General features: G+C 32.7%; 5 protein-coding genes and 3 long non-coding RNA genes across 15 annotated transcripts; 4 read left to right on the top strand and 4 right to left on the bottom strand.

Annotated features, from left to right (window-relative positions):
* Positions 1-638: 638 nt before the first annotated feature.
* On the bottom strand, positions 639-11,430 carry LOC127717748 (germ cell nuclear acidic protein-like). Its single transcript, XM_052223539.1, has 5 exons — positions 11,134-11,430; positions 10,287-10,443; positions 9,750-9,821; positions 2,385-3,122; positions 639-1,010 (listed from the first exon to the last, which is right to left on the bottom strand). Exons 1-5 carry the CDS (start codon positions 11,368-11,370, stop codon positions 1,000-1,002), a joined length of 1,215 nt encoding a protein of 404 aa, XP_052079499.1. The 5' UTR covers positions 11,371-11,430; the 3' UTR covers positions 639-999.
* Positions 11,431-15,686: 4,256 nt separating this feature from the next.
* On the top strand, positions 15,687-58,337 carry LOC127717753 (syntaxin-17-like). Of its 4 annotated transcripts, none has more exons than XM_052223549.1 (8): positions 15,687-15,783; positions 17,012-17,186; positions 20,693-20,936; positions 21,631-21,779; positions 22,804-22,854; positions 39,022-39,108; positions 49,917-50,049; positions 53,009-58,337. In XM_052223549.1, exons 2-8 carry the CDS (start codon positions 17,016-17,018, stop codon positions 53,146-53,148), a joined length of 975 nt encoding a protein of 324 aa, XP_052079509.1. In that variant the 5' UTR covers positions 15,687-15,783; positions 17,012-17,015; the 3' UTR covers positions 53,149-58,337. The 4 variants fall into 4 exon arrangements, 3 of the variants coding, with proteins under 3 accessions (XP_052079509.1, XP_052079508.1, XP_052079510.1); XM_052223548.1 differs by having other exon boundaries at positions 15,709-15,739; XM_052223550.1 differs by lacking the exon at positions 53,009-58,337 and adding an exon at positions 50,382-50,427 and having other exon boundaries at positions 15,709-15,739.
* Positions 58,338-61,931: 3,594 nt separating this feature from the next.
* Positions 61,932-122,578, bottom strand: LOC127717760 (oxysterol-binding protein-related protein 3-like). Of its 4 annotated transcripts, none has more exons than XM_052223556.1 (24): positions 122,518-122,578; positions 110,349-110,524; positions 107,279-107,524; positions 103,862-103,915; positions 101,875-101,988; positions 98,123-98,270; positions 97,129-97,254; positions 95,990-96,081; positions 94,836-94,967; positions 91,263-91,545; positions 90,222-90,346; positions 89,211-89,339; positions 84,087-84,194; positions 79,607-79,670; positions 78,822-78,997; positions 77,166-77,240; positions 75,097-75,234; positions 73,551-73,614; positions 72,333-72,411; positions 70,534-70,669; positions 69,502-69,670; positions 67,971-68,097; positions 66,565-66,687; positions 61,932-65,737 (listed from the first exon to the last, which is right to left on the bottom strand). In XM_052223556.1, exons 2-24 carry the CDS (start codon positions 110,493-110,495, stop codon positions 65,641-65,643), a joined length of 2,952 nt encoding a protein of 983 aa, XP_052079516.1. In that variant the 5' UTR covers positions 110,496-110,524; positions 122,518-122,578; the 3' UTR covers positions 61,932-65,640. The 4 variants fall into 4 exon arrangements, with proteins under 4 accessions (XP_052079516.1, XP_052079517.1, XP_052079515.1 ...); XM_052223557.1 differs by having other exon boundaries at positions 122,525-122,572; XM_052223555.1 differs by having other exon boundaries at positions 122,485-122,572.
* A 13,500-nt stretch (positions 122,579-136,078) lies between these two features.
* On the bottom strand, positions 136,079-142,595 carry LOC127717762 (uncharacterized). The gene is made up of 3 exons (XR_007989360.1): positions 142,546-142,595; positions 137,605-137,691; positions 136,079-136,433 (listed from the first exon to the last, which is right to left on the bottom strand). It is a non-coding gene; the product is annotated as an uncharacterized LOC127717762 (long non-coding RNA).
* Positions 142,596-146,254: 3,659 nt separating this feature from the next.
* LOC127717761 (uncharacterized) lies at positions 146,255-157,859 on the top strand. 2 transcript variants are annotated; one of them, XR_007989359.1, is made up of 3 exons: positions 146,255-146,597; positions 151,657-151,850; positions 157,595-157,859. It is a non-coding gene; the product is annotated as an uncharacterized LOC127717761 (long non-coding RNA). The 2 variants fall into 2 exon arrangements; XR_007989358.1 differs by lacking the exon at positions 146,255-146,597 and adding an exon at positions 147,988-148,169.
* Positions 157,860-169,107: 11,248 nt separating this feature from the next.
* Positions 169,108-170,169, top strand: LOC127717765 (uncharacterized). Its single transcript, XR_007989361.1, has 2 exons — positions 169,108-169,194; positions 170,087-170,169. It is a non-coding gene; the product is annotated as an uncharacterized LOC127717765 (long non-coding RNA).
* Positions 170,170-203,158: 32,989 nt separating this feature from the next.
* LOC127717764 (uncharacterized) lies at positions 203,159-210,451 on the top strand. Its single transcript, XM_052223561.1, has 4 exons — positions 203,159-203,207; positions 204,934-205,148; positions 207,063-207,206; positions 210,159-210,451. The coding sequence occupies exons 2-4, from the start codon at positions 204,941-204,943 to the stop codon at positions 210,362-210,364; spliced, it is 558 nt and encodes a 185-aa protein (XP_052079521.1). The 5' UTR covers positions 203,159-203,207; positions 204,934-204,940; the 3' UTR covers positions 210,365-210,451.
* Positions 210,452-210,525: 74 nt separating this feature from the next.
* Positions 210,526-214,257, bottom strand: LOC127717763 (uncharacterized). Its single transcript, XM_052223560.1, has 3 exons — positions 213,843-214,257; positions 212,083-212,158; positions 210,526-211,505 (listed from the first exon to the last, which is right to left on the bottom strand). The coding sequence occupies exons 1-3, from the start codon at positions 214,204-214,206 to the stop codon at positions 211,040-211,042; spliced, it is 906 nt and encodes a 301-aa protein (XP_052079520.1). The 5' UTR covers positions 214,207-214,257; the 3' UTR covers positions 210,526-211,039.
* Between the last annotated feature and the right edge of the window lie 74,101 nt (positions 214,258-288,358).

Genomic DNA, 288,358 nt, shown 5'->3' on the forward strand with positions numbered 1-288,358 from the left:
GTTTTTTTTTGCTTACATCTCAAAAACTGAAACAGTGAGAGCAAAACTGAGAAAACATGATCAGCAGGTCAAGATCTATAAGTGAGGAAATGTTTAGACGAATCCGACAACCCAGTGTGGATTTATTGCCCCTGAAATAATAATTTTATGAGATTTCCCAGTTTTTGGTTGTTTTCTTAAAAACTATTATAGATAAAGAGAAATTTTAAACAGCAAAAGTGTTCAGTAAATTAAATCCACCAATGTGTTCATGGACTGAATTCGTCAATTAATCCCATAGAAGTGTTATTGCCTTTGAAATGTTATGCTTAAAAGTCCAGGACATATAATGATAAGTTAGAGTGTCGAAAGATATAATAGGGATAATCCAACTCATCAGTCGAAAACAAACCGACAATTGCGATGGCATATAACAAAATCAACCAAACGACAAACAACAGTATACAAAACACAACATAGAAAGACTGAGCAACAAAACACCAGGTGTGATCGCAGGTGCTCCCGAAGGGTAATCAGATCCTGCTCCACAGGTGGCACCCGTCGTGTTGCTCATGTAAGTAACAGTAGATTTCGAGTCTGGATCAACTTACTACTGTATATCGAGAAATCTGAAATAGTTTTCGATGTAAGACGCTGGGTTATTGTTGATGTTTATTTCAATTTGTTTTTAGATTTTTAGTTATATACAAATTTCATGTAATTATATACAGAAAGACATTTTGTGTTCAGTAATGTTCACCTAGCAGAGGTTTCCAGACTCTTTAAGACTGATAAAAAATTAAAACTATAAAAACAACAAAAGTATTTCTCGGTACACAGTAGTATGGGTGTCCATGGCTATTAAAACAAAAAAAAAACATTAATTTTGTATGAAATTATACGTCTCTTCATTTAATGGAAAAATGATATTAAATATAAACGATTTTAAGTGACTTTGTAGTAAAAACTTCTTTCTTCGTCCATTTACATCCGGTTGTTCATGCACATGGACACCCAAAACTAAGCGACACCTACAACGATAAAGAATCAATGTCAGTTAGAATGCCTTATTGCAAGAGTCTAAGTATTATAAAAAAAAAAAACATTTATCAGAAGCTTTTCCAATTAAGGATTTAAATCTACAACTGACTGATTCCGTATCTTATTTTTAATTTCATTCATTGCGGATGTAAAATAAAAATTGCTAAACATTTCTTTTTATCTTGCTAACTTTATTGCTAATGCAGCATATTTATACAAAAATAACTTTAATATGTAATTTAACATTGTATTTCTATAAAACTATAACATGTAAAATGTTTAGAGCAAGTGTTTGCAATTAAACGTTTACCACTTTTGAGTGCAATAGATAGAGTAATCTTATTATTCCAAGATGTTGTATGGTCAACTCTTATGAAGAAAGAAATGAAACATGTTCACTCCAAAGTATGTAGTGAGAATTTCGGAATAAAAAGACAAAAATGTGGAACTTTTTAAGAAAAATGGAACAAAAGCTTTAGCCAGACAAAATACGCGCTTAAGCCCCGCAATCCCACTTTTAACAACACATGACACTGAACGATTCACATAACAATAAGAACATTAGCGATGAACAAACGTAACACAGCACTCAATACAAAACGGTAAATGTAACAGTTACCTTCGACAAAACGCATCATTACACATATACAAAAACCTAAATAACGACGCATGAACACAAGGCTGAAATCAAAAAGGGGAGGTAATAAACAAAGTAATAATTATACTGTTTATATTACAGTTTCCGCATTATATTTCCTTAACAATTTTTTTTTCTTCAGTTATTTCGAATTTCTATTTTTTAATGATTTGTTGTGTTTGTTTTTGAATCAAATATAGCGTTATCAAAAATCTATTCTATCTTTTAATCAAAATTGCTAAGATAGTTTAAATAAGAGAAAAGATTTCTGGCTACCCTTGCGTTCCGAAGTTTGCAAATGCCGGTACACGCACTCTGATCGGAGCTACGCTTCTAAATAAACCAAAGCCATCCGGTGGTGGCGTTCTCACAAAAGACGTTGTCATGGAGTCATCGCTAACGCGTGGACCTGGTTGTCCTTTGCTAAGATCCCTTGGCGGCAGCAGCATATTGCGTGTCCGTGCAACTTTTTGCCATCGCGCAACACGGTTACCTGCAGTGCTGGACGTTTGTTCATCAACGGAAGTTCTTAAAATGTTCATCGAGTTTAATGACGTTCTGTCATCACTTCCGGACGTGATAGATGATCCAATATTATTAGATACCACTCCGGCAGAAATAGGTTGAACAAACGAGTCACCAGCTACATTAATTGGTGGTGGAGGGGGCATGCCTGAACCAGATGAGGTCATTGCTGCTAGAGCTAGATTGCTGTTGTCGGTCATACCATCTACTATGTTATCAACTACGTCTGCTGCTGCGTCCATTCCGTCTGCTGCTGCGTCCATTCCGTCTGCTGCTGCATCTACCACACCACCCATAGCATCTGTCATTCCGTCAACAGCATCGTTGACACCACCTGTCATAGCATCAGCTGTATCATCCAATATGTCTTTCATTCCGTCAACTGCGTCTCCCATTGTATCGACTCCATCGCCAGCTGCGTCTTTCATGGCATCAACTCCATCGCCAACTGCATCTCCAATATCCCCCATACCATCAGCCATATCACCACCAATGTTTTCAAATCCTTCTCTCATTTGTTCTCCAATTTCGCCAAAGTTTTCCATCATTTCACCCCCTGCCTCAGGCATATCAATGGCAGGCATGTCAAATCCATCAAGTCCGTCAGGTCCATCAATGCCATCAACATCCATACTATCGACACCATCGCCGTCTCTATCGCTTTTTCTTCCTTTTTTCGAGCCTTTTTTACCTCTTCGTCTACCCTTTCTATCAGAATCTTTGCTATCTTTACTGCTATCGCTATCAAAATCTTTGCTATCATCACTGCTATCGCTATCAGAGTCTTTGCTGTCGTCACTGCTATCACTACTATCGTCGCTATCATCTTTTGATGAATCACTACTGGTATCGTCGGAATCACTTCCTTTTCCGCTTGACTCATCACTGTCTTCGTCAAATTCGGAATCAAACGTGTCCTCATTTATTTCAAATTCATAATCTGGAATAAAAAGATATTACATTTGTTCAAAATGTATGTATTGGAGGCAACAGTAGTTTACCGATGTTCAAATCACATACATCCATGAAAAAGATATGAAGACTTTTGTCATTTAAGTGGTAAATAATGCATGTAAAACTGTCATTCATCTCAGTTTCAGTGATTTCTAACGTTAAAGTTTAGAAATTCATAAATTGTAAGTTGCACCACTGCTGAGAAATATTTTTTTTCAAAATGTGCCAACAAATATATAGGAAGCCGCAATGGAGGATGGACCCAACACTGTATTGGTCTGCATACGTCAGAGGAGAATTAGCCTGATTTTTTTATTAAGTTCCAACTGGATAAATTAGTAAAGTTGTTGTTTTGTTTTGTTGTTTAATTTTTTAAATGCCCAGACCCGAATATAAAAAGTGGGACAAGTACATACAAACTAGGGTTGTTCTGAATTTGTATAGGTATCGGATAAGGTGTTTTGTATTATAATGTTTGCCACTTTATCTCCAATTCTTAAATTAATGACAGTATTTCAAAATTCCAAACACATTTTGAGACTCCATTTGTTCGGTCATGTTATTTGTATGGATTCTACATGATTTGACTATCCTTGTAACACATTTGCTTTGATATTTTTCCAGATTTAAATTTATGTTCAGGACTTTATATGTATGCATAATTGGGTTCCATGATATTGACAATAATATGATAAAAATCGTGCGGACATTGGTTAATCATACTGTTAATACATAGACCTCCCACAGAACAATCATTATTGTTTGTTTACATGTAAATAACTAAGCATGTTGCCTTGTTAATTGTTTTATTGGTGTAAACATTGTTTTGATGTAGCAAACATTTCCGTGTTATTTAGTGAATACGAAATGGATCACTTTCCACATTAACAAATATATGAAGTGTCAAGAATATACCAAGGTATCATGTTTACCCCAAAAAAACGACATACATAGAAAACACCAAATGTGCTCATGTCACAACAAACACCTGGGGATAAGCATACATGTCGTAAACGGGCCAATACGTCGTATAATGTCGGAATGTTAAGTATCTATAGAGTAAATTTAAACTTAATGTTCCTGGCATATTAATCTTTTCAAATATGTCACTCCGATACCACTATTACTCTATTACTACTGTATAACAATAGTAGCGGTGTCAATCAAACCACAATTTCATTTATATTAATGTAAGAAAACAATCCACAAGTTAAATCAATTATTTGATTGCGTAATTTGGTTTATTTTTGTAGGTTTTTTTTCTTTTTCGTCAATGGATATATTATAAACATAAGTTTATATTTTTATTTCATAAGGAATTTATTTTTTAATTAATTAACCTTTATTATGTTCCTGTTATTTAAATATAAAAAGATGTGGTATGAGTGCCAATGATACAACTCTCCATCCAAGTCAAAATTTATAAAAGTAAACCATTATATGTCAAAGTACGGTCTTCAACACGGAGCCTTGGCTCACACCGAACAGCAAGCTTTAAAGGGCCCAAACAATTACTAGTGTAAAACCATTCAAACGGGAAAACCAACGGTCTAATCTATATAAAAAACGAGAAACGAGAAACACTTATGAACCACATCAGCAAACGACAACTACTGAACATCAGATTCCTGACTTAGGACAGGTGCAACAATTGCAGCGGGTTTAAACATTTTAATTTGTTTTAGTTACTATTATTACTTGAATAATTTCGATCAATTTCCTGCATGCGTATGATTTTTTGTTATTATACATCAATATAAATGACAAAAACTTTCGAAAAGTTGGGTCCCCAATGCTCTTTAACTTCGTATTTTATTTGGATTTTTAAATTTTTAAAAGAAAATATTAACAAATGTTTGGGTTCAAAATTGAAAGAAATGAACATATTTTTGTCTAGAGGTAACTACATAACTGTCGATACTTTATTTTTAACATGTATAATAAAAAGATTGTTGTACGTAAACATGTTTCCGATAATTTGTTGACACATACAAATGGATTGTTAGCATCGTGAGACCAGAACAAGATTAATACATTTTGACCAGTTATTCGTTTCTACTTATGGTAATAATAAAACAGTCAATAATTACCAATGACATGACATTTATTAATACTAGATAGATATAATTATGCAACTATAATTACTTGTTTTAATGTCGATAACAAAGGTATGTACATAACTGTGGAAAACGTATGACCAGAAATAAGGAAATCAAGGAATGACAAGTATTTTAACAATTACAAAATGCATATATATGCGTTCGGTATTGGGTTAATCTTTTTCGCAAAATAAAGATTTGTGAAGTGTGCCATATTTTCATAAATCTTAAATACATTTGGTATTCTGATATATTAGAGATTTTTAACATTTCTTCTCATTTAGGCCAATATAGATTTGAATAAATTTCAGATGACTTGAAACTTTTGCATAACAAATAATTAAGCGATGATAAACCTTCAATTACGATGTTTTTATTGTTTTATTTATGGCAAAACAACGGAATCTTAAAATTTGAACTAATTAGATACATAATTCGTAAATTATATTATCACATGTTTGATCATTAAAATCCCTCGTGCTTTTGTTTTATAGTACTGTGGATTCATTATTGTTCGTTGGATACCAATTTTCGTGGTTTTCGTGGATACAGGTGAAACACGAATTCAAATGTTCAACGAATTACAAATTTACTATCAGGTTGTATGCAGAATATGGCAAAACCACGAAATCACATATCCACGAAAAAACCAAGTTTTCCCCAATCCACGAAAATTTGTACCCACGAAAATAAATGAATCCACAGTAATCCTCCAAATAATTGTCATCAGAGCGACTAATTGATATTTTTATTTCCAAACATGAACTATTTGGGGAATGAATTTTCCTCAATACAATGTAACAATATGCAAGAAATGTAGTAACATTCGTATTAACATATTTACTGAAATAGCATCGACAGAGTCTCATCATTTAATGATTTAGGGATATTTTGATGAACAAAATGATTTTCAAAAAAAAAATAATAAACATAAGTTACCGTGTTAGTTCATCGAAAGTTGAATGATCTAGGATATTATAATACAATGTAAGCTTTTATAACAAATATGTTCGGTCATAAGCATGTCTTGAGTATATACACGAACTAAAATGTTTTACTATAATTAAAAGAAAACACATAGCCTTCGATATTCGATGATTTTATGTAGATAGATATATAAGAAGATGTGATATGAGTGCCAATGAGACAACTCTCTATCCAAGTAACAATTTGTAAAAGTAAACCATTATAGGTCAAAGTACGGACTCCAACACGGAGCCTTGGCTCACGCCGAACAGCAAGTTATATGGGGCTCCAAAAATTACTAGTGTAAAACCATTCAAACGGGGAAACCAACGGTCTAGTCTATATAAAAACGAGAAACGAGAAACACTATGAATCACACCAACAAACGACAACCACTGAACAACAGTTTCCTGACCTAGGATAAGTACAAACAAATGCAGCGGGTTTAAACGTTTTAACCGGCGCCAACCGTTTATTTGAAGACTATATATATTTCATTTCTTTTTTTTATTTAAACAATTCCAAATAGGTTATATTGATTATGTTGTTGTATTCCCCTTTTTATTCATTATATTATACAACCTTAAGGATGTTCGCTCTTCTTGTTTTTGAATTTTTGCCAGATATTCGGAATCCTCTGATTTTATCCATGTAGTGCCATTAAAAAAATTTCCCTGCTAACCTCTACTTTTCTTTTCATAATTTTATTACATATATTTTAAAAAGCCATATTTGAATATGAAATTAAATCCTTGTTATTTTTTCATAACTTTTGAAAGAAAAAGGGTGCCAATGTTAAATGACTTTTTTGCACATCCTTAATTCGTTTAAATGAACAATGCAACCTATAATATACTCATATAAGAGATGACAATGCAAAAGTCTTGAACAGCTATGAAGTTTGACAAGACTATGTTTGTGTTTTTTTTAATTTAAAATTGCCAGTGATTTTATTTCAGTCAAAGGATATATTTTATATTTAATTCTATTTGTTGTCGGATGTGTATTTACCATAGCTTTAAGAAGAAGAATTTTCTTTTGTGTGTCAAAAATAAGGTTTTTATGTTTTATGTTTTTGAGTCTTATTGTGCTGGCCTAACACGGTATTTTATGTTTAGATTAAGAAATTATACCGTCCTGAAAAATATATCTAAATCATAAAAATGTGTTACCCTCTTAATACTACTTCTGTAAATCGTATATAAAAGTGTTTATACATGTCTTATATATATATATATTTTTTGAGGGAAATTCCCCCAAATACGTGCATGTCAAGAAATAAAAATATTGACAAGTCCCTTTGATGACTGGCAATTCTTCGTGACCTAAATTATGGAAAAAATTATGGACACGAATATTCAAAGATATGATACATTTATACATCATGTACATTTTAAATAACAGTTTTACGGCAATACTTGTCATTATATACTGAAACTGAATCTTTAAATTGTCATTAAAAGAAAGAAAAAAAAGCTATGTGTTTGATATCCCATATTGTAAAATAGCATGTATTTGATTTAAATGGTCATGACTCTTTCTGACTAAGTTTGTACCCAAGCAATTGCAAACTGATTTTTCTCAGTTTTGATCTGCATTCCTCCTTTTTATTATAACATTATATTATTAAACACACCCACTAGAACAAGGCGTCATTAATCGGCAAAAAAGTAGTTACTCATACAATTAGTTTGTTAAGATTCTAGTACGGTCGCGATCGCTGCGTTGCAATGTAAAACCTATAACAAGTGACAGGTTACCATACATGTCATTACAGTATAACGATGTTATCAGTTTATTATTGTCAGTTTTAACACGTTTTACTGTTTATTTGATATACAACGCTATACAATGATTTATCAATAATACCATCGACCAAAATATACCACTGCAACCTTAATAAGACGGGTGGCAATAGATCGAAATACAAACTTTAAGTTTTATTATTTGATTTATGTAATAGACTGAGTATAAAAATAAGGAGATGCCATATGATTGCCTATTAGACAACTATTTATCAGAGTCCAAATTCCATGGATGTTAGCAATTTTAGGTTATCGTATGACTTTCAAATGGGTAATAAGTTTCATTTAATCTAACTGACAGCACAGAATTCCATACTGTTTTTTTTTTTTATTATTAATACATTTGAAATGCTCGTGAGAATATATACCGCTCAATGTTTTACTCCGCCATACATAAAATTTTTATTAAAAGTGAAAAGTAGATAAATGTGTCAGTCAAAAAAGTTTTTTTTTAATTGTATCATTTTGAAGACCTGGCACTGGATTGTTTAATGCACAAAAAATCTGAATAAAACCTGAAGAATCAAAATGAAAGTTAAGCATGAACTTTTCATGTACATGTATTTCGTCAAAAAGAAACAAAAGTGATCACATAGACCAAATTTATTTAAAACATATCATTTTCTAGAATAAAATGAGGCCCCTCAAGGGGGTGTTCAAGTAATCACATAATCACAATTTTTTTGCCAATATAATCATATAATCATTAATTATTTTGTTAAACAAAGATAATCAAATAATCAAAAACACAGTCTTAGATTATCGAATAAGCTAATAATCATGAAATATTTGGTCTGGTAATTAAATAATCACTATAAAAACGGCCAAGTAATCACATAATCAAATACCCGACGAGAAGGCTCTAAAATTGTGCTATCACGATTACAAATGACCATTATTTCCCAGTATTCCCGGTATTTCCCACCAGCCTGTTCAATACTATTATTGACCAGTTTTTTTGTCAATCTTGCTCTGTTTGTAGTTTGTGATTCTCTCAGTTCTTTTTCATCTTGCTTTGTATATTCAAAATGCATTCACGACATTTTACATCGGTAAACTACGGTTGCCTCTTGAAAGCAATGAAGGGCCTCTTTGAAAATTACTGTTTGAGTTTACCATTTCAAGCAAAGAACAAATACAGTCATTAACATAATACAATTTCTTATTTTAGTTTATGTCTAACTAACAGTAGTTATGAATTCCAAATAATTCAATTTGTACCCCTCAAAATACATGTTTAAATTAACGGCATAAGAAAAGACACAATGTGACCATAGTGGGAATATAGTAGATGAAATGCAGAGAACACCGTGTGGAAGACAAAAAACTAGCAAACAACAGTTCACAACACACTACATAAAACTGAAGATTCGTCAACATGAACCCAATTGACAATAAAGAGTGAACTCACTGTGTTCTGAAAAGGTAAGTAGTTCCTGTTCTACTTGCGTGTTACGTTTGCTACAATCTGTTGATCAGTCATACATGATGGTAAGCATCATGCCATAGCAGATAAATAAATATTGTATGACTCTGCGATATAAACATATAACTATATTCACTTTCGGTGCATATGAATTTTCTAACCCTTAAACATGATCGAATGGGATAGTTTTGGTGTGTAGTCTCTAACCCTTGAAAATGTAAAAGTTTTAAGCATGTAATTTGTTGAAATAATTCAAACAAATACAAACTTCTTGGATAAATCGACAGTAAATGGTTTATAACTGTATCGTAACTTACTGTCATCGACAACATCTTGGTCTGTCACCCAAACATCATTGTTAAATTCGAAAAAGTCCAATTTCTCGTCATCTGAAATAAAAACAATATAATGAGTTTATTACTTATTAAATGCTATAAGGTACGGTACTGTGAAGCAATGTACATATTTACTAAATTAAACGGTGGAGCAGGTTCTGTACAGAATGGGTTACTACTTAGATAGAAACTTTATATTTGTCTTGTTTTTTTTTGTTATACTATACATACAATCATTGTATTTAAAATTGAAGAACACGAGTAGAATGCAATATTTTAAAGAAAGAATGATATAGTTTTTTCCCACCACGCTTACATTCCCCAAAAATAATGTCTCTCGAGGCTAAAATATCAAAAAAAAACATCCGAAACCTAATAAAAACATTGAAGAGCTTATATACAACCGAAAAGAACTATACAAACCCGGACAAGAAATCAGAGCTTTGAATCACGGAGATACATGTCTCAATTCAAAATGATTTTCAAAGCTTTATAACAGCAAATATAAAAATAACTTACCATCTAAATCTGCAGCTTTGAACGCTCTGACCACGTGCTGTTTTCTAGGATTATGTCCTAAAGCACGTGCAAACTCGAAAAGATTAACAACACCATCGTCATCAATGTCGAAAAACTTCATTTTACTGGGTAAAGGTGTCATGTGCATATGGTTTGTCTGAAATAAGTAAAGCAAAATTATTTTTTTGTCATATACGCTTCATACTACTTGATATATGAGAGGCAAGCAATTGTGGTTTGATCTGCATACAAGGCATTGTGACGATGTTCTCTTTTGCGAGAAGTCTTTGAGGAAGCGACTGAAATTAATCTAAATCTTATAATATACTAGTCAACAAAAGAAACGATACAAGGCAATATATTTTCCATATATAATGAAATTGGATACACTGTACCAAGGTAAATAATTTCCCAATTGGTCTAATATTTACAGAGTGTTATTTTCTTATCAAAACCATTGATTTAAGGCAAATGCGCGAAACTTTTTTTGGCAATTTTTGTTATTTCAAAAATCGTATTTTCACCCCAAAATTCAAAAATCGACATTAGAACTTAAAACTTTAAACTTAAACATGGTCTGCCTAACATTTTGAATGCCTGTGCAGATATTTGAATACTTAATTCTCATCTTCGAAATTAAGTGCTGACTTTTGTCATCATTATCTGCAAAATAAATTTGACCCCTGTGTTCAAAAACACGGTATTTTCTCACTTTCCAATTTGGTCAGATTCTATCTGTGTATTACAGTTTTTCTTATTTATTATATTGTATGATAAATTAGAGTGCAACCTTATGTATCGTTTTTTGTTGTTGACTAGTATATATATATATACAATTTGTACAAACCGAGCTGGTAGATCTTCTTGATCTTCGTTTTCTGATTGATGAACTGCAGACATTTTGGCAAACAAATCCACACTTGTAATCTGAACTTAATGAATTAGGGTCTTTTTTACACATTCTAGGACAAACGTCCCTGCATTGTCCTTTTAATACATCACGTAGCGAAAACTGCATGTGCCATGCCGACGACAGTTCATAGTACAACGAAATGGATAAAATCCAAAGAAGAAAATTCCTCATTTTTTGTGTATAAAATTTGTAGAATGCTAGTCTCGTCCAGTTACTATCACAAATAAACACCAAATATATCGTTCAACGCATTTTATGACAAATATTAGAATTCGTGGTATCTCATTTGCATGGGTGACAGTTAGCCAATCAAGACATTCTTTTTTATAATGTAATTATATTTTTACTACCATTATGAACAAAGTGCTATATTTTTCATGACTACTTGTCATGTTCCATACGTATAAAACACAAAACACAAAAAAGTACTTAACAAATAACCATTCGTGGATATTTGGGAAATATTCGTGTTAAATGTGATATTTTTATAACCACCCCCTTGTGCAATGCATTGACTTTTCAATCGTGATAGTTATTAAAGAATACTATAAGTATTGTTAAAAACGCACATGACAAACTTGTATGTAGAACAAGTGCACGCCTGTTATTAATGCAACATGAATTTGTCGATTGTCATGCAGCTACATTAATAGAAAAGAAAGGATATGGGTAGCCATCCATGACACAAAATCAGTTTATGCACAGCAAATAAAAAACACTAAAAAGCAAAGGAATAGAGCATTTATTGCTGTTCTTTATCTCAAAGTCACATGGAGGCCTTCACCACGGAGCAAAAAATTTCTCACCTCACTGCAAGCTTGAGACGGCAATGCTGCAGCACACTTCAGAGAAGTTATCTCAAGAATAAATACGCCATAAATTAAAAAAAAAAACATTGTTCTGAATCGTTTGAGTAAAAGCTGCCTACATGATATCAAGGACGTATATTAGATTGTTAGTTATAAATCCTTAATGACATATAGTAGTTCATGATTGTGTGAAGATCTTACTACTCTACCGTTAATAAAAAAAACAATTATCTCTTATGTTCGTTTATATTAAGACAATCCTTATTGAAAATTGAATCCAGTTCAATCGAGAAAAAATTATATTGAAAAACGCGGGAAATATTTGAAGGTATCAAAGTGATAGGTAAATCGGGTGTCTTTTTTCTGAGCTTCCCTTCTGGGCATGTTGCAAAAATACTTTTTTGGTTTAAAAAAAATGTTTTACCAAGTATCACTCAAGATATATATTCTATATATATATCTAAAACTTGAAATTTAAAGATAAAACTATAAAAAAATTCAGTGTCGTTAATTATAAGTGTATTATACTCAATTTGACAGGCACAGTTTGTGTTCTTTAGATTTTTCAAGAAAATGATTTTCATTTGATGCTTCGGAAGTATCTATGAAAAGCATTTCTCTCATTGAATTTTAATCAATTCTATCGTTTAATGTTTCCTCAATAAGGAAAACTTTAGTTTCCCCTATATAACCCATACAAAATATCTGGGCGGATTTCGTTAATTTCAATGTATTTTAACGAAAAAAGAAGGTCCGTGACCCCCAGTTTTATATTGAAATTTGAAAGTACATTGACCCAGAAGTTTTTTTTTACAGAAGCAGCTAAAGAAAATCCATCGTCAAACATTTAGACACCCCGGCACCGTCTTAAACGAACTGCGCATGCGCAGTAAATATGATCACCAAACATTTGTATAAAGATGTGGGTCCAAGTAAATGTGCAAATGATCCTATCGGTTGTTTATAACGCAGTAAAAGGACCTGCAATTTTCAGAGATAGAAACATGTATGCAAAGCACTTCTAAATTTGCAAAATAAGAGGTGTCAGTCAGAGATTTTCACTCTGTTTTATCTATTTCGTAATGAAATACCATCCGCCGCTAAATTAATGATGCCGTATGATCTTTAAAGGAACAGATTTAGTAGTCATGATGTAAAATTAAATCTATGAAATTAATGTATATTATATATAGTCTGGTGATCGTCTGATTTTTTTTTTTTTATGTAATAAATGTCCTATGCATTATTTGAAAACTGTCAGGGGACGAAGAGGATAAATACAAATGTAGAAAGATGGATAGTTTTCCGTCTTATTTCCGTACCAGATTATTATCCAGAAGCGTCGAATGATTGAGATACAACTGTGATACGGATAAATGTTAATAATATGTTGCTTCAGTTGTTAGGCTTTATCTAATGTACTGGCTTCCGATTGTTTATGCAGTACAGAATATGTAATATATCTTCTTACTCTATTAGTTATCATAGTGAGTATTAATGCTTTTATTGATTTTGTTGTTGATGGTATGCATGAGTTTAGCTGTATACATACTCTTCCAGTTTAGTTATACAGTGTGCAGCCGAATGCCAATATAAGTTTTGAACCAAAATTCAGCCAATGCCGATGAGTCAATTAATTTACGAACGGATTTCTCGAAAATGTGAATAACACATACTTACAATGTTTTCATAATTGTGAGTGTACATAATGTTATGCATAATATTATTTGTCTTTATCGGAAACACATCTCTTGTAAACAAAATCTTGATTTTAATAGGAATCAATATATCATCTGATCATATAATAAGAAGTAATTAAAAAATATTTACACAATATTTTATTGTTTCTGTCTTTTATGTACTGTATGAATGTATTATTTTTTTTTTGCGTTTTATTTTTGACCGTTTTATAGTTAAAGCGAACTATCGCAAACAAACAAAATTGTCACGATTTTTTATATATAGACTCATGTGTCCGGTAGAGAAGATTAGTCTGAAAAAGATTGACACAACGTATGTGGGGGTTCCTGTGTAAAGTGAACATGTTATTCGATCGCAATTGTTAATCTGAGTAAGAACGACATAATCGGTTACGATCTATTTATAAATAGATTCAATGAAAACAGACGAATCGATTGTAATAGGTGTATACGCTTTTAATGTGATCGTCAGCTTTTCTTAGAAGAAAGATTGGTCCTACGATCTTAACACTGAGGCATAATTTGTATAGAAAGAAAAATACTCTGGTTTATGCAAAGCAAAAGCTAGAAGGTTGTCCTGTAAGTTGAACCATCATTCCCAAGAAAGGGAAAGCGTAAGCCTAAAATATATGTTTACTGGTACTTTGTAGTAAACATGCTGAAGTCTATGTCATTTTTATTGCACATGGATAAGTTGAACTGTATTAAGAGTAAAACTTGAAATCATCTTTCGAAACCTTTTTTTAACATTTTTCCCTGGATGTGACCAACTGAATTAGACTTACATTTTTAGCACCGGGTTTGTACGTATATGAGCAGCACGACGGGTGCCACATATGGAACAGGATCTGCTTACCCTTCCAGAGCACCTGAGATCGCTCCCGGTTTTTTTGTTGGGTTTGATTGCTCAGTCTTTAGTTTTCTATGTTGTATACTGTATACTAGTATATGTATATTGCCAAACATTAAACATAAGGCATGACATGAACACACATCATTATACATAAGCATGCACAATTTATTATCATACACCGACACAGGCATACAAATGTTAGATAGCTAAGCACTCAGTTGCAGTACCTTTAAAAGTACAACTTTGTAACAAAGCATAATCACTTGTGAATAAGATAAAATAGCTATTAGAAGCTTGCATTACAGTGAGATGATCTGTCATTGCATGAGTTTATAAGATTATTTGAATCGTAAAAAAGTTGTCATGCAGATCTAGATCATTCCATGTTTTAGCTGCAACTGAGAAAACTAATTAAAAATGCACCGGGTTTGTACTTATATGAACAACACGACGTGTGCCACATGAGAATATAACACGAGAAAAGGCGCGTGCATCTATTCTTCTGTCTGGTTTTCCCTTTTAGTTTAATTTACATGTCACTAACACTTGATCGAGATGTTTCTATGTCGGTTAGTGACAAATCTAGCGATCATTCTTTGTATTTTTTCTATTTTGTTTATACTCCTCAATACAGTCATCTTCGTTAGCCAAGGATTACGATCCAGTCCCCTTCTCTCTGGCCGAGAGGAAGGGACTGGATCGTAACCCTTGGCTTGCGAAGATGTAATACACGGTAAGGTCAGTAAGGATCCCAATTCATTTCTGTAATCAGTATTTTATTACCTAATTCTTTTTCATTCCACAGTAATTCTCTATTTCTTTGCTCCCTATTATTCTTTATTCTTTATATTTTTTGCTCATTTTTCTCTATTCATTATTTTTGTCCATTATTCTCTATTCTGTAAACCCCATCCAGATCGTCCTCACATGATTGATAAGCTATTGTTGGACATTGTAAATAAAATATTTTATTAGTCCATACCATGGAAGTAATAGTTCAGACACTGACATTTATTTTTTTTTCTTATATGATTAACTTTAAATCCAGGTTTTTTTTTCATCTAATTTTCATCAGGATTCGTGACGTATCTTTTCCGATTTTGTACTGTCAAATATGATTATTTAGACACTTCCTGTTTACCTTTTTTTTAGAAGAGTTGTTTTCCTTACATTCTCTAGTATTAATTTACTCATTCGATTTTGTCAAGTGAAATCGAAAGAGGTAAAGTTTTATCAGTAGATATTTAAATTAGAAAACGGAACAAGGGCTGTATATAAAAAGACTAAAGTGACACAAAAGAATGAAATGAAACCAGATACAAACAAACATATACATTTTATACAAATATCTTTATTTTTAAGTCGGACGTGTATATAACACAGACACTATAAGCTGTACTGAGCTTTTACACTGACATTGCTAAACATTAAACATAAAACTTGACATGAACACATATCATTATACATAAGCATGCACAAGTAATAATCATACATAATTTGACACAATCAATCACAGGCATACAAATGTTAAATAGCTAAGCATTCAGTTACAGCACCGTTAGAAGTACAACATTGTAACAAAGCATATATAAGATGAAATAAGTATTAGTAGCTTGCATTGCAGTGAGATATATGATCTGCCATTCCATGAGTTTATAAGATTATTTTAATTGTAAAAAAGTGGTTATGCATATCTAGATTATTCCGTGTTTTAGCTGCAAAGGAAACTGAGTAAAAAATGTTTAGCAACAAATATTTTTAATTTTTATATTTATGAATAAACTATACTTCTAATAGCAATACACAAATTATTGTAACAAAGAAAATAAACCATAAAATTCAATTTTTACTCCAGATGCAAAACAAAGTTTCCATAACTTTTAATTTTTTTTTTTATTTAAAAGTTTTTCAATTAACCTGTACCTTGTTGTCAATACCTTCATGACCTTTAGATAGTAGACGTTGGGCTGTATTTTGATACCTAAAAGAATATTTCTATTTGTTTTATTTGAATTAGATCATGTAATTAACATGATAAAGTGGACTCTGTTAACAGGGTTAATTGACAATTTTGAATCCAATAACAATAGTTCTAATTCTTAAAAAATTTTTATGATGGTAGTTTTGATTTTCCAAGAAGTTCCTCATAAGAACTTTTTTGCTAATCATGAATTATGAATTTAAATGTTCCTCCCTATATATTTTTTTCTCCATACTTTTGTGTTTAGGTACGTACATTATGTACAGAAGTAACTAGACAGTGCTGAATGTTTGATTATATAAAAGAACCAATAATTAGCATTGCATGTCAGCCTAATCTTTTAAGTACTTGCCTACCCTTTTAAGAACATTAAATTATCTGGAAGCTTTGTTTGCAAATATTATCAATATGTTGTAGAGAAGACATACAAAATTACCTCATATGTTATATTATGTTATGTTTTTTTCAGTTTTATGAATATAACCAACATGGGAAGTTTTGAGAAAAACACAAGCTGGACAAGCAGAGATACTGAGATACCAAAGTTTCCTATTCAAAGGTTGGAACCGTCAATACAGAAGTTTCTTAAAGTGATTGAAATGGACTTGGACAGGTTACATAAACACAGGCTTAATATTGAAAAGGTAATTTTATCACATATGATAAGGGCAAAATTAAAAGATCTCAAGCCTGCTATAGAAGTTGAAAACAATTCCATTGTTAAGGGGGTAAGTGAAATCTTCTAGTATTTATATAATTAATTCAGAAGAAAATACTGTTTAAATAAAAACTTTTATTTAGGCTTTGCAGGTAGTCATAATAATATATACATATGTCAAGATTATAATACAAATGCAATACCATGTGATCATAGATTATAACTGACAAATAAACTCTGAATTAAAGAACTACTAAGAAGTATCTTAATAAATATAAAGAATGAAGCATAACAAAATAAAAATTCTATGAGATACAAATGAAATGTACATTTCATACCCGCCTCATACAAACCTATTCCACATTTAGGGAAAGGGAGGGAGGGTTTTGAAAAATGAACAAACGACGAAACACAATGTTCATTAACAAATTAACTACGCTGATAGAAGTTTCAACGACAAACTAAGACATATTTAAACATAAAAATTCTAAATTATTAAAATATTGACTACCTGTTTTCTGGTGTTTCTTAAAAGTGAAAATCAGTAGTGAGTTCTACTTTTAAACTGAAATTTTTATCCAATATAAATTACTGTACTGCATGACCAATAAAAAACGTGTTTAAATTAAATTAGAAGTCAGCCCAAACTAAACCTTGACCAGAGATGTGTTCACTGTTAAATGAAGTGAGACCAATTGTCCATTTACCAATTCACTAAATTATTTTTCTGATTCTTCAATAATTATTCATTTTTAATCAAAAATTTACAAATTACACGTGTTGCCCCTGATTGACAGAACATTTAAGAATTATTTTTTGTATTGAGAATTTCTTAGACTCAGGTTCCTTTATAACATTTTCTTGAAAAAAAATTATGTTAACCTGGTGTTAATTGCTATTAGTTTAATGCATGTTAAGTTCTACATTTCAGAAATAGAAAATTAAATCATAATATGTTGATTATATAATTTGCATAAGTGCTTATTGTTTTACTGCCAGTTATTATGAAAATATCAATTATACCTATCATACTCTTACTTTTACAGGACAGTACGTCACTCATTCTCAGTTTGCTCAAAAATCTTAAAGCCATGGTCCAATTCCAATAAAAAATGGGGTGCACATGAGTGATGTCACAATTAAAATTGCATTGTCAGTTGTAATTTGAAACATCTAAGTTAAAATAGACATTTTTGTTGGTGTTGCTTGAAATTAAATAAAATCATTTTGATAGTAAGTCTATGTGTATTTGTTCACATTTTAATCTAATACTTAACTTTAAACATGCTAAATAACTTTTTAAATACCTAAACTTTAAACATGTTAAATAACTTTTTAAATACCTAACCATGTTAAAATGAGCATAGGGCATGACATGTCAGAGTAATATACTGAAGCTACCTCAGACTTTTTCTATACAATAAAAAACTATATGTAAGACAGGACTGGACTACATTTAATACTCAGCAAGATCATACGTGCCAACTTTTCAAAATCTCCATGGGGGATTTTAATCGCAAGAGGACCTAATGCGCCTCTTATATTGTCATACATGTCTTTAATCTACTATTCTATTGTTTGAATGAGTATATATTTGTTTAAATACCCTTTTAACTCATTTGAATGCCTGTTTTAAGGTTATCAGTTTAAATGGTTTATATAATAAAGAATTTCAAAATTCAGGTCAACACCTCTCATGGGGGATATCCCCCATAAATCGGGATAGTTGGCAGGTCTGCAAGATCAGTATTAACTACTTTTTTTTATTTCTTTACAGTACAGTAGACTACAGGACTGAACTACATTTAATACTCAGCAAGATCAGTATTAACTACTTTTTTTCTTTACAGTACAGTAGACTACAGGATTGGACTACATTTAATACTCAGCAAGATCAGTATTAACTACTTTATTTCTTTACAGTACAGTAGACTACAGGATTGGACTACATTTAATACTCAGCAAGATCAGTATTAACTACTTTATTTCTTTACAGTACAGTAGACTACAGGATTGGACTACATTTAATACTCAGCAAGATCAGTATTAACTACTTTATTTCTTTACAGTACAGTAGACTACAGGATTGGACTACATTTAATACTCAGCAAGATCAGTATTAACTACTTTATTTCTTTACAGTACAGTAGACTACAGGATTGGACTACATTTAATACTCAGCAAGATCAGTATTAACTACTTTATTTCTTTACAGTACAGTAGACTACAGGATTGGACTACATTTAATACTCAGCAAGATCAGTATTAACTACTTTATTTCTTTACAGTACAGTAGACTACAGGATTGGACTACATTTAATACTCAGCAAGATCAGTATTAACTACTTTATTTCTTTACAGTACAGTAGACTACAGGATTGGACTACATTTAATACTCAGCAAGATCAGTATTAACTACTTTATTTCTTTACAGTACAGTAGACTACAGGATTGGACAGTATTAACTACTTTATTTCTTTACAGTACAGTAGACTACAGGATTGGACAGTATTAACTACTTTATTTATTACTTTACAGTACAGTAGACTACAGGATTGGACAGTATTAACTACTTTATTTATTACTTTACAGTACAGTAGACTACAGGATTGGACAGTATTAACTACTTTATTTCTTTACAGTACAGTAGACTACAGGATTGGACAGTATTAACTACTTTATTTCTTTACAGTACAGTAGACTACAGGATTGGACAGTATTAACTACTTTATTTATTACTTTACAGTACAGTAGACTACAGGATTGGACAGTATTAACTACTTTATTTATTACTTTACAGTACAGTAGACTACAGGATTGGACAGTATTAACTACTTTATTTATTACTTTACAGTACAGTAGACTACAGGATTGGACTACATTTAATACTCAGCAAGATCAGTATTAACTACTTTATTTCTTTACAGTACAGTAGACTACAGGATTGGACTACATTTAATACTCAGCAAGATCAGTATTAACTACTTTATTTCTTTACAGTACAGTAGACTACAGGACTGGACTACATTTAATACTCAGCAAGATCAGTATTAACTACTTTATTTCTTTACAGTACAGTAGACTACAGGATTGGACTACATTTAATACTCAGCAAGATCAGTATTAACTACTTTATTTCTTTACAGTACAGTAGACTACAGGATTGGACAGTATTAACTACTTTATTTATTACTTTACAGTACAGTAGACTACAGGATTGGACTACATTTAATACTCAGCAAGATCAGTATTAACTACTTTATTTCTTTACAGTACAGTAGACTACAGGATTGGACTACATTTAATACTCAGCAAGATCAGTATTAACTACTTTATTTCTTTACAGTACAGTAGACTACAGGACTGGACTACATTTAATACTCAGCAAGATCAGTATTAACTACTTTATTTCTTTACAGTACAGTAGACTACAGGATTGGACTACATTTAATACTCAGCAAGATCAGTATTAACTACTTTATTTCTTTACAGTACAGTAGACTACAGGATTGGACTAACCTAAACAAGGAACAGATAAACACAACCCGTACAGTTCAACAAATTGTGAGGAATATTAAGGAAATAGAAAAAACACGCAGACAAGTTCAGGACAGTGACCTCCACAAGTTTGACGAAAAAATTGAAGATATGAAAAACACTGCTATTAGATCCATTAAAGAGTTTGCAGAAATAGAAAGTAATGAAGCAGAGACTACTCCAGAATCTCAAGAAGATGGTATTTAATTCTAATTAAACTACAATTGTATTAAAGCTTAATGATATAAATTGCTCTTAGGGTTATTCCATTTAAATATATTTGGGAGGGTAAAAACATAAGGAAGGGGAGTCTTATTTTTAGACAATGCCCGTAGGTCATTTATGGTTGTATGCCCTTCAATGTATGCAAAATTACTGAAACAAAGTATTTTAGTAGTGGGGGATTTTGGTCTGAAGCAGTTTACCATGAAATAGTAGTCACATCAATTTGAAACTTAGTACACATGTTCTTATGAATTGTTTTTTATCTAATATATGCCAAATTAGGGTTTTTGACCCAGATTATGGGGTTCATTGAATGTGGTTATATGAAAGTGGAAGGGAGTTATGGTTTCCCATGGACACGTATTCTTGTTTTCTGTATTTTAATTTAGCACTCAAGATGATTATTTGTCTTAACAATTTATTTTCCTGTAGCAATTAGATTTCTTCAAAATAACAATATCAAAGACATCATAAAAATTTTAAAAATACAAACGAGACAACTATCCAACAAAGATCAAAGGACATGCATGTATTCAACTACAGGCCACTGTACATAGAACCTTCAACAATGAGCAAAATCCAAACTGCATAGTTAGCAATAAAACTCCCCAAGATAACATTCAACATTTTGTGAAATATATATAATTACTAATATTTTTTTTTTACAGGTAACCTCAGTCATCCACTCATGACAGGTAAACGTTCAGCAGACCCAAACAGAGAATCGTCTGTAGAACTTGGAATTGAACAGTTACAGATTAATCCTAAAATCATTGACGATACAGAAGCAATGGAGTCATGGGAAAATTTACATCAAGTAAATGATCAGATACTCACTTACAGTCAATTATGAGCAAAATCCATACTGTATAGTAAAGTCTATATAAATTTAAGCTCATATAAAATTATGAAATAATTCTTTGATGTCATTCTCTATGCTCATATTAACTAAGGTAGGCATTATATTTGGCAATATCTTTAAAATGTTTATAAATATAATGTCTATGCAATGTCATGTTAAAATAAGCATAGAACATGACACGAAGAATTATTTTGATTCTAATAGTAATATTCAGACTTTTAGTTCTTCAAGCAGACTTCTAAAAAACATAAGATAGGAATTCATTTTGATTTGACAAATCAAGAAAGTTGAAGAAAAAAAGTTTAAAAGTTTTATGATTACAACTTGTACAAGTCCTTTTCTCTCAACTACATGGTATATAAGTCACCTATTACAAATCATTTCATGTTAGTTGTCTAAAGGTGATCTACCATAATATAGTTATGGAAAAAGCAGAGAAAAAAATGAAAAAAGACCAGCAGTCAAAAGATGTAAAATTTGTTTTTTAAACAGTCATGAGAGTCATAATGTCTTAAAACGACTGTTGATAATTGAAATTATATCTAAGGACTCAACACTGCTTAGGAATGCAAGAATTATTTATTTCAGATCTACATATTTTGACATCAGGATATATACAGGAGAATTTTTCTGAATTTATCACATGTTTATGTATCGGCAATTAGTTTTCATAGATAGTGAATTATCAACGAGTGTTTGTAAAATGCATAAATAAAACGAAAATGTGTTGTAAAAGGTTTGAAAAAATGAAACAATGTGTAATTTGTTTGTAAGGATATTATCAGTATAAAATTTTTAAACTATTGATAATGTTCCTTTCCTTCGTGTTATCCTTGATTAGATTTAATTGAAATAATACCTGGTGAAATAAACATTTGTTAATCAGTCGCGTCTGAATGAAGAAATCTTATTTTCTCACTCTCTGTTGTATTATTCTGTCCTGAAGCAAAGAAAATTAAACATTGGACTTTTTTTTCAGAATTTAATGGAGTTAAACACAATGATTCATCATTTTTCAACAGAAGTACATGTAAGTATAGCTTGGAATAACAATCTACTGAATGTAAAATTGATACAAAAACAACATGGAAATGTAGGTCCCACTTCTTTCTGTTACAGTTTTTATGCCCCTGCCGCAGCTGAGGGGGCATTAAGTGTTACCCTTGTCTGTCTGTATGTCTGTCCATCCGTCCATCCCAAAATTGGTTTCCATTTTCTAACTTTAGTTTGCCTCAACCAAATGTTATGAAACTTACACACAATGCTTATTACTACAAAACACAGATCAAATTCGAATTTGGGTGGCATCACTTGTACCGTTCTTGAGTTATATCCCTTTATAATGTTATATGCAAGCAGGGGCATCATCTGTGTCCCAATGAAACATTCTCCATTTATTTAGAAAATTGATTCCTGTCGGAAATATTTTGATTTTTATGCCCCCACCGTAGCAGTGGGGGCATTAAGTTTCACCCTTGTCCGTCTGTACGTACGTACATCCCAAAATTGGTTTCCGTTCTCTAACTTGAGTTTGCCTCAACCAAATGTTATGAAACTTATACACAATGCTTATTACCACAAAACACAGATCAAGTTTGAGTTTTGGTGGCATCACTTTAACTGTTCTAGAGTTATGCCCCTTTATAAATGGAAAAATTGCAAAATTTTTAGTTTCCGTTCTCTAACTTAAGTTTGCCTCAACCAAATGTTATGAAACTTATACACAATGCTTATTTTCACAAAACACAGATCAAGTTTGAATCAACTACAATCAATGCTTTATACAATGCAATGTTTAATTTTGACTTCCACTGATAAAACACAGATCAAGTTGAATTTGGGTAGTGTCACTTTAACCATTATTGAGTTATGCCCCTTTATAAATCGAAAGATTGCAAAATTTTTAATTTCCATTCTGTAACTTAAGTTTGCCCCAACCAAACATTATGAAACCTATACACAATATTCATTACCACAAAACTAAGATCAAGTACAATTTTTTTGTTTCTGCTTTCTAACTTTAGTTTGCCTCAACCAAATGTTATGAAACTTATACACAATGCTTATTACTACATAATACAGATTAAGTACGAAATTTGGTGGCGACTCTTTTACCATTCTTGAGTTATGTCCCTTTCTAAACATAAAAATTGCTGAATTTTTCGTTTCCGTTCTCTAACTTTAGTTTGTCTCAACCAAATGTTATAAAACTTATACACAACCATTCTAGAGTTATGCGTGTTTACAAATAGAAAAATTGCTGAATTTTAGTTTCTGTTCTCTACTTATGTTAGCCTCAACCAAGTGTTATGAGACTTACACACAACATTGCAGAATGCTTATTACCACAAAACTCAGATCAAGTTCAAATTTGGGTAGCGTCACTTTTTACCGTTCTTCAATTATGTCCCTTTATAACTATATGATATGCAATCAGGGGCATCATCTGTGTCCACATGTGAACACTATCCACATTTAGTTTTTTTTTACACCCAAGTCTGTCATTGCATATCTTATTACACATGACTGTCATTCTTCCATTTAAAAAATCCAACGTATGGTTCTACTGGGCTGGGGATACCCTCAAGGACTCACAGTTTACCACAAACGGTATGGTATAAGTGTAAAATGATAAGTTACAGATGGAGTCCATGTTTCATATGGATGATCTACTTTTCAAGAAAGTATGACCTGTATACCCGGTACTTGAATTTTACTTAAATTGAACTTTTTGCAGGTGATTGGTTTATTGTTGTTCCCACACACCTAGATTTTAAACTCATTGTTTTCAGGTTACAGACATGATTGATCTGAAATCCAGATTAAAAATGAATAAAGCCTTTTGTACTTTGTAGCAAATATTATAGAAAATAAAAGTCAAGACATAAAAAGAAGAAAACTTCTTGGACAATGTTTTTAATTTTTTAATATCCTCAGTCAAGTAATTTTTTTTTTAAATAACAAACAAAAAACATTTTGGGCTCTATAAACCCTTTGAGGTGCCTCTGAATATGGATCATAGCTCTAAAGTATGTAAAAATAATAATTTATGTTCATCCACTGGTAGACCTATTTGGCAAATGACCGCGATTTTTGGATAATCTGCGCGGAACGGAAAATAATTAGAGGTTCATCGTAAATTTGCTGTGTCACAGAAAATTATGCATGTCATCCGGAGATTTACCGTGTCGGCGGGAATTTGCCGTTTGTCCGATAAAACTGGTGTGTATTGAGTCATTGATAGAACCAGTGATGCGTGAGCGACGGTTATTAATAGATCGTTGTATATAGATGTTTACATAATCCATTATACAGTGTCGACGGGAATTAGCCGTTGGTCCGATAAAACTGGCGTGTATTGAGTCGTCAATAGAACTATTGGTGCGTGAGCGACGGTTATTAATAGCTCGTTGTGATATATACAATGTTTACAGTCAGATAAAAAAAAACTGTCTTATTACCCTTTTCAGTCGAGATAATAAAGTTACTTAATATTTAAATATCGAATTTGGTTATTGTTCAATAAAGAAAAATCTATTTTAATGTGACCGATGAACAGGATGAATACACGCGGTAACTTTGAAATACACAACTACAAATATTCTCACCTTATAAAATTCTTCTTTATTGTCATGTTTAGAAAAGAAATCAGTTCCTGTACTAATAGTCTTATTACTGTAGATGCCGTAATCCGGCAAGATGTCACATACTGATTTGAGACTTGTTTAATAGAAAAATATATGTATATGTCCGAGGCCAGAGATCATTTAAATTTCATTGGCAAATATGAATTTTTACTACGATCTGATTTACCTGTGTGATCCATTAATCTTTATTAATGAAATGCACATTTATACTCCTAGGGTTGAAGGCATATATAAACAAAACAACATGATTCGATGAGATAATAACAAGTTGCGAATTGTAGTCCGAATGTGTATACTAGTATATAGGAACATTTGGACATTATTTCATATTCATAATTAATTAGTTCATCCGTCATTTGTTTTATTGAATTACTATTCAACTGTGGTTATACAAAAAGAACCGTTTATTGGAACTAAATACAATGAACCATCTGTTTATTTGATACAGGTGTCAACATTGAATTGAAGCTTTACATTTCTGACGGACAGGGGAAAGTTTTAACCTTAGTTGATATCAGGGGTCAACTGGTATAGCAGTATGTTGGTAATACACCGACCGTCGTTTCATAATATGTATATGTATTTACGCACAATGCAGTCCTTTCAAACTCGATTTCGCTAACTCGTTGGTTGTCTTTTAGACAAAAAAGTTCCATTTAAAAGATATGAAAGTTGCGTACATGTATACCTCAATGCACGTCTTGTTAACTAATCTGTTACATTGTGAAAAATAAATAAGTTCTAATTAAAAGATTGGAGGGTTATTTTACATGAATAAAAGTTTTTCTGATCATTATTGTTTTTCAATTATTTTTGAGAGTGCGATCTTAAAACTAAGTTCGTCCTGACATGCATGGAATATTTGCCACTGGAAGTTAAGCAACCAACAATCACTCATCTTAAAATAAGCCTGAGAGATAATATTCTTTTAAATTTTAATTGTTAGACAGTTTCTCCGTTTATTATAAAGCACTTTCAGGTGTAATGTTAAAGTGTATATTATATACATTCCGGGATGAGATTAATTTACTATAATTGCCAACAAAAAAAAAAGAAATGATGTTACGTTTCTTTTAATTAAAAATTAGACTGTAACGAATGTAGACCAAAAATATCTGTAATCAACTTGATCTTAAACTTGACTTCGCTCACAAAAGAGAATGTTAAAAATAACTCAGATCAATTGTGTCGACTGCACGAGATTTTCCAACGGCGGGAAATATCATGTAACTATAAACACAGGTGATGTTACTGACCGATTGTGGAATGTCAATTTAGGGTTAAATTTGATGTGTAATGATTGACATTATTGTGCGCGTTAAAGTTGAGGCTCTAGAAGGTTCATTTCAATTTATAACCGAAAATCTAAAATCAAGTTTTTTTTTCAAATCAACGTTTAAGTTTTGAATCTTGTGGGAGGGAAACTTTATTTTATTTGTTTTTTAGGGGCAAAGGGGGTTACCATAAAAGTCTATAGGAAAATTAAATAAAACAATTTCGAAGGTCACAACTTGTAAACTAATGAAAACAATAATATAGCGAATTAAATAACTGTTATTAGATTGCAATAACATGACGTTTTTTTTTTGTTTCGGGAGTGGGAGTGTGATTACCTTATATACTTGAGATGTTCCATTTTCGGCATTATTTGTATTAGTTTAACTTGTTCTCAGATTTTTTTATATAAGGGGAGGGGGCACTAACTGCTAATCATTCTTAAGTGATTCCCTATATAATCAACATTTATTTTCCAACAAAAAGGGGGTGGGCACCGTGCCATTCCCCCTATATAGCCGACCGAGCAATGTATAGCCAGTCAAGGTCGTTAAAAACTTCCATATATATGTATAGCCAGTCAAGGTCGTTAAAAACTCCCGGTTCTATTAGTTTCATTATATCTTCATCAGCATAACTGTATCGGGAGCATTCGAGTAAGGTAGCACTCCATAGATAGGTGTGTAGTTTCGCATGTATGACACAATCGCTGCAGTTGGCCTAATGTATTAGAAGGCCAGGATCGGAAGATTATTAAACATTCTGTGGCTCAATTTTAATTTTATTTTCTAACTGTGAAGTGCTACCTAAGCCGTGGCCTGCAGAACCCTACTCATATTTTTAAAGGGTGTTCCAAAAGCACATTAAACCACTTCCAGCATTATACAGGTCGTGAGGTACAATTTGATGGGGAGGAGATTTCAATTGCTGTTCGTTGGGTTAATTTCCTATAACTACGAATTTTCGTTTTTTTTCACATCAGATTTGCCCGAATTGTCTATTCTGTTAACTCCATGTAGACCCTCATACGCAATGTTTTGTCTTTTTTTTACCACGAATATTTATATTTGTCAACAAATTAGACAACTTATTTAGTTATTTTTTGTATGTCGAGGATAACTTCAATGTAATTAAAAATCGATCTCTCATCGCTCCCGTTTTCTGATATCTTGTCAAGTTGATTTCCAAATGTTTTTTTTTTTATTTAAGAATTGAATGCTTCTTTTTGTAACTTCATTTGGGTGTAAAAGCGTTGGCCGAAGTACCTTTTGTATGAAGCGCGGAAGCGCTTCATTCTAAAAATGTGCGCACGGTCAATGCTTTTACACCCCTATGAAGTTACAAAAAGAAGCATCCAATACTTATAATTACATTGTTAATTAGCTAGGATCATGAAAACACGATTTTTATCATTTTTTTATTTAATTTGCCTGTGCACTTTACTGTTGGATCTCGTGTCATCATGAATGATAAATTTCATTGTGTAATGAAGTTGATTAAGGAATAACGCGAGATTTCAGTTAGCCACTAAGAATAACGTATTATAATGAAACATACATCTAATGTAATTATATATTTGTACCACTTATTTTATATTCAGATTATAAAAATAATCCCGAATACAAGTACTCCAAATCCCTGATAGCCCCCCTGAAACACCATACCTATATCAATTTAATTAATTCTTAAGACAACCATTTAACTTCAAAGGGGTGGGTGACTGCTTTTTTCCCCTCATAAAATCATATTCTGATCCCCAATTTGATGAGAGAAAAAAATATTTTGGTCAGGCAGATGACAAAAAAATATTCTGAATTCCAGATTTCCCCATACCGTTTATTTTGAGAAAAAAATTGCTTGGTAACAGTGGGGAATAACGTTGTGTTCCAAATGATTTCTGACTCAGACCAAACCCCCTAACCCCTTGAATTTAAATGTTGCTCCTATACGCGTTACTATCATGAATTTTCTATGTTTCATGTATATTTCAGGTCAGGTCCCAGGACATACGCTGTGTTCAAAATTATAAAAACGTAGAAAATTTATGATTCGTGTACGTGTAATATGTCTCAAGAAAATGGATTGAATTAAGTACTATAATCATTTTTTTTTATTTATACAAAAATACACAAAGGCAATGAAAACCGTGTGTGCGCCAAGAACGGTCAATACGTATGACAACTCGGGGGCTGATTTAGGGGGGTGGGATGGGGGCAGGTTGTCCAGGTCCCTCCTTATGAAACTACATATTTGGTTAATTCAGACTTTTATTTGCACCTACCCTAATAATTCAGTCGTCATATTCCGCTGATCTACGATTACTTCATTAACAAGTATATAGGAGAAATCGATTACGGGGAGAGACTGAATTTTTCGGGTTTAGTTCAACTCCGACCTTCTTTAGTTTGTACAATATAGCAAGTCTATTTAATCCATTTCTCCGCTGTTTTCGTTATATATAGCACTTTCGTCATACTTAGGCTAGGTCTCAAAGAGTGGGTCATAGATATAAACATATCTAGAAAAATGCTGTGAAGGTAATATCTTGGATGTGCCAACTAATAAACGTGTCAACGCTGTACCATAGGATTTGTATAGTAATATGAAATTTCAGGGTATTGGTGCATGGTCAAGTGGTTAATTAAACTTGGATTATCAATGAGCGAGAATTAATGGCCATTTTAAATCAATCATAAGATAATGGTGATTGCACTTTTTTATTATTATTAAATAATGAAAGCTTTTTCAGAGGGACGTAAAAGGGGGCGTTCCTGCACGGAAGAACGCGAAATAACATTGCCATTTCACGATGAACGAACAATTAAAAATGTCTTGCACGTTGATCTTTTTACCGATTTCACGAAACACGGTGAATAACGAACCTGTTTTCACAGCTGCACGTGAAATAAAAATGGCAAAACAAGTTGCACGATTATATAACCCTTTACCACCCTCTTTTCAGATATAGGGAGTGACGGACAAAGTTTTAACTCTTAATGAAAGTGTTCTTTAATTCATAAGTAATAAAACATAAAATTAAAGGCAAGTTAGGCCCTTCTGTCAAACGGGAAAGATGCGCTTGAAAAATAAGTGGCTGGGTACCAGTCTTCACGATAAACTTTTGAATCCACAAGCCGGAAGCTCAATTTTACGAACATTTAAGTTGGAATCTGTTGGCATGTAGAGAAGAATTTTACAAGCCCCAAAACAATTCTGTACGCCATGGCTGTAGGACTCGTGGTTAAGCTCGAAGACTGGGGTACGAATTAATTTTAATAGTAGTTCACCATGCAAGACCGAATGTATAAATACAATATAGTTTTAAATATAGTGTGGCAGAAGCGGATTTAGAAGGGGCAGGTCCCCCTTTTTCTGGAAAAAAAATTTGGTTGATTATGTAGGGAATCACTGAAGCATGACTAGAGCGAGCCCCCTTTTAGGCAGCCAATGCATATGAAAATTTCTGGATCCGCCACTGGTGTGCTAGCTAATAAATGATATATTTTTTACTACTTTTATTTTTTTTAATCCTTGGTCCGTCTATGTGAAATAATCTAAGTTTCGTCAGGTACTCACGCGGAGAAATAAAATATTGAAGTGATTTGAGTACCGATAAATTAAATGTCTCCTTGGTAGCTGGTATCCCTTGAGGGATTAATAAATTGAACTCAGGCCATAAAAAAGAATATGTTTGTTTGCCCTAACCCTACCTATCCAGAAAAAAGCTGCTGCTCAAAATCTTTTATTGCCCTGATTTGAAAAGTTTTTTTTAAATCAGATAGTCCTGTATACTAAAACATATCTGATACTTCAACTTCTCTTTGCCGAAAAAAGAAAGAAAATGCCTGCCTACCTACCTACCTACCCACTGTCTCTACCTTTGGGTAGGGTTTGGGCAAACTAAAATATTTTTTTAGTGTGGCCTCATGTGTGTCGGAATAGGTATAATAAATATATTTCATTTTACAGTATTTTAGTTTTTATGATTATTAATCAACTTATGGTACGGTAATAACTTTTATTTTTGTTTTTTTTTTATTTTTCTTTTGTGTCAATTTCAATTTGTCCTCGTTCTGTGAACAAAATAACACGGCTACACATTTTAAAAGACAAAACACAATTATAATTCGATCAACACTTTGACTTATTATACTAACTTAGCATAAAAAACCCAGATAAACGAGATGCATGCTCCAGATATTCTATAGAATTTTTAATTCACCAGTAAATCAGAAAATTATGTCCATCTTCAACATTTCTTTTTTCATTTGATGTGTGTTATATCATTTTGAATATCTTACAATGCACATAAAAAAAGACTAGGTTTTTGCGATGTCCAATATTACGTGCGATGATGCGTAGCTGCATGGTAGATACTACATGAATTACATCATTTTGATTATCTTTGAAATCACTCACACGTGGCGGTGTACACATAACACACAATATATGACTTTAAATACCTGGGGCAATTTATACTTCCGTTTATTGTCCCTTTAACTAGCCAGTGTATCTGTGTATAATGTATTTACCGACCGTGCAAGGGCTGTATAGCCAGTCAAGGTCGTTGAAACCTCCATTTGTTATGATGTATCTCTGGCTCCATTGATAGACTCCCATAATATAGTCGAGTGCGGATCCCGGATTTTGAAAAAAATGTTGGAGGACGAAAAGACAACATTAGAAATGGGACTAATGTATGAAGTTTATATTATGCATATACCATTGAAGCAGCCTCGATGATAAATTGTCATCTAAGACGGTATAAATTAAAATTCTGTATGACATGTCACAAAGAGGAGTTGAGATATATGCGACATATTTTATTATATGTCCTCACAAAGGTGGTCTATTTCACATGTTTTCGGACATTAAATCTATTTCTTGTGTGACAGTTTGCTGACTGTTAATGTTCATCATAACCTTTTCGCAAATAGGGCCGTATTTACACTACAAATTTCACTCTGAGTACAGACAAACCTGTGCATCTTGAAATTTTTTAGAGTATTGGGTGGGGGGGGGGGGGGGGGGGGTAGGACCTTTATCGGGACTCCGGGATCGGGTGTTTTTAAGCTCGGGATTTCGGGATCCGGGAATTCTTTTTTCGAATTTCGGGATGTCGGGATTTACATTTTTTTAAATTCGGGACCTCGGGATTCCATGTTTTTAAGCCCGGGATTTCGGGATCAGGACCCCTCCTACCCCCCTCAGTATGGCAGGACCTAGATAAATAAAATTTAAATGCATTTTAAGTTTCAGAATATTGAAAACTTTACTAGATTTTGCTATTCATTTTTTTCGTTCCTGCAGAAGGTGCCAAAATAAACTAAGGTGGAGAGAATCGGAGACGTTAAGGGCTTGAATAATTCGAGTTAGGTAATTACATGGTCCGAGGACACAGTTATCGTTCTTTGGTTTTTGTTTACCTAAAGTCGTGGTGTGAACAGTGTGTAACTAGCATTTTTTTTTATAATACACTTTCCCAATTTATTTCTTGATATCTAATGCATGAAATTTTATGTAAGTGGATGAAATTACATATTAAAAAAAAATGGGTGCTGAATCTTTATGTTAACAGAGACATATAAATTGTATTATATGTCTCTGATGTTAAGTAGTGATTTGGTCCAGTTAAAAAAGGTCAAATATTAGTACGTCTGAAGCTGTCTAACTGAATTTGAGACCCCCTTAACACAGAATTGTCAATAATATGAGTTATCTAGAGCGTTAATACGTTACAATTGACTTGGAAAGAGCCGATTTTTAAATTGAATTGATTAATTCAAAAGGCTTGGGCAAATAACATTTGAGAACGTAACTTTATAGCAAGGAACTATAGCGTATGCAGATTTTCTTTGAACACATACGAGGGTCTTGAATATTGGGGGAAAGGGGTGTCTTTCAATCCTGTTTGTCTTTTAATTTGTAAGTCATTTTTTCTCTATTCTTCATATTTTTCTCTATTCCTTATTTTCTTGGCGTCTATTTTCTTCACTTTATTTGGCCCTTTGTTGTGCACTTTTTGTCCATTTATATTCTCTATTCTTCTATAAATCCTATCCAGACCCTCATAAACATACACAATCAATATGTTCCGCTCCTAACCCCAGTTGACATGGATATAGACAATTGTCATCCATGGGGTTTTTCTCATCTGTTGTGATGATATAACATTGCTAAACGAGTCCGTTATAAAAAAAGATGTGGTAAGATTGGCAATGAGACAACTCTCCACAAGAGACCAAATAACACAGAAATTAACAACTATAGGTCACCGTACGGCCTTCAACAATGAGCATAGCATATACCGCATAGCCAGCTATGAAAGGACAAAATACTAGGAGTCCATTACTTCTGATATTACATATAGATATATGATTAATGTATAAATACGCAATCACGTATACGTCCGATGCTAAATTGTTGGCTTTGTTGGAAGGCAAAATATTTAGCCCTATACTGACTGGAACTAGTATATACAACTGAAAACTAGATAAATAATGAAAATCAAGGAATCAATACATGCTATAACAGCAAATCTGAACGAAACCAAAACGCATATTGATAAATTATAAATATACAACTTGCATTTCAGCAACTGTTTTGTTAGTAATTATTTATGATGCAATTCGTGAATAAATTATCCTACACAGTGGAACAAATGGGAAGTCAAAATACGTTAATTTCTGGATTAATACTTCTGCAAAGACGATGTCATTATATTGTTTCAATAAACCGACTTAAATAAAAATCAAATTATAACTTTGTAATGATTATAAATGTTTACCTTTTGAAATAAATTTTGATATATTGAATATAGATACAGAAAAAATGAACTCAAATGTTTTATTTGCATGTATTGTATGACGTATTTAATAACATCTATGTGTAAAGAAACGTTTGAATTGCCCGATCTTTTTGTAAAGCATGCTATTTTGACGATTACGAATTCAGACTCTGACACTAAGAAAAATCTTATTAGAATAAAAAAAAAAATTCTGATCGGCCGTATATAAACCTCCCATCACTTTATTCATATCACATATCAATTTAAAAAAATTCGCAACGATGTCAAAATAGAAAGGCTGACCAAAATGTTCAACTTGCGGCTAATGATTGACAGGTATGATTAGACCTTGAGGCTCTTGTGGGGAACGTGGTGTCTAAAGTAAAAAGAAGATTATTCAATTATTTATTTTAGGACTCGTACGATATGTCGATCTGATATGGAAAATTGTGAGTTTCTTTTAATAGCACAAAGAAATAAGACGATAGAAGGGTAACAATTTTGTAACCATAAACGAATGACTCGTATTTATAATTTACGGGACTGATTGTATCGAAAGTTTGATGAAAACATTCGATTTCAAACCTTCTTGGTTGGAATGAACATGTTCGATGTATATGCAAATAGGTCTTTATTATATAATGTATTTAAATTATCTTCATCAAATACAATACAATATATAACATGTATCTATGATATCCTCCATAAAGAGTAAATATCTGTACAGGTAAAATTTAATTCTGATCAATCGGGTACAGATTGAATTATTTACGACCTTCCACTTGTATTGTACAAGGAATATCACAGCAGGTGTTAATTACACTAGGACAAGTGTCAAATCAGTATGACATCTTGCCGGATAACTGCATCTTCAGTAAAAAGACTCTATTAGTACAGGAACTGATTTCTTTTCTAAACATGACAATAAAGAAGAATTTTATAAGGTGAGAATATTTGTAGTTGTGTATTGCAAAGTTACCACGTGTATTCATCCTGTTCATTGGTCACATTAAAATAGATTTTTCTTTATTGAACAATTACCAAATTCGATATTTAAATCGTAAGTAACTTTATTATCTCGACTGAAAAGAGTAATAAGACAGTTTTGTTTATCTGACTGTAAACATTGTATATATCACAACGAGCTATTAATAACCGTCGCTCACGCACCAGTAGTTCTATTGACGACTCAATACACACCAGTTTTATCGGACCAACGGCTAATTCCCGTCGACACTGTATAATGGATTATGTAAACATCTATATACAACGATCTATTAATAACCGTCGCTCACGCATCACTGGTTCTATCAATGACTCAATACACACCAGTTTTATCGGACAAACGGCAAATTCCCGCCGACACGGTAAATCTCCGGATGACATGCATAATTTTCTGTGACACAGCAAATTTACGATGAACCTCTAATTATTTTCCGTTCCGCGCAGATTATCCAAAAATCGCGGTCATTTGCCAAATAGGTCTACCAGTGATCCCTGTTATAAAGTTTATATGTACTTTATGGTAGAGTTGGATTTTTTAAAAGTATGATTGCTTCTCATGTTTCACATTTCCTCAATCATAGTTGCCAACTCACACGCTCTTTGCTTCACATACATGATTATACCCCCATATAGATATATAGGAATAGCCATCATGTCCGTCTGTCCTGCTTCGGGTCTGGCGCTTGAGTTTTGTACTGTTAAACTGAGGTTAACCAAACCTGGTATGCAGTTACATCATGGGCTGGGTGTCATATACCAAAGTAAAGTCAGATCACTCTGACCTTGACTTTGACCCCTATGATAGTAAAACCTTGTCCAATTTGTGTCCAGTACATATCTTTTGTATCGTAAAACTTGGGTTAATCAAACTTGGTATGCAGTTGCATCATGGGCTTGGGGTGTGTCATATACCAAAGTCAGGTCACCCTGACCTTTGTATGCAGAAGCATCATACTGACCTTGACTTTGACCTTCGATTTCTGAATTTACAGTATACAAACATCAGACTTTGTTCCTGGGTCAGTGTAATTCTTTCAGATTGACCTATCAGTAACAAGGTGGCAATCTAACACAGAGGCAATATTTACCTGTACATAAAATGAATGGCAGAAAACCAAAAATCTCATAATGTCATAGCTATAGTCTCAATACTGAATATCACAGTAGCAATTAATAATAATAATAATAATAATAATAATAATGATAATAATACTTTATTTAAAGAGGGTAAAATCAGTTAATACAATACTAATCTCCCCTGATGCCCTCTGAGTAACTCAAAATATAATAATATAATATATACATATACATTCATACAGCTTTTTATGCAAAACAAATGGTGTAAAACAAACAGATTCGTTTCATGAACATATTTTCTGAATGATGTACAAGACAAATATATGGATTTTTAGAATATAGATAAATTTCTGTGATAATCATTATTTGGTTGGAATTTACATGTTTATTCTGACATCAGACTCGGGCTTCTTTTAAACTGAGTTTTACTGTGCTTACTGTTGTGCGTTTGTTTTTTCTACATTGGCTAGAGGTATAGAGGGAGGGTTGAGATCTCAAAAAACATGTTTAACACCGCCGCATTTTTGCGCCTGTCCCAAGTCAGGAGCCTCTGGCCTTTGTTAGTCTTGTATCAAATTTAATTTTAGTTTCCTGTGTATAATTTGGAGTTTAGTATGACGTCCATTATCACTGAACTAGTATACTTATTTTTTTAGGGGCCAGCCCGCCAAAATAAGCGAAAATAAACACCCGGCGAAAATAACCCGCTATACGGTATATGATTCTTTTTTGAAAAGTTAACCATCCTAATTGTTTTACTAAAGTTTTTGATGGTGTATCATATGATTTGTTAAGAATGATTCTGGCTGCCCTTTTTTTGTAATTTTAACATTTTTTCTATATTTGAATTATTGACACAGATAATCAGGTGCAATATTATTTACACACTTATACATTAATACTCCTTTGTGATACCGTATAGCGGGTTATTTTCGCGGGTGTAAAATTTCACGATTTACGGGCAACAAAGTATACGAAAAATTTTGGCGGTTTTTATTTTGGCGGATTCTTTAATCCCAAATAAATATTTTGGCGGATACTGAAATGGTTCTAGTTAAAAAATTGTAAAAATTGACAAAGAAGGGTCTATATTGTTATGGTTAAATGCTTGTTTTTCCTGCTTGATTTTTTTTTTATTTATTATATTTTGATACAGTTAATCAATAGAATACCGGTACATAGTTATTTTTCACAGGTGTACAAACTTCTTGTAAATGTTACGGTTGATCAGTTACGAAATTGACCGGACCTTTGATGTACTAATTAGATTATAAAATCATCATGAGTGACTTGCAACTCTTATATAATTTGACACTAATTAATAAGGATAAAATATCTGACATCGTACCTTACACTCTTATATTATTATTTATTTTATTATGTAACCAATAAACTAATTAACACCTGATAGCCAGTGAACAATGACCATTGGCATTTATGTTGTTTAATTTATCAAAAAATAGATAGTTTACAAAACGCTTTAACTTAGAAAGTATGGAACGATGCATAAATTTTCGCGATTTCTCCTAACCCGCCAAAATAAGCGAAAATAAACACCCGGCGAAAATAACCCGCTATACGGTATATGATTCTTTTTTGAAAAGTTAACCATCCTAATTGTTTAACTAAAGTTTTTGATGGTGTATCATATGATTTGTTAAGAATGATTCTAGCTGCCCTTTTTTTGTAATTTTAACATTTTTTCCATATTTGAATTATTTGTTTCTGTCCATATTGTACAGCAATAATCAAAGAGAGGAAGTACATATTAAAATGCATCTCCGGGTGCGGGATTTTCTCGATGCGTTGAAGACCCATTGGTGGCCTTCCGCTGTTGTCTGTTCTTTGGTCGGGTTGTTACGTCTCTTTGACATATTCCCCATTTCCATTCTCAATTTTCTCATGTATGGGTGGTAATAGTCACACTTTGCAGACACCTCTAGTTTTTGTGTGGAATACAAGTATGCTTTTTCACATATATACACATGCTTTTTTCATCACATGCAGTGGGAAATCAAGTGACAAAATATTGCCTCTCCTGTAAACACTGAAAACTAGATCTTTTCAATGTTTGTCCCATTTTAGTAAGGACGCTATCAATTATGGATTCAGGGAAAAACGTTCTGGTAAATAGTAAAAATAGAAATAAATAGTTTAATATGAGTAAAAGATAGTGATTGTGTAACCAATAAATTAATTGTGATGAATATTCATCAAGCTAGTATGAGGGTGTGGATGCGGGTCTACAGACTAGAAATTATTTGGCAGAAATTTAAAGAATAGAGAAAAATGGACCGAAAAAATAAAGAATAGAGAATAATGAGATGCTAAAATATAAAGAATAGAGAATAAAGGGCAAAAAGAATAAAAAATTGAGAAAAATAGCTTAAAAAATTAAAGAATGCAGAAATGAAAGACCCCCAATTCAGACCCTCTAGTATGTTTTAAATAAGCCAAACAAGCTTCTGTGGAATATAATGACAGATTCCAGTAATTAGTTAAGAGTTCTTAAATTTAATTGAATTATTTGTAGAGAAGATAAGTATGACACCGTTATTGGCGCGCCTGTTAACGTGCATTTTGGCATGTCTTGACATGATTTCCCATTGTAATGATGATCTCGATATGCTATAACCACTTTTGCTTTTTCCTAGACAATGTCTTTGAAAATCTCCCATATTATTAAAATAAAAGCTTCTTAAATTTACTTTTTAGACTGGTTATTCTTTTAGGAAGTCTTCTTATTTCTTATCTATTTTTGTACAGTTGATATTTATTTTTTTCCATACTTTATAGATATAGGAAGATGTGGTATGAGTGCTAATTAGACAACTCTCCATGCATATATATGAAAATTTCAACGACATCTATTTCCAATTTTCAAAAAAAACAAAAAAAAACACACTGAACAATCTTCATTTTCCATAAATTTTAAAGAATATTCCTTATAACTGAAAAGACATATCAAGTCATAATTTTTATCATTTCTGAAAATATTGTTTTGAAATTCGCCCTTTTTATAATCTAATGCATTCTGGGTAATATATTTTAAATGTGTACACAAATTTGATAAAGTTTTGATTGGTTAATACTATCCTAAACAATAGAAATTCAACCAATGATATTACAACAGTATTTTCTATAAGGGATAAGAAGCTAAAGGACTATGGGTAATCTAATTGTTTGAACACCAAAATAAAAATACCGTTACGTCATTGGTTGAATTTCCAATGTTTAGAACGTTTTAAACCAATCACAACGTTTTGGTGTACGATTTAAAAAATATTACTCAGAATGCATTAGATTCTGAAAAGGCAAATTGAATTACCCATAGAATTTAGATTCTGAAACAGAGAAATTTAGAAACAAATATCCTTATAATTGTAAAACTATGCTGTGTTTTCAGTCGCAACAAGAGAAAGTTGACAACATCCAAGATAATATAGAAACAGCTCATCAAAGTATTAACGAGGGGACACGATCACTTGGCCAGGTAAAATGGTTAATATAGAAACTGTTCATCAAAGTATTAACGAGGGGACACGATCACTTGGCCAGGTAAAATGATTTATATAGAAACAGCTCATCAAAGTATTAACAAGGGGACACGATCACTTGGCCAGGTAAAATGGTTAATATAGAAACTGTTCATCAAAGTATTAACGAGGGGACACGATCACTTGGCCAGGTAAAATGGTTAATATAGAAACTGTTCATCAAAGTATTAACGAGGGGACACGATCACTTGGACAGGTTAAATGATTAATATAGAAACTGTCCATCAAGGTATTAACGAGGGGACACGATCACTTGGCCAGGTAAAATGGTTAATATAGAAACTGTTCATCAAAGTATTAACGAGGGGACACGATCACTTGGCCAGGTAAAATGGTTAATATAGAAACAGCTCATCAAAGTATTAACGAGGGGACACGATCACTTGACCAGGTAAAATGGTTAATATAGAAACAGCTCATCAAAGTATTAACGAGGGGACACGATCACTTGGCCAGGTAAAATGGTTAATATAGAAACTGTTCATCAAAGTATTAACGAGGGGACACGATCACTTGGCCAGGTAAAATGGTTAATATAGAAACTGCTCATCAAAGTATTAACGAGGGGACACGATCACTTGGCCAGGTAAAATGATTAATATAGAAACTGTTCATCAAAGTATTAATGAGGGGACACGATCGCTTGGCCAGGTAAAATGGTTAATATAGAAACTGTTCAAAGTATTAACGAGGGGACACAATCACTTGGCCAGGTAAAATGGTTAATATAGAAACAGCTCATCAAAGTATTAACGAGGGGACACGATCACTTGGCCTGGTAAAATTGTTAATATAGAAACTGTTCATCAAAGTATTAACGAGGGGACACGATCACTTGGCCAGGGAAAATGGTTAATATAGAAACAGCTCATCAAAGTATTAACGAGGGGACACGATCACTTGGCCAGGTAAAATGGTTAATATAGAAACAGCTCATCAAAGTATTAACGAGGGGACACGATCACTTGGCCAGGTAAAATGGTTAATATAGAAACTGCTCATCAAAGTATTAACGAGGGGACACGATCACTTGGCCAGGTAAAATGGTTTATATAGAAACTGTTCATCAAAGTATTAAAGAGGGGACACGATCACTTGGCCAGGTAAAATGGTTAATATAGAAACTGCTCATCAAAGTATTAACGAGGGGACACAATCACTTTGCCAGGTAAAATGGTTAATATAGAAACAGCTCATCAAAGTATTAACGAGGGGACACGATGACTTGGCCAGGTAAAATGGTTAATATAGAAACAGCTCATCAAAGTATTAACGAGGGGACACGATCACTTGGCCAGGTAAAATGGTTAATATAGAAACAGCTCATCAAAGTATTAACGAGGGGACACGATCACTTGGCCAGGTAAAATGGTTAATATAGAAACAGCTCATCAAAGTATTAACGAGGGGACACGATCATTTGGCCAGGTAAATTGTTTAATATAGAAACAGCTCATCAAAGTATTAACGAGGGGACACGATCACTTGGCCAGGTAAAATGGTTAATATAGAAACAGCTCATCAAAGTATTAACGAGGGGACACGATCACTTGGCCAGGTAAAATGGTTAATATAGAAACAGCTCATTAAAGTATTAACGAGGGGACACGATCACTTGGCCAGGTAAAATGGTTAATATAGAAACTTCATCAAAGTATTAACGAGGGGACACGATCACTTGGCCATGTAAAATGGTTAATATAGAAACTGTTCATCAAAGTATTAACGAGGGGACACGATTACTTGGACAGGTAAAATTGTTAATATAGAAACTGTTCATCAAAGTATTAACGAGGGGACACGATCACTTGGACATGTAAAATGGTTAATATAGAAACTGTTCATCAAAGTATTAACGAGGGGACACGATCACTTGGCCAGGTAAAATGGTTAATATAGAAACTGTTCATCAAAGTATTAATGAGGGGACACGATCACTTGGACAGGTAAAATGGTTAATATAGAAACTGTTCATCAAAGTATTAACGAGGGGACACGATCACTTGGACAGGTTAAATGATTAATATAGAAACTGTCCATCAAAGTATTAACGAGGGGACACGATCACTTGGCCAGGTAAAATGATTTATATTGAAACTGTTCATCAAAGTATTAACGAGGGGACACGATCACTTGGCCAGGTAAAATGGTTAATATAGAAACTGTTCATCAAAGTATTAACGAGGGGACACAATCACTTGGCCAGGTAAAATGGTTAATATAGAAACTGCTCATCAAAGTATTAACAAGGGAACACAATCACTTGGCCAGGTAAAATGGTTAATATACAAACTGTTCATCAAAGTATTAACGAGGGTACACGATCACTTGGCCAGGTAAAATGGTTAATATAGAAACTGTTCATCAAAGTATTAACGAGGGGACACAATCATTTGGCCAGGTAAAATGGTTGATATAGAAACTGCTCATCAAAGTATTAACGAGGAGGGGACACGATCACTTGGCCAGTTAAAATGGTTAATATGAAACTGTTCATCAAAGTATTAACGACGGGACATGATCACTTGGACAGGTAAAATGATTAATATAGAAACTGTCCATCAAAGTATTAACAAGGGGACACGATCACTTGCCCAGGTAAAATGATTTATATTGAAACTGTTCATCAAAGTATTAATGAGGGGACACAATCACTTCGCCAGTTAAAATGGTTAATATAGAAACTGTTCATCAAAGTATTAATGAAGGGACACGATCACTTGGCCAGGTAAAATGATTAATATAGAAACTGTCCATCAAAGTATTAACGAGGGGACATGATCACTTGGCCAGGTAAAATGGTTAATATAGAAACTGTTCATCAAAGTATTAACGACGGGACATGATCACTTGGACAGGTAAAATGATTAATATAGAAACTGTCCATCAAAGTATTAACGAGGGGACACGATCACTTGCCCAGGTAAAATGATTTATATTGAAACTGTTCATCAAAGTATTAATGAGGGGACACAATCACTTCTCCAGTTAAAATGGTTAATATAGAAACTGTTCATCAAAGTATTAATGAGGGGACACGATCACTTGGACAGGTAAAATGATTAATATAGAAACTGTCCATCAAAGTATTAACGTGGGGACATGATCACTTGGCCAGGTAAAATGATTAATATGGAAACTGTCCATCAAAGTATTAACGAGGGGACACGATCACTTCGCCAATTAAGAATGGTTAATATAGAAACTATTCATCAAAGTATTAACGAGGGGACATGATCACTTGGCCAGGTAAAATGGTTAATATAGAAACTGTTCATCAAAATATTAACGACAGGACACGATCACTTGGCCAGGTAAAATGGTTAATATAGAAACAGCTCATCAAAGTATTAACGAGGGGACACGATCACTTGGCCAGGTAAAATGGTTAATATAGAAACAGCTCATCAAAGTATTAACGAGGGGACACGATCACTTGGCCAGGTAAAATGGTTAATATAGAAACAGCTCATCAAAGTATTAACGAGGGGACACGATCACTTGGCCAGGTAAAATGGTTAATATAGAAACTGTTCATCATAGTATTAACGAGGAGACACAATCACTTGGCCATGTAAAATGGTTAATATAGAAACTGTTCATCAAAGTATTAACGAGGGGACACGATCACTTGGCCAGGTAAAATGGTTAATATAGAAACTGTTCATCAAAGTATTAACGAGGGGACACGATCACTTGGCCTGGTAAAATGGTTAATATAGAAACTGTTCATCAAAGTATTAACAAGGGGACACGATCACTTGGACAGGTAAAATGGTTAATATAGAAACTGTTCATCAAAGTATTAACGAGGGGACACGATCACTTGGACAGGTAAAATGGTTAATATAGAAACTGTTCATCAAAGTATTAACGAGGGGACACGATCACTTGGACAGGTTAAATGATTAATATAGAAACTGTCCATCAAAGTATTAACGAGGGGACACGATCACTTGGCCAGGTAAAATGATTTATATTGAAACTGTTCATCAAAGTATTAACGAGGGGACACGATCACTTGGCCAGGTAAAATGGTTAATATAGAAACTGTTCATCAAAGTATTAACGAGGGGACACGATCACTTGGCCAGGTAAAATGGTTAATATAGAAACTGCTCATCAAAGTATTAACGAGGGGACACGATCACTTGGCCAGGTAAAATGGTTAATAAAGAAACTGTTCATCAAAGTATTAACGAGGGGACACGATCACTTGGCCAGGTAAAATAGTTAATATAGAAACTGTTCATCAAAGTATTAACGAGGGGACACGATCACTTGGACAGGTAAAATGGTTAATATAGAAACTGTTCATCAAAGTATTAACGAGGGGACACGATCACTTGGACAGGTTAAATGATTAATATAGAAACTGTCCATCAAAGTATTAACGAGGGGACACGATCACTTGGCCAGGAAAAAAATGATTTATATTGAAACTGTTCATCAAAGTATTAACGAGGGGACACGATCACTTGGCCAGGTAAAATGGTTAATATAGAAACAGCTCATCAAAATATTAACGAGGGGACACGATCACTTGGACAGGTAAAATGGTTAATATAGAAACTGTTCATCAAAGTATTAACGAGGGGACACAATCACTTGGACAGGTTAAATGATTAATATAGAAACTGTCCATCAAAGTATTAACGAGGGGACACAATCACTTGGACAGGTTAAATGATTAATATAGAAACTGTCCATCAAAGTATTAACGAGGGGACACGATCACTTGGACAGGTTAAATGATTAATATAGAAACTGTCCATCAAAGTATTAACGAGGGGACACGATCACTTGGCCAGGTAAAATGATTTATATTGAAACTGTCCATCAAAGTATTAACGAGGGGACACGATCACTTGGCCAGGTAAAATGGTTAATATAGAAACTGTTCATCAAAGTATTAACGAGGGGACACGATCACTTGGCCAGGTAAAATGGTTAATATAGAAACTGCTCATCAAAGTATTAACGAGGGGACACAATCACTTGGCCAGGTAAAATGGTTAATATAGAAACTGTTCATCAAAGTATTAACGAGGGGACACGATCACTTGGCCAGGTAAAATGGTTAATATAGAAACTGTTCATCAAAGTATTAACGAGGGGACACGATCACTTGGCCAGGTAAAATGGTTAATATAGAAACAGCTCATCAAAGTATTAAAGAGGGGACACGATCACTTGGCCAGGTAAAATGGTTAATATAGAAACTGTTCATCAAAGTATTAACGAGGTGACACGATCACTTGGCAAGGTAAAATGGTTAATATAGAAACTGCTCATCAAAGTATTAACGAGGGGACACGATCACTTGGCCAGGTAAAATGGTTAATATAGAAACTGTTCATCAAAGTATTAACGAGGGGACACGATTACTTGGCCAGGTAAAATGGTTCATATAGAAACTGTTCATCAAAGTATTAAAGAAGGGACACGATTACTTGGCCAGGTAAAATGGTTAATATAAAAACTGTTCATCAAAGTATTAACGAGGGGACACGATCACTTGGCCAGGTAAAATGGTTAATATAGAAACTGTTCATCAAAGTATTAACGAGGGGACACGATCACTTGGCCAGGTAAAATGGTTAATATAGAAACTGTTCATCAAAGTATTAACGAGGGGACACGATCACTTGGCCAGGTAAAATGGTTACTATAGAAACAGCTCATCAAAGTATTAACGAGGGGACACGATCACTTGGCCAGGTAAAATGGTTACTATAGAAACAGCTCATCAAAGTATTAACGAGGGGACACGATCACTTGGCCAGGTAAAATGATTACTATAGAAACAGCTCATCAAAGTATTAACGAGGGGACACGATCACTTGGCCAGGTAAAATGGTTAATATAGAAACTGTTCATCAAAGTATTAACGAGGGGACACGATCACTTGGCCAGGTAAAATGGTTAATATAGAAACTGTTCATCAAAGTATTAACGAGGGGACACGATCACTTGGCCAGGTAAAATGGTTAATATAGAAACTGTTCATCAAAGTATTAACGAGGGGACACGATCACTTGGACAGGTAAAATGGTTAATATAGAAACTTTTCATCAAAGTATTAACGAGGGGACACGATCACTTGGACAGGTTAAATGATTAATATAGAAACTGCTCATCAAAGTATTAACGAGGGGACACAATCACTTGGCCAGGTAAAATGGTTAATATAGAAACTGTTCATCAAAGTATTAACAAGGGGACACGATCACTTGGCCAGGTAAAATGGTTAATATAGAAACTGTTCATCAAAGTATTAAAGAGGGGACACGATCACTTGGCCAGGTAAAATGGTTAATATAGAAACTGTTCATCAAAGTATTAAAGAGGGGACACGATCACTTGGCCAGGTAAAATGGTTAATATAGAAACTGTTCATCAAAGTATTAACGAGGGGACACGATCACTTGGCCAGGTAAAATGGTTAATATAGAAACTGTTCATCAAAGTATTAACGAGGGGACACGATCACTTGGCCAGGTCAAATGGTTAATATAGAAACAGCTAATCAAAGTATTAACGAGGGGACACGATCACTTGGCCAGGTAAAATGGTTAATATAGAAACAGCTCATCAAAGTATTAACGAGGGGACACGATCACTTGGCCAGGTGAAATGGTTACTATAGAAACAGCTCATCAAAGTATTAACGAGGGGACACGATCACTTGGCCAGGTAAAATGGTTAATATAGAAACTGTTCATCAAAGTATTAACGAGGGGACACGATCACTTGGCCAGGTAAAATGGTTAATATGAAACTGTTCATCAAAGTATTAACGACGGGACATGATCACTTGGACAGGTAAAATGATTAATATAGAAACTGTCCATCAAAGTATTAACGAGGGGACAAGATCACTTGCCCAGGTAAAATGATTTATATTGAAACTGTTCATCAAAGTATTAATGAGGGGACACAATCACTTCGCCAGTTAAAATGGTTAATATAGAAACTGTTCATCAAAGTATTAATGAGGGGACACCATCACTTGGACAGGTAAAATGATTAATATAGAAACTGTCCATCAAAGTATTAACGAGGGGACACGATCACTTGGCCAGGTAAAATGGTTAATATAGAAACTGTTCATCAAAGTATTAATGAGGGGACACGATCACTTGGACAGGTAAAATGGTTAATATAGAAACTGTTCATCAAAGTATTAACGAGGGGACACGATCACTTGGACAGATTAAATGATTAATATAGAAACTGTCCATCAAAGTATTAACGAGGGAACACGATCACTTGGCCAGGTAAAATGATTTATATTAAAACTGTTCATCAAAGTATTAACGAGGGGACACGATCACTTGGCCAGGTAAAATGGTTAATATAGAAACTGTTCATCAAAGTATTAACGAGTAGACACAATCACTTGGCCAGGTAAAATGGTTAATATAGAAACTGCTCATCAAAGTATGAACAAGGGGACACAATCACTTGGCCAGGTAAAATGGTTAATATAGAAACTGTTCATCAAAGTATTAACGAGGGGACACGATCACTTGGCCAGGTAAAATGGTTAATATAGAAACTGTTCATCAAAGTATTAACGAGGGGACACAATCACTTGGCCAGGTAAAATGGTTCATATAGAAACTGTTCATCAAAGTATTAAAGAAGGGACACGATTACTTGGCCAGGTAAAATGGTTAATATAAAAACTGTTCATCAAAGTATTAACGAGGGGACACGATCACTTGGCCAGGTAAAATGGTTAATATAGAAACTGTTCATCAAAGTATTAACGAGGGGACACGATCACTTGGCAAGGTAAAATGGTTAATATAGAAACTGTTCATCAAAGTATTAACGAGGGGACACGATCACTTGGCCAGGTAAAATGGTTACTATAGAAACAGCTCATCAAAGTATTAACGAGGGGACACGATCACTTGGCCAGGTAAAATGGTTACTATAGAAACAGCTCATCAAAGTATTAACGAGGGGACACGATCACTTGGCCAGGTAAAATGATTACTATAGAAACAGCTCATCAAAGTATTAACGAGGGGACACGATCACTTGGCCAGGTAAAATGGTTAATATAGAAACTGTTCATCAAAGTATTAACGAGGGGACACGATCACTTGGCCAGGTAAAATGGTTAATATAGAAACTGTTCATCAAAGTATTAACGAGGGGACACGATCACTTGGCCAGGTAAAATGGTTAATATAGAAACTGTTCATCAAAGTATTAACGAGGGGACACGATCACTTGGACAGGTAAAATGGTTAATATAGAAACTTTTCATCAAAGTATTAACGAGGGGACACGATCACTTGGACAGGTTAAATGATTAATATAGAAACTGCTCATCAAAGTATTAACGAGGGGACACAATCACTTGGCCAGGTAAAATGGTTAATATAGAAACTGTTCATCAAAGTATTAACAAGGGGACACGATCACTTGGCCAGGTAAAATGGTTAATATAGAAACTGTTCATCAAAGTATTAAAGAGGGGACACGATCACTTGGCCAGGTAAAATGGTTAATATAGAAACTGTTCATCAAAGTATTAAAGAGGGGACACGATCACTTGGCCAGGTAAAATGGTTAATATAGAAACTGTTCATCAAAGTATTAACGAGGGGACACGATCACTTGGCCAGGTAAAATGGTTAATATAGAAACTGTTCATCAAAGTATTAACGAGGGGACACGATCACTTGGCCAGGTCAAATGGTTAATATAGAAACAGCTAATCAAAGTATTAACGAGGGGACACGATCACTTGGCCAGGTAAAATGGTTAATATAGAAACAGCTCATCAAAGTATTAACGAGGGGACACGATCACTTGGCCAGGTAAAATGGTTACTATAGAAACAGCTCATCAAAGTATTAACGAGGGGACACGATCACTTGGCCAGGTAAAATGGTTAATATAGAAACTGTTCATCAAAGTATTAACGAGGGGACACGATCACTTGGCCAGGTAAAATGGTTAATATGAAACTGTTCATCAAAGTATTAACGACGGGACATGATCACTTGGACAGGTAAAATGATTAATATAGAAACTGTCCATCAAAGTATTAACGAGGGGACAAGATCACTTGCCCAGGTAAAATGATTTATATTGAAACTGTTCATCAAAGTATTAATGAGGGGACACAATCACTTCGCCAGTTAAAATGGTTAATATAGAAACTGTTCATCAAAGTATTAATGAGGGGACACCATCACTTGGACAGGTAAAATGATTAATATAGAAACTGTCCATCAAAGTATTAACGAGGGGACACGATCACTTGGCCAGGTAAAATGGTTAATATAGAAACTGTTCATCAAAGTATTAATGAGGGGACACGATCACTTGGACAGGTAAAATGGTTAATATAGAAACTGTTCATCAAAGTATTAACGAGGGGACACGATCACTTGGACAGATTAAATGATTAATATAGAAACTGTCCATCAAAGTATTAACGAGGGAACACGATCACTTGGCCAGGTAAAATGATTTATATTGAAACTGTTCATCAAAGTATTAACGAGGGGACACGATCACTTGGCCAGGTAAAATGGTTAATATAGAAACTGTTCATCAAAGTATTAACGAGTAGACACAATCACTTGGCCAGGTAAAATGGTTAATATAGAAACTGCTCATCAAAGTATGAACAAGGGGACACAATCACTTGGCCAGGTAAAATGGTTAATATAGAAACTGTTCATCAAAGTATTAATGAGGGGACACGATCACTTGGCCAGGTAAAATGGTTAATATAGAAACTGTTCATCAAAGTATTAACGAGGGGACACAATCACTTGGCCAGGTAAAATGGCTGATATAGAAACTGCTCATCAAAGTATTAACGAGGAGGGGACACGATCACTTGGCCAGTTAAAATGGTTAATATGAAACTGTTCATCAAAGTATTAACTACGGGACATGATCACTTGGACAGGTAAAATGATTAATATAGAAACTGTCCATCAAAGTATTAACGAGGGGACACGATCACTTGCCCAGGTAAAATGATTTATATTGAAACTGTTCATCAAAGTATTAATGAGGGGACACAATCACTTCGCCAGTTAAAATGGTTAATATAGAAACTGTTCATCAAAGTATTAATGAGGGGACACGATCACTTGGACAGGTAAAATGATTAATATAGAAACTGTCCATCAAAGTATTAACGAGGGGACATGATCACTTGGCCAGGTAAAATGGTTAATATAGAAACTGTTCATCAAAGTATTAACGACGGGACATGATCACTTGGACAGGTAAAATGATTAATATAGAAACTGTTCATCAAAGTACTAATGACGGGACACGATCACTTGGCCAGGTAAAATGATTTATATAGAAACTGTTCATCAAAGTATTAATGAGGGGACACGATCACTTCGTCAGTTAAAATGGTTAATATAGAAACTGTTCATCAAGTATTAACGACGGGACACGATCACTTGGCCAGGTAAAATGATGGCTTTGCTTACATTACAAACATAAAAAAGGTACAATATAAAAATAAGGAAATGTGGTATGTAAATACATGCTTTAAAAATACTTTCATGTTTAAAATCAGGTTAAGCATGTTAAGTTTTTCATGGGAATTATTTGATGTCCAACTACATTTTATAGGTCTCATGAAAATCATCTTAAAGTTTAGATAAATTACCACCTTTTATGTAACTACAAATTAAATTTATAGGCAAAATATCTATCAATTTCTAATGTTTTTATCTATTTTTAGTCTTCAAAATACAAGGCAGCCATCTTCCCCATAGCTGGTGCTGTGATTGGTACAATAATGGCCGGTCCTGTAGGATTAGTGGCTGGAGCTAAAATAGGAGGTGTGGCAGGGGCTGTAGGAGGTGGCATTGCAGGTAAGTGGTGGCTGGTCCTGTAGGATTAGTAGCTGGATCTAAGATAGGAGGGGTGCCAAGTGCTGTAGGATCTGGCATTGCAGTTAAGATGTTGCTGGTCCTGTAGGATTAGTAGCTGTAGCTGAAATAGGAGGTGTGGTAGGGGCTGTAGGAGGTGGCATTGCAGGTAAGTAGTGGCTGGTCCTGGAGGATTAGTAGCTGGAGCTAAGACAGGAGGGGTGGGGAGGGCTGTAGGAGATGACATTGCAGGTAAGTAGTGGCTGGTCCTGTAGGATTAGAGGCTGGAGCTACGATAGGAGGGATTGCAAGGGCTGTAGGAGGTGGCATCAAAGGTAAGTAGTTGTTGGTCTTGTAGGATAAGTAGCTGTAGCTAAGATAGGAGGGGTGACAAGGGCTGTAGGATCTGGCATTGCAGTTAAGATGTTGCTGGTCCTGTAGGATTAGTAGCTGTAGCTGAAATAGGAGGTGTGGTAGGGGCTGTAGGAGGTGGCATTGCAGGTAAGTAGTGGCTGGTCCTGGAGGATTAGTAGCTGGAGCTAAGACAGGAGGGGTGGGGAGGGCTGTAGGAGATGACATTGCAGGTAAGTAGTGGCTGGTCCTGTAGGATTAGAGGCTGGAGCTACGATAGGAGGGATTGCAAGGGCTGTAGGAGGTGGCATCAAAGGTAAGTAGTTGTTGGTCTTGTAGGATAAGTAGCTGTAGCTAAGATAGGAGGGGTGACAAGGGCTGTAGGATCTGGCATTGCAGTTAAGATGTTGCTGGTCCTGTAGGATTAGTAGCTGTAGCTGAAATAGGAGGTGTGGTAGGGGCTGTAGGAGGTGGCATTGCAGGTAAGTAGTGGCTGGTCCTGGAGGATTAGTAGCTGGAGCTAAGACAGGAGGGGTGGGGAGGGCTGTAGGAGATGACATTGCAGGTAAGTAGTGGCTGGTCCTGTAGGATTAGAGGCTGGAGCTACGATAGGAGGGATTGCAAGGGCTGTAGGAGGTGGCATCAAAGGTAAGTAGTTGTTGGTCTTGTAGGATAAGTAGCTGTAGCTAAGATAGGAGGGGTGACAAGGGCTGTAGGAAGTGGCAATCTAAAAAATATATAACATGCTAATACAGTAATTTACTTGAGACAGTTGTAGAATCTATGTGTATTTCATATATGTTCATCTAGTTCCAGATCGATCTGAAATCTGGCAACATATTTTGGACTTGCTGGGGTCAAGCACAGCCCCAGCAAGTCCTGAAAAGGCCATCTGACATTGGAGCGATTGCTGACAAATGTTCATACATCCATTACTCTTTCTTTTCCTTCTGTACACACAAGTTGATTCTGTTAAAAATTGGCTGGTATTGAGTGAATCACTTTAGAAAGGATCTGCTAAACATTCTGGAGCACCTGAGATCACCCCAAGTTTTTGGTGGGGTTCGTGTTGCTCAGTCGTCAATTTTCTATGTTGTGTTTTGTGTACTGATGTCTGTTGGTCTTTTCTTTTTTAGCCATGGTGTTGTCGGTTTATTTTCGACTTATATGTTTGGATGTTCCTTTGGTTTCTCTCGCCTCTCTTTTAGAACAGGATGATTGCTAGTGATTTAGAGTGATAGCGATATCAATGTGATTGTTGGTGATTTAGAGTGTTAACAATATCAGGGTTATTGCTGATGATTTAGAGTGATAACAATACATGTATCAGGATGATTGCTGGTGATTTAGAGTGATAACAATACATGTATCAGGGTGATTGCTGGTGATTTAGAGTGATAACAATAACAGAGTGATTACTGGTGATTTAGAGTGATAACAATAACAGATTGATTGCTGGTGATTTAGAGTGATAACAATAACAGAGTGATTGCTGGTGATTTAGAGTGATAACAATAACAGAGTGATTGCTGGTGATTTAGAGTGATAACAATAACAGAGTGATTGCTGGTATCATTAAGAATGATAACACTTAGAATGAAGTGAATCATCTAAAACTACTTATATTTAAGAAATAATTCTTTCATGCCATGCTCTATGCTCATTTTAACATGGTAGGCATTATATTTGTCAATATTTTATATACTGCGCGTTAGCGAGGTGTAAAATGTTGACAAATATAATGCCTACCCATTTCAAAATGAGTATAGAGCATGGCATGATAGAATTATTTCGATTCTAATAGCAAAATTTAGAACTTTTGTACTTCGAAGTTGGCCCCCTACAAATACAGGTTCGAATGGCAGCCATTATAATTTTATGAGACCCCAAAATATAGAAAATCAACCGTTTCACGATAAAAAATGAACAGATACATGTAATCTTACTTTTAGAATGATTTTATTTAATTTCCTAGCGCGATACACCAACACAAATGTCCAATTAGAACATGGCATTGTTTCCAAAGCGAAAGAAGAAAGTTATATTAGAATGACTCTTAAAAAATCCAATCAATAGTTATGAGTAGTTGATGGATAAAAGGAGATGTAAGGTATATGTCAAGGAGACAGCAATATAAGACAAAAAAACTACAGAAATCAAGATATCAATATACTGTTTCAACAATGGCCATATCTTGTAGTCATAAAGATTTGTAGTTTGATTATCATACTCACACTCAGAAATCAATCATCAAAATACTTGATTTTGCATTTCAAGCACATATTTTGTACTCCAAGTACAGAGTAAAGTTTTATGACTGGGAGCTCTATATTTTCCACAGTCTACTGATCATGAGTATATTAGCTATAAAACCAGGTTCAATCCACCATTTTCTACATAAGGTAATGCCTGTACCAAGTCAGGAATATGACAGTTGTTTTCCATTAGTTTGATGTGTTTCAGCTTTTGATTTTGCCATTTGATAAGGGACTTACCATTTTGAATTTTCCTTGGAGTTCAGTATTTTTGTTATTTTACTTTTTAGTACTGTGTAACAACCTTATAAAAATATAATTTACTTTATTAATTATAATTCTTTATTTATTTATAGGTTTTGCAGGAGGAAAAATAGTTAAATCGAGACAAGATAACATCACAAATATTGAAATGAGCAATTTAAGTGAGAAATCAACAGACAGTTGTGAGGATAAACAATCTCAAGGAAATAGCTGGTTCCCATGGAACTGGTGAAAGGAATTTTACTATTATAAAAATTGCTTAAATATTGCCACATGAATAGAGGGGATTATATCCAAAATTACAATTGTATAAAGGGAAATATTCACCTTACGCTCACTGCATAGCTCCTGCTTAGTTCAAAATGAGGCTGAAATAGACTCATTCTTTTTAAATGCAATATAAGATTTATTATTATACTTCACGTCAAAATGCCAGATTTTGATTGGTTAATACGAGGGAGACAATTTACTCTATCCCATGGCAAATACTCTATTACCCTTCACAGAGACGCTTGCTCAAGTTTGCGCTTTAATAAATCCGGATGATTGTTATGTACAAGACATCATAGTTTATTACTTTGAATTTGAAAATTAATAGACAGTAATAACAGAACATTCAGTATAATAAATTAAATAACACATATCTGAGAGGGTGATAGAGCAGATTGTTACCCCTCGAAAAGACATTGTCAACCTTGGCTTCGCCTCAGTTGACAATGTTTTCTCGGGGTAACAATATGCTCTATCACCCTCTCAGCTATGTGTTATTTATATAATGTCACATTGTTTAATTTTAACCTAAAATTCATTAGTTGTATAGATGTTTTGTATAGCATTGTGTAGAACTATTTTTCTCTTGTTACGTAGAATTTCATAACATCAGTATACAGATGCAAATGTAGGAGAATCAAGTGTTTGGTTTTGATTTGAAGATTTGAAAATCCTCTTTATATGTTCTTCACTGCACAGAAACACTGCAAAGAGTTTTAAAAAAACTTTTCCCAAGGTTTATGTTTTAAATATTTCTTGTTTATGGTTCTGATCTTTCTTCGAGAACAATTTATGAGAGATAGAGACTTTCATGACTTATTTTAATAAAATGAGCAAAAATTTACACTTTTAAATATTTTCCACTTTACTTTGTTTTGATGCAATATTTTGTTGTATTTACAACCAACAAAAAGGGAGGTAATGAACTTCAAATTGAAGAAATGTAGAGGTTAAGCTTTTAGGAGAACAGCTATTATTTGGTTAAACATAAGATTAATTTTCCAGAATGAAGACAATAGAGGTCCACATTCACAGAATGTAAAATTCTAATTCAGATGGTTGTATGTTTCTCTAGTTAGTGTTCTGTACATGTTTGTAATGGACCATGGAATTTTCTTGCATAGGTTGTGAATTTCATAGTACCTGTTAAAATATCTGAGGTCCAAGGGTATATATCTAATAGTTCAGGGAGGACCATTATAAGTACATTATTTCAGGCTATTTTAGGCTATTTTAGGCTATATTCATAGGCATGAGATTGAAAATGATTTATAGTCACAATAAAAAAACAATTGGGTGACGATAAACGTCACTTTCTAAATTATAATGTTATCACAAAAAAAATTTTGCAGTTCATTTTGAGGGATTCAAGATATGAAAATTGTTCAGTTTATTGTTTACGTGTTAACTTATTTCTGTAAATTCAGAAATTATTGCGAGGTTTTTATTAATGTGAATGATAACAAGAACTCTCATTCTGATATTTGATACATATATCTGTATGCAGATTTTCCTAAAATCGCAAGAATTAATCTCGCATTTTTGTCCATTTTTCAAAAATCGCAATAATAAATGCACACAATAATTTCTGAATTTACAGTAATTTTAAAAACAAACTTTGTGCTATGTACTTTTCTGAATGTTTAAAGATTAATGTTTTTGCTCTATGATATACAAAATTGAAAAAAATTAATTCTTTAGGAAGTACTTAAATTTTTCAAAAATAATCCCCAGAAAAACATCCTGTTTTTTATCTAATCTGAGCAATAAAGTCATGATTATTGGATTAAAAACTGTTTTGATGTTGGAAGTATGAAAGGTTCTATGAAATTTCAATATTTAACATTTTATTTATTGGTATGCAGTCTGATAAATTTGGATTAATCTTATCAATGGCATATAAAATTGTCTGGAAATATATTGTTGTCTATTTTCAAAATTCGGTCTGATAGGGATTTATGGTTTATCCGTTCAAAATTACACAGATAAAAGTTTATTATTAAAATGAAGGAAATATCATATGGGATTATACTATTTGAAGCACTGAAAATTTTATTTGCTCACCTGGACCATAGGTCTGTGAGAACTTGAAATATTTAAAGCTCAAATCTTATACTTCTGTAAAGCTGTTTCTATTCAAGTTGTTTTAAAAAATAACATTCAGTTATGGTATCAGTGTGGTCACTCCAGGGTTTGCAGTTTACATTTTAACTTTCTCAGTGAATGAAAGTAATTTAAATTCAAAATACACATTTGATTATATGTATATTTCAGTTCTACAGATTTTTTTTTTAAATGTATAATTGTGATTTCAAAATAAGTTTTAACCAATGTGGTTACAGAAGTAAACATCTGATGTTGTCTTATTGGCAATCATACCACAAAACTTTTGTTTTTTTTTTACTTTAATTGCTTAAAAAGTAATTTTGTATTTTCACCTCAAAAGTTACACCTCTTGTTCTATTTTTTTACATATCATTTCTTTACATGCAAAACATGAATGTTCTTTGGGCTGTTAAATGGCGATAATTAAGAAGGACAATCTTGGCAAGCTGAGTGTTCACTTATATTCTCATACATAAAACTGACTAAAGTAATATGGGATTTACACAAGTCATATCAGACAGGTATAAAAGGGGAACAACTCAATTATTAGAACAAGAAGTAAATCACAGTTTGTAAAGTACTAATAGAATAATGTTACATATATATCATTGATAAGTCCAGGGGCGGGTCCAGGTGAGGGCGTAATGGGCGTACACCCCCCCTTTTCAAAAAAAAAAAAAAAAAACTATGGTAATCTGCTAATATTGTATTGAATATGGCAATTAGTGCATTTCATAATTATTTTATGTTTTTTAGCAAAAAAAAAGGTCCAAAAAAAATGTTTGCCTTGATCCGCACGGCGAAAGATTTCATTCTACGCCCCCCTCTTTCTAATATCAAGTCAGCAATTGCTTTGCTTCTGTGGTAATGGATGTATCTTTGGTGCTGTATATAAGATTGCAATGTTACTGTTTTAATATAATGTTATTGACGAAGATCTTATTTTTATTTCTTGTTGTAATGATAAAGCAACATGACACATCATACTATTTATCATTTTATTTTATATTTAAAATAAATAATGTTTTAAAATTGTTACAAACTAATTTTTAAGTTTGATTTATATAATTTAATTTAATGATATACCAAATGAGATTACTTATATTGCAAAAATCAAAAATTTAAAAACTAAACTTATAGTGCAAAAATCAAAAATTTAAAAACTAAATATTTTGCCCTCAAAACATTAAGTTTTTTTGCAAATTAATTAAGGTTTATGAATCAAATTCATAAAATAATCGTACATTACAAAGTGATGATTAATTTAACCACAATTCTGTTTGTTATTTATAAATTTTCATCAGATCTGCCATGATGTATATATATAATTTTTTTTTTTAAACATATATATACATATATACTTATATTCTATCAGGGGTATTTAAAGTGTGTCAAGGTCATTGTAAATAAGTCATGTTGCCTTAAGCTATTTAAGTTTTAAAGATAAGTATGTTCTTTAACTACTGTTATTGTTTCAATCTAATGCTAAATAAAAGGGGGGTGGTCTAAGAAGTTCAACTACAGTGATCACTAGCCTCAGATTGTGAGTTCAAACCTCACTCATAGCAAAATGTCTACAACTTTGACCAAGATAATTGACAAGGATTTTCAGTTTTCCCATATAAGGTCAGTGGTTTGTTCCAGGTACAATAAAAAATGGCTACCATGATATAGCCATGGTCACTGAATGTGTCATTAAACACCAATAAACAAACTGAATGAAAGGAGATTAAGGATCTTGGGTATTTTCTTCTTCTGTTAAAACAGCATGGATCACTTTTATAAAGAAAAACTACTTTAATTGAAAAAATTGCCTGATGCACGAGGGTCTGGATGGGGATCCTTAATTTCTGTATTTAAAAATGATTAAGGATGTACTTTAATAGGTGATCGAAGGTAAAATTAAATAAATCAAGAATTCAAAATTGATACTTTAAGCTGGAAGAGTATTAGTTAAGGATCAAAATAAGCTAAAAATATTGATAGGTCATGGAGCTCCTTTTCGAGATATTTGATTTATAAAATATGGCGGTAAAAGGCTGACTCTGACTTTTACCTTATATTTGCATTGGTATTATTTTGGTCTCAAATTAAAAGAAAGAAAATCAAGAATCTGCTTAAATTTTGTCAAATGACCGTTTATGAGCTATTAAGTCTTATGTTAATAGATAAATAGGTGTTATGGGGCAAAATATTTTACCTTGTATCGTATTGAAAAACACTGAGGAGTCAATATTTGACACTTATTCCAAAACCTCACCTAAGTACATCCTTAAGGCAGTTTTCTTTTATCTTTAAAAATAACATTTATTCTGTCAAATACTCATGTGTATGCAATTAAATCTGCAATTACTGTAAATTCAGAAATTATTGCGTGCATTTATTATTGCGATTTTGTCATTTTAGACTTAAATGCGATTTTAATTTTTACGATTTTGAGAAAAATCCTGTTTAGTTCAGATAAAATATTTCAAAATGCGAGTTTAAATTATTGCGTTTACAACTCTGTCGCGTTTGTCGCAATAATAAAAAACTCGCAATAATTTCTGACTATACAGTATATGATTTCTTGTTTCTGTATATTGTTCTGTTTTAAGTATTGTATTACCTAATTCTTTTATTTTCCACAATTATTCTTTATACTTTCGCTCCCAATTAATTCTCTATTTAATTTGTTTGCTCATCTTCTCTATTCATTATATTATTTGGCCATTATTTTCTGTTCTGTAAACCCAATCCAAATTCATGCATGAAAACAAAACTGATTAATAAGTGGCTTGTCGTCTAAAATAGATTAACATCAATTCTGTTTGAGCAGTTTTGATTTGGATGAAATTTATAATGCTCTTGTTATAGTAATTTGAAAAGAATTTACCATTCTAAAAATTGGTTGTACATTAAATGGTAAATATTGTGTTTATGCATGAATAGTTGTGAAACTATATGACAATGGTAATGAATATTTTGTTATTTATTTTTCTTATTATAATTTTTGTTATAAATAATATATATGGAGACACTCTAATAAAAATCCAAAAGATTTAATGTTTTGCTCTGTTTGAATTACATATACATTTTTCAATTTCCCGTGGAGAGTGGGGGGGTTGGGGTTGGGATTGTAGATTTTTTTAGGTACAAAATGTACATTTTTCTAATATTTTACTGCTGGGACCCCTTTTTTAGGCCAAATTTATGTCTATGTAGTCGAATGATTAATGAATTACCAATATAGATTTAGTCTTTACTTTATGAACTTCCTCAGGGTCGTGTGATAGCCTGCTTGCCTAAATGTGTGGGAGGCTGTTGGTTTTGATCCCTGGCTGGCTTCTCCACCAAGTTAATGTGATGTTTGTTAGGAGTCAGTTGATTGTGTGGGAGGCCGTTGGTTTTGATCCCTGGCTGGCCTCTCCACCAAGTTAATGTGATGTTTGTTAGGAGTCAGTTGATTGTGTGGGAGGTCGTTGGTTGTGATTCCTGGCTGGCTACTCCACCAAGTTAATGTGATGTTTGTTAGGAGTCAGTTGATTGTGTGGGAGGCCGTTGGTTTTGATCCCTGGCTGGCTTCTCCACCAAGATAATGTGATGTTTGTTAGGAGTCAGTTGATTGTGTGGGAGGCCGTGGGTTTTGATCCCTGGCTGGCCTCTCCACCAAGTTAATGTGATGTTTGTTAGGAGTCAGTTGATTGTGTGGGAGGCCGTGGGTTTTGATCCCTGGCTGGCCTTTCCACCAAGATAATATGATGTTTGTTAGGAGTCAGGTGATTGTGTGGGAGGCCGTGGGTTTTGATCCCTGGCTGGCCTCTCCACCAAGTTAATGTGATGTTTGTTAGGAGTCAGTTGATTGTGTGGGAGGCGGTTGGTTTTGATCCCTGGCTTCTCCACCAAGTTAATGTGATGTTTGTTAGAAGTCAGTTGAATGTGTGTGTGTGTAGGGTGGCATAATATTACAGAATATTACTTTGTTTACCTTGTGAACTAGCACGTTAAGTAACATGAGCAACACCATGAGTACCACATGTGGAGCAGGATCTGCTTACCCTTCCGGAGCACCGGAGATCACCCCCTTAGTTTTTGGTGGGGTTGTATTGCTTAGTCTGGTTTTCTATGTTGTGTTTTGTGTACTATATATTCTTTTTAGCCATGGCATTGTCAGTTTATTTTTTACTTTTGAATTTGAATGTCCCTTTGGTATCCTTCACCTCTCTTTTAAAAATCTGGGTCACAATGGCAGTCTAGTACTAAACAGGGTTCATATTCATATGGCATTAACGTTTTAATCCTGAATATGCATTAAAGTTGGCGCTGAATATTAAGCAGCTTCCTATCACTACCATGAACTTTATGGCTTATTCTAAAAACTCAAATAAATGTCAATATATACTTGCTAGTTTTGTGGAAATCCTTTCCCTATTGAAATTTCTATACAAAAAATCATTTCAAACAATCCTTGTGGGAAAAATTGACTGTAATAATCATTGTATGGTACAGAAACATTTGAATGATGGTTGTAGCTTGAACATTATTTTACAACTGGGTGCTTATTTACTACTTGTATGGCAGTCCTTTCTGTTGAATTAATGATGTATCATAGATTCTAAGCATTAAAACAAATCTAGATTGTTTTTGGTCTATTGTAAAGTGGTTTATATTCGCAAAACCTGTTGGCCATGTTTTATATTCACTTTTTAGCTCACCAGTGAGCTTTACTCATCACTTAGCGTCCCTCGTCGTTGACTGTTAACTTTTACAAAAATCTTCTTCTCTGAAACTACTAGACCAAATTAAACCAAACTTGGCCACAATCATCATTGGGGTATCTAGTTTAAAAAATGTGTCCGATGACCCCAGCTGCCAACCAAATAGAACATAGGGGTAAAATGCAAGTTTTGTCTATTATTTTGAAAACCGTTACGAATATATAGAGAAAATCTGACTGGGGCAAAAATGTTCAGAATGTTCAGAATGTCAACTCTACCAGTTGTCAGACAACTTTTTATAAGAGTTATTGCCCTTAGATGACAAATTTTACCATTTTTTTTTCATTCTTGCCTTATTATCTTGAAAACTATAATAGATAGAGAGAAACTTTAAACTGCAAAAATGATCAGCAAGACAAGTTCTACAAATAAGTCTCGTCAGTCGACTCCTTATTGGAGTTATTGCCTTTTGATGACGATTTTTACCAATATTTTGAATTTTTGCCTGGTATCTTAAAAATTATAATAGATAGATAGAAACTTATACATGTATAAGCAAAAATGATCAGCAAGACAAGATCTACAATTAAGACAATATGGCGGAAATCGTACGACACATCCTTATTGGAGTTATTGCCCTTTAATGACGATTTTTACCATTTTTTTTGTGTTTTGCCCTATATGATAAAAATTTTAATAAATGATCAGCAAGGCAAGATCTACTAGCAAGTCAAATTTTGCCGATATAGTTAGTAGACTGTCACTCTTTATAGGAGTGATTGCCCTTAAATGAGGATTTTTTTTACCCTCTTTTTGTTTTGGGCAAAAACTAAAGAAGATAGAAACTAAACAGAATAAATGCAGCAATACAAGATCAACAAAACAGAGATTTTTGTCATGAATTCATTCTCGTCTACAATGTTGGAGTGTGTCCTTTGTTGAATATCCACATAGACCAATGTGAGTGACACAGGCTCTTTAGAGCCACTAGTTTTGTTTTTATCATAATTGGGATATTAGCAAATTAACCACTCACAATAATTTCCCCTTGTTTCACATTTTGTTATCCTATATCTTACAAGGTATATAGTTTGGATTTTGCTCATTGTTGATGGTCGTACAACTACCTATAGTTATTAACATTCCAGGTCCTTTGGTCTTTAGTGTGTAGTCGTCTCATTGGCAATCCTTATCTAGATGTTTATTTAGTAATATACCAATGTTGTTTAACACCAACAGTAATCTTGAATAATACAATGCCATTCAGCAGTATTCACGTCACTTTTACAAAGATTTCATGTATTACATTTAGGTCCATTATCATAAACCTATGGCAAATAGCCACTCAAGTAGGGTACCATCTTTGGTCACAAGGTCAAGTTTAAAGTTTGCATTAGGTTACCAGGTCACTTTAAAGCAAATTTGACAGGTTTCATATTTAACAATAAACCTGTATCAATGGTCACAGGTATTTTTATATGAGATGTCAGGTCACCTGCCAACCCCATTTCTCACTATTACAATGAACCTATTGTATAGTACAACATTGTTCAGTACGTTTTGCACATATTACTAACAATTTTCTGATATTGTTTTATTAGCCAGGCTTTTGTGCCTTAAGAGACACATCTCTGGCCTGGTCAAATCAAAGACTTCAAAATTTGTATTTGTTTTATCTCAGCTAAGCATGCAGCATTAAGGAGTAAGAGCACGACAAGTCTGCTCAGAGTCAGAATAATGTTTACGAGTAAGGTGACAAATAAATGCACACAAATTTTCTGAATTTACATTAAATTGTCTCTGTTATCTCGTGGATGGACAATTATTCAAGTCCTTATTTCAATGATATGAAAATCAAAAAAGCAAAATAAAGTGCTTACCAGTAGACTTTCACCATATGAGATTAAAACTGAGTGTAATTAAAAAAAAACACAAAACAAACTGAGGTGTAACATTTGTCTATATTTCTATAGCATTATAACAGCGTAAATTTATTTAACAGGAATTAACAGAATTTAAAATGATATGCAATAGAAAATAGACGTAAAAACAAAAGTGTTATACATGTGCAAGGGCAGTTTGTAAAATAATATTGAAAACAAGCATCAAATCATGTGGAAACTACAACTCAAAAACATTAGATACATAAATTGGAACCAGTCTTTACATTCAAAATACATCCTATTTATGGACAACAAACCTACACAGTCATCATTTTCCATGATTCCAGAAAAAAAAATGTTTTGAGAGATCAAGTACATTACATTTTGGTGGCAAAGGTGGTCCTTCACAACTGGTTCCACAGGAATGAATATCATATTCCATTACTACAATGGTCAGTTACTGTGGATTCATTATTAGTATTGTTGACTGGGCATAGAAATGTGAAAATATATTATTTATTCTTGGGTACACAGACAGAATCAATTTGAGTATAGGTAATTTTGAGGATGAATTATAATTTATTATTTTCAAATTATTTTTTAATTAAGATGAGATAGAGTTATACATTATGATTTTTTTTTTTATTTTAAGTAGAAATGCCATATAACTAATGCCATTAAATGGTCCTTCGATATTATACTTGGTACAGAGCAAGTTAAACTTAAAGACGGGCACATTGCATTTGCGCCAATTTTTACATATTGCGATCTTTTATTTACACCACAAGGTTATATTTCATTTGCAACTGACACATAGTTATATCTGTTCTATTTTAAAACTTGTTAACAACCTATAAATAAGGTCAATCATCAGTTTTCATAATTAAAACAACTTCTTTGCACTGTTTTTCACAGAAAATTAGTTACCATAAAGATACAATTTAAATAAAGATTATATAAATTTATTAGCCTTTGAGGTTATACTCACACTATTATCGGATATTAATAAAATTAATAACTAAATCTACTATTTCTGACTAAATCATGATATTAGTTGGGGGTGTTTAAAGTCCTACACAACAACTTAATGCACTAAGTCAGACTGAAAATCTTAAAAGGTTAGTAATTTTTGTGTATGCCAAATAACTTTTAAAGTCAATGCAACATTATCAAAGTTACAGAAATATTGAGAATGCAAAATTATCAAATTTTATTACAACCATTGACGCAAAACAATGGAAATACTAAAGAGTGGTGAAATCTCAAATCTCAAAATTTGGACAAAAAACATAAAAAAGATTCTACTAGAATTTAAGTTTATGATAAGAATGCTGTTCACACAATATTGTATGTATAAAAGTTGTCATTAAGATATTACATAAATTTATAAACTGATTCAGTTAGTAATATCCCATCAAACTTTCTATTTCATACAACATTATAATTTGCTGTTACAACAGTTGTCTCCCTTTACACATTCTTGACATACAATGAAGGATCAAGTGTTATTTTCATTTAATAGCACTGGGTTAATACCACTGCTGGTGGACTGTTAGTTCAGAGAGTATCATCAGCTTAAATGTCAGCGATTCAGTGCTGCCATAGTTTTTAACAAATTTATCTTAAATTCTCAGTTGATAAATTAAGAAATTATACCGAAACTAAGGTTTTCGACTCCTTCAGGCAAAGTTGATCTTCGACGAATTTGACTAATTTTTACTTCCCTTTGATTATATAGCTCTTTATAAGTTTTGGTACTTATACATCTGTGGTTTCCATATTTTTAGGGATTGTGAATCATGTTGAAGGTAAATTCAGAAAAGACCTTCAAACACACAAGATTTATAAAGAGTTATTTTCATCACGGATGGACCCACTTATTAGAGTAAAGAACTACTACAGTAGTTATTGGATCCTGCTAATTTCAACAATGAAATAAATATTGCCAGTCTACAGAAAAAATTACCATATCGAACAGAAAAAAATGTAGCAAAACTGTAAATATAACTATATACATATATAAAATCACAAACGGACACAGGTGCATAAACACAATAACACATGTCAACATATACCAGTAATTGCATAAAATCCTATTGATATTGTTGTGGGAGAAAACACACTCGTGTATATCTAAGTCAACAAACATTTGATAATGACCACACACATACATACATATAAAACAAGGTTAATAGACATAATATTTAAACAAGTAAATGATACATAGAGAGAACAATTCATTCAGCACTACTTCACACATGAGAATATTTGTGAATCACATTAGGACTATAATAATATTAATTTTAGTTTAATATTATCACAATTTTGCTATGGGCTGAGATAATACTGTCTCAGCATACCAACTACGTGAGCCAACAAACATGAGGGATGTTCCAAAAATAATTGTATAGAGGGAGTGGGGTCGGAGAGGAATTATTTTTTACCCCATCATTAATAAAATTTGATATAGTTGTTCAGGATATCTTTCTAATTTCAAATGAAAACTGAAGTCTGGTGACCCATTCCCCTACAACCAATTCTGGAAGATATTTTCCGCAAAAAAAATGTTTTTGAACACCTAACATGTAATATATGATCTATCATTGGCAGGGAAATTACTGACATCATCGACCCAGATTTTCTGTTATATTTGACTGGTTCAAGCCCCCTAACATGTGTGGAAAGCTGACTTTTGACCATATCCTGATTTCCCTATCCATCTCTGAATGATTGAGATGAAAGAATGATATTTGGTTCCATCCAGCCTGATATCTACATTCACTGTTCAATGTCATATACTATATGAGTATGTACATGTAAGATACCTAGCATGTCTACATATATACTTATGGTGGGTGACAAATTAGGAAACAATTAATTGCAATTCAAATAGCACTGAAAGACAATAGCTAAGAAGACTTTCCGAAGAACCTATATAAAAATGTGTCAGTCTTCAAATAATACAAGAAGAAATAGCTGAGTCCATGTTTTAGAATCGGATAAAAAATAATAGCAAGTGTACAACTTCATTTCCAGGAGAAAAAATCTATGTAAGTTTGGTTGAATTCTGTAAAGCCATTGTGTAAGTTTCATCTATGTCACTTATTACAAAACAAGCTACTTTATCACAAATTTCTGAAATTTCTTTTTTAAACCCACAACATTACAATAAATGTGTTTTTACTACTCTAAATTTGTGAAATTTTCTCCAATTATCCTATATCTACGTACAAAATCCATTCCTGAAATATAAATTTACCATTGGAATTTAAATATCCAATATTCTTTCATCAGAAAGGAGGAACTCATGAGCAAAACTTCCATAAAACAAATGTTTTTTTTCAATAATACATGATGTGAAAGGAGTACGGGCCTGAAGGTCCATTATTGGCCCCAAAATAAAAAGGTTGTATAAGTGACTAAAAAAAATATGGTGGGAAAAGAAAGAATGCCTCAATATCATTAGTATTCAAGGCCTGTGTTTCAAAATGATTGTACGAATGGTAATATTTCATTGTATAGTTTTAAAGGATTTCGATAGGATCCTTAATCGTACAACCTTTTCTGAAATGTAGGTCTTGACACATTAGATCACAAATTTCGGACAATAAGAAAAGTTTCCGTCTTGTCAAATCTTCTGAAGAGATCAAATTTATAATGTTTTGCTCCTTTATCTCACAATGTGCACATCTTTATAAAGCTAGGGGTCTAAATTTTGTAGCTACTGGGCCTTTTCTGTCTGCAATTTTACTGGTTTCCTGTTACTGTTCACCATAGCTTCACAAAAGACATTTTATTAAATCCTGGAGACTTTTTACATTCCCAATATTTTCCTAGGTATTCATAACTCTCTTTTCCTGTTTTCCTAGGGATAAAAGAAATAAATATTTATTTTAAGATGATGGATGGTTGTTTTATGTCCAATGGTCCACAATTTTATGGGTGTGGTTCATGTTATTCAGACTTTTGTTTGTAATGCTTGTGGACTAATTTGCCTTTTTTGTCATTTATTGTTAATTGCCATGGCATTGATAGTTTCTCTTTGACTTGAGTTTTTTTACGTCTCCTTACATTGATTACTTTCCACTCTTTTCTTTTTTCTAAACCCTATAACTTGTTGGTTGATTGTCATTCACACATGAATCAGGATCTGAGTACCAAAAATCGTCCACTTTTTTTTTAGTGTGGATCATGTTGCTCAGGATAATTTTCTATGTAGTTCTTGTGGACTCATTTGTCTTTTTGTTGTTTATCGTTAATTGCCGCTATTGTGTTGTTTATCGTTAATTGCCACTATTGTGTTGTTTATCGTTAATTGCCACTATTGTGTTGTTTATCGTTAATTGCCACTATTGTGTTGTTTATCGTTAATTGCCACTATTGTGTTGTTTCTCTTCAAATTTAGTTTTTTACGTGTCCTTGATATCTTCTGCCTCTTTTTGATTTTAAACATTCACATTCTGTAAACAACTAATTTTCAAGCACAATTTATTTTCAAGTTTTTCGCAAGTAGAAAAATAACTCGAATATAAATCGTCGCGAACATGTAAAACTTGGATCTTTCCTTATTTAACTACATCAAAAATATTCAAAATCACGAAATTAAATCACCGCGAAATGGGCTATAAAATAAGTTGGTTAACAGTAATTTGTTGATGGATTTTAAAATGTAGCTATGTAACTTTCACTTACTTAAACCACATAGGACTGTAATCAAATCCTTCTGTCTCTCCTTTCTTCCTTCTTTCTCTCTGCAGATGTTCTAACCTTGTCTTCTCATTCTCAGCTTCATGAATCTTCCCTTCCTCCAATAATCTAAAATTGTAAATATAATTAAGAATTGAATGCTTCTTTTTGTAAATTTATTGGGGTGTAAAAGTGTTGACCGAAGTACATTTTGTTTGAAGCGCTTCATTATAAAAATGTCTGCACGGTCAATGCTTTTACAACCCTATAAAATTACTAAAAGAAGTATTCAATGCTTGTAATTACATTTTTTGGGCTAGGATCATGAAAGCACGATTTCTAACAAGTTTTTCTTTTATTTTACCTGTGCACTTTATTATGGAAGCTCGTGTCATCATGAATGTTACATTTCATTTGGAAATGAAGGTTGATTTCAGAATGACGCGAGATTGCTGTAAGCCATGAAACATACATGTAATGTAATTATTTTAATATAAAAATTTAATAATTGAATTATTAAATCTGCGAATTTATGAATATTTCATATTCTTCCTGTTCAATAATGTGAATTTTGAATAACATTAGTCCACATATTAAGTGTTGATTTTGAGAACTTTAGAATATGAAATTATAAACTAAGTTAAATTGACAGTCTTAAATTACTGCAACAATGAGAACAATGAAGAATAAAATAAAGGGAGAAGATACCTATGGGCCACAATCAAAATCAAAGATTGAAGAAGACATACATGACCATAGCCAAAAGAAACAAGACCAATACTGGGTCTGGACCAACGATGCTGCATGCAATTTATTGAGATAACATGTGTACTGAAGCATTACTGATGAAGTTGATTTCCAAAACTATATTTAATTGGCCTTGAATAAAGTCCTTTCAATGATTAAGGGAGAAAATTTGAAATGTAAAATGATTGTAAAATTTCAAACTTTTGGCATAAGGTAGTGGCTGCATATGCAGTAGAAGTAAATATTGCTTACACACTTCAATCAACATTACATAGCTCAATAATGAGCCATTTAAGGTGGTACCTAACACTACAGGGAGATAACTCTGTATAAATCAACTAAACGTTTTAATTACGTTGTATTGTTAAGGAAATATTAAGCTTCTCAATGATCAAAATTAGTGTTTGTCAAACTGCTATATAACCAGTGAAATTTTTCTGATAAAGTGGTTGGTTCAAATTATTTGAAATTTTTATATTTTTGTCAAAGGGTCAAAGTAAACATTTTGTCAAAATTTTAGGAAAATTAAACGAGCCAAATTAATATTAGTCAAGGTGTTGGGTACCACCTTAAAAGCAACTGTTCTACTGGCAATAACATCTTTGTCATCTATGTTACTTAAGAACTATTACTTTATCATGAAAATTATCCAAAATACTTATTACCTTTGATCATGTCTGAACCTTGTATCTGTTGGTGGCAGTGTCTTTGAATCATCAGGGTCTAATTCATTTAATTCTATTGCAAATCTTGTAAAGCCATAATACAGCTCAAAATCATCTGGCATAGCACCTGTTTGAAAACATAAATACATTTATTAAAGGACCATTTACCAGACCAAATAAATTTCAGCCTTTTTAACTTTCAGCAAATAGTCCCCAAGCAGTAGTTTGTTACGTGAAGCTGTGAAAATTGTTTCCTAAACAAAATAGTCAAAACGTCCTAGAATACTGCAATGGTAATACCTTCATTTAGAGGAAATTTCAACATATAATTTAGTTCTCTTTTCCATGAAAAGTAATTTTCAATTTGTTCCTCTTTTCAATGTTGACAATTTGTTCTTCTCTTAGAGAACCAAATTGCAATTACAAAAGACAAAAGACAAAACATATATGATTTAGGTTTCTTAAAAAAAAATAAGCAGCTGTTTGCCCCAATAACTTCAAAAAGTTATTTTTGCTAAAAAGTAAATACTCCTTAATTAGTACATTTCTCCTTAAGGTTCCACTAAAGTCAAAATATAGGACACTTCATAAACATCTAAACTTTGCCTGTATTTTTAAACCTATAACGAGTAAAGTCCTAAACTATGAGAACATATGTTCATTTAAACATACTTAACATATACACACTGTGTAAATTGTAAATAAACTTGAAATTGTTATGCTGTGGCCAAACCGGTTCTTGGGGTGAACATTAAATTTTCACAAAAATCTGGAGGCCTGCGAGACGACTTAATTTGCTTAAAATTGGTATGGACGAATACTGTTACATGTAATGCAGGGCAAGCTCATGTTGATTTGTCACATTCATATGACTTAATGGCATATTTGTCCAATTTCTGTATTGTAACTTCGATATGTGTTCACCTAGATACATGAAATTAACTGAAACTCGAAAATTAATAAATTTTCTGAAAAATCAACATGAGCTTGCCCTGCATTAGATATAACAGTATTCGTTCATACCAATTTTAAACAAATTAAGTCGTCTCGCAGGCCTCCAGATTTTTTTGAAAAATTAGTGTTCACCCCAAGAACCAGTTTGGCCACAGCATAACAATTTCAAGTTTATTTACAATTTACACAGTGTGTATATGTTAAGTATGTTTAAATGAACATATGTTCTCATAGTTTAGGACTTTACTCATTATAGGTTGAAAAATACAGGCAAAGTTTAGATGTTTATGAAGTGTCCTATATTTTGACTTTAGTGGAACCTTAAGGAGTAACTTTACTCAGAGCCTATGTAGATGGTGTGGGAGGGGTATCATACTGAATCCTGAATTCCCGGAAAAAATAAAGTATGCTTTCTCAGATCCTGAAAAATCAATCATTAATTCCCAAGTCTCGATTATTATAAATCTCATATTCCACAGAGATAAAGGCCCACTCATGATGTTCCGAAAAAGGTCCTTCAGCCCCTATATGAACCTACCCCTAAGATAACCACTTTACCCTTGTATTCCCTACTTACCAGGTCTCCATACTAATTTACTGGTGGCCTGATGATGATGATGACCACCATGATGACTACCACAGTATAATGCTTCATTCCACTTCCCTGACAGATGATGGACAACCTTCCCTTCAGGATTATTTATATGACCATGGATCTCATGTCTTTTTGAGGACCAGCTGCTAGCCTACAAATAATACAGAAAAAAGTTAACATCAAATATTAAAATAATTTTTTTCTGCTATTTAGAATATTTAATCACAAACTTTATTAAATGGGAGAAAAAAAGTGTGATGGTTTCTGCAAAACACTGTGTCTCCCTTGTGATTGCTGCTTTCAGGGTAAAAATGAAAGGAAAAAAATTGTTTACTAGGCGAAAAAATATGTGTCCGATTCTTTACCCTAAAACAATGTACTGTCCTTCTTAAAGAAATATTCTAGAAATAGAGTTTTGAGTAGTTTGAGTAGACTACAAATTTCATTTCTGATAGATTAAACAGTCAAGGGTCCATATTGACCATTAACATCCACAAAATTGAATGTCATGAATTTTAATAAACATTTGATGATTAAAAACCATTTAAAACCATTAGTTAAGTACAAAATCAAAACGTCCAGATTCATTATAGCAGTAATGATGTCATTTACACCATCATGACTTGGTTGACCTTTATGGAATAACAGGTGACATCGTATATGTTCCAATTGTTGTAACTATAATCCTGTCCCCTTTTCCCCTAATTAGACTTATCACTGGGTTTGTACTAAATTGAGAAACACGATGGGTGCCACTTGTGGAGCAGGATCTGCTTACCTGTCCGGAGCACCTGAGATTGCCTCCAGTTTTTGGTGGAGTTCGTATTGCTCAGTCTTTAGTTTTCTATGTTGTGTTTTGTCTACTGTTGTTTGTCTGCTAGTCTTTTTCTTTTTTAGCACTGATGTTGTCAGTTTATTTTCGACTTATGAATTTGAATGTACCTTTGGTAACTTTTGTTTCTCTTTTACAGGTGATGTTGACCTCTCCATAGTGATCACTCTATCTCTACTCACCTTTTTAAATGTAAGTTTACAGGTGATGTCTCCACAGGTGATATTGACCTCTCCGTAATGATCCACCCATCTTTGACCCCCCAGCAAGTTATGAACACATGTGGTAACTTTGTTCCATTTATATTGCTCATTCCACCTAAAATATGAATACCGTAGAAAGGCTTGTATAGTTCGCACTGGTACATAGTCCGCAACCCCTTCTCCCCACGAAATTTTAGGTAAAAAAACTTTTTGTAACTGTTAGAAAAGGTCTAATGAAACTCCGGTAATTTCAAATCCTGTGCGGTCGTTTGCAGTATTTTCTTGGAAAAACCTGTTTTCCATCATCAATCAGAAGCTGAAACTGCTTGTAAATGATTCTAGAACGCTTCATGATTGTTAAAATAAGTTTAATTCACTTAAAAAACAATTTAGAAACTTGTGTATGTTTAAACAGGAAGTTTAAAAAGCACGTGTAAAAGAAGAAATTAACCGGTGAGAGTCGAAATCCGTACATAACAGATATCACTATAATACAACTTTGAAAGTAAAACAGTCTTTAATATATCTATCACATTAATGTTTGAAGGGTCTTACGCTAATACAAACAATATTAGTCAGTATGAAACACGAAAACGGAACGAACAATAACCGATTACGTTTTGTAGTTTACAAATTCTAAGCTGGTTTACGGTTGTCTTTTTCACTATGTTTGAATCGTTTCAATCAAGCAGATACCAGTTTATTTCAACCAATGCATTGAAAAGAAACGAGAAATTTGTAATGAAAGGTTTAGTTTTTATACTTATCAGTATCAATTTGATATTGAATAGGAATAACTTATTAATATGGATGAGTTAAAATTATTAGTTTGAAAAATGATAAGAGCACCCTCTACAATATAAATAACAAAGATGGCGGAACGTAAACAAACCATCTCGCCTACGAAATTGAAATTTTTCTCTTATTTCTTGCTTATTGTACTCTATAGTCCGCACCCCGTCTGGAAGGTCCAATTTTGGAGAATAAAACCGCGGACTATACAAGCCTTTCTACGGTCAAAATTGTTACTGAGGCATAACTAAATCTCATTTTTTTTCCTGATGATAAAATAGTAGTATGCAGTGTCTGATTTTTCTCTATCAGCATTGGAGTTGCTATTTAAACACAATTTTTAAGAAAAATCATCTTTTTGCAAACATAAAGTAGCTGCACGGCAGATCTAAAATTGCAACAATACATCATTACCAAGATGTAGACCAAATATAAAATAATTCCCTTTCATAGAAGCCAAGAAGATCATTCTGACAGACAGAGAGACAGACAGACCGAATTGAGATTATAAGATTTCACAGTTGGCAATGCATGTAAAAATTCAATCTCCACAAAAACACAGGAATAGTCAAAATAAGAGCTACACTTTACTGTGCCTTCCACCAAGTACATATTTAAAAAAAAAACAGATGACCCAAAGCTAAAAAAAATAAACTTGTTCATTTACATAGAGTGAAATGTCTCGAGTTTTATTCAAGGAAAAGTTAAGTAATTGTATAGCCTGCAACTGACTTACTATGCTGTACGGGTTTTGCTCAATGTTGAAGGCCGTAAGGTGACCTATAGTTATTAACTTCTGTGTCATTTGGTCTCTTGTGGAGAGTTGTCTCATTAGCAATCATATCACATCTTATTTTTATATGTATACATAAATCTTCATCAAATCCATATATGAAAGATGTTGGTGTCAATAATGACAATCCTGACAAAAAATGTGGGCAATCTAGATTATACATCAATAAAACCAACACAGAAATAAAACTTACTTTGGAAGAACTAGATTGACAATGCCAACAGGTTGTATTTCCATAGATTTCCCCCAAAATCTTGTCTTTATACGAGTTTCTGAAAATAATAATAAAACTCGTTATTGTGCCTGCACTAAATACATGTATGAATAAAAATTGTGGTTTAAATCTAACAGTTTCTATAAATTTTGTATCTAGGAAAAATGCAGAATTAAATATATAGTTAAATGTCAATACCATTATAGGTAATTACAGTATAAATTTTATATTGTTCCAATGTCCCACACAGATACACATATTCTATCTGTCCAAGGGCAATAACTCTACGTAATATATATTATTTTGTTCTTAAATGCTTTTTTGTATAATCTACAAGGATTACTTGCAATGTAATTGTCCATGTAGTTTCTATTTCCAAGAGGCATACCTCCTGTAAAAATAGTTGATCTGTGCTGATTGTCAAACTATTCAGAGACATTGCTGATATAAATCTTTGGTATAAGTATCAGAAAATACTGGCTTAATTTGTGTGTTACAAAGCTTTCCTTAGATGGATATGGCAATTATTTTTATCATCCTTTTGGTCATGTAGCTCTTCACTTGTTTTGGTACATATACATCCTTGGCACTCAAATATTTAGTTTGAGTGTTGTTGATGAAAAAAAGCACTTCAGTCAATTTAGAATAAGTTTTTTTCATTTTTTACAAGACTGGACTTACTGGCATACATAAAGATTCCTAGTATTTCTATGTTCCTCATTTGGAGTTGTATCAAAGACAATCAAAGTCCTTGTGAGCACTGAAGGGTAAAGATTGCATTCATTTTGCACAGGGAACTAAAACTAGCACTGAGTTAAGCATAGAAAGGGTCAACTACAAGTATGGACAAAGGTAGATAACTCCAATTTTAAATATCACTTTAACAATACACTATGTGCAATTTATGTTCATTTCTTGACAAGTATGGCTACTCACATACCTATACTTTTGTAACTTGAATATCTGAGTGTACATTTCATTGATAAATTTCTTAAAAATGTTCATAGATAGGATGTATAGAAAGTTGTGCTGAATGCACAATATTTCTGTATCTCAAAAGTAGTGATAAAGTTTGGAAAATTAATAGCTATCTAGCCAGCTCCATAAGGGTTTAAAATGCAATCTTTACCCCAAAAACAGGTCTTTAAAAAGTTTAGTGTAGTGTTAGAAATAACTACTGTTGTCATTATAACTCACCTTGCCAAAATATAAAGTTTTTAGAATCACAGTAACAAGCAGATATTGGAGGATGGTGGCTAACCTGCAATTAAAATCAAAGAAAACTCATAATAGGTAATTTAGAAATAGTCAGAAACTGGTTCAACCCTAACACATTTTGTGACTGTACCAAGTCAGGCTATGAATACCTCGTGTTGTTCATTGTGGTTTTCTTTGTATGTCTATTGTTTAGGTGTTGGTGGTTAGTGTGGTCATGTGTACTGTTCAATATTTCTGGTAGTTTGTGATACCCTTTTTACATATCATTAGAAATTAATAGAGAATATTATATGGCATTTTCAATATCACACCTGTATCTACCTGAGACACCAATATAATCATGAGAGCTCTGCTCGAGGGATTATATTGGTTGAGGGTTGATACGGTGTGTGATATTGAAAATGCCATATAATATTTGAAAAAATTTCAAAGTTTGCTACATTACCACCGTCAAGATCGTCCATCTTTGAAAAAGTAGCGTTATGACGTAATGACATGACGTCATACAAATAAGGGGTTTGATAAAGCCTTTGCAACCGTGCTGATATCGATATCATCACAAGTGGCTGATACATAAAATTGAGAATGGAAATGGGGAATATGTCAAAGAGACAACAACCCGACCAAAGAGTAGACAACAGCCGAAGGCCACCAATGGGTCTTCAATGCAGCAAGAAAATCCTGCACCCGGAGGTGGTCCTCAGCTGGCCCCTAAATAAAAGTGTGTGCTAGTTCAGTGAAAATGGACGTCACACTAAACTCCAAAACATATAAAAGAACAAAAATTAAAAAACATACAAGACTAACAAAGGCCAGAGACTCCTGACTTGGGACAGGCGCAAAAATGCGGCGGGATTAAACATGTTTTGTGAGATCTCAACCCTCCCCTATACCTCTAGTCAATGTGGAAAAAAGAAACACGTAGCAATATGCACAATAAAACTCAGTTTAAAAGAAGTCAGAGTCCGATGTCAGAATAGGTAACAAAAGAAACTAAGCAAAATGACAATGATACATAAATGAACAAAGGACTACTAGCAGTTACTGACATGCCAGCTCCAGACCTCAATTAAACTGATTGAAAGATTATGTCTTCATCATATGAAAATCAAGTACAATCCCTCCCGTTAGGGGTTTAGTATCATACCATCATAAAATATATGAGAAGAACATAACCTGTATCATGCCAACAACTGGTTTTAGAATAAATGTGTTTATTTCCGATGCAAAGACCTTGCAAATGATTGTATTACACATACAATTTATCTGTATTTACTACTAAGTATATAATAAATTTTATTAATTGATTGCTCTTTACCTTGTATTAATTGAATGTTTGCTGTTGAATCATTGCAACCAATTACTTTTGGTATAAATATTCAGATTGCTTATCTATAGTTTGAAACAAAACTAAAATGTTACTCTTTTGTCTTCTTTTTGAAATTCTACACAAATTTACCTAGGGCTGTGCATAGGATCGTGTCATCTTGCATGCATTTTCAACCAGCAGTGGGTCCTTCCTTACCTGTTCTGCCACAAATCTCCAGCCTTTGTCTGGCCTATCACATTCATACGTCTCACCCAGCAGTGGGTTGAAAGGTTTGTGCCCAGCTCTGTACCCTGTACTTGCATAACTACTGACAGCAAATGCAGCTACATGGATCTGTAAAAAAAATATAAAGTCACACAAGTACCAGTTTAAGTGACTGACTTCTTTTTTCCTTTAATCTTTAATTTACCATCTGTCTTTTTTATTAGCCTTGTTTGTGAGAATCCCGATGATTCCTTATTCAAGAATTGAAAGAAGCAGAAATTACACCAATATCATGTCATATGAGATTGGTTTTACATCAAAATTTTTTTTTTTTAAAACATATTATTTTGTACTTCTAATGTTATCGAAGTATACCTACGTTGATTTTTCACAGAATAATCAGAAATTGATTCCTTACTATATAAAATAGAATTTGCAAGACCAATTAATGGTTTCATATATACACAGAGTCAAAATCTGTCATGTAGTTTATAAAAGTGTTTTTCGTTAAGAGTTTTTATCATCTGCCAAATTCTTACTGAGTAAAATTCCAAATTCTAACATTTTGTTTCTCTGTAGAATGGTTGAATCATTTTTCAGATATATAGAATATAATTCATGACAAAAACTCATTTTTTGTTGATCTTTTTTTGAGGATAATTTTTCTGTTTATAATTTCTCTCAAACTTCTTAAGTTTTTTCCCAAAACATAAAAGAGAGTAAAAGAAATCATCATTTACAGGCAATCATTCCTATAAAGAGTCTACTATTTCAAAAAAATTTATCTAACTTGTAGATCTTGTCTTGCTGATCATTTTTGTTATCTAAAGTTTCTATTTACCTTTTACAGTTTTCAAGATAATAAGCAATACGCCCGTCGCTTTTTCAAAGAATAAAGTTCCATAACTCCTCAATGTCATATCAGAAATTTATAAAAAAACTAAAGGGAGGTTATTTTAATAGAAATAAAACAGTCACAAAAGTTTCATGAAAACTGCTCAAAGCACTTTTGAGTTATTGTCTGAAAACTGAAAAATCCCCCTTTTTTTATGAATAAAATCCCATAACTTGGAAACTTAAAATCTAAAATTTATGCAAATTAAAAGGGAGCTTACATCAATAGGTATAAACAATTCACCAAAGTTTCATGCAAATTGGTTAAAGCATTTTTGAGTTATTGTCCGACATGTTGACTACGGACGGACGGACAACAGTATACCATAAAACGTTCCATAAACAGGCTAAAAACACCAAAACATGTTTAAAATCATCATTAAAGAGCAAGAACTCTAATAATGAGTCGACTAACATTTTCTATCATGGTGACTTATTTTTAAATCTTGCCTTGTTGATCATTTTTGTTATTTAAAGTGTCTATCTATAGATCTATAATAGTTTTCATATAATAGAAAAACTTAGAAATTGGTAAAAATTAATGGGCAAAAACTCCAAAAATGAGTTGACTGACGATTTCATCCCTGTTGACTTATTTGTAGATCTTGTCTTGTTGATTGTGTTTGCTATTTAAAGTGTCTATCTATCTATTATAGTTTTGAAGATAATACAATAGGCAAAAATACTAACAATTGGTTAAAACGCCTTTAAAGAGCAATGACTCCAATATCAAACTGACTGAAGAATTCTACCATTAGACTTATTTGTAGACATTATCTTGCTGATAATTTTTGCTTTTAAAGATTCTCACTATCTATTATAATTTTCAAGATAATAGGCAAAAATGAAGAAAAAAAAAAGAATAAATTTCACCCTTTTATTCTTTCTTAGTAAAATATTTTTTTCCATAGATTCTCCTATATAGAAGATTCCAGTTGTAATTCACACAAGAACAATTTGAGAGCTGTGAGCAATACCACCACTACAAGTATTCGGTGAGAAGGAAGTTGATGAGTGATGAAAGTGAAACCTATCACACAGTATAGAATGATCATATGAAGCTTTATCCAAAATTTTAAGCCTCTGAGATAAATGAAAACAAAATTTGAAAGGAATTTAAGGACATACTGATACTAGGATGCTAAATAAAAATTTTAAAAACCAACCATTCGTTCATAAGGATCTTCTAGACCAACAGCTTTTTCTATCAATTCATTGTATTCAAGTTCTTCACATAACCTCTGAAATAAAATTAAAGCAATTAAGCATTGGCAATCATACCACATCTCCTAATTTTATATATATTTTCAAACATGTATCATTTTTATACTTATAAAAAATTATCCGATTTTTTCTTAATTTCATTTTATTCATATATAAACTCTCCAGTTTCTATAAATTCATTATACTAAAGAATTGAATGCTTCTATTTGTAATTATATTGGGGTGTAAAAGCATTGACCTGAAGAGCAATGGTCAAGTTACTAAGGTCAGGTAAAGTATATTTGACATTTTCAGGCACTAGGAGGACCCAAGGGATGTTATCCAACCTGCTGTGCATTGAATACACCATGCTTATATCCTGCTATTCTAGTGTTAAGTTTATGTTGTGGTTTGGGCCTTAGAATTGGCAGTTAAATCTTCACTATGTTAATTGTAAATGTTTCATGCTTTTACGATGCAATAAAAATCACAAAAAAATGTTTGCATATGGTAAATTTAGCAGTAATAAACAGCTGTGCCATGAGCGCATGATAAGCCCGTTGCTTTTTAAAAGAATAAAGTTCAATAACTTCTCAATGTCATACCAGAAATTTATGAAAAACTGGATATAAACCAGTCACCAAAGTTTCATGCAAACTCCTCAAAGTACTTTAAAGATATAGTCCGAAAACTGGAAAATCACCCCTTTTTTTATGAATAAAATCCCATAACTCGGAAACGTAAAATCTAAAATTTATAATAATTGAAAAGGGAGCTTATGTCAATAGATATAAACAATTCACCAAAGTTTCATGAAAATTGCTGAAAGCATTTTTGAGTTATTGTCCGAAAACTGGAAAATCACCCTTTTTTTTAATATATAAAACCCCATAACTCAGAAATGTAAGATCTAAAATTTATAAAATTCGAAAGGGAGCTCATGTCAATAGATATAAACAATTCGCCAAAGTTTCTTGCAAATTGCTGAGTTTTTGTCCGAAAACTGGAAAATCCCTCTTTTTTAATGAATAAAACCCCATAACTCGGAAACTTAAGATCTAAAATTTATAAAAAATGAAAGGGAGCTCTCGTCAATAAATATAAACAATTCACCAAAGTTTCATGCAAATTGGTTAAAGCATTTTTGAGTTATTGTCCGACATGTTGACGACAAACGGACGGACAAGGGTATACCATAAAACGTCCTGTAAACGGGCGTATAAAAATGGTGACAGCCACTAAATTGAAAATTTCCAGACATTATAATTTATGTCCAGTAAATTATACTTAAACTTATCAAACCTTAATCACATCTATTTATACTGAAATCCATCATTCTATCTCAGAGAAACTTTGACTACCGATACATAACTGATCCATGGTAAAAATGGTATGAGTCAAATTAAGTCCATTCAAATTTACCAGACATTAATCATAAAATACTAAAATACATGTACTGAATCTAAAATTTTCTAGTCTTGAATAAGAGTAATTCTTTAAGGATAAATGGGCAATCATTGAAAAAGTAATCTAGCAGAAAATTGAATCATTCACTTGGTATTTATCTGTGTAAACTATCATATTTTCCTGTATAAAATGTACTATTCTTATCTGCCTACCTGTAGCATACTCAGTGGTTCGTTCAGTGTGATTGGCATGGATATTTTTGACAGATCTTTTCCAATATTTTTATACAAGAGATTCCATAGACTTATATCACCGGTGTCTGGTTTAGGAACCGGTAACTTAGATCTCCTCCCCGTCTCAAAGGAATCTGATAACTGGTCTTCGGATACTGAAATGTATTAGAAAGAAACTAATTGATTTTCTCTATTCAAACGCGGTCTGTAAAGAATTATTTGATTGGAGTATACATTTTACAAGTGTTCCTGCCTGAAGCTAATTATTCACCATGTTTTCTGCACATTTGTAAAAAAGTAAAGCGTAAGCTTTTATAAAAATCTTGATGTAAAATGGCCATTTTATTTCTTGTTCACCCATGCACATACCCCCTTTAAGACCCTCTTGACTATATATGTGGGTACTGTGGAATCATTCTGTTTAGAAATATCAGAATTAAAGCCAAATCTGGATGATGTTCAAGATATCCTGTAATTTATTGATAAGAACGATTGCCTGTGATAACTGATTAAAAATTCAAAATGATATACATGTGCCTAACACAACCAATATTTGTATTTAAATTTTAAATAAAGGTCATCCTCCTGATCATGATCAGACAAAAATGTATGTGTATATCTGTATATATGTGTATGTATATATGTATGTGTACATGTATGTTATATGAATGTGTATATGTTTGTATGTTTATATGTGTATATGAATGTGTACATGAATGTATATGTATATGTATATGTATATGTTTATGTATATGTATATCTACCACTATGAACAGCAGTATAATCTGTGTCATTCTCTTCACTTGAAATTTCATCTTCATCGGATTGCTACAAAACATAAAATCATAAAAAATTCATTTCAGAAATTATATCCAAATACATATTCATAGCTTACTGAATGTAAACCCAATTCCAACTCAATTAAGCTTATGTTGTTACAGTATAATCATAGGGAACAATGCATATGTTAGATCAGGCTCACAATGCCATTATAAGTAACTGAACTAAACTAGGCTAAACTACTCCACTGTGTTTTGTTTGGATTGAGAACGTATAAAACTATCAATATCAGAAGATATTATTATACTAAACATAGACACTAAAATAAACACTTTGAGTCATATACAAACATGGTGATAAGCTTATTTAATATGTATTTTTGAAAAGGCTGCCTAAAAGTCCATTTTTTGTAAAAATATAGGTTTTAAAGTAAAATAAAGTTAAATAAATTGACCAGTTTAATCAAATGCATTTGTTATAATGAAAAGAAAAGCTTGAGAGCGTTTACAATGCAATTTTCCCTATAATTTATGTCCAAGGGGCATGTCTATTTGAAAAAAAAGTTGTTTGTTTTTCTTACTTGACCGAAATATTTCTGATATAAACCCTTGATATAAATTTCATCACAATCCTAGCTTGTCCCAGCTTCAGGGCAGCCAGAAGGGTGCTAGACACAAGAAGGGCGCAATCAGCCAAATTATTAGGGCACTGTTGAACAGTGTTGATGAAATATACCCTAATTATAGAAAGTGTACCAATTTTAAGAATTTTTGACAAATTTTACAATATTGGGCTATTGGCACACTCCCTAAAAACAAAATTAATTATTGCAAGGCTCAACTAGAGAACAATAGTTGTATTTTAAGTATATTTAAAAATTATTTTGTTCTTTGTTTTGGTTCCAGTTTAAAATATATGTTATCATATTACTATACCATAAAGCAAAGCATATTAGTTTTAATTATAATCTAAATATAATGTAAATCTGGTAGAGAAAACTTTCATCAGAAAGTTGAATGTTTTGGTACTGTTACCAGTTTATTAAATTAAATACATAAATTTGAAAGTTGATGATATAAATGCAAAATTGATTTTTTTAAGAAATAATTTTATTTATATTTAAATTACTTGTTCAAACATAAACATGATACAGTATATGTCATTAGCAAATACTTTTTTTCGATAATTATTACAAATAAGTATTTTTATATGCACACCAAAGTGCTCCTAAAAAAGGAGTATTATAAATATAAGATCAAGAGGTGAAACTTGAGATAATACAATCATATTGATGCATAAATTGTATAAGGTATATATTGACAGTTACTTTTTTTCTCCATAATTATTACAAATTAGTATTTGTTAAGTGCTCCCAAGTAAGGAGTATTATAGAGAGGTAAAAGAGGCTGTGATGCAATCTTGGTTATGTTCAAAATGTGATTTTCTTTCAAACAGAGTAAAAACGGAACATTTTCTATTTTACCTAATATAGTCAAAACTTTGTATGCCATTAATATTGTTATACAAGAAATACGATTTAATGTGTACTTAAACAAAGTTGTTCAGGTGTACATGCTGTACATAACCATTATGAGTGAAACACACACAGATATTTTCATTTCGTATTAAATATCAAGTATTCAAAAATATTTAATCACCTAATTAGCAGAATTCAATCATCAATAGAGGTGATAAAACTGTCAAAGACTAGGTAATGTGTACCTGTATGTCATTGTCAGTTTATTAGAATGTTCAAACAATCAGGTAATTAATTTAGCAGATACTCAGAATTACATGTTATTTATTATTATTTGAAAAGTTAATTTTGAAAAGGCAGAAGATTTATCTTTTTTGCTTTGGAGGGAAGACGGTTGACCTTTTTTGTTTTGGAAGGCAGAAGGGTGGGGTTAAGGACACCAAGAAAGCCACCCTTCTTTTCGGGCAGGCGAGGTCACTGTAGGAGCAAAACTTGATTAGTACTGATTTTTGAACTTGTCCAAGACATTGATGATATAAACCTTTGATATATATAGTTATTTAACAATCCTACAAGAAATGTAAGCTTAATAGCACTTACAATGCAATTTTCTATATGATTTATATTTCCAAGGGACATAACTACTTTATAAATAGATGATTGGCACTAATTTTCCTACTCGTCTTAGACATTGCTGATATAAACCTTTGATATAAATTTCATATAAATCTGGCAAGAATTGTACACTTGAAAGAGCTAACCTAGTAATTTTCTATAAAAGAATTTACATTTCCAAGGGACATAAGTCCTGTAAAAATAATTGATAAGCACTGATTTTCAATCTTGTCCAAGACAATCCTGTAATAAACGGATGGATGCATGGACACATGGTCAGTTGCACAGACACATGCATGGACTCCTGGTATTTGCATGTCCAGGGCACAGTTTTGTGTTGGGGACAAAAATGCATTATGAAATAAATGCAGTCAATATACTTTCACTAATTTGTATAAATAAAAAGAAAATGCAGGACTGAAGTTAAGACTAGACAATTTACAGATTTTTAGGATTCAGAGAAATTCGGGAATAAGAATTTTAGGATTCAGAGAAATTTGGGAATAAAATTTCACACCTGTAAAAGAATCAAAAGCATTAAAATAATATATGTATAAATTTCTGGCATATAGTTGTAAGACCATAATGTTTTCCATCAGTTTGGAGAGGATAAATACAATTTAAACCAACAAAAGAATGATAATATTCGTAACACTCTCAAACATATCCATCCTCAGAAATGTGTCTATTTCTCTCTATCGTGTCCTTAAAATAAAAAATCGCTCAAACCTGTCCAATATTACTTCACCACTTATTTACTTCGCTCAAATGTGTCCCATTTTTTCTTGCCCAAATCTGTCTGATAATTTATATCAGCTGAAACATGTTCACTTTAAGACGCCACAACTTTTCAAAATTTTTAGCCCTTATATCTCCTCAGTGCACGTGATGTCAGTAACGTCTATGGCAAAATCAAAATATATCACAGAGAAACAAATGCATGCAGATGTTGGGTTTCTGCTGGAGTGCAAAATAATTTAAATCAACTATCTGAGTACATCAATGCAGATGTATTTTGGGCACGTCTCCCGAAAATTAAAACAAAAAGTTACGGAGGTTAAAAGAAGAAAATCAAAAGTGGAGATTTTGTAATATTGCAGTAATGGTAAAATTTAAATAGAAGCTATTTTAAATGCGCAACTTTATTTTGAGATGGGGAAAAAATTGAATTCATGAAAAGTACTCAGACAGTGTTTTAGCAGGGAAATTTTCAAATGGGACAGAGCCCACATTTTTCATTTGACATCATGTGGCTATTTTCATACAATCCTAAAATTAGCTACTGACCAACAACCCTTTTTTTTCCCCAGAAAAAGAAAACATCATCTCTTCGAAAATTAGCATAGATTACATAATCCAGAATTTTCTATTCTTACCCTTTTAGACTGGGTCTAAGCTCCCTGTAAAATTGTCGACTGGAATTGTTTTCAAACAACATAATGTGATTAAAAATAACTTTTTGATAAAGACAGACATGTTTGGGCGTTTTTAAAGTCTGGACACATTTGAGTATTCATAAAAAGGACATGTCTTGACATCTTTCATCAACTAGACAAGTTTTGGAGTTCAGTGACATCATATGGACATGTTTAGGGTATTGGACACATTTGGGTTGATGGACAGGTTTCTGAGTGTTACATAATTAAAACGTAAACAAATTAATGGGTTAAAATAATTAAACCTTGAAACTGAGATAATTCAAAACTCCAAATAATTTGAAAAAAAATCTAGGTGATAGAATTAATAAGTCATTTTGTTTTTCTTACCGTATACAAAAGCTGAAAATTGAAATTGTGGTTGATTTAATAAATTTAGAGAAAAACAAACCACAAAGTTGCTAGAGAAATAACAGACAATAAAGTGAATGGAGAAATTACAGACCTCAAAGTGCCTACAAAAGTAAAAGACCAAAAAGTGACAAGAGAAATAACAGACTACAAAGTGACTAGAGAAATAACAGACTGCAAAGTGACTAAAAAAATAACAGACAGAAATAACAGACTGCAAATTGACTAGAGAAATAACAGACAGAAAGATAAGATACTGTAATGTGACTAGAGAAATAACAGACTGCATGGTGACTAGAGAAATAACAGACTGCAAAGTGACTAGAGAAATAACAGACCGCAAAGTGACTAGAGAAATAACAAACGAATAGAGAAATAACAAACCACAAAGTGTCTACAGAAATAACAGACCATAGATAATATTCTAGTTTGATGTTTTCAAAAATAATCTTTGAAACCATTCACAGCTTTTGTTTCCTTATTTGGAAAAATAATTGTGTCATGGTTAAGGACTGCTCCATATTGACAATGCTTCTACTAAAGAACGCTTAAATAAATTTCTGATGGAATTTGATCCATACACACCTCAGATGATGATTCACTGGCTGACTCTCGGAACTCCTCGGCATCATAGTACTCTGATATTGAACAACTCTCTGTTGATAAAGACTGTGATAAAACATGGTCGTGATCCTAAAAGAAATAAATAAACAAAACTTATTTTATTTGCAATGATATCTACTGACTCAAATTTAAACAGAGATCTTTTCCTTCCATATACTGTGATGACATGCAAATCGACTTACATATTCCAAATTCTGTTTTTTTTTAAAATATAAAGACATTCTTATACATGTATGTCTAGGGAAACTATAATTAAAGAATCTGTTGTGTTAGATGAGTTCCAGTGAAATTTTTTTTAAGTTTGTCACAAGTAACTTGAATTAAGGGCTACTCGATTCAAATTTGGTGACAATGCTAAGGAGGTCATTGTCAGTCCATTTTTTTGTTAAATTGAAATATGATTCATTGATTTTTGGTGTTCAACACCTTTTTCAGCACTCAATGGAATGAGCCTGGGTGCCTAAATTGAACTCACCACAGCAGCGTTGAAAAGCTAGTAATCAATGTAGATGAACTATGACCTCTATATAGGCCATTGAAGCCCCTGGACCAAAAATGATATGGACAAAAGTTATATGTGATTCTAAACTTATCTAAGTTTGGAATAGGTGATAAGATTGGTGATGATGGGGGTACCAGTTTTGTATCTAATCTTATCTAAGTTTGGCACAGGTGATAAGATTGGTGATGATGGTGGGACCAGTTTTGTATCTTACCTTATCTAAGTTTGGCACAGGTGAGAAGATTGGTGATGATGGGGGAACCAGTTTTGTATCTAACCTTATCTAAGTTTGGCACCGGTGATAAGATTGGTGATGATGGTGGGACCAGTTTTGTATCTTACCTTATCTAAGTTTGGTACAGGTGATAAGATTGGTGATGATGGTGGGACCAGTTTTGTATCTTACCTTATCTAAGTTTGGCACAGGTGATAAGATTGGTGATGATTGTGGCACCAGTTTTGTGTCTTACCTTATCTAAGTTTGGCACAGGTGATAAGATTGGTGATGATGGGGGTACCAGTTTACTATCTTACCTTATCTAAGTTTAGCACAGGTGATAAGATTGGTGATGATGGGGGTACCAGTTTTGTGTTACTCTAACCTTATCTAAGTTTGGCACAGGTGATAAGACTGGTGATGATGGGGGTACCAGTTTTGTATCTAACCTTATCTAAGTTTGGCACAGGTGATAAGATTGTGATGATGGTGGGACCAGTTTTGTATCTAACCTTATCTAAGTTTGGCACAGGTGATAAGATTGGTGATGATGTTGGGACCAGTTATGTGTTATTCTAACCTTATCTAAGTTAGCACCGGTGATAAGATTGGTGGTAATGGTGGTTCCAGTTATGTGTCTAACCTTATCTTAGTTTGGCACAGGTGATAAGATTGGTGATGATGGTGGGACTAGTTTTGTATCTTACCTTATCTAAGTTTGGCACAGGTGATAAGATTGGTGATGATGGGGTACCAGTTTTGTATCTAACCTTATGTAAGTTTGGTACAGGTGATAAAATTGGTGATGATGGTGGGACCAGTTTTGTATTTTACCTTATCTAAGTTTGGTACAGATGACAAGATTGGTGATGATGGGGTTGTTCCAGTTTTGTATCTAACCTTATCTAAGTTTGGCACAGGTGATAAGATTGGTGATGATGGTGGGACCAGTTTTGTATCTTACCTTATCTAAGTTTGGCACAGGTGATAAGATTGGTGATGATGGGGTACCAGTTTTGTATCTAACCTTATGTAAGTTTGGTACAGGTGATAAAATTGGTGATGATGGTGGGACCAGTTTTGTATTTTACCTTATCTAAGTTTGGTACAGATGACAAGATTGGTGATGATGGGGTTGTACCAGTTTTGTATCTAACCTTATCTAAGTTTGGCACAGGTGATAAGATTGGTGATGATGGGGGTACCAGTTTTGTATCTAACCTTATCTAAGTTTGGCACAGGTAATAAGATTGGTGATGATGGTGGGACCAGTTTTGTATCTTACCTTATGTAAGTTTCGCACAATTGATAAGATTGGTGATGATGGGGGTACCAGTTTTGTATCTAACCTTATCTAAGTTTGGCACAGGTGAGAAGATTGGTGATGATGGGGGTACCAGTTTTGTATCTAACCTTATCTAAGTTTGGCACAGGTGATAAGATTGGTGATGATGGTGGGACCAGTTTTGTGTTACTCTAACCTTATCTAAGTTTGGCACAGGTGATAAGACTGGTGATGATGGGGGTACCAGTTTTGTATCTAACCTTATCTAAGTTTGGCACAGGTGATAAGATTGTGATGATGGTGGGACCAGTTTTGTATCTAACCTTATCTAAGTTTGGCACAGGTGATAAGATTGGTGATGATGTTGGGACCAGTTATGTGTTATTCTAACCTTATCTAAGTTAGCACCGGTGATAAGATTGGTGGTAATGGTGGTTCCAGTTATGTGTCTAACCTTATCTTAGTTTGGCACAGGTGATAAGATTGGTGATGATGGTGGGACTAGTTTTGTATCTTACCTTATCTAAGTTTGGCACAGGTGATAAGATTGGTGATGATGGGGTACCAGTTTTGTATCTAACCTTATGTAAGTTTGGTACAGGTGATAAAATTGGTGATGATGGTGGGACCAGTTTTGTATTTTACCTTATCTAAGTTTGGTACAGATGACAAGATTGGTGATGATGGGGTTGTTCCAGTTTTGTATCTAACCTTATCTAAGTTTGGCACAGGTGATAAGATTGGTGATGATGGTGGGACCAGTTTTGTATCTTACCTTATCTAAGTTTGGCACAGGTGATAAGATTGGTGATGATGGGGTACCAGTTTTGTATCTAACCTTATGTAAGTTTGGTACAGGTGATAAAATTGGTGATGATGGTGGGACCAGTTTTGTATTTTACCTTATCTAAGTTTGGTACAGATGACAAGATTGGTGATGATGGGGTTGTACCAGTTTTGTATCTAACCTTATCTAAGTTTGGCACAGGTGATAAGATTGGTGATGATGGGGGTACCAGTTTTGTATCTAACCTTATCTAAGTTTGGCACAGGTAATAAGATTGGTGATGATGGTGGGACCAGTTTTGTATCTTACCTTATGTAAGTTTCGCACAATTGATAAGATTGGTGATGATGGGGGTACCAGTTTTGTATCTAACCTTATCTAAGTTTGGCACAGGTGAGAAGATTGGTGATGATGGGGGTACCAGTTTTGTATCTAACCTTATCTAAGTTTGGCACAGGTGATAAGATTGGTGATGATGGTGGGACCAGTTTTGTGTCTTACCTTAACTTAGTTTGGTACAGGTGATAAGATTGGTGATGATGGGGTTGTACCAGTTTTGTATCTAACCTTATCTAAGTTTGGCACAGGTGATAAGATTGGTGATGATGGGGGTACCAGTTTTGTGTCTTACCTTATCTAAGTTTGGCACAGGTGATAAGATTGGTGATGATGGTGGGACCAGTTTTGTGTCTTACCTTATCTAAGTTTGGCACAGATGATAAGATTTGTGATGATGGGGGTACCAGTTTTGTAACTTACCTTATCTAAGTTTGTTTCAGGTGATAAGATTGGTGATGATGGTGGGACCAGTTTTGTATCTTACCTTATCTAAGTTTGGTACAGGTGATAAGATTGGTGATGATTGTGGCACCAGTTTTGTGTCTTACCTTATCTAAGTTTGGCACAGGTAATAAGATTGGTGATGATGGGGGTACCATTTAGTATCTTACCTTATCTTAGTTTGGTACAGGTGATAAGATTGGTGATGACAGTGGGACCAGTTTTGTGTCAAACCTTATCTAAGTTTGGCACAGGTGAGAAGATTGGTGATGATGGGGGTACCAGTTTTGTATCTAACCTTATCTAAGTTTGGCACAGGTGATAAGATTGGTGATGATTGTGGCACCAGTTTTGTATCTTACCTTATCTAAGTTTGTTTCAGGTGATAAGATTGGTGATGATTGTGGTACCAGTTTTGTGTCTTACCTAATCTAAGTTTGGCACAGGTGATAAGATTGGTGATGATGGGGGTACCAGTTTAGTATCTTACCTTATCTTAGTTTGGTACAGGTGATAAGATTGGTGATGATTGTGGCACCAGTTTTGTATCTTACCTTATCTAAGTTTGTTTCAGATGATAAGATTGGTGATGATGGGGGTACCAGTTTAGTATCTTACCTTATCTTAGTTTGGTACAGGTGATAAGATTGGTGATGATGGTGGGACCAGTTTTGTGTCTTACCTTATCTAAGTTTTGCACAGGTGATAAGATTGGTGATGATGGTGGTACCAGTTTTGTATCTTACCTTATCTAAGTTTGTTTCAGGTGATAAGATTGGTGATGATTGTGGCACCAGTTTTGTATCTTACCTTATCTAAGTTTGTTTCAGGTGATAAGATTGGTGATGATTGTGGCACCAGTTTTGTGTCTTACCTAATCTAAGTTTGGCACAGGTGATAAGATTGGTGATGATGGGGGTACCAGTTTAGTATCTTACCTTATCTTAGTTTGGTACAGGTGATAAGATTGGTGATGATTGTGGGACGTTTTGTATCTTACCTTATCAAAGTTTGGTACAGGTGATAAGATTGGTGATGATGGGGTTGTACCAGTTTTGTATCAAACCTTATCTAAGTTTGGCACAGGTGATAAGATTGGTGATGATGGTGGGACAAGTTTTGTATCTAACCTTATCTAAGTTTTTTTCAGGTGATAAGATTGGTGATGATGGTGGGACCAGTTTTGTATCTAACCTCATCTAAGTTTGGCACAGGTGATAAGATTGGTGATGATGGGGGTACCAGTTTTGTGTCTTACCTTATCTAAGTTTGGCACAGGTGATAAGATTGGTGATGATGGTGGGACCAGTTTTGTGTCTTACCTTATCTAAGTTTTGCACAGATGATAAGATTGGTGATGATGGGGGTACCAGTTTTGTATCTAACCTTATCTAAGTTTGTTTCAGGTGATAAGATTGGTGATGACGGTGGGACCAGTTTTATGTCAAACCTTTTCTAAGTGTGGCACATGTGATATGAATGGTGATGATGGTGGGACCAGTTTTATATCTTACCTTATCTAAGTTTAGCACAGGTGATAAGATTGGTGATGATGGGGGTACCAGTTTTGTGTCAGATTGAACTGCTGACTCGGCATGAATCTTTGCTAATTTATTACGTAATTCTGCATTCTGCCTCAATGCCTAAAAGTACAAATAACAATTTATTGTGAAATATATATTTTATTACTCAACAAAAATGTATCCATAGTACATGGATGCCACACTCACACTATCATTTTCTATGTTCTGTGGATCGTGAAATTGGGGTCAAAACTCTAATTTGGCATTTAAATTAGAAAGATCATATCATAGGGAACATGTGTACTAAGTTTCAAATTGATTGAACTTCAACTTCATCAAAAACTACCTTGACCAAAAACTTTAACCTAAAGCCTGGAAGCAGGACAGACGGACAAACGAATGAACGAAGGGACACACATACGGAAAAACATAATGGCTCTAGGTGGGGCATAAAAATAAAAAAATTAAGTAATTTCAAACAAATAAGTACAACAAGATAGATTCAAGTTCCTAAATCATAGTCAATTAGGACTTTCCCCATACTCTGTTCAAACTTGTCTCACTGCCATTAAATAAATGAATTTTAACAAACTTCAAAAGCATGTCTGTTCAACTTGCCTAACTGACTTATAACTATCTTCCATAAGTTTTTTATTCAAACTTGTCTAACTGCTTTATAACTTATCTTCCATAAGATGTCTATATAAACTTGCCTAACTGTCATACATGTGTAACTTACTTCAATAGGATGCATATTCAAACTTGCCCAACTGTCAATTGACTTACTTCAATAACATGTCTATTCAAACTTGCCTAACGGTCATATAACTTACTATCCAAACTTACCTTACTGTCAATTGCTACTTCAATAATTCAAATTTGCCTAACTGTCAATTGACTTACTCTAAGAAAATGTCCATCTAAACATGCATAACTATTTTATAACCCATCTTCCATAATATGTCTATTCAAACTTGCCTAAATGTATGCCATATAACTTACTTCAATAAGATGTTTATTCAAACTTGCAGATGATCCTGACCAATTGTTATTATCTACAACTGCTTGCTTCAGACGATCTCGTTCTGTTCCAATTATGTTCAGTAAGGATTTGAGATTTTTATGAACTGAAAAAAAAAGGAAGTTTAAAAACCATATTTTGACCTCTGGTTTATATGTTAACCTTTGGGTGCATTTTGGTTTCTATTTCTGTTGTTTGGTTGCTGTTTTAATGATTTTTTTCCTATATTTCTTTTTATCTTAAAAACAATTACATGAAGAAAATGTCATATGATTCTGGCATTCTTATTGATCAATACTTCTGTGCATTGAAGTTACAAGACTCAATAAAACTCACAATTATTGGTCATGCCCACATTTACAGGGTTTTTTTTCAATCGATTTTTTTATACCATATACACATACAATGTATATTTGATTTGAACTGGTTTCTGTTGGTCACAAAATAAGTAATATAAGAATTGAATGTATATTTTATGAAGTTTTCTTGTCCTGCAAAAGCATAGTCAGTGCTAACATTTTTGCATAAAGCACTGAAACACCAAGATTTTCTTCCCTCAAAGCCTTTAACATATAGTATAAAACTACATTAAAATGTACTCAATTCTTATGCAAGTGCTGAAGACTCTTGTAAATTTCTAAATTTTTATTTCAAAAAATCTTTGATCTTCATGTACTAATTAAAATGAAAAGGTAAAACTTTTTAGCTTCCCACATACTAACTTCTAGTAGAGTTTTTTCATGATGTTGGGATTAGGCCTTTATTTTAGCGGGAATTTAGGATTGGGCATTTTTTTGCGGGAATTCAGGATTTACCTTAATTGAAATCTGGGATTAATGTATAATTTTTCGGGATACGGGAAAGAATGTGTTATTTTTTGGGGAATTCAGGATGACATCCCCTCCTCCTCTTCTAGATGTCTTTTTTCTAAATTCCTTAACTCACATCAGTTTTAATACCTTTCTAAGCCTATTGAGATCTAGATTATGTTGGGTTTTTTTTTCATTCTTAACTTCACATACCTTTCTCAGCCTTTACTACAAAAGTTTCTCTTAACTTGGAATCATTTACATAAGTGTCTTGACTGAGAAACGAATCATTTCCACCGGTATAATGAGCATCAGACATACTGCTGGGTCGTGTTCTGCTAATCTCGTAATGTACAAGGTTTGGATTGGAAGAACTGGTTCTCATGAGATCACTATCTGTCAGTGAGGTGTCACTCGACTTCTTCTCTTTCCGTTTACTCCTCAGTCCAAGTCCACGACTCTTCTTCTTCGAATCATTTGGTTCACTTTCAGCTTCCTGAAAACACATAAATTAAAATTTTCCTCTGTAAATAAGGCAGTTGTCTTTTTGGGGTTTGTGTCTATCAGTTGATATTGAAACCACTCTAGCTGTATAAGTAGAAATATACAAAGATTTCTTTGCAATGTGTATAACGCATTTTTTACTAATTAATATGATGAAAAGGTTATTATAATTTTTTTTTTTAATCATTTTCACCACAAATATAATTAAGGTGATAAATAAAAAAAACTGTTTGGATAATAAAAGCAGATGAAAATGAACAGCAACCTATGAATCATGTTTTTCGTTGAAAAATATATAAATATGTTGGTACAACACTGCCAGCATTCTGGAAAAAAATTTTGCTTCACCTCCAGAAGAATAAGATTCAGTTTGATCAAGTCTTATTTGAAAAGGAAGGTAATTGAATTTCTTACAAAGATAGCCATTGAAATTAATGTTCAAACTTGATCAATAGATCTTTCTCCAATGATATGTATCAAAATATTACAAACAATTGAAACTATTTGAACAAATACAAACTGCGTGTCTAGATCCCTACTTTAAAAATTATCTTAGCCAAAAGAATTCGAAACAATAGGATTATTTAAATTTTCATTGGTTTCAAGAATAGAATAGGTATCACAACTTCAATTTTTCAAAAGATCTGTGTTATAGAAACTACAGAGAAAGCATAGTAAATTTATGAGTTCTTGGACAAAAAGGTCAGTCAAAGGCATTATACCTTTCAACCTTTTGGAGCTACAAAAATCTCACTTTTTCCAGCTCCATTAAGGGGGAGATAATGCATGAAGATATTTATTAGTTCAAAATTTTGTAATAAGATACTTTGGATTCATAATTATTCCTGCAGTACCAATTTCCATTGCTTTCATAGTTACAGAGAAACCATGAATTGAATAATTCAACAAAGTATAATTTTCTATGGACTTGTATGCAAACTTTTAACAAAACCAAGAAATCAAATATCCACAAAAATACACATTTTTCATTTCCACGAAAATGAGTATAATCAATCTACAGTACAAAGTATTAAAAGATTTCAGCACAAACAGATAAAATTTATTTATCTACACATTGCTTTAATTAGTAATGTCTTTTTACTGTGCAAATAAGCATTATTTTTAAAGTACAGTGAAAATCGTTAAAATAGAGCATACGTTTTTGCAGATCATTAGAAAAGAAGGATAACTATAAAGATTTGTCTACATATCCTCTAAAAATCATAAGATAAACAGATCCAACCACTGTATATCATGCAATATGGTATATCTCCACTTTCAACAATTCAATTTTATGATTCATTATATCACTCTGCAACTCTTGTGTTTTAATTTTAATTTGAAAAATTAACTGTCTCAAGTGACAAATTATCTTATCCCACTCACTGAAGTCAGTGGTACAGTCTATATGCATCTAAGGCTGTGATCGCATTGAGCAAAACTGTGCATTTCCATTGAATAATTGAAAATTTTATTTTGTCACTTTGCCCTTTGATGACTTGACTGTGTTCTTCTATGGCAATTGGTTAAAATTTCTGAACAGTTGAACAGTTTGATTTGATGAAACAAATTGAAATTTGGTCAGAATTTTCATTGAACTGTAATAGGTGGACAGCTACATTTACAATAGTCTATAGCTAGTCACCGTAATGACAAAATGAATTTCCCCATGTTCTGAACAGAATGCCTATTTATTTCCTTCTTGTAATCATCAATAAATGTTTTTCAATATACAATAAACAGCTGCGCCATGAGCGCATGATACACCCGTCATCTTGTGTGTGAATTTTTATGCAATAAGCATAAATAGTTTCTGATATACGGCGTGACATGCGAAAACCCCCCCTTTTTTTTTACAAAAAACTCAATATCTCTAAAATAAAATTTTGAATCAAAACCAAAAAGTATACAGATCTTTAGATTAAAATAACGAAGAAGTGTGTAAAATTTTAAGCAATAATCATAAATCGTTTTTGAGATACGGCGCGACATGTGAAAACCCCCCTTTTAAAAAAAAAAAAAATCAATATCTCAAAAATAAAATTTTGAATCAAAACCAAAAAGTATACAGATCTTAAGATTAATATAACTAAGAAGTGTGTAAAGTTTAAGCAATAATCATAAATTGTTTTTGAGATACGGCGTGACATGTGAAAAAAAAACACACACCTGTTTTAGTTACTAAGTCCCGTAACTCAAAAAGTTTTAATCTTATTTTCACCAAAAAGTATACAGATCGTTTGACCATCATAAGAAACAACTATCTTAAGTTTCATGAAATTTGGATAAGTCATTCTCAAGTTACGGTGCAACATGTTTACGCCGGACAGACAGACAGACGGACAGACGGACGGAAGCAGGACATTTGTATACCATAAAACGTCCCGTCAAAAATTTGACGGGCGTATAAAAACACTGATAAAACTCAAGAAACACAACCCATAGATAGTATATGCACTTTTCATGAATAAAAACTGAGGAATTAATGTTTGGGGAATGAAATTTTATGAGGTACCCCTTGATGGCATGTATCCTCAATATCTGTATGCATTTCAACTGAAACTGTAACAGACATGGAATGACAATGATTCTGGTCATCCTAATTTAATCGGTTATTATTTGAATACTTGAAAGATTATATCTTTAATAATTGATGAAAAATAGGACCATCTGTGCTTATATCTATTTACAAAAATATAAAATAAATTGCTTTTTTAACAAAATATCATGTTGTTTTTGACAATTCAGACAAGAAAAATACCACATTGAATTGCTACAACTGTTTATTTAGTCTTGATTGTAAAACACAGTGCCAGTCGATTAAAAGATTTTTAAACAGGAGAAAAATAAAATGAAATGGAAAGTGACTTTCTCACGCGCTCTTCAAGTAAATCGTTTACATTGGGCTTTAAACAAAATAATACAGGGTAGTTGCACAGTGTCATTATATTGTGAAATTAAGTTGTATACCAACTTTTTTGGTCCAAAACTCAAATTGCATAGTTTTTTAAAAAAAGTTACAGTAATAGCAATCATCATACACGTCATTCACTTGAAAAAGTCTTCCTAAATTGAGTAGACACACTTGGAAAAAGGGGCATTAATAAAATTATGGCATCAAGACCATGCACAGAAAACAATTTAATAGTATTTGCAGAAAAAGCAAATATGGGAGGACTTAGCAGCACAGCTGAAAATATAGAAAATAGATAGGACTTCAAAGCAGTGTGAGGTTAAGTTACACGCCTTAACAACAAAATATAGAAAATATTTAAGGCTAACAAGGAGAGTGAAGCAGTTTCCAAAACCTGCCCCCTTTTGAGAATCTCTTTGTCTCAATCCATTGGGAGTTCCTGCAATTCTCTCTTTTTTCTTCTCAATGTTGCCTGAATTCCAAATGTGTGACTTTTGCATCTAGAATATTATTGCAAAAAGGTTATGTTGGAGGAGTTTATCTATGTGTACAGTGATTGGACTCAGTCATGAACTTAATATAGTTTGAGGTGTAGGTTCAATAGACAGTTTACGAATCAATAGACAATACACTTGGCAAAAAGTATAATGAATGCTTTAATACAATTCTATAGTTAAATGTACTGTAAATTTAGAAATCATTGCAAGGTTTGTAATAATGCGAATAATGCAACTAGGTGAGCTTTGCAATAATAAGAACTTGCATTCTGATATCTGATACAGATATCAACAAGCAGATTTTCCTTAAATCACAATAATTAATCATGCATTTTTGTCCATTCGTCAAAAAACGCAATAATAAATGCATGCAATAATTTCTGAATTTTAAGTAATGTGAATTCAGAAATTATTGCATGCATTTATAGTATAAAATGATGTCTTTCACATTGAAAGTAGTCTTTTTTACTCATTGTTAAAGTTGTCATTATGCTGCTAAAGCCTGTGTTATTTTATAACATAATCAAGACTTCTTTAGATCTGTCATATATCATGTATATAGTACTCCAAGTCAGAAGAACAGTTTTCATAACTGCCACGGAAGCTGACGGAGAAATGTAATGAACATTTGAAGTTCTTGTAATTTATCTTGTGTGAACATTTCTCATGTACAGGTATGCAGGTACTGCAGATTCATAATTATTCCTTTGATATCAAATTTTGTGGATTTATAGTTATATAATGAATTCAAATGTAATGAATTGAAAATTTTCTTTAGGCTTGAATGTAGAATTTCCCAAAAGCATGAGCAAATATCCACGAAAAAACAATTGTTCCTCAATCCACGAAAATTGGTATCCATGAAAAATAAAGTAATAAACAGTAATTAAACTGGTGTTCATTTTTTTTACCAGAACTTTAATGTGAAAACAATGTTCATTCGATGAAGGTAATGGTTAACAGGTTTACAGTATACAACTTTCAGTGTGAGCACAACCTCAGAGACAAACCTTTCCTTACATTACCTCAATAACTGAATCTGGTGTTAACGGTATATTTCTTAGTTGTTCTAAATCATCTCTCAATTCATATAGAATGGTCTGGGTCTCATTCAAACCTGTAAAGGATTTAAATTACAATAACATTTACATTTCAAATTTCATAACGATATTTAATTTTCAATATAATTGCCCACAATTCTTATATGTATATGGATTTACTGATTCTTATCGTTTCCAAATTATTTCAGGTATTTATCTTTATCACAATGTCAAGATTTCAATTTAAGCTTCAATTTTCATAAAAATATTTATTTTCCCCAAAAGGTTCATATACTATATACGTACGTCGCATTCCTGAAACTTATAATCTCCAAATATATTTCAGGTAAATATCTTTATCACAATGTCCAGCTTTCAATGATTAAACTTTCAATTTTCATAAAAACAATTTGTTTTCCAAAATATTTTCATGTACTCGGCTTTCCTGAATCTTAAAGTGTCCAAATTCATTTCAGGTCAATTTCTCTCAAGTTCATCACCCAAAATCACTCTGTTGGAGTCTATGTTACCTTATAAATCAATTACAATGTTCAAATACAGCCAAATCTATACCTGATGAAGCTATACACTGTATTGTGAGCCCTTCTTACCAAGTAAACAATGCTCAAATCCATCATCCACATGGCTACACAACTTTGTCCATAGGCTTTCTTATCTTTATCATAAAGTCAAATCCTGCTATATATGATAGAAATATTTGCAACTGAATGTTAAGGGTTGTTCCATATATGGATGTATGGGGAGAAATACTTACAATTTTAATTGATTATTTCCTATTATTGTTCAGGCTGTCTTTCTAAAGTAATCAACACCCATCAATTTTTAAAAGAAGCTACTGCCTTCCAAACTCTTTCCCATACAATCAATTCTGGGACATAATTCGGGAACAGTCTACAATCAATGACATTCTGCAGAGTCCATTACATAACTTTGTTATGATCTTTCATATGCTTTAACAATGTTGTAATCCTGCTGTGACTTTCTTACTTTGAGTTTAAATCCAACAGCGGCCATTACTTATGTCACTCTAGAATTTTATTTTTCCTACTTTTCTGAGTCCATCACCCACGTAGCTACACGAATTTGTTGGGATTCTTTCTTACCTTTATCACAATGCTCAAATCCAGCCGAGTCCATCACCCATGTAGCTACACGACTATGTTGGGATTCTTTCTTAAAACTTGATTGTCGTATAACATCTGCACTTAGTTTGTGTTCCCTTCCTTTATCTATAAAATAGAGAGGTGTTGAAGGGATTTAAACAAGCATACAATGGTTTTGAAATTTTACTTATCATTAATTGATATCTACTTACATTGGCAACATTCCTAGAGAAATGTATATAACACAAATGTACGACTATTCAGTATGGGTTTTTCTCATTGTTGAAGGCCGTACAGTTGCCTATAATAGCTTACATCTACTTCATTTGAACTTTGGTGGATAGTAGTTTCATTGGCAATCATACCACATCTCCTTATTTTTATATTTAAACATGTTTAATTCCTCCTCATTCGTTATGTGCCTGTCAAAAGTCAGGAGCCTATAATTCAGCAGTTTTTATTGTTGGTTCCTGTTTTCCTTATTTATTTTAGCCATTGGTTTTCTCTTTTGAATTGTTTTATTTTTTATCATACTGGAGTGTTTAATAGCTTACTATATGTGACAGTTTTTGATCATTGTTGAAGGAGGTATAGTGCCCTATAGAAACTGTTGTTTTCATCCTCCTCCTTTGGTCTTTGTGGAGGAATGTCACATATCCTTGTTTTTATATCCAATTTTAGATAAAGAATACATAATAAGCTGTCTTCAGTTGGTGTTGTTGTGTTAATATTTTAAGGTTTATACATTCTGACCTATAATTGTTTACTTTTTACACATTGTGACTTGGATGGATAGTTGTCTCATTGGCACTCATACCATATCTTCTTATTTATATTTGCTAATTTAACCATTGGAAAATCCAAAGTATTATTTCCTTGGTGACAGCTGTCTAGGAAATTCTTTACTAACTACAGACTAATTTTGTCTGTAGAAAATCAAATGTTTAATATCTGTGAGCAGCGAAATGTCTTGGAGATTATTTACTAATTTTACCTGTAGAAAATCCAATGTCTTCCGTTGGTGAAGTAATGTCAGTAAGCTTAGGTGATTCTTTTGTTCCATACGCTATCACATGTTGTCGGTATAGTCGGTGATGTTTAAGTCTCTGTATCCATTCCTCAAATGATCTGTTTTCTTTCACCTGTAAATAAAATGATTTTTGCAAGTTGAAAAAATTAATGGAAACAATTAGGAAATTCAGAAAATATTTCCTGTATAAAGTTTTATATTTTTCAAGGTTTCACATTTCAGTAAGGTTTGTGTTTGACTCTATCTTAAAACATGTGGACACAGATGATGCCCCCGCTTGCATATCATATAGTTATAAAGGGACATAACTGAAGAACGGTAAAAGTGACGCTACCCAAATTTGAACTTGATCTGAGTTTTGTGGTAATAAGCATTGTGTGTAAGTCTCATAACATTTGGTTGAGGCTAACTTAAGAAGAGAACAGAAACTAAAAATTCAGCAATTTTTATATTTGTTAACAGGCATAACTCTAGAACGGTTGTGTATAAGTTTTATAACATTTGGTTGAGACAAACTAAAAAATTCAGCAATTTTTATGTTTATAAAGGGACATAACTCAAGAATGGTAACAAACTAAAGTTAGAAAACAGAAACAAATAAAATGCTCCGCTGGGGCGCAGCTTGATACAACCGCAGAGGTCAAACCCTGAACAGTTGGGGCAAGTATGGACACAACATTCAAGCTTGATACAGCACTGAATTTGGATTGTAATTAAATATTTGACACAGCATAGGTTTCTGACACAGAATGAAAGTGGTCTAAGAACTTAAACATTTTTAATTTACCTATTCAAACCATATCATTATTATTTGCTTTTATATATAAATCAGAAATAACCAATTTAAAATCGAAAATTTTAAAGAAAAAAAAGTACAATTTCAGAGAGATCCATACACTTGAACACAAGTTATTGTCTGGAAACTAGAAAAAAACTTATTTTTGGCCCCTTTTTGGCCCCTTATTCCTCAACTTTTTGGGCAATTACCCCAAACTCAATTCCAGCTTTCCCTTTGTGATATGGAACCTTGTAGTATAATTTCATAAAGATCCATACACTTACACACAAGTTATTGTCATGAAACTAGAAAAATGCTTGTTTTTTGCCCCTTTTTTGCCCCTAATTCCTAAAATTTGGAGGCAATTACCCCCAAAATCAATCCCAGCATTCCCTTTGTGATATGGAACCTTGTGATACAATGTCAGAGAGATCCATAGACTTACACACAAGTTATTGTCATGAAACTAGAAAAATGCTTGTTTTTTGCCCCTTTTTGGCCCCTAATTCCTAAAATTTGGAGGCAATTACCCCCAAAATCAATCCCAGCATTCCCTTTGTGATATGGAACCTTGTAGTACAATGTCAGAGAGATCCATACACTTACACACAAGTTATGTCTGGAAGTTACAAAAATGCTTATTTTTGGCCCCTTTTTGGCCCCTAATTCCTTAACTGTTGGTACCATAACCCTCAAAATCAATCCCCACCTTCCTTTTGTGGTATTGAACCTTATGGTAAATTTTCATTGAGATCCATTCACTTAAACTAAAGTTAGAGTGTGAAAACTACTGTGTCTTCGGACGACGACGACGACAACAACGACGCCAACGTCATACCAATATACGACCACAAACATTTTTTTGCGGTCGTATAAAAATTTGTACTTGATCTTAGTTTTGTGGTAATGAATATTGTGTATAGGTTTCATAATGTTTGGTTGGGGCAAACTTAAGTTACAGAATGGAAACTAAAAATTTTGTAATTTTTCGATTTATAAAGGGGCATAACTCAATAATGGTTAAAGTGACACTACCCAAATTCAACTCGATCTGTGTTTTATCAGTGGAAGTCAAAATTAAAGATTGCATTGTATAAAGCATTGATTGTAGTTGATTCTACTATAATCATGGACAAAGGAAGATAACTCAAATTTAAAAAAAAACTTGATATTTAGAAGAAAATAAAAATTTAGCAATTTTTCCATTTATAAAGGGACATAACTCTAGAACGGTTAAAGTGACACCACCAAAATTCAAACTTGATCTGTGTTTTGTGGTTATAAGCATTGTGTATAAGTTTCATAACATTTGGTTGAGGCAAACTTAAGTTAGAGAACGGAAACTAAAAATTTTGCAATTTTTCCATTTACAAAGGGGAATAACTCTAGAACAGTTAAAGTGACACCACCAGAATTCAAAACTTGATCTGTGTTTTGTGGTAATAAGCATTTTGTAGAAGTTTCAAAACATTTGGTTGAGGCAAACTTAAGTTAGAGAACGGAAACTAAAAATTTTGCAATTTTTCCATTTACAAAGGGGAATAACTCTAGAACAGTTAAAGTGACACCACCAGAATTCAAAACTTGATCTGTGTTTTGTGGTAATAAGCATTTTGTAGAAGTTTCAAAACATTTGGTTGAGGCAAACTTAAGTTAGAGAACGGAAACTAAAAATTTTGCAATTTTTTCCATTTACAAAGGGGCATAACTCTGGAACGGTTAAAGTGACACTACCAGAATTCAAACTCGATCTGTGTTTTGTGGTAATAAGCATTGTGTAGAAGTTTCAAAACATTTGGTTGAGGAAAACTTAAGTTAGAGAACTGAAACTAAAAATTTAGCAATTTTTCCATTTATAAAGGGGCATAACTCTACAACCATTAAAGTGACGCCACCAAAATTCAAACTTGATCTCTTTTTTGTGGTAATAAGCATTGTGTATAAGTTTCATAATATTTGGTTTTGGCAAACTCAAGTTAGAGAACGGTAACCAATTTTGGGACGTACGGACGGACGGACGTACGTACGTACAGATGGACAAGGGTAAAACTTAATGCCCCCACCGCTACAGAGGGGGCATAAAAAGGCTGTAAATTATTGTTTGGACTTAAGTTTGTATTTGTTTCCTTTTTTTCTTTTATTCACTGTGTTCTATGTCTTGAAATCTTCAATTTATGATTTTTAATTGGTCTCTTTTAATCTGTATAGTTTCTTTCTTTTTAAGGGAAAATTCAATGGATATGTATGTACACACATGTTCTTTGCACCATAACATTATGAAAAAGCAAAAAAACCAAAGCTTGCAAAACATCAACATGGTCTATCTAGACTTCTTATTGATAGCAGATAGTTGATGGTCTATGTTCAATGTATTCACCACTTAGAGGGCAATTTAGAACTTCACCTATATTGTGGATTCTTACTCAGAGTAACCTTAACCTGTCACTTTGAAACCAATTTACTTATTTACTATATATGCCAAGAAGTTAACAGGGATTAGTGTTACTTGATAAAAAATATTTTTAGTATCAATATCAATGCTATGTCTGTTTTGTTTTAGGGCTTTACACATAAACCAACTTCAACGAGATCACATGACCATTTATAAGTCATGATTACATGATTTAATTTAATATACTGTAAACCAAACCACTTTCATTAATACATTTTTCTTGTGTAGCCCTTTCTAGTAAACTTAGTCTATACAATTTTGTGATTTTTTTAACTTTTTTGGCATATTGATATAAGAGCAGATCTAAGTTTGACATATATATGTGCTGTATTTCCACTGGTGAAAGTGGTCAAAATAACTTAATTAGTTTACAGTAATTAAAAATGTTTTTAGAATTGCAATCGATCATTTGTCTTCATTAGTGAATGCAATCACAGATAAACAAAATTATCACATGATGCATTCCATCATGATCACATGACTTACCTTAACATGATAAACAATATCCTCAGCATCAATATCTATTCTGTGTCTGTGTCGTTTGAAAGCTATTACAGACAGACCAATGTCTATAACTCCATGGAATTTTCCTTTCTGTATCTAAAATTCAATATAAAAATACTGTAATCTATCAAATATTTTCTTATGAAAAATTTGAACTGTCATGCCCTTGCTATAAATATTAGGTAAACAGAACTTTGATGAGTGATGGATGAAACTTGACTTTATGGGAATGACAGACAAACAGATGTAAACTGGAGATGGGCAAATGCAGAAAAAACAACAATCTGGCTAAAAACTTGTAGAATATCCTACTTTTGAAGCTGTCAATATTGTAAAACAAACAGCAGAGAGAAAATGGGTTTAGTTTATCGTAATCTGCCTTCTTAAGTCTGCACTGGTAAATTGTCAGCACCCCATTTTTGGCAACGAAATTCAGGAAAAAAAAATTGTTTAAAAAATGTCTAATGAAACTCCAGTTATTTCAAATCGTGTGTGATCTTTTGCAGTATTTTTATGGAAAAACCGGTTTTCCATCATTAAGTAGGCGTTGAAAATGCTTGTAAATGATTCTAGAACAATTCAAGAGTGTTAAAATAAGTCAAAATCACTAAAAACAAGAATGTGTCCATAGTACAAGGATGCCCCACTCGCACTATCATTTTCTATGTTCAGTGGACCGTGAAATTGGGGTCAAAACTCTAATTTGGCATTAAGATTTGAAACATCATATCATACATTGTCATAGGGAACATGTGTACTAAGTTTCAAGTTGACTAGACTTCAACTGCATCAAAAACTACCTTGACCAAAAACTTTAACCTGAAGCAGGACGAACGAACGAACAAACAAACAAATGGACGGACGGACAAACAGACGCACAGACCGAAAATCATAATGCCCCTAGGTGGGACATAAAAACATTTGGAATTGACATAAACAGAAAGTACGAATAGCATGTGTAAATCAAAAATATTAAACTACAGTGAGTATGTGCATAAAATCCGTAGTTAATAGATATAACTAAAATACAACTTTGAAATTAAAACAGTTTTGTCCTATAGTAAAATACTGTTAAACATATCTATCACATTAATGTTCGAAGGATCTTTAGCTAAAACAAAACACATATGTCAGTATAAAACACCAACACAGAATGAATAACCGATTACGTTTTGTAGTTTATACATCGTTATGCATAAGCTGGACATGTACACTTTTTTTCATTCCGTTAAATACAAGCAGATTGCAGTTTATGTTATGCAATGCTATGAAAAGAAAGGAAAAAATTGTATTTAATTTTGATATTTATCAGTAAATATTGGATTTTGAATCAAGATTGCATATTGATACCAATTAGGTAAATACTTAATTTCAAAAATAAAATAAGGGTGCGCCCTCTACAATTTCAATAACACAGATGGCGGAACTTAAACAACCCTTGCAAAATTGAGTTTTTCTATTATACCTTGCTTATTGTACTCTATAATCCACAAGGCGGCAATTTTAATTTTTGAAATAAAATATACATGCCATAATTGTGTTTATAAATTTGGATAATTAAGACTGATATAAATAAAATTATAAAATAAGATATTTTGGGCCAAATTTAGGCCTTTGTAGCCATACTCCTTTACAACTACTAATTATATATATAATACAGATGTTTAGGGTTGATAATGAGAATTGATATGTATATTTATATCAATCTAGTAATTATTAAGTCGTTCTTGTACATTGTAATAACTTATATAACCTGTTAAAAAGTGGTGCTGAATGTTTTTTTAAATTGTAAAGACAGTAACTTGAGAAAATAATTAGCCAATAATTAGAACAATATTTGTATAACTTATATAACTTGTTAAAAAGTCAGGTGTTGAATGTTTTTTTTTAAATTGCAAAAACCATAATAACTTGAGAAAATGATTAACCAATAACAGGTCAAAGGTTAATCCTCCTGATCTCTACTTACATCTCCTGGTGCTTTGGCATAAAACAACTTTCCTTTCTCCAAGAAGAAAAATCTCTATAATAAAGAGAAAACAATTGCATATAAAACCAATGAATGTAGATTGTCAGAAAATATTTAAACAAAATGAGGCTTTACAAACGTAAAAATTTGTAAGGGTTCCGCGGAACCCAGTGTCTCGCCTACTTTTGCTGTTAATCGCAGGCTCAACAAATATGAGGAAAAAAATCAATAAAAATATTCCTTTAGATACTATCTTTTGATTGTAAGAAGCTTCTGTCAAAGTTTGGTATAAATCCAGGATAGTTTATGAATCTAATAATTGTTTTAAAAACTTTAACTGCAGACTGTATTTAATGTTAACTGGAAGAAAAACTAAGTCCATTTATACGTAAAATACGGATAAACAGGTACAAAATTTTAACAAAATTTCCTTCTAGATACTAGCTTTTGATCATAAACAAGCTTCTGTCCAAGTTTGGTACAAATCCAGGATAGTTTAAGAAAGTTATTAAAATTTTAAAAACTTTAACCACAGAGTGAATGTATTGTTTCCTGGCAGAAAAACTAAGTCCATTTATAAGTAAAATACGGAAAAAATGAAATTTTTTTTTTAATAAATTTACTTCTGGATACTATCTTATGATCATAAACAAGCTTCTGTCCAAGTTTGGTACAAATCCAGGATAGTTTAAGAAAGTTATTAAAATTTTAAAAACTTTAACCACAGAGTGAATGTAATGTTTCCCGACAGAAAAACTAAGTCCATTTACAAGTAAAATACAGAAAAACAGGAATTTTATTTTTACAAAATTTACTTCTGGATACTATCTTATGATCATAAACAAGCTTCTGTCCAAGTTTGGTAAAAATCCAGGATAGTTTAAGAAAGTTATTAAAATTTCAAAAACTTTAACCACAGAGTGAATATTTGTGGATGCCGCCGACGACGACAACGACGCAGACGGAATGTAGGATCGCTATGTCTTGCTTTTTCAACATAAGTCGAAGGCTCGACAAAAATTACCTCATGTTTGTAGGATACATGTATTCTCATTGATTTATAATGATGGTTGGTGTTTAACACCACTTTTAGCACTATTGGCTATTGCATGGCATCCAGTTTTAATTGGTTGAAAAAGCCAGAGTACTTCGAGAGAACTATCGACCCTCAGCAGAAAAACTCCCTAGTCAATAAAGATCCTAATCAAACACAACTGCAACGGGCAGGGTTCAAACTCACAATCTAAGTGTTGAAAGGCTAGTTTGTAGGATATAAGTACAAATAAAGGATTGTACACCTTCCAAGGAAATTAATTGTGTCACATGCATGAAGACAATAAATAACTATTCCTGTTGATAAACATCTTGTTTATTTAAGGTAGCACTACAGTTAGAATTTTCTGACTCCAACCAACAGTCTTAAAAGATTAATTTCTCCAAAACTACTCAATGGATTTTTAAAATCTTTAACTCATTTTAAAGCTAAACTATTATTCTTTCTTAATCCATAGATAAATTTATTTTTGGTATGATAAATCTCAAAATATAGCTCATTAATTGCCAAAAAAATGGTCTTCCAACTTGGATGGAAATGGCACATTCAGGTCAAATGGTAGTAAAAATTTGTTTTCATCCCTTTAATCAACCATATACAAACTGCAAAACCGTGTCTCAGATTTTTGATACATGCCTCCAGTAAGAAGATATATTGATTTAACTGCTGGGTGCCAAACCTCATTTCACCTTTCATCTTTGGAGACCTATAAATTCATTTAGAAACAAATTATCCAAAAACTGGGACACAGTATTGTAGAAAATACTCCCTTTAATCACATATATCAAAGTCAAGCCAAAGGGGGTACCCATAAAGTTTATATTTTCATTTTTTCCTAACAAATCTCATGAAAAATTGTTCTGAGAAATGACCTAAAAACAGAATTTCCCCCATAGAACCCCTATAAATGCAACATAAATACAAAAATTCCACTGGGAACACCCCAGGAGTATTCTGACACCATTACTTTATCAATAGAACCACACACTTTGTTTCTTTGATGCTCTTATGCTGTAAATTTTGCATTATGTGTGGCACTGTGCAACACTAACTTGGCATTTGGCGGGAGTTTGACGTCACAGATTTGACCAATATCTGTGATGTAGTAATTAAATATAGACAAAGCTCCGCCTCTGTCCAGACAGTCTTATATAAGAGAATAACAGGATTGACCAGCTGCATATAATCAATATTTAACATCATTATTCTCACTATAAAGAATAAATTTCATTTGTATTTTAAAAAGAAATATACTATTACTGAAATTTAAGCTAAAACATTAAAATTGTGCATCAAAAGACATGTTAATAAAAAGATCCAAGACCATCCACTTCTTTAAAAAAAGACACTCCCACATGATTTTTGAGTTTTATGGAATTGAAAAATTTCACATAAACTTAAAATTGGTTAAAATGCCTAAAACTGTATTTAAATGAAGAAGACCAAATAGAAGAAATTTATACAGGCAGTCAGAGGCTTTCAGATACTTTCACACTCTTTTCCATATTTTTTTTCATTTTTTGTAGATTTCTTCCCATTAGATTTTTTCCTTCATATCTTTTTCTTTTTCTCTGTTTATAAACATGTTATATAAATTACTTTTGTTGCAATACAATGAGATAAGACCACAATATTTATCTTGTGGTCAGGGATTAACAGCTGGACACTGGTATCAACAGATGATTGACATATTAGCCCCTCCCAAATGCCTATATATTAAGATTAATTACCATGTGCTTTTATTTACATAAGTTCATTATCAATTTACTCACTGTTGTGATATGATAATGACTTTGGGATTTTTACAAACTGTGCAGAATAATACTTAATTCAAAATTATGTGATAAAAAAAATATCTTCAAAAAATCATTGTTAGACTGTAGTGCTACCTTAATTCAGAATTATCAATTCCAGCTGACCTTGACATAGTGCCTTATGCATCAGGCGAATACCTGCAATATGATTTTTTTAAATGTCTTTTGTTGTTTTAAATTGTTTTGCAATTGACTGTGAAATTGGAACAGTATGAATATTCACCCTTCCACTTACAAATGACTTAGTTAAGTCTCTTTTCAAAGTTAAAAGCAATGTCAATGGTTGTTGATGTTTTAATTTTTTTGGTTTGGCCACATACAGAATTTAGCGATGTTAAATAATCTTCGTCATACTGTTTTGAAACTTAAGAAAATTTGAGATGATTATATTATCACATGCATGTATAATGTGGCAGCTAATCATTGAAAGCCGCTGCAGATGTGGTGAATTTGTCATTTCAGAATCTTACAAATTTTGTGAAATATTTTCATTAGCACACACCAAAAACTTGTGATGTGACGTTGTTTTTAAAAGTAACATTTTTTTACCTTGTGCCAGCCTTTCAAAGGCCATCTTCTTTTTTTCATCATGTAACTTTGATAATTCCCAGGTTTATCATCGCAAGTTTGTCCATCCTTCAGTCCTTCAACTATTTCCCAATCTTGCCTAGCTTTCCTCCGTTTCCTACTTTTAGAAGCTGTTGACTTTGTTTCTAGTAATTCCTTCTTCACAACAGGAACACCAGCATGAGCAGATTGTGAACTTGTAATGGAAAAATCATCATCACTGTTTTCCTGAATGAAAGAAAACAACAACTGATAACTCACTTTTATAACTATTTGCTAAAGATATCTATATATTACTGGTTATACATTCTGCCTTTGACACCCTAGTGCACTAATCTTGAAGCCCAATCCCATTCATGCCATTACATATGAATTTCTCCAGAATTTGTCTAAATATTATTTCAACCTGATGCTATCATTTTCAGTAACAAGATGTTTTTTTAAAACATTTTTAAACAAGCAGAATGCTAATTTGATTTTTTCTGTACATTAATATCAAAGCTCCCTTTAGCTGGGAACACCTACAATACTTACCCTTACTTCCAACAATCTATTTATATTATAGACCTTTGGCTACTGTAAATATAGAAATTATTGTTTTTATCTTTACAAAAAATGTGACCAAAAGCAAAGGAACAATGTTTTCATGGTTGTTATTCATCTAAAAGTCACAGTGATGCCTTCAAACTGGAGCAAAACCTCTGGTCTCAAATCAAGTAAGAGACAGCCCCTTAAGTAACAGTTTTTGTTGAATTCTTTGCTAGATATCAATCATGCAACATCTGTGTATTGAAGAACACATCCGCAGGGTAAAAATAAATATTAATGATACATTATCATGGTTATATCTGGCCATTTGTATTGGATTTTTTTCAATATATATATATAGGTTGCACTTTGTAAATACAGCTGTTTCACAAACCATGCCTCTTTTGGGGTGATATATTAATTCATAGATATTTTGTTTTGTTAACATACTCATGATACTGGTTCCCAGATCTGATCTCCATGTTTCATCTCATAGAGACAAAACTTGGGAATGTTACCAGTACAAATACACATGGATAGTGGCTAAATTGAATTCTGAGGAAGACAAAAAGTGAAAGGAGGGGTAATACAGAATTTAAGTACAAGTTTAAACTCTTGAAAGTTCGGGGTATATATGTAGGACTCTAAAGTGTGATGGGGACGCTTAAATGCGATGGTCACGCTAAAGTGCGATGGTTCGTTACGCTAAAGTGCGATGGTCTGTGCTATTCAATGGAACACGCTAAAGTCCGATGCCTCAATAAGCTAAAATGCGTTTTTCAGCGAAAGTGCGATTGTTTACGAAAATAAGGAAGTTAGCTAAGTTTAAAAGCATTCTGACAGAATAATTACACGCCGTTTGTACAAACAAAGTCATTTACATGCCGGAAAACAAGACTGTTTGTCCAGGGTTTTATTAGAAGATTTATTAAAAGAAAAAAAGAAACTAAATGATCCCAATCCAGAACATTTTTTGGTCGGTTCTGGAAGAGGTTTACTTAATTCGGCTAATTTTTGTTTACCAGAGCTTCAAAACAACCAGTGTAAAACAATTCAAACGAGAAAATAATGGCCTGATTTATATACAAAATAATAAACGAAAAACAAATATGAAATACAGCAACAACGAAACGACTACCTCTGAATTACAGCTGTAGGTTTATTGGCTTGAAACAGGTTCATAAAGTTAATACTAGCTACTGCAATGTAATCATTTCACTTTTTTAACAACTATCGTACATTAAAAAAGTGAAATGATTACATTGCAGTAGCTATTAATAACTTTATGAACCTGTTTCAAGCCAATAAACCTACAGCTGTAATTCAGTAAATGAAAATAAGAAGATGTGGTATAACTGTCAATGAGACAACTATCCACCAAATTAAACACCAAATGGCGTTAATGTTGCAACTAATAACCGTACGGCCATCAACGTGGGGTCTTAGCCTACGACGCATAGCAAGTCATAAAGGGCCAAACAAAGACCAGTAGAAAACATTTGAAAAGAGAAAGACAACGGCATGATTTATAATCCGGCAAATACAATTAACAAAGAAATTAATAGGAACACAGCAAAAAAGAACAAAAAAAACAAAAACAAAACAAAAACAAAAACAAAAACAAAAAACAATTGCCTCAACTTATTGCTATACCATCGCACATTAGCGTGTCATAAAATTGCACTTTGGCGTGTAATATCATTTCGCTTTAAAAATCAAATAACCATCGCACTTTAGTGTCTGGCACCATCGCACTTTAGCGTAGTCCATCGCACTTTAGCGTGACCATCGCACTTTAGAGTACCATCGCACTTTAGAGTCCTACATATAAATGTTGAAAACATGCAGCACAGCACTATGTTTTGACCTTTGAAAAAAATAGTAGTGCATATATGAACTTTCCATTCTAGGATATGATTTTTTACGAAACTTCATAGTAAAAGTGGCAGAGTTTTAGCTGTAAAAGGAGTTCCTATGGGAAATTGCATCAATTGTCTATATTTACAGAAGTGCAACCTACAAAATGTATAAGAGGGTTTTTAAATGACCTTGACTATAAAAGGAAACTGTTATTTAGGTTAATTACTCAAATAAAATTAAAGCAACATTGAATAAATTTCATGGTCGAAGCACTTTTCAGGAATTACCTTCATCAGGAACGATCAAAGCCGAATATTTGAAAGCCAAGGACGGAAAAGAACAGAAACAGTTGAAGATCTATATATATATGACAATTATGACCAAAAATGACCTAAAAATAATAGCCAAATCCATCTATGGTCAAATTTGCCTGAGTGAGTTATTCAATTGTTGTAAGCTTAATGTCCAGTAGCAAATATTCCATGCATTTTACATGTTTTAAGAGCAAAGAACATTAAAATATTAAAAAATTAGAAAAATAAGGCAAATATCCTAACAATGTTACAACAAAAAACAGACGAAATTAGAGACAGACATTTAAATATCATGATATCTACCATAACAATGATAATTTCCATTGGGATCAAGTATAATCAGAACTTACAGAATCTGTATCCGAGTCACTGTGTCTAAATTGGTGACGTTTTCCTCCTCTGTTAAACTGTTTTTTCTTCCTTGCAGCTAACGGGGAACCAGTTAGGATTGGTACTTTACCACTCGAAAAAATCTGGGAAGTGTCATTATTAGACATCTTTGCTTAAAATCTTAATGCATCTCAACCTGAAATAAAAAGTTACCAGTATAGAAAATTTGTAAAGCACAAAATACTAAATAATTTTTTTCAGTGAATGCTGATGGTTGTAAACAATCATTGAGGACTGGTGACCATAGTGACCACTGGTCATCACATTTAAAAAATAATGAGAGGCAATATGATTGCCAATGAGACAACTATCCACTTTCTAGCTTCAATAATGAGAAAAACCTATACCGTGAAGTCATAAAAAATGTGAAGGAATTCAAAGGAGAAATGATGTCATGACGTTGCTGTCTCATTGACCTACATGTACCGGTAATCAATAAAATTTGTGGTTTTTGTAATAAAGTCAGTGTCTATTAATACGATAGATCTTGGTCCATATCTATATTCAAGTCTTGAGAATAAACATTGTACTCGAATCAATATGGGAAATAACCATATTGATAATTAATAGTCTAAATAGAATAAAATGGACACGATTTTATACTTTGTAGAAAATACAAGTTCTATATGTAATTCAATCAAAAGCAATTATTCTGAATCCTCCAAAATGTTGTATTACATTAAAACATCTATTTTTACATATATTCTAACACTAAATAAAAAAGTGCATATGATATGGCCTTTTCAATATTAGTCACCCACTGGACGTTAAACAAACAAAAATCAATATAAATCGTGGTAAATAAAACCTCAAACACTATAAAAATCCCTTGAGCTGAGCTCAGGGCATTATATTGATGTATTAAAAAGCCATATTACATATAGAATATTATCTTTTTAACCACTATTTACTTTGCTAGTCACTGATAATATCATCATTTAAACATTCGTCAATTATGACATGAATCATTATCTTTTCTTTTGAGACTATACTATACATGCTATAAATATCACCTATGCTTTGATATTTCATTTGACTACAAATCATTAACAAGATTAAAGTGATGTCAAAATTGTGTTTATCCCGATTTTATTTTTGGCAAAAATAAGCTTATTTTAAGAACAATTTTGGCTAAATCAATATTGATCACAAGCATCGACCAAAATAAGGAACTTATCATTTTTTTACCTGGGAGGGGCTGGTCAAAATGTAGGGGGGATGAAGTTTTTTTCTGTAAGTGTAAAAGGGGGGGTTCAATTTTTTTGTAAATTCAAAGTGGGGGATCAATTTTATCTCTAATGAAACATATGTGCTTATTTTGAATCTTCAAGTATATCCTACATATCATGTGTGTCAAAGGTAATTGTTTTGCATCTTAAAATTTTGGCATTTTTTAAAAGAGGGGAATCACATTTTTTTATAAATGTTTTTAAGGGGATAAAATAAAATAGTGAAATATTATGGGGGGATCAAAAAAAATTTATACGTTTGATTTCAAAATGACCCTTCTTCTTCTGTGAATACAATTGTGTATGTTTTTGTCTCAATATCATTTTCACACATTTAATTTTGCAAGTCAAATTTGCCATTTTTGGGAATTTATGTAATTTTTTTTTTATAAAAAAAGGGACACTTTACACCAAACTGTAATGTTTAAATTTTTATAAGGTACATTGATTCAGAATATCAGTGACAGTATGATGTACATTTGATTTTACGGTCCATTTGGCACAAAATCCAACCTCCTTTCAATTTTCTTCAAAATCATGAAAAGCATTAAATCTGAAACTATTGTAAAGAGATAAATTATCTTAGTGTATTCAATGGTTGCTCAATTGTTAATTTAGTTTTATTTTTTTTTAAAGAAAATAAAACAACCTACCATATATTTCATAAATTAATCCATTTAACCTTTTCTTACTCAATTTTATAGTTTTCAGTGCGTTTTTGAAGCAAATTTACATAACAACCTTCAATACATATTTGCATCAAGTCCCACACAAATTTATAAAATGTCATCTGATAAACAAATAATGACTGACAGTGACTGACATTTTTTCACATCCTCGTTAAAGGATTCAATAACTACTACCATGATTTTTAATTATCTCCACATATTGTTTCTGTCCTTGTACAGTATAAGCTATAGTGGTTTATCATGTAATTGATGGAGAGATGATATTACATGTCAAATGAGAACAGATCGGTCAATGGTTAATAGTAAAGGAAGGATGTTCATGTATTTTGTATAATTACTTCATTTTTTACATTAATTCTAACAGTAGGATTTTTATGTCATAAGCAGGTTTTACATGTAAACTCAGAGGTTGCTCTCTTAACATGACATTTGTCATGTTGGTCATGTCTGTTTTACAGTACTAACATGACTAAGGTTCATTCCTTGCTTTACTATTTGTGAGATTTAAACATCGGTCAACTATATATAGAAATAAAAGAAGAATGTGTCTGAGGACACAAATGCCCCCGCTCAAGCTTCAAACAAACAAAAATGGGAGGGACAGATGGAAAGACGGTCATTCAAGGGAGCACTTAAAAAGTAAAATAACAAAAATACCTAACTCCAAGGAATGTTTAAAACGTAAAGTCCATTATCAAATAGCAAAACCAAAAGCTAAAACACAACAAACAAATGGAAAAGAACTGTCATACATGTATTCTTGACTTGGTACAGGCATTTCCTTATGTAGAAAATGGTGGATTAAACTTGGCTGGTTTTGTAGCTAGCTAAACCTCTCACTTGTATGACAGTCGCATAGAATTCCATTTTATTGACAACAATGTGTGAGCAAAACAAAGACAAAATAGGTACAATAATGGAAATTTTGACTAGCTATCACCTTAATTTACTAAGACTGACCTTAGATTTATGCGAATCAACCTAATGGTGTAAGAAAAATAATCACTTTTAAAATTTGTGATGCAAAAAATTTTCTTTTGTGAGAAATTTTATTAAATACAGGAAACTTTATTTAGGAACTCCCAGATCGCCTTGATAAGATACTAGAAAGTTAACATAGATAACATTATTGATATTAATCATGTTCATACACCTAAAAGCTTAATCACTAATTACTACTCCACTTTCAAATCAATAATTTAGTTTTTATTTGTCTTAATGTTGATATTAATACAAAATGTCAAAGAGTTATGATTGAATATTTATAAACAAGATCGGAATAGGAGAATAATCAATGTATCAAATTTCAAATTATATTTTTAAAACTTTATTTAACTTGATAGATATGGTAAAGATATGATCATAATTTTGATATGTTTCTGACAAATGTTACAATGTTGTTGATGACACAACATTCTGTTAACAATGATGATTAGGTTGTGTTCATCTTTTTATTTACTTAGTTTCACATTTTTCATGAGTGTCTGGATGGGGGGTCCTTCATTTCTGTATTCTTTAATTTTTTAGGGCAATATTCTCTATTCTTTATATTTTAGCAATTCATTATTCTCTATTCTTTTTTTTTTTTGGTCCATTTTTCTCTATTCTTTATATTTTATTGCCCATTATTCTCTATTCTGTAAACCCCATCCACACCCTCTTTTATTTACTGTGGCTTCACATGTTTCATGCAGGACTTTAAATAGGAAATAATTGTTTCAACAATGCTGATTTCTTACATTGTCATGACTGTAATCTTACATGTAAGCTATTTACAAAGTATTATTTGTCATACATGTATGTCAAATATGTCAGGTGATGCTTAACAAAATCCTGCTATATAAACCCCCTTTTACATCAATGCTCTTTTTTCAATGGTCATTGATGGTAGAAAGTTGTCTCAATGGCAATTATATCACAACCCTTACTATAGTACATTATGATCAAATAACTGCTATAACACATGTATAACAATGAACAAGATACCCTTCTTATATGAGGGTCTGGATGGGGTTTACAGAATGGAGAATAACTGGCAAAGAGTGCAGAATAAATGGCTAAAAAAATAAAAATACTGAGAAAGATAGTCAAAAATAAATGGAGAATGTGTTCATGGGACACAGATGGTGCCCCCGCTTGCATACATGTATAACGTTACAAAGGGGCATAACTTAAGAACGGTAAAAGTGATGCCACCAAAATTCGTACTCAATATGGTTTGTGTGGTAAAAAACTGATTTTTGGCCTGGACGTACATACGAACGTAAGGACGGACAAGGGTAACACTTAATCCACCCTCTGGTGACGGTGGGGACATTATTATGAAGAATAGAGAATAATGGGCAAAATAAATAGTGATTACAGAAAAATAGCCTTTAAACAATAAAGAAATGAAGCCCTCATATATGTACATGTATGTTTTCTTAACAAGCTAAGTTCTTTATCAATTGTATTAAGATTGTTATCAAGTGATATGATGTAGTCAAGATGAGGGTTACACTTCAGTTAACTTATATTTCATCACAACTTTTATGCTAACAATAGAAGATGAACATTATCAGATTTCCTAGCTGATAACAAAAATAAATTACTATTACATGCAGAGATATCAACATTTACATAGAAGTTTTATCATTTGTCAGCAAAAAGTTCAGGTTTTGGCAAATAAACCAGAAAAAGACAAGATACACAAAAGCAGTGATATAATATCAATTTGATGACAGAAAAATAGACGCAATTAACATTTCTTCCAAATCCATAACTTATAAAACATCTTGTGAGAGCATTAGTGCATCTGGAAAGTTTGAGATAATGACACTATTCTCTGTTTTATCAAAACTAATTGCTCTTTAAAGAACAAGAGAAAAGATAAAATATTTATTTATTACTTCTATGTAGATCGATGTAGACATCTCATATCTTCAGGCCTGACACCACTATATATATATACAATGTAGCTAAGATAGGAGAAGACTAGATCTGATACTTACTGACATCAGATGAAACTACCAAATAATTACATAACTAAATATCACAAATAACATGAATAAGACCAGACTAATTTACAGACTGAAGAAGAAGATGAAAAAGAAGAATATTTTATTCCAATTAAGGGCCGAGAAGGGCACAAACATTTGAAATGACAATATAAACAATAGACATGTGATTTGAAACTAAAATAAATAACATTCAATAAAATCAATAAAATCAAGTGATATATATATATAATAACTTTCTTAATTCAATATATAATATACTTCATTCATACATTTATTGAACAGACAGAGCGAGACCCTCAAGGTCGTTAAACACCCCCGTAATAGTTTTATTAAACATAATAAAGTCAAGTTTGAATAACTCCAACACACCAAATACAATGAACAATGTGATTCATATGGGAGCATTCATCCAAGAATTATATTGTTTTGAGTAAAATGCAGTAAAGCTTGTGTTGCCTTACTAGTATGTTAATGTACAAATGTATTAGTTGCAGAACTGTAGCTCTTAGGTCCATATGATATTTTTTGAAAATTTGCGGACCAGAGCTATGGATCTTAGCTGCAGAGCAGCTACAAATGTATGAGCAGTGTTCTCCCTGGTCTTACAGTACCATAAGGTACCATTTTTTGCAATGGTGCAATCTCAACAAATTTTATAACAAAACATATTTCTTGTGTACAATTTGGAGTTTAGTATGGCGTTCATTATCACTGAAATAGTATATATATTTGTTTAGGGGCCAGCTGAAGGACGCCTCCTGGTGCGGGAATTTCTCGCTGCATTGAAGACCTGTTGGTGACCTTCTGCTGTTGTCTGTTCTATGGTCGGGTTGTTGTCTCTTTGACACATTCCCCATTTCCATTCTCAATTTTATTTGAATGTGGTGCTATAATTTTACTCATAACAGCTAGCTAGTATATATATAGTCATTGTGTTCAGTAACAGAGACCAGCTGCATATGTCATTTCAGAAGCTTACTTCAGGGGTTAATGCATCAAGCAAAAATATGTATTAAATCTAAAATTGCATATATAATATATATATATATATATTTGTGACTGAACTACAAGTAGATTCAAGAACAATAACATCTTTGCTTGGTACATAGTTCCCCATTGGGAAACCTATAACATGTATAACTTGATTATACATGTTTATTTTACTGCTGAAATGAACAAAGAAACATTAAGGCTTGAAATATTTGTTGTATGGCTTTGATCTGACTTCACTTCTACATGTACATGAATCATTTGACTTAAACAACTTGTAAAGGGTTTAAAAATGTAAGGGCAAAGTGACACAGTCTGAATGTCACACATACCGCACAACTTTCACCATTTGAGCGTGTACTACACGATTTTTACCCCTTGTCACGATTGCACGATCATGATCGTGAAAAAAGCTCTAAAACATGATTTTGTGAAAATCTACACGAAAAAAATTTGTTCCGTGGAACCCAGTGTCTCGCCTACTTTTGCTGTTAATCGCAGGCTCAAAAAAATTGAAAAAAAAATTTAATAAAAATATTCCTCTCTTTACTATCTTTTGATTGTAAGTAGCTTCTGTCCAAGTTTGGTAATAATCGAGGATAGCTTATGAATCTAATAAATGTTTTAAAAACTTAAACTGCAGACTGTATGTAATGTTAATTGGAAGAAAAACTAAGTTCATTTATAAGTAAAATACGGAAAATATGGAACAAAATTTTTGCAAAATTTCCTTCTAGATACTAGCTTTTAATCATAAACAAGCTTCTGTCCAAGTTTGGTACAAATCCAGGATAGTTTAAGAAAGTTGTTAAAACTTTAAAAACTTTAACCACAGAGTCAATGTAATGTTAACTGGCAGAAAAACAAAGTCCATTTATAAGTAAAATACGGAAAAAATGGATTTTTTTTTTTACAAAATTTACTTCTGGATACTATCTTATGATCATAAACAAGCTTCTTTCCAAGTTTAGTAGAAATCCAGGATAGTTTAAGAAAGTTATTAAAATTTCAAAAACTTTAACCACAGAGTGAATGTAATGTTTCCTGGCAGAAAAACTAAGTCCATTTATAAGTAAAATACGGAAAAAATGGAATTTTTGTTTTTCAAAATTTACTTTTGAATATTATCTTATGATCATAAACAAGCTTCTGTCCAAGTTTGGTAGAAATCCAGGATAGTTTAAGAAAGTTATTAAAATTTCAAAAACTTTAACCGCAGAGTGAATATTTGTGGACGTCGCAAACAACGATAACAAGGATGATGACGACGGAATGTAGGGTCGCTATGTCTCGCTTTTTGACAAATGTCGAAGGCTCGACAAAATAGATTGTTCCCAATTTTGAACTGTTCCCAAGGGAAGACAATAGTGATCAGCCAATGTATGTACGCAGATACCTCCGTTTATGGAGCACCCCTCGAGAGCTGCGAGGGTACAGTGGAATCCGTGAACACTCCCTATCAGGATTAATGGAGATGTGTCACTAACGTATTTACAATGTTCAATATTTACAAGGACAATCCCCACCCCAACACCAGGGAGTGTTAGGACACCGGGCGGATCTGTTATGGAGGAGGAAGCCGAAGTACTTGGAGAGAACTACTGGGCTGCTCGGGGGGAACAGACAAACCGAAGAGATATCAGCAGATTGATCTCCAGGTCAAAGTCGGGAACAACTGTGACCAACCGAGGCCCCCATAGTACCCATTCTAGTTTAATCTCCGGTCTGGGTACCAGAGATGTGTGTGAGAGGGTGAAAATCACCCTTCTGATGTACTGATATTATTAGCACCCCGAGTGAGAATCGAAATTCAGGACCTTCAGCACTGTAGCCATCGGTCTTAACCATTAAGACCGATGGCTACAGTCAATCAAAGTCTGTGTTTCTCATGATCAAATTAATAAGCCAATCAAAATCGTTTTCTCTCATGACTATATGGACATCCTTAATTTTGAACTTGTTTGGATTCCTCTGTGTGTTTCACTCAGTGTTTGTCAAAATTGTAAAGCAAGTGAATTTTCATCTGCAAGAAAGTTCTTACACAGCTTAAAAGAAAAAAAGCATGGCTGATTGACAAAATTCAATGATGCAGTACTACCATAAACATAATAAATAGTAGCTTATTGACATTACCCTTACTGTAACATATCATACACTACTACAGTGTTGTCATTCTTGTAATTAACAGGTTGAGAACAACTCCCAAATGAGGGATATCCCTTAAATGAGGGACAGTCCCCCAGACAGGGGGTCATTTTGCTGTTGTATAAAAGAAAAAAAGAAAAACTTAGCTTTTTTAACTTAGAAGGGGAAACATTCATTATATTTAGAACAACTTTTAAAAGAGGGATCCACTTATTTTTGAAAATAAAGAAGATATAAGTCCATGAATAATACAAAATTCTTAGACATGTTTTGACCATATTATACCAGATAGATGTATAGTTCTTTGGGAAAGGTTTCATCAAATAATATAAATATGTGCCCTTTTGTACTAAGAAGTGGTTTTTACAAAAACATTTTTTTATCACTTGAAATGAACCCCTCATAAAAGGAATAGTCATTACAATTGGTTGTTCCCAACCTGACTAAATTACCAAATAATTGAAAGTACAATGTACTATGCTTTATTTTTCATAAGGACCAAATAAATGTCCTTCTTTGTCATGTTTGTGCATAATTTTAAATTGGGAAAAGTCAACAATCATTTAATATTCTTACACATTCACAAGAAAATAATATCCTGGTACATGTATTCTAGCTACATGTTCATTTCTTCTACTGATATAAGTACTAGAATCATGCAAATAAAAAGAAGAAAAAGGCTTATAAGCTTATCATCAGTTAACCATATAAAAAAAAGATATGGCACTTTTCATAGAGCACAAAACAGCACGCGCAAAAAATGACACAAAGAATTGTAACCTTTGAAATTGTTGTCACACACTAAAGCCCCATGGGGATTTTCAAAAGTTGGCAGGTATGTGTCACATAAGGTTGAGTTCAAGTTAAATAATTGTCAGAAAGCCCTTTTACAAAATTAAAATTTTTTGTATTTTTGATATTTTGGTTGATAAGAGCTTAAATTTACATGTATATTGAGAATGTAATTATAAACATCATATACATGTATGCAAATTGTATACATTTTAACATGTTTATGTTATTAACATTTTTCAGATGAAATAGAAAAATCAATGATAGAAAATTTTTCTTTACATGCTTAAAATAAAATTGAGAATGGAAATGGGGAATATGTCAAAGAGACAACAACCCGACCAAAGAGCAGACAACAGCCGAAGGCCACCAATGGGTCTTCAATTTCACATTAGAAATTTTGCTTTTTCGCAAAAGTTTGCCTTGTTTTAATATCATTAGTAGTACACCTTCTTTATATATATGCATTTTTAAAATTTTATTTGTTAAGAAAATACTGCTGCCAAAACCTGCAACAAAATTTTATTGAGGAGAAACAGTATTTCATTTCACTAAATTTTCAAGAAACAAAATGTTTTACATACAGTACTTGTATTATAAATGTAGATATGTACATGTATATATTGTGTCTGAAAAGTCTCTCTTAAATCTTTTGAAGATTGATGCATCTATTGAAAATATTTTTATCGTTTTATACGTTATTCTGTGAATCTTATTACGTATATATATAGATTCTACCACTGCATCAAGTGTGATACGATATTTATCCACTCGAGACAGTTAAAAATTTATCTGTCGAGAGTGAATAAATATCGTATTGCACGAGATTTGGTGGTGGAATCTGTTTCTCTACTGGTTTTAAGACGATATATATACTACAATTGTACAGACAATTTTCCTTTTCGAATGATCTGCAAAAAGATGTGTACTTTCTATGTAACGTCATCAGACATTGATGGTTGCTTTTTTTCAAGACGTTACAACATGTACAATAGAAAATTCAGAGGAAAGCAAGAAAATTTGACATCATAATTGAATTTTGACCAATGAAGAACTGAAATCAATTTTATGAACCACACGTTGATTAAATAAAAATAAACAACAGGTCAGGAAAAGGATAAATGATCGGGTAAGAATTAGAGAAATGTTTGTACATGTATGTGGTGACACTCTAATAAAATGTTGAATCTAAATCTGCTTTCAGTTATATTCCTGTTGCATGGAGAATCATTCCTAATTGACCATTGCCTTCAATCAGATGCTCACAGGTAATCAGAATGATGACACTGAAATCCCTACAGATTAATTTATGTCTATGACTATTGATCTAATCACTTTTTATTGGTTCACTTGTAATGCTTCAATTGTGTTATAATTTCTAACTAGATAATTATCTTCATCAAGTTGCAATTGTTGTACAGCAAAGTTTGATTTAAATCATACATTTAAGATAGTATCTATGTGCATGTGAGATCTGATATTTATGCAGGTACTTGTTTCCGTAAAATAAAATATAATACTTATATGATATCTTTGGTCAATATGTTAAGTAAAGATATTACATAACATGTAACATGTGGGGTATATTGTTTACATTGGCATGCAAGTGCTTGTGATCCATGATACATGTATAGTCATTGTTAGGTATATCTTTGTAAACAAATGGTTCCATCAATCCATCTTCTGCATACAGTATATACATACATGTATTTGTAGAACTATAAGATACTTAGTTTACTCCTTTGTTCAATAAAAACAAATTGAAAAACTGGGGACAATCTTATTTTCTTACAACATATACATGTATAGCCCATAGTCATAGAATTATACAATCAAGTATAATACATTTAAATAGTCAATAAACATAAAGTTTAAATGTCTTATACACTTACTCATCCCTAAGCTTACATAATTACAGAGAAATTTGCATACACAAAAGACATACAACAATGTTCAAAATTTGGTAAATAATTACCATGATTACTTAACATTTATATAAGTAGATCAAAAGTTAGACCATGAAAATTCAAATACCAAGTTTTTTTTTATCATAAAAATTTATCATGACTTTTTCAAATATGCCTTAAGCATAGTAATCATTGTATTGAAATGCAGCCTCTCTCATGGACCCTTCATCCCACATGCACTTATTTCACTGCAATAAAAACTTCTTTTTTTCCAATTCAACATGGAAGGGGAGAAGATGGGGTTTGAATGTTAGTTCAGCAAGTGACTGTACTTTATCTTAAATACATGTAACAATTTTGTACATTTATGAATAGCCAAGTATTTTAAGTGCTTTAATTTATGCTTTGAGGAAGCACACCTTACAAATCTGCAAAATGTCTACATTGAAAAAGAAAAGATATAGCGTATCAATTCATCACACAACCACTACTAACCCATGTACACGCTTTTATTGCTGATCTTCTTCCGATTGTTTTTATACCTCAATGTGAGGGACACAATTATTATACATGTACATTGTACACAAAAAATCTCTGCCATGATTTTGAACGTTACTAAATTTATCAAATAATTAACTGAGATCAACCATTTGTGCTTTTTAGAGGTGTAGAGGACCATAGTTTTAACGTCTTGTGTTATGGTCTTCTAGCGACCAATAACAACCACTTAATTACTAACATAAAAATAACTAGTAAAAAGACTAAAGGCATAATGTACTTACTCAACCATTATACAAAAGAACACAACATCAATATGGGCATATATATGAACCGAGGGAGAATAGGTCAAGTAAAAGGGCTTAAAGGAATCTGGGTGAATAGACTGTGGGCAAACATTGAAACAGACCCCAATTTTAGATGTACCTTAAATTGCCTTATATTCCCCTTCTCTATACAAAATTATGGTGAACCTGTAGAACCGGACTATCTTACACCTTTTGTAAAGACCACAAGTGAAGAATATTTGAAGTCTAATAACATATTGTTTTGCCTTACAGTAAATAAAGACTTATTTTCTGATAAATTGTGTGATTTTGACTGATCACACTGTAAACTTTATAAACTGGCGACATTTTAAATTTGGCTAATCAAATTAAAAAATCGTCTTAGGTGTAGACTAGATACTGCGGTGCGAGTACTTGTATGCTAAAATTGTGAATGAATCAGCTGTCAAACCGTAAAAATGCACCGGTCACTGCTCTTCGAATTTCACCTGAATTGTATTCCTTCCTGTCAAATGTATAAAAGAAAAAGAATTCGGTGTTCAAATTTTTTCGATCTCTACCTTATTCACAGAATTGGTGGTATTATTGAGTACCTTTTACCATGTAGACAAGATAAACACACTTTTCGGCAACTTCCGCCATGTTTGTGATAACAGTTGTCTCCCCTGTTCACGCAAAGTTGACTACGCGGAATTTTTAAAGTACAACCTTTATTGTGGTTAACATTATTTGATAAAGAAAATCCTTGAGTATTTTACAGAGGCGTACGCCCTCCATTTGATCTAATGATATCATTTTATGACATAATAATAATATGAGGCAGGCGTTACCTGTGAAAGGGGACGAAGTCTATTAATTATTTTTTTTTAATTCAAACCAAGGACGTATATTATGTTAGTTAATATACGTCCTTGTTCAAACATATTTTAACTTCAAAATCTGTTCAAAAAAGAAACGGAAATACCCTTACGTTTCCGATTTCGGTTCTGTTGTTCGGAATTTTAGTTGTGACGTTATTTATGTTATGACGTCATATTCAATGTAAACAAAGAAACGCTATCAGGTAACGTTTTTTTTATATCAAGCCATTCAAGGAATTATTAAAAATGGAATTGGTATTGCGTTCCTTCCTATATTTTACTAGACTGATAAATATATATTTTACTCAAAGACTCATGCAAACGAGACCGGAAAAAGGAAGTAGATTTCTGCGCAAATGCGGGAAAATAAAAAAAGTCTGAAAATAAGAAAGTTAACGATTTTGAGTTCATTAGTACAATGAAAATTTCGGGAAAATTTCCCGATTTTTTTTTTATTTTTTTTTTATTGATTTTTCTACTGTAATAGGGGACTTCGTCCCCTTAATAATATGAGGCAGGCGTTACCTGTGAAAGGGGACGAAGTCTGTATGAATTATTTTTTTTTAATTCAAACATATTTTAACTTCAAAATCTGTTAAAAAAGAAATGGAAATACCCTTACGTTTCCGATTTCAGTTCTGTTGTTCGGAATTTTATTTGTGACGTTATTTATGATATGACGTCAATGTAAACAAAGAAACGCTATCAGGTAACGTTTTTTCATACCAACTGAAGCCATTCAAGGAATTATTAAAAATGGAATTGGTATTGCGTTACTTCATATATTTTACTAGACTGATAAATATATATTTTACTCAAAGACTCATGCAAACGACAGGAAAAAGGAAATAAATTTCTGCGCAAATGCGGGAAAATAAAAAAGTCGGAAAATAGAAAGTTAACGACTTTGAGTTCATTAGTAGAATGAAATTTCGGGAAATTTTCCCGAATTTTTTTTTATTTATTTTTTTTTTTTTTATTGATTTTTCTACCGTAATAGGGGACTTCGTCCCCTTATTATATCAACGAAAAAATTACGCTCCCTCTTTCCTCTTTTAGGGAGTTACCATTTGATTTTTATAGGGGGGGTCTAGGATGAAATTTGAAAAAAATAGGCAGGACAGGAGTTTTGAGTAAAAAAAGGCAGGATGAAACACTTTGCAAAAAAAAAGGCAGGATGACAATTTATGTAAAAAAAAAGACAGGATAAACTAAACAAAAAAAGCAGGACCGAATAGAGTGAAAAATAAAAAGATAGGACAGAGATTACAACTAAAAAAATGCAGGACAAAATTTTTCATCCTAGTCCCCCCATAAAAATCAAATGGCAGCTCCCTTAGTCTTTATATAAAAATAAAAAAACAGAAAAAAAACTCTCATGGGTAGCCGGTTTTTTAATATTTCAAAAAAATTAAAATAATAACGAACGTTGATTACATTCGCTGACAATCATTATAATATGAGGCAGGCGTTACCTGTGAAAGGGGACGAAGAATTATTTTTTTTAATTCAAACATATTTTATCTTCAAAATCTGTTAAAAAAGAAACGGAAATACCGCGGTAACGTTTCCGATTTTGGTTCTGTTGTTAGGGATTTTAGTTGTGACGTTATTTTACTTATGACGTCATATTCGATGTAAACAAAGAAACGCTATCATCAGGTAACGTTTTTTCATATCAAAGAATAATTAGAAATGAAATTGTTATTGTGTTCCTTCCTATATTTGACTGGACTGATAAATATATATTTCACTCAAAGTCTCATGACACACGAGACCGGAAGAAGGAAGTAGATTTCTGCGCAAATGCGGGAATTAAAAAAAGTTACAAAAAAAAAGTTAATGATTTTGAGTTCATTAGTACAATGAAAATTTCGGGAAATTTTTCCCGATTTTTTTTTTTTTTTTTTTTTTTTTTTTTATTGATTTTTCTACTGTAATAGGGGACTTCGTCCCCTTATTACATGATGTATTTGAACTACTAGTGAGTCTAGTAGTCTAGTCAATTTAATGAACAACCTGCAACTAATTGCAACACAAAGTTTTTCTCTGAAAAACAAGTCTGTTACTATCTATAAACAACATACTAAAACTATACAAAAATATATTTTGCGGAAAGTGGTGTAATTCATGTAAATATTTTGCAGTAAAAGTAAGGTTATATGAGTTGCTTCTCCTTATGTGCCTAAGTTGAAAAAACTAAATTAATACAAAAAATGTTCTGTATTTTTTAAAACAATTGTAGTAATACAATACAATACATAATGATCTCAATTCAAAAGAATAAAATTACAAATGCATCACTTTCCTGTCCCAAAATTTGTATATTTGAATAAAGATATAGACCGAGATTGTGTTCTGCTATTTTACAATCCAAGAATCTAATTCTCCTTTACAGTGTTGGTATGAAACCTATAGATGGAAAACTGAACTGAGTTAGATTAGCCAACTTAGTCACAATCCTACTCGGTATTTGAAAGAATTCTGCCCCTGTGTTAAAGGCTGCCGGACAGTTAATTTTTAGATGGGGGAGGGGTTCTCGAAACTCATGTTTTGTCCTTTATAATAAAACTTTTTTTTTTCATTTTCCTTCTTGAACAAACATGTTAAGATTTAGAATCCAACAATTGTTTTCATAAAAAAATAAGAATGATAAGTGTTAAATGATTGTATGTTAAATATTTTTTCACAAATGAAAATTTCAGGCTCCTCGAAGCAAATAGCTACTCATGTAATTAGCGATTATCTCAGTACTTACACACCAGCGCTGTAACACTGAATCCACTTTTCACTGGTTGCTAATCGGATGTGTACTGATTTATATTCATCAACTGTAGTGTAATTAGCTTTGAACTAGCTATTAGAACTCAGTGTCATTTTGTTAATTGGTTATATACTCCATGCTGATCTTTTTGAGTCGAACCCTTTCCAACGGAGTTTTATAATTTTTTCTCATGTTGTTTGCTATTTCAAAACTGTTCCTGAGTATGGGAGGGCTGAGTGCTCGCAAACATGGTTAACCCTGCACACTATGAATATTATTATCACAAGTAAGTGGCCCTTTATTACTTGGTGGTTAGTGTTTGCTGTCGGTCATATTTGTTTTTCCACTTATTGTCTTAACAGTTTTATAATTTAAACGATGAGCTATTATAGTTGTTAATATCCACACCCACATCATTGTTATGTTATCTCTTGTGGAAAGTTTTCTCATTGGCAATCATACAACATCTTCTTATGTTTTTAAAGTGGGGAGATTTTACAATAACTAATGGTTTCACTGCCAAGTGAACAAACATACTACCAAGAGATCACAAGCTAAACATTAATATAATTGAAAACAACACGTTTAATAATTTCATGCGTCGAAGCGCTTTTCTGGATTTACCTTCATCAGGAACGCTCAAAGCCAAACATTTGAAATCCGAGGGATATATAAGTACCGAAACAGTTGAAGAGCTATATGACAAAAATACCTAAAACAAATAGCCAAATCATCCATCTAAGGTCAACTTTGCCTGAGGGAGTTGAAACCTTACTTTCTTTATAATTTCAAAATTTATAAACGGGAAATTTTAGAAAAGTTTGTTATTAATCTTGTCTGTACCGAAGTACTGACTACTGAGCTGATGATACACTCGGGGACTGATAGTCCACCAGCAGAGGTATCGACCCAGTGATGTAAATAATTGAAAACAACACGTTTAATAATTTCATGCGTCGAAGCGCTTTTCTGGATTTACCTTCATCAGGAACGCTCAAAGCCAAACATTTGAAATCCGAGGGATGTATAAGTACCGAAACAGTTGAAGAGCTATATAATATTCTTTAGGCATGAGGTGTATTTTTTAAAATATTTTTTTAGTTTTGTTCAAATGAGTTGAATACAGGTCAGCACATTCCGGAAGCAGAAAATCGCGTCTTTAACATTGATATTAATTTCTGTAATAGAATATAATTATGAATAAAGAGAGATTTGAGGTTTTTAAAGTCAACGAGAAAGCAACTCAAACGACTAACAAAAACCAACAGACATACTTTCAGATTAGATATGACTATCTAATCGCTATCTCTGACCATAAGTCGCCCACTTTTTTACAGTTCTTAGGCTAAACATGGAAGTAATATTTAAAGGAATAACATCGTCGTCACTTCAAAGGTTTCATCTGCGTTACCGCCCATCTTTCGATAACTCGTTAATTGGTTTAATATATGGCATGGTAATTGACTCTCGACATGTGATAGATCAAATCACTGACACTTTTCGGTCATTTTCGTGTTCCCGGAAAATTACGAATAGACCAGTTGTTGTCGTATGTACGTACGAAGTAACCCGAATAGTTCACTCGTTACATTCCGCTGCTGTACGCTACCGAATAGAGTCAGTCATTCAATGTTGATTTTAGTCTATTTTTCCTATTTATGTCTTTTTCGATCTTAATAGTTTAGGCCGACAGTTATCACATATTGAATTTAAGAAAAAGGGTGGATCATTTTCAATTTTAATACTTAAAACCATGCAGTTAATTAAGAAGACATTTCTGAAAGTTAAGAAGATGATTGTACAAAAAATATGTTTCGACCCCCTTTTATTAAATACGAATAATCCAAGTCTTCCGTGTATACCAGGCAAATTAAATATTCACAATTTTAAACGTTTCTATTCTTTAATTTGTACATAAACAAATTCATATAAAATAAATTTGCGGTTAGACAGATAGCGTCAAGCTCGTATTGTATGGTTGATTTTCTTTTTGCTGTAACGTGCTACATTAATATTAGTATTCAATTGTAAACACTTTTTTAAAATAGATATAGATTTAACATGTTTACGAACTTTTGATCCCGATTTTCATTGTCCAGTTTCAATAACGTAATCAATTACTTGAAAGTAAATATTTTTATAAATCTCGATAAACTTGGCACATTTCAACAGTAAAATATTCTATGTCTACATCTGTCTACATTATTTTGTTCAACATCATGTGAAACCTGATCGATTCATCGGTATTTAACTGTTTTACTCGGGATCCGCTTTTAACCGGAAAATACTTTTAGAACAGTTTAAAACAAACGGTAAAAAGCAAAAATATGCTAAATTAAATACAATTTTCCAAGCTAAACTGTTGTAGGTTGAACAATTCTCGTCCGTTTTTCAAGTTTTTTACATCATACGACTTCTTTCTGAAGGTAGAGGTTTTATATGATACAGCGCCACCTTCTTATTAATAAACCTCGGATTTCACACAGGTGCTTTATAATTACCGGACTCGATAAAATCACGTGACTGATAAGAAATTCCAGATGCCATTTTACAACCGCGGTATCACAGATAGTAACCAAAGGGGTCTTGCCGCTGAGACTATAATTGGATAAAATCATATGACTTTAGTACAGAGCTCTGCAGGCTGTTAATACATGCTAATTAGTCGTTGTTATTCCTTTTCAATATTACTTCCATGGGCTAAAGCTGATTACCTTTTATTAAATTAATTCAATGAGATATCTTAAAGAAGGAACTTGGTAATGCTTTTCTTTATATATGTATATCTTTGACCATAATATTTTCATACAGCAGACAACCCATGTTAGTTCTTTGTCATTATCATTTGATTAATGTTTAAGACCACCACATACAGGCTTACAAGGTACACACATAAGGCGCTGTAACTATTAACACTTTCTCCACGGCCTAGCCACAATGAGATGTACATTTCATATTAGGTCTATGTTATAGGCTTCTATAGACAAGAAGGTGAACTTAATTTAAGTATTACATCTTTGAACTGAAGGAAAGAATATAGGGCTTCACAATGCATATCAAATATCATGTATATGTGTGACCATTTCGAAAAAAAACCCACTAAAATACACGTTAAAATGGGCAAAATTTCACGTTATGTTGTTTCATTTAAAATTACACTGTTTTTATCAATTGATAGTTAATAAGTGAACCTTATTTGAACTACATTATTGGTTTACTGTTATAGACAATTTATTCATCTTTCTTTTGCTGGTTGTTGCAATGAAAAATCTTCAGTGGTTACAAAGTTATGATAAAAAGTGGAATACTATGCGTTCGTTATGCAATTTTGTATTTTTGTTTTTATCTTGTATAATGTAGTAATAAAAGAGAAAAATAAATGAAATTTATGCTATTATGTGTTTTGTTTTCTCTTCTTGTGTATGAATTATCAACAACTACCTCATATATCTATATTGCAGTACCCTAGCTGGAGATATATGCCATCTAAAATGGATATCCAAATAAAGATAAAAAATGTCTTGTCCGTAGACATGCATCTCCTAGTAAACTGGAAGTGTAATACCATAAATGTTGCATTGCTAAGTTCCTACTCTTTTGTAGATATGAAAACACTACAAACATTAATTTCGACCATCTTTTAATAGAGGAAGAATTTGAAAAAAATGTCAGAATGTCTTGTCTGTAGACACATGTCTTGTCCGTAGACATGACTTTATATCAATATTGCTTGGCTTTATGGATCTAAATTGTTCCTATGTGTTGTTTAAACTTAGAAATATATTATTTTTGATTCATTAATGGTTATTTAACTGTTCTCATTTTTTGTAAAATTACTTTACAGGAGTGGATTTTAAAAAGTGGCAAATTGTCAGTCATCAAAAGCATACCTTATTTTACTTCAATATTTTTTTCCAGTTGCTTCATAACTTAAAAGATAAACTTAATCAAATGAAGAAATAGTATTTCTCTCTCTCTCTGACTTTATCTTTTGCATTTTAGGATTATCAGCAGATGAGGAAGTGGCTACGGACAAGACACTTGTACATAACAAGTATTAAATTCAATTATTTGTCTACTTTGGAACTTAAATCCAATTTATAGGTGATGAAAGTTCTTTGAACACATTAAAACTCAGTATTTTCAACATAAATATAATCACAATTATTTCTAACAGATTGTTTATTCAACTGAAATTGTCCTGTCCGTAGACATTACCACAATCTATTTGTTTCCAATTTCCTTGAGTTCAGCCTCATTTGATAGATAAAATGTATGTTATTTTTTTCAAGAGAACACATTCAACTTTGTCAAAATTGAGTTTTAATAAAAGTTTAATTGTTAAACAGTCAGACTTATAGATTTCAGTTGAAAGAATGTGTCTTCATTTTCGCTTAATCAATAAAATTTTGAGATATGTAAAGAATCATGGGTACATTTTTATATTTTCCAAAAATTAAAAAACACAGCTTAAACTTAAATGGGTAACTTAATCTTAATTTTAACAATTATCTTTTTAATGCATTTAATTAAATATCAATAAAATGTCTTGTCCGTAGACATTATCACAATGTATTTGTTTCCAATTTCCCCGAGGTTCAGCATCATTTGATAGATAAACATAATAAAATGTATGTTATTTTGTCAAGAGAACATATCCAACTATGTCAAAATTAAGTTTTAATGATGCACTTAATTAAATTTCAATAAAATGTCTTGTCCGTAGACAAAACATATAAATTGTATTGCTAACTTTGATTGTTTATTGTAAGAATATGCATCAAGTTATTTTAATGTTCTATACACCAAAAGAAAGGTTTTTTTTTTTTGAAGTTTTGTTATTAATAGATTATTTTAGAAATAGTTTGATCAGATCAGAGTAATGAACAAAGAAAGCTACTGTTGTTTGAAATAATTGTGAGTTAAACATGTTCTTGTCATTTTTTTTTCGATTAAAATGTTTGATATTCAATGATTCTAAACATATTTTTTTGTCTTTGTCATTGGCCAAAAATTTGAAACTGGTGACCATGTCTTGAAGGCAACCATTAAAGAAAATAGACAGTTTTAAAACACCATTTATTTAATAAAAATATAAAATATTACTTCCCAAAACTGCATGTAATTATATAAATGTTTCATGTGTTAGCCTTATGACGGCCATTTTTCATAATTTAAACCATTTCTGTACCAAAATATCAAAAGGGTTTTTGCCTGATGTGATCTTCATTTTTGACTTCATGTGAAACACCAAATGTACATCTGATTGTGGCTAGGCCGTCCAGGAAGTGATCCCATCAATTCATTTAACATGCAGTGCTTATCTCATTTTCAACATCCAAAATCTGACTACTTTGGTACAATTTCTATTTAAATTCAAGCTCTTGAGGTAAACTTATAATTATATTGACAAAGCTTCCATTGAAATTGCCTTAAACAGTATCAGATCTACATTTCATTCTTATTCAGTGAACTAGTATATGTTCCCAAATTTTAAAAGCTTGCTAAATAAAATTGGTCTGTGTTTAACTGTGACTTTATGCAATTCAAATGTTGAAAAAGTAGCTAATGAAAAAATACACAGTAAAAGGACTACAATCAATGACGATGCAAGGACACTAGAAAAATAACTCTTCCAGCAATTAACATGACAAAATCAAAGTCAGTATTACCAAACTGATTAACAGTTATTTTTGAACACAATCATTTTTTGTTTATTATACCTACACGTATAATTACTATAAATACATAACAGAAACATAAGATAAAAATTTCAAACTTCCACAAAATGTACTTTTTTAAAGCTGAGTTTTACTGTGTATTTATTCATTCTACATTGTCTAGAGAAACTAGGGGAGGGTTGAGCTCTCACACAACATTTTTTACTCCAGTCACATAATTATTGCACCTATCCCAAGTCAGGAACCTCTAACCTTTGTTTATCTTGTGTGTTTTTTTTTATAATTTTGGTTCATTTGTATGTATTGGAGTTTCAAGGGTGGTGTCCATTTCGCTGAACTAGTGTACACAATAATTAAGGGGTCAGCTGAAGCCCACCTCCGTGTGCCAGATTTACTTGCTATGTTAAAGACCCATTATAGTGGTCTTGTTTTCTCTTTGACACATTCCCTGTTTCCATTCTCCATTTTCGTTTTAAAATCAAACTGGAAATAACAAAGATTTTAAAATTTTCATTTTTTAAACCCCTCACATAGGGGTATTAATTATGTTTATAGGTCTGTGCGTCCGTTTGTTCGTCCGTCTGTCCCACTTCGATTAAAGTTTTTTGTTAGAGTTTTCGGTCATGGTAGTTTTTGATGAAGTTGAAGTCCAATCAACTTGAAACTTAGTACACATGTTCCCTATGATATTAACTTTCTAATTTTAATGCCAAATTAGAGTTTTGACCCCCAATTTCACGGTCCACTGAACATAGAAAATGATACTGCGGGTGGGGCATCCGTGTACTATGGACACATTCTTATTTTGTAATTAGTTCGTAAAACAAAATATTTCACACAACAAATTGATTATTTTTTATATCGATAACAAGAGGAATACATATGTATGGCACGCTTGAACCACTTTTATTAATTAATCTTAGATTATCTCAGATAAACTAGGATTATCTCAGATAATCTCGGTTTATCTCAGATAAACTAAGATTATCTCAGCTTAATTCAAATTCGAGAAAATCCTAGTTTATCTCAGAAAATACAGAAAATTCATTATCTGGAGAAAATCCCGGTTTATCTCAAAATATTAAGAAAATCTAGGTTTTTCTTATCGATTTTCAGATAATCCTAATTTATCTCCAGATAATTAATTTTCTCAATTTCAGATAATGAATTATCTCATTTCTCGAGAAAATCTAGGTTTTTCTCGGATTCTAAATATACAAAAGAACAATGTAACGAGTGTTTTAATTGGACGACAATCCGGCGTTTAACGTTTTACTTTCTCTTTGAGACCATGATGGTGACGAATTCACTTCCTATTATTGGGTGAACGGGGATGTGCCAAAATATGGGTCATAATTTTACGAGATTTTATATAAAAATTAGCGTCCTTTTTCAGAGGAGGGGCGACATTCAGCATACGGCACGCAATTTTTACTTATATTATAATTGATCGATTGCTGTGTTATTGTGTCATTTATCACTACTCGTGGTGTGAACATCACCGTTATTGACACCTGTACAAGCGAAATTTGTTGAATCAATTATAAAAAACAAGTAATATACAGAAGGGCTGATTATATACAATATACATATACTTTGTACAAACATAATAAACAAATTTGGTAGCTATTTCTTTTACACAAAGTGACTGTTTATTACCGACGGATAATTTCGACATCGATAATCATTGAATTCTCATATTTTAATTCATTCAGTCGGTTTTAATTTTTTAATCGTGACAAAGTTTTGTAAAATATTTAATTTTAACTATTGCATTATTTCGTCATTTGTCAGTAAACAAAATAGATAGCACTAGAAAGAAGGCAACTAAGTATAATCCAATACACATAATGCACGATTCAATTATGGAAAAAACAATTATTTCATCATGGTTATTCATTAGACATAATTTTCATTTTGTTTTCAAAATAATTAAATACATAAGAGTTTATATGCCACGAACCTTAAAGCGCCAGTTATTAATTGTAGGATATAAACAATAAATGTACATTGTCTGAATACAAAATGTGTGTGTACTCGCTAACACGGGTGTCATTCGGTTTATCGAGAGAAATGATCGTGAAAGAATATCTAACGGAGGTCAAGTATTGCGAGACGATCGTGAAAGCTCTGGTACCGGATCGTGAAAGAAATTTAATCGAGAAGACATATGAAAAGTCATAAAATAATCTTATTTAATTAATTACACGGACAAATTTACAACAAAATAAAACTGTCTGTCAAAATGGTTGCACATTATGATCAGTATGTGAGAAAATCCAGTTCTAAAAGTACATAGTTTTTACAAAACAATAAAAGGCATATTGCTCCTCGACATTTCAGTGACATCAAAAATGTAAACAAACATGATTTTTTCAAAAATTCCAATAAAATAAACTACTTTTCTTCGAAAAAGGGCATTCTATTTGAATGCATCAAATGGTTCTCATAGTTATTTTGTATAAACATAATCTGAAACTTGGTAAAAAAAAGAAATATTTACACAAAATTGATATTTCGGATCGTGAAAGATCACGTACCGGTTTTTGAAGATCGTGAAAAGGATCGTGAAAGATCTAATGCTACGAAGACGTTCATATTATTCTTCAATTATATGATAATTAATATTTGTTATTGGTATTAAAAAAAAAATAGATTGGCATGACTGACCCGGGTCTCTTTTGCTGGTGAATAGGGCTATAATCGTGCAATGTCATTGGATCTAATATCTTATAATACCACACAGACTTGGTAAATTGTATCAATACCAGTCCATTTGTCCGTCCTTCATAAGTATTGATTTTTTATACATTAAGATGTTTTATTTTGTATTTATAACTTTGAATTCTCATTTTAATGCCCATTATATTTATAAAGCTTACATACCTGTATGCTACAGGGCCACGGTATTTGGTGTATGGTGTACATGTCTGTCTGCATGTTTCATATATATGACGTCAATTGTATTTGATATATTGAATGATAGTAAGATGTCTGTGTCTGACTGTCGGTCAGGGTTCATATACTTTCGACCTCATGTTCCGAATTAATTGGCCAAACATAACTTTTACATTTGTCAGTTTCTAAGGTACTGTAAGCATCGGAACACCTATATTTGGTGTACGGGATTTTTTTAGAGATCTGTATGTCATGGTTCATCTGACCTTGACCTCTTTTTATGAATCATTGACAATTTTAAGAGTATGTGACACTTCTAGTAAAACCCTTAATATTACAGAAGTTCAACAAATATACTATCATAAGTAAAGCAGACGAGACATTTCAGCATTTGCGCTCTGGTATTCTTTATTCTGTAATATATAGTTATCTCATTGGAAATCAATCCACATCTGCTACGCTTTATACAAAGATACATATAACAAAATGTTGGTTATCGTTCAATCTCAAATTTTTCATGAAAGATGCTGTTTTTGCGATAAGTTTTTGGTTGATGGTTAACTTTTTGGGTTAAACGTTGCATACCCATATTATTGGCTAAATAATGGCGGTCTGCCTGATTTGTACTAGTCCGATTCTCAGAGCTGAATTTTTCACACTGATTTAGACACGTTTTAAGTTAAAAAATTTTAACTTTAGAGGTAAAGTGTTGAATTTAAAAAACAAATGATAGCTTTCATGTTCGTTCTTATCAAAAAAGTTACAGGCTTCAACCAGTTGCAGGTATATCAAATGGTTAAAGAAATAACACTGGACACTTTTAATTTGCAAAACACTCATTTGCAAATCCGCCGCCGCCTCTCCTTAGACCTACAGTGTCGTGTAAATAACCAAAATGTGCGGAATTACATGGGATTCAATTATTTCATTGCTTTTCTGCTGTTATTATTATATATATTTTGTAATTTGATTTAGAAAAACATGGGATTTTCAATATCCCATGGGATAGGGCAAATCCCATGGGATTGACCATTATCCCATGGGATTTTGGTTAAATCCCATAGGATTTTTTTGGGTCCCATGGGATAATTGTAGTCCCATGGGATATTTGTTGTCCCATGGGACTATAATTATCCCATGGGATTTTTAATATCCCATGGGATTTTTAATATCCCATGGGACAAAATAAAATCCTATGGAATTTAAATTATAAATATATAGTAATGCATATGTTAAAATGAATTCTGTTTGGTAGTAAAAAGTTTATAAATATATATGAGTGTGTTTTGGTTTTTTTTCATTTTGTCACAAACATGTTTTTAATTTGTTTATATGACAATAAAGATTATTATTATTTTGGAAATATAATAATATTTAAAGTCAAAAAATAAAATACTTTAACTGAAATAAAATGATGACGTCTTAATACAAGAAAAAAATATTGATTTGAAATCTTTGTCTTCTTTGTTTTATTATGAAAAATAGAACTGAAAAAAATATTTCATATTCTGACTGAATAAATTGACAAAGCACAGTTAATAGTTTACTCTTTTCATGAGGTAAAGTTTTCTTTGTTATAGTTCCATTGCAATAAAATTGAGAATGGAAATGGGGAATGCATCAAAGAGACAACAACCCGACCATAGAACAGACAACAGCAGAAGGTCACCAACAGGTCTTCAATGCAGCGAGAAATTCCCGCACCCGGAGGCGTCCTTCAGCTACATGAATATGCAAACGATTTGAATCTTATTCCTTTGTGGTGTTCATAATATTACATTTATATTTGTAAATTTATAAAATAAACACTTTTCCTGTTAAGTTTTAGTTTTCTTGTTTCAGCTTGCTATGAACAATTATTTAGTCCACTATATAAGAGTCAAGTAAATAAATTATTTCATCCACTAGAATATTCCTATAATTCTTAGACAAAACATTTTTGCATTCTGTTCTTCAAAAATCTTCCTCCGTACATCTTTATTGGATGGAGCGATTTAAATGAGTGGACAAAGCAATTCATTTGGACAACAAAATACATATATATTTTTTCATTCCTCCCTTCTTTCAATTGATAATTACGTTGTTGCATTTACACGATTAAGTTCTTGAGCATCTATGATCATGATGATATGACTCCTTTTTGTTTATAGTCATTATGTTGAAATTTCCTCTTTCTTATGAAGGAAAAAAACACATTCCATTTCAAATTAATAAAAAAGTCACACTATGTAGAAAAATATCAACTTTAAGTTTGCTGTTCAGTATTGACCTGTTGAATGATGATCATGAAAACCAAGATGTCTGACCTACAAATACACAAAACTCAAAATTTATAAATGAAGAGAAATACAGCAATAAAATGGCTATTTTATCATGTTTATGTACATTTTGATAAAAATTTCATTTGAATATATAAAATTGTAAGAACTCTTAATTCAGTGCTTTGTGTCTATGGTTTTCATATTAGTTGTTTTTTGTGCCTTGTTGCAGTCTTTTGAGTTAAGCCAATTGCAACAAATGTTTACAGTTTGTTCAAATGTTGTGCTGTTATTAAAACCACTGTCCCAGGTTAGGGGTGGGTTGGGTGCTCACTTAATGTTTATTTTATTAGTTGATATTTGCTTTGAATTAGCTGTCAGTAACTGTCAGTACTAATAGATCTGTATGTTGAATCATTTTTGTTAAAGGGAAAGAATAATTTTCCAGCCACATCCGGTCTGTGTATTTGGTAGCTGTTTTTCTGGTTTGTTGCATTCTAATGAGTTAATAAAATTGAGAATGAAAACGGGAATGTATCAAAATAACCTGACCCAAGAGCAGAAAAAAACCCTTTTCAACTGATTTTATAGTTTTTATATTGAACTGACACTTTCACCACTGTCCTTAATTAGAGGAGGATTTGGCGCCAGCAAACATGTTAAACCATGTCACATTTTGTAAGTGTCTGTCCCAAGTCAGGGGTCTATTATTCAGTGGTTGTCAATTGTTGCTATATATCATATTTGTTTTTTGTTTATTGTTTTGTGCAAAAATAAGGCACTTAGCTTTCACCTTTGTGGTGTTTCACCCAAGCATGTTTAGCATGGATAGACACCATGCCCTTTTTAAATGATGCCATGCCCTTATTGAATTGTTTTACATTTGTTATTTCATGGCCTTTTATGGATTACTATGCAGTATAGGGTTTGCTCATTATCGAAGGCTGTACATTGAACTAATTTTGTTAAATTTAATGTCATTTGATCTCTATTGGAGAAAAGTCTCATTGGCAATCGTACCGCTTCTTATTTTTATATCAACCCTGCCATATTTTGCCTGTCATTATTTCGAAGTCATCATTAGCCTCTAATAAGTAATTGCATTGCTTACATCCACTTAATTGAACTCTGGTGGACAGTTTTCTCATTTATCATACCACATCTTATTTTCATAATAATCATTATTCAAGGGCAATAACTTTTATAGAAGTGGACTTACCATTTAGGCTTTGTTGACGTCTGTAAATCTATTTTTGTTGATAATTTCTTTTGTTTATAGTTTCCCTTTATCTTTAATGTTCTTGCCCTACACATAAAAGGGTAAACATTATCATTTAATGACAATAACTACTATTACATAATGAGTAGGCAACTGACAATTTTGGATCATTTGTATCTTGTCTTGCTCATCATTTTTGCTTGATATTATCAATATTCTATGAAAATGAGGTCACAGTTATATTAAACTTGGCAGACAGACATCTTCTTATTTTATATGACACCTTGCAGTCATTCCATACACCAACAAGTAGACATATGCTTATAATATCTGATAAAATGAATAAAATGCTCCGCTGGGCGCAGCTTGATACGACCCTGAACAGTTGGGGCAAGTATGGACACAACATTCAAGCTTGATACAGCACTGAATTTGGATTGTGATTAAATATTTGACATAGCATAGGTTTCTGACACAGAATGAATGTGGTCTAGAACTAAAAAATTTTTAATTTACCTATTCAAACCATATCATTATTATTTGCTTTTATATATAAATCAGAAATAACCAATTTAAAATGGAAAATTTTAAAGAAAAAAAAAGAAAAAAAAGGGGAAACACCCCCCCCCCCAATTTTTTGAACCCCCTTATGATTCATCACCCCAAACTCAATCCCAGCCTTCCCTTTGTGGTATAGTACCTTGCAGTACAATTTCAGAGAGATCCATACACTTATACACAAGTTATTGTCTGGAAACTAGAAAAATGCTTGTTTTTTTGGCCCCTTTTTGGCCCCAAATTCCTAATAATTAGAGCAATTACCCCCAAACTCAAACCCAGCTTTCCCTTTGTGATATGGAACTTTGTAGTACAATTTCATAAAGATCCATACACTTACACACAAGTTATTGTCCTTAAACTAGAAAAATGCTTGTTTTTTGCCCCTTTTTGGTCCCTTATTCCTAAAATTTTGAGGCAATTACCCCAAAAATCAATCCCAGCCTTTCCTTTGTGGTATGGTACCTTGCAGTACAATTTCAGAGAGATCCATACACTTGAACACAAGTTATTGTCTGGAAACTAGAAAAATGCTTATTTTTGGCCCCTTTTTGCTAAACATTTTGGGCAATTACCCCCAAACTCAATTCCAGCTTTCCCTTTGTGATATGGAATTTTGTAGTACAATTTCAGAAAGATCCATACCCTACACACAAGTTATTGTCATGAAACTAGAAAAATTCTTGTTTTTTGCCCCTTTTTTGGCCCCTAATTCCTAAAATTTTACAGCAATTGCCCCCAAAATCAATCCCAGCCTTCCCTTTGTGGTATGGTACCTTGCAGTACAATTTCAGAGAGATTCATACACTTGAACACAAGTTATTGTCTGGAAACTAGAAAAATGCTTGTTTTTTGGTCCTTTTTTGGCCCCAAATTCCTAAACGTTTAGGGCAATTACCCCTTAACTCAAACCCACCTTTCCCTTCGTGATATGGAACCTTGTCGTACAATTTCATAAAAATCCATACACTTACACACAAGTTATTGTCCTGAAACTAGAAAAATGCTTGTTTTTTGCCCCTTTTTTGCCCCTAATTCCTAAAATTTTGAGGCAATTACCCCCAAAATCAATCCCAGCCTTCCCTTTGTGGTATTTTACCTTGCAGTACAATTTCAGAGAGATCCAAACACTTGAACACAAGTTATTGTCTGGAAACTAGAAAAATGCTTATTTTTTGCCCCTTTTTGGCCCCTAATTCCTTAACTGTTGGTACCATAACCCCCAAAATCAATCCTTATGGTAAAATTTCATAGAGATCCATTCACTTAAACTAAAGTTAGAGTGCGAAAACCAATGTGTCTTCGCCAACGTCATACCAATATATGACCGCAAAATTTTTTGCGGTCGTATATTTTTGCGGTCGTATAAAAAAACAAGAAAACTTAGCATTGACCAAAAAACCATAAAATGCAATCATGGTTATATGAATCTGCCAGACAGACATGCACACCTTACAATCGTTACATCTGCCAAATATAATTTACCTGTTGCTAAAAGCATATGATAAACTGACAAAACAATGCAAACTTTTCATTGACCAATGAACCATGAAAATGAGGTCAAGGTCATATAAAACATGCCAGACAGACATGTGCATCTCACAATTATTCCATTCACCAAATATAGGGGCCTTATTCATGTTATTGCTTACAGTATCCGAAAAAAAAAACCACAAAAAACTAAACATTGTCCAATGTACTATGAAAATAAAGTCAAGGTAAGATGAAACTTCTCAGTCAGACATATGCACCTTACAATCATTCCATACACCAAATATAGTTGCCCTATTGCTAATTTGAAAATAAGAAAATAGAAAAACTGACCAAAAAACAAAAAAATAACATTGAGCAATGAACCATAAAAATGAGGTCGAGGTCGAATAAAACATGCCAGACTAACATGTACATCCTTAAAAATTTTCATACACCAAATATACTTGACATGTTGCATACAGTATTAGAAAAACTGGACATTTTTACCTAGAAATAATGATGTCATGGACTAGGAAAATTAGTCTTGGGACATAAATTACTGACATCGGACTAAATATACTAGTAAATTCTGTATCCATGGACTTTTTATACTACCGGGGGTAGTTATATTTGTCTGACCAGACAATTTATCTCTTACACTAGTTCTCAGAGAGACATGTCACCTTACCTTGACACATTATTCTGACTCTGAACAAACCAGTATTTGCTCTTACTCCTTAATAATACTGCGTCCTTAGGGGAGAAGCATCAAATACCAACTTTTAAGTCTTTGGTTTTACCCGGTTGGGTTCAAAATAAACAACCTTCTGCATGTGAGGTGAACACGCTACCATGAGACCAGGCAGTATAATATAAGGAGTTTACCCAAGATTTAAAGTTTCCAAGTTTTTGCAAAAACTGGATCAAAATCATCATTGAAAAGCAATAACTTTTTAATAAGATTTAAGTTTCTCTTTAATTATTACAGTTTTCGAGATAAAAAGGCAAATTCAAGAAATATGAAGAAAAAAAAAATGGTTAAAATCTGTATTTAAGGCAACAACTCCTATGAGTCAGCTGCCAGTTTTGATGCAAATGGACAGTAGATTTTTTTTTCAACATTCTGAACATTTCTACCCTTGTCAGATATTGCCTATCTATTTTAGCCTTTTGTAGCTTATTACGCAGTTTGGCTTTTTAGCCCATTGTTGAAATCTGTACGGTGACCTATATAGTTGTTAACTTCTACGTTTTTAGTTTCTGTTGAAGAGCCGTCACATTGGCAATGATACCATATTTGTATATGTTTTTGTCATGTAGGTGTAAGGAGACAACCTTTTGATTTTCTGGTGGGATAAAAAGGGGAGACAGATTTTTTATCAACTGGCCTGGTAAGTTTTTCAGGGTTCGTAAGAATAGAAAACCCGGCAAATTGTAACAAACCCCTGTGGTACGACCATATTTGCCAAAAGATTAGTCCAAATAATTATGATGTCTTGCAAGGCTATTTTAGATTTTTTCTGGGCACGTAATAGTCAAAGTTGTGACTGAGTGCGGAAATATGAAGATAGATAGATAGAAAAATGTAAAGTGACATAACTGAAGAACGGTAAAAGTGACGCTACCCAAATATGAACTTGATCTGAGTTTTGTGGTAATAAGCATTGTGTGTAAGTCTCATAACATTTGGTTGAGGCTAACTTAAGTAGAGAACAGAAACTAAAAATTCAGCAATTTTTCTATTTGTAAACACGCATAACTCTAGAACGGTTGTGTATAAGTTTTATAACATTTGGTTGAGACAAACTAAAGTTAGAGAACAGAAACGAAAAATTCAGCAATTTTTATGTTTATAAAGGGACATTACTCAAGAATGGTAAAAGTGTCGCCACCAAATTTCGTACTTAATCTGTATTATGTAGTAATAAATATTGTGTATGAGTTTCATAACATTTGGTTGAGGCAAACTAAAGTTAGAAAACGGAAACAAAAAATTTGTACTTGATCTTAGTTTTGTGGTAATGAATATTGGGTATAGGTTTCATAATGTTTGGTTGGGGCAAACTTAAGTTACAGAATGGAAACTAAAAATTTGCAATCTTTCAATTTATAAAGGGGCATAACTCAATAATGGTTAAAGTGAAACTACCCAAATTCAACTTGATCTGTGTTTTATCAGTGGAAGTCAAAATTAAACATTGCATTGTATAAAGCATTGATTGTAGTTGATTCAACTATAATAATGGACAAAGGAAGATAATTTCAATTTTAAAAATTACTCGATATTTAGAAGAAAATAAAAATTTTGCAATTTTTCCATTTATAAAGGGCATAACTCTAGAACAGTTAAAGTGACGCCACCAAAATTCAAACTTGATCTGTGTTTTGTGGTAATAAGCATTGTGTATAAGTTTTATAACATTTGGTTGAGGCAAACTTAAGTTAGAATGTTAGAGAACGGAAACTAAAAATTTTGCAATTTTTCCATTTATAAAGGGGCATAACTCTAGAACGGTTAAAGTGACGCCACCAAAATTCAAACTTGATCTGTTTTTTGTGGTAATAAGCATTGTGTATAAGTTTTTACTTTAACATTTGGTTGAGGCAAACTCAAGTTAGAGAACGGAAACCAATTTTGGGACGTACGGACGTATGTACGTACAGACGGACAAGGGTAAAACTTAATGCCCCCACCGCTACGGCGGGGGCATAAAAAAAATAAAATGGCCTTGCTAGACGTCATAATTATTTGGACTACCAAAAGATGTAACCTAATTCTTACTTGTTTGGGGAAGACGGGATTAACCGAACCACTATTCAATCTAAATCAGTGAACTGAATTATTGTCTTTTGCAGTAGTCCGAGTCGACATCTGTAACTAATCATGCTAATTGATAGTCAACAGTATACCTTTTTCAGAATGTCAGTTCACAAAGAATCACTGGTGATAGGGGAGTGTAACCGATAAGTTGATCCTGAATCAGATAAGATTTTCCAAGGACGTATAACTAACACAATACGTTCTTGGATTTTCCCAGTAACGGAGAACCCCTTTCTTTGAGTGAATATAAATAGTGACGGGGGTCTCACAAATAAATTTAAATCTGAATTACAGGAACATCGATTAGCAAAGTAAACTTACATATTAATCTCGAAGTTATTTAGGGTAAAGACAGACTGTGCTCCTGAATTAAGGTATTATACATTTGTGTATTTTACTCGGGAAGGGGGGGGCACTTCCTATATACAAGGTGATAGGACGTGCCGCTGGAATAGGTCACCTTTTCCAGCTTGAAAATATGGGAATAGGTGGGGAAAACTTTCAGAAATATATGATAAGGTCGATAAAGTTCCAATTACTTGTATATGAAAAGCCCTGTCATTTTTTCACAGCCGAAAGTCTCGCCGTAAGTAAACATTACATACAGAATCTTAGCCTTGAATATTCCACTTTTCCAACACACCCCACGAAAACCAACCAATATGGGAAAAGGTTACAATTTTACCCACGCAATATATGAAAAGGTATACATTTTTAAGATCTAAATTATATGAATAGGGTGGGGTAACAGAACCCCAGCGACACCCCAGCTTCAAGCCAGGGGCAGTCTATACTAACAGATAGTATAGAAAGTCCCTGTAAAAAGGCAGGCAAATCCTAACAGTACTGTAACTTAATGATACATGTATATCAAGTTACAGCACCTCACCCAGCACAGTTAGCACACTAGTGTGTGTCAGTCTTATAATATAAAACTGCGTAGGTTCATATCGTTTGATTCAACATTTTTTCGGATATTTTTTAGGACCGTTGTCAACTTGACATTGTCAAATCCGACCTGCCACTTTGCAACCTGACCTGCAAAAACATAATTCGACTAAAAACAATGTCAGTCAAAAATTGCTTTTTGAGACTGGGCGACTGAAAAAGTTTTAAAATGTGACCTTGTGACCCTACTTGGAATTCTTCATTCATCGGCGTGTGTCGGTTTGGCTAAAAAGGGGCATTGTTTTTTTTTCTTGGGACAAAAAATTGTTTCTATCTTTATTAAAAAAAATAATAAGACCAATCATAAACTTTTTTTTCAAAACTCAGTGTCGTATTTTATTGTTTTCCCAACAATTTTTAATAAAAGCTTAAAATGTTTGTTTCACTTCCCTCTGACTTCCCTCCTGATTTTTTTTCTCAAGAAATTATATGTCTGGGACTTATGCATGTATATATCTCACAGCACTTGTCTCAGAAAAAAATCCTATATACTTTAATAAAAGTATATAGGAAATAAATTCTGAGACAAGTGCCTGTGATATATCTGTCAGTCCCAGAATAATAAATATAATTGTATTTTAATCTTTGGAAAAATCCGATTATTAAATTGTTAAATTCTTTTACGTCATAATTATATCAAAGTATACGTTTTAAAGTTTTAAATTTTAAAGTTAAAATGAATATTCCGTTTTGATCTGAGGAAAAACTTTTTAAACTGTAATGACATGGTCAAGTCAACTGATTTGTTGAATGGCTGATTACAGGTAATTAAAGCATGCAGTAATTTTCCATTACGACAGTGCGTGTACCCTGGGGTGTGTATAACGTATTAGAAATATCATAGTTTTCTAGAGAACATCCTGTCTATGTGTAATACAGATTGATGACATTACACAAATTTTTTTTCGTTAAATGTAGTTAAGTATCTGTGTCCATTCCCTATTGCAACACTACAATTCTTTCGAAAAATGTTAAAATTAAAAAAAAAAAAAATCATTTATATAAAATAAAGAAGAAAAAAAGTAGCAAATAAACTTATGTAACTACGCATTGAGTAAACATAATTTCACTTTACATGTACAAACCCTTGAGAAAACGTATATAAAGATGTGTTTAAAAAGGCCAATTCCCAGTGGATTTATTTCACACTAGGACCACAGACACTTGTCTCAGAATTTTGTTTCCTATATACCTTAATACAGGGACTTTCTATACTAACTTAGTATAGAAAGTCCCTGCTTAATATAACATTAAAAGTATATAGGAAATTTTTTTTCTGAGACAAGTGCCTGTGACTAGGAACTAAGATAACTAGAACTAAGTTCATTGGAAAGGCTTTTTGTCTGATACATGTATACCTATAGATAATGTACATAATTAAGAACAGCTTCAAATATATGCCTATAAACTAACGGTACGTCTAAAAACTGCTCAGGACCTCCTGAGTGTAGACAGGACATAAACAGTCACTCAGGACATGTATATATGTTTTAGTGAATGTTGAGGGTATACATTCGATAGATAATTTAATATTTGATCTTATAATTTTGGTTTTGATAAAATCAGAGACATATAATACTTGGTTTTGATAAAATCAGAGACATATAATACTATGTCTCTGATAAAATCAAACCAACATTAAAGAAGTTATTTGGGATACGTCATGCATGACCGATGATCATATTCAATACCAATCATCATTTTGATTACGACGTTTGATCTTTAATAATTAGGACTGATTGGTGATGGTTATAAACACATACAAGTAAACTTTGCAAACAAAAAAAAAAAAAACCGTTTCCTTGGAAAAATTATAAAAATACATGAATATTGTTTTTACAAAAAAAGTTAAATAAATATTTCGTTTTGTATGTAATAGTTGAAGCCATTTAGAAATATAAGAAATCTTCACATAGTCGGGAAATTTTCAATTCAAGTTATTTCATTTGAAAACGTTAACAAATATAGATCTTATTCGATGTAAAATGTGGCGTCCTTGGAGATCAAAACCCCGTTTAAATAGGGTTTGTCTACTTTCGTCTATTGCCGAACATTCTATAATCAAGGATTTTTACAAATCCTTGCTATAATATAATGAATCGCGTCGCCAATATAACCACAATTACATAAAGTACAAGTACAATCTTCTCCTAAATATTTGGCATCTAACAATTACAATAGGAAATTTTGAGTCGAAACTGAAGTACCAAATCTACAAAAAGAATCACTATTTTTTGTAGTAGTAGGCGTTGAAAACTAAACTGTTTATAATCTTTTTTTTTCCTCCTAAATTAATTGAAACTCCTGAAATAATTTAACATTATCTATAGACAGCTTACATATGCAAATCTTTTTAGAAGTATGTGAGTGTATAGTAATAATTTGTTCATTAACCCCCCCTTTTTCCTTCTATAAAATTACATTGTAATCGATTTTATTTCCAAATTTGTGTTTGCTAGGATTGACACTTAGAACGTACAACAAAAAGTAACAAGTAAAAAGTCACGATTCAGTTTTGGGATATTTTTTTCTTTGAATAAACTTAATTTTAAAAACGTTTCAGTATTTTTCTGAAACATTTTTAAAAGTAAACGGACTTGTAAACAAAATTTATTTTTGAATATTAATATGAACAATGATTGTTAAGAAAACAATCTGCCAAAGCGGTTTGGTAATTAACTGAAGTCATGCTGTCAAAAATATCTCCTTTTTATAAGTTATTGATAAAAAAAACTATTTGAAAGCGAATTAATCATTTCCTCAACTAAATACATTTATCTATAAATAAAATCAATTCGTCAAGAACTTTCTCTCATATATTTAAACAATTGTAAAATAATTAATTTAAACCTTTGTCCTGCGACTTTCTGTCCGTTTACCAATACTTATTCCTTGTTAAGTTTTTTCATATCCATTTACGAATACTTATAACGTGATAATTAATTTTTCCGGATGCTTTTTATCCTATTTTCATATCAAACAACCATGTTACCTGTAGAACGGAGTAAAGTACAAATTTAGGAATTTAGTACTTAAAATTTTCAACAACAAAATTTTACACTTTCATTTACCTGGATTTTTTTCTACGCTTCGAAGCCGCCACCCTGTATCAAACTTATCCAACACCTCGCATGGCGTATTCACGATGTGGAGGGATTGACAATATACAATCAAAGTTAGCAATATACAGCAAGTAAGTAATTGGGTGTTGAATGCCAGTAGATCTGAATTTTTAAAATTTTTAAATTGAATTTAACCTGTTTAGAACGTGTATTGTTGAATTGTTCAATAAAATTACACACATAATCTGGGCTGATATGCATAAAACCACTTTAAGTTCAAGGTATCAATAAAACTGGGTCTGCATGAAAACATGACTTATCACATAATACCAGAACCTATGTTTACTGTTAGACGATAAGAACATATAGCTGTAGGCCTAGTTGAAAATCTTTACAAATTATTTATTCTTTTAATTTCTGTTTGACTGTCTGGGTGCTTCTTATGCGTTTTAAATGCTATAGTCAAGTTCTATAGACTGTTGTACGTCATTTGGACGTTTTTAAGTTTTTGCCATGGCGTTTGTCAGTATGTCTTCGACTTATAAGTTTTATAAAGGATTTGTATAGTGAGATTGGTTTTATATAATCTGCATCTCTTGTGCTGTATTTTAAAATGTATTACAATTGCTGCATCTTTACACATTCATCAATACACCAAAAAATATGAATAAAGCTTTCGTATATATACAAATAAGGAGATGTGGTACGATTGGTAATGAAACAACTATCCGCCAGTTCAATTCAAAAACCTGATATAAGCAAATGTGACTTACTTACTTACTTTAGTCAGAGAGATCTTGAATCTGAATTCAAGGATACGAAGTGGGAAGGGTTTAGAGGTGGATTAAGGTGAGGGCCCGCCCCTTTTTTGGAAAAAAAATGGTTGATTATTTAGAGAATCACTGAAGCGGGCCCCCTCTTTATGCATGACAGTTAGTGCCTCCTTATGACATTTTTTGGATCCGCAACTGGTGAGGACTTCATAAAAAAATATTTAGTAAGTTTTTGTTTTGTGATAAATAATGTATTTAGACAGAAATAGGATAAAATAAACTACCGAAAGCTTAAGTCCACATAACAGGGTATGGATGGGGGTTAACAGAATAGAGAATAACGGGCAAACAATAAAGATTAAAGAATAATGAAATGCTAAAATATGAGGAAAGAGAGTAATGAGCAAAAAGTGTAAGTTTGTAGAAATATAGCAAAAAAAAATAATGAACACAGAAAAAGAAGACCCCCCCCCCCCCCCCCCCCCCCAAGATCCTGACTTCAACTTTAACGCTGCCGGGATATTTTTTAGACAAAGTGAACGTATTAGTAGTCAGCCGAAACCACTAAGCGTTTTTCATCCATACGTTTTTTTTTCGGGATACTGACTGCATAGTAAACTACCAATGTACTAGTTAATGTTCTCGAGGGATGACCCTATTACAGAGACATATATACACATATGTGTAAATATGTCTCTGCCCTATTACGTGTCAGCAAGGATTTGTATAGTGCAAATCCTTGGTGTCAGTAACCTCCTCGACACGGTTCATTTTTACGGCGGCTCAGTTTTGTCTTAAGAATAAACATAATTGATAAGTTTCTTTCCCCTGCATTTCTCGATCGCACTTGTAAATAGCACATTGGTCTCAAGACATTGGTTACAACACTTGCCGTCAGTACTCAAAATTGGAAAAATATTAAATAAGAAGGTATAGAAAATTTAATTAATGCACACACACTATTATCAACCACAGACATGATGTTTTTCTCAATTTGCCTAAATCGTTTTTCCGCAATACAACGAGGGTGAAAACCCACCACTTTGAACACAGTCACAGGCACCGGCTAGTCCAAATAATTATGACGTCTAGGAAGGCTATTTTAAATTTTTGCTTTGACGCCTTCCTGCGACGTGGGATCAAAAAAAGTCAAAAATACTCACAGCAGACGGCATGATTATCTGGACTAAGGCACCGGCATGCTGTGAACTTGTAAGTTTCCCAAATGTGTAACTATCCATTACTTTTCTAGTGTAAAGTTTTATTTAATACACATTTGATTTGAAATGGCATATCAGAGAGATATATAAACATATATATCATAGGCTGATCCGGGAGGGGGGGGGGGAAGGGGGGGGGGTTGGGGTTGGGGCTTTTTTGGGAAAAATTTGGTTGATTATATAGGGATCAGGTCCGAGTACACAGTTATCGTCCTTTGATTTTCGTTGTCCACACATATAGTCCCTAGTGTGGACAGTGTGTTACTTGCCAATTTTTTTTATACCCCTTCCAAATTTATTTCTCCATGTTTTATGCCTCAAATAGCAAGTAGGGGGATGAAATTACACTGTAAAAAAATTTGGGTCATGAATTTTAAAGTAAAGTAGTGATTTGGTCCAGCTGAAAAAGGTTAAAAATAAGCACTTTGGAAGCTGTCAAAAGATTTCAAGACCCCCTTAACATAAAATTGTCCATATTTTGAGTTAGAGCCGATGAAGTTTTCTATAATTTTGATATAATTTGTCCCAAAAGTAGTACAACACACTGTAAAAATATTATTGAGAAAGCGCAGGTGGGATTTTTTTAATTTTCATTTATTGTCTAAAAGAAATGCACTACGAAATAACTGTGTACTCGGACCTAAGAGGTGAAATCAGGAAATATAGAATCTGTACTTTGGCAACTTCCCTGAATGATTTGATGGTGTCAATTTGTCAAATAGCATGAAACTAAAGGATTTAAACTTTTATTTGATAGAATTTCTGCAAAAATGACCAATTTTGGCATTATATGGTCAAAATAAGCATTTCATAGCTTTTTCAATTTTGATGCATAAGTGGCATTCTGACTTTCTATCTGACAGGTTTTCATGTGTCAATATTTGTGTTTCTATGCTTTAATCCAGTTGTATTACTCATTTGTGAACTCTGAATCTACAGAAAAGAAGATTATCTCAGACAATATGTGCAAAATGTGTTGTATAAATGACCCTCGTCTAACGCCCTGTTTGGATCAAGTTAAATGTGAGGAGCTTGGTACATAAAAGTTGAAGTCCATAATAAAGACCTCACTAAATTTGTATAAAAAGCACTTAACAATGTCTTTTGTACCTGTTTCATTTCACATAATATCTTTCTTTTCTTCTGTAGGATAGCAAGTGGTTCAAATATAAGCCTGTTGAGACTAAAATTACCTGCAAGTTTTTCACTAAAAAGTGAAAAATCTTTATATCAGACCATACTGTCTGCAAAAAAAGTTGAATGCAAGAGTCTTTTTGTGCTCAGATTTATTGTATCATGTCACCTGAGTATAGAAATGATAGAAAAGACACACATTTTTATTTCCTATAGCTTCAATATGCATTTTTATATGTAAATATGTGCTATGGGCTAAATTGACCCTAAATTATTTTCAGTCTTACTTGGCCTAAGACCCTTTTAAACTAATATGATATGTTATTTGTAAGTTTTCTTTCCATTTAAAGTACATTAAATACATATGTAAGGATTATTTATAACCAAAAAGCTTCAAAAATTTTAAATTGCTGGAAAATATTACATATTCATGTAAGGCCCCCCTTCATTGGAAAACCTCCATTTTTAGGCACAGGCTCATATAAATTTGACTTTTGAAAAATTATGCTAAGTCTGATATATCAAATGAGTACTCTATTGCTTTTAATACATGATATATTATATATTAATGTATTTTAAAAGTATTTTTTTGCAATATTTTAATTTTAAAAGCCTCAAATGTTGATAGTTGAAATTTTTCAATTTTAACGTCAAAATTTAACACGCAAAGTTGAATATAGAATTTATCATATTGTCTATAATATATATCTTATTGCCATGAAACTTTGTAGGCAGTCTCATAATTTATTAAACTTTGGTCATACCAAGTTTTATTAAGATTAGTCAACTTTTTCTATCCTATTAGGTCTGAGTACACAGTTATCGTCCTTTGATTTTCGTTGTCCACACATATAGTCCCTAGTGTGGACAGTGTGTTACTTGCCAATTTTTTTTATACCCCTTCCAAATTTATTTCTCCATGTTTTATGCCTCAAATAGCAAGTAGGGGGATGAAATTACACTGTAAAAAAATTTGGGTCTTGAATTTTAAAGTAAAGTAGTGATTTGGTCCAGCTGAAAAAGGTTAAAAATAAGCACTTCGGAAGCTGTCTAAAGATTTCAAGACCCCCTTAACATAAAATTGTCCATATTTTGAGTTGGAGCCGATGAAGTTTTCTATAATTTTGATATAATTTGTCCCAAAAGTAGTACAACACACTGTAAAAATATTATTGAGAAAGCGCAGGTGGGATTTTTTTAATTTTCATTTATTGTCTAAAAGAAATGCACTACGAAATAACTGTGTACTCGGACCATCACTGAAGCATGACTCGAGCCGGCCCTCCCTTATGAAAAGTTCTGGATCTGCCACTGTATATTCATAAAATAAACCAACAAATTATCCAAAAGATGAATAATACTTAATACGTACGACTAAGATTGATTATAAGTATACTTGAGTCGGTTTTACAAAAAAAAAAAACTTACAATTTATCTTAAGTATACTGTATTGTACATGACTTAATTACTATCAATATTATTTGTAAGTTTTTTTGTGAAACTGACTGCTGAATTGTTTTTCCATGCTTATGGTACATCTAAGTCGTATGCTTTTTTTAAAACCACCTCCAGGGTATAATGTCTGCTCGCCCATAGAATCTGTTTGTAGATATAGGAAGATGTGGTATGAGTGCCAATGAGACAACTCTCCATCCAAGTCACACAATTTATAAAAGTAAACCATTATAGGTCAAGGTATGGTCTTCAACACAGAGCCTAGTTTTTATCAAAAATGAAATATATTGATATTAATAGTATACAGGTTAAATAATTTATTCATACATTTTTAATTGACTGACTAGAATTATCATGATTATTGAGGAATTTAAACCATTTCTATTTTTAAAAAGGGACAAAAATAAAATTTATATATAATAACAGGGTGATACAAATGAGAAAAACTCAAGAAATTGTTTTCAATTAAGATAAATACATGGTTTTCAGTTGTTTTTTAAAGCAGAGGCAGATTTAGTTTAAAGTTGGAAAAAATTGTTTGTACCAACAAAAATAAATACACAAAGTTAATCCAGAATTATGTGTTTATTATTTTTTTTTATGTTTAGGTTGCCAGCAAGATGAAAAGAACAATGCAGTTCAAAAGTCAAAATGTGGATAAGCTGCGGTACAAGGTCCTACTTTTGCAGATTTTCATATTTTGCATGAATGAATTTGAAGTTTATATCATGGAGGGCAGAGAAAGAAAAGAAACACTTCAGTTTTCCTGCTTCTGAAGGATAAATGTAAAACATCTTGTTTGGTAAGTTTTATGCTCTGTTATGATAGTGTTTGAGCATCCATCTGTCTTTCTCTAAATTGTATTCACTTAAAGTTTTTAGCTCACCTGGCCCAAAGGGCCAAGTGAGCTTTTCTCATCACTTGGCCTCTGTCGTCCGTCCACATCGATGTCGTCCGTCGTCGATAACTTTTACAAAAATCTTCTCCTCTGAAACTACTGGGCCAAATTTGACCAAACTTGGCCACAATCATTATTAGGGTATCTAGTTTAAAAAATGTGTCCGGTGACCCGGCTAACCAACCAAGATGGCTAAAAATAGAACATAGGGGTAAAATGTAGATTTTGGCTTATATCTCTGAAACCAAAGCATTTAGAGTAAATCTGACATGGGGTAAAATTGTTTATCAGGTCAAGATCTATCTATCGTTGTTGGGTTGCTGCCCCTGAATTTTATGGAATTTTGCCGTTTTTGGTTATTATCTTGAATATTATTATAGATAGAGATAAACTGTAAAGAGCAATAATGTTCAGCAAAGTAAGATCTACAAATAAGTCAACTTGACCAAAATGGTCAGTTGACCCCTTAAGGAGTTATTGCCTTTTATAGTCAATTTTTAACCATTTTTTGTAAATTTTTGTAATCTTTTACAAAAATCTTCTCCTCTGAAACTTCTAAGACAAATTTAACCAAACTTGTCCACAATCATCATTAGGGTATTTAGTTTAAAAAATGTGTCCGATGACCCCGCCTGCGAACCAAGATGGCCGACATGGCTAAAAAATAGTACATAGGGTAAAATGCAGTTTTTGGCTCATATCTCTGAAACCAAAGCATTTAGAGCAAATCTGATGAGGATAAAATTGTTCATTAGGTCAAGATCTATCTGCCCTGCAATTTTCAGACCAATCAGGCAACACGTTGTTGGGTTGCTGCCCCTGAATTGGTAATTTTAAGAAAATTTTGCAGCTTTTGGTTATTATCTTGAATATTATTATAGATAGAGATAAACTGTAAACAGCAATAATGTACAGCAAAGTTAGATCTACAAATAAGTCAAACATGACCAAAATTGTCAATTGACCCCTTAAGGAGTTATTGCCCTTTATAGTCAATTTTTTACAATTTTCACAAATTTTGTAAATTTTTGTAAATTTTTACAAAATATTTTCCACTGTAACTACCGGGCCAAGTTCATTAAAGATAGAGATAATAGTAAGGAGCAAGAATGTTCAGTAAAGTAAGATCTACAAACACATCATCACCTTAAACACAATTTTGTCATGAATCCATCTGTATCCTTTGTTTAATATGCACATAGACCAAGGTGAGCGACACAGGCTCTTTAGAGCCTCTAGTTGGTTAAAGTTCACCATGAACTTCAGTTAGTAACTTGTGGTTTTTACATGTATATACTGAAAATTCAGTACTTTAAAATGTTCATGTATTTTTGTCGAGCCTGCAACTTTTGTTGCAGAAAGCACGTCATAGGGATAGTGATCCGGTGGAGGCTACGGCGGTGGCGTTAGCACGGGGGGGTCTCTTCCTTTATTAAGGTATATACATATGTGCCGCTGGAAGGGTCCCTTTTTTGATGCATCAAATATATCAATGGGGTGCAATTTTACCGAGGAAATATATCAATGGGTCATAATTTTTCAGTTTGTTGTGCAACGATCTTCACTTAATGGGTTATGATTTCGCTGTGAAATATATGTATAGGTAGGGAATTCACAATTATTCAATATATGAATGGGGGGTGTTTTTTAAATTCCAGCTGCACAACTGTACCCAAAATCCCATGTTGAGACACCCCCGTGGGCGTTAGCTAACTTCCTAAAAGCTTTATATTTTAGAAGGTGGAAGACCTGGATGCTTCATACTTTGTATATAGATGCCTCATGATACGAATTCTGTCTGAAACATGTCCATTGTCCTTGACCTCATTTTCATGGTTCAGTGACTACTTGAAAAAAAAGTTCAGATTTTTTGTAATGTTAATTTCTCTCATATTATGAGTAATAGGATAACTATATTTGGTATGTGCGTACCTTGCAAGGTCCTCATGCTCGTCAGAGAGTTTTCACTTGACCTAGACCTCATTTCATAGATCTGTGAACAAGAACTTAGTCTTAGATGCATGATTTTTATTATTAGTTGTTAGTGGCTTTGTACTAGCTGTCAGTAACTGCGAGTACTCTCAGATCTGTACTTAGTGTCTTTTTGTTGTTCAGATGTACAAGAACCCGGCCAAGTCCACATGTATTTGTAGTATTTGTATTTTTATCCATCTGATGAGTTAAGCCTCTTTCAACTGATTTTTATACGACCGCAAAATTTTTTTGCGGTCGTATATTGGTATGACATTGGCGTCGTCGTCGTCCGTAGAGTGGTTTTCGCACTCTAACTTTAGTTTAAGTGAATGGATCTCTATGAAATTTTACCATAAGGTTCAATACCACAAAAGAAAGGTTGGGATTGATTTTGGGGGTTATGGTACCAACAGTTAAGGAATTAGGGGCCAAAAATAAGCATTTTTGTAACTTCCAGACATAACTTGTGTGGTAGTGTATGGATCTCTCTGACATTGTACCACAAGGTTCCATATCACAAAGGGAATGCTGGGATTGATTTTGGGGGGTAATTGCCTCAAAATTTTAGGAATTAGGGGCCAAAAAGGGGCAAAAAACAAGCATTTTTCTAGTTTCATGACAATAACTTAAGTGTAAGTGTATGGATCTTTCTGAAATTGTACTTCAAGGTTCCATATCACAAAGAGAAAGCTGGAATTGAGTTTGGGGGTAATTGCCCAAAACGTTTAGGAAAAAGGGGCCAAAAATAAGCATTTTTCTAGTTTCCAGACAATAACTTGTGTTCAAGTGTTTGGATCTCTCTGAAATTGTACTGCAAGGTACAATACCACAAAGGGAAGGCTGGGATTGATTTTGGGGGTAATTGCCTCAAAATTTTAGGAATTAGGGGCAAAAAAGGGGCAAAAAACAAGCATTTTTCTAGTTTCAGGACAATAACTTGTGTGTAAGTGTATGGATTTTTATGAAATTGTACGACAAGTTTCCATATCACGAAGGGAAAGCTGGGTTTGAGTTAAGGGGTAATTGCCCTAAACGTTTAGGAATTTGGGGCCAAAAAAGGACCAAAAAACAAGCATTTTTCTAGTTTCCAGACAATAACTTGTGTTCAAGTGTATGAATCTCTCTGAAATTGTACTGCAAGGTACCATACCACAAAGGGAAGGCTGTTATTGAGTTTTGGGGTGATGAATCATAAGGGGGTTCAAAAAATTTGGTGGTGGGATTTTTTTTCCTTTTTTTTTCTTTAAAATTTTCCATTTTAAATTGGTTATTTCTGATTTATATATAAAAGCAAATAATAATGATATGGTTTGAATAGGTAAATTAAAAATTTTTAAGTTCTTAGACCACATTCATTCTGTGTCAGAAACATATGCTGTGTCAAATATTAAATCACAATCCAAATTCAGAGCTGTATCAAGCTTGAATGTTGTCCATACTTGCCCCAACTGTTCAGGGTTCGACCTCTGCGGTCGTATCAAGCTGCGCCCCAGTGGAGCATTTTATTATTGTTTGTTCTTATGTTGTACTGTTACACCACTGTCCCAGGTGAGGGGGAGGGTTTGGATCCCGCAAACATGTTTAACCCTGCCACATTCTGTATGTATGTGCCTGTCCCAAGTCAGGAGCCTGTAATTCAGTGGTTGTCGTTTGTTTATGTGTTACATATTTGTTTTTCGTTCATTTTTTGTACATAAATTAGGCCGTTAGTTTTTCGTTTGAATTGTTTTACATTGTCATTTCGGGGCCTTTTATAGCTGACTGTGCGGTATGGGCTTTGCTCATTGTTGAAGGCCATACGGTGACCTATAGTTGTTAATTTCTGTGTCATTTGGTCTCTTGTGGAGAGTTGTTGTCTCATTGGCAATCATACCACATCTTCTTTTTTATATTTAAGGTTAAGTTTTGGTGGTCAAGTCCATATCTCAGATACTATAAGCAATAGGTCTAGTATATTCGGTGTAAGGAAGGACTGTAAGGTGTACATGACCAACTGGCAGGTGTCATCTGACCTTGACCTCATTTTCATGGTTCAGTGGTTATAGTTAAGTTTTTGTGTTTTGGTCTGTTTTTTCTTATACTGTATGCAATAGGTCTACTATATTTGGTGTATGGAATGATTGTAAGGTGTACATGTCTAGCTGGCAGGTGTCATCTGACCATGACCTCATTTTCATGGTTACATGATTGACTAGACATTGACACATGCTAGTGTTTGCCAGGCATTGTGTCCTGTACTAGGAATTTGTCCTGTACTTAGAACTTTAATAGTACTCACTGAGTATGGAGTTTTTGTGAAAGTTTATTATTAGTGAGATTTTTGCATGACATCCTGTCAAAACAAGGAATTATTTGAATCTGGAATAATTATGACTTCTGGAAAATTGATTAGAAATGTATGATGAAAACTAACCCAACTAAATAGGGTTAGCCATGCGCGCATGGCTAAGGTTAATTTTAATTTCACTATCATTTCAGTATGAACTAACTAACCCCCCTTAGCCATGCGTGCAAAATTGGCTAACCCTATTTAGTTGGGTTAGTTTTCATCATAAATTACTCATCAATTTTCCAGAATTCAAAATTATTCCAGATCCAAATAATTCCTTGTTTCAACTGCTTGTTGATCATGTGTATACATGTCTTAAAATTAATATCTGACACATTGGTGTTTTGTGAACTTGGAAATAAGTTATTTGATAGAATAATAATGTTTTGAGATTATCAAAATAAAAAATATCCCATTTTTACTACATTGTGTATTAATGATTAAGTATATAAAAAAGAAGATTTAGGATATATGTATAACCATATATAAAAATGAGACAGCAACCGAACAACACAAAAATAAGAAGAAAAAAAAAACAATATAATTTTTTGTATCAATGTTATAATTTCCAACATGTCCAAAGAGTTCATTGTATTTTCTAATTGAAATAAAACACAAGTGGAACTCTTTCAGAACTTCAGAAGTTTAAAGAAGTGCTGTTTCTATTGTTGGCTTTCTGTATAATATATTGCAAATTCTTGTGAAAAATGGAATTTTATTGTAGTTGCCTAAAGTTTTAACATTGATCTATATATATATAACTGGGGAAAATACCCAAATGTTATAAAGAAGAATACATAAATTGATTGTTATATAATAATAATTTAATTTTGGATGTAACGCGTCTTCTAATTGGCTGACGTTGTTTTGTTTATCAGCTCATAGACATAATTTTGTCATGTGACCGTGACGTCATCAACGTTTTTTCGTGGTTTACTTGGGCGGTTTAAAATGGAATTTAGAATTAAATTATAAGAAATGACTGTAATATTTTTTCTGTCTATTCGAAAAAACATAAAAAATGTGGTGCACACTTTTAAATAACCCGCTACGCAGGTTATTCAGTGTGCACCACATTTTTGATGTTATTTCTTCATAGACAGAAAAAATATTACTGTCATTCCTTAATTAGAATAGGAAGATGTGGTATATTGCTAATTTGACAACTCTCCATCAGAGACCAAAGGATGTAGGAGGTTAGCAACTGATGACACTGGACAACCTTCAACAATCAGTAAAATCCATACCGCATAGCTATTTTTATTGAAAATCATATGTTCTTGCTACATGTATGCAAACAATTTTTTATTATCCATAACTTCGGATTTTATTGGTTCTTTTTCAGAAGGATTGAAATTCATCACTGAGAATAAAAGGAGAAAACACAGAAACAAGACCAAAATAAATTCAAAGACAAAAGTCAGATCAGTTATTATTTTCATCACTCAGCCAATGAATTGAAGTTCTATTAAATATCTAAAGATATTAAAACCACAATAATGACAATGTTCTGTGCTGAATGGCAAAAAAGTGGACTATACATTACGATCACACAATGCTGGATGATAAGAAACTATTAATTTTTTGGGTGGAGGGATATCCTGAAAAAAAAATAGAATTATGTAAAAAGCTTCTGGTATGTTAAGCCTATTAATAGAGTTTTCATTGATTTCAAATGGGAAAAAATTGTGTTTCAAAAAAGTATTCTAGAATTCATAAATAAACATATATTGATACTTACATTATCTGCTTTGTTGTTTAAAAGTTTAGTTTTGAACAGTTATAGAACAATATAATTGCATTAACATTTCCAAGGAAAAAAAGATATTCAACTAAAAAGATTCATCTTAAAACAATTTACTACCAAACAGAATTCATTGTAACATACACATTTATTTACTGTATATTTATAATTTGAATCATAGGATTTTATTTTGTCCCATGGGATATTAAAAATCCCATGGGATAATTATAGTCCCATGGGATTTTTTTTGTCCCATGGGACAACAAATATCCCATGGGACTACAATTATCCCATGGGACCCAAAAAAATCCTATGGGATTTAACCAAAATCCCATGGGATAATGGTCAATCCCATGGGATTTGCCCTATCCCATGGGATATTGAAAATCCCATGTTTTTCTAAATCAAATTACAAAATAGATATAATAATAACAGCAGAAAAGCAATGAATTTATTGAATCCCATGTAATTCCACACATTTTGGTTATATACACGACACTGTAGCTCTAAGGAGAGGCGGCGGCGGATTTGCAAATGAGTGTTTTGCAAATTAAAAGTGTCCAGTGTTAAATATTGATTTCTGATTATTAAGTCTGGTCACGCATTATCTTTCACGATCAAAATAATGCGTTGCCTGATCTGTCACGATCAAGTTTGATGAAAAAATCAACAAAATTCAAGGTTTTCATAAACAAATGAACGATTTTAAGGGAAGAGCATACTAAGTCTTTTATTTTACTGTACTTTCGGACACAACAAAGATTAAATTTCAAATATATCATGATATATTGAAATATGACCATTATAGGTACAAAAAAACGTGTTTTTTTAATTAATCCCATAGACATGCATTGTGCCTTTTGTGTTTTTTCATAAAGTACTGCATATTTTCTTTATCTTATTGCACAGTAATGTTGAGGAAGTTGAATCATTTTGACAGACATATTTTTTTGTTCGGATTTGTTCCGCATTTTGAAAATTCAGCGATTTTTTCACACATTCTGAAGTAGAATTTACATTTAATTACATTAACGATCCGGTACCAGAGCTTTCACGATCGTCTCGCAATACTTGACCACCGTAAGATATTCTTTCACTATCATTTCTCTCGATAAACCGAATGACACCCGTGGCTAAGAAACAGGAGAAAACCTCTTCGTTCTGTTTCTAAATCTTGAACCAAAACGTTTTATTCTTACAGGTAAATGTAATTACAGGTGACAAGATTGTCAAAGCTTTACCTGTTATAGTGCTAATATATAACAACAGCCCCCAATAAATGTTCACATAACAGGAAAAAAGTAATAAAAGTTTGTTTAAGACTGTTCAAAACAATATTTTAATTCATGCACGAAAAAGAAATTTTGAAAGATTTATATTCTTATGGTTTCTGTTCAATCTTTTTCTCTAATATTTTATTCTAATAAATATCTTTTGACTCGAAAACTAGCATATTTTAACACAAGACATAAAAGCACAATCCAGTGATAAAAAAACTGTCTCTTTGATTATATTTAAGGAACGACTTATCTTTTTAGACAATCAGTTGGATTTTTGTCGAGCCTGCGACTTTTGTCGCAGAAAGCTCGACATAGGGGGGCGTTAGCTAACTTCTTAAAAGCTTTATATTTTAGAAGGTGGAAGACTTGGATGCTTCAAACTTTGTATATAGATGCCTCATGTTACGAAGTTTCCGTCTGTCACATGTCCATTGTCCTTTACCTCATTTTCATGGTTCAGTGACTACTTGAAAAAAAAAGTTAAGATTTTTTGTAATGATAATTTCTCTTTTATTATGAGTAACATGATAACTGTGTTTAAATTTTGTATTTGCGTACCTTGCAAGGTCCTCATGTCCGTCAGACAGTTTTCACTTGACCTCGACCTCATTTCATGGATCAGTGAACAAGGTTAAGTTTTTCAATTCTCAGATACTATAAGCAATAGGTCAAGTATATTCGGTATATGGAAGGACTGTAAGGTGTACATGTCCAACTGGTAGGTGTCATGTGACCTTGACCTCATTTTCATGGTTCAGTGGTTATAGATAAGTTTTTGTGTTTTGGTCTGTTTTTCTTATACTGTATGCAATATGTCTACTATATTTGGTGTATGGAATGATTGTAAGGTGTACATGTCTAGCTTGCAGGTGTCATCCAACCTTGGCCTCATTTTCATGGTTCAGTTGTCAAAATTAAGTTTCTGAGTTTTGGTCTTTTTTTCTCATACTTTATCTTTATTCTCAATAAACTATAAACATAGGTATAGAGAAGACATTTATGTACAATATTTACAATAAGACAGAACAAACAGAACTATTGCTCAGACAATATATGAAGTACATTTTAGTCAGGAGCACATATACCTGTGTTGATAATCTTTATAAATTTACAAAGTTTAATCAGTTCTGATTTGTGTTTTGAAGACATAATCTGCTTGTATTTGACAGTATTTGCATTTTTTAAATAATAATGTGACATACAATGTTTCCTGTTTTCTTCAAAGTATTTGCATTCTAATATGTAATGAAATTCATCACCAATGTTATTTTTATTACATAGAAGACACAATCTATTATTTCTAACTATATTGTTCCATCTACCCTGTTCAATAGGGAGCTTGTGATTTGTGGTCCTAAATCTACAAAAATCAATAGACAGTTTGTTCCCAAGAATTTCAAAATAATCTTCTTTTCCAAAAAAATCTTTAAAAAGTTTATAATCAAGTGCTTTTGGTGAGTTTTCAAGCAAAGAATGCCAGACTTGTACACACTGATCTTTAAGTCTGAGCTTGATGAATGAAACTAACCATTTACAATTCATAAAAGATTGCGTTTTCCACACATTGGGGATACCACATTCATTTAAAATAGTCTTTACTCTGTTTAACCATGAAAAATGCACATTGTCATTAATAGACATGTGATAACACAATTCATATAAAGTATATGATAGTTTTGTCTCTTTACCAGAATTTAATTTCCTCCAAAATGAGATCAATCTAGTTTTTATATCCAAGTCTATAGGATATCTTCCAAGCTCCCCATACATCATGTAAGAGGGTGTTGATGTTTTCAGACCTAATAACAATTTACAAAATTTTAGTTGTACCCTTTCAATTATCTCATTATTTCCAATACCCCATAATTCACAACCGTACAGTAATATTGATTTCACCATTTTATCAAATAAGTCCAACTGACTACATATAGAAAGATTATGTAGACGACCTAGTCTTAACACTTCGTAAAAAGCCTTTGTAGCCTTTTCTACATTAAATTGCTTCGTTTTAATAAAATTACATGTTCTTGTTAGAATTATTCCCAAATAGTTAAATTCATCAACGATATCCATTTTTTTTTTCATTAAAGAAAAATTGAAAATTACATGATGGTCGTCTTCTTGAAAAAACCACGACCTTTGTTTTATCAACATTTACTTTTAGCCTCCATACATCTGTGTATTAGTAATCTAGAAAACAATCTAATAGTTTTTGGAGTTCAGTTGCGGATTCGGCCATCAACACAGTATCATCAGCATACAGAATAATAAAAAGTTTTAAAAATATGTCAAGTTTTTCTTCAAGCTCTGTTGAGACTGATTTTAGGCCCTCTATATTACAGGTTTGGAAAAATGAATCAAGATCATTCAAAAATAGAGAAAAAAGTAAAGGCGATAAATTTTCGCCTTGTCTAACCCCGTTATTACATAGGGAAAAATCAGACACGGAATTGTTATATGAAATATATACATGACTTAGTACCTTGATACATATTTACAATAACATTATACATACATCCATTCATATTATTCAAAAGCATTGCGTCTCGCCAAATCGTGTCAAACGCTTTTTCAAAGTCGACGAATGCACAAAATAATGTTTTCTTTTTTAGCTCACCTGGCCCGAAGGGCCAAGTGAGCTTTTCTCATCACTTGGCGTCCGTCGTCCGTCGTCGTCGTCCGTCGTCGTCGTCCGTCGTCGTCCGTCGTCGTCGTCGTCGTCGTCGTCGTCGTTAACTTTTTACATTTTGAACTTCTTTTAGAGAACCACTGAATGGAATGAAACCAAACATGGCATGAATGTTCATTATGAGGTGCTGAATAAGTGTTGTTACTTTGACGCCGATCCATCATCCAAGATGGCCGCCAGTGGGGGACTTAGTTTAATTAGGACCCTATGGGAAATACATAAAAATGTCTTCTTTTAGAGAACCACTGAATGGAATGAAACCAAACATGGCATGAATATTCCTTATGAGGTGCTGACCAAGTGTTTTTACTTTGAAGCCGATCCATCATCCAAGATGGCCACCAGCGGGGGACTTAGTTTAACATAGGACCCTATGGGAAATACATACAAATGTCTTCCTTTAGAGGACCACTGAATGGAATGAAACCAAACATGGCATGAATGTTTCTTATGAGGTGCTGACCAAGTGTTGTTACTTTGAAGCCGATCCATAATCCAAGATGGCCGTCTGCGGAGGACTTAGTTTAACATAGGACCCTATGGGAAATATTTACAAATGTCTTCTTTTAGAGAACCACTAAATGGAATGAAACCAAACATGGCATGAATGTTCCTTATGAGGTGCTGACCAAGTGTTGTTACTTTGAAGCCGATCCATCATCCAAGATGACCGCCAGCGGGGGATATAGTTTAACATAGGACCCTATGGGAAATATTTACAAATGTCTTCTTTTAGAGAACCACTGAATGGAATGAAACCAAACATGGCATGAATATTCCTTATGAGGTGCTGACCAAGTGTTTTTACTTTGAAGCCGATCCATCATCCAAGATGGCCACCAGCGGGGGACTTAGTTTAACATAGGACCCTATGGGAAATACATACAAATGTCTTCTTTTAGAGGACCACTGAATGGAATGAAACCAAACATGACATGAATGTTCCTTATGAGGTGCTGACCAAGTGTTGTTACTTTGAAGCCGATCCATAATCCAAGATGGCCGTCTGCGGGGGACTTAGTTTAACATAGGACCCTATGGGAAATATTTACAAATGTCTTCTTTTAGAGAACCACTGAATGGAATGAAACCAAACATGGCATGAATGTTCCTTTTGAGTTGCTGACCAAGTGTTGTTACTTTGAAGCCGACCCATCATCCAAGATGGCCACCAGTGGGGGACTTAGTTTAACATAGGACCCTATGGGAAATACATACGAATGTCTTCTTTTAGAGGACCACTGAATGGATTGAAACCAAACATGGCATGAATGTTCCTTATGAGGGGCTGACTAAGTGTTGTTACTTTGAAGCTGATCCTTCATCCACGATGGCCGCTAGCGGGGGACTTCCTTTAACATAAGACCCTTTTGGAATTACATACAAATGCTTCTTCTAGAGGTGCACTGAATGGAATGAAACCAAACATGGCATAAATGTTTCTTATGAGGTGCTGATGAAGTGTTGCTTCTTTGTTGCTGATTTACTGTTCAAGATGGCCACCAGGATTTTTTTTATTAAATTACAGGGCCAATATTAAACCAAATTTGGCCTCACTCATTATTAGGGGATCTGTTATGATTTTAATCTATTTTAACATGATTTCCAAACCCAAAGTAGAATCAGGTGAGCGACACAGGCTCTTGAGAGCCCCTAGTTAATTTTTACTAATACTATATGCAATAAGTCTGTTTTTTAGAATTTATCAGCAATAGGTCAACTATATTTAGTGTATTGAATGATAGTATTTAAAACATGACATTTTTAAAATTTCGGTGTTAAAAAATACAGTCTTTAAAAACATATAAACTTTATCAAATACAATAATATTTATTTAATAAACATTTACACAAGCGACGACCAAAGACATCGTTCATCGTTTGTTGATGTAAAAAAGGGAGAAATAGAAACCATTTTGTCAAATTTTTTATTAGAAGGTATAAAGTTCAGAGAGTTTTTCATAAATATATTCTTCACGGCCATATATTTCACGAAATGATGATATATTTTTATTACAATTACATATCGAGGTTATCTAGACAGCTATATTATCTGTTTCATCAAACAGCCCAACGAAACATATACCCAAAAGACAGCTGTGCAGTCCTTTTTTTATTGCACCTTTTTTTTTATTGCACCTTTTTATTTATTGCACCATGTGCACTTTTTGTTCCTCACAGCAAATTAACATTCATAAAGTAAGAACATTTCTGTAGATTCTTTGTTTTTGTCCAAAATAAAATTTAATAAAGCAAATCATATATTGACATTTCTGAAATACAGATTTAAAAAATACTATTTCCTTATAAAACAGTGATTATAAGGTCCTTTGTGGTCCTTTCTGCTACATTGTGTTTTTTTGTGCTCAAAGTAGGTCCTTTGTGGTGTTTACGAGACCAAAAAAAAACATGCTGTCATAGTGTATTGGAATGTCGAAAAATAAGTCTCAGAAAAAAATCACTGTGTGGGATTCTTTCATGAATTTGGTTTATAATTTTTAAATGTATAAATGATTTGGTCCATTTTAGAGGTCAATGCCCAACTCTATCTCTACCTCTATTATCATGGCCGACAGCCGGTAATAGTTCAGGTGGTCGTTGTGACAAACCAGACACTTTCTACCTTAATGCATAAAAACGTTTACTGATCTAGTGCTATGGGTAATTTTAGATACCATGCATACCTCTACTTCTGGTAACCATAACCAACACGGGAAATCAATAGGACATTCATCGAGTACCATCTATGACTATAGGACATTCAACAAGTACCTGCTATAGCTTTGGGACATTCACCAAGGAACTGCTATATGTATAGAACATTCAACAAGTTCCTAGTATAACAATAGGAATTCAACACGTACCTGTTATATACTACTATATAGAACATTCAACAAGTACCTACTATACCAATAGGATATTCAACAAGTACCTGCTTTAGATATAGGACATTCAACATGTATTTGCCATCACTATAAGACATTCAACAAGTTCCTACTATAACTATTACTACTCTGTATATCTATCACCACTCTGTATATCTATCACTTCTCTGTATATCTATCACCACTCTGTATATCTATTTCCACTATATCTTTCGTTTGTATATCTATCAATACTCTGTATATATATATCGCCACTCTGTTAATCTACCACCACTCTGTATATCTATCACCACTCTGTATATATATCACCACTTTGTATATCTATCTTCACTTTGTATATATACCACCACTCTATATCTGTCCCTATTCTGTATATCTACCAACATTCTGTATATCTATCACCACTTTGTATATCTATCACCACTCTGTATATCTATCCTCACTTTGTATATATACCATCACTCTATATCTGTCCCCATTCTGTATATCTACCAACATTCTGTATATCTATCACCACTTTGTATATCTATCACCACTCTGCATATCTATCTTCACTCTGTATATCTATCACCACTTTGTATATCTATCACCACTCTGTATATCTACCACCACTTCGTTTATATATCACCACTCTGTATATCTACTACCACTCTGTATTTCTATCACCATTCTGTATATCTATCACCACTTCGTTTATATATCACCACTCTGTATATCTTTCACCACTTTGTATATCTATCACCAATCTGTATATCTACCACCACTCTGTATATCTTTCACCACTTTGTATATCTATCACCAATCTGTATATCTACCACCACTCTGCATATCTATCTCCACTCTGTATATCTATCACCACTTTGTATATCTATCACCACTCTGTATATCTACCATCCCTCTTTATATCTACCACCACTCTGTATATCTACCACCACTCTGCATATCTCTCACCACGTTATATATCTCCACTCTGTATATCTATCACCACTCTGTATATCTATCACTACTCTGTATATCTATCACCCCTCTGTATATCTACCACCACTCTGTATATCTACCACCACTCTGCATGTCTATCACAACTTTATATATCTATCACCACTTTGTTTATCTATCACCACTCTGTATATCTACCACCACTCTGTATATCTATCACCACTCTGTATATCTACCACTACTCTGCATATCTATCACCACTCTGTATATCTATCACTACTCTGTATATATATCACCAATCTGTATATCTTTCAACACTCTGTATATCTACCACCACTCTGTATATCTACCACCACTCTGCATATCTATCACCAATTTATATATCTATCACCATTTTGTATATATATCACCACTCTGTATATCTACCACCACTCTGTATATCTACCCCCACTCTGTATATCTATCACTACTCTGTATATATATCACCACTCTGCATATCTATCTCCACTCTGTATATCTATCACCACTGTGTATATATATCACAACTCTGTATATATATACCCATCCTGTATATCTACCACCACCCTGTATATATATCACCACTCTGTATATCTATCACCATTCTGTATATCTATCACCACTTCGTTTATATATCACTATTTTGTATATCTATCACCACTTTGTATATCTATCACCACTCTGTATATCTATCACCACTCTGTATATCTACCACCTTTCTGCATATCTATCTCCACTATGTATATCTATCACCACTCTGTATATCTATCACCACTCTGTATATCTACCACCACTCTTTATATCTATCAACACTCTGTATATCTACTACCACTCTGTATATCTATCACCGTTCTGTATATCTATCACCACTTCGTTTATATATCATCATTCTGTACATCTACCACCACTCTGCATATCTATCACCACTCTGTATGATATATCAAAGTTTACTGACTTTGAACATGTTGAACTAGGTTATAAAATGCTAGTACTATCAGATCGTTCTTTTGTGTCCTATTTATTGGTATATTTTTTTTGTCTGTATTGTGTTGATCTGGCCACCGTTTCACAAAGCCTTCTTAACTTACGATCACCGTATCATTTTACGATCCGTTTACGTGTGGTTCTACGTTCCCGTTACGTGTGTTTCCCAAAGGCATCGTAAAGGACTACTAAGTTGATCGCAAGTTACGCACTGTGTATCATCGTAAGTGTATCGTAAAACGGAACTCTAGCTGTAAACAGGAGGCGTGAATCGTAGTTTATTTGCATCGGAATATGGCACACTCTTCTTTCACAGATCGATGAGTCGAGTACGCCGATGAGAGCGGACGTGAAAATGTTTGCAGAGAGAATCCTTCAACATCATTGAAATTGTTTTGCCAAATTGGTTTCATGGATAAATATTGTTATCCTTACATCTTATATTTTATGTTTTGGATTATATTTTTTTGTTGAGGAAAGTTTCTGCAGATATTTTCAGGTTTGTTTGAGACATGTGGTCAGATGGAATCCATTAGTAGTTTCCATGTGGGAAACTATCAGACCAATCTATTTGATGTCTGAGGGTTTTAGCTGTATGTCCTTTCCGGTTTCTCGTTCGTTGCCTTGGCATTTGTGCGGCATCCGGGGTGACCTTATCCTTTATTTTGTATATAATTGTTTTTATATTTTGAATTTTTATATTTGTGAGGACGAGCGAATCAGGTGAGTGGGTGTGTTCGTATGTTTTTCATTTGTAGACGAAACACAAGCCTTGTATCTTTGATGGGTTACTTCCTTTGATATTCAATAATACTTTTTTTCTTTGTATCGGACATTTGAAATAATAGGAGAGTGACGAGACGCGTTTGTATCTGATCAAAGGATTAAACGATTTTTTTAACAATTATTTGATAATGTCTAAAGTTATTATAGTACTGCAATTTTAGAGGAGATATGATTGATTGATTGCTGTTTTCTGAACGTACAGTGGCAAATATTTCAAGCAGATTTATGACCAAGAGAAGAATTTTCAAACAAGAAATAAGAAATTGCATGCGTTGTCGTTGAAAAAGAATTAAACGAAAGTCCAATAAAAATAAACAAAACCAGTGTATATTATGCGTGAATCCTGAAATACCATTTTCACTGTATCCGTTATGAATTTCTAATGTAGAATGATAAATAAACAGAAGACAAATTCATGATTTTTGAATAGAATAAGAAATAAGATATAATGTGTACTGTTTTTATAAATTCATGATTTAGGTATGAGATGCGGACGGGTTTTCATCGCGCCTACAGCCATCCAGGTGTACAATTGATACACAAATAGATAAATATTAAGAATAGTTCACGAACAGAGCGTGCAAGAGATTTAAAAGCAGTAGTTAAGTTTCATTTGCAGAAAAATGTATACCTTTTAACATAATTATTAATGTTGTATAACTTAAAACAGGTTTTGTTATTCAGCTTGTTGATATTGAATTAAATTCCACTATGCTGTTTTCGTTATGCGATTCATGTTTACTGTCGAATAATGATACTAGACTTTCATTTTCACTGTAGGGGCGATTCATTTCTATTGTACATGCGATGCATTTTCACGGAAGGAAATTAATTAATTTTCATCATATAACGTCTTAATTCAGCCGACTCTCTAACAAAATTTATGAAGTCAGAAGGATTGATTATATGTGACCCGCCACGACATTTCCAGGCTTATGGAGGTAGAACATCATTGTGAGAAAAACGCCGTTAACTATATGTGACTAGCCACTTCCAGGCTTATGAGGGTACATTGTCTAAAATTTGCTTTTTGTATATTTATCTAGAACATTCTGAAGCAAAAAAACTCTGTCATGTTATTATGACCTATTTTTTGTAATAACAATGAAACGAGTCATTTCGAATACCGACATGATAATGAGACTGTTCGATGACGAATTTTTCATTATCGAAGACACTAATTTATAAAATACAAGTGGCGCTTAGTTATCTTCAACAGCGTATTTGAATAAAAATTTCAAACGAATTAAATTTACAACATTACAAACAGTTCTTAGCTCTATTTTAGAAAATGTAATTTAAACTTGTTAAAATGAAGTTAGTATAAAATTTGTCAAAGAAAGCTTTTAGAATTCCTTTTTTTTTAAATTTGTCTTTTAACTTAGATTTATGATGCATGTCTCTTTACATAGTATGCGACGCGTAGCAGTTTTTAAGTAGTTGTTCTCATATATGCATTTGATACGGTGCATTTGTTATGGATATATTTTAGACTCCATTTATGAAAATCTATAGAGCAGAGAATTTTGATTTTTTGTATCAATTTAAGATGTAGATTCAAATATTGTTCACTTCAAACGATAACGTTGGACAGTTGGGCTATCAAGGATAATATCTAGTTCAGGTCAGGGATCGAATTTTTATTCTATCAGATTTCAGATTTCTCTTAAATCTACTTTTTACGATTTACTACCGGTACTTTGATTAGATTGCAGTACTAGTACCTCATATTACAAACCAAATACATGTAAGATCAAATATACCTAATGTCATCTTATCTACTGCTTATTATCCCAGATATCCAAATTATTACAAAGAAATTAAAATAGTTTTCCCCCGTGTCTTGTTTTTATCATATTAATCAAAATTGATAAATGGTATCATTTATGCAGTACAGTGACAGATTCAGGGGTGAGGGGTCACGGGGTAGTGTCGTCATACATATGTCGTTGATACAGACAAAAAGATCTATCATGTCAAAATCATGATACAACAGGAAATTTTCATATGCACGATCTGAACACAAGAATTTACAGAATAAGCATATTTCTTACAGAATAGAGAAAGATGGCCAAAAGAATTACAGAATACAGAAATGTAAACCCCCCTCTTTTCCCCCTAATCCAGACCCTCATATATCATTGTGACGGATAGTTTTGTTTGTTCTATTTAACTGTTTTTATTTTCGAAAAGAATATTTGTACAATGTGTTGTTAATAAATGTAACGGACAATATATACCATGCCCTCTCAGCCGACGTCGTAATTTCATTTTTAATGAAAGGAAGTATTTTTAAAAAAGCTTCTCTCCCTGTGCAATATGATTTATTAAACTCATTAGGCAGAGCAATTTTTATGACTACTTGCATATTTGTTTAATCGTATTAAATTCTGTATCAAATTTATATTAATAATAAAAGTTTCAAGATCTTTAATAATGAAAACGGGTTAAAATTATTTACTTGCATTAATATTGATATAAAAACATCCAGTTCGTTTTTTTGTGTTTTTTTGTAGATCTAAGAAAAAAAGCAACTCTGTTACACTAAAACAATTGACTAATTAAAATTGTCACATGGTGTCTTCTTATGTCGTCTGAATTACAATGTAAGTTATTGATCTGTAATTTATATATTCGCCATCCGTAATTATTATCTAAAATGTTTATTTGGCATGCCATACTCGGTAGAAGTGCGGACGTGAAAGAAAGCACTCTTCACCAAAACGTGTACGGGAATTACATTCCACGGAGATTATATTTCGATGATTTCGTCATTTATAAAACACAATACGTGAATCTGAAGATAGAAGTTGTATTAAAATTGAATGTTGACACCGACATCGATCTGTTGGATGTAGAATTTATGTTCAAAATAGGTGTTTGTTTAGAATATACCATTCCACGGATTTTACATGCTTAACAAATCTCTGCAGTTTTCAACTTTGTTTAGTTTTCAAGACTGATATGATTTGGAATAAATGACCATTTAACAAAAATATTTATGGTAACCTTATAATCAAATTTAACTCATATCACACTCTATGTTGTGCTAAATATTTAGTCTTGCTTGGTCTTCTATCCGTTAACGGGAATTACATGTTTACGAAGAAAACATTATGACGGCCGGTACGATCACTATATTTGTGCAATATGTACTAAACTTTATAAAAATTAAAAATATAGATAATAAAGAAATATAAAAATCTCAGATATAAGTATAACAAGCTACGGGTATATAACTCGAAGTCGTTAGTTTTGCTTTGTTACGGTGGGACAAATCAGCGTCATAAAATGGGCAATTTACTGGAGAACCAGTGAGTAGCGCAAAGCTAACAAAACCTGCGGTTCAGGAGTAAGTGCATGGGACCTATTTGTATCATGTTTTATATCTGGTTCTATTGCCAATGTTATTTCATAGATAATGTGTCTCTATATATATATATCCAGTCTGTATCTGGATATAATATCCATTTTATTTTCAAAATGATCAAATGAAGAAAGTGTGGTTCTAATATTGAAGATTCTTCTTCGTCTTCTAACATTTGCGGCATCTTGATCGAGAATAAAGCCATCTTAGATATGGTTTAATTCATATTCGCGGAAAAACTACGATCGAGATACGACTGGGTATAGCTGTAGTAAGTTACGCCAGGATTTACGTATTATTTACGCTCATCTTAACTTACGACGGTTTTGTGAAACGGCTGTAAAACCTACGATTTATTTACGATGAACGTACGATGACACGTAGACTTACGAAGGCTTTGTGAAACGGTACCCTGCGTTTCAGGAGTAAGTGCATGGGACCCATTTGTATCATGTTTTATATCTGGTTTCTATTGCCAATGTTATTTCATTGATACTGTGTCTATCCAGTCTGTATCTGGATATAATATCCATTTCATTTTCAAAATGATCAAACGAAGAAAGTGTGGTTCTAATATTGAAGATTCTTCTTCGTCTTCTAACATTTGCGGCATCTTGTTCGAGAATAAACCATCTTAGATATGGTGTAATTCATATTCGCGGAAAAACTACGATCGGTATACGACTGGGTATAGCTGTAGTAAGTTACGCCAGGATTTACGTATTATTTACGCTCAACTTAACTTACGACGGCTTTTTGAAACGGCTGTAAAACCTACGATTTATTTACGATGAACGTACGATGACACGTAGACTTACGAAGGCTTTGTGAAACGGAACCATGGACCCTTTTCAACAAACTTTTACTTTAAGTTCTGACTTCGGTCTTATCCCATGTGTACAGTTTCAGTTTAAGGTATGGTTTGGCACTAGACCTTTTTTTAGCCCCTTCCAAAAATGCATGTGCCTTCCTCCGTCATGACATATTGTGTCATTGAGTCTTTGTTCCTGTATTTCATTTTGTTTTTGTTGTAAATATAAATCAGGCTGTATGTTTGCATATTTGCTCTTTTTTTTACACTCGTCGTTTTGGAAATTAAAACGAAGATGTGGTATGATTGCCAATGAGACAACTCTCCACAAGAGACCAAATGACACAGAAATTGACAACAATAGAAGACGTTACTAAGTTGAAAAACTTGTGTCTAATCCATTTGTCATTTTTGAACAATAAAATGTTTAAACTAACAACTATAGGTCACCGTACGGCCTTCGAAGCTAGAATACAGTGTTGCTATTTACTGAAGTTACTCTTAGACTAGTAGCTCTGTACTGTTTTCTTGATGTTGACGTCCATAATATTTTTTTGATGGTGTTGTCCATGTACCATTTTGTAGATCGTACTTCTTGGGCATATGTTTTATAGCGACACGCAACTAGAACTTTGGCTATTTTTCAGTTTAAGTTGTCGTCAGCTAGCAATTTATCTATGCTTTTTTCGGGCTGATTACAGATGTTGTTCAATAGTCCAAGTACTCGGATATGTAGTTGGGCTTCTACTGGTAGTATTCCGTTTAGGATGTTGATAGTAACATCTGCTACATAAGTTGGTAATGAGAGTATAAGCTTATTAGTAGCTTTTTCTGGAAGTTTTCGATTAATTCTGGTGAACTTGTTAGCTCACCTGGCCCGAAGGGCCAAGTGAGCTTTTCTCATCACTTGGCGTCCGTCGGCCGTCGTCCGGCGTCGTCCGTCGTCGTCCGGCGTCGTCCGTCGTCGTCCGTCGTCGTCCGGCGTCGTCCGTCGTCGTCCGGCGTCGTCCGTCGTCGTCCGTTGTCGGCGTTAACTTTTTTACATTTTGAACTTCTTCTAGAGAACCACTGAATGGAATGAAACCAAACATGGCATGAATGTTCCTTATGAGGTGCTGACCAAATGTTGTTACTTTGTAGCGGATCCATCATCCAAGATGGCCGCCAGCGGGGGACTTAGTTTAACATAGGACCCTATAAGAAATGCATACAAATGTCTTCTTTTAGAGAACCACAGAATGGAATGAAACCAAACATGGCATGAATGTTTCTTATGAGGTGCTGACCAAGTGTTGTTACTTTGTAGCGGATCCATCATCCAAGATGGCCGCCAGCGGGGGACTTGGTTTAACATAGGACCCTATGGGAAATACATACAAATGTCTTCTTTTAGAGAACCACTGAATGGAATGAAACCAAACATGGTATGAATGTTCCTTATGAAGTGCTGACCGAGTGTTGTTACTTTGAAGCCGATCCATAATCCAAGATTGCCGCCAGCGGGGGACTTAGTTTAACATGGGACCCTATGGGAAATACATACAAATGTCTTCTTTTAGAGAACCACTGAATGGAATGAAACCAAACATGGCATGAATGTTCCTTATGAGGTGCTGACCAAGTCTTGTTACTATGAAGCTGATCCATAATCCAAGATGGCCGCCAGCAGGGGACTTAGTTTAACATTGGACCCTATGGGAAATACATACAAATGTCTTCTTTTAGAGAACCACTGAATGGAATGAAACCAAACATGGCATGAATGTTTCTTATGAGGTGCTGACCGAGTGTTGTTACTTTAAAGCCGATCCATAATCCAAGATGGCTGCCAGCGGGGGACTTAGTTTAACATGGGACCCTATGGGAAATACATACAAACGTCTTCTTTTAGAGAACCACTAAATGGAATGAAACCAAACATGGCATGAATGTTTCTTATGAGGTGCTGACCGAGTCTTGTTACTTTGTAGCGGATCCATCATCCAAGATGGCCGCCAGCGGGGGACTTAGTTTAACATAGGACCCTATGGGAAATGCATACAAATGTCTTCTTTTAGAGAACCACTGAAAGGAATGAAACCAAACATGGCATGAATGTTTCTTATGAGGTGCTGACCGAGTGTTGTTACTTTGAAGCCGATCCATAATCCAAGATGGCTGCCAGCGGGGGACTTAGTTTAACAAAGGACCCTATGGGAAATACATACAAATATCTTCTTTTAGAGAACCACTGAATGGAATGAAACCAAACATGGTATGAATGTTCCTTATGAGGTGCCAACCGAGTGTTGTTACTTTGAAGCCGATCCGTAATCCAAGATTGCCGCCAGCGGGGGACTTAGTTTAACATGGGACCCTATGGGAAATACATACAAATGTCTTCTTTTAGAGAACCACTGAATGGAATGAAACAAAACATGGCATGAATGTTCCTTATGAGGTGCTGACCAAGTGTTGTTACTGTGAAGCTGATCCATCATCCAAGATGGCAGCCAGCGGGGGACTTAGTTTAACATAGGACCCTATGGGAAATACATACAAATGTTTCTTTTAGAGAACCACTGAATGCAATGAAACCAAACATGGCATGAATGTTCCTTATGAAGTGCTGACCAAGTGTTGTTACTATGAAGCTGATCCATAATCTAAGATGGCCGCCAGCGGAGGACTTAGTTTAACATAGGACCCTATGAGAAATACATACAAATGTCTTCTTTTAGAGAACCACTGAATGGAATGAAACCAAACATGGCATGAATGTTTCTTATGAGGTGCTGACCGAGTGTTGTTACTTTAAAGCCGATCCATAATCCAAGATGGCCGCCTGCAGGGGACTTAGTTTTACATGGGACCCTATGAGAAATACATACAAATGTCTTCTTTTAGAGAACCACTGAATGGAATGAAACCAAACATGGCATGAATGTTCCTTATGAGGTGCTGACCGAGTGTTGTTACTTTGAAGCCTATCCATCATCCAAGATGGCTGCCAGCGGGGGACTTAGTTTAACATGGGACCCTATGGGAAATACATACAAACGTCTTCTTTTAGAGAACCACTGAATGGAATGAAACCAAACATGGCATGAATGTTTCTTATGAGGTGCTGACCGAGTGTTGTTACTTTGTAGCGGATCCATCATCCAAGATGGCCGCCAGCGGGGGACTTAGTTTAACATAGGACCCTATGGGAAATGCATACAAATGTCTTCTTTTAGAGAACCACTGAAAGGAATGAAACCAAACATGGCATGAATGTTTCTTATGAGGTGCTGACCGAGTGTTGTTACTTTGAAGCCGATCCATAATCCAAGATGGCTGCCAGCGGGGGACTTAGTTTAACATAGGACCCTATGGGAAATACATACAAATATCTTCTTTTAGAGAACCACTGAATGGAATGAAACCAAACATGGTATGAATGTTCCTTATGAGGTGCCGACCGAGTGTTGTTACTTTGAATCCGATCCGTAATCCAAGATTGCCGCCAGCGGGGGACTTAGTTTAACATGGGACCCTATGGGAAATACATACAAATGTCTTCTTTTAGAGAACCACTGAATGGAATGAAACCAAACATGGCATGAGTGTTCCTTATGAGGTGCTGACCAAGTGTTGTTACTATGAAGCTTATCCATAATCCAAGATGGCTGCCAGCAGGGGACTTAGTTTAACATAGGACCCTATGGGAAATACATACAAATATCTTCTTTTAGAGAACCACTGAATGCAATGAAACCAAACATGGCAAGAATGTTCCTTATGAGGTGCTGACCAAGTGTTGTTACTTTGAAGCTGATCCATCATCCAAGATGGCAGCCAGCGGGGGACTTAGTTTAACATAAGACCCTATGGGAAATACATACAAATGTCTTCTTTTAGAGAACCACTGAATGCAATGAAACCAAACATGGCATGAATGTTCCTTATGAGGTGCTGACAAAGTGTTGTTACTATGAAGCTGATCCATAATCTAAGATGGCCGCCAGCGGAGGACTTAGTTTAACATAGGACCCTATGAGAAATACGTACAAATGTTTTCTTTTAGAGAACCATTGAATAGAATGAAACCAAACATGGCATGCATGTTCCTTTTGAGGTGCTGACCAAGTGTTGTTACTTTGAAGCTGATCCTTCATCCATGATGGCTGCCAGATGGGGACAATGTTTAACAAAGGATCCTATGGACAATACATACAAATGTCTTCTTTTACAGAACCACATACTGAATGGATTGAAACCAAACATGGCATGAATGTTCCTTATGAGGTGCTGATTAAGTTTTGTTACTTTGAAGCTGATCCTTCATCCATGATGGCCGCCAATGGGGGGGACTTCCTTTAACATAAGAACCTATGGGAAATACATACAAATGCTTCTTCTAGAGGTGCACTGAATGGAATGAAACCAAAACATGGCATAAATTAATGTTTCTTATGAGGTGCTGATTAAGTGTTGCTACTTTGTTGCCGATTTACTGTTCAAGATGGCCACCAGGATTTTTCATTAAATTACAGGACCAATATTAAACCAAATTTGGCCTCACTCATTATTAGGGTATCTGTTATGATTTTAATCTATTTTTACATGATTTCCAAAACCAAAGTAGAATCAGGTGAGCGACACAGGCTCTTGAGAATCTCTAGTTTTTGGTAGTTTTAGCTCTTATCCATAGAGAAGTACTGGAGATACGTAACACGAATGACCGAATGACACTTGGAATGACCGTATGAGACATGAAATTTTAATCTTAGTTTAAACAGTATTTATTAATGAAAAATTTTACAAGAATAAAGTATTAAAATATTACATGAAGTTTTAATCTTAGCACATATATGTGAATTTTAAACATTGATTTATAAATAATAGTACATTAAAAGTGTATGTTATAACTAAAACATGATTTATTTAAGCAGGCAAGTTCATAAAATGTTAATATAATTTCGTGGATACATCTGTTCCTGATTGCATATATACGATCGCTCAATGTGTTCAAGTTGGACTACCAAAGTGGGGCCCTCATTTGTAAAATATATTATAACTCACTGACATTCCATGAATTGAAATGTATTTCATTTAACAGTCAACAAAAATTATTTTAAGTAATAATTTTTCGGTACGTTTTAAAACCGCTCAGGGCCTCCTGAGTGCACTCAGGACATGTAATAGATATTTTAGTGGGCGTTGAGGGTATGCGTCCGATAAATTATTTATTTTTTTATCTTAATATTTTTGTTTGAATAAAATTAATTGAATATTTCAGAAGTTATTAAAGTGTTTATTAACACGCGCCGTTATTTGGAATATGTCATGCATGACCGATGATCATATTCGATACCAATTATCATGTTGATTAGGTCTATACAAATCCTTAATTAGGTCGTCTGATCTTTAGTAATTAGTGAAGGTAATCAACACATACTAGTTAACCAAGCAAGAAAGGTTTTCTTAGAACAAAAATAAAGATAAAAGTTGCAAAAAATGTCAATTAAACGTTTCGTTTTGTTTGTAATAATATTAAAGCCATTTGGGAATTTTAAGAAATCCATTCAGTTTATTTAATTTGAAAACGTTAACAAATATAGATCTAATTCATTGCAAAGTGTGGCGTCCTTCAGGGATCAAAACCCCATTTTAACAGCGTTTGTTTAAAGGTTAATTATGCCATGGCCACGTGTCGTTAAAAAACATACTGATTAACAATATAATAGAGTTGTAAGGTAATAAATATTTCAGGTATTGGGCATTTGTCATTATCATGATTAGATTATCTAATTGACAACAAACACTTTATACAACTTACCAAGTAAGTACTAAAATGTAACACTTTGCAATAAATGGATGATAAATTCCTGCACCATATTTTACTCTTTTAATAGGGAAAATTAAGGAAAGAAAAACGGAGCATGATATTTTTTTTTTAAAGATTATAACATTCTAAAAGGAAATTCATTAGAACTTCGAAATAGTGTATTTCAACTTTGCTTAACTTATTTCAACATTTTAGTTATTTGTCCTAGTTATATTGCGAATGCCAGATTTATGTAACATATTTCACTATCTTCATAAAGACAAATACGGATATAACATTCAAATTCTCTTAAAAAAACCTCTCAAGACAAACTTCTAAATTCTAGATCCCTCTGATCTTCATTATTATCGATACACTTGTCATACATGTACATCCTGAATAAATCAATTGTTATTTTTATCAAATTTGGAAATTTAAAACTTCTAAAACGTTTCCCGTAAGAGCGTAATCTTTCATTCTTCTCTATCTGTAGGCCTATAGATGCACCATTGTATCTATATCTTATCCCTTAGGACCATGAAATTTTCCTCCAATGTGTCGTGGCTTTCTATTGGCTACTTTTTTTTCAGTTAATCGATTTTCTCAAAATTCTCAGATAATCCCGGATTATCTCAGAATTTTCAGATAATCCCGGATTTTCTCCAGTTAATTATTTATCTAATTTTCTGAGGAATATAATGAATTATCTCAAATATACATTAAGATGATAAAATCCCGGTTTATCTTAAAATTCTGAGATAAATCGGGATTATCTGAAAAAAATCGAGATAATCCCGGTTTATCTGAGCTTAATGTAAAATATTGAGATAATCATAGTTTATCTGAGATAATCCTAGTTTATCTGAGATAATCTAGGATTATTTATAAAAGTGGTTCAGGCGTGCCATACATATGCATATAAACATAAGATAATATAGTCTGTCTATAAAGAGCCTATGAATAACCGAGCTTTTTATTTCCATTTTTCACCATTTTTAAACTACATTAATCACATTTTACACAAGAATTACAATTATTTTTAAACACTAATTACTATAGGACTCCTTAAGATAAACATCAGATAGTATTTTCTATTTTCTATTTAGATCCCAATTCGAAAGTTTTTTTAAACCATCAATAACCGAGATTTTTTTCATTTCCAGTTATTGGGTTTTCTGTCTTAAAACATATATTCAACCAAAATTACCTAAATATTAATGTTGATAACTAAATGACTTCACAAAATAAACATAAAATAGTATGTTCTTTTTTCTATATATATCAAATTTCAAAAATATTAACCATTAACAACGGAGATTTTCTACGTTTCCAGTTTTCGACATTTTTTCACTAAAAATCACTCATTTCACCTCAAAATTACTTCAGTATGAATAATAATAACTAGAGAACTACATAATATTCTATTAAGATCAGGTTTACTGTCTTCAACAAGCTTTAGGTCTAAAAATGTAACCATAAATAACAATTTTTCTTCTTTTCCAGTTTTCCGCATTTTTTCTCTAAAAACCACATATTTCAACCCAAAATAACCTTTTCCGCAAATTATATCAATGTATAATTTTAGTATGTTGTAAATACAAGTCTATATTATAATTTGCATTAAAAAAACCTTGTGTTGCAATTAGTTGGAGGTTGACTGATTTTAGAGCTAAATTGACTAGGCTATAGTGAGACAAATGGAAAGAAAGTGATTTGGGATATGATAAGCCTGACATGACTTGCAGTGGGGGATTCAGAAATGCATGAGGAGGCCTGGGTTGTACGCCCCCTTTTGATTGGAAAATATATCATTTTTTTAGCATAAAATCGTCCAAAAATATTTTCATTTCACTTTTATGGAATCAAGTTACGCCACCATAAAAAATCCTGTACTCAATAATACCACCAATTCTGTGAATACTGAGGAAAAAATTGAAATGGACTCCCGGCTTTTTTCTTAATAAAAAGGTAGGCCTAAATATTCTGTAATATGTGAACTAGTCTTAACTTAATTTACTTATTTAATGTGTTCTTGCTCTTTTCCATACGATATTACAATAATGATAGAGGCCGGGTTAAAATATTACAAAATATCTACAAACAAAACAACAGAAAAATAAAAAAGGGGGTCCATTCCCCTAGCGCCTGTCAATTATATGTATAAATATGAACATAATCAACTTAATTTTATAATCTTACGCACAGGCACTTTTCTCAGAATTTTTTCCCCTATATACCATGTATACCTTAATATAATACAGGCACTTGTCTCAGAATTTTTTCCCCTATATACCTAAATGTTATATTAAGGTATATAGGATTTTTTTTTCTGAGACAAGTGCCTGTGATCTTACGCCACAGACAGACCAGAGCAATACGCATATGGCTATGCGTAAAAAAGCAATAATAAAAGATATTATATAAAATATTAACATTACTATGTGTTATAGTTATCTCAGATTAGACGTGAGGGTCTGGATGGGGTCCTTAATTTCAGTATTCTTAAAATTTTAAGGGCATTTTTCTTTATCGTCAAATATAACGCTTATTCTGTAATATTCTTATGAAAATGATTTTGCTGTTATTTTTTTCTGCAATTAGATGGTTTCTTTATTCTGTACATCTTTCATTTCTGTAATCAGTATTTTATTACCTAATTCTTTTATTTTCGACAGTTATTCTTTATTCTTTTGCAACCAAATATATATTCTCTGTTTTTTATATATTTTTCTAATTTTTCTCTATTCCTTATTTTTTTTAATTCTGTAAACCCCATCCAGACCCTCAGACATACCATGGAAGTTATATGAATATAATACTTTCATGGACATACAGGCGCCTCGGTGGCCGAATGCTTTGAGTCCAATAACTTACTGTTTTCCAGATTTACAAGTCCTCGTATGCAGCTTCCATAAAATAAATTGTTGTCAGATGATATGTTCTCGGCATAGTTAATCTAGCAGTATTATTATGCTACCGCCGCTAGGTGAAGGGGGCATTATGTATTACCCTTGACCGTCCGTCCGTCCGTCCATCCGTTTTTTAGTCCTTCCATCATACCGTCAGTCCAATTTTCGTTCGTTTCCGCACTCTAACTTAGGTTTTCCTCATCAGATTTTTATGAAACTCATAAACAATGCTAAGAATCAAAACTCGCAGATAGAGTTCGAATATGGGCAGCGAGTTACTTACCGTTCTACAGTTATATGCCCCTTTATAACTTAGAAAATTGCTGTTTTTTTCGTTTCCGCGGCGACATCAAATGGTCTCAAAAAGTATTTTCACGTATTATAAGCAAGCTTAAGCGGGGGCATTCGTGTTCTCAGATACAATCTTCTTTTATTTTTTCTTCAGTCCAAAGTACTCTATTCTTCTTATGTTATAGCGTCTTAATTAGCTGCCTTTAACTAATTTTAGGAGCTCTGTAGGATTTTTTTTTGGCGTAATTAATTAAGTTTATCATATTAGGATAAACTGGTTTAATAAAAGTAGAACTCCGATTTTTCCGGAATCAATCCTAATTGTTTCCGAATTTCGTTACATTCTAAAATACGTCATATAGTGACGTCATTCATGCATTGTTAAACAAGTGGCCTGGAGTGCAAAAGCTGCCAACATAGTTAGCTAAAAATCAACATTTGAGTTAGCTAAAAATCAACATGAAACCACATAAGAGACACAGAAAACCAACAGGAAAATCACAATCACCAACTAAAAAGAAGGAAACACAAACAAAGTCGACGTCAGACCAAACTAGGAGAGAGGATCTGTCGACAGACCATGCAACAACGCCAACAGAACCGCAAAGATTGACTTTACCATTCCGTGAAAATAAATTTCTTGAAGGACATTACGTACTTGGAACTTTTCCCAGTAGTTATATCACTTCATATATGGGGAGTACATCTTAAAAACAAACGAATCATTTTCTATGTGGATAATCAGGCCGTTGTAACTATCATAAACAAGAGAACTTCTAAGTCAAATAGAATAGGAATCATTCACGACTTTTCACGCGTGGGGGCGCTGCGGTTCCATAAGTGGTTACTTGAACGCTTCAATCACGTAAAACGCTTGCATCTGTATTTACAACGTAAAAAATGGCATCCGATGATTACATCACCTGGTCTGTTCCCGAACTATCGTTACGTGGAGCTGTCACAAGAGACAGAAATATAGATCTTATAGAAAGGAAAACGGTGTATTTAAAAAATATTGAGATTTCTTCTATTATATAAAGCGGAAACGCCGCTACAGTACATGACCAAAAAGATTTCGTCACCTACATTTTTGGGCTATATATTTCATATAAAACACGTTTATTGGAGGCATTTATGGTTGTATTTTTACAAATAATGTGTTGAAAAACGCTGAATTGTATATAAAGAGTATTTGTTTGTTTTGTCATAGCTCTGTCATCAGTTGTTTTTATTTTCTCCTGATGTGAACACATATAATACTATTTTTTTACAATTTAATTTGGTTGAAATATTAATATATAGCAAGATTGTTTATAATAGACAATAATATTTATGTCTATCTCAGAAGAAAATGAAAATAAACAAATAATTATTCTGCTGTTGGTACCAAGTTGCATAAAATCAAATCAGAAATGTCCCCTAAATAATCTTTTGAAATGCAATTTTATATGAAATATTTAGTGTGAAATATCAAGTGACAAATACATGTACCCCAAGTTAGAAAAAACAAAACAAAAAAAAACCCACTGAACATATAAATAGTCATGAATGTATAATTAAACTTTCTAGGATACATTTAAATGATTTTGTATACATGTAATAGTAATTAAAAATAGGGGTTCTATACAGATATTATCTGTTGGCCATGAAATGTGATAGAGACCATGCAGACTGGGCAAGGGGAAATTAAATTTAACTTGTTATATACTGGGACTATTATACTAATAGTATAATAGTCCCAGTTATATATAAACAATTTATTACTTTTGAAAATGGGACAATTACACAAGGAAAGTATTAAATCCTCCCAATACCACTTTTAAACAAGACATGATTCTACATTTTTAAGCTTTAAATCTTTTAATATGTCTCAGCCTCATCAACTTAAAAAAGAAAGACACTGTAAAAAAATATAAAGGCCCTTCTCTGCAAACTTTTTACATATAACATGATGGGGCCATTTTTGGAAATTTTAAAAGATATGTACATCTATAATGAAGTTTTATTTGCAATTCAAGTTCAAACAAGGAATTATTTAAATATGGAATAATTTCAAATTCTGCAAAATTGATTAGAAAATAATTATGAAAACTAACCCAACTAAATATTTTTTTAACTTAGAAATGTGGTCCCTATAGTTCTATGTCCTTTTTTGAATCCTATCTGTTCTTGGCAGATAATCTTATAAGATTCTAAATAGTTTTCTAAACTATTATACTCTAGAAAAAAATGTTCATAAACTAGTAAAAAGGGTTATAACTCTGTTGGTTGAAGGGCTATTAAAACATCTTCCTTTGAATATGGGTTAAATACATTTTCTCTCCAATAAGAACTTCTTGCTCGAGAGAAAATTTTATTAATTTTTAAGAAAAAAGTAGTGTTTCATAATTTTATATACATATCATGCCCAACATTTAGCATACAAGAATTTTTCAAAATTTTATTAGTTATACCATTAAATCCACTTGATATCTTGTTTTCAAATATTTCATGGCAAGGAGAAACCTCCTTTGTAATCCTAACATTTTAATCTATGTAATAGTACTTTAAAAAATCTTTACCTACATGTTTTTAAAAAAATTCAAACCATTCCTTAGCTTGTTTAATTAAACTTTGGCTGGAACATGCATTAAATATTTGTCACTGGAAATTAAGATTCCAACAATCAATCAATATATTTGAACTTGAATCATTGATTTCTTTCCTTTTTGTCTTGCCTTGACAGAGTCCAAAAGCAAGACATAGCATATATTAGGTATGCTGTTTTCAGCGTCATCAATAATGTATTAGTTAGTAAAGTAATATATTATAGTGAAATATTGCAGACATTTTCTACTGGTAGATATTTGTAACCATGAAAGACAATATATTCATTATACAGTTTTCATGATTAATTGTCTCAGAAAAAAATTTCCTATATACCTTAATATAACACGTGTTATATTAAGGCATATAGGAAATTTTTTTCTGAGACAAGTGCCTGTGATTAATCGCTAGCCCTTCAGGCCAGGCCAGATACATTTTTTGTAAGTATAGATAATTTTTAATGTGTCAATCCTAGTCAGGAGCCTTTAATCTAGTAGTTATAGTTGGTTAATTTCTGATATATATATACATATATATTTGTTTTTTTATTGTCTTATTTTATAATTTAAAATCAAGCCATTCGTTTTCTTGTTTGAATTTTCTTTCATTTTTGAATGGTGTGACCTTTGTAGCTGACTAGTACAATGTGATTTTTTCTTGACTGTATATTGATATTTTGTCTTTTTTTGTGAAACAAATTATGTGGTATGGGCTTTGCTCATTGTTGAAGGCTGTACGGTGACCTATAGTTGTAATTATTTCTGTGTCATTTGGTCTCTTGTGGAGAGTTGTCTCATTGGCAATCATACCACATCTTCTTTTTCATATGTGTTCAGTGCAAAATACAAAAAAATTTGTAAGGGTTCCGCGGAACCCAGTGTCTCGCCTACTTTTTCTGTTAATCGCAGGCTCAACAAAAATGAGGAAGTAAATCAATAAAAATATTCCTCTTGATACTATCTTTTGATTGTAAGAAGGTTCTGTCCAAGTTTGGTTAACTGGAAGAAAACAAAATTTTCTTCTAGATACTAGCATTTGATCATAAACAAGCTCCTGTCCAAGTTTGGTACAAACCAAAATAGTATAAGAAAGTTGTTAAAATTCTAAAAAATTTAACCACAGAGTGAATGTAATATTTCCCGGCAGAAAAACTAAATCCATTTATAAGTAAAATACGGAGTAAATGGAATTTTATTTTTACAAAATTTACTTCTGGATACTATCTTATGATCATAAACAAGCTTCTGTCCAAGTTTGGTAGAAATCCAGGATAGTTTAAGAAAGTTATTAAAATTTCAAAAACTTTAACCACAGAGTGAATATTTGTGGACGACGCCGACGGAATGTAGGATTGCTATGTCTCGCTTTTTCGACTAAAGTCGAAGGCTCGACAAAAATGGACTATTCAATAAAATTGATATCCAAGACAGCAAATATTGGGGTTTGTCAATGAGACATCTACCCGACAAAAATAGCCAAAATATATGTAGACTAAGCCGGCATCAACAGCATGCAGACAAATGTAAAAGGAGATGTGGGGTAAAGATCAGTATGACGGCAGTTGTTTTCTCAAATGTGGATCCAGGATTTTGAACCTAGATAAAGTGATCCCCCCCCCCCCCCCCCCCCTCCGAAGTAACTGTATTAAAACAAAGTCAATGTAGGACTTTCTTTGAGATATTATTGTGTCTGGGAGACACAATTGATGCCCCCGTAGATGCATTTAGTGTTATTTTAAAATAAGTATAACATTTAACCGCTTATACCCCAAAAATGACAAAGTTCAACTATCTCCCAAAAGAGCAAATATTAATAGAAATCAAAACCCTGACCACATGCACATCTTCAATATATAAACAAACAGACAGCAAAGTGAAAACTTCCTAGGATTTTAACTGTAGGAGGAGTTATGCTGAATAACTATAAACTATATACCCATAATGGGACGGACGGACAAACAGACAGAAGGACAGACAGGGGTAAAATAATATGCCCCTCCCCCCCCAACTTTCAGTTGCGGGGGCATAAAAAGTGGTCATCACACTCCAAACTAGACAAAGTTTTGATAGTAATAACAAAATCTGGATTAACCATAAATGTAGCTCCATAAGGGCCATAAAGGCATCCCACTCCTAAATCTGTCTCTGATATTAAACATTGTTTATGCGTACTGTTGTACGTTTGTTTTTTCTACATTGGCTAGAGGTATAGAGGGAGGGTTGAGATCTCAAAGAACATGTTTAACCCCGCCGCATTTTTGCGCCTGTCCCAAGTCAGGAGCCTCTGGCCTTTGTTAGTCTTTTATCATTTTTAATTTTAGTTTCTTGTGTATAATTTGGAGTTTAGTATGACGTCCATTATCACTGAACTAGTATACATATTTGTTTAGGGGCCAGCTGAAGGACGCCTCCGGGTGCAGGAGTTTCTCGCTGTATTGAAAACCCATTGGTGGCCTTCGGCTGTTGTCTGCTCTATGGTCGGGTCGTTGTCTCTTTGACACATTCCCCATTTCCATTCTCAATTTTATTCTGAATATTTTATAAAAAGACTTGAAAGATTATGTTAGAAAACATTTTTATAATGATATTTCGTATAACATTTAAATGATTTTTTTAACGATTTTTTGAGAATATGAAGATGATTAAAACATTTTGTTAAAAAATATTTTTTGAACTTTTTCAAAACATTTTATCCTGCAGAAATGAATTTTTATATGTTTTTAAAATGTTTCAGGGATATTTGATTTACAAACACATTGTCATTGAAATCATTTATAAGACATTTTACAAACATTGTCGTCAAAATTCAGTAACATTTTAATGATGTTTTAAAAGTATCATGAAAATGATTTGAAAATATTTTTAACGCCATACATTTTTGCATGATTTTGATATTTTTCTACAATATTTTTTCAACATTTTCTATTTTTTTTTGGGTGCTAACTGGGAAAGCAGTGGTGAAACAGCACCACATTAGAACAAATAATAAAATCAATTGCATGTAAATCCATTTCATCTTTTATGCATATTTATTTACAATGTATTTTTTATGAAATTAGAAAGAACACAGCAAACATAGATAATTCTGGAACCAAGTTGAATAAGAAGTTTCCACGTGGAATTACATGTTTCAGATTTTTATTACCCTGCCACAGCGGAGGAGGGGCATTAAGTTTTACCCTTGTGTAACTTTTAGACAATACAAGGACTCTTTTAATGTGAATTCGGTTGGACGACACTTTTCTATCACAAACTACTTTCTTCTGATCTAGTTGGAATTTCCCTTTCAGAAAAGTTTGTGTGTTAATATAAGGAACTGTCTTGGCTAGTAAATAAATCCTGTTCCATAATTCCACTATTTGCCATTTGTTGTCACCTTTGTCAAATTTTTTTTTTACATCTGGTTCTGACAGAAGTATTGATCCTCGCACTTGCAGCCAGTCTGTTTGGATTTTAACCATGAATTCATTTCAAACAAAAAGATGTATCCCATCCATCACTTCATGGTTGGGTAAAAAGTCTGTTATCCATGATGGCTTCTGAAATATTAAAATAGGAAACCACAAAGCATCATGTTATTTAATAAACTGCAGGTTCAGAAATTTTTCTTATCATTCATAAAGGACAAGCGTTTAATGCGGGGATGTGTGTGATGTTTTTTTTTCTCACAAAAATACTCTTGATTTCCAACTTTGAAGAATTAAAAAAAATTGTTCACACAGCTTTTGTCATAAGTTTAATGTAAAGTCCTTAGAACATTCAGACTTTATTGCGACAAACAAATAAAAAAAATTATGCTCATGCATATGTGTACCATGGTTTTTTTTAGAATGCAATATAGGGATTGTCATATTTCCCAATATATGTAGTTCTCTTCCTTTCATGCATTGTTTTGTCAGGGAAATATATTTCACTTGCTATAATTAAGTGCACAACAAAATTATTATTTCTTATTTACAATGCAAACAAAGGTAAAAGGGTGAAAAAATATGAAAACTAGGAAAAAACTTACAAAGTGTGAGGACTAGGAAAAAAACTTACAAAGTGTGAAGACTAGGAAAAAACTTACAAAGTGTGAAGACTAGGAAAAAACTTACAAAGTGTGAAGACTAGGAAAAAACTTACAAAGTGTGAAGACTAGGAAAAAACTTACAAAGTGTGAAGACTAGGAAAAAACTTACAAAGTGTGAAGACTAGGAAAAAAACTTACAAAGTGTGAAGACTAGGAAAAAACTTACAAAGTGTGAGGGTATATTTGAAGAATAAAATACAAAAAATGTACATCCCTGTGTCATCCTCTTATTTTAATAAATAATAACCTGTCAAATTATTGTGCTGTTTAATCGAGAAAAAATAAAACAAAGAGGTTTAATAATGTACTAAATATAAGAAAAATATAAATACATAATAACCTAATCCTGTTGTTATATAATCTCCTGGCATGACATGGTTATCAGCTGGTTATGGCAAACTTGGTCGACTTTTCCGCCGGGTTTCCCTAGATATTTTTGATGGGTGGATCAACTCTCTTGATGCCTTCTCTCCATTTCAAAAGAATTTCATGGTCTTTTGGGAATCTGTGGTCCCCCTTCAGAATAATTGCAGCCGGGGACACAACAATTTTGAAGCTTAGTTTGGTGAAATTAGCGAGTGTCGTTGCGGTTACTAATGTAAACATGTGCAACGTAATGCGATTCAAGCGTCCAAGTGATTAAAACGTTTCCGACAACCACTTATGGAACACCAGCGACGTCTACAGGAAGAAATATTACGAATGATCCCTATTATGTCCCTTATCAGGAATCTAGTTTTTTCCACATTGAAATATAATATCGTTTTAAAAGCAGAACACATTCCTGGTAAAATAAATATCATAGCCGATTCATTATCCCGTTGTGATTTTCAGCGGTTCAGAAATCTTTGTCCAGAAGCAGATCAGTACAGAACAGCGATTCCAGACCACCTTTGGACGCTTTAGAAATCGAATTAAACCATCTTCTTACCCGTTCTATGGCACAAAAAACGTGGAAAACATACAATACGGCAGTCGAGTCCTTTAAAACTTTTCGATCAACATACAACCTATATAGTCTAGTCAATTTAGTGAACAACCTGCAACTAATTGCAACACAAAGTTTTTCTCTGAAAAACAAGTCTGTTACTATCTATGAATGACATACCAAAACTATACAAAAATATATTTTGCGGAAAGTGGTGTAATTTATAAAAATGTTTAGTAGTAAAAGTAAGGTTATATGAGTTGCTTCCCCTTATTTCCCAAAGTTGAAAAAAATTAAATTATACAAAAAATGTTCTGTAGTTTTTAAAACAGTTGAAATAATACAATACAATACATAATTATTTCAATTTAAAAGAATAATATTACAAATGAATCACTTTCCTGTCTCAAAATTTGTATATTTGAATAAGGATATAGACCGAGATTGTGTTCTGCTATTTTACAATCCAAGAATCTAATTCCCCAAAATAGTGTTGGTAAGTAACCTATAAATGGAAAACTGTGCTGAATTAGAGTTACCAACTTAGTCACATTCTTACTTGGTATTTGAAAGAATTCTGCCCCTGTGTTAAAGGCACAGACAGTTAATTTTTTGTTGGGGGAGGGGTTCCAGAAAGTCATGTTTTGTTCTTTATAAAAAAATGTTATTGCAAGATTCAAAGTCTTTAATGTATTTTTTTCCCCACAACTTTAGAAAGAAAACAATATATTTTTTTTTCTTTTACCTTCTGGAATAAACATGTTAAGATTTAGAATTCAACAATGTTTCATAAAAAAATAAGATTGATGAGTGTTAAATGATTTTATGTTAAATATTTTTTCACAAATGAAAATTTCAGGCTCCTCGAAGCAAATAGCTACTCATGTAATTTGCGACGATCTCAGTACTCACACACCATATAAATAAAGCTTTGACTGTAACACTGAATCCACGTTTCACTTTGGTTACTAATCGGATGTGTACTTATTTATATTTTAGTCGGTGCCAACAGTATTTATTCATCAACTGTAATTACCAAGCTTTGAACTAGCTATGAGAACTCAGTGTCTTTTTGTTAATTGGTCATATACTCCGTGCTGATCTTTTTGAGTTGAGCCCTTTCCAACTGGTTTTTCCAATTTGTTCTTACGTTGTTTGCTATTTAAATAAAATTGAGAATGGAAATGGGGAATACTGTATGTCAAAGAGACAACAACCCGACCACATCAAGAGCAGATAACAGCTGAAGGCCACAAATGGGTCTTCAACGCAACGAGAAAATCCCGCACCAGGAGGTGGTCCTCAGCCGGCCCCTAAATAAAAACTGTTCCTGATTATTGGAGGGTTGAGTGCTCGCAAACAGGGTTAACCCTGCACACTATGAATATGATCATCACAAGTCAGTGGCCCTTTATTACTTGGTTGTTATTGTTTGCTGTCTGTCATATTGGTTTTTCCGTTTATTGTTTTAACATTAATCAGGCCTTTGAGTTTTTCGTTTGACTTGTTTTATATTTTGACGATGAGCTATAGTTGTTTACATCCACACCCACATCATTGATATCTCTTGTGGAAAGTTTTCTCATTGGTAATCATACAACATCTTCTTATGTTTTTAAAGTGGGGAGATTTTATAATAAGTGGTGGTTTCATTGGCAAGCAATCAAACTTACTATCAAGAGATCACTGATAGAGTTTAGTGGACCATAAAACTTAAACATTTATATTCTTTGGCATGAGGTGTATTTTTTTAAATATTTTTATAGTTTCGTTTAAATGAGTTGAATACAGGTCAGCATTCCGGAAGCAGAAAACAGCGTCTTTACCATTGATATATCTGCAATAGAGTATATTTATGAATAAAGAGAGATTTGAGGTTTTTAAAGTCAACGAGAAAGCAACCCAAACGATTAACAAAAACCAACAGACATACTTTCAGATAAGACAGGACTATCTAAACGCTATCTCTGGCCATCAAAGTCGCCCACAGACACTACAAATTTTGATTCATACACAGATGATGCATGATCATTTTTTTACAGTTCTTAGCCTAAGCTGATTATCTTTTATTAAATTAATTCAATGAGATATATTAAATAAAGAACTTGGTAATGTTTTTTCTTTATATACTAGTAAGTATATTTATATCTTTGACCATAATATTTTCACATAGCAGACAACCCATGTTAGTTCTTTGTCATTACCATTTGGTTGATGTTTCAGACCACCACATACATGCAGGTTTATAGGGTACACACACAAGGCGCTGTTCCTATTAACACTTCCTCCAGGAAGTGATCCCATTAATTCATTCAACAGTGCATATCTCATTTTCAACATCCAAAATTGGACCACTTTAGTACAATTACTATTTAAATTCAAGCTCTTGAGGTAAACTTATAATCGTATTGACAAAGCTGCTCTTGACAATATCATTTAATTTTTGATCTATGAGCTTGACTGTCCCTCTGGTATCTTTTGCCCCTCTTTTAATGCTAATTCAGTGAACTAGTATATGTTCCTAAATTTAAAAAGCTTATATATCTGAAATTAAACGTGGATATTGATAGAGCTTGCTAAATAAAATTAGCAACACATTAAGAGAAATCTGCAATCACATCGTCTGTGTTTAACTGTGACTTTATGCAATTCAAATATTGTAAAAGTAACTAATGAAAAAATACACAAAAAGGACTACAGTCAATGACGATGCAAGGACACTAGAAAAATGAATTTTCCAGCAATTAACATGACAAAATCAAAGTCAGTAACCAAACTGATTTACAGTTATTTTTGAACACAATCATTTTTGTCGAGCCTTCGACTTTTGTCGAAAAAGCGAGACATAGCGATCCTACATTCCGTCGGCGTCGGCGTCGTCGTCGTCGTCGTCGTCGTCGTCGGCGGCGTCCACAAATATTCACTCTGTGGTTAAAGTTTTTGAAATTTTAATAACTTTCTCAAACTTTCCTAGATTTCTACCAAACTTGGACAGAAGCTTGTTTATGATCATAAGATAATATTCAAAAGTAAATTTTGTAAAAAAAAAAATCCATTTTTTCCGTATTTTACTTATAAATGGACTTAGTTTTTCTGCCAGTTTACATTACATTCACTCTGTGGTTAAAGTTTTTGAAATTTTAATAACTTTCTTAAACTATCTTGGATTTGTACCAAACATGGACAGAAGCTTGTTCATGATCAAAAGCTAGTATCTAGAAGGAAATTTTGTTAAAATCTTGTTTAATTTTTCCGTATTTTACTTATAAATGGACTTAGTTTTTCTTCCAGTTAACATTACATACAGTCTGCAGTTTAAGTTTTTAAAACATTTTTTAGAATCATAAACTATCCTGGATTTTTACCAAACTTGGACAGAAGCTACTTCCAATCAAAAGATAGTAAAGAGAGGAATATATTTTATTAATTTTTCTCCTTATTTTTGTTGAGCCTGCGATTAACAGCAAAGGTAGGCGAGACACTGGGTTCCGCGGAACCCTTACGAATTTTTTGTTTATTATACCTACACGTATAATTACTATAAATACATAACCGAAATATAAGATAAAATTTCAAACTTCCACGAAATGCACATATTTAAACTGAGTTTTACTGTGTGTTTGTTTATTCTATATTGTCTAGAGAAACTAGGGGAGTGTTGAGTTCTCAAACAACATGTTTTACCCCTGCCACATTATTGCACCTATCCCAAGTCAGGAACCTCTAGCCTTTGTTTGTCTTGTGTGTGTTTTTTTTGTGATAATTTTGGTTCATTTGTATGTACTGGAGTTTAGGGTGGTGTCCATTGTGCTGAACTAGTGTACAAAATAATTAAGGGGTTAGCTGAAGCCCACCTCCGTGTGCCGGATTTACTTGCTATATTAAAGACCCATTAGTGGCCTTGTTTTCTCTTTGACACATTCCCTGTTTCCATTCTCTATTTTTTCGTTTTTAAAAATCAAACTAGAAATAACCAAGATTTTAAAATTTCCATTTTATTTGCCCCTCACTTAGGGGCATTATGTTTTTCTGTCTGTGCGTCTGTTCGTTCGTCTGTCTGTTCTGCTTCAGATTAAAGTTTTTTGTTAAAGTTTTTGGTCAAGGCATTTTTTGATGAAGTTGAAGTCCAATCATATTGAAACTTAGTACAAATGTTTCCTATGATAAGATCTTTCTAATTTTAATGCCAAATTAGAGTTTTGACCCAATTTCACAGTCCACTGAACATAGAAAATGATAGTGCGGGTGGGGCATCCGTGTACTATGGATATATTCTTGTTTTGTAGTTAGTGTGTAAAACAAAATATTTCACACAACAAATTGATTATTATTGATATCGATAACAAGAGGAATACATATACGATAAACATAAGACAATATATTCTGTCTATAAAGATCCTATGTTAAAAGTTTTAAGGTCATAACACTACAGGGAGATAACTCTGTAAAAATCAGCCGAACGTTTTAATCACGTTCTATTGTTAAGGAAATATTAAGCTTCTCAATGATCAAAACTAGTGTTTGTCAAACTGCTATATAACCAGTGAAATTTTTCTGATAAAGTGGTTGGTTCAAATTATTTGAAATTTTTATATTTTTGTCAAAGGGTTAATTTTAGGAAAATTAAACGAGCCGAATTAATATTAATAGTCAAGGTGTTGGGTACCACCTTAACCATGAATAATCGAGTTTTTTATTTCCATTTTTTCACACAATTTTTCTCTACAAATCACATTTTACACAAAAATTACAATTTTTTAAATACTAATAACTATAGGGCTTTTTAAGATAAACATCGGATAGTATTCTCTATTTTCTGTCAAGATTCCAATTTGAAAGTTTTAACCATCAATAACCGAGATATCTTCATTTCCAGTTTTCCGGGTTTTTGGTCTTAAAACATATATTAAACCAAAATTACCCAAATATTAATATTGATAACTAAAGGACTTCACAAATAAAACATAAAATAGTATGTTCTTTTTCTATATAGATCAAATTTCAAAAATATTAACCATTAACAACGGAGATTTTCTACGTTTTCAGTTTTCAGCGTTTTTTCACTAAATATCACTCATTTCACCTCAAAATTACTTCAATATGAATAATAATAACTAGAGGACTACATAATACTCTATTAAGATAAGGTTTCCTGTCTTCAACAAGCTTTAGGTCTAAAAATGTAACCATAAATAACATTTTTTCTTCTTTTCCAGTTTTCAGCATTTTTTCTCTAAAAACCACTTATTTCACCCCAAAATAACCTTTTCCGCAAATTATATCAATGTATAGTTTTAGTATGTTGTTAGTACAAGTCTATATTATAATTTGCAATTAAAAAAACCTTGTGTTGCAATTAGTTGCAGGTTGGGCGATTTTAGAGCTAAATTGACTAGGCTACTACATGATATTTGGCCAGCCCCACTTAGCGATTTATTATTTTACATCGCCTTCCTTTCATTCAGGGGTATGTCAGCCTCTACTGTCTTAACATATATGTCAGGAATTAGTTATCAACATAAGATTCAAGATTTAACAGATAGTACAAAATCCTTTTTAGTAGGGAAAACATTAGAAGGTTTAAAAAGGTCAAATAAAAAAAAAAACCGATTTGCGGGTACCGATTTCAATTGATTTATTACGAAAATTAATCAGGTCGCTTCAACATGTCGTACGAATCAGCCATGTTAGCTTCAGCTTTTAGTCTAAGTTTTTTCGCTTTACTTCGCGTTGGTGAGATAGCTGCGGAAAGTAAAACTGATTTGGGGGCACATGTTATACACATATCTGACGTTTCAATTGTCAAATCTGACCACACGGAAGAGCTTCACCTGTGTATACGTAGTTCCAAAACAGATCAACTATACTCTTCTTTAATTTTGATTATTAATGAGCAAATCGACAAATCTGTGTGTCCCATTCACTTACTTAAGAAATTTTTGCAAATTCGATATCCTTCGCCCAGAAGTAATTTATACATACATTTTGATGGATCAAGTCTTACTCGTTATCAATTTTCGTCTATTTTACAAAAGAGTTTGTCATTCTGCAAAGTCAATAGACATTTCGGAGCACATTCTTTCAGAATCGGGGGAGCAACTGAAGCAAAAAAGCTAGGAGTAGATGACGACACATTAAAGAAATGGGGTCGTTGGACATCGGATGCTTACACAAAATACATCCGTTTGAACATTTAAGCTTATACATATTAAACCGCAATAGCTCATTGAAATAATACATACATTAATTGTAGGTGTCAAAACAATTTGGTTAATAGGATCATCCATAGTATATTGGGCCAATAAAGAAGCTTCGTCTAGACCTGGGGGACTTCACCTTGGCCTACAGAATACAGGTGCTTATAAGGTTTGGATTGGTCAAAGGGGTATGAGGTGGGGTGATTTAAATAGAGTCTTTGGACAAAGGTTGCTTAACCGCCCCCTTCCGAGTTTCCTTGTTATTCAACTTGGGTCTAATGATTTAGGTATATTGACATCAGGGAAATTATTCAGTGACATAGAATGTGACCTGCTTCGGTTACATGCATTATATCCAGCTTTGAAAATAATATGGTCAGACATATTAATGAGACGGTACTGGCACAATGCCAATTGTGGTCAAGCTGTTGAAAAGGCTCGTAAACGAGTAAATCTCCGGGTGAAAAACTTGGTTCTGAGCATCGGTGGATGTGCAATTAGGCACAGTAACATACGTGCTAAAGAAAGTAATTTGTTTAGATATGACGGAACACATTTATCAAAGATTGGTAATGATATTTATCTGAATAATTTACAAGGAGCACTTGAAAAGTTCGATCATGACACCAGGAGGACCAGTTATTTTTCCTCAGTGAAATTATAAGAACTGTTATAAATGAGATTATTTTGATAACAAGTGAAACTCGGTTGGGACTTAAAGGTGGCACCAATCCGTTTAATTGGGGTTCAAGGGTAATTTCTTTGGCAGTGAGTGGGTATGCCCCACTCATTTGGCGGGATATGGCAAGATGAAAATGGAACATGTCCCCTCATTGTACGCTAGCTTATATTTGGGGTTATATTCTTCTGTGTTCCCACAGAGATTAAATTGGGTCTTCTTTGAATGTACCAAAGAGACCGGTTCCTGAATTGGTCCCAGTTTGGAACTTAGGGTGTTCTCTTTGAATTTTATAATTAATAAGCTGCAATGGAAACCAAAGAGTTCTTGGGGGGAATATTTGCTACGTATCGGGGCTCATTTTTCATACGATCTCTCTATTTAGCATTTAACGTAGAGGATTGTAGCTTTCATTGCCTACCAGTGAAGCACAGGCTTGCCAAAAATAATGGTTCGGCGGTTTGTACGTTCATCTTGCCTTATCTTGTCTGCGCAAAAAATTAATACTGTAGCCATATCATTCCAAATTCTAGATCTTTGTTGATTATATTTATCCTTGAAAAACAAAAGGAGCCGAATTTATACATTTCACACATTCTATTATGGTTCGAGAAAGGGTTTGATCGCACATGAGACATATTTAAAACGAAAGCCCAATTGGTTGATCGCCCATGAGACATGTATATAAAATGAAAGCAGTTTTGATCTTTGATTAATTAAGTTTATCATATTAGGATAAACTGGTTTAATAAAAGTAGAACTCCGTTTTTTCCGGAATCAATCCTAATTGTTTCCGAATTTAGTTACATTCTAAAATACGTCATATCGTGACGTCATTCATGCGTTGTTAAACAAGTGGCGAGTGCAAAAGCTGCCAACATAGTTAGCTAAAAATCCCACCCACCTCCCCATCCACCCCCCAAAAATAATGATAAGAAAAATTCTGCTGCTGTGTTCAAATTTTTCAGGTTTTAAAGTGATCGGATGCAGTTATGGAGAGATGTAAAATAGATATGGATATACCGCCACTGGAATTAACAGCTCTGACAGCATGACAAGAACGTGCCATATTGCCAGTGAATGAGACACCAGTTAATCGAATCGAATTCTTGTTTAATTGACATATTTTCAAAATTATTGACAGTTCATATTTTCAATATATATCTGTATGACTTTTAATTCAGTATTTTATCATTTCAAATTTGTTGTAAATTAAAAATAAATAAGTCGTTACAGTATAGCCAGCGGGATATGGCAAGATGAAAATGGAACATGTCCCCACATTGTACGCTAGCTTATATTTGGGGTTATATTCTTCTGTGTTCCCACAGAGATTAAATTGGGTCTTCTTTGAATGTACCAAAGAGACCGGTTCCTGAATTGGTCCCAGTTTGGAACTTAGGGTGTTCTCTTTGAATTTTATAATTAATAAGCTGCAATGGAAACCAAAGAGTTCTTGGGGGGAATATTTGCTACGTATCGGGGCTCATTTTTCATACGATCTCTCTATTTAGCATTTAACGTAGAGGATTGTAGCTTTCATTGCCTACCAGTGAATCACAGGCTTGCCAAAAATAATGGTTCGGATCGGCGGTTTGTACGTTCATCTTGCCTTATCTTGTCTGCGCAAAAAATTAATACTGTAGCCATATCATTCCAAATTCTAGATCTTTGTTGATTATATTTATCCTTGAAAAACAAAAGGAGCCGAATTTATACATTTCACACATACTATTATGGTTCGAGAAAGGGTTTGATCGCACATGAGACATATTTAAAACGAAAGCAAAATTGGTTGATCGCCCATGAGACATGTATATAAAATGAAAGCAGTTTTGATCTTTGATTAAAGTATATTTAAATTATATATAATCTTAACAGATTAATTGAAGCAAAACTGAAGAAAAATAAAATTTGGCGGGACAAAATGTAATTTGGAAGGTTAAGGGTGAGTTAATTTATTTTTGGAGTTAAATGTTTATCTGTCAATTGTTTAACATGACTAAATGGCAGCACTACCATATATACAAGTAGACTATACATGGCCAATTTCTTGTTAACATTAATTCTTAGAAATATAAGTCTCTTACAAACAAAATAGTATACATTACATCTGTTAAAAATGGAAAATCGTGGCCTCTGACGACTCATAGATTTAATTAATATTATAAATGGAAGATGTTTGGCGGAATATTTCTAATTCGAATTGCTTGTTTTAAAGCATTAATGTTTGTGAAATTCTCATTTTTTACCTTTGCTGTTTACAATAATATCTTTGTTTAATTTACATAAAGAAATTGACAAAACAAAACATTGATCGTGTATATAAAAGGTTTTTTCCCTTGTAGATAAAAACCCCAAATTCATGTATAATAGGACTTAAATTGCCTTAATTTGCCTTAAGCAGATTCGGGATTAAAAATTATTACTTTCCGCGAGTAGGGAGAGGGGGAAGTGAGTTCGAATCCCGGCCCGATGGAAACCGAAAGCAATTAGAGCAATGCGAAATTATAATTAATATCGATTGGTATATCAGCGAAATCTGGTACATTGTAGCTCGGAGTCATCACTATGTGTCTAGATGAGTGACAGTTCTTCTTGCTGGCTCTTTATCTTGTAGACTAGCAGGTTTAAAAACACTGAAACCACCGCGTAGTGTTGGACATAAAGCACCCGTCAAATAGTGCTTGACATTCTTCAAAACAGGCATAACATTAATTTTTCAGTCGACAAAGCTTAATTCTATTGCAAATTTAAATGATCAGAAAATAGAATATTTAAGTCTTAAACTGATTTAAAATCCTGGATGGCAGTAAACAAATGTTCACTCTTCATGTATAAACTAAGAAGATGTGGTATAATTGTCAATGAGACAACACTCCACCAGAGACCAAATGGCATAGATGATAACAACTATAGGTCTCCGTACGGCCTTCAACAATGAGCAAAACTCATACCACATAGTGAGCTATAAAAGGCCCCGAAATGACAAATGTAAAACAATTCAAACAGGAAAACTAACGGCCTGATTTATGAACAAAACAATGAACGAAATACTAATATGATATACAGTAACAAACGACAAACATTGAATTACAGGCTCTTGACTTGTGATAGGCACATACATAATGTGGCGGGGTTAAACATGTGTGCGGGCTGTTATAGAATGCACAAATTTCAAACTATCACATTTCTATGTTCAGTGAACCGTGTTATCGAGGGTAAAACCTTAATCTGCTATATGATATAAAAGTTCACATTATAATGAACAATTATCCTAAATTTCAAGTTGATGTGACCGCACTTTCCTGATAAACTACATATACTACTAAAACCATTACCTGATACGGGACAGAATTACGGACGGACGGACGCAGAGAAATATAAACACAATGCTCCCTATACTATCGTAAGCGTGCATAAAAATGAACGTTACATCAATAAAAAGCTCTTAACTATTTCAGATATCAAATACAAACTTTGTTATAAAAGTTTAAGTTAATACATCCTGCACTCAGTACTTTACTTTTATGTATAATTATTATGAGGAGAAGTACTTATAACATTTCTGCTATAGGTATACTATCTCGTGATTTCAATTGTTTTTGTTTTGTCAAACGGTTGTCTTTTTCTATGAATCAAACAATTGTCAAAGTTTAAGTACTTTCTTCAATTGTTGTAAAATTGAGAAAGTACATTGTTTTAAGAGAGAAAAAAAGAAAACAATTATTTCCTCACCAGTTGAAATTTCCTGTTATCTGTTTCACATTGTTTGACTCTGTGCGATATATAGCTTAACATATCACATATACGTCTGGCTTTAGTTTGCCGATGTTTTCTAGTTATTTGAGTCGTTGGTTTGTTGTCTCATTGTTATATACTCCACATCTTTTAAACGTACCGCCTCGGTGGTCTCGTGATAGCGTGTTCGCCTCGAGTGCGGGAGGTCGTGGGTTCTAACCCCGGTCGGGTCAAACCAAAGACTTTAAAATTGGTATTTGCTGCTTCTCCGCTAAACACGCGGCACTAATGAGTAAGAGCAAAGACTGGTCGGCTCGGAGTCAGAATAATGTGTCAGGGTAAGGTGACATGTCTTCCTGTGGACTGTTACCTTGTGAACTAGCATGTTAAAAATCCGGCTCAGCGTGTGGGTCTAATACAAAGCAGGGTTAATATTCATATTACATTAACAGGTTCTCGTCCTGAATATGCATATTAATTTGCCGCTGGACGTTAAGCAGCCATCCATCATCATCATCTTTTAAACGTAACCATTTGTTAGTTTATCATTCAAGTAATCACTTTCAGACAAACTATATGAAAATAAGGAGATGTTATATTGTATAGAGTTCCCTTGTGAATATCGGTTGTTGTTCCGTACATTTACGGCATTCAACGTTTTGACAACTATGACTACACATAGGATCATATTCCTTGAATTATAAGGATATTGGAAATTGATAACAAATAATAATAATGTATTTTATCATTGGGCCATACATATGTACGTTAACTTTAACACATACATACATTCTGTATGTGCCTGTCCCAAGTCAGGAGCCTGTAATTCAGTGGTTGTCGTTTGTTGCTGTGTAACATATTTGTATTTCGTTCATTAATTTGTCATAAATTAGTTAGTTTTCTCGTTTGAATTGTTTTACATTTTTCATTTCGGGGCCTTTTATAGCTGACTATGTGGTATGGAGTTTGCTGATTGTTGAAGGCCGTACGGTGACCTATAGTTGTTGATTTCTGTGTCATTTGGTCTCTTATTGAGAGTTGCCTCATTGGCAATCATACCACATCTTCTTACCAAGCAATTTAATTTCGGAGGATAACCTCACATAGCGGGGTGGGTGTAGGAGGATAACCTCACATAGCGGGGTGGGTGTAGGAGGATAGCTCACATAGCGGGGATGGGTGTTGGAGGATAACCTCACATAGCGGGGTGGGTGGAGGAGGATAACCTTACATAGAGGGGGAGGGTGTAGGAAGATAACCCCACATAGAGGGGGTGGGTGTAGGAGGATAGCCTCACATAGCGGGGATTGGTGTAGGAGGATAACCTCACATAGCGGGGGTGGGTGTAGGAGGATAACATCACATAGCAGGGATGGGTGTAGGAGGATAACCTCACATAGCGGGGGTGGGTGTAGGAGGATAATATCACATAGCGGGTTGGGTGTAGGAGGATAACCTAACATAGCGGGGATAGGTGTAGGAGGATAACCTCACATAGCGGTGATGGGTGTAGGAGGATAACCCCACATAGAGGGGGTGGGTGTAGGAGGATAACCTCACATAGCGAGGATGGGTGTAGGAGGATAACCCCACATAGAGGGGGTTGGTGTAGGAGGATAGTATCACATAGCGGAGTGGGTGTAGGAGGATAACCTCACATAGCGGGGATGGGTGTAGGAGGATAATATCACATAGCGGGGTGGGTGTAGGAGGATAGCCTCACATAGCGGGGATGGGTGTAGGAGGATAATATCACATAGCAGGGATGGGTGTAGGAGAATAGCCTCATATAGCGGGGATGGGTGTAGGAGGATAATATCACATAGCGGGGTGGGTGTAGGAGGATAGCCTCACATAGCTGGGATGGGTGTAGGAGGATAACCTCACATAGCGTGTGTAGGTGTAGGAGGATAGCCTCACATAGCGGGGATGGGTGTAGGAGGATAACCTCACATAGCGGGTGTGGGTGTAGGAGGATAACCTCACATAGCGGGGTAGGTGTAGGAGGATAGCCTCACATAGAGGGGGTGGGTGTAGGATGATAGCCTCACATAGCGGGGATGGGTGTAGGAGGATAACTTTTCATAGCGGGGTGGGTGTAGGAGGATAACCTCACATAGTGGTGGTGGGGGTAGGAGGATAACCTCACATAGCGTGGGTAGGTGTAGGAGGATAGCCTCACATAGCGGGGATGGGTGTAGGAGGATAACATCACATAGTGGTGGTGGGCTAGGAGGATAACCTCACATAGCGGGGGTGGGTGTAGGAGGATAGCCTCACATAGCGGAGAGTGGGTGTAGGAGGATAACCTCACATAGCGGGGATGGGGATAGGAGGATAACCTCACATAGCGGGGTTGGCAGCTAGGAGGATATTAACCTCACATAGCGGGGGTGGGGGTAGGAGGATAATCTCACATTGTAACTATCATATGATGATTGTGTGTTGAAAACTTTGCGTTCGATATTAGGTCACAGGAAGAAACAAGCATGTCTGTCACAAGTTGATATTAAAATGAGTAGTTTATAAATGTTATTTCGTTTATTAAAATTTTCATTATATGATATACAGTTTAAGAAAGAAAAAAGAACTGAAATTATATTAATCATACATAATATTTTGTTTGGAACCCTTATAAAAATTTGTCTTTAAAAATGGGAAAAGGACAGGCTTACATTAAGGTGGCATGGGAGTCTTCCGCAATCTTGAATTGTAAAATAACAGAACATAATAGGTCTAACTGTTCAATCAAGTCAGCAAATTTCGATGCAAGAATGAAATTTACTAAAACGAATTTTCGATAAAATGAACAAATGTGTGTGATTTCATTTTATATTAACTAATATTTTACAAATATAGAATATATTCACTTGATTTCCCCCAGCTTATCGTATTAAGGGGAGGTAACTCTGAAATTGTACACTTTATTAAAGGAATGTACATGATTATTTCTATTATGTGTTATAGCAGGAAAAAACGTACGGTGACCCCATTTTTTTTGTCTATTAATAGACGCTATCTGCTCATACTTTATTTTAAAGTTCTATCGTTGAGTTTTACTTCTATTCACATAATTATGCCTTTTCTCTGTATAGTCAATACAAAATATGTCATTTTTTCACAATCTGTAGCTTGAAAACAAGCTCGGTGATCTATTATTTTTATGATATTTTTTTTACAAATAACAAAATATACTACATTTTGACACTGTATGAAAAAAATCGGTAATTTTTAATTTTTCTCCAATATTACCTTTAATAACTATGTTGACTGTGCTCATTATTGTGAATCTATTTCCCCTGTGACTTTATTTTCTGTAAATTTTTCCATGATGTTTTTATATTCCTTTCCTAGAACCATTGCTCTGCCCCTTTTTTGCCTCTTGTTCATCGTAATAGGGTAACGATAACAGAGAAGAAAATCGTTTTGAACTGTAAAGTCTAAAATCTTTTAGTCTCACCGAAAGTCAATTTTTTATGGATTTTTTTTTATATTCAAAGTAAAATTTGGAATATACTATAAATATACTAGCATATTACGTCCTACCTAAAACTAAGTCGGTTTGAAAAATAGGATGATAGTAATAATTAAGCTTACTATTTTTATTCTTAAAATTATTATCCCACATCATTCTTTTATACACATCATATACTTTAAGCACAATCGACCGTTTAGCATGTTCCTACTAACTTATACGAAAATAAATATAGAGTGATATTTTTCATTTCTTCGCTTTATTTGTTTATTTTGTAAAATTCAACAGGAAATACAATCTGCATTATTCTTGCGACATAAGAATTATATTTTCTATAAATTTGAAATACAATGTTTGCAAATTTAAAATACAATGTTTAACGAACAATTTTGAGTACCTTTTTGCTTTGATGACCTATTGGGTGAGAATGTAGACCGTTGCAATTGATAGATGAGAATGTAGAACGTTGCTTTTTATTTCAATAACAAAGATGTTTAGAAAACAACTTAAGCATACTATTTAACATTTAGTTCGTTATTTGTTTTGTTTTTTTAAAGTTGTCTCGGACTTTATTGTCGCTTGTCATTTTCTCCAATTAAAACACGTCAGGTCTTTGCTATATACTTTTGAAAGTAAATTAAAATGATTTTATTCTGCTATGACAACTGGCTGTTTGCCTTTTCAATAAAAATCGAAGGCTTTTCAGTCTCGCTCTCATTTTACTCATTAAAAGTAAGAAAATAGTAAGCACCAAACATTTGTCTGCATTCTCCGGATTTACTTCTTATATAGTAAGTAATTCAGCATGTAGTCGATAAAGTACACTAGTCTGATGAAAAAAAAGTGTTTTTTGTAGTAGTTCACTTTAAATTCATCCTTATAATTAAAATTTCATTCCATTCAATTTCAGGTGTTTTTTTAAGCGATGATTTAAAACTTTGCAAAAATGTCCAATTCGTAAAAGCATGTTGGGACTATTTTTATGGAGTTATCAATTGATTTTGGGGGAGAGGGGATGTAAAGAGGATTTTTCACTGATTTAATATTCATTTTCAACTATTGCAAGGCTGATTTGCAGTACAATATGGTGACCTAAAATTGTTAACTTCTATGTCATTTGGTTACTGCATGGTAGAGAGTCGTCTTAATGACAATCATACCACATCTTATTTCTATATTATTTATATTCAGTTCTGTGCATAATGATTTATTGTATTTTGTTAGGCAAAATATTCCTTTTCAAGCTGTTTCGCACAAGACAATTTTTTGTAGTCCTTTCAATGCCAGCTTTATTTTCAAAATCTGACCCTTCTTCTTAGAGATTCAAATGGTCGCCCCCTTAACTCCACTAAGTTTTAAGCATAATTTAATGTCTTCTCTTTTATACAACGACTTGGCGTTATTGTCACGTGCTAGATGTATAAATCTATGAGTTATGTGAATTTGTCAGTTTTATCATTTATTTTCAGGACGGCTTTTAACAATGAGCAAAACCTATACCGTATAGTAAGCTATAAAATGTCCCTATACATGACAAAATGTAAAAAATTCAAACGAGAAAATCAATGGCCTGATTTTTTATAATACCATTAATAAATGCAAATAGTTAATACAGACAGCAACCAACAACAGCCATTGAATTACCGTTTCTTGACTTTGGACAGTCACAAATACAAATGTAAAACACAGACATGTTAGACAACCCCCATACAGAAAATACCCCAAACGAAAACAAAACAAAACAAAAAAAACCTGAGTTATCATCCTTAGTCCTTTAGTGTAAATATTGAGAGGTTTTATTTCCGATATTGTGAGATAAACGATTTTGTTAAATAATCAATACTTTGTAGAACGTCGTACACAAAACAAAAATAGTAGTAGGTGAATTTGTAGAACGTCGCTGAACCATATATTGGACAACGTTGTTCTCTATATTCGCCGAGAAACTTTTGGAATAGATTGGGTTCATATCAGGTTCAACTAAGTACTTCTAAATAAAAAGATATAAACAAGTTTTATACTACATGTCACTTTTTTTTTATTTAAACAACGAGATATCACAAGGAAAACTTTTCGTTTGGAAGAAATTGCTCAAATAGCATGCACTTTCAAAAATTCTCTTGATAGAGATCGAAGTCAATTACTTCAAGCCAGAAGCAATAGCTTTTCACCAGACGAAAAATTTCGAAAACTGAAATGGTATTTTAAATGATAATTCATAGAGCTTGTTTTCTTCTGGTTTGTGACAACGAAAATCAATGACGAGAAAAAATCATCATGAAGAAATACAACGGGAATTTTAAATCATATTTATTGCACTTTTTTTTATGCAAGAGAACCCAGTTAGCGTGTATTATTCCAACATACGCGTTCTAAACAGATTAAAGCTATCTAAAAGACATATAGCGGTCAACATTCATGTAGGGGTCCTTTAACACTGTTTCCTTTTCTTACATTCTACTGGTATGGTTTTAAATTGTAATCAACTCTTAAACTATGTTTCTGACCGTTTTCCAGATAGAAAATGGCTACCCAGACATCAACACTATTACTGATCAGCTTTATACTGGTTCTGATAGCTTACCTGTTTGATATTATCGGGTTCTCAACAACATACCATACCGTTGTTGATGGTACCAGTTTCGATGTCCATGGCGGACTATGGAAACAGTGTGTAACAGTCAATGATGTTACAACATGTACAGACATTTCTAGCTCATTTGAAGATGAAGGTACTGTGTTAAAGTATTGCTGCGTGTTTGTTTTTTCTACATTGGCTAGAGGTATAGGGGGAGGGTTGAGATCTCAAAAAACATGTTTAACCCCGCCGCATGTTTGCGCCTGTCCCAAGTCAGGAGCCTCTGGCCTTTGTTAGTCTTGTATGATTTTTAATTTTAGTTTCTTTTATATATTTCGGAGTTTGGTATGACGTCCATTATTACTGAACTAGTACATATTTTTGTTTAGGGGCCAGCTGAAGCACGCCTCCGGGTGCGGGATTTTCTCGCTGTATTGAAGACCCATTGGTGGCCTTCGGCTGTTTTCTGCTCTTTGGTCGGGTTGTTGTCTCTTTGACACATTCCCCATTTCCATTCTCAATTTTATTGTTTGGTGTATAAATCTGTTTAACCGTAGAAGTTCCTGTAAAATGTCTCTGGTAAACAAACACCTATCGTAAAACCAACACGAATTTTTAATTTACATTTATAAGATGGTCTGGAATGGGGTGGAAGCTCAATGTTTTTTTGGCTCATCATTTTCTATTCTGTAAACCCCATCAACATCTTCTTATATGAATTGTTTTTGTCAGATTTTTGCTTGTATTTTGACTGAAATTAAATGCAATATTTGATATCATTAATTAACTGATTGTCGTTTGCTCAACGTCCAGTGGCAAATATTTCATGCATGTTCTAGACAAGAACAAAAATTAACAAAAACTTTAATAGTTAGGTCCTGCAATAGAGGCCGTCGGGGGATCAAGGTCGGGTAAATTTGAACTGCAACTGGAAATTGAGGTATTTGATGAGGATAGAAAATTTTCCTTCCACCCGGACACCTACGGATCCCTCAAAGAATTGTTGCAAGGTTTTTTTTAAACGTGCAGAGATCGTGGCAGTCTCTCTACATGAGGCATCGGATTTAACGTCCCAATTCAGACTGGATGTGGATGCGTACAAATACATCCCGCACAGCCAAAAGGTCTCCACACTTTACCAAGGGTTATTACTATCGGTCGGAAGAAGACAAAAGTTACCATGTTTGTATTCACCAGTCAACCTTGAGAACGGCCCGTAAATATTTGATATGACATTTCAATCAAACGGAATGATATAAATAAAAAGAGGTGTACTTTCTGTATGCATCAATAAGATAGCTACACAAAATCCTCAAAACTTAAAAAAAAACCAAAACAAACCAAAGTACAAGCTTACAAGAGAAGCGCAGGTTATTGATAATATTTCGATCCCATCTAAATAATAAACAGTCATCTTCAAGTTATTTGACATAGTGATTGGGTCAAATATTGCAGGAATATCTGTTTTGCTTAATTTCCAGTTTCGCCCAATGGCCAACGACTTTTGAAAAAGCCTGCCTCAAAGATTGTTTAGGAAAATAATTGATACATGATTTGTCTGTTAATCTTATTCAAAATCGTTATCTACTTGTTTGTGAATAAAAAGAAATGTGATGTATTCGTCAATGGAACAGCAACCCAATGATATAAAAATGAATAAAAACCAAACATAAGCTATCTCACGAACGCAGACACCAAAAAGTGGCAAAAATATAGGAACGTACATATCAAGCACAAAGATAACAGTATCCAAACATGTATTCGTCTATCAATAGCGTAAAAAATCCCTGTAAAATAAACTTTTTAAAGTATACACTAAGGTCAAATAACTGATTGATTAAATGTGAAATGAGCGTGTCTAACTTGACAATTACTACAAGTATATCGGCAAAAAGCTCTATAGAGCGTATGTTTGTAATGATCATGTTAATCCGACTTTACAAAATAATTCTATGCTATTATATTTTATTCTATTCTATACAAATTGAGTGTTCAAGATAGTACATTATAAACACCATTACTAGTTCAAAACATACGATAAAGTTAATAATTTGTGTTGTTATATTAGATTGGTTTAGATCTTGTCGAGCTCTCAGCATCATTGCATTGATATGTTTCCTAGCTGGTGCCATTTGTACTGGGCTAAAACTGTTTGCTCTGAAGGAGAATAAAGCAATACTCATCGCTGCAATTTGTACAATACTAACTGCAGGTAGGTATATAAACTATGTTAAACGCCATGTTATATGTGATACTGTCATATAACAACCGAAAGTGTGTAAGGATTTAAAGTGGATGTATATAGAATTTAACTGAACATCGTCATTTTCACACACAAAGAAAGAAACTCCATTCATTCAGTATTAAAACAGATTTTTATGACAGTTTACATAATATTTGTATAAAGCATTTTTTTTCTCCTATACACCGAATTTTATTCGAAGCCACTTTTTAAAGTTAATGTATATAGCATTTAATTGAACATCGTCATTTTAACACACAAAGAAAGAAACTCCATTTATTCAGTTATTAAAAAAAACCCAGATTTTAATGATAATTTACAAAATGTTTGCATAAAGCATATGTTTTTTTTTTTGTCTAAATCGACTTAATTGAAGCGACTTCTTTTAAATGCTGATCATTGCTCACACGATTTATACACACTAGACGAATGCAGCAGAAAGCATATTGTACTCTCTATATTATTCGTGACGTTCTTGACAATTGTTCATTTAACCTAAGTATCGAATTTTAAAAATATAACTATTATCGCTTAAAAAGTAAACAGTTTAAGATACAGCACTAACTGATTCAAATTGCTATTCGGACACCCAATAAAAAAAAACTATGATCGATACCGCTGATGTGTACTCGGCTAGGCCTCTTTGGTATCATAACAGCAGTAGTGCTTGGGAACTGACATGATCTTTATCATGATACATCTCTTAAAATCGAGTTAATAAGAAACTTAGGTTATAACTGCTTCAAGCAAAGTTGACCATACGATACATCAGAATAGACAACATTTTGCTCAATATAATTTCCCGCTCTTAACCTGAGACAACTGTGTTATAGTAGTCCCAAACTGAACTGAAATTGGTATCTGACGTTCTAGGAAGATAATCAAATGAAATTGCAGTCTATAAATGTAAGGTATCTTGTCTCGTTTACATTCGCAATGATCAATAGATAGCAGCAAATCACACTTAATTTGAACATAACGATTTATATTACTTTTATTATTAATCCAAACATGATTTTTAAAAATAGCTACTGCTATAAAATTGAGAATGGAAATGGGGAATGTGTCAAAGAGACAACAACCCGACCATAGAACAGACAACAGCAGAAGGTCACCAACAGGTCTTCAATGCAGCGAGAAATTCCCGCACCCGGAGGCGTCCTTCAGCTGGCCCCTAAACAAAAATATATACTAGTTCAGTGATAATGAACGCCATACTAAACTCCAAATTGTACACAAGAAACTAAAATTAAAAATAATACAAGACTAACAAAGGCTAGAGGCTCCTGACTTGGGACAGGCGCAAAAATGCGGCGGGGTTAAACATGTTTATGAGATCTCAACCCTTCCCCTATACCTCTAGCCAATGTAGAAAAGTAAACGCATAACAATACTCACATTAAAATTCAGTTCAAGAGAAGTCCGAGTCTGATGTCAGAAGATGCAACCAAAGAAAATAAACAAAATGACAATAATACATAAATAACAACAGACTACTAGCAGTTAACTGACATGCCAGCTCCAGACTTCAATTAAACTGATTGAAAGATTATGTCTTCATCATATGAATATCAGGCACAATCCTTCCCGTTAGGGGTTTAGTATCATACCATCATAACATATATGAGAAGAACATAACCCGTGTCATGCCAACAACTGGTTTTTAAATAAATGTGTTTAGTGCCGATGCAAAGACCCTATAAGTGAATCAATATTAACGCCAAAATATGCAATCTTTAATGACCTGACAACAGTATCGTAACTATATCCCTTCTTAATAAGTCTATTTAAAGGTTTTGTTAGCTTCAGAGGTGAATAATGACATTTTTGTGCTTTATAAAGAATATTTTCATAAAAAATTGGATGTGAAATACCTGAACGTATAAGAAGTCTGCATGTTGAGCTATATTTACGAATGATGTCCTTATACCGATGATAAAATTTAGTAAATGTTTTGACTAGTTTGTGATATCGAAAACCCTGGTGTAATAATTTTTCAGTAATACATAAATTTCTCTCGTTAAAATCTAAAACATTGTTACATACACGAGCGAATCGTACAAGTTGAGATATATAAACACCGTAAGATGGTGACAAGGGAACGTCACCATCTAAAAATGGATAATTAACGATAGGAAATGAAAAATCATCTCTTTTATCATATATTTTAGTATTAAGCTTTCCGTTAATGATATAGATATCAAGATCGAGGAAAGGGCAGCGGTCATTGTTAGTATTAGCTTTATTTAAAGTAAGTTCAACAGGATAAATTTCTTTAGTATACATACTGAAGTCGTCATTTTTGAAAGCCAAAATATCATCCAAATATCTAAAATTATTATTAAATTTGTGTATCAGATGTTGTTTCGATGGGTCTTTGCTGATTTTTGTCATAAATTGTAACTCATAGCAATACAAAAAAAGGTCCGCAATAAGTGGTGCACAGTTAGTCCCCATTGGAATTCCGATAACCTGACGATATACGGAATCTCCAAAGCGAACAAAAATGTTATCTAGTAAAAATTCAAGGGCATATATAGTATCAAAGCATGTCCAATTGACATAGTTTTTTTGTTTATTGCTACTAAAAAATGACCTAAAAGAGTTTGAACATATATATTCACATTCTGACTTTTTAAATGCCCATTTAATTAGGTGTGTGAATTTTTTCTTAATGAGAATGTGAGGCAATGTGGTATATAGGGTAGAAAAATCAAAACTTTGAACAGATTCAAAATCACCAATATATGCATGCAATTTATCAAGTACTTATGCTATGCATGTTTAAACATTATATATTTTATGTATATATTTTTCTAATTGTACTTCAATATGTAATTGCTGTCATCTTGAATTTTTTTATATTGTAATTGTTTTGGAAAGGATTATGTTAAGTTGTTATAATTCTGTTTTTTTCCCCAGCAATTTGTATTCTTACGTCGGATATACTGTTGACACAGAACATTGATGATTTTTCATTCAATGGATTTGATGCTGATTATGGATGGTCCTTCGCCCTAACCCTTGTAGGAATGGGTCTCGCTGTGATCGCCGTAGTCATTATGATTGTAGATCTGGTGAAAGGAAGCGGTAATGGGAAGGTGAACAGTAATGACGAAGAAAAATAAACTACATTTGTACATGTATTTCGAAAACAGAGAACAGACATAAGACATACTATAATGTTCATTTTTATCAATTAAACTTTGTTTGTATCATGTCCTTTAATTACAATATGAATAAAGGAAATATTGGAGATACATTAATAATACAGCAACTCCAAAACACAATTCGGCCATCAGGATTCAACATACGATGGTATAAATGCAATAGCCCAATTACTAAATTTTTCGTCGAGCCCAAAAAGAGGGTCTGGAAGGGATTCCTTCATTCCTGTATTCTTTAATTTTTAAAACCATTTTCTCTTTTCTTCATATTGTTTTCCTATCATTCTCTTAGCTTTATATTTCAAACTCTGTTATTCTTTATTCTCTAACTTTTTGCCCAATTTTATTGTATCATTGAGCCATTATACTCTATTCTGTAAATCCCACCCATACTTTCCTTATTCGTCCCAAGTTTAGACAGGTTGCGAAATCAGTTGAAATGGAATTAACTCATCACATCGATACAAAGCACATAAAAACCCTAACAATTTTCAATTAAATTATAACCATGTATGCATATTGCATTTTGTTGGGTCTAGAAGACAGAAGGAGAAAATAGCAATAATCAACAAACAAACAAATAGCGTACAGTATGCACTGTTGATTGTTGAGATGCATGAGATTGATAAGTGTGTTTTAGGTATGATCATACACAGAGTCATCTCCCTTGTCGATTCCTCTACAAACTGTCGTATTGTATGTTGCATCGCACTCTTCACGAAAACCTAGAGCACTGTCATATATGTTACTTGAATCTTTACCACTTCGAGGCCTCACATGATTAAGCCTATCGTATTCACTCTCCAGAGGATCGTCGGAAAATTCTCCATTCGTGCCACAATTCTGCTCAACCACCTGATTACCTGATTGGTTATTCTTTACCACGACCGCATACTCATTATTTCGGATGTTGTTTGAATTGTCGGGAGAAACGTCTAAAAGTCCAAACTTTGTATTATCATCACTGGTTGTATGCATACCGTGCATGGTATTATGAACATCACACGATGCATGGTTGGAATCTTGATATTTCGATATTTCAGCAAGCTCGTTACTTTGATTATCATCAACAAATTTCATCATCTTAAATGGTCCCCATCGCCTAAAATATTAAGCGCAATAAAAAATTAAATTGGTCTATAATGCGTTGTTCAAATATTTGTTGTGGTTTTCAAATAACATATGGTACAACGCAATTACATTGCATGTTCTTCAAAGACTTTGTAGCTTTCATACTCATTTTTGGAATGAACGTTCCGTGTCACATGCTTACTTTAAACCAGTTTCAATGGTCGAAACAAAACGACCACCCGACAAAAAAGTATATTTGTCAAGGTTTTATTACAATTAACATTTCTGTGTAGTTTTTTGGGAACTGTTTTTTTTTTCTTTGTCGTTTTTCTTGTTTGCAATGGTGTTATCTGCTTTTTTTCGACTAAAGGTTTTTGCTTGCCCCTTGGCATCTTTTATTGTCTAATAACCACATTTAGATTGTTATTTTGAGACGTCTTTTGACTGGAAAATAAAGTTTTGTCTACTGACAACATTTTATACATTTTTTAAGACTAAATTGAAGAAAATTGATATGACAGATAGCTCGACCACGTCGCTAACGACTTTTGATCTTTCCATTCAAAGTGTTGTTATCATCATGTTAAAATTACAAGTGAGATACCAACCTTAAGCGGCAAAAAACAATCAAGCCAACAGCCACAACAATAACAATCGCTGCGACTAACGAACCAACAATTAAACCTGAAAAATATGCATGTCTTTATCAAAATATATATAAATTTATATTAAATTATGAAATTAATTTATAGATAGGTCGAAGTGATAATGTTCTTATATCATGTATTGTAAACTCTCCAAAACATGATATGTATAAAAAGTTAGATGATAAAGTACTGAAATGTCTGACCAAGGTTCATGAAACCGAATGCGTGGTTCAGAAGAAGCCATTTTCTGTATGTATAGTTACTGGAGCAAGCAAAATAGCTTTTCAATCGATCGATCGATCGATCGAAAGATCGAGAGAGAGAGAGTTTTCGATGAATGTGTTTAAGATACAAAAAGGGACAAACAGACAGTAGGAAGGAGACGTGGTAATAAAAGAAACATAAGTCAGCTCATATTCTCGAAGTCACACATGCTTGATTTTGGACATTTCTATGAATCCGCCACCGGAAAATATTTTCTGTCATTTCAAATTTTTCTGTTTACCGAACTCATCCAAAGTCTTAATGAGTGGAAACTATTATATATACTTGAATAGGATCTGATAAAAAAAAAATAAACGCACAATCATGACGGCCACAATCAACATTGTGTATTTTGCAACCCACTCCCAAAATTGGTTCCATATTTCAAATCTTCCAAATTATCAAAATTATTTGGGTTCTGATGAGTAGAAACTTTAATTAAAATTTGTAATGGATCCGAACATTTTTGAAGGCATTATTACGGCTATTACAGAGTGATGACAGTTAGACAGACTGATGGACGGACGGACTGATGAAGGAGACAAAATTAATATGCCCTCCGAAACCTCGCTGTTTTGGTTTAAAAAAAACCCACACAATTTCATTATTATATTTAGAAGAGATAGTTTTAGATTGAAATATATTTCAAAAGTGTTTGCATCATAATTTAGTTTTGTGTAAGCATTTTTGACGAGATGATCGAGATATGTAATATATTTTGTCATCTGCTCTAGGTTTTAATGTAGCCCGTTTGTTACACCTTTCATCTGTGTGGTTTATCATATGTTTGCGACTGTTTTTTTTTTACAAATACAGAATATTTTTTGTTTGATTCAATTTTTTCAACTTTGCCATATGAAGGGAGATACCTCAGATAATGTAATTTTACACTGGAATGTGTTATGAACTTACCTATTTTGTTTTGTAGCAAGAAAACGTGTCCCGTGACACTAATTTTTTTTTTCTATTTTGAAAGCCATTATAAGAGCTTTCTTTTCATATTTTATCTTAAAATTCTATGGTTTAGTTTTCTTTCTGTCACACATAATTGTGTTTTTCATGAATAATCTATATAAAATCTGACAATTTTGCACTACCTGTAGATTGTAAAAATCCCCGTTATCCTTACTTATTTCATTATGTATTTGAGAAAGCCATGATATAAACTACATTTTGGCAAATTATTAAAAAAAAATTATGGAATTTAATCTACACCCCCTCCCCCCTCTATCTACCTCAAGTTCACTGAAATGTGAAAATACGGAGGAGGACTAATGATTACAAGTATAACACATATCCAGCGAAGACTTTAAGAATCTATGATCTACACATGTACATGTTAATTTTGGACATGTAGGATGTTCAACATTCTGTTTTGTAGATTGTTAAAGAATTTTGTGTATCATTATGGCTGATATTTTGATACCATGAAAATACATTTTGTAATATATATATACCTATTTTCGAATGACTATCTAATGGTGCTTCAGAAATCCCAGTTGTACTTTCCAAAATATTCATTTCATTAAGTACAGTTGCGTAGGTATGCAAAGAACTATATATCATAGAAGGTGTATGAAACCTTGTTGTTTTTGAATTCTTCTTTGTGCTAGATCGCACCAGGGATGTAGTTACTACATGTATTTGCGAGTTGTAAATATTGTCTAGACTTGAATTAGATGGCCCAACACTTGTCTGTCGTTGATATGTTTGGTTCGATTGTGTAGTTATTTTACTTTCAGTAGTATAACTACCTGTGCTATCATGGTGCTGAGATCCTTTTGGTGATGTATTTAGAGATTCTGAAATGGTAACAGTCATTGGCGCTGAAATTCGTATTGTTGAACTTTTACTTCTTGATTCATGTGAATTATCAGTAGCAGCATAATAAAATGAAGACATTAAAGTACAATATATGGTGTAAAGGACAAAAAGAGTTTACCGTATTTATTTAGCAGATATTTATCTATCTCACTATTGAGACAGTTTAACTAGTATTTGACATAAAATGTATCGATTTGAACGTTTTAGTCACAGGGATTTGAAGGTGAGCTACGTGATGAAATTGGAAAGGTTTGCTAAAGAGTGGGGAGGTACCAAGGCGGAAAACAACAATCTTAAGTTCAATAAAAACAGAAAACATCATGACCGAAAACAAACGCAGAAAGTAAATTTAAAAAAACCAATAATAAAACAGACGACTGAGTATCACAAACCCCACTAAAAACATGTGGCACCTGTCATGTTGATAATGCAAGAAAAAACTTATGATGATTTTCATTCGATAATGTCACAATGATTACAATCTTAATTTCAAGATTGTAAACTTAATTAGTACCAACATTTTTTTCCTTTGAGGCCCTCACAGTGTATCATACACAATGCTACATAACCGAGATAACGTTATAAATCATACAGAAGAAATTGTTGGTATATAATACATTCATTTATTCATTTAATAATTCCTGGATTAACCAGTAAAAACTTAAATGAATTTGATTTGAAAATATTGATATTTAGCAGATGTTTCAGTGTTTCTGCTCCAATCGGGGAAAACAGAAAGGGATTTAGGTTCACACATCCATAATCATCTGTGATTCAGTTATAACATAGCGGTCACCCAAACCATGTTGACATTCATAAAACTTGCGAGATGATGAAGTAAACTTTACAATTTGGTACCCTTGGTTCAAAAGCGTCCTTATAATCAGTTACTGACTTCTATCAAAGAAGTCATTATAAGAAACGCTAGTACTAGAATATCGTATCAACTGGGATACATATACTGCACATATGCCAAGTTCAAAATTAGGAAAATTAAAATCATATCTTTTGTCGTAAAGTTAAGTTTTCAAACGCCCATACGACCCTCGTGGTCAATTTTTTGATTTTAGATATAACTTGAGGTATGAAACAAACTAATCTATGGTCTCCTTTATTTCAAGTTCATTATAGATAGATATAGTCAATATAGTCACCTAACATTGTATTATTCAGTGAAAGGACATCATTTATATAGCGGCAAGGCAAGTTAACGGACAATTCCAGATTATTTAAATTTTTCTATGGAAACTTCTGTACGAAGCTTGTCTCATTGGATTTAAGGAACAAGGGGCACAGTAGGTTTCTATATAAATGCTATATATTGTCTATTGAAGAACATGTGCTCAAACCATAACAAATAACATTTGAACTATTGGTAAAGAGAAACTTGATTTAAATTTTTTTCTTAATTAGGCGAATGCATGCACACAAGTTACACTTAATTTGATTTTTTAAAGTTCATGATTTATCCAACATTTCGAATAACAAACAAACCTTGGATGGATTTAGTTTTAAGCCCATGCGTTTTGAAATTTTAGTAGTTAATATGTTTACTATATTTTCTTCAGTGATGTAATATGTCATTGCTGATAGATTTCCGATCTGTTCATATTAATAACGGGGTCTCATGCAAATCGGCAATCCTCTAAGATCATGTCAATGGTAAATTGGATGGCACCCGGTCCTAAAATGTTGATACTTTATTGCAATTTTCTTCTTTCTCTTTATTCTATGTGTGAATTTTATAATTCTAGTATAATTCTTAGAATGTTATAAATCAAATATGAAAGTTTGAGTAAATTTTGTGTACATAAATATGACAGGAAATGCACCTTTAAAACATGTAGATTAAAATTTTATGCAAAATGTTAGCTAATCAATCCGAAGACACAACACCATATTACAAAAATAAATTAAAAAAAAAATTACCATTCACGCAGAAGAAACCGAAAGTCATTGAGCTGCAATTCTGTAGACTAATATCAATCATGAAATAACCAGTGCAAGAAATGGCTTTACACTTAAAAGCAACAGCTGGTTTCGCTATGGGATCTACAAAAAATGGTTTGTCCATTAGTAGACATTTATATGAAAACACATTTTTAGCCAAACTCTAGATACATACTGTTAAGACCAAGAGGGAAAACAATAGAACATAACTACACTTTACAAATGCATCTGAAATGAACCAGACAAGCAATAACACAAACGTCTTATCATTACCTTCTACTACGGTCATGCTTTGTTTTTTCTTTACTTTCCTACTTCTAAGATTTAAGATAAAATAAATCAATGAAATATTCTTTATTTTTGTTCCTCACTTAAATACATTTTTACGATTGTTGACCACGTTTCTGTTCACACGTAAAATCACTTTCACCATGCAGCAGTTAGTTCTCCAACTGCTGCCAAACTTTTATATGGTATCTTTTAAGTTTTTGCCGAACACATACGTCTTTTCTTATTCATAGGTTCACCTATTTCGTTGCATTCGACTATTGTCTTTTGTTTCTTCTAGTTTTCTTCGATGTTCCCCCTTTTAGCATAGTCAGTTTGATATCAGAATTTGTTACTTGTTTTCTATTTTTCTTTATTTTTCTTGTTCTAAAAGCCGCTATACATGACACTGATTGTATTTTGATTAAAATTTTTGCATAAAGATCGATAAGAAACTTAAAAAATGAAAAATGCCAATTACTACAATATCTAGACAGCCTTTTAAAGATATGATAAGTGTACGATTCCTTCAAATAAGTATTGTTCATTACCTCAACCGCATTAATGAAAGAAACTAGTATATATTACCAGTCTTTACAGATGCATTTTGACCAAATCGGAAGTAACCTGCCAACATAGTTTCATTAGCAATAGTTGGTTTGGTTGCATTTTTTTCAAAATCACAAATATATGGTACTTTATCTTGTGGAATTGGAGTTCTGCGATCGTTATCATTCGTATTGGAATTTTGCTCTGAAACCAAAATGATATTATAGAAAAATATATCATAAACATTTGATGTGTTATCATAATCAGAAAAGAACAAATCTCGAGAGCTTTTAAGAAATTATCGTAATGACAGTATAATGATATACAATAAACAGTATACTAATATGTAATTATAACCTTTTGATAAATAAAGGCAACAGTAGTATACCGCTGTTCGAAACTCATAAATCGATAGAGATAAAAACAAATCCGGGTTACAAACTAAAACTGAGGGAAACGCATCAAATATAAGAGGAGAACAACGACACAACAAAAACACAACATTAAAATGTAACACACACAGAAACGAACTATAATATAACAATGGCCATTTTCCTGACATGGTACAGGACATTTTAAGAAAAAAATGGTGGGTTGAACCTGGTTTTGTGGCATGCCAAACCTCCCGCTTTAATGGCAACGTCAAACACAACACCAAAACAACAACACCACATGACAGGACCACAATACAAATAAATGGGAGAACATATAGGACAAAGAAACACACGAATAATAGCTAACAAAAGGTACTAGGCTTAAAATTCAATACGCCAGACGTGCGTCTCGTAGAATTGATACTATATAAATAAAACATAGCTTAGAGGGTGATATAGCAGATTGTTATCCCGAAAAAACATTGTCAACCGAGGCGAAGCAAAGGTTCACAATGATTAATGAGGGGTAATAATTTGCTCTATCACCCTCTCAGCTACGTGTTAATTAATTTATCATACTGAATGTCTGTTCATTATTGTCTTTTAATTTGTAAATTGAAAGTGAACAACTTTGACGCCATGTTAACGTTACAATTATTAGAAAAACAAAAAAAGTGAAGCAAGATGCATTTTGTTTTACGTTGACAGTTTATAGAAAAGTTCTGAGGCTAAAACTTGAGCATTGTCTTTAAAATTAATGATGTATAAATTCAGTTAATTGTCTTTTAATTATCGATTTGTATTAGTCTGCACGAGAGGGTGACATAAACATGTCTCCCATTAAGCCATAGGATAGAGTCAAATGTCTCCCTCGTATTAACCAATCAAAATCCGGCATTTTAACGCGAAGTATAATAAATTATTGCACCGACCCAATCAACGTATTTTGACCGAGGGCATAGTCCAAAGTCTATATATTTTAAATGGGTTGGTGAAACCACGTTTTAATCTGTAATAAAGGTTACGATTATTTCGCTATAACATCATGTTATTTTAAAGCTCTGACTAACTTTCAGTAATGACCATTCAACATACACAATAAATAAATACAATCTTTTGTCGTCTTACCGCCCATGTGCTCTTTTGTGCATTTCTCCCTTCTAATAATGCATGTCAAAATTCAAAACTTTCACTTTCACTCCGCTGTTTTAAAATTTTCAAAGTTAATTCGTATGCCTTTGTCTTGTTCTGATTTTTGATATAGAATACATTCATTTAATAATTCCTGGATTATCCGTAAATGAATGTGATTTGAAAATATTGATATTTAGCAGATGTTTCAGTGTTTCTGCTCCAATCGGGGTAAATAGAAAGTGATTTAGGTTAACACATCCATAATCATCTGTGTTTCAGTTATTACATAGCGGTCAACCAAACCATGTTGACATTTATAAAACTTTTCAATTTAGTACCCTTGGTTCAAAAGCGTCCTTATAAGCAGTTACTGACTTCTATCAAAGAAGTCATTATAGGAAACGCTAGTACTAGAATATCGTATCAACTGGGATACATTTACTGCACATGTGCCAAGTTCAAAATTAGTCATATCTTTTGTCGTAAAGTTAAATTTTCAAACGCCTATACGACCCTCGTGGTCAATTTTTAGATATAACCTGAGATATGAAACAAACTTATCTATGGTATCCTTTATTTCAAGTTAATTATAGATATATACAGTCAATATAGTCACCTAACATTGTATTATTCAGTGAAAGGACATCATTTATATAGCGGCAAGGCAAGTTAATGGACATTACCAGAATATTTAAATTTTTCTATGGAAACTTCTGAACAAAGCCTGTCTCATTAGAATAAAGGAACAAGGGGCATAGTAGGTTTCTATATAAATGCTATATATTGTCTATTGAAGAACTTGTGCTCAAACCATAACAAATAACATTTGAACTATTGGTAAAGAGAAACTTGATTTAAAATTTTGCCTTAATTAGGCGAATGCATGCACACAAGTTACACTTAGTTTGATTTTTTAAAGTTTATAATTTTACTGCTTGTTTGCATTTGTTAATAATTTATACAACATTTCAAATAACAAACAAACCTTGAATGGACTTAATTTGAAGCCCATGCTTTTTAAATTTTAGTAGTTAATACGTTTGCTATTTTTTCTTCAGTAATGCCTTTTAATAATGACCATTCAACATACACAATAAAACAATAACAATCATTTGTCGTCTTACCGCCCATGTGGTCTTTTGTACATTTCTTCCTGTTAATTATGCATGTCGAAATTCAAAACTTTCAAGTCTTTCACTTAACTCAGCTGTGTTAAAATTTTCAAAGTTATATCGTCTGCTTTTGCCTTGTTCAGACTTTTGAATGCAACTAAACAAAGTTATATGAAAGCTCGATTCTAATCAACTGAAATTCCTAATCAACCTCTTATCAAATGATAGTTAATTAAAAGTGGAATTCATTTTGAAATTTAGGAGGTGAAATCGATTTTCTAGTATATATTTTTAAGACTACCCAAGCAGTATTTTTTATTATACAAACTCCTGACTTCATTTGAGAAATCACTGCTCTTGGATAACTTGATATTGTGTACAAAATATATAATGAGTCATTTTTGCATTGAAACCGACTGATAAATATGATGTGTTTTAATGATAATCACAAATCTATTTCAGAAAAGAAAGTATTTGATTATTTTAAAATCAGTGTTACATTCATACTAACCACATATATTTTCCTTTAAAGCTCTATATTCATCTTGAAAATCAGTACATGTAAACTGGAGGCATGTTTCGGGCTCAGTATTCAAATCATTCAAGTGAACTGAAAGAATCGACAAAAATATTTCATTATTCTAATTTGACCTTCAAACCAATGTTTTTCTTTAATTTGATAAGGTACGGTTTACATCAACCAAAAATCTTGATGTCAACGCACGGTCTTCTTAAACTGTGCTCAAATCATATGTCAATCTCTTAATCTTTCATATTCTGAACACATGGTATGTTTATTTGAAAGAAACTTCTAAAGACCCACTATCAACTGTATAAAAGACAAATAAAAACAATAAAAAAAACAACCATAGTCACTCACCTGAGAAATACAGGTATTTCTTTTTAGTTCGTGATGTCGTTACCACGAATTAGTTAAAACCTTAACCAAATTCTTTCATAGATACAAAGATTTGGTTAGGACGTTTGGCTGTATATTTAAAATTCTTATTAAAACGGGATTTTACTTTCTTATTTTTACTGTGGTGTTGTTTATATAGACCGTAAATTCATATATGGAAACTCGTTGATCCCTGGAATAAACTTATTCTTAAAGGATATCAATTTAAAAAAAAGTTAAATCACAAAAATACTGAACTCCGAGGAAAATTCAAAAGGAAAGTCCCTAATGAAATGGCAAAATCAAATGATAAAACACATCAAACGAATGGACAACAACTGTCATATTTCTGACTTTGTACAGGCATTTTCAAATGTAGAAAATGGTGGATTGAACCTGGAATATAGCGCTAAACCTCTCACGTGTATGACAGTAGCATCAAATTCCGTTATATTTACAAAGATGCGTGAACAACATAGTAGAAAAATCTTTCAATATTATTTTTATCAGTACTAACATTAATTTTGTTTTTGAAGATTTAAAACATAGCTAACTATATATTGCTATGTATTTCTCATTGTTGAAAACCGACCTATAATTGCTTATATTGACTTATTTGAAATCTAGTGGATAGTTGTCTCATTGGCAATCATACCAAATCTCCTTATTTTTATATATTAACATGAACTGTCAAAATACTTTAAAAGCTGTGAATATAATCTGTCTTCTTCTTAGAAAACATCAAGCATTGTAAGTATACCTTTGTGAGTTTTGAGACTAAAAGTATAAAAAATCTACAGAACAGCTGCTAAAAATTTCATACTAATGTCAACGAATCGATAGATGTCATTTGATCATTCTCAAAATATGTAGATGGTTTTAGTCAGGCCATTGCATGGCCTTTTTCAGAGGTTAAAAGATCACCGTAGATGAATTAAGTAAGAGGCATTTTTTTAGTAAAGTAGCCCCTTTTAATGTACTAAGGTATATACAAAAAAGTTTGGGTTCCAGCAGTTCATGGTAAAGATGAAACCAGAAAAGCGCTTTGGACTCAACAAATTTATAAACTGCTATTTTCATTTTAAAATCATAATGTTCAACTTGGTAAAATTGTCCCATTTTCAATTACCAAATTTCCGCCGTTAAAAACAGCAGTTTTGATATATACATTTGCGTGATTTTTTGGAGGTTTCGGTTAAGACTCGTAAATGTAATGTTAAAGTAAAAAAAACCTGAACGGTTTACTGGCTATAAGATTTATAAGTTCAGGAATAAATATTTATAAAGAGCCGTATTACAAAAAAAGGATACAAGAACAATAGCCGAAATTCGTTTAAAATGAAGTTTGTCTGTGAGATGTGGAAACTTAATTTCTTAATTATTTCTAAACGGAGAATTTAAGAACAGTATAAAATACACCAATATATCAAAGAAAATTCCCTAGTGCGCGTATTTCACCAAAAGCGCTCGAGAGAAAATGCTGGGAAAGAGAATAAAAAAAAAAAAAATGAAAAGTTTGAGAGCACAAAATTAGTATAGAAAATTTACACACAAAATGTATTGTGATAAATGCACCTTAGCAATATTTTCAAAAATATTTTTTTCTCGGCAGTTCTTAGTCATACCATTTTTCATGCCAATTGTGCGTCCAACTTATTTACCAAAGCAACCAGTAAATTCAGCTAGCTATAAAACCAGGTTCAATCCACCATTTTCTACATAAGAAAATGCCTGTACCACGTCAGGAATATGACAGTTGTTATCCATTCGTTTGATGTGTTTGAGCTATTGATTTTGCCTTTTGATTAGGGACTTTCCGTTTTGAATTTTCCCCACTGAAAATGTCATTGTTGATATTTCATATTATTTCATTTGTTTTCATACTGCCATTATCTACAGTTTTGTTAAATTTGTGCTATCAATTAGAATAAGAATAAAAGCTTTTTTGAGTAGAGTTATATTTTTATCATGTTCTTTCTCTCACTTAAATTTCTTCCCCTCCCTTATTTTCTAGTGGCATTTCAAGTTTTCCGTTCTTCATCTCGGTTGACCCCCTGTAGCAAGGCCTACCTATCGTTAACATTATATATCTGTTCTTGTCCTGAAATATTTGTCACTGGACATAAAGCAGACAACAATCAATCCATACATTCACTGAATTTGGCTTAAACAATTCCTATAAGGAGTAGACTGACAATTTTGGTTGTTTAACCTATTTCTAGAACTGGCCTTGGTGATAATATGTTGCTTTTAAAAGTTTGTCGCTATCTTCTTTATAATTTTTTTTATAAAATCACAATAGGGGTAACAATCTCCTTTGAGGTGCAAAATGTCTTATAAGGAGTTGATTGACAATTTCGACAATGTTAAGTTATTTGTATTTTAAAACTTACCTTTATACACCCACCAAAAAGGTAGTCGATTCGAACATTGGACTGCATTGTCCATATTTAGATTCTTCGGCAGACCACTGCCTTGATTTGGATCACAAATGCAGTTTTGTGGCTCTAAAACCGCCTGAAACGAGAAATATATCTCGTAAATGTCTAAAAGTGAATCGCAATAAAATTGTATTTACAGCAATAGGTTGATTGTTGTCTATTATATATAAAGGAAGGAGATAAGAAAATGAGCAATCTGGGTAATCTTTCTGATATTTCTGAAATTTTGTATGCAGCTGAAGCACTTAGAACTGCATTTTAATATCAAACAATGATACATTGTGATTTTTATAGTTTTAAACTGAATAACACTGAAACATAAAAACGACAAACAACACACTGTACAGATAGACTTCATGAACTTGGTACAAATATAAACGTGATGGAATTAATGCAGTGACACGCGCACACAAACCCAGTTTTATTTGCACACAAACATCCCCTTGCCTATTTAGACGATACGTCATAAAACTAAAACACACAATAAACAACCTGCACAGTACCTCTACTAACAGTGTGACAACTAACTTGAAAATGACATAAAAAACAACACATAATTTAGAAAGCATAGTCAAAATGTCCAAGGTAACTACAGGTGTTGGATCGATACTACTGCTCAAGCAAAATTGTATAGATATTTAATATTTAGTATATATGACAAATGTCAAATAATTTTGGATGATTTATATGTTCAGACTTTTGACATTAAGAATAGGGCATACAATACTTGTGTTAATGTGTCTGTTTTACACATCTCTTGTTATCCTCTGCAATGTATACAAAATAATGAAATAGATTGCGGTAAAATTAAAAAATATCATCTGAAAAGGGTAATAACACACAATATCACCATATGTATTAAGTGTCTTGTATGACTTTTAATCATGAGGTTCATATAGCACAGGATATGGAATTATTGAAGCCTCGTTTAAAAAATAAGTTATATATGACCAAGGGGGAAAGATCTATGGCTTCTACCAAGGCAGTATTGTCCTTGGTTCTGGAATTGCATAAGATAGACAAACAATCATAGGGTAGGACTTGGTCAAAGTTAAAAGTGGAAATTATTGTCCTCTTTACAAAGCAGAATGATCTCGTGTCTCAGCAATGATGTGTGGTGGAAGTAATCATGCGATATAATTCCCCAAAATAAAACAAACTAGAGAAAAATGTTTTGTATTTCAATTCGAGAATTCAAAACTTTATTCTTAAACAAATTACTGAAATGATTTGTGACAAAATAAACAAAACTTAGTAAAACAAATGAATAACTACAATCTATAATAAATACAAACTTATAATTATATATAGCAATATAGAGCATTATTCATTGACGACGAGTCCCTTGTCCTTAGTACTAACAACTGTTTAAAAAATGAAACATACGGATAACATTTTGCATTTTGCATTATCCTCTCAGTAATTAAAATCTTCTATTCTTTTCTTGAATATATTTTTCTATAATATTGTTTTTTTCTTGCAAAACAAAAGAAATTATTATTCATCTTGAATTGTATTGCAAGATTGATATTTTTGTCTCGGAACTTATAGGTGTGTCACTTGTCAAATCAATAAATTATGATCTCTTCATAAGTCTGTTGATATAAGTTTATTTACAAGTAACTTGAATTTAAATATGTATCTATGTTATCATTTCTTTTCAATGTTTTATATAAAAGAAGTTTACTGTTATAATTATATATTTTTTACGATTTTCAAAATGAAGGAAATCTTCTTTCATTTTATTTTTTAGTGTTTTTAGTGTCTTTACTTGATTTGTATTGTATATCTTATTGTTTGATTAAATACTTTTTAAATTTCTCTGTATGCTTTACAAAACAAGATTTGCAATGTTGTATACTTATATAATCCATGTTTTACATCATGATCAGGGGCGGATCCAAGATTATGAAAGGAGGCGTGATTCCAGTAAACGGGTTAAATAGATACTTTGTGAAAGAAGGACTGCCTCATATAATAGAGGATTCATAAAACTACCCAAAAGTCTTGTGAAATAAATAAACGTTGAACCTTTATTTTCCGCTCTTAAGGATAGCGGCTGATGCATGTTTCTTGTTTGTAAACTATTTTACAAAAAGATGAATGAAGTTTTTCAAATGAAAATGTATTTGTGAAGTTAAGACAAGTAGTGTCTTTATGGGATATATTTCCTGTCTTTGTGGACCTTTACAGAGATACATATGTATCCATACAAGTAACCTCTGAATGAGTGATAGCTATTAGTTCAACCAAAGCGTTCACCACACTACATACTACTTTTACAGATATGGTTTTAAGGAAAAAGTACAGCATCTTACATAAAACTTTTTGTTTTTTTTTATACTAGTTCATCAAGTCTATGATTAAGCTTACCGTTACTTTTATTTAGAATACCAAAAATTGATATTCAGAAATATTTATTAGTCGGAAATTTTTATACATAACAAAACGTTGTTCTAGTTTCCTGTTTGGTTTGTAAAATTAAAGTTAAATTTCCGTTAACTTTAAATGTAAGTTGCCAATAATCACAATAGTCTTCCAAATGTTTAACCTATTTCGCAAACCTTTCCTATAATATTTGTAAGTCGTTTGCAAACATTAGACAACTAACCTCAGAAATCTTTGTTTACAATTAATTAACCTATTATTGAGAATTCACTATCAATATCATTTATAACGGTTTAAACAAAGAGGGGTTCAATAGGAATAATCTTTCTAACCTTTTTTTTATAAATCATGCATAAAAAAACTGATGGATGGCAACAATGGCAAATTACTTATAGCATGTATAAATCTAACACAAGCGCTTATTTTTGTTAAGAGTAAAGTTATTATCAGAATAATGTGTAGGGGGTAGGAGAACAATGCTTTCCAAAACATACTTTGTGTGCAAATAGTCCACCTGTCTTCATCCGACCGGCACAAAGGTAGAAACAGTCATAAAGATGTTTATATCCTACTTCTGCACTCTGGTTTGATATATCATAGCAACCTGCATGACAAAAAACAACAGTTAATCAGTCATTATCAAAAGAAAATTCAACTTATATACAAATGAAGTTGCGAATTCATTCTTCGCTTGTAAGTTATAACAATCATTTTCCACAAAAATGGACAATTATTTACCCCATAGTAATATCAATTAGGATAAGATGTAATCTTTTGGGGATTTTTTCATGATAACTCCCATCATAATCTGCAGAGACTTATCGCTCATCTGTTAATGGTTAAGATTCTTATCTAAAACCATGCCTATTTCACTAAAACCATTCACACACATTTCACAGTGGTATCATACTTTAACTTTGTTAAAACCTGTTTATTTACTTTTGACCTTAATAATTTATCCCTTATAATTTTTATTAACTATGTATTTGCATTCAGGTATCACAGATCGAATTAATAAGTTCATTGTGTGTTAAATTTCGGTTTTTGATTGAGTTAAGCCTTCCAATTGATATTTTATAGTGTGTATTTCTATGTTGTGATGTTATACTATTGTTTCAGCAAAGGGAGAAGGTTTGGTACCATTAAAACGTTTATTCCCGCTGCAAATGTTTGCACCTGTCCTAAGTCAGGAATCTGATGTACAGTAGTTGTCGTCTGTTTATGTAGTTCATACGTGTTTCTCGTTTCTCGTTTTTATATAGATTAGACCGTTGGTTTTCCTGTTTGAATGGTTTTACACTAGTAATTTTTGGGGCCCTTTATAGCTTGCTGTTCGGTGTGAGCCAATGCGTCGTGTTGAATGCCGTACCTTTAACTGTTTCGGTACTTATAGATCCCTCGGATTTCTAATGTTTGGCATTGAGCGTTCCTGATGAAGGTAAATCCAGAAAAGCGCTTCGGACGCATGATATTATTAAACGTGTTGTTTCAATTTTTTGACCTATAATGGTTTACTTTTATAAATTGTTACTTCGATGGAGAGTTGTCTCATTGGCACTAATACCACATCTTCCTATATCTATATACAGCACAATACTTGCTTTGATAATGTACAATATAGCCAGACGATGTTGAACACCATACGCCTATCTTTCTATCCCTAGTCAATATTATTATTTTCGAATTTATAATAATCCATGTATGTTTTAATGTTCTCCCACACTAAAGTATCACTCAGTACACATCCAACGTATTTGGATAAAGACATCATTAACGGTCAGATAAAAGCATGATTATGCGCAATATCAAAATATTAGTACATAATATCGACAGGATGTAAGACCACAAGTTCTCCTACATATTTAGTTATATTTTAATTTATCAAAAACAAAATCAATATTAGTACCAATGAAACATTATTCAATGATCATACTACGGTGTAAAATTGATATCCTGTAAGAATACATTTATTTAATGGATGTTATCTAAATTGGTGGGCTTTATAAACAATTTACCGTGAAAATTACGGTGAGATGTTTGGTTTTTGATAAGAAAGGTACAGTCAAACTTAAAATCAAATCTTTGTATCTATGAAAGAATTTAGTATTAGTTTTAAGTAATTTATGGTAACGAAATTCCTGACTTTTGATAATTTTCCAGTAATTTCAGAGATTGCGTCTATTGAAATCTAAAAAAGTCACTACAGACACGAGCAGAACGAGTTGGGAAAGATGTAAACCGTAAGAAAGGATTGAAGGAACAGATATTTGAATAGATTGTTTTTCTTAAGCTTTTTTTTATCTTTCTTAATTGTCTTGACATACGTAAAACTACAGAAAATTGAATATTACATTGTATTATGAATGAATTATGAACTGTTTTTAAACAAATACTCACTTTAATAATTCAAATTACCTTGAACTGAAATCCTACTGGACAATTTGTAGAAGTTTCCAACCCAATACGTTTTCTTTTCATTCTGATGAAATCTGTGTTCACAGGATTTATATGTTGTAATATCAGAAATATCAGCTAGTCGTAATTTCAGCTGGGCGCAATGTTTCAATGCGTCATGCCAAGTCGTCGAATTGTATATTACGCTGATATTATTACCTCAAAGGAAAATATAGGAAAGCTTTTTTATCAAGTGTTGATTTAAATTTAAAAAATCTAAAAGGCATACATTATGTACTAACACTACCATGATTATCCTCTGAACATATATATGATCGATAAATCAGAGTTTGACATTTGTATATCACGCGGTGAATTCACTCATCTCTGCACGCTGTTTAAATATATATACAAGATGTTAATATTTCGACTCAACAATAGCCTTGGGAGTGTTTATTATTATTCTTCAAAACAAAATGAAGCAATCTTTAAAATTTTGTTTCCCTTGTATAATGTTTTGGTACTCTTGTTTATATTTGGAATTTTGGAATTTGGGATCATAGAAAAATCTAAATTCAGGACTAAAATAATTTGGAATACTTTTTATAACTGTGCTGGCTCAATATATATATATATATATGACTTGATAATGTGCCAATTGCTTTTATATTTATACTTCCAGAAACAACTTAAAACTTACACATTGTAAAAACAGTGGTCTGTTATTCCTGCTAATGCCACCTTAATGAGAAAAAAAAATATGTACCTTTATACAAAATTACTCCAAAATCTCCAGCTGATCACTATCATTAAAGTGATTTTCAATCATTGAAACTTTCACGCAATCGGAGTTTTTCTTCATATGGTACATATGTATCACAAATTCTGTATGTTAAATCAGCATAACATCGTGATTACATGTAAATGTAACAATGATCATATTAAACATTCTCCTATACTTACCCTCTAGACATAACGCAAAATGCCAAATAATTATCAATTTTGATTTGTACGCCATTTGTTTGTTCAAATAATCTGTACTATATTGACAACTTAACGGTTTAACTTCCGCCTCTTATCAATATATATATATATTTAAGACAAGAAAGATCGATATAAAATTTGACAACCGCAAATAGTTTCGTTTCCATAATAAAAACATAAGTTTGGGATAATCTCATTCACCAAATGTCGGATTTTGCTCCGGTATTATATTAGATTATATAAGGTGTATTCCAAATGGATTAGACATTTCTGTTTACTGTCGCCAAAACTTAACTTTTTCTGATACGGTGTTTGTGTTCATACTAAAAAATAACGGATGAAATGAATGCATGAATATAAATGATCAATACTTTTGTGTTGGCTTAATACACGTATTAATAAAGATTTCTGTTGTCAATCTAAAGAGATATTTAGAATTAAAATGTATATCCTTTATGCATAGCTCTGTTTCCTTGTACGGGTTTGGTAACACTTTTTGGTCCTTTTCGATTATAGCAGCTCTTCAACGCTTTTAGATTTCAAAAATGATTTCTTTTAGCTTCAGTAACAACTAACATTCTGGGATTCTATATTATTATTTGTTGCATAGAACTGTTTGATTGTGTTCATGTTTTTTTTCTACATGGTTTAATCCAAGTCCAATGTCAGGAATATGACAGTTGTTCTCTATTTATTTGATGTGTTTGAGCTTTTGATTTTGCCATTTGATAAAGGAATTTTCCTTGGAGTTCGGTATTTTTGCTATTTTTTTTTATACCATATTAGGTATATATTACTTTTTATTTTAAGTTATTATGTAACTTTTGTTGTTCAAATGATGGCAATAAAAGGGGGATGATTGAGATTTAAACCATAACCAGTTAAACCAAGTAATATATTAATGCACCCCGTAAGCAACATTGACAGTTGTGGTTTCTTTTCATACATAGTGTTTTATAGTCTAATAGGGGAGTTTATTAAGAGAGGGTTTTAATGACAGATTAAAATGTTTCATGACATTTTTAGTTTTGATAAAAGACCTATAATGACCTCAAGATGTGTTTTGTATTTTTGTTTCGTTTGGTTAATGTTTCATTTGTGTACATCCAACATCTTATTTTTATTAATTTAAACTTATAATAGTTTAAAAAAAGACTAAACTGTTTCCTTTTTTCTCCTGCATTGGTATTCGATATAGATTTTTGCAACAGCATGATTTTACATCAGCAGGTACTTCGGATGCATAAGATTATAATTAATCAATAGTGATATTTTTCCGTTTTCAAATTACTTTTAGCTTGTTTTCCGAAACTTCAAACATTTTGTGAGACGGAATAATTTCGTTTATTATTGTTTTGTGTGTTACTCCTTTTATTCCAAGAGTAAAGTAGTATCAACCAAATATAACATTTTATTATCAATCGCATACAAAAAGATTGTCTATTAGTATTCATAACTTTAATAATACAAGGATGAACAATTCGTACTTGTGTTGTATATACATAAAGATGATACAAGAAGATAAAAAACAAAGAAGAAGAACACATATCCAATTTATGTCATATTCAACCGATCCTACAGCTCTGTTCACATACATTCTAATTGTGACATTGTTCTAAAAGTTAGGTAGAAATTTCCCATTTGATTTTTTGCCTATGTTTTATCATAAATACAGTTTTAAGAAATAACGTAGAGGCAGCAGTTGCTTACAGATGTTTAAATATGGTACACCAATTAGAAATATAAAAATCATGATGAAAAAACATGAGTTCTGAATTGAACGAGGCTGGTGCATCGACAGGGTACTGGTCTCCTGCTCTACATGCCTCTATCGTCAGGCGAATCAACATTGAACAAACATTTCACAATAAGGAAATGGTTGCTAAATATCTATAACTGTGAAATCCCATCTATTGTGAGTTGAGACAAATATAATTCATATTCATGATAACTGTAACAATTTTTGCGTCGTTGACATACTCATGTTTACAAGGACCGTCTGATGTGAACATGCACGCATGGATTGTTTTAAAAGAGATATTTAAACATATTTGTTACGTTGGGAGGACGTGTTTTTCAACAGAATGTCGGAATTTTAATGGGAACCAATTGTGCCCCTCTTCTTGCCGACTTGTTTCTTTATTATCATGAGGCTGACTTCATACAGGAACTTCTTAGGACGAAAGATAAGAAGTTAGCAATATCCTAAAACTTTACGTTCCGCTATATAGATGATGTTCTCTCACTAAATAATACAAAATTTGGTGACTATGTTGAACGAATCTATCACATCGAACAAGAGATAAAGGATACTACAGATACAGTTAGGTCTGCCTCATATCTTGACTTACATCTAGAAATTGACAATGAGGGTCGGTTGAAAACAAAACTTTACGACAAAAGAGATGATTTCAGCTTCCCAATTGTGAACTTTCCATTCCTATGTAGCAACATTCCAGCATCGCCTGCATACGGATTATATATATCCAAATCGATACGATATTCCCGGGCTTGTATTTCCTAACATGATTTCCTTGATAGAGGATTGCTGCTCACAAGGAAGCTATTAAACCAAGAGTTCCAAATGGTGAAGTTGAAGTCATCCCTTTGTAAATTTTACGGACGCCATCACGAGTTGGTTGACCGTTATGGAATAAATGTTTCACAGATGATATCGGATATGTTCCTTATGTCGTAACTACAATACCCTTCCCTTTTCACGAATGTGACCTACCGAACTAGACTATTTACCGGATGTGTAATAACATAAGCAACACGACGGATGTGGAGCAGGATCTGCTTACCCTTCCGGAGCACCTGAGATCACCCCCAGTTTTTGGTGGGGTTCGTGTTGCTAAGTCTTTAGTTTTCTATGTTGTGTCATCTGTACTATTATTTGTTAGCTATTATTCGTATGTTTCTCTGTCCTATATGTTCTCCCATTTATTTGTATTGTAGTCTTGTCATGTAATGTTGTCATTTTAATGTTATATTTGCCATAAAAGCGGGAGGTTTGGCTAGCCACAAAACCAGGTTCAACCTACCATTTTTTTCTTAAAATGTCCTGTACCAAGTCAGGAAAATGACCATTGTTATATTATAGTTTGTTTCTGTGTATGTTACATTTAAATATTGTGTTTCTGTTGTGTCGTAGTTCTCTTATATTTGATGTGTTTCCCTCAGTTTTAGTTTGTAACCCGGATTTGTTTTTTTCTCAATCGATTTATGAATTTCGAACAGCGGTATACTACTGTTGCCTTTATTTGTCTGTATGTCTTTTAATTTTTAGCCATGGCGTTGTCAGTTTATGAGTTTGACTGTCCTTCTGGTATCTTTCGTCCCTCTTTTTTAAACGCCTCATATGATGAGACGGACGGTGTGTTACTACTGAAAAATGATAAGCTGACAATGGGAAAGATGAAATTGTCTTTTTTTGTCATAGAGCCTAGTTTGAAGTCGTCTACCATCGAAGTCATAAAAAAACAATCAAATATAAAGCTGACCTTTTAATGGCTGTGGAATCCTCTGCTTTATTTGAGTACGAAAACAAGTCGGCAAGAAGAGGTGCACAATAATTAAACAATAAAGAGATGTTGTATGATTGACAATGGGACAATTTTCTAGGACATCGTACGGCCTTCAACAATAGAAAAACTCATACCATATTGTCAGAAAGAAAAGGCCACGACATTAAATATATGAAACAATTCAAACGAGAAAACTATTGGCCTATTTTATAATAGAAACAATTTACACAAAAAACTGATATAACAAGAACCAACGATAACTACTAAATTACAGATTCCTGACTTGGGACAAGCGCATTGAGAATGTGGCGGGGTTAAATATGTTTGTGAGCGCTCAACTCTCCCCTTAACCTGGGACAGTGATGAAACAGCCATAACATAAGAAGAAATCGCAAAATTCAGTTGCAAATGGCGGAACTAAAAAGATCAGTGCGAGACACAAAAATCACTTACAGTAACACAATAGACACAAAGCACCGAAATAAGAGTACTCGAAGTTACCGAAAGCAAGATAAAATCCAATTACAACTAACACATGTAAAAATAAATCATGTTCTCCCAGACTTTAGTATCAATCACTACACATTAAACGAACTTAGTATAAAGACATCATAAGCAGTCTGAAACACGCGTGACCTTGTGCAATGCCAAAATGTAAATAAACAATATCGACAAGATGCATGAATTATGAGGTCTCATAACTGTATATACAGTTATGTTTTAATTTTCAAAAAAAAAACAATGTTTAAACTAAGAAATCAATACAATGTATTTCAAGGTTTTACTACCGTGTTGAATTGATAACCTTCAAAGGTAAGTTTATTCAAAGGATCAATTAGTTTACATGGATCGTATCTAGATGTACGAACTCATCGGCATCAGTAACAGCATGATCGTAAAATTAAGGAGTGAGTACCCTATTGAATACCGAATGTTTGTTGAAATTTCATACTTCCAAACTTAAGCAAACAGCGAACAGCGGTATACTACTGTTGTCTTTATTTAACAAATTTGTTGGCGCTCAAAAACTTTTGTTTTTATAATACAATTATCATGTACCAGGTTAAAAATTTTGTACCATGGACGCGCATTTTGTCAACAAGAGACTAATAGATGACGCTCAAATCAAATAAATAGACAAGCCAAATAAAGAACGTAGTTGAAGACCACTGAGGACCATGATTATGAAAGATTTTTCCAAATACAGTTAAGGTAATCTCATCTTGGAGTAGAAAAGCCTCAGAATTTCGAAAAATTCAAAGTTTTGCAAACAGTTAATTTATAATTTTTACCATATGCTGGGTATTGGGCTGGTGAAACCATCGGGTAAGAACCGCCACCATCAGTGTTATCGAGCCAGTGATTATAGTATCGTCCTCGTTGTATTTATTGTTGGAATCTGTGTGGTTGTTTACAAAGTAAGGTAATATGTGTCTTAAAACAGATACTTATATTCTCGATTCTTATTTTTGTATAAAAATATGTGAAGGATTTTCTTAGTAGGTGTAAATTGTGGATCTTACGCAGGAGGATTCCAGTTCTTTTTTAGGCAATTCAGCTGTTTGTTTTGCATTAATTTTATGAAAGCAATAATGTTTGAGGCTTTGTCTGCTGAAACAAAAATATATTTGTCTCGCAGAAAGGACAAAACGTCCACATCTTCGGACATCTTGAAAGGGTAGAACAAATGTGCTCAAGGTACGTTGCTGTTCCGTTCCTTTAATATCCACAAGGATGCCTGATCGAAAAACTTTAATCCTTGAAAATAAAGTGTTGGCATATGACCAACAATGTTTTAATGAAATTATATAAGTAGAATGCTTTGTTTAATGCATTTAATTCAAAGTGGATTTCAGATTTATTGTTTGCATAATTAACGGTAATACTAGAGGTTTTGCTACGTATCAGCAACTCGACGGTTAGTGCTGTTATGGAGGTATCATTTAATGCATGATATTATTTTATTCATCATGATAAACTTAAAAGAATTGAAATGCATATCAGCAAAAAACTAGCTTAATGTTTTATTTGATAACGAGTTCAACGTTTCTAGAACACTTTGTTTATAATTCTTTATGATATTATAAAGTTGGGCACAAGTGCATGAATACAACAAACCTTAAACGAACTGGGTTGACACGGCTTTTATATTCTAAATATATACACATAGATTTGCGTTTCTGTTTGTTAAAGGTATTGTTTTTGTTTCGTTTATTTATAAAAAAAATTTAATAACAGAATTTGGAATAATTAAAATAATAACAGCGAGAAAAAGGCACTCTTCTTATCTTTTTTTTATCAACAACTTAAATTTTTTTCTAGAAATGCATTCTAAAAAAGTTAACTGAAAAATATTGAAAAATCATTGTCATATAATTATACTAAATTGTACTGACACTTGTGTTATTTGAATATTTTATTGGTGTATCTTTTATTTGATCCTGTATTCGTACTTTTAACTTTGGTAAAATTTCTCATACGTGTGGATGGCGATTTTTGCGAAAATGCAGAAAAATATAAGAATGGTATATATAATGATTTTGAACTACTAATATAACTTATAATATTAAATTCTATAAAAGAATGCGAATTATTCATACTGATCACTTATTAAGAAAAAGTGTGTTGATCACCGATATATACGTTTATATATATACCTTGAGACTTGTTCAATCAGGTTTATTGTTTTATACTTGAAATTGACTTGCACACGCTGTTTTAAATGTTAGTAAAACATCTTGCGGTTTTGTAATCATCTTCATTATTAATAAATTTTCAATGAGGTTAATTTTGTATGTTAAAATAGCTCTTATTCTATCATGTTTTCTAAAAGTCTGCCCCCACAAATGCCAGCTTATCCATTCTATACTGTTTCATCAATATAACAGGCGAACAATAGATAAAATATGAAAGTTTGTCTTCTTTTTGCCTGTGCAATTTCAGGGGATATAAATCTTAATTTTAAACCGTTCGTGCAATGGGTACTTGCAACGGTTGGTTGAAAGCATAATAGAGTACATACAATATCGTTTGTTATGAATAGGGAACATATCCACATGAAATTGATTCCAAGTTGTAGCTGAAAATCCTACAAATACTTTTGTTAATGATTCATAAAACACACGTTGACATTAAAGGCATATACTAATTAATGTCGAAAGTTCAATGACGGCTCCCAGTTCGTACTACGGTTGGTACGGTAGAAAATCGGGAATCCTCTACTAGGCTATATACGAGAAACTTAGAATTTGTTTACTTAAGTTTACTGTATATAAGTGCATGCAATGGTTAACAAAATTTTAATGGGGTTTCTCTTATCAGTCTTCATTTTGTTTGCAATTATATATGCACGTCGTTGCTATAAAAAAAATACAGGTGGGCGTCCGATCGACGGTGTACAAAATATGAATGCAATAGACTATATATATTCGTACATCTCTGCGCCTTCAAAAATATATAGTATCAAAACTTTTTAATGTGAAACTGTATACATGTATTTCTTAAAAACACATTTATGTTTTCGAGGTGTTGGATTTTGGTGGTTGTTCATGTTAGTGCAGCTAATTTTTTGGGTAATTCAAATATCTTATTTTTCATATATAGATTAGTACATATGACATCAAACATATATGGAACAATCGTTTAACTCTTTTCACTGCTGGAACAATGCCCCGTAGATTTGCCGTGGAAATGTCCGTAAAAATGCTGGTGATTTTTACAGTGTTTGTCACGGTTAATTTACGGTGGGCCGTGAAACTTATCCGTGACAATGCTGTGGAATGACTGTCATGAAAAGGCTGTGAAAAGTTTGTGAAAAGGCCGCGAAGAGGTGCCACCTGAACACTTGGGTGAAAAGACCGTAGAAACCCTGTGAAAAAAAAATGTACACCGTGAACAAGTCGTGATAATGCATTATGTGCCCATTGTGAAAAGACCGTGAAATGTAGATATAGTACAGTATATGCCTTTATTTGTCGTGAAAAGGCCGTGAAAAGGTGCCAACTGAAAACTTGGGTAAAAAGACTGTAGAAACCCTTTGAAAAACAAAAATGTACACCGTGAAAAAGTCGTGATAAATTATGTGCCCATTGTGAAAAGACCGTGAAATGTACATGTACTACTGTTATAAACAGCCATTCACTGATTGTGAAAACTCCTGTAAAATGTTAAATGTATTTTTCAGGCCATAATTTAACAAAAAATTTAAATGCTGTTTCAATCTAGTGAAGTGAAATGCCTGAAAACCTAGTGTAAATACTACAGACAACTTATTTAAGTACAGTGCAAGTGAGACTTTGAAAAACCATATTAAAATGCTGTATTTTTTTTAGTAATAATTGTGACAAAGAATAAAAATATCAATTTTAATAGAACTGTAGTAATTATGTAAAGAAAACATAAAAGCACACAAATATGTCAATGTGATTAAGTAGCTAAAGTCAGCTGTAACATGTATTGTAGAAATTTTGTACATCTCTTTGGTCTGATTTTACCCCCAACGACCCCATATTGAATAGGGGCAGATTTTCATACTGGAGGTGAACATGGTATGAAAAAAACTAAAAAACATCATTGAAACAGAACAGCTACTTGGAAACATGCATAGGTTTTCCCATATTTTCAAACCATATGCCAGAAAATCTGCCCCTATCCAATATGGCATCATTAGTTAACGAAGTTCTGTATTGTCAACTTATATTATTTTTTTTTTTAGATTTTTTTAAAGACTAAAGACACTTTTAAGACAGACTATTAAATCTAAATGTTTTTTTAAGGTAATAATATGTATGGCTAAAGCCAAACTTGCTAGACTAAGTGGCCGTAATGAGTCACAGCTATTTATTTTACAGGGGGCCAGGGGCGTAGCAACTTTTACTGCAGGCACATTCGCCATATCAATTATTTTTTAAACACCTCATTGCCATACCAATTATTCTTATGATATGGCACAAACCCTTCTTAAAGGACATTTTGCCGTACAAATATTAAATACTTTCCCTGCTACGCCTCTGATTAATCCCTTTTGAACTCTGTGTCCCGACAGCCAAGTCATCTGATTATCAGAGTGAACTCCATTTCAGAGATACTTATTGCTATTATAATCATTTCCAATTATCTATGTCTATATCTACGTAGTGTACTGTACATACATGTCGTTTTTTTATGTGGCCAGCTTGGGGAAAAAGGAACCCCCGTTTTTCCCCAAATACATAAACAAAACAAAACCGTAAATTATCGTATGTAAAGGATCCGGTAAGTCTTAGAAAACATTAACCGAAATGATTAAAGGAATCAAGTGCAACAGACTCAAATATAAGTGAATATATCACATGCATGTTTGCGCGGTTTCTGCAAATTCAGTGAAAATCAGTTCAATGGAAATGCTCACAAACGTCATCAACATTTTGGTGATATGATGCATAAAAGAATAAAATATTAATAACCTAACTTACCTCAAACTTGCTGTCACTCGTCTTGCATCTTTAAAGTAAATATATATCGACCTTCGGCGTCTTTCAAATTTCCAACCTTGCGGAAATGTTACAATTACTCTAAAAGAAACACGAATCCAGATACGGTCTGATATTCCGGGAAGTTCTCATTTTTACATGTTTTGGTTCCAATTAAAATTAATGTTTACATTGTTTACAATAATTTTTATAATAATGTACAGACGAAAAGCCAAATACTTTTCTTTAAATACAAAATATTTATTGGCACAAAGTCATTAATTATAACAATGAATGGTTCCATTTAAAAGTCAGTCCTGTACAGTAGTATTGCATATAATAATATTTAAACAGACATATATTTATAATGAAAAGTTTATAGGATAGTTAGAAAAATGTGAGTGGAAATAATTAGACCATATTACAATAATCACATGGGATGTTTTAAATCTGAATTAGGATAAGAAACAATTGACATGAAAAAATATCACGGCCTTATCACTGGTTTCAACAACCAGTGAAAAGGCCGTGATATTTTTTATTAAGCATGAAAGGACAAATTATCACGGCCTTTTCACGGGATATTGAAATTTCACGGTCTTTTTCAAACATCAAATATTTTTCACGGCCTTTAAAATTTTTTTTTTTAAAAAGTCACTGAGTATTTTCATGGGGTTTTCACGGCCCTGTGATATTTCACAGACATTTCACGGCCTTTTCATGGGCTGTTGTTACAGTAATGTTTGAGTGGGATTATGAAAGGCAATATTTTTTTCGCAAAATAAAAATATAAATATTTTTCGAATTGATTATGAATTTTTCATCATACTTGGAATGCAATGCTTTCGTCTTTTTTATTCTTACAATACCTAAATAACACTCCTGGTATTTGATGTTTTAGTTTTTCCAACCAAAAGGTCATAGTCACTGCTAGTGGACATTGTAACAAAGTCTGTATTAGCCGGACTTCTGTGCTGGCATTAATTATCATTGATACAGGTATTTTCTCTAAATTTAGTGTACAACTTGAAATCCTTCAACACATGTATGAAGGTTATTCTATCCCCCAAGTATGGTTGGCCGTAGCAAGCTTTGACATTTTTAGAAATTAAGGTTATAATTTTTTTTAAATATTTATTGATTTGCTTTTCCGACTGTTTTTATTCGACCGCAACTGACGAATCTTAGGAAAAAGAGCGCGCTACCGGCGTACATACGTTATATACCTGGTATCGTTAATGAAATTTTTACAACACAATTGTAAATCAGTTAAAACTTGGTAACAATAATTCTAGAACAAAATATGAGAATTTTTTTTTTTTTTATTGATGACTAATGCACTGTAAACGTCATTCAAAGAAAAAGTAGCGTTAATCAAGTGTTTGTTGAGTTGTCGTTTCTGCAGAGTATATGTCCGTGAAATGCATTATTATATTTAAGTTCATAATTTTCAAGCACTTTGAGGGATACTGCTGAATTTGTTATAATTTCAAGGATGATGCTACACAGTCTATCTAATCACGCCCTTCGGCGCAATTGCTACCATTTTGGACTAAATCATCTCTGTTTTGCCTGGTATCAGCATCGATTTCTTGATAATTTGAATCATTCAACTCGTTTATATGAATATCCTCATAGAGTCGTTTCTTATTAAATGGTCCTCGTTGCCTAAAATGTGAGACAAAATTAAACTACCATTATTAAAAGTGAATATAACAATTGATAAATTTGGTGCGTCGGAATAATTTTTTCTGGATTGACCTTGTTCAGGAACGCCGCTCGAACCCAAAGATCTGAAAGCCTTTGCATTATAAGTTGATAACTACGTGAGGAGCTATATAACCAAATGGAATGTAAAAATCCTAAATTACGCTCATTACAAAACAATGTATTAATTCCGGGGTCGCATATAATCTAACAGGTGCATATATAACGTATTGACTGAGTGAAAATACTAAATTTATATAATTTATTTGTAAATAGTGAAATATTGAAACGGACTTCAATGTTTTTTCTGTGTATTTTATAGTGTAGTTTTGCAAGATGTTTAATATATATAACTCTAATACTCTTTGAATCACGTGATCGTAATAACCAATGAAAAAAGAATGCTACACCATATGTTATATATATATATATATACATAAATCTAACATACCAAAACGATTTCCTATTAGTATTTCGTGCATCGGAAAATTGCCTAAAATTATGTCGGATTCTATCAGTTTGGTTTAACGAAATCATTATTAGACCAATGCATTTATTTGTATAAATTGTCAATTAAATGTTAAGGTTCTAATCACAAACTTGTAGACATTTGTTTCGATCGAACATGAGAGTTGGATTCTGTCCATTTTTTATAAAGATATGTAGCCTTTTGGATAACATCGTTAGCAACTAACCACACCTAGTTAACGCATGATGCCAAATATGTCCAATTGTTAATGCTGTGATCGTCTTTAAAGTGATAAATAAAAACAAACCGTAACCGGCAAATGACAATCACAAATACAGTCACAATGATCCCAATAGCTGTGACGCACAAACCACTGATTAAACCTGCAAATTGATGAAATAAAGGCATTCTTTTATTTAGGGAACAACACAAATTTATAAAGAAATTTTATCCATTTTACATGGAGTTTTTATTTCAAAATACAAAAAATAAATGTTATATCAACTGACCTTATAGCAAGGGTTTTAAAGATGAAGAAGAAAAAGACTTACAACTTTACTTAATATGTGTTCAGAAATTATTACAAAAATACGTACTCGCAGTACATCTAGATATATTGCCTAAATTGTAGTGCTGAATTTTATTCTTGTACACATACATGTCTTCCTCTCTTTCTTTCACTAGCAACATACGAGAGTTTGCGAGAAAAAAAATTCTAACTAAAGATACAAAACATAATTTTGTACGCAAGACGCACTTTTTGTGTACAGTGACGTTCTAATAAAAAAGTTAAACAGCAAAACCCGTACCTTTAATGAAAATAATACTCTATAATTTTCGTGCGCCCGAAACCCTTTTCTGGAGTTCCCTTCATCGGGAATGCCCACACCTGAATATTTGAAAGCCCGGGTTGTATGAAAACAAAGAATCGTTTAGAGCTATATGACCAAAAAGGGACATAAAAAAAACCAATTCCATCGAATATCAACTCTTCTGATTTTTAAATATTTCTCAGTCTTTGGTTTTAAATGTTGTGTATTGTCAACAGTTGCTTGTCGTTTGATCGTTTTTCCTTTTTTGCAATGTCATTGTCAGTTTGTTTTCGACTTATGAGTTTGAATATCCCTTTGATATAGTTCGCCTCTCTTTTACCAGAGGAGTTGGAACCTTAGTTTCTTAAAATATTCTTCATTTATCAACGAGAAATTAAAATCTACATTGAAAACCGACGTACCGCAACTAAGCAGATGAGACCCTCGGGAACTAACTGTCCACCAGCAGTGGTATCGATCCAATGGCTTGTCAATGAAAATAAATCTTTTTAATTTTCATGTGAACGAACTTCCCGAGAATTACCTTCACATTTAAGACTTGTTCATAATCACAATTAAGCAATAGCATATTACTAAATATATTCTGCAATATGGCAAATTATAAAAAAAATCCACCATTTTGCTTTGCTCAAGGGTGGCCATGGATGCATTTATATTTTTGTTTTATTTGTAGTAAATTAAATCAATATCCTTACCTATTACGAAATGGCAGTTAACTAATTTTTCTGAAAATATAGGTGACGTGCTTTCAATATAGAAGTTGTTGCTGTTAATTGCAAAAGTGTATGTCATGGAAGATGTTACGTCTAATCTTGTTGCATATGATTGTTTCTTTGCAATAGGAACATTCGTGGTTACTGACACCTGAGCTGCCTTCGATGATACATAAAGGGAATTGATTTGAGATAAAATACCAATCGTTGAACGCTCATTTCTTTGATCATCTAAAATATAATGTGCTCTATTTTAAAATGAACGCTTTTGAAATAAAGAACAATAATAAATGAATTACGGACGTAAAGATGATAAAGCGCAAACATTCTTGTTCTGTAAGGAACTCGGACAGTATTCAATGTATGGATGTCTAAAACTATTAATATTTTTGAAAGACCATAAGAACCATATCTTGAACAAAAGTAATGATTCCGAGTATCTATAGATCAGTTTAAATTCTACGAAAATATTTATTAAATGAAAAGTAATGATACGGTATGTCCGACTTTTTCAGATTTTTTCCGAATGTCGACGTTATGATGTTCATTTTCTACAGACAATCAAAGACTTGCAACAAGTAATCTTGTAGTAGATAAGATACATTAAGCAGGCTTAACTTCGTTTGTACGTTTTTCTATTTAAAATTGATAGTGAAGCAAAGAGGATTTTGTTACGTTCTCTTATGTACCTTTTGTTATTCCAGAGACTGAGAACATAGTGTTCTTATGTACAACCAAAAAGACGTTATCTAGAGTTTTAGAATATACATTAAATAGAAGCCAAGTTTCTATACAATATCAGTGAATATGGTCAGCTTTAAATCAGTACGAGTCAAAGAAAGTAGTAAATACATTTAACAGACTTTATATTATTACTGAATGTTTTGCTTAAATAGAAATTAAAGCAGAATTAAATTGTTTCCATCGTTCCTCAAGAATATCCATATTTTTCCATCACGTGGCAACTTGAGTGCAATGTTCAGTGAAGTGATAATGATAAGAAAAGAAAAAAGAAATATTGAAAAGAGAAATTACACCAAAGCAGATATATCCAATATCTATTATTCATTTGTCTACCCCTGTTCTGCAATGAAACTTATGTAAAAGAGGATTCCATTTTACTAAACATTTATTGTGAGCATGTTCACATCATTCGGATTCCATTAAAAGGGGTGTTATTTTACGAAAAGAAAAGCACCAGAAGGATTATGAGGATGAATGTTTGCAATCGACAATACATCAATATTACGGTCACTAATATAACTTTTTCGCGGTCTTATATCTGAAGATACTAGTATAGCCGGATCTAAAAATTAACCGATCGTTCCCTATACCATATCATGATAAATTAACTAAGTCTGGAATCGCGGGTAAGTCATGCTTAGCAGGAGACACTTAACCTCTCGATGCATCCGGGTCCGCTCTCGCTCCTTTTTTCAGTTTTTCACTTGCTTGTATATTCAAAATAGATTAACGGGGTTTGAACATCGGAACTTCTCTTCGCTCTTAAGTAATTCAATATCCTCAAATTTGATTTTGATTGATGAAGGAAAATTTGATGAAGGAAAATTCAAAATATATTCATCAATCTAATTGTAATACTTTATTGTACTTTACAATACTATTTTTCTTATCTTATTAGAAAAAAACATGAGTATCTTCTAAAAGTATTTCCCAAAAACCATTTCTTTATTTATATTTTGCTGAAATTTTAGTGCTGGGTAGCCATTTTGTCGCAGAAGATCAAGATATAAGGCATATTAGAATTATTTTATTAAAAAATTTTCCATTAGAAATTTATTGTTTAGTACAGATATGTAACAGCTATTGAACATTCTCAAAAAATGCAGGACACATATAAAAACACTAACCGTCGTATCTGTGGAGAATTTACCACAATAAGATGTCAGCAAATTAGCTGTTAGGCTGAAACTTACTCTATCACTTATTATTGAGATGGTTTAGATCCTAAACTATTCCCTTCGTATCCCCTTTGTTACTTTCTGTCCCTTTTTTCTAGACCCGTTGCACTTTAAAGTTAGAAATATTGTGCACACAACTGTTTGTTGAAGTCCGTATGTTGAAAGGTTGTGCTGTTTGAGTGTTGTAGGGTTGCCCTCTCCTAAATGAATATCCGAATCCCTCCATCCCTTTATTCCACGAGATGTAGGGTATAATTTAAAGAGATAGATACACAACACAGCAACTGATATTAGCTTATGAAGATAAAGTGGGCTGTCTTGTTATTTACACAGGTAAAATAGCTACGGACGTATCATGGAATATCAATTATATAAAAATGCATTGAATTCTAAAACTTTATGTAAACAGTTAATTCATTTGCAGCAACAACAAACAAAATACCCTAATTTAAACCAAATTGGGCTTATGAGTTAGCACGAACTATGCGTGGTTAAAGATTTCTCTTGAAATATATTTGGCAGTTTTGTGAATTCTTCTGAATTTAAACTGTAATTATAACATTATAAAACAAATGAATACCATGCCAGAAAATGTAAATGCCTGAAAATTCCTTAATTCTCTAGACCTATTTACTTTAACCAAGTAAAGAATGGCCAACGTTAATAGTGGCTGTTTTCATTTTATTAAGAATTTAAAATTTAAATTTTTCACGTTAATCAAAACTATTCCACTATTATTTACCCTTTTATTGAATATGCTATTTCGTTGGCTCGTTCAAGTGTCGGTAGCCGAAGATTGCAATGCACACACATATTTTCAATACTAAAATAATAACATTGCACGGATGTAGATTACGCATTGCCCTGGTCGATTTTTTTTTATCATAAATTCAGAAAATCATTTTGATATATGGCAGATATTTATCAATATGCAAAAACACGTTTTATGTATTTAGCTAACTACACTAATGGTTGAGAATAATTTCAAAAACACGTGTCGTTCGAACTGAAATACCTATCAAGAGTATTTCAAAAAACATAAAGGTAAAGATTTTACGAATAATGCGACTAATAAAATCCAACGACATAAATAAATGCATACTAAATTAAACCTCACCCTTAGCACATAAGAAGCCGGGTGTTGTTGAACTGCAGTTCTGAATAGTAATGTTTATGCTGTAATAACTGTTACAAGAAATAGCTTTGCACTTATGAGCAACTGCTGCTTTCTCTATGGGACCTACAAAAAAAGAAAGAAGATTTGTGTGAATATAGCTCTCAAGTAGTTTGCATTAAGAGAAAACACATTTGTAACCAAACTCATGCAACAGATATTCTATCTATCAAGATTACATCGCTATGAAAACGCATCTGAACAGATATTAAAAAATAAAAAGCCATCTCGTCTTCGTTTTATCATGGGGAATTTTTTTTTAATTTCCATACTACTTAGTTTGAAGAGTAGGGGCATTAAGGTCCGTTTTTGTCACAAGAAAAATAAAGTCTTGATAGTTATTTCGACTTTTGCACATATTGTGTTGCAATGCATAATATTGGGATATTTCAATGAATTATACAACATTTGTTATGTTTTTTCACGTCACAATTACGTCATTATACATGTACGCTCCCTTTTAATGAAAACAAAGAAAACATGGAAAACTGCCGATTTTTTGTAATTTTCTGTCCATATTTTATTTGTGGAAACATCGTGTCAAGAATCAAAAAGAAATAAATTAAAAGATTCGTAAGTTTAGTTATATATGTAATGTCAAGCAGTTTCTGGATGAGTACGTACTTTTCCAATCAAAATGTACTAAAAAGTCTATGCAAAACAAGAAAATTCAAGAACTACAAATAATACAAATTTCTTCAAGTATAACAAATGCCATGGTAACTCATGAACCTAAACAACTTGCACCTTGGTATAGTTAGGAAAATCGTTAGAACAAGTTTGGTATCGTTTCAATTGTCAGCAATATTTGGGCCAAACAGGGCCTTATTTTGAAAGTTTAAGTAAAGTCGGTGGAGATGACTTAGCAGCTCATGTCCCTACCAAACATGAAGTTTCAGAATTTAACCCACAAAGTTAATAAATCAAATCCGACGAAATAAAAACTATTATAGAAATAATTTACAAAAATGAACCTTAAGACAGAAGAAACCGGAAGTTATCGAATTTCAGTTCTGTAAACTGATATTTTACTTGTTATTAATATGCATCTTATAGCATGTATAGCTTTACATTTTTAAAAAGCAATTGCTGGTTCCTCTATATGACCTACAACTGAAAACACTTTTTAACCGAATTCTAGAGACAATCCGTGCAGACCAAGAGGAAAACAATAGGACAATCAAATAAGCAATAACATACACGTATTATCATTTTCCTTCTACCATGCTTTTTTTTGTCTTGACTGTCATACTTCTAAGATTTAAGGTGAAATCAATCAACAAAATAATAAGAACATGAAAACTGCAGATTTATTACAATTTTCTGAGAATTATTTTGTACGTCATTAAATTCATTTCCGACAATTTGTAAGTTTCTACCCACACGTCCTTTTAACATGAGATACTGCATTAACTGCGGATCTGTTAGTCTGTATTGATAATTATTATAAAAAAAAATTTCATCTTAAAGCATAGGTCAAATTAAACTTAACTTTAGTTAAATCCTCCTTGCGTTATAAATGATGTCTATTGATAGCAAACTCGGAAACCAGACAATAATGTAAAAACTTTTTCTAATTGCTGCTAAATATTCATATGATATTTGTTAAGTTTTTGCCAAACAAATTCGGCTTTTCTTTATTTTAGATTCACCTATTTCGTTCTATCTTATTTGTCTCTTTTGTTTCTCGTAATTTGGAAAAATGTTTGGCATACGTTTTCATTTTACTATTAGCATACGATGTAGTCAGTGGGACCTCAGCAATCTGTTATTTGTTTTTCATTTCTATGTATTCTTCACGGTCCACTATAAATGACATCAATGTTCTTTATTTGAATTATATGCACAAAAATCGATCCAAAGCTTATAAAAATAATAAAAAGTGCCACATCTAAACAAGCTATTAAGGACAAGAAAGATGAATTATTCTTCAAATAATTAATTCGTAAATACGCTTTAATGAAAAAAAAATACGTTAAGCATTAGTATGTATTACCACTTTTTACAGATGCATTTTGACCAAATCGGAAGTAGCCTGCTAACATAGTTTTATGACCATAAGAGCTATTGGCTTCATTTTCTTTACTATCACACACATAAGGTAGTCTATCTTGTGGAATCAGAGTTCTGAGATCGTGATAGTCCGTTTTAGAATGTGGTCCTGAAACAAGAAACGATGAAAAGGAGACAAATATTACCAGACATTTGAGGTGTAAATCTATAGAGAAAGGTCAGAGGTAAAAAGTTATCGTTATCACTGTATTATCATAACAATTAAAACCTTTTGACATGGTCTATATATATTTCTTGGACCCAATGAAACTATATGGACCGAGGACGCAGTAAAAGTCAATATATTTTATTGAACTGATGATGAAAAGCTACGATTGTTTTAAATTATTGTAACATCATATTATTTAAACACTGCGATTTAATTTTCATTAATTAGCCTACAAGAGAGGTGAAAGATACCGAAGGGATATTCATATTGCTATTATTTTTTGGTATTTGAAAACAAAACGCATCAGGTCAGTTCGATTTTTTAGTATCTATTGTTTATAATATTCGTGTTATCTGGGATTTCATTCTAAAAACTCGTGACTGGAATTCACAAACCACAACTTTTGAAAATTTAATATGATATTATAATTAAAGAGGGACGAAAGATACCACAGGAACAGTCAAACTCATAGATCGAAAACAAACTGACAACGCCATGGCCAAAAATAAAAAGACAAACAGACAAATAATAGTACAGATGACACAACATAGAAAACCAAAGACTAAGCAACACGAACCCCACCAAAAACTGGGGGTAATCTCAGGTGCTCCGGAAAGGTAAGCAGATCCTGCTCCACATGTGGCACCCGTCGTGTTGCTTATGTTATTACAAATCCGGTAAATAGTCTAATTCGTGAAAAGGGAGGGTATTGTAGTTACGACATAAGGAACATATCCGATATCATCTGTGAAACGGTTATTCCGTAACGGTCAACCAACTCGTGAATGCGTCCGTAATTACTTGTTACACAGTACACAATATATCCAAAGAGTTATATTTTGCATTTTTATTTATTATATATACATATATATGATATGCTCTCCTTTAATATTGATAACATTTTAGAATTGAAAAATCAATTAATTATATTATCTTATGACTTCAGTCATACATTCATACTAACCACATATATTATCCCACAAAGCACTATATTCATCTTGTGCATCAGTACATGTAAACTGGCGGCATGTTTCGAGCTTAGTAGTCAAATCATTTAAGTGTACTGAAAAAAATCATCCTTTTAATTCGGTTATCGAACTAAATAGTAATTTGAAAAAAGGTAACCGTCAATGAGAAGACAACACCAAAGCGCAATATAGCTAAAAAAAAGTAAGATGTCATCGTGTGGTCTTATTAATTTAACGGTGATACAATCATATGTCAATCTCTAAATATCTTAAACTATGGACAAATAGTAGGTAGATTTGAAGGAACTTCAAAAATTCTGCCATCAACTGCATAGATGACAATAAAAAATACCTCCAAGGAAGTCACATGCTTAAAAGAGAAGCGAAAGATACCAGAGGGACATTCAAACTCATAGTTCGAAAATAAACCGACAAAACCATGGCTAACAAAGCAAAAGATCAACAGACAAACAATAGTACACAATACACTACGTAAAAAACTAAAGACTGAGCAACACGAACCTCACCTAAAACGGGGGTGATCTCAGGTGCTCCGGAAGGGTAAGCAGATCCAAACACATTAACAAGAACTGCCAATATACTTTCAAAGCTCTAAATATAATTTTTTTTCTTCTTAAAAAAACGGGCAATTTTTGTAAATATACAAGAGTGTGTTCAGGACACATTATACAAAAGTTGACTTAAGATGAATTGTCATATAGCTCTAGTTAATGTATTTAGATATTTATACATCATTGGCTATACATGTTTTGTTTGAGCGTTTCTGATGAAGATACATCCAGAAAAAAGGTACGGACGCAGAACATTTATAATGTGTTATTTACATTCTAAAATCATTAATATTTACCCACTTTTCAACCTTACTAAATGAACTATTTTCAACATTAAATACCGATCAGATTGGTAATGTATGCTTGCGTAATCAAATATTGCACAAAAGAGATTTATATTATGTGTTGTTTATATGCGATTGCAAAGATCACCAATACTAGACATTTTGAACTAACCTTTATAAACCCACCAAAAAGGTATTTTGTTCGAACATCGGAATGTGTTGTTCATGAATAAAAACTGCGGAGGATCACTGCTAAGATTCGGGTCACAAATACAGTTTTGTGGTTCTATAACAGCCTGAAACGAGAAATAGTTCTTGTATTCGTCAAAATTTTAATCGGAATGAAACTGTTTTACAGCAATATGTTGAAAGTAGTCTGTTGAAGGTAAAAGGTAAGTCAATAATCATTCGTCTGGATATTTATGAAATTTTGCATGCAACGACATCACTTAGAACTGTATCTAAATACCCAACAATGGAACATGTGACCATTACACTTTTTAGAAAGTTATTAAACTAGATAAAATGAATGTAAAACAAATAGAAAAGAACAAACAACGACGAACAGCATATTGTCCTGATAGCCTGAAATGGTACAGACATAGCATTTGATGTGGTCAAATTAATTATACGAGGGCATATGAATAAACATAAATAAAAAACCTGCACAGTGCAGCTACCATCAGTATAACATCTAATTCGAAGAAGGAGATCAACATGGCCCAAAAATTTAAATGAGAAAATATGGTCAAAAATGCTCGCTACTATATGAGTCTAGATATGGTAGCTACAGCTGTTGGGGGATACTGCCGTCCAAGAAAACAAAATACATATATTAAGATTATATTAAAGAAGATTGCGATAAACTTGAAAAAACTATATGAAAAGATAATAACACGTAAGATCACCAAAGTGTTGTCAAACAGTATAGATTCCAATCATGAGGTACATATCACAGCATACTAAATCATGGAAGCCTTTGTGTTTATAACTTGGGTGTGGTTGATTGGAATAGAGCAATTGGTTCTATCGGAGAGGTGTTGCTATTTTTGGTTCCCCAACTGCATAGGTTAAACATCCATAAGGGTTGTCTGACAAACTCTTGGGTATGACCGGGACAATGTTAAAATGTTTCATTGCAGTCTTGTATACACAAAAAAATACTCGAAGATAACATGCAAACATGTTTAAAAGACAAGAAGAACAATATTTTGTTAAGTATTAAAATATAGATCTGATGAATATTTCTGAATAACAATTTTAAGTATTTTAAATAAATGTAATGGTTATCTTAATCTTAATCATAGCCCAATGAACAAATAAAAAACCAAAGAGTAATTTTACTGTTAAATGCTATACATGTTCCTCGCAATATACCTATTCATGTAGATTAATCTTGAAAAATTGAATTTAAATTTGAATCACGTGCAGAAAACAGATAAAGGCAATAACTACTTATAAAAGTGAACACACGCGCTAAGTGAGCTTACAAAAATATAAAAAAAATCCTTACTTTCAGATGTCAATTGTGCCAGTATTAATATTCTACAAGTAAAACGTACCGAAACAATGAAGTTATCATGATAATAATAATTCTATGAAAAGGGAACGCTTACAATGCTTTCTAAAACATACTTTGTGTGCAAATAATCCAGATGTCTTCATACGCCCGGCACAAATAGTGAAACAGTCATTAAGAAGTTTATATCCTACTTCTGTCCTCTGATTCGATATATCATAACAACCTGTATGAGCAAAACAACAGTAAATATGGCAACATCAAAGAAAATTAAATTAAACTGATGTAAAGAAAAAGATGCTAGTTCATTCGTCGCTTATGAGTGAAATTAATCTTTGGCTACAAAATTGGACAATATTTATTACATAAAACACGGTTTTATTCATAACGATGAAACGTTATATTTCGGGATTTGTTTATGGTTATTTCCAGCATAATTTATAAAATTAATATGTCGATGTTAAATTTTTTTCGAGATTTTTATTTCACCAAAACCTTTCATACAACCGGGTTCACTCACTACTAGCTTTATCAATATACAGTCAAAGCGTGTTTTAAACAATAATACTTATTTTTCTATCCCCAGTGATATGATTTATGGTTTTAAAATTATTTATAGCAGTAATAAAAGTTTCATTATATCTTTACACAGAGTGTTTTTTTTATTACATTTAATGATGTCAATTGTGCAATCCTGTATCATTTACTATCATCATTCCCATCGAAGCCTTTTTGATCTTTTATAAATTCAAAAATGCTAATTTTGTAAGTATGATCAAAAATTATATTGAATTATGAATTGTTTATCAACTAGTCTGGATAATGTTATAAATTACCTTTAATTGAAATCTTACTGGACAATTTGTAGAAATTTCTAACCCAATACGTTTTCTTTTGATTCTCAATAAATATGTGTTCACAAAATTTATACGTTATAATATCAGAAATATCAGCTAGTCGTGACTTCAGCTGGTCGCAATGGTTCAAGGCGTCATACCAAGTCGTCGAATTGTGTATTAGGCTTAGACTATGATCTGAAATGACAATAACAAGTTTTTTTTATAATGTGTAGATTTTATTAAAAAAAACATATTATCTACTTACAGAGTTTGACTGTCCCTCTGGTATCTTTCGTCCCTCTTTTACACTACCATAATTATCAAATGAAAGTATAATATGATAATTGAGAGTTCACTTAGTGTTTTATTTCATGCAGTACATTTTTCATATCACCAATTGATATTAAAAGGTATATTCAGATATGGTGAAGATATTTCGGATCGATGAATAACCTTGTTGAAGACGAACGTCCTTGTTTTCTTTAAAGAACATAAACATCTTTTGTTTTCCGTTGTATAATATTTAGGAATGCTAGTTCAGGTAAGGTAATTTTGAAATTTAAGGTTGGGATTCTTGAACTTCATAAATATGAGAAGATGTGGTATGAGTGCCACTGAGACAACTCATCATCCAAGTCACATTTTGTAAAAGTAAACCATTATAGGTCAAAGTACGACCTTTATAACGGAGCCTTGGCTCACACAGAAAAGCAAGCTATAAAGGGCCCCAAAAATGACTATATAGTGTAAAATCATTCAAACAGGAAAACCAACTGTCTAATCTATATAAAAAACGAGAAACGAGAAACACTTATGAACCACACCAACAAACGACAACCACTGAACACCAGGTTCCTGACTTAGGACAGGTGCAAACAAATGCAGCGGGTTTAAACGTTTTAATAGGCGGCAACCTTCACCCTACCTGAAACAATAGTGTAACATCACAAAATAGAAAGACACGCTATAAAATATCAATTGAAATGGCTTAACTCAATCAAAAGACATATTAACAAAAACAAGTGAACAAACACTGAACGAATAAATTTGATCTATGAAACTATGTAAATATAAAATTAATAAAACAAGGGGGTTATTTGTTTAACAATATCAGAATGACAACCACAACCATAACCTTGGACAAAATACCGCCAAATAAAATAACGTACACAGGTATATAAAAATAATTTTGTTGTAAGGTATACATGGAGTACGGAAATATTTTTTACAAAATAAATAATTTTGTCGTTTCTAGTACGAGAACAAAAGTTATAATTGATTTTCAAACTAAACACTTATCAAAGGTGGTATATCATAAAAAATAGTGAGACTAGATATAACACTGAATAAGTTAACATTAAAAAAATAAAAATTACAAATTGTATCAATAGGTCAAATTAACACGAAAGAACAACTTGAGAGTACTCACAGTTACTGAAAGCTAGTTAAAAGCCAAAAATAATTAATAACAAAAAATCATGCATCAGAGACTAAAATCAGTTAAAACACATCCCAGGGATTTAGTGTTTTAACGTCATAGACAGTCAAAGAAGACATGACTTGTACAATGCCAAAATAAAAGTATCGACAGGCAGTAGAATAGTTAGTAGTTAACCTGTTAATGAATATGTATAATGTAATAGATGGATATAGAAAATGAACGTGAATGCGTATGTTTACATCCCAAAAAAACCGTTTGAAAAGAATACAAATTTAGTTATGCTTTAATCTGCTGATGTCAAAACCGATATTTGTTCCAAAGTATACTATATTCAAAGATCTAATTACAACATTGGTAAGATAACCTTTACTAATAAGTTGGTTTAAAGGTTCAATGAGTTTTCACGGATCACATAGTGATTTCCGCGTTTTTAGTACAATATTACCGTAAAATTTAGGATGTGAAATACCGTTTTTAATAAGTTTTCTACAGGTACAGCCAAATCTACTAATCAAATCTATGTATCCATGAAAGAATTTAGTAAAAGTTTTAAGCAATTTATGGTAACGAAATCCCTGACTTAATAATTTCCCAGTTATGCATTGATTACTTTTCGTTAAAATCTATGACATCACTACACACACGGGCATAACGAACGAGTTGGGTTATATAAACACCGTATGATGGAGCCATACTAAACATTAGATTCAATACAGTAACTGTCATTAATCAAGTTTATTGGAAATATTTTTTCCTATTTTGACTTGATATATGCATGCCATGACTGAGTGTCTATCATCAGTAACTAATCGGTATTTATATATCCAGCAATACTGACTAATGAACACATCATTAAAATAGTAGTTTTTTTCTCTATGCGAATGCCAATGGTAAAGAATATTAATACGTGTATCCAATTTTGGCACTGAGTTTCATATCAGTGGTGATTCTGATCATCATAAAAACCTTCAAGCGATTGAAGTCAATATGGTCTGACTGTTTGTGTTTTGCTTCATGCATAACACAAACAATGATAACATAAAAAATAAATATAACATCGTGATAACATGTAATACTGATCATATTAAACATGCTCCTTTACTTACCCGCCAGACATAACGTAAAATGCCATATAAAAACCAATTTAGCTAAGTACGACATATTTTTGTTCAAATTATATTTTCTATGTTGACAATTTCCCTGTTTAATTTCCGCCTCTTATCAATGTATATTTAAGACAAGGCGGATCAATATTGAATTTGACGACTGATAATAGTTTCGTTTCCATTACAAAACATCAATTGTGGATCATCTCCTTCCCTTCATTCTTGGTTTCGCTCAGGTTTTGTTCCTGGTTAGTTACCAATTTTTTGTTGTACTCATATGAAGCAAATTCATAAAATCATAAAAACCGATACGATAAAACAGTTTCTCAAATCATGCGACATGTTTTCGCAATATTCAATCGTTAGATATCAGGATAATTGTCTAGTCTTGATTGTTAAATTTTGATTTCGGATCGATTCGCCATGGCGGGTGATGCGTGCATAGCAGAGCAGGCGACGCTTATCCTGTTGACGCACCCGGTCTCGCTGTTTTTGTTATTGTTTATTAGCTAGATTTGTCTGCTTAATCGATATATGAGATTTGAGTTTGCCTGGTGGTAGAAAAACCTAAAGACATAAAAAAAGAGATTGCTTACAGATGAAACTTTGGATTGAGATATTCATTTCTGTATTCATTATTTTTTTAACCCATTTTACATAATTCTTATATTATTTTCGCTTTTTTATTGATTTTCTATTTTCTGTATTCTTTCTTTTTTAGTCAATTATTCTCTTTTTGTTAATCTAATGAAGACCCTCATATCATCTATCCTCATAAACCGAAAGGTATATACAATATGGTCTTCAAGAAAGGTTTATATATTCAAATTGTAAAACTGACTGAAACAAATAATTGAAGGGTAACAACTCCAGAGTCTTTTGACAATTTCAGCTATTTTACCATTTTGTAGAACAAGTTTTTGTCTGTTTAGTTCCTCTCTATCCGCTTAGTTACGGTCCATATACAAAAAACCATTAAAATCGTTATCTAAGGGCAGAATCTCCTGTAATGAGTCGACTGACAATTTAGGTTAGTATAACTTATCAATAGATCTTGTCTTGCAGATGATGTGTGGTTAAAAATTCACTCTTTTTATTATAATTAAAAATAATGGGAAAATCAAAACAAAAGTAAAAATATTGACAGTAAGAACAGCAACTCCTAAAACGAGTTAACTGACGATTAAGGCCATAACGACTTATGGACACATATTGTCTTGCTGATACTGTTATAAGAAGTCGACTGCAGATGTCTACCATGTAATTATTTGTAGAGTTTGTCTTGCTGACTATTTTTGAAATATACAGTTGCCGACTCTCTAATTCATTTTTCAAGATAAAAGGCAAAAAAAAAAAGTGTAAGCATCGTCATTTAAGGGCAATGACTCCAGACTTACACATGTAAGAAGTTGTATGACAATTTTTTAAAAGAGACAAAATGTAGATCTTAACATTCAGAATATTTCGTTCTACCAAACTTTCCTAACATGTAACTGTTTCCAAAATAATATACAATACTTGTATTTTAAAACCCGTGTTCTAGTTTTAGGCAAGGCGGCCATGTAAGTTCGCCAGAATGATCAGAGTTTAGTTTAATTTAGCTCAGTAGTTTCAGAGAAGAAGATTTTTGTAAAAGTTTAGGGGCGACGACGGACAACGGTGGATTTCAACGACAACGACGATGGCAGACGACTGACGCCAAGTTATTGAAAGAGAGTACACTGGCCTTTCAGACCAGTAGAGCTTATAAAAGGAGATTTTATGTCTATACTACTAAAATAACGAGGTCAAATTTGTTAGCCGGCATGATGTAAACACGACGAATCAAATATTTCAACTTTATATATAACTTATATAGGACAATGGTGTTGTTTAGAAACTACACTATTCCAAGCCCTTTTGTTTTCCACATACCTAATATTACCAATAATTAACAAGTTCTGGGTCGAATTTGATACCGATAGTATATATGTCACATGTAGTTTCCGGTTGTAGTTACCTGTTACCTTCTGTAAATCTCTCCTCTACCAGGCGAATCTGGAATTCTTCCAGTAGTTGTTTACTATATCTTTGTTTCACTATTTAACAAGTCTGTTTTCTTCCACCTCAATACCACTATTCATTTTGGTTAATTAGTTAAAAACAATAGATTTAGTTTATAGTAAGTTTATTGTAGTAAGAAAACCAGGACGGGTTCAAACAGAAAAATTCTGAAAACAGACAAAACTGTTCACCTTACAATCAGCATGCTTTATTAGATGACAATACGAATACTGAAGATCCAGGCTAAAAGTAATGCATAGGTACTTTAATTCAGTTACCGACCCGTGATGTCGCGGGTGTGTACTAGTATATATTAATACGATAGAAAAAGAAACTCGACATCACTATCAAGCTCTGTGTTGTGAATTGAATATTATTGTCTTTTAATAACCAAAATAGCTCTATACAACACATTGCCATTTTTGTGATCAGTGTCTCCCCCACTTCCATCACTCGTGATCTCGTGGTAGTAATGGTAAATTAAGTGAACATATAGTTATATAATTTAATTTTAAATGTAACACGTCTTCTGATTGGCTGAAAGTGTTTGGTGTTTTAATAAAATCAGTAGTTTCTGAATTCCAAATGTCCTTGATAGTTTTGATATCGCTTTTTTGAAAAAGAAGGGTATAACAATGGTTTATTTTTGAACAAAATTGAAGACCTCCCAAATATTCTCGTATTTACAGCATCTCTTTTACTTAATGTTGTATCAATATTTTGAAGGAAACCTGACCAAATATTTATAATTTTCTGATAAAATTGTGGTAATTGGTTCATATCTTAACCATGCAAACTTGAACAAAAAAGGTAACATTATATTTTCATCAAATTTCCGTGGCCAGTACTTACGAATTGCGTTCCAACTTTCCAATGGTTCCAGTTCGCAGTAAGCGATATAAAAATTTTATTTGTTTACTTTTTGTGAACATATCTATACTTACAATACCTATCCCCCCTTTTATTTCATGCAAGCAGCAGACATTTCTGTCCGCATGGTTCACTATTCCGTCCCATATAAAATTCCAAATTATATTATTTAGCTCTTTAGTATATTTATCCAAAATTCCCCGTTTTCAATCTCGTAAGAACAGAGAGAAAGCATCATATTTTTAACTATAAGTGTTTTATCTGTAAATGTAAGCTTCCTTCTTTTCCATACGTGTATACAGTGTTTTACTTTTTAAAATTATTTATTATTTTTCTCTATATATCATCGTCATCTATTTTATAACCATGGCACACACCTAATGTTTTAACATTACTTGTGATCCATTTGATTTTATCAAATTCAAGTCTTTTTCTACCATCTCTGTCCTTCGGTCTATGGTGGATAGGTGACCCATTGAAAATCATACAAAATCGCATGGTTATATATAGCACCTAACGGATTATATCACATGAAACAGTAGCTATGATTTGTTTCAATTTCGTTATATTCATAGCACAATTCGATTGATTAATAATACTTAAAAGTAAAATTCTGACGGGTTGAAATGCAAACATAACATGTACATAAGAAACATACAACACATGAAAAAAGTGGTTAACAAGTCAAGTTAATATTAACAATATATATATATATATATATATTGATAATTGACCGATATAGACCTCATTTTCACAACTCCATGGATTGCTTTATATAGCCCACAACATTAGACAAAATATCTTTATGGGATCTAAAATAGTTTGTATTTAAGAGTTTGAGTCAAGCTGGTTAGAGCTTGGATACTGGGTTTTAATTGCATTTTTAGGGGATTTTTAATAGTACTGCTGATCTGGAAATGATGGAAAAAGTGTTCCTCATCATCTTAAATGTTACAAACTTTACACACTCTATGCTCTTTTGGAATTTTCTTATATCGACCTATTTCAATTTCCAAGTTATGGTTATAGAAAAATATTGATTAAAAAAAAATTGTAGAATGAAAAATCAAAATATTTGTTTTATTATTATTAACATTCAAATGCCATGTGAAGCAATACTTTTTCAGTTTGATCAAAGCAGACTGTAAACCATTTTGTGATTCTGATATTAGATAAAAGATCATCAGCAAAGCTAAGACTACTATATGATGTTTCGTCTAAGAATATAGGATAACACGTCCCATCAAAAATTGAATGGAGATCATTAATAAAGGAATTAAACAATGTGGGGCTCAAACTATCCCCTTCTTTGACCCCTTTATCTATTTTAAGAAAAGAACGTTTATTATCTATTTTTACTAAAGATTCAAAAAACTTATATATATCATTAATAGAGTAATGCTTTACGTAAAGTGGCAGAGATTTCATGCATATTTAGAGCGAAAACAAATAATAATATTTACAAGTTCAGATCGACATCGATTTTCATTTTTTTCGGCTTGACACGACACTACCTTCCGCATCCTAGAGAAGAACATGCTAATTGTGAACGTTTAAGTTTCCCATTTTCTCCTTTATACATTTTATTAAATTTACTTCTTTCGTACATCTCACATGTCCGCTATCGGTCATCTAATATAATAATTGGGTTTGTTCAATTCTTTAGTTTGACAATTGCTACTTACCGAAACAAATATTGATTGATTGATTGTTGGTTGCTTTACATACAGTGGCAAACATTTCATGTATTTTATATTTAATAATTTATACAAAAGCAGGTGCTGCTATAGATGTCGACTGGGATGAAGTGCGAAAAATTTAGAATGCCACTGGAAAATTAGAGTATATTTGATAGATATAAAAATGTAGCATTGCAACAGGTCACCTATAGACCCGTAAAAGAGTTGTTACAAATGTACTTTAACGTGCAAAGAGCCTGGCATTCTCTCTACACTACACAAGGCATTGGATTTTACGGCCAACGTAGCTGCACAATTTATACATCCCGCACACCCAAACGGACGTCCCCTTTGGCAAGGGTTTTACTGCCGGTCGGAAGAATACCAAGGAAAGACCATATCTCTATATCCAAGTCAACCATTGGAATGCGAAAAAAAAATGAGGAAAATACCTGGTGGTCTTTATAGAAACCGTTAACGGAGGAAAATTGACACGGTCCTCTCGTACTAGTAGCAGCCACTGTGTTGTTCATTGCAAAATGATAAGTCTCGATTGGTGATGTCAGAATCGAGTAAACGCAGACAAAATTGTGGTTACATTAAAAGAGAGATATTCCACAATTATCAACCAAATCATTTTTAATCCCATGTATCATACCATTAAGAAATTATATTTGATTACTGTCAAGCGCTGATAAAAAACCCAGAAGTTGCTAAACTGATGACACTAGCACTAGTTTCTTTAGTTCATGTTAAAAAAAGTCAAAAGTTGATTATAATTGATAAAACATAATTTACATCACTCAAACCAAATATTGGATGACATTCCCCGTGACATTTGATATTGAGACTATATTATAAACCTGGGTACCCTATTTTTCTTTTTTTGGGGGGGATAGGAGAGTTTTCAAGGACGGAATATTTATTTCAACCTTATGCTATAGAGATTTAAATATAAATATGTTTCGAAACATTGTTTCACATTTTGTTCAAAATATATCCTGTATTATATTGGACAGAATATTAACCTGGCCTACAAATTTATTTTCGAAATCTTCTCCTCTACTCCCACAAATCACTTCTCGTCCCCTAATGTCTTTTAATTTACATATGGTCATAAACGGAGTTTTCGTCTTTATCAACAACATGTACATGCTTTGCTGTGACGTATGTTGAATCGGATTGCACACGAAAACCTAAAGAAGTGTCGTAAATATTGTTTGATTTTTTTCTTGAATTAAAACTGCCTGTCCTATTATTGTTTAGTCCATAGTCCCGTAGGACAGTGGTATTGACTGCGACAGAAATACCACTGTCCTGTGGGCAGTCCATATATCACGATAATGACCAGTTTTTCAATAACTATTATTTACGAGGTCATTATCGCTGTCGCAGTCAATACCACTGTCCTACGGGCAGTCCATGTATCACAATAATGACGAGTTTTTCAATACCTACTATGTTTTATTTCATTGAGGAACCATGTTTTTAAAAATTCTCCTAAATTCAAATTGTTCAAAAGCAAACTCGAGTTATTGTACGATTTCTATAGGAAAGAGTGAAGATCCGTCATAGTGATAACTATAAGTTACTGCCATTCATTTAAGTGCAATTTTTCAGTATATGAATACAATGGTCAAGCAGAATCAAGAAACTGAAAGACGGAAATGAAAGGATAATAGCAATCCTTATAACAGCAACTAAGGATATCTGTCTTATCAATTCGTATATGCCAACACATAATTCTGACTATCTTTCAGAATATACAGAATGCTTGGACATTATATATGATATAATACAGAAATACGAAAATACGCACAAATTGTACTAGCTGGAGATTTAAATGGAACATTACAAACATCAAGAACTATCAAACATGACAAAATGCTCAGGAATTTTGCCAAGAACATGAATCTGACAACTGGAGTCGAATTAGTAAACACTCACACATTCTTCCATCATGCAGACAACTCCTCATCCCAAATTGATTACATACTGGTTCAAGATGAAAATTTGGTACAGGACTATACAATAGAGGAAAAATCTTATGCAAACACCTCGGTACACACAATTGTTAAAATGGAAATAGCCTCTCAAATGACAAAAATCAGAAAATCAAACCAACAGAACAAAAAATCAAAGTACAAAATGCAATGGGATCAAATTGACAAAAAGAGTTATAATAGTATCATTCAAAACAGTATAAGCTCCATAGAGAATGAAAAACATGTAAACATACAGTTAGACATGTTAATGGAAGCAAATGACTACTGCAGGGAAAAAAACAATTCCAACTAAATTGTTGCAAACAAAAGGTCCAAAATGGAAAGCCTCTGCTGACGTTCTTACAATTTTAAAAGCATGTAAAGAGATATACAAGAAATGGCAGAGTGTTGGAAAAACAACAGATCATGTCTTAGCAATTGAACTAAAGAATGCAAAAAGAAGTTAAGAAGCAAACTTAGAGCAGAGCAAGCATTGGACAGACACAAACTATATCAGCAAATAATAGACAATCCCAACACACAGCTATTTTATAGGCTGATAAACAGAGGTAGAAATAACAATCGAACAACAACAAATTGCCTTAAAATCAATGGTGAATACATGTTCCTATCAGAAGAGCAAAGAAAAGGTTTTGCACAGAACTATATATATGAAGACCTAAGTATACCAAAAGAAGAACAGTACGACTGTAACTATTTGAATTTATGCAAAATTAGACAAAGCTGCATACAAGAGGCCTTACAGGAATGTACAGATATTCCAGAATTGTTTACAGAATCTGAGATAGAGAAAGCAATATATTGTCTTAACACCAAAAAAAGTCCTGATGAATATGGAATCACAGCAGAACATTTAAAAAATGCAAAAGAAATTGTAACACCAGCTTTAAAATCAATATTTAACAACATCTTATTATATAGGAAAGTTCCAACCTCATTCAAATCCGGAATACTCACTCCAGTGCTTAAAAAAAATAAAGATTCCACTGAATTAGGCAATTATAGAGGCATAACAGTTACACCAGTTACAGGAAAAACATTTGAGTACTCATTCCTAACCAAGCTGAATTTAGAATCAAAAACAGACCTCCAGTTTGGCTTTACAAAAGGTCTGTCACCAATAATGGCCAGTCTAATTATATCAGAAGCCAGATATGAGGAAAAAAAAAGGATCCGAAAATGTATTTATTAATATTTTGGACGTATAATATGCATTTGATCTAGTTCATCATTACATTCTGATGGACAAGATACTGAATCAGGATATACATCCAGTATATCGGAAGATACATACAGAACTCTATAATGACCTGACATCAAAAGTGAAATGGCTGGACGGTATCAGTACCCAATTCAACATCAAACAAGGTGTGAGACAAGGATGAATATTATCCACTCATCTTTACAAAGTTTTTGTCCAGGATTTACTTGTAGAATTAGAAGAAAATGCTCTAGGATATCACCTAGGAAATATATATGCAGGCACCCCAACATGTGCTGATGACATAGCATTTATCTCTAACAATGAAAATGAGCTTCAGATAGTGCTAAACGTACTGAGCAGATATGCCAATAAACATCATTATACTATACATCCAATGAAAACACAAATTATTGATTGCTCAAAGACAAAAAACGACTACAAATGGAATTTAAGTGGAAATGAAATAAATACTGCTGAATCAGGTGTACATCTAGGTATTATAAGAGCTGAAAAGAATGAATGCCAAATAAATATACAAGAAAGAATACAAATTGCGGGAAGGACGAAATATGCACTAATGGGGTCAGGAGTCCATGGAAAAAATGTTCTGGATCCTCCAACATCATACAATATCTATAAAGCATATGATGTTCCAAGGCTTATATATGGACTCTAAGTATTACCCATGACAAAGGCAAATATTGAGCAACTTGAAAAATTTCACAGGAAAAATCTCCGGCATATACAATCCCTACCAGAAAGAACATCTAATGCAGCAGTCTTACTATTAATAGGAGCCTTGCCGATAGAAGCAGAAATACACAAACGATGTCTATCACTCCTTTTATCTTTGTTAAACTGTGGAAATGATAAAATACATCAAATATTAACCAGACAAGTACCTACAAATTTTGACAACAATAAGAGCTTTTTTACAAGAATAATGGATATACTAGAAATGTATGGGCTGCCAAGCATCACTCAATTACAAAAGAACACACCAAAGAAAGAGCATTGGAAAAACACTATCAAGATAAAAGTGGATAAATTTTGGAATGAAAAGACCCTAGCTGATGTAGAAAACAAATCAAGTCTAAAATTCCTTAATACAAGCAATCTAGAACCAAACAAACCACAGCATGTCTGGAATGTCAAACAACTCCCACGATTCGAACTACGAAAGGCAATCATAAAAGCAAGAGTAATGACTGGGACATATATACTGCAAGCGGATAAATACAAATTCACACATTACAATGTGGAAGCAACTTGTCAATTTTGTTGCAGTGGTAATGAGGATGTGTTACATTTCCTAACAACCTGTCCAATACTAAGTACAACAAGAGAAAAGTACTTCTCACAAATAAGAGAAACCTATGAGAGTACTACAGAAAAGTGAAACAATGTCTTTAAAAACAAGACAGCAATTTCTCAGTTGATAGTAGACTGTACAAAATATAAAGAAGTGCTCAACAACTCTAATAAATTAGTGAACATTATTGAGAACAAAACAAGAAACTTGATTTTTCAACTACATATGGACAGATTGAAAATTCTGGAAAAAATAATGAATAAGAATAGACAGAAGGATATGTATATGAATAATTCCATAACAAACAGTATTCATAGCTCAGGACAACATGAGGAATATTTCAGTCAATAGAATATAATGCCTTAATATAATACATATATACATTAGAATACATAGCCCGGCACCGAGTCTGAAATATGAAATATAAAGTATATAAGCATAAAATATAATGTACATAATGTGCAAACAAAGAAAATAAAAAAGAAAAGAACCAAAATTCAGTACATATATTCTAAAAGCTATTTTAATCTCATTTAAAACTCACTATTGATGCCAAATTATCTTAAAATTAATGCTATAATTAAATAAAGTGAATATAAAATCTTATTAGACAAAAGGAAAGAGATCAAAAATCCTCACAGGTAACATCCAAAACCACCTTAGTTTAAAAGAAATAAATAAATTATTTTATTTCATTTTATTATTTTAAAGTGTACTATTTTACTCCAATAAGTTCAATATAAATGTAAGATTCACCAAATCCATTATGTATTTTACATTATTATGAAATCGCAACTCTTAATATATTATAGCAGATTAAAATCCTGTTTTTTTTTTATCAAATCTGATCATATTTTACTTAATATTATCTTTTATCAATAGCTGGTTACTTTTATTCTAGACTTTATATAAAACAATAATAATTGATTTTAACATATACATGAGTTGAGATAGTTCTAAAAATAAAACCCAAGTCCCTGTATATATGCCATGTAAAAAACAAAACTTTGTTTCTTTTATATGCATGTGATGTACATATTTACAATGTGATTAAAATTTAATAAGGCATTAAGGGTATATACTCCATTTGGAGGTGCTCCTACTTAAAGGAGGCTAATACACAGAAGAAAAAGAATACAAAATAAAGTTTTCTATAATTTTATAATTCTTGTTGCTGAGTAGTTTGTCTCTATTAGCATCGGAAATTACGGCAAAACGATCATTTGAGTTGTCTTTAGCAGACATGCCTTCCAGTTCAGCCATGTGTTTCAAAGGTCTGAATCGCGATTGCGTTTTATTAAAGGAACATCACTCTAAACAGAGAAACCACGCCCCACTGGTCATTAACATGTAAAAGCCCGTTAACGACCGGTTTTCTAGTCCGTTTTTTTCTGTTAAAGACCGATGGATTTTTTTACTAAACAATAAAGAATGTCATGTTGCCCCTTGCTATCCAAAAAAAAAAGAGAAGCTAATTCTTAACCGATATGAAATGACACCTAGGAAAACAAAACATGTGGTATTCATCAACTAACAAACTTATAATTGGAGTGACAAATTTATTTGAAAATTTTTTGTTTTCTAAGTGGTGTGGCTGATAATCAGCCCTATTAAATCCAACAACAAATTAATGCGATTTCTTGGACATAGATGTAGGACTGTATTAGTTGTCTTCAACTTGTATGGTCATGATGTGACAATATTAAAATTACATCCTTGACGTGTATTTTGTTCAAAAAGTTGAAAATAAAGAATACTAACTTGAATCGACAAACAACAAGTAGGACAACAATAACTACAATTACAAATGCCGTTACTACTAGACCAACAAATAATCCTGAAAATTGAGAAATAGAAAGGGAGAATAACATTTAATGCAGAACATTCGTTGATAGGCAACATAAATTTATAACGACTTTTGTAATACAAACCCTAAAATTTAAAGCAGCATATTTGTTATCGCTCGAACTATACCAAAACCTACCAGATACCACCAAGGTCCCCAAACAGAATTCATATTAAGTTATTTTAGTAAAACGTCAAAATACCGACAAAACAAAAATAAATCTAGTAGACGTTTTAGTCAGTTCTATTTATATGAACAATTATACTGAAAGGTAATTAAAATTTAGTTCATAGAAAAGATTGTTTATTACAATGAAATTTATTAAATGAACCACCAAGTTTCCGTGAAAGATTTTTGAAAATGAAAAACCCATAAAAAATATATATAGTAGTTGATATGATAGTTTGCTTAACGTCTGGTGGTAAATATTTCGTGCATATTAAGGACGACAACAAATTTACAAATAATAGAATTTATAAGTGTTGATAATTTGTGTTATCATTTATTAAACTTACACATTTTGCGGAATGTGAAACTGGAGATATTTTGTGTTGAGGCGATTTGTAATTTTGAGCGCGTTTGAGCGTAATTGATCGTTTGGGGAGGGGACGGACACGTTTGAGAGTATCAAATATATTTTGTCAACTCATCTCCTAAATTATGTATTATCAATATGCATTAACAATTCGACTTTAAGGACACATTTGAGCACAATTCGAAATATATAAAAGATTCACGTTCAAGATATGATGTCTGTAATATTCCAGATCGAAGTATTCATAAATGTATTTACAAATTGAAATAAGTTGACGATTGAATCTACGTACGTTGCAATTGGTCTTCTGGTGTAGTTGTCTAATTTGCAATCATACCACATCGCCTAACAATTATATACTTTACACAAATCTTTTTGGAGGAATTTCATATTTTCGATCTACTTGGATAATAAAGAAACGATTATACAAATGGTTTATATGCTGGTCTTCATATGATGAAGAAATAATCTTTCGATCAGTTTAATTGAGGTCTGGAGTTGACATGTCAGTAACTATAAGTAGTCCTTTGTTGATTTATGTTGATCATTCTCCTTTTGCTTAGTTTCTTCTATTACCTATTCTAACATCATACCCGGTCTTCTTTTAAACTGAGCTTTACTGTGCATATTGCTGTGTGTTTATTTAAACCTCATTGACTAGAGTAAAAGGGGAAGTTTAAAATCTTACAAAACATGTTTCGGAACCTCTAGCCTTTGTTAGTCTTGTGTGCTTTTTTTTTCTTGAATTTTGGTTCTTTTATATTTTTCGGAGTTTAGTGTGGCGTCCATTTCGCTGTACTAGTATACATTATTGTTAAGACACTCATTGGTTGCCTTGGCCTGTGTTCTCTCTTTTGTCGTGTTGTTGTCTCTTTGACACATTCCCATTTTCGATAGTCTATTTCATGTTGTAATTTGCAATTTTTATTTTAAACTGAATATTTCGTCATACAATTGTAAACATTTATTTTGTTGGCTTACCTGTCTTGTTAAGATAGAATACAATCATAAAAAAATGATATAAAAGAGTTTTAAATTTAGATTTGCAGAACATTTTTCATACATTTATTGTATTAAGAAAAATATTAGCATTTAACCTTTGCATAAAAACATACCTATTGGAGAATTATCATTTACATTTTGATCAGATCTACTCTAACATCGTTAGGTTGATTTTCTAGGCACTTTATATATATATATATATATATATATAAGTCTGAAAATTACGCCCAACAGTGTTAGAATTAGACTTTTATGCTGACAAATTTTTGTCCCTCAACGGGATTCGAACTCACACCTTTGATACACTACAGCACCAATCGCTTAGCCTCATGTCCAGCGCTCTAGACCACACGACCACATCCGCTATATTAAAATATAACTTCAATAGTCGTAGTGTTACCTTGTCACGTAAGGCGAATCTAGAGATAGACATAAGACATGTGTTTTAAGCGTGTGAAGATGTTATATTATTATATAATACACAATGTATTTGTTATTTGTCAGCAATCTAACTCAACAATTTTTATATACCGTATGGGATAATGATTCAATTCATTATACAGTCACTAGAAATAAGTATATCATACAAACAAGTCTAAGCAAGTGACAACCATACAATATATATGCCCACTGGATCTCAGTGTGTTTGAGACGCAGGGTTAATACAAATATTTATATAAGTCTGAAAATTACGCCCAACAGTGTTAGAATTAGACTTTTATGCTGACAAATTTTTGTCCCTCAACGGGATTCGAACTCACACCTTTGATACACTACAGCACCAATCGCTTAGCCTCATGTCCAGCGCTCTAGACCACACGACCACATCCGCTATATTAAAATATAACTTCAATAGTCGTAGTGTTACCTTGTCACGTAAGGCGAATCTAGAGATAGACATAAGACATGTGTTTTAAGCGTGTGAAGATGTTATATTATTATATAATACACAATGTATTTGTTATTTGTCAGCAATCTAACTCAACAATTTTTATATACCGTATGGGATAATGATTCAATTCATTATACAGTCACTAGAAATAAGTATATCATACAAACAAGTCTAAGCAAGTGACAACCATACAATATATATGCCCACTGGATCTCAGTGTGTTTGAGACGCAGGGTTAATACAAATATTTATATAAGTCTGAAAATTACGCCCAACAGTGTTAGAATTAGACTTTTATGCTGACAAATTTTTGTCCCTCAACGGGATTCGAACTCACACCTTTGATACACTACAGCACCAATCGCTTAGCCTCATGTCCAGCGCTCTAGACCACACGACCACATCCGCTATATTAAAATATAACTTCAATAGTCGTAGTGTTACCTTGTCACGTAAGGCGAATCTAGAGATAGACATAAGACATGTGTTTTAAGCGTGTGAAGATGTTATATTATTATATAATACACAATGTATTTGTTATTTGTCAGCAATCTAACTCAACAATTTTTATATACCGTATGGGATAATGATTCAATTCATTATACAGTCACTAGAAATAAGTATATCATACAAACAAGTCTAAGCAAGTGACAACCATACAATATATATGCCCACTGGATCTCAGTGTGTTTGAGACGCAGGGTTAATACAAATATTTATATAAGTCTGAAAATTACGCCCAACAGTGTTAGAATTAGACTTTTATGCTGACAAATTTTTGTCCCTCAACGGGATTCGAACTCACACCTTTGATACACTACAGCACCAATCGCTTAGCCTCATGTCCAGCGCTCTAGACCACACGACCACATCCGCTATATTAAAATATAACTTCAATAGTCGTAGTGTTACCTTGTCACGTAAGGCGAATCTAGAGATAGACATAAGACATGTGTTTTAAGCGTGTGAAGATGTTATATTATTATATAATACACAATGTATTTGTTATTTGTCAGCAATCTAACTCAACAATTTTTATATACCGTATGGGATAATGATTCAATTCATTATACAGTCACTAGAAATAAGTATATCATACAAACAAGTCTAAGCAAGTGACAACCATACAATATATATGCCAACTGGATCTCAGTGTGTTTGAGACGCAGGGTTAATACAAATATTTATATAAGTCTGAAAATTACGCCCAACAGTGATTCGAACTCACACCTTTGATACACTACAGCACCAATCGCTTAGCCTCATGTCCAGCGCTCTAGACCACACGACCACATCCGCTATATTAAAATATACAAAAGACAATAGAGATTTTATATCTAACGGGATTCGAACTCACACCTTTGATACACTACAGCACCAATCGCTTAGCCTCATGTCCAGCGCTCTAGACCACACGACCACATCCGCTATATTAAAATATACATACACACATAACTACTCTAAATATCAGCACAACAAAGTTAAATCTGCAAATTTGCGGGAGCAATATATATATAAATATATTAGATACGATTTATTTGCTTGCAAATATTTTTAAATGGGAATAAAGAAATAATATTTCACTTTTAGCAATCAGTTTGGTTTAGTTTTGTCAAAATTATCAGCTAAAAAGCATCTGTGATGTATTATTGACTTGAAAATCAATAATTCAATTCATTTAGATCCGTATTCATGCAACTTTTAGTTTGCGCATCTATTCTGCCTGTGGTAGTCAGTATGTTCATTCATTGAAAATAATAGTATGTCAACACTGAAAAGTGAAACTAGGGAGACACTATGAATAACTATACATACACGTAAAACAATTATTTGAATATACTGTTGACCTATAACATGAAATCAAACAGGTCTAGAAAAATCCGATTGCATGTGCTCGCTATCTATCAATATTTATATTTATGTTTATATCGGGTTAGATGATCGTCGGCAGTATTCGAGATCATCTCGATGGATAATAAGATGGCTTCTGTTCTAAAATTCGCACGAAATGCCAATACATTAAAGCAAGCCCTTGCCGTGATATTTGTTTCTTTTGGACTTTTTGCAATTTGGATAAACAGTATGTTATAAAGTAAATATTAGAATATTGCAACAACAAATATAACGAAATTGTTCAGAGTTAATATGAAGGTTATCGTTATAGCAGGGAAGCATTCTGCCACCTTCATTGCAGTAAATGTATATCAGGTGTTAGTGGTCATAGCTCTCTTCTGTCAATCAACCACAGAGTTTTGGTTTGATATCCGAAACATTTCCTTTATTGCGATAACCCCTGATGGTTCACGCATATATATTGGTTGATGTTGTAGTCTTTCGGAATACCGGAAGTCTCTATTGTCTTTTCGGAATACATCTGCTCTTTTCTATGGTCAACTGCATAATAGGTAATTAATTGATCTAATAAATATTCATTAGCGTTTTGCAGTACTATAGAAATAAGTGTTTATCGAGATTGATTGATATCCTACATAAGTAGTTAATTAGTTAGAGATGCATGTGTGAAGTTTTCTGGAACACAAGCTGTGTTCACATTGGAGATGAAATTTTAGGCGAAAAAAAGTTACCGTCAATGGAGAGGGCGTTGTTAGGATTTTAAAACCTAGCCATTTTATCAAACTTTAGATAGAGCGCATAGATATAGGAAGATGTGGTATGAGTGCCAATGAGACAACTCTCCATCTAAGTTACAATTTATAAAAGTAAACCATTATAGCGCAGTCCATTTAAGCAGCTATTAAAATTCGACGTCCAGAACAGATATGCGTATATAAAAAAAATTAATATCTATAATTACACTTCTGTAAATCAAAATTACATTGGTTGAATTACTTTTACCTAATGGAGTAACCATAATCGTTTCAAGAGGAATGAATTGCGAAAAAATATATATTCTTAACCGTCATCAAAGTAGAAACAAAAACAGAATAAAGTACTGCCAAGAAATTCATACGGTTGCCTATAATTGCTTACATCCTCTTCATTTGAACTCTGGTCGATCGTTGTCTCATTGACAATCCTACCACATCTCCTTTAATCCTATAAAAACAATACCAGTTAACCCTGGAAATTTAGACGAAATTTGAAAGGCACCTTTTGGGTGCGTTAAATCAGAGACATCTCTGTTTAATTGGAAGTATTATGTTATATCGAAACAGTTGATTAATGAATATGCGTTTGAGTCCTTAAAATCATTCTTTAGATATAAAACGATTCACGGATATTGAGTGATATTCTTTGGCGTGAGGCGATGACTTTCTATTTATTTAAAACTTATTGTCATGGCAATAAAAAAATGAGGTTTGATATATTCCTCGATGTTTCGCATCAAAGCTATCGTGAATTACTACCGGTATATTGTTTGCGAGGAAATATTAGCAATTGTATAAGTACTAATAATACCAGGAAGATACATATTATTTAGTTATGAGTATTTTATCAAACTAGAGATCTGGGTTTTTTTTTGGAAAATGTGTGAGTTTTCTAAGGGACACCTGTGTCAACTACACTCTTCAAAAAATATCTGAATATGGCAAAGTCAATTCTTTTGTTTTGGTACATGTATGTGAATCCCCCCGTAATAAATCAAATCAAAAGTAAAAGTAGCAGATGCACAACTTCGTGTCCCATCAGTAGGAAAAAACATTGAAAATTTCTGGGAATTCCGTACATTCAGTTTCAAGGATATCCGTTTTAACGGACAGGCGATTGCAAAAACAGCATTTTTTAACTGGACATTAACTTTACTGCATTGTCCCAGTTTTTCCTGCTTCCTTCTGTCTATCACACAACTGAATAAAAGCAACAAAACAACAGCTTCATTTTAGTTTTGCGTATTTACAAAAGGACAAGCTAGAAATGAAAAATTGAGATTCGTTTGAACAATTTTTGGGAGAGGTTTCAAACTCTTTTACTCCTAAAAGCTTGGTTCGGTTTTTTTGTCTGTGGTATGCATCAATTGAGATCAAACATATCTTGAATATGATAGCAACTGACCGAACCGTATAAACCAGTTTGATTGATTGTCCAAAACGGCTTTAGTTCGGGATTATCAAATAAGGCCAAATCTAATAATTATTCAACATTGATTCAACATAGAAATTAAACATTGATTCAATGTTTAATCAATGTAGTGTGCCTGCTGAGTAACTTTTAAATGCTATATTGAAATATTTGACCAGTGCTTGGATGGTTACGACTTCCGTCCTTTGTCCTCGATTGTGTCATCACCAGAATGCTACTTGACTACTGATTTGTTTTTTGCCACTGTACATTGACGGCTACAAATAGTGGAGCAGAGACTACTAACCCTTCTGGAGCATCTGAGTTTACCAACGGTATTTGGTGGAATTAATTCATGTAGCCTAATCTTTCAGTTTTCTGTGTAGTGCATTGTAGACTATTGTATGTCTTTTGGTCTTTCTTTTTGATTATCGTTTTGTATCGATTTTTTGTCACTCAAAATGATAGTTTTAAATGCTCCCTTGATATCTTCCACCATTTTGCACTCAAAAAGAATGGCATTATTGATAAATTTTTTTTTTTTATGTAAATTAAACCTATTAAAAAATTCAGTAAGCTGTATTTTTTTTCAAAATTCAAAAGCTCGAACTTGGTGCATGATTGCATCTTATCGTTGATTATTCATATAAATGATGATCAGTATATGTAACAAGCACTTCATGGGCCGATGATTGATTTAATATTCGTATAAATATAAATGTGATATGACAAATGGGTTGTATTTGCATCATCTGCCGACATGTTTATCTAAGTTATTTTTTTTTACGCTTTATCGTTTAATCATATAAACATTAAAGCAAAGTGAATTTTTGATTTGAATTATAAAACAAGTTACACGTTACAAGTTTATGGAACATTACATCTCAAATACAGAAAGAGAAAAAGAACCCAAACAAACAAACAAACAAATAGCGTCAAGTTTGCACGGTTGATTGTTGAGATGCATTATATTGAATGCCGCGAGGGTTTAGGTATGATCATACACATAGTCATCCCCATTGTCGATTCCTCTATACACTGTTGTATTGTATGTTGCATCATAGTCGTCACGAAAACCTAGAGCACTGTCATATATGTTGCTTGAATCTTTACCACTTCGAGGCCTCACATGATTAAGCTTATCGTATTCGCTCTCCAGAAGCGTGCCACAATTCTGCTCAATCACCTGATTACCCGATTGGTCATTTCATACCACGACCGCATACTCATTATTTCGGAAGTTGTTTGAATTATCACCACTGCGAGGCCTAACATGATTGAGCCTATTGTATTCGCTTTCTAACAGATCGTCAGAATTTGCTCCACTCGTGTCACAATTCTGCTCAATCACCTGATTACCCGATTGGTTATTCTTTACCACGACCGCATATTCATTGTTTTGAATAATGTTTGAATTGTTCTGGATAACGTCTAAAAGTCCAAGCTGTATATCATCTCCAATAACTGTGTGAACATCTCGAGATGATTGGTTTGAAGTATCGTCGATGTCTTGAAAATTGGAATCGTTTATTGGACTATCATCAACAAATCTTTTCTTTATAAATGGCCCATTGTGCCTAAAATGTGTTATATCACAATGGAATATAATTTCTTGTGTATTCATAAGTATCATATATGTATATTTTAGATTAGATGCACCCGTAGTTAATGAATCTCATAAATTTATTGGAACAAACAGATCAAAGTAAAAAAACAATATGAAGGAATTGTTTGAGCTCTAAAAGTAGCAAGACTGACTGCGTCGAGGTAATCGTCTCATGCTATGCATGCATCATCCACCATACAATCATGCAGTAGAAATTTCACAACACTGAATAGATAGGACATACTCGATTAATTTACAAATCGGACGACTATTCTGGTGTTTAAAGTAACTATGTACGCGTAAACATGTTGCTTGTAAGCTAAGACTAAGACACATATTGTATTGATCAAACAATTCACGATGGTGCACGTGGGTCCTTTGTTGTTTTCATTTCATTTGTTCTTTGTTCTTCTTCATACCCATGTTTGGGTAGTTTGCATGCACGCGCGTAACTTAGCTATTGTGATATATACACCCCATACGATAAGGAAAATTTAACACATTTTAAAGTGAGCAAAAGGAAATCTCTATCATACAAAACATTATATTTGTAAAAGGTGTCAATAGAATTGGTAGTTTTTCTGTGAAGGTTTTTTGTTAACAATATTGTTTGTCGATTTGTCGTTTCACTTTTGTACCATTTTTTTGTCTGCATTTCTTCGACTTGTGATGTATGAATGCCCCATTGGTATCCCCGTTTTGTCTTACTAGAAATCAAATCCAAATCGTAGAAAATTGATTTTGCTTGACTAAGAAAAAATAGTTATTGACACCCCTATTGCTGAATCGTATATGTATCCTTTAAAACTACATCAGAAGAAAATTAATTTTTACCGTTATCTAGACCACGTCGCTGAAGACTTTTGTTCATTTATTTTAAAATGTTGTTATCACCCTTAAAATGACAAAAAGAATACCAACCTCAACCGACAAGTAACAAGCAAGACAACAGCTACAATGACAACAACGGCTGCTGACAATGAACCTAGAATTAAACCTAAAACAATACCTGTTTTTAAAACATTGTAAAAAAATTATTAAAAGTTAAATAAAAGTTATAACGTAAGAAGACAGTTTGAAGAAGTGTAATAACAAAAAAAAAAAAAATAAAAAAAAAAAAAAAAAACTGTGGGTAGAACTCACCAATTCAACTCGCTTCATAGTAGTTAACAGTTCTGTATTGACATGAATAATCATTGGTAATCAATAATTATAAATTAATTGTTAACAAAACTTTTTAATTTTCGAAAAACTATGGATCTTTTAACCCAGGAATAGATTACCTTACCTGTATTTGGCAAAACTTTTGGGAATTGTTGGTCCACAATGCTTTTCAACTGATTACTTTATTTGGCCTTTTTACCTGTTTGATTTGAGCGTTATTGGTGAGTCTTTTGTGGACGTAACGCAATCTTGGCATACATAGACAATAATAGTGCATTGACTTGACATATCAACGATATAAGGATGAGGCTTAGAAACGGGGAAATGCGAGGCTCTGCCGAGCTTTTTCCCCGTTTCGGGCCGAATCCTTATATCGTTGATATGTCAAGTCAATGCACTATTATTGTCTTTATACTGCAATCTAAAAAAAACCATTTCAATTGTTGTTTAATGTGTTAATGTTATTATTTGATTTAAATATTGGGAAACTTCCCCTTTTATAAAAAGGCCTCATATCATGCAGGCGGAGAAATATACAACACAATGAAATGTACATTACCTGTTGAAACCCGCAATCGACGGTGAACGAATTTGTTTGAGAATGAACTAAAATATCAACAATAAGCATAAACATAATGGTTTATAGTTTGCAAACCAAAAATATTAACAAGTGAAATATGTTTTTTTTTCTAAAAATTGCAAAAGAAATAAGTTTGAGTCGTTGTATACATTGGAAACAAGAACAGGTTGAATAGGTCGTATGAATAATTAATTATAATTTCGGCAATTTCTATTTAATATTCATGAGGAAAAGTGATATCAGGTCAGTGACTGTATATGACATAGAAATATACGGTCAACGCATTTTGACTGCTCAAATAGAACGAGTGCAGTATAAATAATTTTAAGCCTGGTATCTATGATGAGTATATATCTCTATTTTATAATGATATATCTATTTTTTATAATGTAAAGATGATCAAAGATATGGCTAAGTCAAAGTTTTTGTATGGGAAAAATATACAAAAAGAAAAATGAAGTAAAAATTAGAGATTGAACTCTCTATTTTGAGTGGAGATGATGATGCAAAGTGCGGGCTGATGGGAGCTAGTTATATATAGGGAGGAGGTTGTTTGAGAAATCTTCTATTGAAGAGAGATAATTTATATTGGAATACTTTTACAAATACACTTTATTTCCGTATATGCCATTTCGATAAGATTATTTTTCTGATATGATTATGCATGTTTTTTTCGAAGATATCGCAGTCGATTTTAAACTAAAATTAATGATTTAATGAAATTAACCATTTACAGGTTACCATAAGATAACCAACAGATAATGGAAACAATATGCGATGATATAGGAGAAACCAAAGAGAAAATATCTTCATTATTAAATAATAAAATAATAAATAGACAGCGAATGCAAAAGGGGAAAAATAAAAATTAAATTAAAAAATTAAAATAGATATATACTTTTGTTATAGATATTATAGTATATATAAAATATATTTTAATTTCTTGTACATTCCTTTTGATAATTATAATGATGAATACGAATAATGATGATATCTCTACCACTACTACTACTACTACTACTACTACCACTACTACTACATACCACCTACATATACATTGGTATTATTTTGTCACTTTTAATACCATTACTGAAGTTATGTAAAATCCATACCTATTCTAGAATGACTATCTGCCGGTGTCTCTGATACCCCAGTTGTGCTTTCTAACATTTTCCCTTCTTTAAGGATAGTTGCGCTACTGCTGGTATACGAAGGTGTTATATGTCGGCCTATTGTCTCGAACTTATTTTTCGCGCTAGTGCGACCTGGGGATGTTGCAACTACGTGAACATTGTCAATATTATCTAGACTTGAATGAGATAACAAATCACTGGTCAATTGATGAATGTTCGATTGTGTCGTAATCTTACTTGTAGTAGTATAGGAATTCGTATCATAAGCTGTAATATTTAGCCTTGTTGGTTTTGAAGTCCCTTCTACGCTAGATTTTGTTGAGGGAGTAATAACTGATGGATGGTTTTCAACATTGTCTGGACTTGAACGAGATAGCACATCACTTGTTTGCTGCTGAAAGCTCGATTGTGCCGTAATCTTATATGCAGTATTATAGGTGCTTTCTTCATGCTGAGATTCTTTTGTTGATACACTTAGAGACTTGGAAGTGGTAGAGGTCGGTGGTGATACGATTTCAATTGTTTGACTTTGATTTTTAGTTTCATGCGAATTATTAGTAACTGCATAATAAAAAAAGACATTGAATTATAGAATACAATGTAAAGGACAAACTAGAAATGTAACATTTTCAGTTGTTTGATATCTATGTATTTTACTATTGGTACACCTTACATTTATTCAACTTTTGGTTGTTACCCTTTTTTTAATATATCTAATCATAAAATTTATGAATGAAAAGGAACGAGCAACTGCATTATTACTCAATATGTAAAAAACATTAACAACATATATGACATTAGTTCTGTGCAAGCAACACATGTTCTTGGAATTAACTACATCAAATCCAACGGCGTTATTCATAGAAGTGTACTGGGATACGTACAGTAAACGAATAAATGACTTCCGGCTAGCACGGCTAGCTCGTTTAACTCGAGATTGCGGGCTTTCCTCGAATGCAGGAGTTCATGGGCTCAACCGCCAAAAGGGTAAATAGTCATTAATTTTGTTTAAAGTTTCTCTGCTAAGCACGCATTATTCTGAAGTAAGAGCAAATGGTGGATGACTCGTTGTTTAAAACAATATGTACTATTAGGTTGATACATCATATATCTTTCTACGTTACTTTTTTCGAGCACGTTTAAGATATGACTCGCCCTGTTGGTCAAGTAGTACATATGGTTAATATAATTTTATATCACGTCAACACGTTCTCGTATTCAAATGCATGTGATAATTTCACTGTGTAGAACGCCACATGCGCATGAAGATGTAAATGAATGAAAGATATTCAATAAATTTGATGGTATATTTAATTATCACAAGAAATTTGACTTCCTAAAGAAATGATGTAAGAACAATTGAACATATTGTTACCTATACACTATATAAAGTGTTATTTCTACAACATATGAAATGTACTCCAACTCTTTTAGAGGGAACGATATTTTCTGTTATCACGATATAAGTATCTACATATCAAACTTCACAAAAAACTAGAAGACATTTCCTTAATACAGTTAATTTCATTTTGTCGGTGGTCAAGCTTCATTGGCTCTTTCTTCTGGAGTGTGAAGTCTCCTTTAATTCGATATGGGCGTGTTAGCAGGAACGTGTCAGATTTTGAAGAACGATAATATGTGTATCAATCGTTTTATAAGTTTAACACCAGGAATAAGAATTTTTTACTAAATCGTATCAGAACTTCACTGTGAAGATATGATTAAAACACATTTGGCTGTTATACACACAATATTGCATTTATGTTGCCTCCGTAACTATTGTGTCTTTTGCACTGTTATAGTAATAATTATCAACGTTATGATAACATATATATCAACAATTCTAAGCATAAGTTTAGTCGATGAAATACGATACAAACAAATTGCACAAAAACGTTAATCTCACCCTTAGCGCAGAGGTAACCGAAAGTTGTTGAATTACAGTTCTGTAGACTAATATGATAGGCGTTATCACTGCTACAAGAAATAGCTTTACACTTAAAAGCAACTGTTGGTTTCTCCATGTGATCTACAATAAACGACATTATGTTTCACTTCTTAGCCATTACAATCGTATAGATATTTCGGACTTTACAACTTACACATTCCCTGAAAATACTTGAGATATTTCATTCCCTATGCATCCTTTAGCCCGCACTGATACTTTGTTTATATAATTTTTTTTCTGCTGAAGGAGTAGGTCTGAATTCTAGCTTTATCATCTTCAAGGTATATATACATTTTCTGGTGATTATTCTATTTCATCAATTCAAACGTTAAAGTATTCATAATCAATAAAAAGGAATCAAAAAAAAAAAAAAAAAATATTTAAAAATGTTGTCCAATAGCTGCCAAAAATTTGAAACAATATTATATAATAGTGTCCCTTGTTCTTCTTTTCCTGTTTGTACGTTCACGTATCTCGTTTCGTTTTTTGTCTCGTTTAATTTTGTATGTTTTAATTCTTTTTTGTGGGCATTTTCAGTTTGGAATTTTTAATTTCGTATGTGTCCCAATTTTGATTACTTATTCATGATCCAAATCGCGACTTGAATTATACTCAATTATCTCTAACTTATTGGAAACTTTTAAAAATTTCATCAATAAGGGAATGATAAATTGTATGCAAGATTTCAATGGCTACAATATTTAGGCAAACTATCACGGACATAAGTAATGAATGATTCCCTCCAATCATGATGGTTCATGGCGTCAACCTCATTAAAGAACTGAAGTACAAATATATATTTACCACTTTTTACTGATGCATTAAATCCAAACCGGAAGTCTCCCGCAAACACAGTGTCATTAACAGATGTGCTTTTATTTACATTTCTATCACAGATGAACGGAAGTTTATCTTTGGGAATATGACTTTTCAGGTCGCTATAATCAGTATTGTTTGAAATTTGTCCTGAAAGATGAAGTAAGTAAAAAAAAAAATCGAAAGCAAATCAATGTTATTAAAAGTTTATAGATCTTAAAAATTCCTTATAACAATATAAACATATATGTCCAAACATTCAATTATTACATAGAAGTAGATTTATATAAAACAAAACATGCCTTCAATTCTAATTGGATTTCGAACAGCGATTAATTGTATTTTTATATTTTGTTGATCATTATATGTACTTATGGTGATTAAAATATTATTTCATTAATTGAAAGGTTATTATTTTTATTTTAGTTATCTATTTATACTTACCACATACATTATCATATTTTGCATCAGAATATACACAAGCAGGCTGGTAGCATGTTTCGTTATCAGTATTGAAATCATTTGAGTGAACTGGAATAAGCGACAAAAATATCTGATCATTCTGGTATTGCTTATTTTCGCTATTTTACAAAATTTTCCTTTGATCTTTCTGACTGATAATTTCCATTCTTATCACAGTAGAGTGATATAAAAAATTTAATCCAGACGAACGAACGAACGGACGCACGGACGGACAAATAGACAGACGGATGGACAGGGATAAACTAATATGTCCCCCGACATTTAGTCGCGGGGGCATAAAAATATTTCCATGAAATCTCTTTTTATAAAACAACCGAAATTATATTTTGTGATGGATGTACAGATAAAACATGTAAACGAAATATTATATGTTTAATAATTGCCACAAAGATAGCAAAAGACATCGCAAGTAAACTTTATTCGACGTAGTTGTGTTTTTATATTTTTAACTGATTATTAAATTGAAAATATATTTATTCACATCATATTATAACTATCGACTTGTAATCTTAAAGTTTCAAAAAGGACTTCAATAAATTCTAGTGAAGGACTGAGTTATTGTTTTCTCTCAATCGATTTATGACTTTCGAACAGCGGTATACTTCTGTTGCCTTTATTTATTGTAAAGTAGTATCAGCTGGAAAAAAAGTTAGATTTGCACCCATCTAGAAATCATAATAACCGGTCAATGTTTAGCCCTTCTCACACATCGTTGTACCAAGTCAGGAATGTGACAGTTGTTATTCATGCGTTTGATGTGTTTGAGCTTTTGATTTTGCCATTTGATAAGGGACTTTCCGTTTATAATTTTCCTCGGAGTTTGGTATTTTTGTGATTTTACTTTCTACATATCAAAATATATTAAACTCCTTTATGACAATCATGAATGATGAAAATTGAACACTCCTTTCTGTCCCGACTTATGGGGTCGGTCATGGACCATCTGCACAGTCATCATGAGATAAAAACGTTACAACTAGATAATGGACATCCTATTGTAGACTCTATAAACATGATATATAAAGTAAAATCATTTTTTGTGTCCTATAAGAAATTTAATGATACATGTATTAGTCAAACCATTGTTAGTGGATTTATAATTTTGATATAATGTGATGCTGTGAATCAAGCATTACATCAGATTGGTGGGAAGGGTTGACCGCTGGGAAGTTTTCTTCTTTTTGTGTCTATCCTAAGCCAACAGCCTGAGAACCAATGGTTTTTGTTGGTTGCCGTCTGCACTGATTATTAATCATTTCATGTTATGTACATCAATAAGGCTGTAAGTCGCACCTATTTCATTATTGTTTAAATAGTCGCTATGCAGGGGACAGTTGTTGAAATAATAGTAGTCGAATGCTGGGTTTGTAAGTTTTTATGGACTTCCTCTTTTTGAATTTTCCTTAGAGGCCGGTATTTCTGTTATTACGCTTTGTATAGCTAATCATGCAGTAAAGTATACATTGAAAGCCGTATGGTATGTCAAAGTTGTTTACATCTTCAAGCTTTCTCTTATGGTGGATGGTTGTTTAATTATAAATTCCTATATATCTCCTTATTTTTTTATTTTCAAATATTGTTTTCCTATAAGTTAATTAAAGTACACCTTAATGCCAAGTTAATGCTTTAGGTTCATCATTATTTTATAATTGTAGTTTGATGTCTTCCAAATTTCAGCACAACATATACAAAAATCTCACTTTAACACAAACTTTGTCATTGTGATGTTTGGGCTGCTGTTTCAAAGCTGTTTAATATTCCAAGTAGTGATGCATGCCTTGTTAGTACGTTTAAAGGAAAAATAAACGGAAAAAGAAAAACAATAGTAAAACTAAGAACAATAATCGTTTCGGATTGCTTATGGTATAAAGATGTAACACCAATAATTCGGCCCCGGTCAAAAAGCAAATACCACAAAGTAGTACATATTCAACACAAAATAGTTCCTACGCATTGGTCATGTTGGTGTAACTTTCAAAATATGTAGAAACTTTGCGTATTTTTTTCAGTACACGATACCAAAAAGTGTAGCTTGGACATGCAATGATTGTCACTTTATTTGAACTTAAAACAAAAGAGTTGTGTCTGCTTGAAATTGAGGAATTCAACATAGAAAGTAATAGAGCCATGAATTAGTGATGTATTACATAAAAAGAATGGACATGAGATCATAGCGCCTTATAAATAAGAAGGTTTTTTTAAGTAAGGTGAAAGATGACCAATATCGGATACATTGTACTTACCTTTATAAATCCACCAAAAGAATTGTATGCTTGGGTTGAAACTTAAACATTTATCTGTAATTGCCTTTTTTGGGTTCTCAGAAGAACTATTGTTGAAATTCAAATTACAAATGCAATTTGTTCTAAAAAAAGCCTAAAAAAGGTGAATAATTATCGTGTTTATATAAGCAAATCAGATACAAAAGTCTTGTTTTCTCAGCGATTGAAGTGATTAATGTTTATGTTGCATCTCTAGCTACAGTGCAAAGGATAGACACCCGATTATAGCAGTATTCATTTTAATAAGACAAATTTGGTAGATTGTAGTCGAGAGCTTGATTCGAGCGCAGATGAAGGTGCAGACGCTATAGATAAGATATGGCTCTTGAAGACAGATAGAGTGTGAACAAGTTGTCTATATAATATTGACGTAATTCGGTTAATAAGCCAATTTTGTTTTTGGATAATGATTCAGTTAACATTGACAACACAAATATTTGCACCACTATGTCTAATTCATACTAAAAAAAACAATAATGTTTCGTAGTTAAAAGCATCTGAACAAATCCCGAGATAAAAACAGGTACACACATCCCAAGTTGGTCAATCTCGCCACATTTTTAAAACAACCTTTTCACTATTGTTTTTTAAGTCAAGGACGACGAAAGTCAAGCAATAACATTTGCAATTAACTGACGTCATACGACAAAATTAAAGCCAAAGAACGCTCAAAGCTTTTACATTTGCCAAGGGACTTCATAGAAATATCAAAAATTCTTCAAGTTTCCTTTAAATTTTGTTTTCATATTGTAGACAAAAATAAAAGTTTCAGTGAAAATATCATAGGAATTTAAAATCAGAAGTTCGAATGCAATGCAGCTTCAAGAAAACATACTCTGTATGCAAAGAATCCACTCTTATTCATCCGCCCTGTACACAGATCGAAACAGTCGTGTAGTAATTTGAATCCTACTTCAATTCTTTGGGTGTGGATAGCATAGCAACCTGAAGATAATAAAAAGTAATTATTAAGGAAAATCTGAATTCTTCAGTGATGGCAGAAGATAATTTAATGCTCAACAGATAGAAAGAAAATATCTTGGTGTTGATGTGTTTCCCTCAGTTTGGTTTGTGACCCAGATCTGTTTTCGCTTATTCGATTTATAACTATTGAACAGCGGTATACAAATGTTGCCTTTGTTTATTCAATATATTTGAAATACTTTACTCAAAATATAGATCGAAAAACTATCGAATTTTTGGAAATTAGTCATCAACTATCGTGGATCATTTCCTGGTAATTCAAGATAAAATCTTTCAGGACTTATACCATATTATTGAATGTTTATGCTATATATCATTCAGTTACCATGTGAAACTTATCATTGAATCTTTTCCTACAGCTAGTCTCCCGCAATACCTGGTTTGGCTATATGTATTAAAACAGGAAATGTTAAGCCTGATATACCTGTCTTTATCCCCCACGTGATATACTTTATACTATTCTTAAGCATAATTTTAAGTTTGCATTGTATTTGTACAAAGTCATTTGTTTATTCAAAATGAGGTCTGTTGTCCCTGTTCTGTTTCATTCTACAGTCACTATGCACATTAAAACCTGCATGAATTATTCTAAATAAAAATAACTATTATTATGATGATTGTTAACTTAAAAACATTTATAAGAAACGACTTCGCTCAAAATAGGAAAGCTAAAACAGTACTTATTATTTGAATTTTTGAATTGAAACGGGTTTTCTTTTCTATTATCTTTAAATGACTTAATACTTATAGAGAAGTTATAAGTTTTAAACGAAATATGAAACATCTGATTTATCATATACTATGGAAAATGAAAAAAAACTGACCTTCAATTGAAATCCTGCTGGAAAGTTTGTATAAATTTCCAGTCCAAAACGATTTTGTTTTATTCGTTCTGAAAATCGTATTACAAGTTTGGTCTGTTTTAATGTCCGAAATGTCAGCAAGTCTTGTATTCTGCACAACACATTGTCCAAATGCTTCATTCCAAGTTGTCGAATTTTGTATTATGCTAATATTATTATCTTAAATGACATTTAACAATCACAGTACCATACTTGTCCTCAGAAACTATATTGATAATTAAGAATTCAATTGTTTGAATATACATATTATCTTTGTTTAAGGTTCCAGTTACATGATCATTTGAAATAAACTAATATGAATCAAGAGTAATATATATTTAACTGATTAAGTATAAATAAACTATATTGAACTTCTGTACCTACCCGCTAGACACAATCCAAAGCGCCACATAATTAACAGGTTTGTTATGTATGACATATTTTTGTTTAAATTATCTTTTCCTACTGTACAATTTAACAATATCACTTCCGCCTCTTATCGATTATTTTAGATAACATGGATCAATATTGAATTTGGGAACGACTGTTTATAGTTTCGTTTCCATAATAAAACATAAGTTTGCATTAATCTCATTCCCTTCATGTTGCAATGTTGTTTCTCTTTGTTACATGTAGTAAGGTCAGAATGGATTTGCGAGTGTAGACAATTTTATCTAATTTGACGCAAAAAGGTATTCAAATAATTAAACATTATTATTGGCTTCGGTCTCGCTTCGACACTTATTACTAGATACATCTCAGAAATCGTGTGAGAAGTAGTGCATGCATAATATGATATGTTAGCCTGTCATACTTATATTCACTCATATTTTTGTTTGTCTGTATGCCTTTACTAATGAGAGACGTCATCAGAAAATATGAACATTATACTACCACATAACCTTTGGAAACGGACTTTTTACTATCTTGTAAAATGCCTTGTCCACAAAAAATGGTGTACATATATTTTTTGTAATGGTTACAATTCCCGTTTACTGATACATTTACTGGACATTCAAATCAATTATTAAAACCCTTTATTTTCTACTGATAAAACTAGATAAATGTTTGTTTTGAAGATAAAATTTACCGTACTATAGATTTGCTGAAATACAGACTAATTAACCCCGTTTATCACACATTGTTTCATTTTCTGATATGAATCACATTTTATTAATGAAATGTATAAAGACCAAACTAGACACCAACGACTAAAATGTTCCGTAGAGATTTATTTTGTTTTTGACTTATGGGTTTGGGTGTCCCTTTGGTATCTTTCTCCCTCCTCTTTTTAAAAAAAATTAAACCGCAAATAAATAACTGGTATGCAGGCCTTAGATGGTTAAATAGATTATGGAGCTACCAATTGTAAGAATTGTAGCTAATTTTTCGCTTTTGATTATTATTTATAAACTTTTTGATAAAGGATATAATCGAATTATTATGATCAATTTATTTCGTTTGTTATTTTTGCAATGACTAGTGATTCGTTAATTAATAGTTAAACGCAATACTGAGTTTTTTGCCTGAATTGCAATTTTGTAAATCATTATAGGCATTCCACATAATCATATCTTCCTTCCTTTTCTGTTTACAATATTCCCGCACTAAATATACTCTGTGAGAAATCTATATTACAGCGTAGAAAAGAAGGTTTGACTGGTAAAGTTTAAGATCATTCGCTAATTTATAGTTTAATCTAAAGTGTTTCTTTTGCTTTCCTGTGAGTTTTTCATGTCATTGCACAAGAACGTGTCTTCCTGCACATTTTATAATGTTGCCGTATGAACTCTTCTATAAAGTACAGCAACCGATATTAGTGAGTATGAAAATTTAAACACTGAAGAATATAGATTGAAAGGAAATATTCCCTATTTAAAAGTAAGTATACAAGTTAGAGGTTTTTGTTACCTTTTTTTGACGTTACAAACATTGACGAGTTACGTCGATGCAGACATGAGTTATTTCTAAACTACCCTAATGATTTAAGAAATTATTACATTATAATAAAAAAAAACTAAGGCTTCAACTATCTAAGACAAGCAGACCTTAGATATATTTTGCTATTTTGGGGGTCCCTTTTGGGCAGATAGATCCTAAAGTTTCTACGTATTATATATCCTTGGCTTTCAAATCTTAGAGTTTGAGCTTTCCTGATGCAGGTAAATACAGAAAAGCGCTTAGAACGATCATAAGGTATAGTGTTGTTTTCATTGACTAGTAGTTTCAGAAAATGTGTGTATGTTTGTTTAGAAACCCACAAGAATCATGAAAATTTCCTTTTAAGAATAAACCGTATAATACATATATGAATGCTTTCTTACATATTTGCTTAAAAACCTTTTTTGACTTTCGTCTACCATCATACAATAATAAGCAACTTCTCTCTTCATTATTAATGTATAATAATGAGAAAATTTGACTCAAGTTCAAATATAGATCATGCAGTACAAGCTCTATCGTGTCGAGGAATACCATGATATTTAACCTTTTCAAATTCAAGAGAGTGCGCTGACATAGTATTTGTATAAAAGTTTCACAAAACCAACACTGTGCATTACAGATAAAATTTCACACAGCTAGGGTTACAGAAATATATATTAATTTATTTAATTGTAAACTTTTAAATGCAGCTGAATAGCATTTTTTTCGGAATGGAGCCTTTTTGTCGTAAGATATAGTATTTAGTGCCAAGTATACTTAAACATCAAATCACTAGATCAAATATAATCAATTTGATTTATTACATCTGTTTTTGTGCCACCTATGTCATAAACAACTATTTATTTACAAGTAAACTAGTTTAAATGACATGTATTATTATCGAATTAATTATTCAAATGATCTAGATCTGTTCTAGAGGGCCGTTTGTTTGGCTAAAGATTGGCTTTTCTTCTTTTTTGCGGAATATCAAAATATGCAGAGACCGCTGGTTGGATAGGGACTTGGAATCCGACGACTCCTATTGACAGATGGCCAAACTTTGTACTTAAGAAAATACCTTTGCAGCACCTCAGTTGATGTTCATTTAGTGGTCCGTTGCAAGGAACACAATAGGCCGATCCCTTAAAAATAATTTTGTTGAGCTCAAGGATACAGATGCGCGTTTCTTCCTCAGCAGACTCATCAGATGCACCAAGTTTAAAACAGTTGGAAAGCAAAATTGATAACGACGTTAAAGGGACATAAGCTTCGAATAAGTATCTAAAATACGCTTATTTTTGTTACAAGTATTAAAAACGGAATTTTGAAATCTTTCGTTACAAATAGTCCGAATTTGTCAAACTAAGACAACAACATCGCTAATGTATTATAAATTTGCAAGTTGATAATTCAACCTCATGTGAATTCGTATTCATGTGACCTTCAATTTATCCCCTTAGCTGGAGATTGGTTGCGGATGTGCTAGGCGTATTGGCTATTAAATAGAAAAGAGTGTCTTAGCATTATGTGAGGTAATGTATGAATTCGATAATATGTAAACATTGAAAGTGAAATAAGGTTGAACCATTTTGTTGACTGACTCGATTTACAAAAAAATCATTCTTATTCAGGTAAAACGATGATTAACATATTTTTGTAGCCTATAACATGAAATCAACCAAACCTAGAAAAATCCAAATGCACGTGCTCGCTCTCCATTTATATTTTTATTTATGATTATATCAGGTTATATGGCCGTCGGCAGTGTTTGGAGGTCATCTCGATACTGGTACATATTATCGAGTTCATGCATTGCGCATTTTATTTAAGACTTTTTGTATTTTGGATATACGTTTACGTATATTTTGAATCAAATATCAGAATTTGATTCAAATAGGTGAACATGAATTTCACACAACTATCACCCCTTTAAAGAATTACATAATTAAAAAAAATATGAATAACTAAAATTACTTGACAGTACAACATACCACAAGTACATCTACCAACAACCTGACTCCTTCAAACAGTTTTAAAATTAAAAGTATCGAAAAATTGTGTCAAATCTGGTCATCTGATCCTTGGGTAAGAAAATCCAGAATGACTTTAACAGATAAGCAAGGGTAAATATCCACAGCATGAGCAACATCTTATATCAGTACAGGAGGAATGGTTATTGGTAAGGAACACCCTCGGCGACAACATGTCCATAAGCAGTGGCGTCGACCCAATGTGTCGAATTTTTCAAGATACTATACATACAACGCACACAAAAAAGAAATACAATCCCATGACTTGAAAAAAAAAACATTGATTGAAGGCCGGTGATATGAAAGAGTAAGCAATCATCATAATAATACTTTCTGAATCAAATCAGTTGATAGGCCAAATCGATAAAGAAGTTGAAGTCAACTGAAAAGAAAAAAACCCAAAAGTGTTGTTCTGTATTTTCTTTCCTGCACGACTAATGGAACCCTAGTCTCTGATCTTGACTTAAGTAGGTTAACAACTGTTGTTGGAAACTTAATTAATACCTATTTTAGAGTGACAATTTACTAATGGGTCTGAAAGTCCAGTTGTTGTGGTTTCAAAATTATTCATTTTATATGGAAAGTGGCTACTTGGATTCTGAAAATTGTTTGTCGTAGTTGAAGATATATACAGTCTTGTTGCTTCTGACATATCTTTTCCTTTGAAAACTGCTGGCAATATTGGAATTTTTTGTTCGGGATAAAATACTCCTCGTAGTATTATGAAAATCCGCACTTACTGGCTGCTGTACTACTGATGACATATTAAGAGATGGCTTCAGAGATGAATTCGTAGTCAAACTTGTTATGCTGTCATTTTTTGATTCGAATGAAATATAAGGTGTTCTATTTAAAATCAAAGTCTTTTCTAGAGCAAGAATTGAAGAAATTAATTTACATTTTTCTAACGTTTTTAGAAAATAATTGTAGTAATATATTCGAGATCGGAAAACCAGTTTGAGATCAAGCCGCCGCCACAGACATGTATTAAATGAATGATGTGTTTGACCTCTATTATAATTCATATCAATAGAGAATCACTGTCTGTCGGACTTGTCATATACTCGGGAATAATTCATCAACACATATTTGATAAAGAACTTATTTGATAAATCCTACGCACCTGAAGCACTTTTCTCAATTTACTGTTATCAAAAAACGTTTAAAACCATGAAGTTAGTTTCATGGCATTTTCAGGTTGTGTTTGACCTATGAGTTTGAATATACCTTTGGTTGCCTTTGCCCTTCGTTTACTGTCGAGGAAAGGGACTGGGATTAAAAAAAACCCATTTACCTGTCTCAAGTCAGATATCTCATCATTGGTTTACTCCAGTTTGATCAAAATGTTTTTTCCTTTAGTGATGTTTTAAACATTTTCGTATACTCGGTTGTTTTTTAACTTATAAACATATTATTTAAGTATGTTCTTCTGTTGACGATTTGTAGCATATTTGTTTTTTTTCAATTTTTGGATTGCTGTTCATTTGCAGGTATACTCATCATTTATTTGCCCTTTTTTAAAACAGCTTTTCGTCATATACACTTAGTTCTTTATACTTATGTAGGTACATGTATGAAAAAATTACGAAGTTAATAGAACCATGAGAACGACAGAATTAAAATGACAGGATCTAGTGCTAATAACAAGATGCTTTCTGACTGTTTTAACCCTTTTTCAAATACTCATCCATTTCTTGTTGTATGTGTTTGTGC

The sequence above is a fragment of the Mytilus californianus genome, unplaced genomic scaffold (genome assembly GCF_021869535.1).
Source record: "Mytilus californianus isolate M0D057914Y unplaced genomic scaffold, xbMytCali1.0.p SCAF_10, whole genome shotgun sequence".
Lineage (NCBI taxonomy): Eukaryota > Metazoa > Mollusca > Bivalvia > Mytilida > Mytilidae > Mytilus > Mytilus californianus.

What these genes read in the sequence shown, in the direction of transcription:
- LOC127717748 (XM_052223539.1), bottom strand. Translation starts at nt 11,370, where the DNA reads ATGAGGAATTTTCTTCTTTGGATTTTATCCATTTCGTTGTACTATGAA. An exon ending in CAAGAAGATCTACCAGCTCG is followed by an intron (nt 10,444 to 11,133) that starts GTTTGTACAAAT and finishes TACTTATTTCAG; the next exon opens with ACAAACCATATGCACATGAC. An exon ending in CCAAGATGTTGTCGATGACA is followed by an intron (nt 3,123 to 9,749) that starts GTAAGTTACGAT and finishes TTTTTATTCCAG; the next exon opens with ATTATGAATTTGAAATAAAT.
- LOC127717763 (XM_052223560.1), bottom strand. Translation starts at nt 214,206, where the DNA reads ATGACTGTTACCATTTCAGAATCTCTAAATACATCACCAAAAGGATCT. An exon ending in AGATAGTCATTCGAAAATAG is followed by an intron (nt 212,159 to 213,842) that starts GTATATATATAT and finishes CATATTTTTCAG; the next exon opens with GTTTAATTGTTGGTTCGTTA. An exon ending in ATTGTTTTTTGCCGCTTAAG is followed by an intron (nt 211,506 to 212,082) that starts GTTGGTATCTCA and finishes TTAATATTTTAG; the next exon opens with GCGATGGGGACCATTTAAGA.
- LOC127717764 (XM_052223561.1), top strand. Translation starts at nt 204,941, where the DNA reads ATGGCTACCCAGACATCAACACTATTACTGATCAGCTTTATACTGGTT. An exon ending in TAGCTCATTTGAAGATGAAG is followed by an intron (nt 205,149 to 207,062) that starts GTACTGTGTTAA and finishes TTGTTATATTAG; the next exon opens with ATTGGTTTAGATCTTGTCGA. An exon ending in TTGTACAATACTAACTGCAG is followed by an intron (nt 207,207 to 210,158) that starts GTAGGTATATAA and finishes TTTTTTCCCCAG; the next exon opens with CAATTTGTATTCTTACGTCG.
- LOC127717760 (XM_052223556.1), bottom strand. Translation starts at nt 110,495, where the DNA reads ATGTCTAATAATGACACTTCCCAGATTTTTTCGAGTGGTAAAGTACCA. An exon ending in CTGTGCTAAACTTAGATAAG is followed by an intron (nt 84,195 to 89,210) that starts GTAAGATATAAA and finishes TATTTCTTTTAG; the next exon opens with GATCACGACCATGTTTTATC. An exon ending in GTAAACTTACATTTAAAAAG is followed by an intron (nt 69,671 to 70,533) that starts GTGAGTAGAGAT and finishes TATTATTTGTAG; the next exon opens with GCTAGCAGCTGGTCCTCAAA.
- LOC127717753 (XM_052223549.1), top strand. Translation starts at nt 17,016, where the DNA reads ATGAATATAACCAACATGGGAAGTTTTGAGAAAAACACAAGCTGGACA. An exon ending in ATTTTTCAACAGAAGTACAT is followed by an intron (nt 22,855 to 39,021) that starts GTAAGTATAGCT and finishes CTGTGTTTTCAG; the next exon opens with TCGCAACAAGAGAAAGTTGA. An exon ending in GGACACGATCACTTGGCCAG is followed by an intron (nt 39,109 to 49,916) that starts GTAAAATGGTTA and finishes ATCTATTTTTAG; the next exon opens with TCTTCAAAATACAAGGCAGC.